Raw genomic sequence first — 243,815 nt, forward strand, 5'->3', positions numbered from 1 at the left:
TCAGTTTACAGACAGGATCAATTTCCTTCTCTCATGAGGCCAGATTGTGTTTTCTTATTATGCTTTTAAGGTCAAGGGAAGAGTAATGATCTTCATATTGTTTTTAGATGCACACTGTACAGTTCAAGCTGTGGAGGGTTTTTTTCACAGAATGAATAGACCTGGTTTTAGATTTTTTTTTTACATTCGAGTCTGATGTTGTTAACCCACTCAAATTATTTTTTCTAACACAAACGGATGTGTAGAAAAGACCTTCCCAAACTTAAGTCTCCCCGTCCACCCAGGTTAATGTGGTGACTCTAAATGCCATGTAATTCACATCATGTTTATAATTCATAAATAATTCCTTTAGCTGGATTTAGACAGACTAGTCAATAACCGTAACCCCTTTGGTTTATTCTGACAAAAGGGAAAGTAAGAGTTGGCATTAATATGATTAATGAGGTCTTATTTTTATGTAAGTGTTCTAGTAAGTTGCCAGTATACACAGTACATAACATGGGATCCAATAATAAAAAATTACAAATTACACTTGTATGCATCTGTTAAGTCAGAAATTTAACACTAGTTTCAAGTAGACAAAAATTATTTCCCCCGGGAATACAAAATATAAACCTTATAATATCATACTGTCCCAATAGAGCAGTTCAATCTCTAAAAGCAGAGTTGGAGGCAAATCCTTCAGCTATCAGGTTAGCTCCCAGTTTGGGTTCAGGAAACAGACACCCTCCCTACTTTTAGATTCGGCTTCAAACTTTCCTTTTTGATAAAGCTTAGCGTTTGGGATGGATCAGATGAGTCTAAAGCGTCTTAGTTATTCTTTTATAGGTTCAGGCTGCTGGGACACTTCACACAATGTAAGTAAAGTAAAGTAAGTAAATTTTTATTTACAATGCATAGACCATTTCTTCTCTAGTCCACTCTTTTCACTCCTGATGCATTTACATGCCACTACTGCATGGCATTAAATTGTGTCTACTCTCTCCCATAGCATGTGTTATGTTTCTGTCTCTGTGCTCTTTTTGAGACAATGGTTGTTTTGAATACAAAAATGCACCGTATGAATAAATCCAAACCGAACTGAATTTGGTGTTAACATATTTCACTGTAACGTTTTTTAAAATAAAAGATAATAAACTACTAGCCAGTCTAAACTATAGTAAGGCTGAGTAAATGAATATATAGTGCAAGTTGTGTTCTTAGTATTTTTGTCATGCTGTAGCACTTTAAGAGACTAGCAGATGTCTCTTAAAGTGCTCTTTGACTATTGCAGTGGGACGCTAGAACATTGTGTGGGTTATTTCTTCTTAATTTTTTTAATGTCTGTATAATTTACATTATTTTGCTTGGTAATAACGCTCATAAAGGTGAGACGAAGAAAATCTTAAAAGTTGAACGAACTGCACCTTTAAGTGTTGCTGCGACAGAGTCAATAAAGCTTATTCAAACAAACACTGTGACGTCAGGACACGCAATGGCTGCTAGTGGCACAGCTGTAACGGTTCTCACTCCCAATGGGAGAAGGCAAACAGTTAAAGTGGCTCCAAACACGCCGTTACTGCAGGTGAACTTTTATAGAGGAGTGTTTCATCTTTACTTAGGTGGACGGCTTATTGAATTCCGCGCTTTGGTTACAGAATCGGACTAAATTCCTTTCCTCCGAGTTAGCTTGCTGGGCTAACAGTTGTTAGCCAGTGACTGATCAGTTTGTGTTTTCGTGCGGATGAAATCAGATTATTTGGAAGATTTTGTGGCATAACTCGTGTTGTAACATTTTCCGCCTTCAGGTGCTGGAGGAAGTCTGCAAGAAGCACGGATTTGACCCAGAAGATCACGGTTTAAAGTGAGCAAATGAACGTAGCTGTAAATCAGTTTTTGTCCCTTGAGATTAAAAGCCTTTCATTACATCCAAATACACTTTAATACACAAACAATCGCACTGCACAGTAGCGGGATAGTAATGTGTGAAATATCCGTATATTTACGTAGTTAAAGAAGTTAAGCTAGTTAAATGTTGTAAGCGATTTTCACACATTACGCAACTCTGTTTTGGTTTCAGATCGTGTTTACTTATATTTAAAAAATCGGTGTCACTGCAGGAAAAAAGAAACAAGACAAATTATGTGTCAAAAAAATTAAATCAAATTAAAATTTGATAACTGCTTGTAATGCATTGATCAAATTTAGTCCTCGGGCTCATACATCATTCTTCACAGCTGTCCAGCTACTCCACATGAAACATTTAATTGCTCGCTTTCTCCTCCACTGTTAACATTTTTGGCAGGTTTCAGAGGACTATTGTTGACCTGACGCGGCCATGGAGGTTTGCAAACCTGCCCAACAACGCCAAACTGGAAATGGTGACGAGTACGAGGAAACAAGTTATAGCTGACAGCCAGGTCAGTTCAAACAAAGTGCAACTTGGGGCTCAACGATTAGTCAGATTTTAATGTCAGTTATGATTTTGCTCTCTAATTGTTGCGAAAACAAAATAATTGTAACTATCTTCTTTGCTCCTGGGGTTTTCTTTTTTGGTTTGTTTGTTTGGTTTCCTTGTTCTAAATCAAGTGCACAGCTTTCATTTAGAGTGGTGTGTTTTTACTCTCCCTAAAAGTTCAGCTTTTAGTTTAACCCCAACCAGGGTGTCTATAGTTCAACTTTTGGCTACAAAGATCTAATCAAGGAAGTAAATCTTTTAAGGTTTCTTATGGTGAACATGTGAAAGAAGAGCACTTAATTGGAGCTCCCCCAAAGAAGAGTTTGTGTCTACTCCTGACCTCAAACTAGGAATCTTTCATAGTTGAAGAAAATGCCCAGAAAAAGACACTTTTTAAACTCCAGTATCTACGCAGTGTCTCTTAATCTAGTGAATAATGTCCATACTTTATAATATTGACCACATTTATCATGATTACGACTTTTCCTATAAGCAAGCAGCCTTGGTGCATCTATGTATATGTGGGTGTTAGAGAGAGTCAGAAAGGAAGGAAACCCTCCAAATCCAGTGTTTGGAGACTTTTTTTTTTTTTCTTTTTCTCAGATTCATGGTGTGCATGAATCAGAAAAAATGTGGAAACAATTCTTTTTTACCTCAAGTCTGATTGCAACACAAAACATGCTCTTAATAAAAAAAAATTATTAAACAAGAGCTCATTTCCAGGATCGGCATAGTCAGAGTCCTTTTTTATAGAAGTACCACAACTCGGTATCCCTTTTTGAAATGCCTCCAGTCATTTATGTGGGGAGTTATTTGAAACACCAGAGTGAAAAAATATCTGCTTAACTTATTTTAAGTGACTTTGTCTCGATGAAAGTTCGCCAGACTTTTTAGCCGTTAGTGGCCAAGGTAAACATGTTCAGAACATACTTCTTTACCAGAGTGTTTCTTGTATATAAAAGTGTTTGTGCCCAGCAAAGAGATTTTAGCCTTCCATTAGAGGAAGCTCACCAGGACTTTTATTTTTTACATGTTTTATGTATGTGGGGTTTAATTAAGTTAAGCTTGAATGGCGCATTTGTTTTTTAAATAACAGGTGAATGCGTAGACTTCTGTTATGAAAGGTCACATAAGCTATTTGCGTGGTGTGCATGTTGTTCAATAAATAAAATTAATTTGAGTCCCCTTAGGGCTATTTGTCCCACTCATGATCATGTTTGAATAGCCTTAAGTAGCCTCATGTGTGGGTCAGTCAGCCCTGTGTGTGGGTTTCTTTATTGTCCGTACCTGGAAATGCCTGAATTCTCTGTCACTGCTCTTCTCTGATTCCTATCCAACAAAACACTTTGTTGTAGCTGAGCTGTAGTTTCCTATGACATCATGGCATCATAATCCATGCCGTAAAAATTCACGGCTGGGTTTGATCTGCTGTTTTTGTTCATTTGATGGATGGTTGACTGTTGATACCTGGCAGATTTTATACAGACGCACACATGCAGGCACCTCTGGGGCAGACTGGTTTGTGGGAGTGTTTCGTGTTTGACCGTTGACAGCCAAAGCCCTCGTTTCATCTCTCCCGGTGTGCTGATATGCAGCGTGCTTTCTGTGCCGAACAACACCGTTGCAGAGTAAACAACTCGCAGAGTGACTCAGAGAAAGAGCAACAGAGACTTGCACTCATGTCTGATGTTACTTATTTTCAGGCTGAGGTAGGCCCACATGTGCAGCTTAATCATCTTTGATTATCAAAGAATTTTCTTCCTGCTAAATGTATCAAGACTGATGAGCCAAGAACTTACAAATGACCACCGCGGGGGATTTTCAAAATCATTTCCTTTTCGGCGTTTGTGAGTCCAACAGCGTGAAGTGCTTGTACTTTAGATTTTATTACTTTTAGCTTCTATCAAAAGAAAAATCTATGTAAATAATTTAAAGAAAATCGTACTGTGATAATTATGTGTTTAAAGGGGCCTCATTGTGCTTATTTCCTCCTCCTTAGTTTTATTCTTGGGCTGTTAGAGTAGCTATGCATGATGGATAGTCCAAAATAATCCTTATTTATCTTAACCTGGGGCTGGATGCAGGCTCTGTTCATCCTCCATCCAAAACGAGCTGTTATAGGTGTTTAAAGCCAACTTTCTTCTGATTGGCTGCTGCCTGGAAACACAAGATCTAAACTGTAGTTAGCTGGGACTGCTGTGCTTGAGGATGTCCACTTTCACCGACATCATGCGGATCCTAATGTAGGAAAAACTTGGTCAAACTGAGCATTTAGAGCAGTTTGAATCTTGTGCTCTGGGCTCACATCCATTACTTATATATATATATATGCTGATCTACTTATTTTAATCTTCGTTCATGTTTAACATATTCATCCTCCACTGTAAGATAATAGAAAATAAGGAAAGGCATAGTGGGCCTACTTTTTGGTTGATGTCTTTCTTTTTTATTTATGGGGCATAAAAGCAGTGTCTTACTCAGATCCAGCTGGTGCCCTTTGTTGGATCTGTCACTATCCAACTTACCGTAATAAATGAAACAAATGCTAACCAGAGCTTTGGACTGTCTCATGTTGATAGTTTAGACCTGCTTTTTATTTCCATTATTGTTTTTATTTGGTTAATGGTTAAAGAGCGCCTTTGGTCTTTATGCTTAATCTGTGTTCCTGTGGTTTCATACGTGTCAGGTGCGGATTGCACTACAGATGGAGGACGGCTCTCGGCTCCAGGGTTCGTTCTCCTGTGGACAGACTCTGTGGGAAGTGCTCACACATTTTCCAGAAATCAGGTGTGTGCATGAACATTTGTACAGGGGCAGAATCTGTGTGTCTTTGTAAAAAAACAACAACCGTTAAAAGGCCTCAAAAGTAAATTAAATTGTGTTGAATGCCGACTAAATAGATTTTTATGTTGTTAGTTACTGTGAGAATTTCTAGCATACAGGGCCTCCCTTTTCACCCCTGTTCACTTCACGTGGTTGTGTGTTTGTTTGTTTTGGAAAGGGCTAAATATTGATCCATACTTTAAGTGTGTATTCTCATGAGTGAAAAATTGCACAAAAAGAAGACTTAGAATAGGAGGAACTGCAAGAATATGGTAAACTTGTTGCAGAACACATATCAGATTTAGAAGGCAAGAAACTACAACAAGAAGAAATAAAAGATCAAGGATGAGAAGAACTAAAAGAATTACTGTAAGAAGAAAAGACTGAAAGGGCTGCGAGAAGAGTTAGGGAAAAAGACAAGAATATGTATCAGAAGAAGTACTAGAACAACAGGAACAACTAGAAGACTTGAAAGAGGAGCAAGTAGTAGAAGAAGAAGCTGGCAGAACTTAAATAGAAGAATTATAAGTACTAGAATTAGAAGACAAAGAACTAGTACAAGAACAAGAAAGAATAGAAGAAATTAGAATACAAAGAAATAAAAGAATTACTGGTAGAGTGAAAAAAAATAAGATATAGAGGAACTACAAGTAGAGCTACATGATGAACTCATAGAAAAAGAATTACTAGATGATGTAAAAATGTACCATATTTTACTGACCACAAGGCACACCGGATTATAAAACACACTGTCGATGAACGAGTCGGTTTTCATACATAAGGTGTCTTCATTTATGTTGGAAGTTATAGCATAGTTGTATGTTTTTAATTTTTTTGGAAATCTCTGTCAGAACATGCTATATCATGTTTACGTGGAAGCTAGCGAGCTAACTTCCTGCTAACTTCTAACTCTGTTAAATTAAAAAAAAAAAAAAACTGTTTTCATGGATGCCTGGATGTTAAACTTAATTGTTTCACCTGGTAAAGCAGCAACACTGATCATTTTATTAAAGATGAACGAATTTAGACAGTTTTAACTCTCAGTGATGCCGCAGTGTTCGTTTGACTTTGGGACCTGAAGCGGACCCAGATTACTCCGCGAGGCTCCTGACTACAGTAATGCTCTGACGTTGCAGCTTCGTAGCTTCCCAAAGTGATACTAAAACATTTTTTGACAGATTTTTGAGCACCGTGTACCACATAAAATTAGTTCGAGGTCAGTAAGCACAACCAGAATTCATACAAAAGTCGCACCAGATTATAAGGCGCCCTGTCGATTTTTGAAAAAAAATGAAATGATTTTAAGTGCACCTTATAGTCTGAAAAATACAGTTCTAAAAAAAATACCAGAGGAATGCGTAAAAAGAGTAATCCTTTGATCGGTATCGCTATTTCGATCGGTACATCGATGTCTTGGAAAGATTTTTACTATATTGGAAAGTCTGGTTTGTAAGTGTAATATTTTTAAAAAAGAATTGAAAAATAAAACTGAAACTGTAGACATGAAAGAAAGTAAACTTTGGTCATGGTGTTACACGAAGAGATTAATGGACTCAACACTGCATTTCATCCATCTTCCATAGCGTGAAGATTGTCACAATGAAAGCACACCAGGATAACATTCCTTCTTCTCACCACTCCTCTACTGAAGTTTAAGCTTCATTCTAACACACACACCCGCACACACATGCAGCTGTTGCTCAGTAGTTCCAGCTGTGCGGTCCCAGGTGCTCACGCATCCGTCCAGCCCTCATCTCCACTCCATTAAATGACATCACTGCATTTGTTGATACTTTTCCAAGCAAGTCATGCTTCCATGAAATGAATGTTAGCTCCGCGGCAACGTAAAAAGCTCAAGGAATGTTATGAAGCACAGAGGAAAGCTTTGATATTCAGAATTGAAGAGAACAATAGTAAAACATTTATGGTTCAATTAGGTACTACACGGGATTGTGCACACATGGTTTACACATGCTGATAGTGTGCCACTGCATTGCATGAGGTTTTATTGTAAAATCACCCAGCTTATTATCCTCAACAAGGAAAACCACTTGTGGGTTTTGTTTAAAGCAAATGAAAATCATTTGGGCAATTTTTAATCTCTGTGTGTGTGTCTCTGTGTGTGCGTGCATGTCATCTCAACGTCACCAGTGTGTTGGAGCTATCCGACTCAGGATCCACTCCTGTGTGTGTTTACATGAGAGATGAGGTATGCAGCGGTCTTTTAACTCTCCCTTTCTCAGGAGATGAAAGTGAATTTTATGATAACACAGCTGCTTGTCCACATGTGCGTGTCTGTGGATGTGCAGGTGAGTGGCGAAGAAGAACTAAAGAAGGCCTCTTTGAAGTCTCTAGGTCTTACCGGAGGAAGTGCCATTGTCAGGTAAGCTGCTAGTTTTCATGCTTCATGCATTTTGTGGGTGTGACTTTATTAATTATGTATTTAAAACATCATATATAGAGAATCTACAACATGACTGCAGCTGTGACAAGCAGAAAAGTGTCCTTCAAGATGGTCTCCTTTTGCAGCAATAAACTGCATCTGCCGATTTAGCACCACCTGCTACATTTGGTCACTCCCTAGAAGTCCCTTCTAAACCACTGGCAGTGCTACATCTCCTTCTCTGTGTTTGAAGAAAAGGAAGATGTCTTAGACAGTCAAATAGGGCTACCTGAATGTCTCGGCCAAAAAACTCAAATGTTTTCAGTGTACTGTGAACAGGTGCAAGATGGTGCGTGCCACAAATCACCCTATTTTCTGTCAGATGCCTCAGTATGTTCCAGTAGATATCTTCACAAATCAGTGGTGCCCAACACAGTATAGCAAAGTCTGTACTTGGTTGGCGATGCTATCAGCCACTAGTTGTTTCCGTTATAACACATTCTATCACAAGTCTCCCTAATGGGCAAATTTGTTGTTGGAACGTTATAGTATAGTTACACCACAGATCCGTCGGTGCAGTCACAAAAAAGGCTTGTGGATGTCCACACTAAGCCAAACATTCATTATCTGATGATGTAATTGATGTCACTTGTACAGACGTGGACTTATTTACGGATGCAAACACTTTAAATGTAAAATTTAAAAAAGATGGCCTGAGAGCACACTGACATCTCGGCATAAGACAACTACACGCCCAGTGCACCTTATGTGGACACTGCAAACTGCTTTTTGTTCTCTGGCTCATAGACAAAGAAATATCAATCAGCAGCGATGAATAGCTAACCCTAACACAAAAGTCGATACTGGTGGGAGTTTTGAGGTCTATGGGGAAATCGAATTACTCCCATTCTCCCATTACAGAATGGGAGTAATTCAAATGTAGTAGGAGCTTTAGGTTTGGTCCATAGTGGAACCAAGGAGATTATGTTGAAGGGGAAAGAACTACGGGCAGCACGGTGGTTAGCACTGTTGCCGCACAGCAAGAAGGTCCTGAGTTCAATTCCAACATCAGGCCGGGGTCTTTCTGTGTGGAGTTTGCATGTTCTCCCCGTGCTTGCGTGGGTTCTCTCCGGGTACTCCGGCTTCCTCCCACCGTCCAAAGACATGCAGCTTGTGGGGATAGGTTAATTGGATAATCCAAATTGTCACTAGGTGTGAATGTGCGAATGAACGTGAGTGCGAATGGTTGTCTGTCCCTGTGTGTTGGCCCTGCGACAGACTGGCGACCTGTCCAGGGTGTACCCCGCCTCTCGCCCTATGACAGCTGGGATAGGCTCCAGCGCCCCCCGCGACCCTGAAAAGGACAAGCGGAAGCGAATGGATGGATGGATGGATGGGAAAGAACTACATTTAACCTTTTTTTTAAAAAATAAAAATAAAAAAATCACCCTGTATTAAAACCCTGTATTTATGATTTATGTTTAAGGTTTTTACTCAAAAAGGAAAAAAACCCAGAAGAAAAAGCTGAAATGGATACACCCGCTATGCCAACTACGCCCATTGCCATGGAAACCACACCCAGTTCATCCCCGCAGCCGGATCCCGCTCCATCGGTTCCAGAAATGTCAGCAACAGATGTGCCAAGCCCAGATAAGCCGGCGGAAACCCCAACTCTGCCATCTTCTGCCACTTCTACAATCACACTACCCATTCAACAAGAAGACGCTCCAAACCTCCAGGATGCCGTTGGACCTAAAGACCCTCCCACAGGAAGTCAAACACCAGAGGACGATGGTGAAAAAGCGGGGCCGTCAGGACTAAACTGCCACCCATCATCTCCTACTTCTTCAGCTCCTTTCATTCCTTTCTCCGGAGGTGGTCAGCGCCTCGGCGGTCCAGCTGGAGGAGTTGCACGTTCCCTCTCTTCATCATCATCCTCATCTCTGTCAGCGCTGACCGCTGCTGTTGAGTCACCCAAAGCCAAGAAAGCCAAATCCAACCACGGTTCAAGCACAAAGGTCAGCCAAACCCTGAGTTTACTCGGCCTGCCAGGTGTATGCACTAGATATTTTTTGTTATTAGCTAGTGTGTCTTCTTGGCCCTTATGCTGCCATTGACCAGTTTTCAACATAAACCACAAGCTCACAAAAATATAAAGACAATGAAAGATAAAAGCTGAGAAATCTGAAGCTCATATTGATGTTTTCTGTTAAAGCCATGTGTTTGCACATTTATGAAAACTTACCACCTCAAATCCGATTACCTATTTTGCTTATTAAGGGCATTTTTTTTGTGGGCTTCAAGAATTGTCCTTTTTAGATTGAATGTTTACAGTCCTGATCTGATCAGTAATTGGTGAAACTGGACCTTTTCTGTTCCTTTCAGTGTAAAACCACTACCAAGGTGCAGCATGATAGTATGGGTGATGCGGAGGAGTTCTTAGAGGTGAGTTTGTTCTGTAACCTCTTTATTTCAGATGACCAATTTCTCTGCTTGTGGATTTCCAACTCCTTCATAAATTAACAGTGTTTTCATATCTGCAGTGTTTAGTCAGTTTAAATTGAACTCTGTTTGGTTTTCCAGCTTTGTGTAGTTCGTTTGTGCAGGATTGAACACAGTAAATCACCCACACCGAGACCCTTTGAGAAACCTACCGTACCAATCTATGCTTGCTACTCTGAAATGCAGCAAGACACTATAGATGTGCCAAGGTTAGCAACTAGCCGTGAAATCAACGTAAATTATTAATCTTCCCCACTGGTCCAGAAGGCAGCACCTTCTTCCTATATTTACTTTTGTTGCTCCCCAAACCCATTTGGCCAATAAATGGGCTAATATCCCCACGTGGTTTGTAGTGATGCATTTTGGTTTGCTTGGAGTTCCCTTGGTTTGAGTTTGAATTTACAATCTTATCAAATGATTCAGACCAGGGTAAACGAACTGTACGTTTAAGTCTAGACACCCAGAAGCTGTTTTATTTTATTTTGAAACTCTTATCTGAATGATTGTGGAGAAAGCCAAGAGTAATTTTAGTGGCCACTAGGACTAAAACCTGCATTTGATTTATAAGAAGCTACAGGCTTTACCTCAAAATAAGGTTTATGTTACACTACAATGCATACATCCAGTTTCACATCATTATACCTCAATGCAGAGTCCTGACAGAGTCGACATCTCAGCCTCATTTAACCAGAACACTGAACAAAATACATGCTGGTAAACTTACATCTTTACCACAGTAGATTGGGATGATGATGATGATGATGATTAAAAGGGGCTCAAACTGTTGTGAAACTCTGTGCAATACAAATAGTTTAGAAGTTTCCTGGTTCAGCTGTGGTCTGGCTCTTTGTGGGGGGGGGGGGGGAGCATCACTGGTGTACAGAAATTGTTTGTAGATGTTTATTGGTCAGTGGTTGTCAGCTTTCATACATACCGTCCAATGCCCACGTGCTCTTCACCATGTGGAGAAGCAGGGGATCGAACCGCTAACCTTCTGATTGGTAGATGACCCTCTCTACCTCCTGAGCCCCAGGCAGCTGTATTCAATTTGTCTAAAGAAACCTTTAAATTCAAGGCACATTAAAATTTATGCAATGTTGTGCAGTAAATTCTGAATACATTTAAGAGAAAACTCAGACGATCACTTAGGAGGAGCAGCATTTGGCGATGGTGGGGAAGAAGAACTTTCTTTTAACAGGAAGAGATGTTCAACAGAACCAGGCTCAGGGAAGGGCAAAATTCTACCGTGGCCGAAAACAAGACTTCTGCTGTGATAGATAAAGCTAAAATTTGGACACTTGAGATCCAAATATTGTTACGGACACTCTTATATCTCCCTCTGTCTGCAGCCAGTGGAGAGGGAGCCTCTCATCTACCACCTGGACTCCACATCCCATCAGTCTGAGGACTACGGGGATCTGCCCGACGAGTTCTTTGAAGTGACCGTGGATGATGTGCGGAAGCGCTTTGCCCAGCTGAAGAGCGAGAGGTGGGGAAGGAGGAAATGGTTGAGTGACTGGGTGCAGTATTTAGCACAAATACCTTGTTGCTGCAGAAACACGTCTGGATCCGATGTGTTTCTGCGCTGTTTGGAACAGATAATTAGTCAGTTCGGCATTCGGTCCTGCGGTGTTTTGTCCATGTATAACCCTTAATTGCAAAAATAGCCTAGCAGTGATGAGAGGCCATAGGCAGGGAGAATGCTGGGCATCACTGTGTGCATTTTTGTATTTTTACTTGTTTATTTTTTAAAATTTATGACCAGTTTGAAGTTTTTAGTTATTTACGAGCGCTTCTTCAAAACAGATGCATTCAAGTTTATTCTGCAATCTCTGGATGTGGCGTCAGCAGACCACAGCTGTTGAGACATCGTGTGTGTTTGCAAACATGTTCTCATTTATAAGACAACACACAAACACTACAAAAGCTTCTAAATATGGCACGCTGGGAGCAATTAGTAGTTCTGTTTTGTGTAGACGTTTATCTTCCAGCCATCGACCAAACACCGTCAGGTTGAGACCTCACCGCTCGCATCCTTTAATCTCTGTCTGCACTGACATGGCTGCCTCATGGCTACTGCCATGTCAATGACTGCAATTACCAAGGGTGGAATTAAGCCGACCAAAGCAATTTGCCTGTAACATGCACGCACACACACGAGTAGGGGTAGGAAAGAAACAGTGATTCTTTGTTTTCTTTGCACATCTTACTCATTGTGGGTTAAACAACCTGCTTTTTATTTCTCAGCTCATTTCATTGTAACTCTGTGTGTGTCTCTCTCTGTCCCTCATTCTTCAGGAAGTTTTTGGAGGAGGCTCCGCTTATGACTAAATCTCTGAGAGAATCACAGATAAAGGAGAAGATGGATAGATATCCCAAAGTAAGCTCGTACACATAATAACATTTTAATATATGTACGTTTAAAACATACAGACTATAAATAGCCCACTCTGCCTCTCCAGGTGGTCCTGAGGGTCCAGTTTCCAGACAGATATGTTCTACAGGGCTTCTTCAGGCCTCTAGAGACAGGTGTGTGTTTGTGTGTGCCTCCATGTGTGTGCGCGCATGCAGTATGGAGAGTGTTCATTTCAGCTGGCTAGCCACAGGTATGGCTGCAATGTGAAAGCTACTTGCGGCTCCCTCACCACATTTACGAATGTAGCCACACCACAGTGACAGACTGAAAGAATGAGACAGGTCTGTAATTCCAGCGATGAGATGCACCTCAGCCCGAAAGCAACACGACAACCAGCAGAACAACAGATTGCAGGGAAATTCCTTCTGACAAATGAATTACAGTCCACACAGAGACCGATGTAGCTGCACATAGCCCAGTTTGTGCTTCAGCTGGTAATCTGTGTCCTTGTTTGTGTCTTGTGTCCAGTTGATGCTCTGAGGCACTTTGTAAGGAGTCACTTGGAGGACCCTCAGCTCAGTTTCTACCTGTGTAAGTATTGTTACATTTCCCCGAATCGTCATCTTCATCCTGTGAAGGTCTGACCATGTTACAGCATCAGTTTCTGCTTCTGGTTTATTCCAAATCAGATAGGATAATAGTTCTGATCATAATTACAAGCACATTGAAATCACCTGAAAAACCTCAAATCTGATGACTGGCTTAATCCAACCTCCTCTAGTGTCAAATAAATGCAAAATTAACACTTAGAATTTTGACCAAAACTGCAAAAAATGCTGATAAACTCAAAATTTCTAGAGATCTACATGCAATGAGGCCAACTTTTCTATGAGCCTGAAAAAGGAGGAATTTTCTACAAACGTTTTGGATCCAAATTATCAGTTTGAATTGTTTTCATTTGAATTGCCTGGATTTGGATTTTCTTCAGTTAGATTTTACTGATAATGTCACTTTTTTTTATTTAAACTATGTGCAGGTACATTTGAGCGAGTTTAAGATGTATGAGGTTACTGAAAGTGAGGTTTGGTGACAGCTATCCAAAGCAAAACCTTTTTTTTTTTTTTTTTTTTTTTTTTTCCCTAATAGAGTAAGCATTTAAGAGACATTTTATTAGGTAGACCTTGTACTGAGTCGAACCCCTTTTGCCTTCAGAGGTGCCTCCGTTCTTCGTGGCACAGATATTCAGAGAGATGCTGGAAACATTTTTGATTTTTGGTCCATATCGACATAACATCACACAGTCGTTGGAGATTTGTTGGCGACACACCCATGGTTTTAATCTCCAGTTTCACCTCATCCCAAAATGATCAACCTTAAAATTATCAGCAATATCACCTGCTTTTATTTTTACCATTGTTTTGTTTTTTTTTAATTTAACTCCACTTGTAAAAATGACAGGAGCAGGAACAACCAGTTTTAGCCTTGATATGTGCTGCCTACACACAAAGCTTTGAAACTGTATCAGTTTTTCTGCCATGTTTCCAGATTACAGATCAAATGTGAATTTGATTTATTTTTTTTTTTAAAGCATCTTTTTTTTTTTTTTTAGTTAAAAGTTGCTCCTGTTGTTTTGTAAAATCTTAAGTCTCTGTGCCGCTTCCATTTGTTTTTCATTCATTTGTCAGCATTAACTTTCCTGTGTTCATGTATATGTTGTATTATAGACTTTTATTCACAGTTGATCATTTTGACCATTTTTCTTATTCCTTTTTCAGTCATTACCCCTCCAAAAACTATTCTGGATGACCCTTCAGCTACACTTTTCCAGGTACGACTCCTCACACTGTCCTTCGATTACCTTGATAGGGCTTCTAAGTAATAATACTCAGTAATAAAACGGCTGAATTAAACCGAACAAACTTCATCACTGTGAAACTGCAGAAAACAACTACAAAACCTTTTTTTTTTTTTTTTTTTCCTTTCCCTCAACATGGACATAAAATATATCAGCTGGTCCTCCTCTGCTCTTCAAAGCCTCGCTACATTCCCGTTCTCCCTTCTTCCCTCACTTCTGCTCGCACTTGTTCCCCCCTCTCCACTGTCCTTGACCCCAGCTGGGCTTGATTTTTCCCAGACTGGCACATGGGGTTAATACAGGCCTTGCTTTGATCTCGACACACACACACACACAAACACACCAGCGCTCACACACATGCAGAGCAACGGGCAGCTTTGATGCTTTGTAGCCTTTGAGTTTATTCAAAATGTGAAGAGATACATATGCTTGATCACCTCGACACTCCCGCGCACTGCTGGTTCTTGTATTTTTAGACACTTTATTTTGGCAAACATTTTTGTCATCGGCGCCTTTTGTTCTTTCACTTGACACTTTGATTCAACCTGAAGCGCACAGAAGAAGTGGAGGAAGAGGCGGATGTTTGAAGTGATTTTTGAAGTGATATCGTGTTGTGATGATGAGCAAGATTCAGCTCCTCTAAGGGACTGCTATAAAAGATAACAATCCTCAAAAGTGCACTTTGAAATATGGCTGCGTTGGTGTGTTCATACCCCTTTGGTGTCACGATCGCTCTGAATCACGTCTAATGTTCTGATGTCATTCTTTGTTTTTCATCTTTCCCTCTCCTGTACCCCAACTCTGGCTTTCTTTTCCTTTTTTTTCTTCTTCTTTTCTTTCCTCCTCCAACTCCAGCACCCACATGGTCCCTCTCTCCGGCCCTCTCCTGTGCCTCACCCCTCCTCTCTCAACCCCATGTCTCTATCCATTAGGGACTTAAAAGCGTTAAAGTGCACAAAAACAAAATCTTTAATCCTCCTTGGTGTCATTTCTCCCATATGCACACTCTGTCTGGCTCCGCTTCCCTGTCTATACATCAATCTTCGACACACACATTTAAAGAATCTTTAATCTTTTTTTGTCATGTCACATAGACGTTGGCACACACACACACACACACACACACACTTTAATCACTTTGTGTCATGTCAGGAAAGGAATGTTTCCCAACCCAGAAGTCCTTTGATACCAGTCATCCCCTCCCTCATCCGTCTCCCCCTCTGTCTTCCATCAGGATCCGTTCTGCCTCTTTTTCCTTTTCTCTCTCCATTCCTCTCTTCTTCTTTTTTTTTTTTTTTTTTTTTTTTTTTTTAAATTTAAACACACTCACCCTCTCCCTCCCACATACACTGGTCTCTTCTCGTTGGCCTCGTCTTTTTCCCGAATGGAAATGTTGCTGCTGCTGCCAGACGGAGCAGGATTGCAGGAATGCCTGTTGTTTCACTGTAACACATTGTTTCCTGCTCACAGGGCTGTAATAATAGCAATTAGGCCAGTGTGTCCCAATTTAGCAACCAGAGAAAGGACAGTGTGTGTGTAAGACGGCCTGTGGTGTTGGGTGAACCCGCCAGACCCCAGCTACAGCCTTTATTTTACGCTGCTGATTATCTAAGAGTCTGGAGGGAAAGTTATATGCAAAATGTTTTATGGCATCATTGCTGCGTCTAATGTATATTTTAACTGCTGATTAGAGTGTCTGAAGAGCCTCATTCCTCTAAAAAAGAAAAAAGATATTTGTCCTCCTAGCAGCTCAGCAGCAATCTTAGTTTGAGCTGTCATCTTCATCAACTGCAATTACGCTGATTATCGTGACATTTAGACTGCATTATAGGGAATCCCCAATCAACAATTTTGACACAAACTTTTTAAAAAAAGCTTTTTTCCCCTTCAACGTTAGTCATTTCTTACTGTTGCAGAATTCTTCTGAAGAGTTTTGGTCCAGATTTTTTTTAAATGTCTGGTTTCTGTCTTATTATGTCTTTGCACATATGCAGTTTATGTGGACAGAGATGACCTCTACCATGAAGTTCTTCAGGCACATGTAGGAAACCGTTACCTGTTGGGAGGAACTGAACAGAGCCCAGTCTCTACATGATTTAAGTCATTTTGGATCCAGGACAAAGTACAGTCCTCACAAGGATAAAAGCAGGTTGTCGAGAGTGACAAGAAGTGCAGTTACTTATATTCACAAGCTGTAGCAAACATATATTCAGCAGACACATCTTAAATACAGCAGTTAACTTTGCTTTTTAACACGAATATCTAATCGATCAATCAAATAGCAGCATCTCAGCACATTCAAGCAGGTAGACGTGGTCAAAACGACGACCCGCTGAAGTTCAGGCCGAGGATCAGAATGAGGAAGAAAGTGTCTTTGAATGTGGTACGGTTGGAAGACAACACCAGGTGTCACTTCTGTCGGCTAAGATCAGGAAACTGATCAGCAAGTCACACATGCTCAACAAAATTGAGCAATAGAAGATATAGAGGATATTTTCTTGCTGCACTTTGGGAGCCTTCACACCAGCTGTTTGGATGGAAAAGTCTGGATGGGTTTATAACGGGGGTAATCAGCATTTCCACCTCCTTTTTTAAATTTTGCTTCTGATCAATATACATTGTTGATGCGAGTTTTGAGATCATTTAAAGGATGATTATTAGAGATTTTAGTAGTATTGGTAAGAACTGTTGAAAGTCGGGATTCAGAAAGTGGATTTTAAAACGCTGCGGTGCTTAGACTGTGTAATTTATGTGAAAAGATGCTCTAAGTGTTGTATTTTAGTGTTCTTGGTTGTCACATATAAATCTAAAAAGATTTTTAGGAATGGTTTTGGTTGCTGATGGTCTCTGTCACCTGCTTATGAGTCAGAAAATGTTTATGAAGTTTCATCTGTGAGACTGAAGGAAGCTATTGAACCTCTCTTTTTCAGGGCATTTGTTTACGTGGTAATAAAGCTCTTTAGGAGGCACATGTCACTTTCTCACAGCTCTGCACGTATGTGTCTGTGATAAACGGATCAGTTCTTTCAGGATTCCTGGAGCGGAGCGTCTGCTGCTCATCAGTGTGTCGTAAGAGGATCTGTTAACTAGATGAAGGAAGAGGGAAAGCAGCAGAAACATCTTTAGGACTTTAGTGTTTTTAATTTTGTTTTAATGTCTTACATACACACTTACCAATAAAAGGCCTTTTGAAGTCGTGAATCGTCTTAAATTCAGCTCGGATGGGTCGTAAACGTTTTAATTAAAAGAATTTCCAGAACCCACCACCACTATTTCTACACACTGAGGTTTCGTAAGAGTAGGTAACATTAGCTAGCTTTAACTCATGCCTAAAAAACAATACAAATACAAAGAGGCACAAATTCTCAAGCCAGGCGTGGGTCAGTTTAGATCGTTTGGCCTCGAGGTTTACGACACACTGATGAAAAACCCTGATGATGATTATATTGAAGAAGGCCTTGTTGGCCAGCCTGCTCGATGGCCTCAGGAAGATGTGAGTGTAACAACGAATGGCTTAATGATAAAGATTAATCTTGGTTTTAAAAGCTGGTGCCTAGAAATCCTCACGACGCAGCAGCACTAGTGTGCTGAGGTCTCTTTTTTTTTTTCACCTCCTACACCTCATCTTTTTAGATTTTTACTTAATACCCTGATTATTGCATTACATTTAGAATTATTTTTGACTGAGCTCTTTAAGTTTTTTCCTGCTTTCAGCTGCTATCCTCATTTTTTTTTTTTAGACTAATCTAGTCTTAAATTCAGCTCAGACTTATTTACACCTGCAGACATTGCGGCGATGATGACCACTCGCTGAAGCTCCTGTGCAGCAGATGTTGTCTTTCCTTTCTCTTAGTCTGACAGACGTGTGCCCTGCCTGCCTGTCTGTCTGCATTTCCACCTCATAATTGTACGGTTGATAATTTCTGGCTGCAACTGGCCCATTATACCCATTAAGACTATCACTGGAGAGGAATGTGGTGCTTCAGGGGTGAAAGTGTTTTCACTAACCATTTGATTGGTGCTCAATTTGTGGTCTGCTTCAAAGAACCAACGGTTGCTGGTTCAGGTCCCCCGAGCGATGAATCATCCCCAAAAATGAACCTGACTTTGACTTGGATGTGGCGGCAGCTCTCGGTTTGCGTGTAGCGGGAGGTGGTTTTGTTTGGATTCTTTCGTGTTTTGCAGAAATTGTAATGTGTGCCAGACATTTTTAGAAGCTTCCGTTCACTCCTGCTCTGCTCCTCTGTGTGTCTGCAGGCCGACCTGTTTCCTGGTGCGCTCGTGTACTTCGGCTCTGATGTCAAGACAGGTTTTTGTCTGATTTCCTTCTTTCATATGCTGACTTGGATTAGATACTGGTGTATTATCGAGGAATGTAATGTAACAAAACAATAGCTTACTGTGTGTGTGTGTGTGTGTGTGTGTGTGTGTGTGTGTGTGTGTGTGCACGTTTCCTCCACAGATTTTTACATGAAGAGAGAACTGCTCGAATCCCCCGTCTCAGCCGTACAAGCAAACGAGTCCATTGCAAGGTATGTGCACGTGTCCGTGTGTGTTTTAAATGTGCAGTTGGTTGTGTGTGTGTGTGTATATATATGCATTTGTATCCCGCAGCAACCAACCTATTTTCCTGTCACAAAGCTGTCATCATTGGAATCCCTTTGAGGTTGTGCCTAAACAGCAGGTGCCCCCATGCGCCCTCATTTCCTACACACGCATACAGATTCTCTCTCGCTCGCTCACACACACAAACACATACACGCACACCATTTTCCAGTCTGTCTAAAGATAGAGCCAACTCCCCAAAAGTCACCCCCACCTGTTGTCCTTCAGCTCCATTAACAAAGCCTCTGTTTCAGATCACTATCTCGTTTAGCTTCAAGCTCAGGGTTAGTCAAACTTAAATTTTTCCAGCATGTGTGATTCCTCATAACTTTAGAAGTAAAACACAGAGCTAGATTTTCATAGGTTTTAAAGATGAAAAGCCACATTTTTGCTTTTCTTGACGAGTATTTTCTTTCTGACCAACCTTGAACTTCACTGTGATGGAATACATCCTAGTTTCAAAAGCAAAACTCCACCTATTTAAGCAGGATGCACTGGGTTTATTGGTGTAGGTGTTATCCAAGGGTCTTGGTATGCATCCTACTCAGACATGGTGGTGTGCAGTCCTCCAGAAAACCAGCAGTGATGGTTTATAGCCCAGTAAAACATATCAGAGTTCATGAGGTAGAGGGAGAAACGCAAACACTGAAGTGTGAGAACGGACCGTGGCTGCAAATCTCACTTCATCTCATTATATGTTGTAACTAATGTCTTCTCCATGGTTGATTGGAGGACCAACAGCAGTACAGGCAACAGACTAGTTGTTCCACATGTTTTGGATGCTGCCCCCTGGTGACAGAAAACACCTACAACTTGTAGGTGATGGTCTATGAAGTTATGCATAGGCCCGACACACAGCTAGGCCAGATTCCAAAGAGATGTAATTATTGGTGATCTGAAAGTTTGATCTGTTTTTTGTGCTTTAGAACAGTTTGGTTTGGGTTTCAGCTTTCAAACATGCATATGATAGAGGTGGTTAGATCATATGAAAGGTATGCTGTCACTTTTTAATTTTGAAAGTGCTTGTTTGAGCATTTTTTTTTTTTTTCAAACTCTACTCTTTAAGAATTAAGTTCTTAAATATCGTCCACTTCAGTAAATGTTATTCTGTTTAAACAGGGTGACATAAACAGTCAGCAAGCCAGATGTAATCCAGTATCGATATTCAGCTGATATATTGGTCTGTTCATACTTTGGTTATACATGATATACTCTCTGATCCAGCTGTGACAGGTTCAGGTGACAGAGGAAATTACAAAATGCATTTTCTGTAGACAGTAACCGGAAAAATCACCATATGGGATAAATGGTTGGTCAAAACAAATCACTGTATCTGTAAGATTCCCCTTTTCCTACATTCACTCTGTTTCAAGTTTTCAAATTTAGTCGTATCTTTACATGATTGTAGTTTTCATCTATGAAATTAAGGGACAACATTGGTGTTCACATGTTCTTTATGATAGTTTAGACTTATTACACTGATCAACCAACTTTGATGTCCTGAAACAGTTTTTTAAAATCAATTTTCATTGATATGAACTCAAGTGCCCGGATCACAGAGGCCCTCAGGATCAGTGGATGATGTCTCCATAGTTTGGCGAACATTCAGTTTGCGACTATTTTCCTTTGGCATAAGATGGCATGTTGCCTTTACTCACTTTACCAAAATTTATGTGGGAGCAACTAATTATGACTCGGACAAATGTGACAACTTTGTTCAGTGCAGCATCCTCTCATACTCGTGTCATTCATTTTGTTCTCTTTTTTCTTTCCCTTCCTACTTCAGCTGCATGCTCCAGTCCTCAACTCCCTCCTCGAGCTCTGGTGGCTTCAGGGAGCCGCTGCCTCCCCCAGAGCCTACAGTGGAAGCCAGCGGATCCACACAAAACGAGGAAGACCCATTGACACAAACCCAGGCCGCCAAACCTGCCAGATCTGACCCGGGCAAGGTGCCTAAATGGCTCAAACTTCCAGGTCAGGACAGAAAATAGAGCACACATACAAAGAGAAAGGATCTGTGTTTAAGTAACACTGTTTTTTTGGGGGGGGTTTTAATAAAGAAAAGACAATTACAGGTTACAAGGTACAATAACTGTTTCACGCATCTTCAACAGCACATGGAATCAACCCTTGATATCATGAGTGAGGTTCAGCCAAAAAGTTATCAGAAGAAGAAAAAAAACATGGTTGATTTATTATTTCATCCCTTTAAGATCCTCTCCTCGTTCATCTATGGCCCGCTGTGCTGGACTGCTGTCATTTCACACGGACTTCAAATACATAAACATTCACATTAAAAACTTATGAGGAAAAGATTGAAAATTGATCTGAAATTAGTGAAAGAAACTCTGACATTCACAATCACGCCTCTCTCAAATCCCAGTAAGCATCAAACAAATACCAGTTTGAGTCCACTGCCTTCTTTTAGTCCTCGCTGTCGGTTTGAATAATTAAACTTCCAGTCCTGCACAAAGAAAACCTGTAGGCACAGCAGAACTGCACCAAACACGTTAGCTGCAAAAGCTCCTCTAACACATTTAACTCAGAAAGAAGCATTGCCCCCCACCACCCCTTTTTTTATTTAATGTTGAGAAAGAACAGAAGGCTTTGAGGCACACGATTCATGTCATGGTAAACACACACACACACACACACACACACACACACACACACACACACACACACCACAAACCACAGCTAATAGGACATGGCTTTTTGAAAGCTGAATTTGTGATGACTCAGAGGATCAGGATGCATGTAAGGATGATCCAATTAGTTCAGGATGGTCACCCCCTCCAGCCCATGAGACCACTACAGACACTCATCGTGCCCAGGGAGAGAGCCTGCTGCCGGGCCACATCACACAGCACGAGCCCCTGTGGTCTGTCCAGTCCCAGCGCCTCTCTGTTGTTCTACTGTGGTTGTCTCTGGTGGTCACCGTATTGATGTTTTTGTTTGGTACATGGCTCTCTTCTTCTCTGTCTTCATCTTGTTTGTGTTTCTGTTCATTTTATTTCTGGCTGATCTCCGTGTGTGTCCTTCCGCATCTCTGAAGAAAGTCGTGGCTGTTTTGTCTTTCATGAGGAAAGTTAAAAGAAAAAGTGGGGAGGCTGAATCAGGAATTATAGATTCCATGTGTGGACCACTACAGAGGACACACACACATAGAGCATATGAGGCTTGTTGGCATGTCTTCGTTAGTGTGTTCAGTAATGGGCAGAGTGTTTTGATGCTTTCCCGAGGATTCGGTATTAGAGCCAGCACACTTGTAGTGTTCAGCCTTCTGGCGTCTTTCTGGCCCTCGATTAAAGCCCGGCATCTTTTAAACTAAACTTCTTCTCCTTCCTGTTTCATGATGATCTGCCTTGTGTCGTGCTGACTGGATTTATTGCAGGTTTCATGCTGTGAAGGGTGTTTTGAAAAACAGCGCTGGGGTGGATGATACCAGGTTTGTTTTTAACTGGTTTTTATTGCATCCAGGCTCGGTTTTTGTGTATTGATCTGGACAACAAAGCGTGTTTAACATATTCAGGATATGTTTTCCTTATCTGCCTTAATTCACTCTGTCATTAATCAGCACTTGAAGGCAGTCATCAACTTTCTGCGTGTGCATTTTAAAGGACAAGTTACAGTTTACTCCTAAATATCTGTCTTATTGATGCTTGTTGGGTAAAGAAAAAGCTTTTGATGGTCTCTGTGTAACTTCAGATTCAAAATGAGACCGTGGTGAGGTATGTTGTAGGAGTGACAGATGAGTTCAAGGTGGGTGTGGGGATCTGTTCAGAGCCCCTTCTGTGTTTGCAGTGATAATGGACAGGCTGAGATCAGGCGGGAGTCTCTGTTGAATATTGTTTTTGCGGATGACGTCTTGATCTGTAGTCAGAGGAAGCAGCAGGTGGAAGAGAGCCTATAAAGGTGGAGGTATGCACTGGAGAAGAGAGGAACAAAAGTTAGTCCAAGCAAGGCAGAACACGTGTGAAAATGAGGAGGAGGCAGGAGTAACAGTGTAGAGGTAGTGAACCTAACGGGTTCAAACACCTGGGTTCAGCCATTCAAAGCAACGGCCAATGTACAAAAGAAGTGAAGGGGAGAGTGCAGGCAGGATGGAGTGAATGGCAACGTTTAAAAATGACAGTGAGAGCAGCAGTGATGTAAGGTTGTGAGACAGTACCACTGATAAAAAGACAGGAGGCAGAGCCGAAAATGCTGAGCTTTGCATTGGGATTGATCAGAAAAGACAGGATTAGAAATGAGTAGACATTTCTCAGCTCAGGGACAGCTCCAACTGAGGGTGAGGACGAAGTCAAGGATGGCCTCCGGCCCTGTGCTGCATTTTTTTTTTTTTTCGCCCCCTCTCGCCCCATTTTCCTGTCTCTCTTTACTATTTCACTATCCTATAAAGGCAAAAATGCCCCCCGAAAAATCCTAAAGATGTAGACACACAGTCTCAAGAAATATATATATTGAGCTGTAAATCAGCTGTTACTGCTGGCTCAAAAGATTTGCATGCATAGAAACACCACTTACTAACAAAAGATAAAATTACATGGTAAAAGAAAGGGACAAGGAGGAGGGGTAGCTAAATGGGAGCTAAGAGAAATACTGTGTATATTTTTTGTTGGCAGTGCGTTTAATTCCTGCTTTCCGTTTCTTCTACAGGTAAGAAGTAAAGCTTCTGCTGTGCTGAGGACCCACCATGACAGACTGATGCAACTTAAATGTTCGCTATGCTTCACTAGAGGCTCAGCTTTGTGACCTGCAGTGGATTTAATCCATCAGAGCTGAAGCCGGGGTTTTAAAATGGTTAAAATAAAGATTGAAATGATTGAATGCGTTAATTGTCAAGAAGATCGGTGTGTTTGATTCCTGCTGAGAGAAAAGTGAAGTGCAAAGTGAATAAAGATTGATGAACAAATGTGTCTGTTGTATTGAATTTGAATTATGCTAGCACTTAATCACATGGTGCCCCATCTAGGTAAGTTTGATCAGGATCTGCAGTTAACATTTTCACCATCACCAGGGTAAAGGCTGAATATAATAATGATATTTCTCTTGTTTATTTATTCGTTGCTGTCTACTATTCATATTTTATTCCAGTAAAGTTGGTGTGGAGCACCCACAATTTTCTTGTACATGTACAGTGACAAGGGTTGTTCTATTCTACAGTTTAGAAATGCCACAAAGTATTGGATTTTGGCATTCAGAGAAGCAGAATAAGGAGACAACATAGGTTTGTGTTGTCAGTGCACCATCTATCAAAGTTGCTACCCCCAAACACAACATGAAAAACAGCTTTGATGATTCTCCATCTGCTTGCATTACACTGCAGCCCTCCTCACAGCAGGCTTAGCAGATAACAGGTGCTGTTTTAAAGGTGAAACGTCCCTGGAGGCTTAAAGACCTTTAGCAGGAAAAGCACAGGTGAGACAAATTTCATTAACGACCGCCCATTTTATGTAAGCGTCCCCAGTGAGCTGCACACTCCACAACCTGGATCACTTTAGTGGTTTAGCAGTCATTCTTAACTGTGTTTCTCCTGCTGAGGTAAACTGTTGAATGTGTCTAGGGAGGGAAAATTTGGGTCAGTTTCTGCAGTCAGAAAATCGATGGACTATTGAAACTTTCTCAGCACATGCCGTCAAGGGAAAGGAAGGACAACTATTTCACCTTGCAGAAGTTTAAACTGGTTTTCAAGTATAATAAATGTTTTCTTCTTTTTGGATGTTTGCAACATTTCTTAAAAGTTTGCAAACTCCTATCCATCCATCTTCTCCCACTTTTTAAGGGGTTAAAGAGGGGCTGGAGCCTGCAGCTCTCATAGGGTAAGAGGCACAGTAGACCCTGGGAAAGGTAAGGAAACTTGCAGTAACCTTCCGTGCTCTGGTTGTAAATCCAGCATGAAGGACAGAGGACAGTGAGGAATGAGACCTCTTGGTCTTCTGCTTTCTGACTGGTTTACCCCCACTGCCATTTCTTCTGCCCCAAGCAACCTATCACCTTTTGCAACGTATTTACCTTCAAAAATATCTTTCTTCAGTCCTCCTTCTCTCTTCCTCCTCGTCGTCTGCACTGCTGCAGGAAGCAGCGTATGACCACCCAACACAAAGCAGCGGCAGTCATCAAAGTGATGAGCAGGACAGCGCCTGTGTCCAAGCTGTGGTACTGGAACCAGTTCAGATTATGTGAAGCCAACCGCAAATGCCTAGCTCCACCATGTCGCATAACAAACTCCAACCAGAAGACGGCTGTATTCAGTGGCGTCACCGGCTGGTCGCGGTGCACCGTCGACAGACGCTGCATGCTGGTCTTGTAGCTGTGCATCATGGGAAACGTACAGGAAGTCACATGGCTGTTTCATTGTTAAACAAAAGTGCACTTTTAATGTGACGGAGCAGGGTCAAACACAGGAAATCAAAATTTAGTAACAGGTCCAAGTGCATGGAGATCGGTCTTTGCACAGAAATGTACATAAAATACCTTTTTCACAGTATAATCACCCTTACCTTGGCTGGTTGACGATGGCATGCAGTGCTTCTGCCAGCTCCTCGGCTGTCACTTTGTTGAAGTCGAGGACGATGGCAGTGCCGAGGTGGCTCATACGGTTAAGATTATAAGACTGATCGCCAAACACCGGCAAGCCGACCAGAGGCACGCCGTGAAACACAGCTTCGTACAGACCGTTAGTGCCGCCATGAGTCACGAATGCTCGTGTCTTCGGGTGACCTGAGGGGGGGAAATAAACAAAACTGTAACTGTGAAAGAACCTAACAAATATTTTTGAAAATGTTGGAAAAAATAGGCCGTGTTAGGCTTTTCTTTTGAAATCACACTGAGCTAAATCAAGGTGAAAAGGTTCGCTTTGACTGAAGAAGTGCTTTGAAACTGAAATTCAAGTTTTGCTATTTAAATTTTTTTTTTTTTTAAAATGTGTTTCAGAAAACAAATGAATTATTTTGTTGTGGGCGTGTATCAAGAGGAAGAGGCGGGGCACAGACTGATGTTTGACAATTTATAAATTAGCAGTTTGGTTGAAGATGGCCACCACTTCCCAGGCTGACAGCAGCCAACAGGTAAACACTATTTCTGATTATTCTATGATGGAATATATTAACAGGTGAATGTTTGTACCATGTTAATATACATATGTTTAAAAATGTATTATGGCGTCTTTAATTTGCAACAAATGTGACACAGGAGCTGTCTATCATTAGTCTACGCCCTGTCCCTCCCCCTGGTTACACGCCCACAACACAAAAGCAAGGTCACAAGTCTGAAACTTAAAAAAATTTGATTAGAATTATTTTAATTCATTTCTCTTTTTAAAAACATTTTTTATTCATTTTAAACACCACAATAAAATCAGTTTCTAATCACCTTTTCAATTTAAAAAACAAAAACCCCCTTCCATACAATCCTATAATAACATAAATGAGTCACACCGAGCAGATCGTTCTGAGGGATCCAATCAGAAATCTTTATGTTTGGCGCAAGTGCAGGTGGAGCTTCACCACGGTGACGCCAAATCACCTGAAAGGAATGATACTCATTGGTTCAAAGAACCAACAAACAGGTAAAGTTCTTGCACTCAAAGCACTTTACTGAGCTTTCCTCATTCATCCATTCGTACTAGCACTTTTTCAATGCTTAAATGCTTTAAATACATTCATTCTGCAATGGATGCAGTGATATGATAACCCATATTCTGTTTGCCTGTGAGTGCCCTGACCTTCTGAGGGATTCGTCCTAAGGCGGTGGCGATGACGTTGGTGCGCTCCATCGTCAGATTGGGTACCATGGAGCCAAAAGAAACAACGACTACACCAGGATCACCTGAACTCTGCACAAAAGCCTCCAGGTCCTGTAAGGTGTGACATCATCATTACATCATCATTTAACTGTGTCATTTCAGAATACAAGTACTGTCAATGATCAGAGCCCACACCTCTGGCAGCTGATTGGCGGGTCTGCAGTTCAGACCACCCACGTGTTTGAAGTTGGGTGGGGTTGGCCGTGGCGTATCGATGTCCCAGAACGTCCTGATGAGCCACACGTCAGCCTTCCCCAGAGTCTCACACACACTGGTGGGAGTTCCTGTTTATACAGCAAATAAGGAGTATGACTTCAAAATAAAAGCTTGGATTAGTTTACTTTTATTCCTTATGCCTCATGAATTCAGACAGACGATGACATCAGTATGATTTCACCTCTGACCTTTAATCTCACTGTAGTATTTATCCATCGTCAGCTTCCAGCCCAGTTCGGTTAGCACTGATGACGCCACATATGTCACCAAGTTGATTAGTCTCTCCGTGAACGTCATGTGGTCGTTGTACAGCACAGGAGCTACCGGGACATAAGACGGCAGAAACACAGCGTGGCCACAGTGACGCTCAAAAACACTGCCTAAGCTCAAGCGTAGCGAGATGACGAGCGGCACGCCGAGCACATCAGCCACCAGGTCGCCACACATTACCAAGGAGTCAAGTAGGACGACGTCGAAAGCGGCATCCCGCAGAGTTGCCATCAACTGATCGTTCTTTAGAATCCCATCACACTGCTGCCTCCCGAAGTCCAAGCTCCGCCCCATGAAGTCGATCAGCTTCATGGCCACTTGCAGCATTGAGGGGTCGTGCATGGAGAAGTGGATGAATTCCTCAATGGGGCTCAAATATTCCTCCTTGCTGTATGGCACCTGCAGGGAAAAAAACAAAACAAAACCCCCTGATCAAGTTATTGATTCTTGTTAAATATCAACACTTCACAGTTCTTTTGATTCCTCATAGGGATCTGATGGAAGACAACACACTGCTCAGCAGTATCAGTTATCGCCTAGTAAGGGTGTGTTGTGAGTTCAAAGACAAGCACAAACAAATAATGAAAACAGAAAAAAATAAATAAGACTGAGGTCCTATATCAGGAGGCTTCCATGGTAGTGAACATTCACTGAAATATTAAATCAATATCAGATTATCAACATTATTTTAATTTATTCAATGCTGAAATCTGACATTTTTCATCACATTTTTACATTTAACATTGAACCAACAAGGAAATCAGGATTAAAACAGGACTTTGCAGGTATTTCAATCAGTATCAAACCACTGCAAATTATTTAAACCTGTGGGAAAAAATATTATGCATCATGTAAAAAAAGGATAAACATTATCTGTAAACCATTCTGTTACAATTTAACAGTTTTTAAATATTTTTAAGCATAAGGGTTTATCTAATATAAAAATGACAATGAAGATCTTTGCATCACTTAAGAAAAAAGTTTATTTTATAAAAACATTATTTTCTTTAAAATATTACTTTAAATTCCCTGTTTTTTGTTTACACCAGGATGGAGGTGGATATCTGGCGTCCTGCACCACCCAACCAATCTGCAATCAGCTCTCTTTAATTCACACCACAGATTTTCAATAATATTCAGATCTGGGGACTGAGAAGGCCATTCCACAACGTTGTACTTGTTCCTCTGCATGAATGCCTTAGTGGATTTTAAGCAGTATTTCGGATCGTTGTCTTGTTGAAAGATCCAGCCCCGGCGCAGCTTCAGCTTTGTCACAGATTCCTGGACTATGGTCTCCAGATTCTGCTGACTGAGTGGAATCCATGTGTCCCTCAACTTTGACAAGATTCCCAGTCCCTGCACTGGCCACACAGCCCCACAGCATGATGGAACCACCACCATATTTTACTGTAGGTAGCAGGTGTTTTTCTTTGAATGCTGTGTTCTTTTTCCTCCATGCATAACGCCCCTTTGTTATGACCAAATAACTCAATTTTAGTTTCATCAGTCCACAGCACCTGATTCCAGAATGAAGCTGGCTTATCCAAATGTGCTTTAGCATACTTCAAGCTGCTCTGTTTGTGCTGTGGGCGGAGAAAAGGCTTCCTCTGCATCACTCTCGCATGCAGCATCTCCTTGTGTAAAGTGCGCCGAATGGTAGAACGATGCACAGTTACTCCATCTGCTGCAAGATGATGTTGTCGGTCTTTGGTGCTGGTCTGTGGGTTGACTCTGACTGTTCTCACCATTCGTTGCTTCTGTCTCTCCGAGATTTTTCTTGGTCTGCCACTTCGAGCCTGAACTTGAACTGAGCCTGTGGTCTTCCATTTTCTCAGTATGTTCCTAACTGTGGAAACAGACGGCTTAAATCTCGGAGCAGCTTTCTGTATCCTTCCCCTAAACCATGATGGTGAACAATCTTTGTCTTCAGGTCATTTGAGAGTTGTTTTGAGACCCCCATGTTGCTACTCTTCAGAGAAAATTAAAAGAGGGAAATTTACAATTGACCCCCTTAAATACTGTTTCTCATTACTGGATTCACCTGTGTATGTAGGTCAGGGGTCACTGAGCTTACCAAGCCAATTTGAGTTCCAATAATTAGTTCTAAAGGTTTTGGAATCAACAAAATGACAATAGTGCCCAAATTTATGCACCTGCCTGATTTTGTTTAAACAATTATTGCACACTTTCTGTAAATCCAATAAACTTCATTTCACTTCTCAGATATCACTGTGTGTGTCTCCTATATGATATATTTAACTGACATTTTTTATTGTAACAACCAATGATTTATACAGGAAAATAATGACTATTAACAAGGTTGCCCAAACTTTTGCATCCCACTGTACCTTTGAAGACCATAAGTCACCCAAAACAGCTGTTATATTAAAATATCATAACACCTATGCTGATAATAATCACCATGGCTTATGAGAATTCAGACTGGTTCATACATTTGCCATGACTCGTTGGGATCATTGTCCTCTTCATTGCAGCGTGGACTTTGGATGTTTCTCGAGGAGGATATGGGGGTCATGAAAGCTCCTCTGTAGTTATCCAGGAGCTAGGAACAATTTCTGTGTCACTAATACTGACCTGCATAATGAACCACTTCATGTTTTTTTGTTTTTTTAAGTTATCCTGTCTATGATAACTAGGGGGAAAAGAATAAATAATGAGTTCATTAACTGGCTTTAGAGCTTGATAAAAAAAAAAAAAGATTAATGTTTGACAAGGATGGCAATCAATGTTGTGCTGTCAGGGCATAAAGGATATTTCCTAGTAAGGTTTTGGAGCTTTGTTACACCAAGCCTGCAGTTCAACCGCCACACTCGGTAGCATCCAATTCTGGGGGTACTGGAAGTAAGACTTGTTATAACAAAACCTTCAGAAAAGTATTAGCATGTTTCAGCAGTGCCATCTACAAATTGTACTCCTTAAGACAGGGTGCACTTTTCAGTTACTACCTTTCTGTATTGTTCTGAATGGCCTATCTGAGCCACAAGTGCATCATAATGCAGGTGCAGTAATCTGTGTCCTTTTTTCAGTTGTGACATCTTTACATGAAGCTTTTCTGAAAACCTTTTCACAGTTTGTTCTAAAAACAAGTGAAGCTTGTGCAAGAAATTTAATTTTCATAAGGAAATCCTGAGAGTTATCTAAAGGCCTAAAGAGTCCACCAGCTGTATCCAAACCAAAATGATGGTATTCCCCACCATCCATGTTTTATCCCTACCATCCATCTTTGGGTAATTCTGGGTGAAACACATGCAAAATGCCCAAGACTGCAGTCAGTGCCACTAAAGAGACTGAAAATGTTGAAGCACAGTATTTTAAACTTGTTATTAGGAACTCAGTAGTTGGAGCTTCAGCACCACCATCAGTATCAGTATGATGTGAATCAACAGCTGATGTACAGCAGTCGTGAGCTCTGTCCAGTGATACAGAAGTCTCACTGACTTCTAAACTCAGCTAATAGTCCCTGCCATTTCTTTTAACTGGTGGCTTGTCTGCAACTGAGTGACAAATGTCTGAAACCCCCGACTCCACGCCAGCATTGACCTAAGGTTGCACCTCGTTGACCAATGTAATTCCAGTATGAGTGCTTTTAAAAACCAGTTAAAAACTTTTCTATTCAAACAAGCCTTTTGTTGATCTACGTATTTTATATTCTTTACATTATTTACATTTAACCTCTTACATTGTGTATAATGTCTATTGATTGTACTGTTTATTTTAATCTTTGTGTACAGTGCTTTGTGACTGCCTGTCTGTGAAAAGCGCTTAATAAATAAACTTTACTTACTTACTTACTAGTAGTGTTGTGCAAGTTCAGACTTTTATAACAAAGGATATTTTAAGGACTTGTTTTAAGGACTTGTTTATCTTACTGTGCTTAACTGGAATCTGAAATAAGACAATGAAAAGATGTTAATAAAAAGAGGGAGAACATAAAATTCAAATACATACTAATTACTTACACATTATCCCCCAGACGTTTCTCGCAAATTCCAATAAAATTTCACCTTCACAATTCCACCCCTATAATACAGTTAAAATACTCTAATTATCTGAGTGTTAGGTTTGTTTTAATGAAAGAGCCCTGAGAATTAATCTAAAGAACTGCTGCTTTATTTCAATCGTTCCACTACTAGTACTTGTGTCTAACAGCTGACCTGTCAGATGTGTAGAAGAACACAAGTTTAAAGTTACCCATTGTCCAAGTATTACTAGCTTTTGCCTCTGAGCAGTGCTGTGTGTAACCTTTTCATTATTAAAGTCAAAGAAAATAATATGATAGACACCTGTGTGCAGCATCAATAAGTTTAAACTGTTTATTTAAAATCCTAAGAAACTAGCAGGGTTGGCTCTACATTTCAAGGCTGTTGATTACAAATATCGATAACACCGTGTAAATTACGGTACAAAGTGCGTAATTGTAAAATAATAAAAACGTAGTTAGAAAATAACATTTTGAAGCAACTTTATAGCCAGCCATTCTTTTTCGCTTATCCTCATCAGGGTCACGGGTGTGAGGCTGGAGCCATAGGGCGAGGGGTGAGGGGTACACCCTAGCTAACAACTTTATAGCATCATTGCTAATATAGCTAGCTAGCTTTATGGAAGGAAAATTCTGAAAATTATGACATGAAAATGTAATATTTTCTCAGATATTGTGTTGTCTAAGAAAAGCATACTTTTCTCCTTCTGTTTAAGCTAACTTGCCCTACTATTTTGTATGGGCTAATTTTAAAAATCAGTGTTATTCTAATGTCATTACTACTACATCGCCAGGTAGCTCTGACGTCACGTAAGAACTACTGCTTGTTATCTGGGTTTCCTCGGAAAATCTGAAACCGAGTAAGATCTGAAGCCCTGGATTGTGTCTTTCAGTTCTGAAGAGTTTATTCTGTTTTTCTGATCAATCTGAGTCTCTTTACTTTTCTTTCTGTTCTCCGTCAGGCTACAAACACGCTGTATAACCGCCAGTGTTACCTTGAAAACCAGGAAGTTGAACTTGGCGGCGTCGCGGCTGTTGTTGTAGTTGACAGTAGGCGATGCATCGGGCACTAGGATGGTGACCGAGTGGTTTTTCTTTACCAGCTCTTCTATGATGGTCCGCATGTTCAACCAATGGCTGAACTCTCCCGGAAAAACCAGAGCATGGCCTCCGTGTACTGGAGCGACAGAATGAAGGAGCAGGAGGGAGAGGGGAAGAAGAAGAAGAAGAGGATACGTGGGAACCTGCATCGTGTGTGAAACACAAAAAGATCCCCAGTGTGTGAGAAAAATCTAATGTCAGATTGCAGCTGCAGGTCCAGAGTGTAGTCTGCCTAGAGGTCAGCTACGAGTTAAGAGCTGCACTCTGACTGGACGACAACAACTGTAACTACAACTGTAACTACAACTGTAAAACAAAAAGAGGGGCATGCCAAGTCGTGTTTACTCTCACATTCCTTAAAGCAACAGTTATCTTAATCGAAGACCTAAAAGCTTCCTCTGAGCCCATGCCACCTGAAAACACAAAACACGTTTATATTCATAGTTCCACTCACATTTTCTCTGATTTCTCTGATGTTTATCAGTCAGTACTCAGTTCGGATAAAAATATTTACAGTAGGTGACTCTAAGCCTCAGAATTGCATTTCATATCTGACAGTCTGTGAAAATATAAATAACACCACTCAGAGTAACAGTGTTTGCTGAAAACCCTCTTCTGTGTGACCAACTGTCAGTAATATTTAGAATAGTGAGCAACACAGCACCCAGGAAAAACTCCAGTACTGAAGATTATTTTGAAAATCCTTTATTTTTACAGGTTTCTTACTGAGAGCTTTATACCTGTGAGAATGTTCTAGTGGAATAAGAGAGCTTTATGAGAGCTTTATGGGCTTTATGCTTTAATGTGAGACTGTTTCTGTATAAAAATCCAATTTTAAATTTAGAGTTTTGATATGTATTCAGCATGAGGTTTATAGCTGAAAGGTTCGGATATAAACAGATGGGTAGAAATCCTAAGGTAACCCCATCAACAACATTACTCAGTTTCATCAGAGTTTAGAACACATTTATGATAGATTACAGATTTATTAAAAGCACATTAGTTTTCCAAATAAGGGGAAGAACCAGTAGTGTAAAAAACACTGTCGCCAGCATAAAAATGTACATTACCTCAGTGTAATACCGATTATGTCAGTAACAAAAGAGATATAAGGATGGAGCCCTGTGGCACATTTTAGTGACTGAAAGAGAGCCAAACATTGGAGACTAAGTCCAACCAAACATGAAACCATTTAATGCAGTGTGTTAATCTGTGTCCAAGCTGCGCCACTGTAACTAGATCAGGTTATATGCAGACGCCGAGCTTCACCATGCTGCATCACATACTCCACCCAGAAAACAGTGGGATTCATTTGCGTCACTGTCTGGTCATGCATCGCTCCTCCCTGAGCCCAGTTCTGTTGGAGGTTTCTTTCTCTTAATAGGGAGCTTTTCTGTCACCAAAGTGCTTGCTCATAGGGGATCATATGATTGTTGGGGTTTTCTCTGTTTCCTTTGTATTATAGGGGGTTTATATTGTAGGGTCTTTACCTTACAATATAAAGTGCCTTGAGGCAACTGTTGTTGTAATTTGGCGGTATATATAAATAACATATATTTGTATCATTATGTACAGCTACTTTAAATACCATATTCATTCAGTCTTTGAATTCAACTCTAATTGACCTTTCCTTCAAGCTATCAAGGTGTCTACTATAGCCCACTTCTTCAAGACTAATGTGATACAAAGTGTGATGTACTGATGTCCCTGAGTTGCAGTGTTGTGGTACAGAGTGAGGGCCCAGAGGTGAACGAACAGTCCTCTTTTACTACCAACAGTGGGACAAACTGAGTGAGAGTACACTGCTGGGATGTGGACTGAGTATCTGTCAAATATCAGTGCTAACGCTAATGTCAGGGCCGCACACTGATCAGTGTATTTATGCTGGATAGCTAGTTACCTAGCACCGTTGCAATTAGCTAAAATGGTCATTCACTCTGGTTTTTGCTGCTGCTCCTCATGAGTGCAAAAGACCAACAGACCATCACGCACCAGCAGGTGGAGACACAGACTTAAGGACTGATCTGTGGCTGCTGCTGTTCATGAGGTGGGCAAATATTAACATTTATGGACTCAGGCTGTTAATTAGAATAAATAGAAAAAACATTGAAGCAACTTCATGATATTGTTTAAGTAAATCTGAATCTCACCTGCACAATAATGTGATGTAGATTTTTAAGCACATTTTTTATGTTTAATATGTTAAATGAGAACAAGTTAGATTTCACTGTAGGATACTTTTACTCCCCAGTGACAACATCGTACATGTCCCCAAGCCTCATTTTTCACCCCTCTGATACAAATATTTGTCTTCAAATGTTTCATAAATTCTTATAGGCCCGTCTCTTTGCTACCACAGTTCTCTTCTATACTGGAAAAGATATTTTACAATAGAATGTATCACTTTCCCACAAAAAACAATGTACTGTATGAACAGCAGTGTGGATTTAGACCCAAAAGAACCACAACACATGCCTTAATGGAATTTAAAGATACAGTAACAACTGCAACTGAAAACAAAGAATATGCTATCTGGAGTTTTTTAGATAAAAAAAAAAAGCATTTGATAAAGTCAGTCACAACATTTTACTTAATAAACTTTGCACATATGGGGTCAGAGGGGTGGCATTATCATGGGTTAACAGTTCCCTTAAAAACCAGAAACTATTTATATAAACAAATAAATGCCATAAAATCAAAATTGAAACCTGTTGTATGTGGGGTTCCCCAAAGATAAGTTCTGTACATTATTGTATATTAATGACATATATGTGCAATTTCAAAGTCTTTGAAAATAATATTATTTGCAGATGATGCAAATTTACTGTACTGTGGAAGTAACTTGGAACAACTTCTGAATGAACTAGAAAACTAATAAATAATATGAAGACTTGGTTTGACTATAATAAATTAACATTGGACATGAGTAAAACAAAATTCATGATATTTGGGAATTGTGCATATTCTACAAATAGTAAAGTGACAATAAATAACTTTGAATGAGACAGAGTATCGGGGGGGGGGGGGGGGGGGGGGGGGGGAATCCGTGGTGTGATAATACATCACAAACTATCCTAGATTCACTTATATTAAAGGCAAAATATCAACGTCTCTTGCAATTCTCTACAAGGTTAAGGATCTCATAAATCAAAAATCATTATATACACATTATATGTATTGTTCTATTATACTCCCGTACATGCTATATTGTGTGTGGAAGTGTAGGGAAACACCTGTAAAACACACACCCATCCAATATACGTTCTGCAAAAAAGAGTGATAAGAACACCTGTACAGATGAAGTTAAGAAAAGTACAAAAATACACACATTTGTTTAGAAGCAATAAATTGCATGAATATAGACTTCATCCTCTCAGTGATTGAGCTGTCTCATTGTTTTCTATTGAAGTCTTCTCCTTATTTTTATAGATTAAGGCAAGAGTAAGTTAAAACATTCATTTAGGTATTTTGCACATAGATATAACTCCATATGAAGCAATGTCAAACATAACTGGTAATTAGTTACATTTACTTCTTCGAAATAAACTATTCTATCTATCTTACAGTGTTTATCATCCATCTGTTTTAGTCTATAACTATAATTTCTTCTACCTAATCCTATACACTGTACATAAGGTGTGCTTGCTGGCAAACAACCTGTCAATCACATCTCGTTTGCCAATGAGTCTAAAGCATCTCTCAGTTTCTCAGCCAGATCCGCTTCTTGTTCATGAAACCAACTCTCTAAATATCAAGATGAATAAGGTGAAAACAATTAGCTGAAATCTCTTAATGAGACTTCAACAACCAGTGGGTGATGTTACAGCATCTCCATCCATCTATACCTCATCCTGGCAATGACTAGTGGTGCCTAAACTCTTCAGTTATTTTTTATAGTCAAGATTTATTTGGTTAAATGCGAACACTGAAAAAACAAAAATGAAAACAGGATTTCATGCAGCTTTAATAATAAGGACAAAAAGTTACTTCTGCCAGTGCAGCACTTGGGTGTTCTTTTCACCATGCATGTCAGAGGAGACCTGAGGGGTACTACAGAGAAAGTTCAGCAAAGCCAGACTTTCTTTGACTCGACAAAACCTAAAAACTCAGCCAGAGACAATAATCGGTATCTCAGTATTGTGTTTTTTTTTTTACTTTCTGTATTAACTTAGGCTTTCTGCTTCATCATCAGCACAGTTGCTGCTGCTGCCCATCTTCTTTCTGCAGTGTAGGACACATGTCAACACTTGGATTTAATAAACCGCTTGCTTCAGCAGAGAATTGTCCCCATAAAACGTACTGTAAATACAAGATTAGGTATTTAAAAAAAATGCTCTTCCACATTATTTTAAATGAAACTGAACATAATAAGCTGCCAACAAGATCATTATGGTAACACAAGTTACAATTTTAGCTCAGCCAGGTAAAAGGAGACCAACCTTCATGACACTGAAAACTCTGACTTTAAGCTCAACATTTAAGCTCAACATAGTTAATTAATGAATTAATCTCCCTCTGAAATGAGCCCAGGTCTGCTGGGTAACTAGATAACATCCGGCTTTTATGTCAGCTGTAATAGCAAGACTGAGAATGTATTACATATTTATTCATATTTATATAGCGATATTTCCAACACCAATATTCAGAATGATTGACTGTCATGTTTTATTCAATCAAGTCCATATAGTAATAAAAAAAGAAGAAATAATGAATTTTTAATATTTTAGGAGATATATATATATATATATATATATATATATATATATATATATATATATATATATATATATATATGTTTTATTTTGTACTATTGCTAAACTTAAAACTGAACCCTTTGTGTTTCAGTCCTTGAGACTCCTGTTTGCATGTGAGTACCAGGTCACTGTGTTTCTTCCAGAGTGGGGATCAGGGATGTGGGGACTGTGTATATCCTCCATGTCATGGTCTTTGGTTTTGAATTTTTATTCCCGAGTTTTATTCTCTGCCTGGGTTTGTTCCAGTTGAGGTCTTAAATTATTCTTAGTTTATTTTGTTCTTTTTTTGAGCTGTAATACTTCTTTGTAAACTTTGAGTTCTGAACCTTTTGTACTGGTTTAGATCATGTATTGTTCTCGTGTTCGTTTTGAATTCTGGGATTTTATTAAGCTCCATTTAATGTTTTAAAGTTGTTGGTCGTGTGTTTAGATCCCTCAGCTTCTTTTGTATCAGGGTTTACAGGTGTCTTTTGGGTTTTTTAAGATTTTTTTTTTTTAATGTGTCATATCAGGGGTGTCGAACTCCAGGCCTTGAGGGCCGGTGTCCTGCAGGTTTTAGATATCACCCTGGGTCAACTCACCAGAATCACATGATTAGTTCATTACCAGACTTCTGGAGAACTTCAAGACATGTTGAGGAGGTAATTTAGCCATTTAAATCAGCTGTGTTGGATCAAGGACACATCTAAAACCTGCAGGACACTGGCCCTCGAGGCCTGGAGTTTGACACCTGTGTGTTATATGTTAGTTCTGCTTCCTGTCTGTGCCTTCCTCGCTTCCCTGATTGTCTTTACTTGCCTTAATTAAGTTCAGCTGTGCTTTGTTGGCCATCTGTCTCCTGCTGTGTAGTCATCTCTTTGTGTGTATGTATTTCCTCCATTGGTGTGTTGCTGTTTCCCTTTTTGATTGTGAATATTTTGCGTCTGTGTTTTTTTTTTTTTTCCCATTTGGACACATTTTAGATATGCCTCCTCCATCCTGTGTTTGGGTCCTCATCCATCCCCCATACTGATTCTGGCACATACGAAATGAAATAACAAAACACTGGGTTAAAAAATGAGGGAAAACAATAGGTGCACAAAAAAGGGAAGGCTTAAGATACAAGCTATGCAAATCAACCATCTAGGGCTGATTATTTGAGCTTAAAGTAACTTTGTATGTTTCTGTTTCTGAGATCCCAAAAGGTACACGTTTAGCACTTAATCCACTGTGACCAGTTTCATTCTATATCTGTCTTTTATATCTGCATAATGATGATGATTATTACAGAAAGTTACTTTTGAGTTCAATTCTCCTCGAGAACATTTGCTCGCTCTTGGTTATTATCAGTTGGTAATAAATGCAGATATTAGAAATATAATGTGCAGTATAGCTAGATTCAAAAAGTCCCATATACCATAAAACTAAAATGTTAAGCACTTTATTGTCTGAGAGTGTGGTCATGCTGCTTCTGCTCACCAAGACATTTAATGGTTCTGTATTAAATTGATTGATTTAACTAGTGAGTCAGATATTTAACCTGTTTTGTTATTCAGTCTCTGGGTTTCAGCTTCACTTGGGTCATTTATTTCACCTCATTCCACAGGGTCTGCAATGTGTCTGCATGCTTCAGCTCCACGCCCAACCACATGTACACAACCCTCCAACACTCATTTGGTGATGGCCCAACCCCAAATAACTTCCATTCTGGTCTGACAGACCAATGGCACCCCGTCCCCGGAGCACATGGGAGGAGAAAGTAAGCGCGAGGGTGCGACAGAGGGAAAGTACGAGGATGAGACCGAACATGCCAGAGTCTGCATAAATGATCCGAGAGTCAAGAGGAGGCTCTGAATCAGCTGAGAGTTTTGCGCGGACCTGGTTCTGATGTGGTCCAGTAGGAAGAGGCTCATCAGGCTCTACAGGAGATTTTCAAACAGTCCTCACGACTTCATTCCTGGTTTTGAGTCTGTATATTTTGGAATAATCAGGATAAACTCTCAGAAGAAAGGTGAGTGTGTGCCTGCCTGCCTGGCTGGCTGCTTGAGCTCTGACAGAAGACCTCAAAAAAGTGTTTCCCCCCCCCCATGTCACTTGGTGACATGCTCTGATTCATCAACACATAAGTACGACTGTCCTCATCAAGTCGACTGAGAGAGAGAGATGAGAGTGAATAATTCAAAATACCTGAGCGTCTGATGCCTTAACACACATTTACCGGATGTTTGAGCTGAAAGCAGAGGCATCCATTCATCATTAGTGGCGTTCTAAGTTTGGAGGCAGTGGTGATTTCCACGCACATGTCAGTGGTTTAATTTTGTCTGAAGGGATGCAAAGCGGAGACTTAAAGTGAATGATGAGAGCACTAATGGAGAGACAAAGGCTGCTTCATGAGACAAGAGAGGTAAACGCAGAATAAGCTTATTTTTAAAGTGAAGCTATACTAGTGTTTCAGATCTGTGAGAGTGACTCTTTCTTGTTTGCTTCTTTTCCCCACAGATGTCATGAAGCGGAGGGATTCAGTCAGATAACCTGAGATCATAAAAGACTCCTCATCATCATAAATTCTGCCAATTCTGAGGCCCTAAAGAAGTTCTGTCTTGAATATTTCACTGTACACTTCCTGGACTGTCATGGATTCCCACAGCGGTCCCTATCTCAACCATAAGGCTCTCTGCTCACCTCTGGGTGCAGCCCGGCTATGTCAGTTAGCTTTGGGCTGTGCTGTGATCGCGATGGTGACCCACACTGCTGGCTACAGTGGCTCACATGGCGTGTTCTGCATGGCGGCATGGTGTTTTTGCTTCGCCATGTCAGTGCTGGTGTTCTTCCTGGATGCAACTCGTCTCTACAGCTACCTGCCCGTATCCTGGGACAACCTCACAGTCACGTGTGCTGCCTTTGCAACGCTCATGTAAGTCACAGAGTCAACCTTTGAACTGGAAGTTACATTTTGACCACCTTTCACTCGTCATACCAGTTTTTTTCACATGCAGCAAATTAATATCCACCCAACAAAAATACCCAAATACATCTAACGGATGAATTATTGCATAAAAAGAAACAAACATTATCTTCTGAGTCCTTTTAAATGAAGAAACAATAAAAATATATGCACACCATGATCTAACGTCTCCCACTGGCAAATTCTCGCAAGAATTAATTAATTAAATCTGCTATTTAATCAACGGTGGAAAAAAAATGACAATTAATAATGTAAAACTGCTGCTCAGTGATGAACAGCAGATGATTATCATTCGACTACAGTTTTCTCCAGCTTTAAGAAATATTTTTGCACTTTCCATTGCACTTTTTTTTACAGTTAGCAACTGTTGCTTATCACCGTCAGTGTTTTCCAGCATCAGGCGGTTAAAAGACGATTTTGATAAATCTTCTATATGCTCTGCACTCACTTTTTGCACAGGCAAGGTTGGCACTGAGCTGCTAAATATTTGTGTACATAGGTGAAAAGATGCCTTTTTTCTAAAAACTACATTACTTAGCAGGCAGATCTGAAATGTGAGTTAAATACTGGACTCAATTCATCAAGTGTCCCTCCAGATAAATGCTTCTGTTGCTATACTGGATGTGCTAAATGAATAAACGCAGCAAATATTCACCACATCAAGTTTATGGAAAATGAACAGGACTTATATACAATGTTTCTACTCAGCTGAGCAGTCAGGGCGACCATGGCTCAGGGGGTTGGGAAGCGTATCTGTAACCGGAAGGTCGCCGGTTCGATCCCGGGGCTCTCTGTCCTGGTCGTTGTGTCCTACTTGCCTACTGGTGTTGGCCAGAGGGGCCGATGGCGCGATATGGCAGCCTCGCTTCTGTCAGTCTGCCCCAGGGCAGCTGTGGCTACAACCGTAGCTTGCCTCCACCAGTGTGTGAATGAATAGTGGCATTGTAAAGCGCTTTGGGTGCCTTGAAAAGCGCTATATAAATCCAATCCATTATTATTTCCTACAAGTGTCATTCACCCACTGACACCCAAACACTCATTTATACCATGTTTTTATCTAACGTCTAATCGCTTTCTAACACACTCACACACACACGCACTGATAAGGAGTCAGGGATCTGACTCTACCACCTATTGTGTATTGTGTTTAAAAAAGCACAAACAAAGAAACCTACATAGTTTTGACTAGATAAAAAATATTGCAGTTTGAGATCTTATAACCTGGTCTTTACTGCTAAACACACTTGGATCAGGTGTTGTTAAATTGTGAGACTTTAGGGATATTTGAACTGTTCTTGATTACAGCCATCTTTAAAGCCAGACTGATTTTAGGACTGACTTCCTGTGTAAACACACCTCTAATCAACTCTTACCTATGTGGCTGAAAGAGTCACAGCTTTAACAGAGGTAGAACATTAACCTTTCATTGCAATACTGGGCACATAATCACACTACTGTCACTGTGTGAGGTTTTTTTACGGGACTTTTGATCCTCTACAGGATCCATACAGGATCAAAATTATACATACAGGCTGAAAAATCTGCATATATCTTTACTAATATTTGGTTAAATGTCCCTTAGCAAGCTGTACCTTGGCCAGACCTTTGCAAAGTGATGATACGAATAAATAACTTGTACATGGGTACAGTTGTTTGAAGTGATGATCTTAGAATCTGCAATTGTTTAGAAATAGCTCCAAGAGACTTTCGAAAACAGCATTTTGCAAATTTGTTGCAGTCAGAAACTTGTTTCCAGTTATACCAAAGCAGTTATAATGGGAAGGTTAAGGGTCAGCCTCACTCATAATTTAATGCCATAACTTAGAAAATAAAACAAAGGTTCCTGTTGACCTATTAAAGACTGCACAGTGTATATTTTATATAGTGTATCTTATGAGACGTTACAGACATAGTTGTAAATGTAACTCTGGTTTTCTCAGATTTAATAAACTCATATAGCTTTTCTTTCCTTCTTCTGCAGGTATGTGACGGCCTCTGTTGTTTACCCTCTGTTCTTTGTGCAATCCGAGTGCCCTTACGCTGGCTGTGATGTCAGAAATTTCCGCATTGCCGTCACCGTCTGCTCCATCCTGGGGACTCTGGCCTACGGGGCGGAAGTGGCCTTGTGCAGAGCAAGACCAGGCCAGATTGTGACGGGTTATATGGCCACAGTGTCCGGCCTTCTCAAAGTTGTTCAGGGCTTTGTAGCCTGCATCATCTTTGGTGCACTGGCCAACCGGAGTCAGTATTCCCAGTATGCAGGCACAATCTACTGTGTTGTTGTCTATGCTTTCTGTTTTGCTCTCACAGCACTGGTGATCATAATGACTGTATGCAAGCGGACCAAGGCTGTGTGCTGCATGCCCTTTGACCGCTTTGTGGTAGTGTGCACCCTCCTCGAAGTACTGCTCTACCTGAGTGCATCAGTGGTGTGGCCAGTGTTCTGCTTTGACACAAAATACGGCTCCCCATGGAGACCGTCGTCCTGTCCACAGGGGAAGTGTCCGTGGGACAGCAAGGTTGTGGTGGCCGTGTTTTCCTTCGTCAACTTTGGACTGTATTTGGCTGACCTGATCTATTCCCAGAGGATAAGATTCGTCTCCTCACATAGGCCCAGTAACTCGCGGGCCTAGCAATCCTTATTTGGCATTGGTTTAAGTTATTTATTTGCCTCAGTTTATGATTTTTAATATTTAAAACTATAGAAAAGGTAAATTTGTAATGCACAAGTTTCCCAACCCAGGTGCTGCACTTACTCTGCTGCTGAGACATCATGAATTTGAACTGAAAGCACTCTTGTGGAATTTCACTGCCACACCCTACCATGGCAAAACTGACCCCTTCTTTCTTAGGAGCCAGCCTTACCCAGACAGTCTGGACCCAGTGTATGTCCTGCCGAATCCTCAAAATACAAGACACTCCCACTATTCTTGACCTGTGACACAACACACACTTCCTTTCTACTTGTATTTTTGGTCAAATAATACATAAAAGTCTTGAATATAAATAGCAAACCTGGTTTTGGCATCCATGGCATCCCTGTCATCTGCGAACCCCACACCAACAATCTACGGACTCAGGCTGCCAAAAATAAACACGAGCCGTCTGCACTCATAGTAAAGCCATGACACAGCATTTATAAGAGGCTGGTGTCTTTAAAGCCTCTCTATGAAATGCTTTCCTCAGTCTATGCAGATGAGGAGAAAATTATCAGCCGCCCTGTAAGATTTAAAGTTTTTGTCAAAATTTTCCCAAGCGCCTTTTTTAACAGACCAGGGGATTTTCCGCATAGCTTTTCTAAACAAACTAGTTTTCTTAAGAAAGCGTAGATTATTTCTGTTTGCACCCAATAACGAAATTATTTCAGAAAATAACAAAGAATTACCAAAATCAATTTACACAGAGTATTAAAGCCTCAGCAGTGTTTGAGCTGTTGCTTGAGAAAGCATCATGCCAAAAGCCAAAAGAAATCAGTTTAGACTTGAGAAAAAGAATCGCCGATGCAAAGCATGGCATGACTATACAAAGTTATTACAGCATTTCAAGAACTGGAGAGAGAGGTATCGTGAAGAAGGTCAAAGAGAGCCACAGAGAACAGAACAAGCAATACTCTGGAAAGAAAATGTGATGTGATGTTTAAAGATCCCAGAAACACTGCCAAGACACTATCGAATGACTTAGCCAATTCTGGATGCTATTGCAGTCACTAGGACTCAGCACCCCTGGACTGTGAGATTGCAGAAGAGCTCCACTTCTGCAAAAGAAACACCTTCAAGCCAGACTGAAGTACGCTAATGACAACCTGGAGAAACACTGGAGGCGCATCCTTTGGTCAGCTGACACAAAACTAGGGCCACAGACAGACACAGCTTATGTTTGGAGAAAGACTTGGAGAAGACCGTCCCCACAGTGAAACATGCTGCTGGGCGTATTATCCTATGTAGCTGCCTCCGTTTATCTTAAACTGGGAATCTCTACGCACCAAGGGACACTATGAGCATGGTCAGGGTGGCCAAGAAGTGTTTATACAGTCTCACTGATTAATCACATGTAACTCAATATGTGTGCTTATTTTGCTTTTTCTTGTGTTCTGTCACATATGTACACATTGTTATGTTACATATATTGTTATGATGGTGGATGCTCATGTTAAACATAGCCAGGATTCAAATAATGAGGTCAAAGTATGTAAAAAGCCAAGTTTCAGACATCTTTTTTCTACTCTTGGGTCTGAATGATGTCATAGAGAGTGTATATGAATATTATGGCCATCTTGGGCACAGAGCTCTGGCTTCAAATGAACTGTTTGTAAGGGGTAGCTAAGCCCCCAGTATATGGTAAGCTGTGAATAATGCAAAGTTACTCTAGTTAATATTATGGAGATGGAAATGAACATAATAGATCCTGTTTAACTGATAGTTAAAAGGGTTGTACTATCCTTATTAAAAATGACCTGTGTGATAATCCTTGTAAACCGTATTGAGACACTATGTGATTTTACATTCAAATAAACTCAGATTTGTTGATTTAAAGTTTCTGTAATAACGTATCTTCCCATGAGTGAACTAATTAGTGAATCTTTGATTGGTGATCTCTGATATTTGTAGAGATCAAAACAATAATGATAACACCGATTATTGTCCTTGCTTTTGTTTTTGTATGGAAACTTGATTTAAAATGAGCTCTAATGTTGCCCTGCACACCATCTTTGATAACATCCCGGTGCTGTGTTTAAGGCTTGTGCTGCCACCAAGTGTCAAAATAAATAATGAATTCAGCGCACTATATTATATAAAATATGTTTACATGTGTTTCACCACACATGTAATAGTCTCTACGTACATTCCATTTCTCTGAACAGAAAAAAATGTCAAACCTTTGAGCTAAACTTCAGTGAGTTTTGTTCAGATTTTACATTCACCTCTGGAGTCTGCAGACATGAAGCCAAATGACCTGCATCATGCTGCCGCTGCCACACGACTGAGGTGGTGAAACACAACCTGTGTAATGATGGGTGGAAGTTTGTCAGTGTGAGGCTTAAATTATCTCCAACACAGGACTGCTTGTCTATGTTCACAATGTGCCATCTCCTGTATGAGCCTCTTTCCTTTTCCTTTCCTTTCTTTAACGTCTTTCTAATGTGCAAATTCAGGATGACATCAGTCATTTTGATCGTATGACCCATCAGATCTCCAGAAACACTCTTCAGGCTTTGGTTGTAGATCATTAAATTGCTAGACGGTCTGATTTTTTACGCCGCCATATCTGTGCACCTTCAGGGGGTAAAAAGGCGCAAAGACGGGTCTTTCTCTGTCTGTGGTGCTAGCATTCACAGGGATAAAACACAAGAAGAGATCTGATCCGCTCAGCCTCTCTTTGTTCTCCTCCATTAAGATTTCTCTCTCCTCCACATTTTCACACTCCCTCCCTGGATTTATTTCTCACACATCATACCAGTTACCTCCTCCTCCTCTTTGCTTTGGTCACCTCAGTGAATCTCATCTCTCTAATCCAGGATCAATGTAGTGCCCTGTCACATCTGTGAGTGCTATGGATGTATTATAATAAGTCCTCGGGAAGCTGCTGTGGCACAGCATACGTCTCGCAAAAACTGTTCTTGCTGCTCAGCAGCAAATCCGCCACCAGTTGGCTGCTCTCATCTCCAAATCTGTCTGTAGCCCTGGCTATATAAGTAGCTCATTATTTCAATTTGTTCATTAATATTGATAGTTAATTGCAAATGTTTAATGTGTTCAAGAATGTATACAAATGCCTGCAAAGTATGTGATGTGTGTCAGTTAAATGCACAACCTTTTTATTTGTATTTTGAGGTTTATGTCATTATTTTTGATATGGTATTGATATGTACTACAGCTCCAGTGAACCCTGAAGTAGTCTCAGGTAGAGGGGTGGGAGTAAGTGGGGAGCCGTGTGCACTCTGCAGGAAGCGAGAGAGACGAGAGCTGAACAGTGTCGAGTGAACGCAGAGTTCATAGAAGGGCGACAGACGCATTTTCGGGTTAACGGATAGTTAACTGGAGTCGAGAACTGTTGTACCCTACTGTGAGGTAAAGGTGGATTTTGTCTGACACTTGTACCCAATGTTATTGTGTAAAACGGATTAGCGCTAACACAGCCGCTAGCACAACTGCTAACATAGCCGCTAGCGTAGCCTAGCATATTCGCTAAGCTCTTGTTCTGCTCTGTTTTTATTTATTAAGCTAATGCTAAGATTGAATGTTATCGCATGTGAACTGGCATTTAGCGGAGTTGTGTGATTCAGTAGGAGGAGACGGACGTCTTGCTGGTGGTCAGAGAGGTCCCTTCTGCTGGTGTGCTGAAGTTATGTGTTCACGTGGGAGCACGTGGAAAGGACGACTGTGAGTGCTGCTGCCGCGGCCTGCTGGTAGCCGTGACCCAGTTTCCCCGCTATCCCCTTGAACTGCCTGGAGGTGTGAGTACTGTTGTTTGCACGTGCTTTTTATTTTTACTGCTTGGCAACAAGTGAAGCGACCATATTGTTTTAGGTCCCAACGCACCCGAGCCACGACTCAGGCCTGCAACGAGGGGTTTGCTAGCAGAAAGACTGTAGCACTTGAGGTGTGTGTGTGTGTTTGGTGAGAGTGCGTGTGGGCCCACAATATTATTTGATTATTTTGTTTCTGTTGAGGTAGATACCTTATCATTGTTTAACAAACTTTATTGATTTTACTTATTTTCTTTGTGTTGTTAATTCAGCATTCACTAAAGTGGAGTTAACTTTATAATTGACCTGCTTGTGTGTGATTTATTTCCATGTAGTGTAGTTTTATTACATATTTAATAGGGGTGCAACGATACACAAAATTCACGGTTCGGTTCGGTTCGATACTTTGGTGTCACGGTTCGATATTTTTTCGATACAAAAAAAATGTTCATGCCTTTTTAATTTGTCATTTATTAAAATTATAAATATATATTTTAACTCAAAAGTACAGTTTTTAAATTTAACCCTAACCCTTGTACGTGTTTTTTATTTTGACAGCGAATGCGCACCTGCGGACCACTTATGTGCAGCCCTGGTTATTTAGCTCGTCATATTGCAGCCACAGAAATTCTTTTGTCCATGAAACCATAAAGCTGCACTTTCTTTTTGCCTTATAGTCTGATTTGTCATAACTTCTCCGTTTTGTGGTAAGCTTTTCTTTGGCTGTCACTTCTTCACCCTGACCTGTCTTATTTGGCTCAGCAGAACTGAAATGCTTTTACACACTCACTCACATAAGCTCAGCGATTCTCTGCGCGATCAACCTCTCACATGTTTAAGCTTGCTGCGGGAGATTTCACTTGTCATGTTTGCATAGTAAGCTAACGATTAATAAGACGATGTCAGAGGAATTGGTGCACAAATTATCATCACTCACAGATCAGTGCTGTCGCTCTCTATACACAGTTCGCGCGATTGCAAAGTGAAAGCAAAAAAACAAGCGCAAATTCAAACGCGATTTCAATATGTCACATATTGACAGTGGCTCACCGATGCCAATGACATAATTACCCAGCTACATTTCCGAAAGAATGCAAAAGCATTGACATATATTTTTCTTCCTACAATAGCCCGACTGGAAAAATCGCTAGCTCCGGGACGTCGGGCTAGCGATATTGCAAGCCCTGTATCTGATTGAGGAATCACTCATCTTTGGAAAAGAGAGTTTATTACAGAGAAATGTCTCTTTCCAAAATAAAAGCTATACTATCCGCTTCTTCTGGGCTATATTCTCAGCAGCATAAGGAGAATCATGTGCTAACAGCTGTCTAAATGACTCGGCTAAAGTTAGTAGCATGCTTGTTGTTTTTGTCTTTGCACTAGGATGATGTCGGCGTAAATGTGCAGTCATATTCGTTGTGTTCCCACTAGTGCTTTCAGGTTAATCTCGTTGAAATGACCTTAACGCCGCAACACGGCAAATCTCCGTTAACGAGCTACCGCCGATCGCCCCGTGCATGGGGCTAGACGGCCAACACGTTAACGAGCTAACTGTGCTAACACACTAGTTCCCACCCATGTAATTGAGCATTGTGTGGCACATCCAACATACTGTTTTACTTTAGTCCATGACTCGCTTACCTTCAGGGTCATACGCCACATGAAAACCAAAATAATTCCAAACACCAGATCTGAATGAGGGTGGGGGAGGTGCCCTGCGCTCTTCCTTCTGACGATGCTGTCTGTGTTGAGCGCTCAGTGGATCTGCGCTCGACAGTGCAGCCTAGGCGGAGTAGTCGAACGCAGATTCACTGAGCGCTCAACACAGACAGCATCGTCAGAAGGAAAGTTGATAAAATAAATTACAAATGTTGTATTGTTCGATACATATGCGTACCGAACCGAAAGCACTGTATCGAACGGTTCAATATCGATACGAATATCGTTGCACCCCTAATATTTAATACCATAAGCATTAAAAAGGGAGTATCAATAGGAAAGTAACAATAGGAACCCAGGGCCCCTCTCAATAGAACGTGGGACGGGTGTTACATGTCTAAGACAGCAGAAAACGTCACTGTGCGACTTGGAGATTTGCTATTTTCAACATTGTGCCAATTTATGGAAATTAGTAAGTAAATACAAGTAAATAAGATATACCAGATTATCTGAAGAGGGTTTATCTAAACTGCTGGGCTTTGTAGCAAAAAATAACTTTGTATTGTTAAAGTAATATTTTTATGTTGTGTCTGTTGCTCTGAAAGCATTTAGATCCTCTTATATATTCTGCTCAATTATTTCTGTTAGCTAGCTCTCTGGAGGTACTGCTTGATCCGTGTGTACTCTTCTCTGGGGTTATATTTCCAGAGTGAGATGTAACATCAGTTGAATATGACAGAGCTCAGAGAAAGCTACGACTGAAAATGATGGACACTGTCACCACAGAGCAATCTGCAGCTCAGTCGAGGCCTGCATTCTGCCCGCTCCTCCGCAGACCTCCATTCAGCAGCTGTTCCATGTTTGGCACTCATTTTTCCCCTCTATCCCAAGGGCCTCTGTCTTAAACATAGCAGTGGATGAAGTCGCCTGACAGAGATGGGATGCGGCAGGTGTCCATCATAACTGTCCCCTCCTCACCTTCCTGCTGGGGGCACATGGAGCGACGGCTGGCTCACTGTTGTCACTAATCTCTGATGGCACATGTTGTTGGTGTCAGATTCCCCCTGCGGATCTCAGCTCTCGTTTTGCCAAATGTTGGGTGGAACAATGCTGAAGTCTTGATTTTTGGTCCCAGTAGATCTCAGTCTGCTACTGCATGCAAAACAGTGTGGGAGCTTAGTATGAAAGCAACGGCATGGTACTTAACAGACACATCCAGCATTATGTAATCAGCTTCAATATTGATTGCATATGTTGCTAGGCTACTGAACTGCATGCCATCACAGTGTGTGGTGTTGAACCTATATTGTGAAAATCCGATGTGTTTACTGAATTGTGTTTTGTTTGCCTGAATGAAATGACAGAATAGAATGTAAATAAAACAGAATGCAATGATTTGCAAATCTCATAGACCCATATTTCATTCACAATAGAACACAGAAATAATATTTCTAATAAAAAAAAAAAAAAACGGAATATTTAATCTGAGAAAATGCACCATTTTAAGAAAAATATCTCATTTTGAATTTGATGGCAGCAACATGTGGATTGGGAAGGACCATTTTTACTACTGTGTAGCATCGATTCTTCTTTAAATAACAGTCTGGAAACTGAGGAGGACAGTCGCTGAATTTTTGGGAGGAGAATGTTGCAACGCTTGCCTCAAGGCGCTTTATATTGTAAGGTAAAGACCCTCACATAATACAGAGAAAACTCCAACAATCAGACAAATCACTATGAGCAAGCACTTGGCAACAGTGGGAAGGCAAAACTCCCTTTTAACCAGAATAAACCTCCAGCAGGCTCAAGGAGGGGCGGCCATCTACTGCAACGGGTTGGGGATGAGGGGAGGGAAACAGGATGATGCTGTGGAGAAGAGCCAGAGAATAATAATAACTAATGATTAAATAGGTTACCGAGTAGCATGTAAGCACATAGTGATCAGGGGGAAAACTCAATGCATCATGGGAAGCCCCCAGCAGCCTAGCCCTATTGCAGTGTAACTAAGTGAGGAATCAGGGTCACCTGATCCAACCCTAACTATATGCTTTAGCAAAGAGTAAAGTTTGAAGCCTGATCTCAAAAGTAGAAAGCATGTCTGTTTTCTGAATCCAAATTGGAAGCTGGTTTCACAGAAGAGGGGCCTGAAAGCTGCATACCATTCTACTTTTAAATACCCTAGGATGGCAGCATATGTTTCTCTAAAACCTTTCAGCTTGCATTGTGCCTTTCCAGATGTACAGACTGACAATACCAAACAAGCACCCCCGCATTTCTACCTCTATAAAATGCAAGTGTGATGTAAACGTTTGAACTGAGCGTTGATGAAAACTGGTGAACAAAAGACAAATATTTTCTGGTGACCTTTAGTTTGCTCTCCTCAGACCTCTCATGGCTTTATCCACACCACACGAGAGCTATAGTCAAGCGGTAATATCATCCTGGTAAGCGAAATACAGGTACCAAGGATAGAGACACAGAAGGAGTATATTATTGAGGCTTCTCTCCCACAGATTCTTCTGGGATTTACAGTCTGATTTGTTCCTGAGATTTTGAGATGTGCTGTGGGAAATCCTTTATTAGTTTTGGGTTTGACATTCAAATGAAAGCTGACATTACACTGGATGCCTTAACTTCCCTGCTGCCATTTCCTTTGTATTCTGTCTTTGCCGCTTATTCTTGTCTCAGACTGCAGGAGGGTGATGTATGGCAACACTTGGGAAAGATTTCTGTCTGTCTGTGATATTAAATATGCACATCTCCCCTCACTCACCAAAGCTACTTTTCTCTCTCTCGTTCTCACATCGTGAAGAACACAAGCACGAATACACACCTCGGGCCCCTAATCACTGCAAGCAACAATTTGTTGTGAACGCTTCACCTAGATCTGCTTTCTGCTGTTGCTGAAAAGAGAGAGAGAGAAAAAAAGATTTGTGCTCTACGGGTATTTTTAATAAATCTCTCGGGGTTTTGTCAAAAAAAAGAAAGACAGAATGAGTGTTGTCACGCCTCAGCACACATACCGAGTCTGAGTGATAGATAGAGCAGAGGCAGGCAGTGGTAAATTGACTTTGTCTGTCTGTCAGACTGAGAGGCAGCGTCGTGGGGATATATCTCTGTAAATTTCAGCTAGTTTCAGATTAGGTTCATGGAACAGATTTGTGGGTAATTAGCTTATTCTGCAACCAACAAGAGGAAGAACACTGACACTTTGTATCATCAGAAGGGAATATTTTTCCCTAATTCCCAACAATTTTCCCTTTTCTTCTGAATATAAATGCATACAAATGCAGAGACAATCTTCTTCTCAATCCTTCTGCAGAAGGAAAAAGTGTCTGTGTTGTTTTAGGGATATTTAACAAGCTTGAGGAAGAATGCACATTTTGCAGTTGCACACAAAAAATTAATTCTTTTCATTCAAATATGCTCAAATTTTATTGTTTAGGTAAGGAGAGTGTTTTATCAGGGGAGACATGGTGGTGGGTTTGAATGTACTGGTCTCCTGAGGGCTTTATGGCGTTCGCATGTTCTGCCTGTGTAGATTGTCTCCAGGTACTTCAGCATCCTCCAACAGGTAGGTGTGGATGTGAAGAGTGTGTGGTTGTCTTACTTACTAAATACAAATACAATGGTAACTAGTTCAGGTTGTATCCCTCCTCTCACCTTGGAACAGCTTGGAAAGGCTTCTGTGACCCTTTGGCAATCGAAAATCTTTCTGACCTAAAGTAACTGATCTAAATCTGAATTTTCATTTTCTGGATGATTGGCCAAATGGTTTCTAGGCCTTTGTGAGTGTGGGTGGATGGATGGATGGATGGACTTTTGAGAGGACTCAAACGTTAATCACCCTTCAAGGCTTTTTGGAGGTAATCCTTGCTGACCTCAACATATGATATACTGATATGTAGAACCATCAGCTGCTCAATCCTGGGTCTATAATACACAATGTCAACCAAATGATGGGCATACTCAAATAATGTTGAGGTGAAAATTAGTATCATGGATCACAGTGATGATGGGTTTCTAAAATGTATTTATTTTTTATCTTGCATATTGTGTTGTAAACAAAATCTGGAAACGTTTTTGAGTTGCTCCTACAGAGATGTTCAAACATAAATACAATAATCTTAGAATTTATTTTGAGTCATCCACAGTGATTTCCTCACTTCTATGAAGGTTGACCAATATTAACACAGAGTGCACAGATTTCGCAGCACTCTGTTCTTCTTCCTCTGCTGACAAGTTTTATACACATGCCGATTTAATTTTCCAGCAGGACTTAACACCTGCTGACAGTGCCACACAGACTGCCAAAGCTACTACAAAATGTTTGCTAACCATGTTATTACTGTGGTTGACCGACCAGCCAAATCATCAGACCTGAACCCCACGAGGAATCTGGGGAATATTGCCAAAAGGAAGACGACAAACACCCGACGCAAAAAGAAAGTGAAGGCTGCTATCAAAGCACCCTGGGGTCTATTAACACCTCACCATGGATTACCTCCATGCCACACTCCACTGATGCAGTGATTCATGTTAAAGGAGCGCAGAGTAAAGAAACTAACATACTTTTCAGGAGTTGGACATTTGTTTTATGATCCTCTGCACAACATTTATTGCCATATCTATAAAAACTTTACACTTTAAGTATGTTTTTAGTATTTATAATCATTAATAATCAGTATTTAGAATTTTACCCCTTTAAATGAGTAATATTTTATTATGTATTTCACTATTTTCTCACCTACACTAGTGCTAAGATTGACCTGATACTGAAAATTTAAAGACACGTCAGGCAGAAATTCTCCACAGTCTCTATTTATCCCACATTTTCAGTCTAAACAGGTAGAGGAACACTGTGTGTTTCATCACTTGCCACACTGGTGGGTTTAGTACTTTTCATAAAAATACACAAAAGTACTGATATTTATAGAGGTTTGTCTTTGTACTTCAGAAGTCATCACCTTATTTTTGTGATTCTGTGCTGCAGACAGCAAATCTTCTACAAGATTGACGTTTTGATCAAATGCACGGAAAGCATGAGTCATCAAAACATTGCGGGTTACCAGAATTGGCTTGAGATATTTTAGGGAGCTGAATATGAATAGACGATTGTTATTCTAACAGGAGACTGCGGACCAGTTCTTTTTTTTCTTTCCCCTTAGAGTTGACAGAATTTGAAATAAAGCAGAAGTGAATAGCACATACGCTAATGAGCTATGGAGTATGAATACAGTTTGGCTGCCTATCCCTTGGTATTTCACCAGCACATATTCTCAGAATTAGCCAAGAACTTGTCCTGTAACTGTCAGTTTAATGTTAAAATCTCCCCTCTCCACATTTTAAAAGGTTCAACCCTCTTCTTGTCTATCATGCCTGTCTGTTCTTTTCATGTTTCCCATTCCATACCAGCCTAAATTTACACACTACGGGAAGAAGTGATAGGTCTTCTTCACGGGACCACATTCCATTTATTTTCTCACAGGAATGCACACTGAGGGATTGCTTATGCTCCTGTCTATATATAAAGCAGAATGCAAGGCTGAGCTCTGAAAGCGCCAGCTGTTCAGATACTCAGAGTCCTCAGTGATATATGCTTGGCTAAAACTGAGATGAGCCCAGATTTAACTAATAATTCAAGTAATATCAGAGTCTTTGTACCAAAATGTATATCCAAAGTATTGGCAAACAGAGCACTAAAACAAAGAAACAAGAAAAATAATCTTTATTTATATTGATAGGTTATAGGTTAGGGTTTCGTAGATCTTAGACATTTTTTTACTCTGTCATCAGGAGTTAAAATGTAATCTGTAATGTATCTATCTATCCTACTAACTTTCTTCATGTCACGGTCCACGTGGCAGACTGTGGGGATGTGGAGGAAAATAGGACCCAAAATGCAGCACTCTTTGATGAAGGCAGTGCGTTTATTTACAGCGATGTAACAATCCAAACAACAATAAATCCCCAGTGCAATCTCGACTCCCGTGCTCTGTCTCCGTTCCTTGTGTACAGTCCGTCAGCTGCTTTCTTGTTTCCAGGGGAAACAAGTATGTTTCTTTGTATGTGTTTCACATACAAATATGTATGTGTTACAAAGGCAGCCGTACCTTTACATAACAGCAGACTGGCACTTACTTTGCACATTTACTGAGAACTGATGGAAAGTCACTCAACGATCCAGCGTCGAGGAGCTCTCAGCTGCACTGCTTTGTAGCTCCCCCGACAATGCTTGATCAGCTGCAGGTGTGTGATCATTTCCTTAGGTGTGGCCAGCCACCTGGCAGGGCACACTCACCAGGCCTGAAGATGCCTGTAAACAGGTGCTCCCAGATACACCTGCATCCACACACACACCCACACATACCTGCCAGTACACAGGCATGAACACAGGAACACCAGCAGTGCAGAAGACACACACATCAAATAATAATAATAATAATAGTCCACACTGCTCACGGACCCCGAGTCCACTTCATCCCTATCATCTTAATGACATCAATAATGACAGTGATTTCAGTCCAAAATTTACCCTTAAGACCTGATATCACTGAATTTCAGTTCAGCTCTTGTGTAATTTGGCATACCTCCACATTTGTCCAGTTTCCCTTCCTTAAGACAGCCACGCTCCCACTGAGACCATTTCTGATGAGGTTCTGGTTGAACAGATGGATCAGCTGAAGGGTCAGATGCATCTCTCAGGTTCTGTGTCAGGTCTTTGCTAGATTTTTTAAGGACATGACTTTCAGATACTGTTCATCTTATGTGAATGTTTTTTAAGCTTGCCACTTCTTTTAACCTTCATTTTTTCCAGTTTCCTGAAACTTGTAAGGACACACTTCAAACCACCATATGCCAAGATTTTGGCTAATAGCTCCTTTTTAACACCTTCTTAGTGCTAAAAACTATTTCATCCCTGCCAATTTGTGTAATCGTTGGCATTTTTTCTAGAATCGACTAAAGAAATACAAACAAATTGTGTTTTTGTGAGAGGATGATAGTAATAAAGTGCCTAAAGGTATAATTTAAAATTGCTTTTTAAATAACTTTTTATTTTTTTAATAATTCATGTGTTTGAGGTATATTTAAAGGTATATTTTTTTCATTTCCAAAAATATTTTAATTTCAATTCAACACTAGTATTAATCCGATATTAATACCAGCATTGGTATTAATACTGTCATGGTCGGCTGTGTGGCAGAGGCAGGCAGGAGTGGTGGACCCAAAATGCAGGATTCTCAGGACACGAGGTTTAAACAGAAAATGCAGCTTGATTGCTGGAGCAGAACATCAAGATAAAATAAAACTCACAAAAGCAAACAAAACTCTAAACAGAGATGCAGGAGGACTGGAAATCCTAAACACGCAGCAAGTGAGGGTGAACAGACATTAACGACGCGACGCTGACACAAAGACACACTTGGGCTTAAATACACTGAGGGAGTCATCAAGGAATTAGAGACAGAAGGGGGACACAGCTGGGAGAAATAAGACCTAACGAGATAGGGGAGAGGTAAAACTGAACTCACTGACATGAGACATGAACTTTCAGAATAAAACAGGAAACTTAACAGACACAGAGAACCAGACAGGACACTGAACTTGACAGGCAGACTCATGAGCAGACACATATATGTATATATATATATATATATATATATATATATATATATATATATATATATATATATATACACACACACATATATACATATATTTATATATATATATACATATATTTATATTAGGGGTGCAACGATACACAAAATTCACGGTTCGGTTCGATACTTTGGTGTCACGGTTCGATATTTTTTGATACAAAAAAAATGTTCATGCCTTTTTAATTTGTCATTTATTAAAATTATAAATATATATTTTAACTCAAAAGTACAGTTTTTAAATTTAACCCTAACCCTTGTGCGTGTTTTTTATTTTGACAGCGAATGCGCACCTGCGGACCACTTATGTGCAGCCCTGGTTATTTAGCTCGTCATATTGCAGCCACAGAAATTCTTTTGTCCATGAAACCATAAAGCTGCACTTTCTTTTTTGCCTTATAGTCTGATTTGTCATAACTTCTCCGTTTTGTGGTAAGCTTTTCTTTGGCTGTCACTTCTTCACCCTGACCTGTCTTATTTGGCTCAGCAGAACTAAAATATATATCTGTCTGTGAAGGTTCTCAGTCATCCAGGTCATCGTAGTCAAATATAAATCCTGCTGCTTTTACACACGCACTCACATAATCTCAGCGATTCTCTGCGCGATCAACCTCTCACATGTTTAAGCTGCGGGAGATTTCACTTGTCATGTTTGCATAGTAAGCTAACGATTAATAAGACGATGTCAGAGGAATTGGTGCACAAATTATCATCACTCACAGATCAGTGCTGTCGCTCTCTATACACAGTTCGCGCGATTGCAAAGTGAAAGCAAAAAAACAAGCGCAAATTCAAACGCGACTTCAATATGTCGCATATTGACAGTGGCTCACCGATGCCAATGACATAATTACCCAGCTACATTTCCGAAAGAATGCAAAAGCATTGACATATATTTTTCCTTCCTACAATAGCCCGACGGGCAGGGCAGAGATAGATTTTGGTACCCCGACTGAAAAAATCGCTAGCACCGGGATGTCGGGCTAGCAATATTGCGAGCCCTGTATCTGATTGAGGAATCACTCATCTTTGGAAAAGAGAGTTTATTACAGAGAAATGTCTCTTTCCAAAATAAAAGCTATACTATCCGCTTCTTCTGGGCTATATTCTCAGCAGCATATTAAACAGCTATCTAAATGACTCGGCTAAAGTTAGTAGCATGCTTGCTTGTTTTTTTTCTGCTTCCACTTGTCTTTGCACTAGGATGATGTCGGCGTAAATGTGCAGTCATATTCGTTGTGTTCCCACTAGTGCTTTCAGGTTAATCTCGTTGAAATGACCTTAACGCCACAACACGGCAAATCTCCGTTAACGAGCTACTGCCGATCGCCCCGTGCATGGGGCTAGACGGCCAACACGTTAACAAGCTAACTGCGCTAACACACTAGTTCCCACCCATGTAATTGAGCATTGCATGGCACATCCAACATACTGTTTTACTTTAGTCCATGACTCGCTTACCTTCAGGGTCATACGTCACATGAAAACCAAAATAATTCCAAACACCAGATCTGAATGAGGGTGGGGAAGGTCCATGTTACAAGGAGAGCTTAACTTCTGTCTCGCTAGCTTGCCCTGCGCTCTTCCTTCTGACGATGCTGTCTGTGTTGAGCGCTCAGTGAATCTGCGTTCGACTACTCCGCCTAGGCTGCACTGTCGACCCTAGGCGGAGTAGTCGAACGCAGATTCACTGAGCGCTTAACACAGACAGCATCGTCAGAAGGAAAGTTGATAAAATAAATTACAAATTTTGTATTGTTCGATACATATGCATACCGAACCGAAAGCACTGTATGAACGGTTCAATATCGATACGAATATCGTTGCACCCCTATATATATATATATATATATATATATATATATATATATATATATATATATATATATATTTAAATATATATATATAAATTTAAACTACATAGTGAAAAAACAGACATTTTCTGTGTTTTAACTGTTATTGTTACTTAATACACTCGACTAAATACTCTATTAGATTAGCACTCGGTTCATGGTCACATATTATTGTCTTAATATGTGCTGGAAGTTCCGGTCTCACTATATGAACATGACCTACTTTGAAACGCACAGGGTGGGTGACCTGTATTTTTCCCGGGATGAAGCTGATGCAACTCCACCACGCCCATATTTCATAATCAAGCATCTCCATTGGTCAGAGACTCCGAGTATGTCTGTCGTGATTGGTCCTCTTTGATGTCTGCTGCTGCTCTGAGCTCACATGTGGGCTGAGAAAAAGGAAGCCACGTTGACACAAAAAAACTGGTGTTTTTTGTGTGTTTTTTTGACACCGGGAAAAGGCGGTCACATCGACACTTTATATCCATCAACGCAGAAACATCAGTTGGAGCGTCTGGATAAGGTATCTTAGCATGTTTAATATGTATCCGCCATGTTTCTCAGTCATTTATGGGTGTAAATCTAGCTAAAAAAAAAAGTTAGCTGGGAAGGGAGCTCAACGGCTAGCTAATGGCTTTATCATTTCAATAAGGATAACGCTTCATAGATTAACGCCCCCTAATAGTTGCTAATTGGTTGTGTAAGTCAGTATTTAACACTGAAAACATGTGAAATCGTGGTTTACGTGGATTTGTACACTGCAGACACAAACTCAGTGCCTTTAGCTCCGTGCACATTCAAATAAAGGCTGAGAGTATTTGTATGATATACGGCATTTAGATAGGTTTTATTTAGATGTAAAGCTCACTGTAAATCAGTAACTGCACTCATATCCTGCTGGAGTCAGCCATGGGTGCTGGAAGAGTGTCAGATGAGTCTTTGGCCATCATTTGTTGTCCGGGCCAGCTCCAGGACGTTTTCTCTCTGCTAGTCAGGCGTAAAATGTGAAAAGTCTGGTGGACTGAGATGACTCTCCCCCCTCCTCCACTGTAGGACAGAAGTGCCACATCATGAGTGTTGGATTCATTGGAGCGGGCCAGCTGGCTCATGCACTGGTGAAGGGCTTCACTGCTGCAGGTGATATGAGTCTTTTAGCTCTTTTTCTCCACTTTGTCCATCTTTCTTGTGACTCTGGGCCTCAGTAAGGACTTATTTTACAGCTGTTATTTATTTCTCTGCTTCCACCTGTCACCAGGTGTGATCGCCACCCACAGGATTACAGCGAGCTCCCCAGACACAGACCTGCCCACGGTATTGGGGCTGAGGGTGAGAAGTTTCCACATAGTTATTGTGATATCCGTCCTTCCCCGCCTCTTCACGTCTTAACATCTGCAGTTTTCATGACAAGTACCCCTGTCTTTTTTGCTCTTTTCCTGTAGAAAATGGGAGTGAACCTGACAACAAGTAACAAAGAGACCGTCAACAAGAGTGATGTGCTCTTTTTGGCTGTAAAGCCCCACATTATCCCCTTCGTTCTGGATGAGATTGGGCCAGACATTGAGGACCGTCATCTCATAGTGTCTTGTGCTGCAGGTGTTACCATAAGCTCCATAGAAAAGGTGAGCATTGGTCTCTTAGTTCAGTTTTTCATTTAAAGGGGCTGTACCAGCACTAATAAATAGATATAAACTAAAATATGAATAATGTTGCATTAAAATCGGTATTTACAGCATGTTCTCTATGTGGATGATTGCATGTTTGTAATTTTCCTGGGAGTAAATTTAATAGAGAGACCATGTTTTGAGTTAGGTTTGATAAAGTAGGTCTTTGTTGTACTTTGAAAGGAGGAAATGTACACACTTAAATGCTCCAAATGTGTTTTACATCTCCTGACTTGTTTCTTGCATATCACTAAGTTAAATTAAGCTGCTCTGGTGTGATTTCAAACACGTCTCATTTACTGACATCGCCTACATTTCCTATTAATTTTACAGAAGCTGCTTCAGTACCGCTCAGCTCCTAAAGTCATGAGGTGTATGACAAACACTCCAGTGGTGGTGAAAGAGGGAGCAACAGTGTATGCCACTGGGACACATGCAGAGGTAAAGAGGGATGAATCGCCTCGTGTTTATTGTCAGAAAAGATAAGATGTATGATCAGGTAGTGGGATTTCAGCTTTATTTTAACCCCATTAACATACATTTTGTCACTGTGGCATTTTTATCAAGGTGGAGGATGGGAAATTACTGGAGCAGCTGATGGCCAGCGTAGGCTTCTGCACGGAAGTGGAGGAGGACCTCATTGATGCTGTCACCGGTCTGAGTGGCAGCGGACCTGCCTACGTAAGTCACTTCGGGGGTGGTTTTGTTTCCCGGAAGGATGACTGTAAAGTCTGATGGATCCAGGTTTTGGCTATTACAGTGAGGCCTGGCACAGATGAAATAATCTGAGTAATCCTTCATCCTAAAATAGACTACATTGGAGCCTGGTGCAGAATTCATTCATTAAAGAGGACCTGTTATACTCATTTTCTATTCTAGCCCATTATGACTCTGCTAGAATAGGTTTTTGTGCGTAAAAATGTTTCTATGCCTCCAAAGAAGTTTTAGTCTTTCCCAAATAGAAAATCAACAGCAATCTGATAAACGTAACCTTTAAAAAAAAAAAAAAAGTTATTCTTGTTTTATTTGCTCAAGGTTAAATACATTATCTCCAGACAGCCAGTAGATTTCAGGTAACAGTGACATCTTGACTATATGTGGACATGTGATGCATATGTCGGGTGTGAGCCCCCCTAAGGACAAGCTTGAGCCAGGTAAAGGGGTTCGGTTAATTATTAATCAGTTATTCCCTTTAAACTGTGCTTTTATCTAAATCCTCAGTTCACCCACTGTCTGAAAGGAGCCGTTTTAGATCCCTCTTAGTTAAACAAAATCTGGTATTCTCATTTCCAGATCTCTATTTCTTTCTTATGGGACTCCAAGTAGTAATAGTTATGCATGATGGAAATACAAAGTTTGTTTATCAGGCCCTCTGTACAGTCTAAAAAAAAAAACCTCTTAGCTTCTGGGCTGAACTTTTGTAATCTGTATATAATCAGTATAAAACCAACCAGACAGCATCGGCCGCTGTGCCAGACTGAAGACACAAGTGTACGATCATGTCAGTTTTTATCGCAATTTCAGTTATTTATCAGTACAGATGCTTAGAGATTTACACATTATACAGAGGGAGATGTTGCAACACTTTGAAAAGATGAGACTTCCTGGAACCAAAAACAACTTTGAAAAGAGAAAAAATGTATTTGGTTCCAGGTCTGACTTCCTCCCCTTTTTTATACCACCAATGATGTCGAGATTTTGTACTATACTACAGCGAGTACTCGCACCCTCAGCACTGGTATTTATGATACAGAGCAACATCACTGTAAACATAACACCTTTTTAAAAAGTGTGTTATTGTTTTATTTGCTCGAGCTCCACTCCAGCTCCTCTGCAACCCTGAACTGGAGAAGGAGAAGAAAATTGATAGATGGGTAATAGATCCCCTTTAAAATTTTGCAGCATCCTTCGTCTTACAGTGTGTCTTACGAGGAATTGATTTATATTTTTATCAAACCACCCTCTCCATTTTGCACTCAGAGCTACTGGGATTTATGTGGATTGATGCAGGAATGATCTGATACGCTGTATTTTTCGAAGACTGGTTGCTATTACTTCTGTTTATCTTCAGCTGTCAGGCTTCACAGCCTGGTCTGAAACTAATCATTAGCCTTTGATAAATTATTTAGTCTATAAGATGTCAAAAATAATGATGTGAAGCGTTCGATTCATGACAGGATGTTGAGAAAAGTAAGCACTTCTTCATAGATGTAAGCAGAAAATGTGTCTTTTTCTGATTAGGTTGATTCAAGAACACATTGTTTTGGCTTCGTACCTGCTAGTCACGACTGCACTGACTGTTTAGAAACCTTTGCGTGTTCACTGTTTTTCAGTGACTGGTAATATTGTGCACATGGTCTCAAGCTTGAGGTCTAGATAAAGGAAAAAACATTGGCAGGTGTGTATGTATATATCCTGTCCATATAAAGGACCTTTCGTGTTTGTGCTGTTGTGGTATTTTTGGGCAGTTTTGTCATATCCTGTCCTTGGTAATTACCTGTAGTGCCACGAGTGTGTTTCCAAATTTCAGTCCTCTTTGCTTTCGAAAATGTCACATCAAATTTCGTGTGTAGCAGGCCGATGTAAGCACTGGTGGAGGAAATCAAGAGTAAATGTGTCTTTGGCTGATGTCTGCATAGAATCTGAGCTTTAGCAGAGATCTTGTAAGAAAGCGGACTTGAAAAATCCTGACTTGATATCTTTTCAGATTTTCTTTTTCTTCTTGAACGATGGTGTTGGTGTTAGAAGTAAAATGTTCATGGGGAAAGAGGTGTTTAAAAACTTTTGTAGATGTTTTGTATTAGATTTGAGTGTTGATTCTTTACAAGCAGTTTAATTCCAGTGATAAACAGAACATAAAAGCTTTAAAGTTACTTCCAAAATGAGTCACTAGGGGCGTTTAAAAAGGCATGCCTTTGGCACGACTTGCTTGTAGTGGGACTCTGGCTTTGGGCAGGTATTTCTAAATACATTTGAAGGGCTCTGAGGACGGTGCAGCACCGTCCAAAGACATACAGGTTGATTGATTAATCCAAATTGCCCATAGGTATGAATGCGGGAGTGAATGTGAGTGCGAATGGTTGTCTGTCTATGTGAGTTAGCCCTGCGACAGACTGGCGACCTGTCCAGGGTGTACCCTGCCTCTCGCCCTGTGACAGCTGGGATAGGCTCCAGCGACCCCCATGACCCTGAAAAGGATAAGCGGAAGCGAATGGATGGACGGGCTCTGAGGATTATTTTCTTTTTTCTGTGCTGGCTGTTCAACAGCATATTGTAAAAACTAGTTCTGGGAGAGCATTTACTTTCCTGCCTCACACTAGACATATTTAGTGGAATGTAAAGAATAAAGGAGAAGCATAAGAAAACTAATCAGTAGCTTAAATTGATCTCTACCCTCACTTGTAGTTTGTTGTCCGTCATTGTTTCCTTCACGATCCAAGAAGTCAAGGCAGATGGTTGTGTCTCCCTGTTATTCATTCTGCTGTTAAAAGGGAGTTCTTCCTCCCTACTGTCGCCAAGTACAACTCACAGTCGATCTTCTTACCTTATATTATAATGCACCTTGAGATCACTGTTATGAACGGATGCTGCAGGAATAAAACTGAATTGAACTGTGAGGAAAAAATAACATTGTGCAGTGCAACTATTGCCTCATGTCTTCTATTGTTGTGGTGCTGCTGGCCAGTTTAGACCTAGTTGGATACATTTCTGCCTCCCAAAAAGATTTTCCCATGGCACTGGATGATTTGCAGATGAAGCTTGCAGACTGTGTCCACCAGGATTTTATTCCGTCCTCAACTTTTTCTGCGTACCGTAATGTAACATTGTATTTCTCAAATCTGTTGAAATGTGGGGTGGCTCTCAAAATAAGCCAAGGGAGGAATGGCTCTGGTCTGAAACGGGCCAGGTGATGTTGAATTTTTGTGATGGGTTTAGATGCTTTAAAGACATGTTGATGACTTTCTTGTTGCTTAAAATAATAGAAAATGTTGTGTTTATACAGGCGTTCACAGCCCTGGATGCTCTCGCAGACGGAGGAGTGAAGATGGGACTGCCGAGGAGGCTCGCTGTCAGACTTGGAGCTCAGGCCCTGTTGGTCAGTAGTGCTAAATCTGTGTGTCACATTCAGGTCTCTTCTGTTGCACTTATTCTAAATATTAAGTTTCCTTGATCTGCTACGCTGCATGTTTGGAGGCAACAAAATTATTAAGCTTGAGTTGCTGTTTTAAGTGCATCCAGCAATTTTGCCGTCTGATAACTGCTGACTTTTGTTCAACGAAAAAATAATGAAACCCAAGAAAAATAAACACCTGCGGGGCACTCGGGCTTGCCAAAAGAGGAGGAAAAGAAGAAGAAAAGGATAAATTTTGATCCTGCAGCTCTTTTTCTGCAGGGTCTGCACAAATTTTAAATTGCTCTTTTTAACATTAAACTTAAATGTAGTTTGATTCTGTTTATACGGCGCTGTTGGGATGTGATTAGGCTTTGGCAGTTTATCAGAGACATTACTGGAAATTACTCATTTCAGTTTTTGTTATCATGGCAGTTGCTTCAGGCTTCGTGTGTGTGTGCGCTTACAAGTTAGATGTTATTATGAATTGTTTTCTACACATTACTTGAATGGGCTGCACAGATACATCTGGGGACTCATTTGGCCTTTTTTTAAAAAAATAAAATAAAATAAAAATGTATCTTTTTTAGCCCTTTAGTTGAACAATAGCATCCACAGTTGATTTACTCGAGGATAACTCCTTAGTCTTTTATTGAATGGGCTAACCCATCCAATCTCATGGTTTTGTTTTGGGGTTTTTTGGTGGGGGGGGATCTTTTCACCGCTGACTCGCTGGCGGGGGGCTATTGTGTCGATATCATGTAGCTGCTTCTTCACCCCATGTTTGGATGGGCTCCATCTCCTTTGTTTTATATTGCAGCTGGCAATGAGCTCATTTGAGCTCCTAACCAGAGCTTGGTTCTTGTGCTGTTACCCTGAGCTTTGTAAGGCTGCACAGCAGAACAAGGACTGCTGTTGACGTATGCAGCACCAAGCCGATTGTATTCCAAGTTATGTATTTTTGGGGGGTGAGTTGTTGTTGTTTTTTTGTTTTTGTTTTTTTTTGTTTGTTTGTTTTTGTAGCCGTTATTGTACAGAAAGTAGGGACAGAGCCGGGAGGAATGACATGCAGGGAAGAATCAAATCCCGAGCCCCTGCAGCATTTCAGCGTACGGTTCGCTCACTCAACCACGAGAGTTAAAACGACACAGAGTTTGTGTTGAGCTGAAGAATTAGAGACAGTTCTTGGATTGATGGGTAATGGATATTGCTCTTTTTTTTTCCTTTTTTCTTTTTTTTTTTTTTTTTTAAGTGGTGTTAATTTGTTTCTTACTCAGTAAATTAAGAGAAATGGTAACCAACCAATCATCCAAGGTGTCATTCAAATATTCGCTGTACACCAGCATGGTGCCGGAAACCTATTTGGCTGGGGCCATCAAATCTGATTCTGCATTGCATACGTGCTCCATTTACAACAGAAGTGACACAGGATAAAACAGATCAGCAGAATTTGCAAACAATAAGTGAGAGAAGACGCTGAGAAGCAGGAGGTTAAAGCTTCACAACCCCTAGTGGCATACAGAGCAACTTTATTATTTGAGCTACGCCTCAGACTTTATTCTCTTGTCCATGCTCTATAGAAATGGATGCCAACACCTGCACTGTTTCTGCAATACCTCCTTTATTTTTACATATTTCTCATGTTCACTTTCAGGGAGCAGCAAAGATGCTGCTTGAGTCGGAGCAACACCCCGGCCAGCTGAAGGACAATGTGTGCTCACCAGGGGGCGCCACCATCCACGCCCTGCACTTTCTGGAGAGCGGTGGCTTCCGTAGCCTCCTTATCAATGCAGTGGAGGCTTCTTGCATCAGGACACGGTGAGAAAATCAGAAAGTCGTTAAAAAAATGTAAAAATTGCAACTGTATATTTCTCAATTGACCCATTTTCCCATTCACTCCACGTTTAGTCCTGACTCAGTTTTGTGACATTTTAAATTGTGTGTCTGTCTTTATCCTTTAGTTATAGTTATCATGGCACACACAGAAAACCTTTCATTTTTAGTGTACTCGTGACATTAGTATTTCTCTTGTCCTCGCAGGGAGCTGCAGTACCTGGCAGACCAGGAGCGCATCTCTCCAGCAGCGATTAAGAAAACCACATTGGACAAAGTGCTGCAGCAGCCTGGAGTCACAGTCGGTGGAGTGGCTAATGGGAACAGCAAATCAGGGCTGAGCTTATTCAATAATCGCGGCTCTGGGCTCAAGAAGAAGAACTGAGTACACAGAGTGGCAGACACACACACACAAAGACACACAAACATGTTACAAGTTTAAGTGTGCCGGCACGTGCACATGTGGACCTTCATGCTGTACATCTATTCAGCCATAGAATTTCAAAGACAGACTCAGGACTGCTCCGAAATCGAATCCAAATGACTTTGCAAAATTATTTATTGATACTTGATTGACGTGCGGACAGCGGACCTCTTGATGACATCGCCACATTACACACAAGCACAGATGTGCTTGTGCACGCTGCTCACAGTTATCGCCTTATGTTGTGATGTGGGATTGCTGTATGCATACACTCACTGAAGAGCGAAAGTGCATTAACAATCTGTCTGTCTGTGCTTTAGCTCTACGGTCTCTGGGGCTGTTAAACGGTAATGACCCAGTGGGCCATCATGAGGTCCTGGTGCACGCCAGGCAGCAGATGGTTGCAACATCAAGCTGTTAATGTACGTCTTAAATGTGTGTCTTTAAAAAAGAAATGAAACCATGTAAATCATCATGTACCAAATAATTATCATTTCTCTTTGTCTGACAGTGTTATGAAGACTGAATGCAGATGGAACAAAAATGTTAACTTTTTTCTTTGTTGTCTGTCACATATAAACACTTAAGGACGTTCAAAGATCATTTCAAACTGTTATACCTCTGACTTCAGCATTGCTGTGCTTTATAAAACCCAAAGGCACTAATTAATGTATTTTTCTTTTTTTTTTATGGAGAACAATGTGATATTCCTATATGGACGGGCAACAAGAAAGCTTAAATCATCTACACAGTGCATCACAGATCATATGGATTATATGACGGTCCTGTTTACTTCTGTATTGCTCTCTGAATTTTTACCCCCATAATGTTACATATAATGTCTATTTTACCTGGTGCATCAGCCACTGAATTGGTATGCAAGTCAAAAAGTTGATATTAAAGAAACAGAATCTGTTTTCTTTGTTCATCCTCTTTTCTTTTCTCTTTTTTTCCCTTCCCTGTTTCCCGAACGCCATTATGCATGTTTCATTTTTATAGTTTACGCTTATGTCCATTAGCTGGTAATTAATGTGCACCCTGGCCTCCAGATGGCGTCCTCTGATCAATGTGACCCATTTAAGCGCGCCTGTAAAGATCAAATTACCGTCTTCACGCTGCTGCCTGTTAATAGAGGCTTAAAAATCAACCTTAATATAGCATCAAATATAACTAAACCACCTCCCTTATTGGAAAAGAGCATTAGCTGTAGTGCTACAATTACATGTTTTATACAATCTCCATTCTAAACTCTCCCCGTGTCGCGTATCATGTCCTCTCGTAGGTCACCGCCTTCTGAATTCTTTCCCAATCAGATCTCTGTGGTAAATTTAGACCTTGTGTGTGCTTTAAATAATGAGAGGTAGACCGGTGTTTCCTTGCTGGCCTCGAGATGCATTGTGATTGGTTGTTTGAAGAGGAAACGCACTCCAATTTTAGACACCTTCTGTTAGCAAGACTTATGACCAAGGGGTGGGGACGTGGTTTTTCTCTCCAGATTCAGTCCTCGTGTGTCCTTAGTCCTCGACGAGATCAGAGACATGAGTGGGGTGGAGCAGGTGATGGTAGGCTACTAAAAGTACCACTTAAATCTACGGAGGACCAAAACTGCCAAAATAGAAAAATAAATTCTCAGTGAGAAATAGTTTAAGGATTAAATGTACCAGATATACACAAAGCTATAAACTTAGACATGAGTTTATTCAAAAATGTTGAATAAATTATTATTTTCGAAATATTTTTTTTAATGAATCTCAACATTCTAAAAGACTATTACTGATTTATGAATGTGTAAATGTTTAGTGTTTATTGATGTGGAGCTTGTTAGATTGATCAGTTCAGTGGTTCCCAGCGAAGCGTCTAACCAGAAAGCGGTTAGCTCTAGGAGGTCATGAGATATTCTGTAACAGTTTATCACCCAAAAATCTGCATCACTTGTCAGATTTCCCTGTATTCAGAGAGTGGCGCAAGCCCTAAACTGAATTCACTTTTCGTGCGCGTTATTAGTGTATTACTCATTTTTTCTGCCTGTGTGTGTATTTTGTGAAGTTCTAATTTACACTGCTGTTAGTAACCGGGTTGGTTATTAGTTAAATGAATTGACCTGTGTTCAGAAATTGGATCACTCTTAGGCTACGTTCACACTGCAGGTCTTAATGCTCAATTCCGATTTTTTGATCAAATCCGATTTTTTTGTCTCCTCGTTCACACTACAAATAAAATGCGACAGCAAACGCGCTCTAGTGTGAACGCTCAAAGCGGCCCGCATGCGCAAAAGAAGATGTCACACACAACGCGCTCTGTTTAGACCAAGAACAAACAGTTTGACTGATGGCCGTTAATATAAAGACTTCGGACTTTACGTTTCCCAATTTTTGCTTTAAGTTATTTTGTTATTTACATAATAATGTAAATAACCTAATAATTATCCTTATTGCTGTTTAAGAGAGGAGCGGTGCTTCAAAGGATAGCTGCAGATTTCTGTCAGAATCTGCAGATTATACAGTACAAATAAAATGTTTACGTTGTCTTCCCAACATTTTCACTGACATCTACACTGGATGGCTAGGAAGCGTTCGCGATGTCTTCTCGGGCGCTGATAATTGGCTTCAGTCTTGTGTCGGTGACGTAAAAGGCGGATTTAATGCGACTTGACCGTTCAAACAGCAGTCGCTTTCTAAAACATCGGATATGTATCGGATTCAGTACCACATACGAAAGTGACCCAGATCGGATTTGAAAATATCGGATTTGCGCCGTTCACACTGTCATAGCATGATCGGATATGGGTCGCATAGGGTCAAAAAAATCGGATTTGATGCGCTTTCGCCTGCAGTGTGAACGTAGCCTTAGACGATCCTCCCAAATAACCTCAAACTCCCATTTGTGCTTTTTCTAGTGATTCCCCCCCCCCCCCCCATACAACCAAAAATGAAGCCCAGTTAATACTCATAGAACTGGAGTTACGTCCAGTGACTATTTTTCAAGCAGAATTTCTTTACAAAATATTTGTTTTTGATGGATGATGCTCCCATACAGACAATTTTAACCAATAAATAAATTCTACACTCATCAGTTATTTTATCAGGTTATTCAGCTGTTCACCTTCTTGTTAACACAAATATCCAATCAGCCAATCACATGGCAGCATCTCAATGTATTTAGTTATGTAGACATGGTCAAGATGAACTGGTGAAATTCACATCGGGGCCATGTGGGTATTAGATGCCTCAGTTTTGTGTTGTGTTTTGTCCTGCAGGAGCTAACTGGAGGGTAAAAAGCCTCATAAGTTCTACACTGGCCCAGTGAGCTCTGTTTTAAAAGATTACTCCTTCCTGCAGACTCTTACCACCGGCTGCTTTTTAGTTTCTTTCTTCTGTTTTTTGCAGACACTGCTACTCATCCATACATTCTTTGCATCACTGTCTTGCTCATAAATGCAAGTTCTTATAAGTCTAATAAGTTTTTAAGTAAATGAATTCCCATGTTTTTAAGTCTCGTCTCCCATTCCTTGTCACAGTCTGTAAGGTCCACTGTGACATGAGTCAAGCATGCATAAATATAACAGTGAGTGACCAAAATAAATTAACTCTTTGGCTTACAGAGATTTTCCACAAAGAAAAAAAAATGAACAGGACATTATTTTCTTTGCCACCCAAATGTAAGTAATGGTTTCAGGCTGGAAACCCCTAGAAAAATGTTCTTGCATGTGCTAATTTGCCCTGCTTAGTAAATCTGGCCCTAAATATCGAGTTTTGAATTAGCTGATAGAAAAGGGCAGAAGTTCAGGTGCATTTGGGGAAATTAAGAGACAGTAGCTACTGCAGACTTCAGGTCTGTAAAGTACTTTTCCGATTTTTGGGCCCATCACTGCGCTCCAGGCTGCTACATTTTGGATTAACAAATGGCACTTTGTGTTGGAATGAGATAGGCCTGTGGGTGTATTCAGCCAATACACAGGTGCATAATGGCGAAGCAAAATGATGGAAGAAGGGTGATGGTTTGTGAAGAGCCATGTCCTCATTATAATTGAACAATTTATAGCTGTTGTAGGATTAGTTTATTTTCCTTAAACTAATACACACACCAGTGTCCCTTGATTAAATTGCGTCCCTCATGCTCTTAGCGGACTCTGGCTGTTTATTTGTGCGTGCAATGGTTTTTCTCTGCCGCTGAAGTGTCTTGGTAATCCCTCTTTTATTCCGTAAGGTTATTCTCCGCTTGCTCCCGCCGCTGTCCGTTAAGATTAGCCATTCCTGAAGAGACTTCCATTTGCTTCTCATTATTAGACTTCTGTTACCTTTCGTTGGTCGGGCGGCTTTCGGCGGCTCTCTTCCACCCAAGGTGAAGAGGATGTGCTCTGTGTCAATCATCTTGACACTGGCTGAGGGTCTAAGATGGCAGTTCAGTAGTAGTTAATCCTGAGTGGAAAGTTTGTGCATAGTGTGTGTGTATGCGTGTGTGCGCTCTCGCTCAGCATGGGATTTCTGTCCACAGGTAGGCCAGATGCTACCTGTCATCCCCATTCAATCAGTGTAATCACTGACCTTTGCAGTAACACGGTTGTTTGCATATTGTGTCAAGGCCAGGAGGAGTGCCAGAAACCAAGAGGAGTGGATAGATGGAACAAACATTCATTTAATCCTCTCCAAAATGATAAACTCACACAGACAAGCGAGTAAATAGGTGTTTGTTTTTCAAGTTCCTCTGTTTTTGCTTTCTGTGCACTCAAGTGTGGTGTCAGCAATCTGTGTGTGCAAGTGTGTGTGTTTGTGTGTGATCTGAGAGCTGATACAGTATCAGCTTTGTGCAGCTGTATGGTGAAACGGCCCCAGAAAGAGGAAACACTGGCGGTTATCACACAGCCAGTGAATCTGCAGTATGGGCTTCCCTCTATTGCCAACTTGCAAAGTACAGAGCGAAAGGATTCCTGGAAACGCTGACCTTTATTTACCTGATACTTATCAAGGAATCAGACAGGTGCACAGGTGTGTACATGATGTACCAAAAGCATTGATCAACCAGCTTTTTAGCACCCTCTCTACGGTTTTAGCAGTATTATATAGAAGTACACTTATTTGTTTTTCATGTGTGTTGTTCTCATTAATAGCTTTCATATAGAACAAGAAGGGTAAAAACAGATAAAAATGAAAATAATCAAAATTACTTCCAATTTTACTCTCACCCTGTGGCTTGCAGGGTTGTTGTTTTTTTCATCTTTCCTCTCTTCAGAAGCTGAAAAAAAGCCCACTCCAATCCATTTTCTTCTGCTTATAAAATTCAGGGTTGTTGGAGGTTCTGGAGCGTACCCCAGTGATCACGGGGCAGGAGGCAGGGTACACCCTGGACAGTTCGTCAGTCTGCTGCAGGGCTGGCACAGAGAGACAGACAACCATGCGCACTCATATTCACACCTACGGTCAATTAACCTAACATGCGTGTTTTTTGAACTGTTGGAGGTTTTTTGTGCTCCCACTGTCAAGACTCTCATTCTCAATAATACATTTCAAAATCACATATTGTGAAAGCATAGGGTTAGCAGTTAGAGGTAGGTTTCTTCTTACAACTACTTATTCATGGTTAAATGCATGAGTTAGTATAATCAGTTACTTTCCACCACTAGCTTTGTGGTTCAGGTGTTCCGTTTTTGTGTGGCTCCAAAACCAGTGGAGGAGCAAGTAGGTAAAGCTTTTAATTAAATTAAAAAATAATGAATTTTCATTATGCAGACTAGCTTATTTCACACAAAATATACATATAATAATGCTGGATTTGGATTAGCATAATTTTAATATTTTTTACTAAGAGTGGGGCTGCTTCGACATATAATGAGCATTAACACTGTGTTTTTCCTTGATATCCTATACAAGGGCTCACATTTTCGTCAGCAGTCTTGGCATGGGTAGCTCTTAAATCAAATTCTACACTGACCTCATGTATACATTAGTCATTTTCATAACAACTCACCCCCCACCCCCCATTATTATGTTCACTTTCAGCAGCCTGGTAAAGATTTACTCCTCAAAGGCCTGTGCACGGCCAAGTGGAAATAATCGGTCAATGAATATGTAATACCAGCTATCCCCTATAAACTGAGTGGCATTATCTGGAAATAGGCTGCTAATATTGGCAGAGTGCTTCCTTGTCTTGCATGTGAAGTCGTTAATTCCTCAGAAATGCTAATGGATATTGATATACTAATGTACATCAGCCCTTAATTTTGTTTGTACTGTAAGCGAGGATTGGTAGCTCATGGCTGTTTTATGTGTTACAAAACAGGGAAGGAAGTGTTGCATGACTCTGACTACTGGCCAGACAGGTGCTCTTCTGCGGAGCAGAAAAGAGACAAAATCTCATGTGAGAGAGGCTAATATTTTAAACAGTGCAATTTATTATGACTTGGTTGATGGAAAAGGTGAGCCAGCGTGTCCAAGATTGCACTAAAGTAAGCATTAATGAAATCTTGAATTGTCAAAAAATAAATCCTCATTGAGTATAAGTTACACTCAATAAGAAATAATGTTTATATTACAAAAGTTTTGTTTTTCCAGTTTCATGGCTTTGCATGTCGTGGCCTTTTAAAGGTGACATGGCAGCAAACCATTAAAAAAAGCAACAAAAAACTGCAAATCACTACAGTTAGAACTGGATATTAAACACATTTTAAAAATACTTTGCTCTTCTAGCCCAATATGTGTAGCACTGCAGTCAGTTTCTCTAGAAATTAACAAGCTAAGTCATTAATAATAATGCTGTGTCACATTGACACATCCTTTTTTTTTTTAAGAAGAAGAAGAAAAAAGAAAGAAGAACAAGTAAATGATTGTGATATGTCCCCATGAGGACTCATCACAACCTGTTTGAACTACTGCCTTAGAGCAAGCATTGCTTGCAAGACCATCAAGTTAGGGACAAAGAGACTCATTAAGAGGCATCATCATCACCATCACCATCATTTTGTCAAATACTATCGTCATGTGCAATATTAATTTGCTAATACAAGGCATAAATTTGAGAATTTTACATTGCGTGGTTCTCTGATACACACTCACTGGTTATTTGGTCAGGTCATTTGGTCATTTAGGCATGCAGTTGTGGTCAAAACAAACTCCTAAAGTTCAAACTAAGCGTCAGAATGGAGCAGATAGGTGGTTTAGAAAGGCAGTGAGTTCACTGTACTCAAATGACCTCTGCGGTCACCAGATCTCAATCCAATAAAGTGCCTCTGGGATGTGGTGGAATGGGAGATTCACATCATGGATGTGAATGCAGCTAACAAATCTGCAGCAGCTGTGTGATGCTACCATGCTATCGTGGACCAAAATCCCAGAGCAATTTTTCCAGCATCTTGCTGAATTTGTGACATGAGGAATTAAGGCGAAGGTATTACAAGCTGGTACAGGGTGTAATTTATTAAATGGCTGGTGAATGTGTAGCTATAAGCATGTTAATTACCCCCTTTCTTCTTTATCTTCTTTAGCACCTTACAGAATAGTGAACTAATTTGAGTGTATTTGGTACATTTTGTTACACATTCGTGCGTTTTCAAACTGGGGGAAAAAATAGAGAACCTCTTCTAAAAAGTGGCTGTATTTTGTAATTTTCTCTTTTGTATTTCTCTCTTGCCCAGGGATGTCAAAACCACATACAACACACTTTGATCTTATGTGGACCGGACCAGTGAAACTCAACCTTTCTCTCAGTATACAGAAATGTAACTACAAATTTAATCAATTAGATATCTCAATATAAGAAAATGAAGCAGAATTTAAATGGTATGTCTGAATTCTTACATGATGAAAAAATGCTGCTGTAGTAAATCTGTGACTCTTTGGGCTTAAATTGTACGAAGTAAATGTGTGAAATACAGAAAACTATAATTTAATTACTTTGGGGTAGTATAAAAGGCCACGAGGAGGTCTTTATCGGTAGGAGCAGTGGGTGAAAACGTGTACATAACTTTTTTCAAAGCCATCCAGTGTACAGAATTGAATTCTTTGCCGACCCACTCTGGCCGTGGGACCTTATGTTTGACAATCCTGCACTAGCTTGTAACATTAAGGTATTTCATAATTTTTTTAAGTGGGTAAATATTTCGCATTGAATTCTTTATTTTAATCTCTTTGTTTACCCGTTTTCATACCCTAGTCCCTATTTCAGCTGCATGTTCAACACAAAGGGGTAAAATTCCTAAAAATACACAACATTATTAAAAATAAATGAGTCATAAATGTGGAGGGCACTGTCTTTCACTTGTCGGGTGATAAATTTCCATTGCCTCTCAGAGCATCGCTGCTTTAGTGTTAGATGGTTGTGTCGCCGCTCTTTGTCCTATTGTTGGATCAGAGGTTCAAATGTTAGCTCTAAGTATAGAGATGTGCACAGCTGTCGTGTCACGCTTTCCACGCTGCCTGTTGTTAAAGCACACAGTAGTAGTGTCTCGTGTCTCTTTAAAAGCGGGTTGCGTAGATCCTTCATGAATGAAGCCACGTGATCCAAACATCATTTGACGTCTGGCGCCTCCGACCATAGACTAAAACAAGCGGGGAAGGAGTGGATATATCTGGAGACCTGCGAGAGAAGGCGTGAGCGGAAAAACATTTCTCCAACTGTCTGTCTTCTCCACACCGGGTCGACGAACCGTCGGCGGACGTCAACCTTTCGAAGCTGCGGGTGGGCGAAAGGCGCCGGTTTGACTTCTGGTGAGTCAGCTTTGTCGAAATCAAAACTGAAATGTCTTCAGAAAGTGCTGAATGTAGAGGTGTTTTGCTGAGTGTGCACGGCCGCCGTCGCTGCCGCTCAGTGCGGGCGCACTGCCGCCTGTCCCGGTGTGCGCTGCCGCCGCCGTCGCCGCCGCTGCTGCTGTTGTTTAAAGGGCATTAGTCTGGCAGTGCTGAATCATCATCATCATCATCATCGAGGTCTTTGGTACATGCGCTACTGAAACGCGGTCGGTCGCTCTAGCTGCCACGCACTACCGACCAACCGGTGATTTCATAATAAGACAGACAAAGGGGGCAGGATGAGTGTGGCTGTCAGGCTGAAAAAGAAGTGTCGGAATTAGATGACCGCGCGGAGACGCGGCGGTGCCCGGGGATTCCCTTGTTTTGTGCCTGTTAAATTTCTAAATGTATAGTGTTTACTTAAAGCACCGAAACCCCCCTCGGTAACGGCACATAACCTCAGCTTTTTCTCTGGCTGTGCCTCGCATTTGGAGCGGCGGCAGCGGCGCTCACACAGACCGGACATATCCAGCTGCTGGTTCAGATGTGATATGACCGTTAGTCAGCTGTTTGTTAGCTATGTTGGGATTTAGGGCTCTCATATATGAGCGTCTCGTTTGCTCTCTGGTTGTTTAGCTGTAGGTTGAAATATAAAAATATGTAAAAAAAAAAATTCTTTCTGTTTTTTTTTTTTTTTTAAACAAGGCAAAACACGGCTGGCTGTCATGCTGGAGCGTCGATAGCTGTCAGACGCCCAGCGGCTAGCTACAGAGAGAGAGAGAGTATTGTGGCCGAACTGCCCGAGTGACTGTTTTGACATTTGCTTTGTGTCAGCCGCTTCACACAGACAGCCGCTCGCTTCGCGTATCACTCAGCAACAGTGAGTATTTTTTGGCGTTTTAAGGACTTGTACTACCGGGTTTACTCTCATAGAGTCTACTCGGTTTTCCGGCCGCGGTGCTGCTGCTGCTGGTTCACCGGCTTGAGCTCGCGGCAGAGATGCTGATTCATCACAACGTTCGTATTTCTCAACGTTTGCGCAAGCAGAGCGGAGGCACGAGGGAGCCATGGCAACATGGCACCGGCGGCAGGCGGGCGGGCGGACAAAGGTCTGGCGTAGAGGGAAGGAAGGAGGTCTGTTCACGGCGGTGAAATTAGACCTGGTCACGGAGTCGGGGTCAAGGATAGGTGTTTTTAAAATGGTCCTAAATGTGTACATTTTTGTAGTATTCAGCAAACACTAGTTAATTTATGTGCACTGGAGCACGATGTTTGTTATCTAGTGGCTTAACCCCATGATGTTTGAATCCCCCAAGCCTTTGTTTAGGGTTTTTTTCTGATTGCCTAGACTTCGGATGTTTTAAAGCCAAAGTAATTTTAATTAAAATCACATTCTGATAAATTAGGCCACGATACTGACGGCCAGAAGCCATGTGAAGTCAGTGACATTCACCGTTTACGAGCGAAGAGGGGCGAAATAACGGTTAGCGACGTGAAATGGGCGGGTCTACCGTCGAACTTTTCTCAACTTCAATGGTATTTAACGAAGAAGCCACCAATGAGAGCGGAACATGCGGCTGATTGACATTAGAGAGTTACCTAGGTAACCGGAGCTTGGGTCCACTGCATACCAGGGTCAGATACAAAACGAGCGAATGGAGGCGGCTTCAGACCTTATAGAGTTAACCCCTCAACCTTTAGTTCACTTTTTAATAAAATAAATAAATACAGTCTGATTTTGCCAGATTAAAAACAAGAACCTCCTGTGTAAATATCATTAAAAATACAGACACAAATGAAGGCTGAGGGGAAGGACTGATTCCCATGGCGGTTAATGAACCCACACTGAGACGTGTGCTAAAAAAGGAAGCTATAATGCTGTGCAACAGAATTTCCTCTGATTGATCTCTTGCGGATGGGCCATTATCTTCTGCCTATGAGCGCTGCAACTCTTAAACACTGAAGAGTAATAGGGAAGCTCTGTGGGCACAAGAAAAACAGAAACTTCACCCCCCTAATGACTCCATATCAGCAGCTTTAGTTGGAGTCAGCACTCTGCAGAGTGTATCAAAAGTATGTAGTAAGCAAGTTGGCAAGTACTGTAATAGAGGGTCATAATGATGAAACAGTTGTATCAGTATTGGAGAGAAGAGCACCACCACCAACCCTCCCTCTTCACTGTCTTTCTTTCTCTCTCACACACACACACACACACACACACACACACACACACACACACACACACACACACACACACACACACACACACACACACACACACAGATTTTTCCCATTTCCTTTTCTCATTGCATGTACGCACGCACACACACAACCTAGGGGCTAAGCTTTTTATACTTGGTATCAGTATTTAATCAGTGCTTGAAGTGCATTTCTCTGTCAAGTACTTTCCCATCCTTCCCTGGTGTTCGCGGTAATTGAACGCTGACCAATGCTTATGTGTGCAACTTTGCTGATGGTGGCAGAGCGGCGAGGCGCGCAGAGCAAAAGGGGGGGATGAAGGAAGAGGGAGGAAGAATGAGAGATGGGATTTGTGGAGAGATTGAGAACAAGGACCTTTTTGTCTTCAAGGCATTCCCCTGAAAATGCTGAGGCGAAGCAAATGCGCTCTCGCTTGACAGATGGCGTTTTCACTTGTTACTTACCACAGCTAGTTTCTTTGCCTTGTCGTGCGTGTGTGTGAGTGTGTGTATATACATGTGAGAGGTTGCAAAGAAAGCAGGAGATATAAAACACCTACAAGAAGCTAAGATCTTCCTGCTGTAGGGCTGTGTGTGTGTCTGTGCGTATGCCAAGCACCAAGGTTAAAAGCTTTGTGTGAGTTCCTGCCTGCACTGTTGAGGCGTAGAAAGGAGATGTAACAAAGGGAAGTGATTTTACTATCAGTTGGCCATTACAACATTTGGTGCATGGTGGTTGATTGCGTTCTATCTCTTCTTGTCTGTCTTGAAGCCTCGATGAGGAAGGAAGTATATGTGTGTTCATATACACTGTTTGATGCCCTACGTGTACGGTGGTCAAGGTGTTGAAGCATCATGCAGAGCAGTGATAGTCATAGTAAACAAAGGGCCTCACATGGAACATCTGAATGAAAATATCACGCACACATATTGCTGATGAATGTTAAAATCCATTAATTTGGGTAGATATAACAGATTGCCTGAATGTTTTAAATAATCCCAAAACAAGCCTGAGACAACTAGTTCACAACCCCCATGCTTTTATTTTGAAAGCCCAGTCACTACTAAGGTCATTCTGCAGTCCAGTTCAGAACAAGATCTAATGCAGCTGGGGACAGTAGCTCTTGTTCTACTCTGGAGATCTGCTGTTAGCTTGAGGGTCACTCATACTGAACCTGCAGCAGGTGGAGAATGGGTGCTGCTGTGCTCTAACTCACAGAGGCTGCAGAGCAGAACGAGGAGCACCAGCAGCAGTTGAAGTCAGGGTTCCCGTGTGCCTCCTTTCACGCAGTGTTTATTGATTTTTGGGTGGTTGTTTAGTTTTCTTTTAAGGTTGTAGGGAATCGAATTGAGGTGGCCGTTAGGCTCTGCTCATGTGTGATGTAGAGCCTCCTTTGGCTGTGTTTATAAGGAAGGATGATTTACTGAGCTACAACAGGAGTTGGGTATATTCAAGATGGTCAGCACAATCTATAGACAGAGGTTAAAGTGGAATTTGGCAGATGAAAAAGACTGCTTGAATTGCCCAGCACTATCAGCAACACATCGTATGTGGATCCAGTGAAAAAAATTCTAGAGAGACTCTGTGTATTTTCATATATATATTTATATATGTCCTTTAAATTTCCTTTCTGAGCATTTCTTAGCTTCGAAAAATAATCCCTCATCTTCACTGCCTGTCCTTTTTTTTTTTTTTTTTTCCATCTGTGAGAGTGATGTTATCAAACTTTTGTGGAACTGATATTTTTTCCTAACTGATCAAATGTTCTGAGGCTGTTGCCAACAGCATGCCTCGGTTTTGTTACTAATGCTTAGAACACATATTTTATTTATTGGCTTAGAACTGTAAATCTAGTTTTTCCCTCTAAAATACATCAGCACCTATTAATTTGGTCTTAAACTGAATGTGGACACATTGATGTCAGTACCAAAAGGTTATTTTAGATCCATACCCAGTAACTGTGAACAAAGTCTGAGGACATGATGTTTAATGATGTTTTTGTTCTAAAGTAAAGAATTTTATCTTAAGGTTTTTTTTCATGATTTTTGTATCCATTCTTGCTCTGAGATTGCATTGAAAAAAGAGACTGCACAAAGGCAGCGTTTATTGCAGGGCTACAGCTCTGGATTGCATTAGATTGCACAGGTGTTTCTGATATTGTGTCCACCTCCTCTGTATGTGTGTGTATGTGTGTCTGCGAGGAAGAACGCGGTGTTTGTGAACATAATTTCTAAGTAGTGTTTGCATGTTTATGGTCTTGTTTACTACTGGGAACCATTTCAGAAGTCTTGTTTTGCTTGCAGATTTCTAAAAGAGTGAGAGGGAAGTAAAATGCGATAAGTAAACACGGGAATAAAAGATTGAATTGCAGTGAGAGAGAGGAAGAGAGAAAAGGAAGCAGTGGGGCAGATCAATAGTTGAGTGTTTTTTCTCCACAGTAATGATGAAATATGGTGTAAGCAGATCTGGTGCATAATCATTGCTGTGCTCCACTGTTTTTTTTTTTTTTCTTCTTCAGTTTTCTTTTTTGCTTCGATGTGAGTGCGCATCTTGTCCTTGTGTTATTCTGTCTCCGAGTCTGTGTGTGTGCGTTTAATGTACCCGCCCTCCACAAGTGCTTCGACTGCTTATTTCATAACCTCCCTGAGAACCAGAAAGTGTATGAAAATGAGACAAATCTCATTTCAGCATGTCAAAGGGATTTTTTTATTTTATTTTTTTTAATGGAAAAAAGTTGAAGTTCAGTTTAAGTTGTTGATCTAGATTTCGGTCCTGAATCGATTGTGTCGTGCATTTCAGTGATCGGTGAAGTGATATTGTAGTCTTTGAGTAAAGTTATCAAGTTTTTCCTTTGTGGGCCTTTGGGCTTATTTTGGAGCTTTTAGAGATGCCGCCAGTTAAAAAAAATAACACTCACACATTCATTCCATACCTCACCAGTGATGCAGCCATGAGATATTGTGATTGGCTTGTAGCGGCGAAGATGCAAGGCCCTGGTAACAGAAGTATCCGCACCAGCGGTTGTCTACCAGTTGCATCATCTCTATGCCAACTTGCCGCATTTTTTAACTGCAGTGTGACGATCCCAGGATTGTGGTATGAATTTCTGAAGCTTTAAAACACACACAAACAGAGTGGATCAATGCCAAGGAGCAAAGAGAGGGAACAGAGATACGTGTGCGTTGAATGTGGCACCGGCTTTGCTATCACCTGTGGCATTAAATTATTTCCAAGCAACAATGGTCCTCCGGTGTCTCGACTGAGTTTTCATTTCCCCTCCTCATATTGAAGGCTGGCTTGCAAAGTAAACATCAGACCTATTCTCAAACAAAACAAGTGCATGTTTTAGATCTAATCACCTTCAGAGTGAGCAAATGTAGCTGATGAGGAATTAGCGTTTAGGGCCTGCTGAAGCTATGGAACCTTTGTTTCATTGTATTTTCTGCATCTTTTTTTCGTCTTATAGTCATGAAAAAAAGAAAAAAAAATATTATATATATATATATATATATATATATATATATATATATATATATATATATATATATATATATATATATATATATATATATATATATATATATATATATATATATATATATATATATATATATATATATATATATATATATATATATATATATATATTGTTATTAATTCCTTCTCAATCTGTTTGACCTTTTTGTAGAAGCAGCTGACTGCACCTAATGATTATTTTCACCACCAAGTAATGTTACTGCAGTAATCTGTAATTTCTTGTCTGAGCTGTGGTAATGATTTTTCCACAGTCCAAGGTGACATCTTCAAATGCTTTGTTTGTTAGACAGTCCATAACAGATATTAAAGTTAGTTCCACTAATTGCCCTTTTGGAAATGGGCTTTTTGTCTGTGACTGTCAGATAAATACAAAATAAAAGAGTAGAAAAATCTACTTAAAACTCACTGTTTAGAGTAATCTGAAGTCTGAGCTTTTGGCTCACAGGCTCAAAGAGGCTGTTACTCAGTGCCTGTACAAATATTTTGTATTTATAATGTCATATATACACAAAGAAAAAGTATAATGGGTCCAGTTTTAGCCTGGGAAAAGCTGGAAGATCAGGCTTTTTAAATCAGGAAGTTGTTTCAGCACTATTCACTTCACAATTCTTGGCATTTAATCGTGTTTCTTTAAAGTAGTAGAATTGTTTATGGTTTTTACAAGTGAAGTTTTGTTAGTCATGTGTTGTTTTAAACTGCTGCGTTTAGCAGGAGGATAAATATCAGATTGAAGGGAAGCAGGCAGCACTGCTTCGGTAAAATGTCCACATACTCTGCCCCTCTGTGCGCATTTAAATATATCGTAATACCCATCATACCATCTTAAAGGAAAACCTTAAAATAGTCACGGAGAATGTCGCAGTGCAAAAGAGACCACTGCCCCCGAGTGCACCTCTGTAAACCACAAACATGTCTCCTCCTCCCTGTGGTAAAGGTTTTCTGATGATACTTTCCCATTAATGTGACTGATAATGATGAATGCCTCCCCACAGAGTCGCGCCGTGCTTACTTTGCTCTTGGACTCGAACTTTCTCTTTGTCTCGAGTTTGTATTGCTGACCTGGGATGCATGGCGTCTGGGTGAAATAAACTTATAGTGTCGTTTAACTTATCCCTGTCTCCCTCGCAGCTCTGTTTGTATGCACGCACACACGCACACGCACACACACACACACACACACACACACACACACACACACACACACACACACACACACACACACACACAGAAATGACTTAACCTGCGCTACATGCTTTCTCTCTTCAAAAAAAAAAAGCACTTATGAAAAAAAGGTGCCAGAGCTCAATTGCCTGACAGTGCAGGTTTTTTTTTGCTTGTGTTGGGAAATTTGTCATCACACTCCGACTTACTACCTGGAATGGGAAAAACGTGTCGACGCCAGGACTTTTTCTCGCCTTTAATAACGCACTTGTCTCACAAACACAGACACACACGCACACGCACGCTGCCCCTTTTTAACTCTCAGTAAACTGTGAAAGTGATTCCATATATGTTTATGAGGGGCTAGAACATCAATGTCAAAGTGATTTTAATTACTAATAATGACTTAATTTGTATAACACTTTTTAATACACACAGTGCTTTAAAAAGAGAAATGCATAAAAAGTGTGCATATGCCAACAAACAGTACATACAAACACACATTCACTGGCAGGGTCCACATCCTCAATTAGATTTGAAAACATGTTTTGTAAGAGAATTGCAGGTTCAATAAGAATAGTTGTTTAGGCTGTGTTTTGAAGAGGACCTCAGTGGAAACTCAAGCTCCCAGGTGAGGCAGATCCACGTGTGCTAAGGAGGGGTATGTGAGATGAGAAAGTGGATGAGGGTGGGGCACGAACTACTCCTGGCATTCAGAAAATGATCTTGAATTCAAGAATGGTTACATACAGGCAATGGTGTGAACCACAGCAGAAAAGTAAGGGCAAAATTTAAACTAACCTATGGAAATTAGTTGTGTTAACAACTCTGCCTCCAGCACCAGCTTAAAAAAACCAGAGAGCTGAAGGAAACGTACATTTTTTTTGAACGCCAGCAGTTGTGACGTTACTTTCGATGTACGGTGTCATACGCTCATGTCACAATGCTTCTTTTTTTTTTTTTTTTTTTCCAAAAGTTGGAGTAACTACAATTTTTTTCTGACTCTGGTGGGCTGAGTTGAACCATTTTGCAGACCGGTTATGGCCCCCAGGCCACATGTTTGACACCCTTGGTCTAGACTCCTCTTCTCCATGACCTTTTCCTGTGTTTTCTCCATCTCCTCATTCTGTCTGTGTTATCATGCTTATTTCACGCTCTGCATAACCTCCAGTTAATAGCTTCCTTTCCTAAAACACACACGCGCACACACACTCTCAAACACACATAGCCCATACTAGTGACTTCTCTCCTTGTCACTCCTCAGCTCCTCAGACCCAAGGTCCTGTATCGCTGCTCCTCCCTTTTCTCTACACACAGGTTGCCATTATCTCTGATCTGATTCCTAATTCTCAATCAGACTCCACACAGAGCTCATCGTTAATTATTTACCGACTCCCTCACCATCTTCGGCCCACATGGGATCAATGAGAGCTACTCGCTCTGTTTTTTAACAAACCCAAGGTGGACTGCTGCCAGGAGCTGAGTTTTGTAGCTGTCTGAGGTTTCAATTCACTCTCCCTACGTTTTGCTTCCTTTATGTCTTTCTGTCATGTCCTCTCTACGACCTACTGTGCGCGTCTACTGCTTCACTCAGCTGCCATCCTTTGTGTTTCCCCCCCGCTATTGCTTAGAGAAATGCCTGAAGGAGAAGACACAGTTAAAGCAGTTGTTATTGTCGGATTATTCAATAAACGCAGCAATGCCACTGCATCACAAATGACTTGTGACTCTTACAATCTATTCTTGATCATTGGCTATATATGCTCACTTGTTTATGTGCACAAACACCCACTTGTCGCAGCCCCCGGGTCATTTTTGGAGCGCCTAATCTGGCCATTTATTTTCCACTGTGTGTGTCTGCAGCAGGCCACCGGCTCTTAAATAGCAAGTCTCTTTCTAAGAAATTCCTCTCTGTGTGGCAGTAGAGGCCGGGGCAAAAGGTTCTCGCAAACAAGATTAATTAGAGCTCTGTCTGAAGCCAGCCGCACAGAGAGAGTTCATCATCCTGTTTGTCTGCAAGAGAAAGCAGTCTATGTCTCATCATGCTGTGTCCTTTGTTCTTTTTAATCTATCTTTATTAGCCCCATGATCACATCCTGCTGCACTATTACCCTGGTTTTCATCCTGGGTGCAAGACAGAATGATAAAAAATAAAAGTCAATGGCAAAACTAAAATTAGGAAGCTTGATTACCAGCAAGTAAGAAGATCTTACGTGTAATGTCATGGCATAAAAGAAAATCATTGCAAATGCATTGAGGTGATTTAAAGGTGACTACTGGGAGGCTGACCTCCTCAGGCAGGTTGTTCCAGTGCAGAGGGGTCCTGATGCCAAAAGCACAGTCACCTTTAAGCAGTGATTATATTCTGCTGCAGCGTGGGCAGCTGGAGACACTACGGTTGACTTGTAACTCATTTCATAGTTCTTTGAAGCCAACTACACATGCATAGTTGGTGCAATGTCAAGTCAAATCTCTGCAGACGAGTCTGCATAGTCATGCAAATCGGACAGACATGTGGAAGTACACTAAAAACCTTATCCTGACAAAATACACATCGCCTGGACCCTAATAGCCTAATGAATGTGAAAATTGTAAAACACCTGTTCATGTGGTTAAGCGACCCTAGCCCCCTTGAAAAGGTAGGCCTGAGACAGCGCATGACTATCTCAATAAAAATCTCTTTAACTTACTAACAAATACTTTGACACTATGAAACTGTTTCCGCAATGAATCCACAAAATGCATAAAATTATTAAAAAATTATGAAGCTCTGCAAGACTGATGTCGGAAATGTGTGTCGAAGGAGAGCAAAAACGTGCCTCTTCCCAGTAGATCATGCAGTCATGAGTAAAGCCAGGAAAGTTGGACCCAGTAATCTAATAGTTCACATCGAATGTGAAGTGAAGTTTTGCCTAGCATCACGGCAGCAACCTGGTTGAGCTTTGGTCATACGCGGATCGTTCTCTAAATGTTATAACTGTGCGCTGTCACCAGGGGGCGCTGTCAAAAACGACCTGCCTGTAAGTTATTCTCGTTCTTTATTGTGATGTTGTTGGTTATTCAGCTTAGCTCCTATTTAACAGAGAGAAGTTAAAAGAAACAAAGAACTTCTCTGTAGTGAAGTGAAACTGAGTGTTAAAAACAACAGTATTTTCTATGCTTCTATCTTTGTTTTGAACTCTGCTGCCACTTCCTTTTCTGTTCAAGTAAACTTTTCAACCAGTCCACAGTCTACCTTTGTATAGCATCATTGCCGTCAGATGTGCTGTTGAATACGTAGGTTGCTTGCATGCTTATAATACTTCACTATGCATAGCCAATGGAAACACAGTGTTATGAATACAGTCAACTGGAAAAATGATAAATATTTGCCTCTAGCAGGCAACCGGATAAGGAGGAATCAAGGCTCATACAGGGATCAACATGTCTCTTATGCAGATTGGGGAACAAAAGAAAAAGGCCTGAATGAAGGAGGATATGTCAGGTTACTTTTCTCCCAATCAAGAATGTTTAATTTCATTTTGCTGTAATCAATAAAAAGGGTAGTATAAAATTATTCTTGAACCCACATCCAGAGGGCGGTTAACTTCTATCATCGCCACTTTTGTTGTGGAAATTTTTTTGTTGAGAAAGACGGTCAGCCGACAGATAGTTGTCGCTGAAATGTTTGCCCGGGGAGTTGCAATATGAGCCTTGGGGAAAATAAATGCTTGAATTTATTTTATTTTTTTTCCCCAAGTCTGAGTGTGGATGTATTGGTTTTATTATTAATAGCTCTTATTTGCAAGACTATCCCCCTGTCCCTTCTGTGGGATTTGATTTGTCAACAGGAAGAGATGTGAAGTCTTTTCTTTATTTTGTGTGTTAAAGAAGGTTGAGGGGAGAGGGAGGTGGTCAGCAGTGGTTTCATTGCATTGGATCAGCTTCAGAACTTTTCTAATTGGAGGTTTTAGTTGTGGTCGTTGCTGAGTTCAGGGTTTTTGGGGGGGCTTTATCCCCCTACTCGTCCTCCTCCTCTCTCTCCCCCACTCTCTGTACTCCACAGCTAAGCTCTTACAAATGTGTTGAGGATGCATTTTCACCGAAATGCTTTCCCACCCCCCCTTCCTCCTCTGTCCTTCTCCTCCTCCTGCTCCTCCCTATTCGCTTGCTTCTCTTTTTCTTCTCTTCTTTCTCCCTTGTCATTTGCACCCCCCCTCGTCTCCTCACACCCTGTCCTCTCTCCATACTCAGCATTTTTCTCGGCTGTGGGTGTGATGTCTCTGTGTAACGCTAATCAGCTCTGGAGACGTCAGCATTCTTTCAGTCCTCCTTCACCACCAGCGCCCCTCTCCTCTTCCTCCTCCTCTTCTTTTCTGTCTTCACCTTGCTATCTTTTTTCTCCCTCCTGACTTTCTCATCTTTTTTTTTTTTTTGCCTTCCAACCATATTCTACTCATCTTCACCACTTCTCAGCTCTTCTGCCATCCCTGTCCTCACATCCCGTCCTCCGTGTTTGTGTGTGTTGTCTCTCTGCTGTAACCGTAAGCAGCTCTGCTCTTGAGTCGTCAGCGTTCTTTCAGTTGCTCCATAAAAATACAGCCTGCCACAGCAAAAAAAAAAAAAAAAAAGCTCTGTTGTAGCAACAGTGGCTGTGGCATTGACCACACCGCAGCGATCACCTAACAAGCATGATGGGAAGGACACCTCTGGCCCTTTGTGTTTGTGTGTCCACCCAAGATGAATGCCGATGCCTTTGCTCAGCAGATGATCCTCAACCTGGGTGACTTACAGATGCCCCAAAAAGACACAGTTTGTTGCAGTTTTATCCTCTGGTCTTAGTCAGTTTTTTGAAATTTGTTGTTGTTGTCTAACCATGATGGATTAGGACATACAGGTTTTTGTTTTGTGTTGCTTCTGTAAAGGTGACACAAGGTAACGCAGACTCTGATTTACCTGTTTGCAGATAAATTATGCTTATGTATGCAGTCACCCTCAAAGAGCCAATTAATTAATGCTGAGCGCTGCACCCAAAATTTTTATCACTGTTTTTTTCTAGTGGTTTTGCAGTTTTACACACTTTTTTTTCCAGGTGTAAACAGAATGTTAAAACAAACAAACAAACAAACAAACAAAAACATTAAAAAAAGTAAAGTGATGAAGTTCTGGGGGTTTATACTGTGTCTTTTGACACTGCTTGTAATTCCTCAGTGTTTGGTTACGGTTTATAAATCTGATTACATTCGGTGGTGTTGTGATAGAGCAGAATGATTCAAGAATAGACCTGGCACCTTTTTGGAAATTAATTGGCATTTATAAAGTGGAAAACTGATTTATAAATGTCTATGAGCCACAAATTTATAGCCAACACAGGATCACCAGTTAACCTAACTGCTTTGAATTGTGGGAGGATGCCAGTACACTCCACACAGAAACACTCCAGCTGCCCTAAAGATTCAAACAAGGAACCTTCTTACTGTGACTTGATGGTGCTAACCACTGCACCACCATGCCAACCTTTTATGTTGCGTATATAAACATCTAAAGTGCCTTTTAAAGTGCTTTTAATTACGACGTTAAATGTGGTATCAAACCTCTGCAGTATGCGAGTACGACATTGTTTAAAACACTTGTGTACTCGCAGTCAACCATTTTGCATGTGTGTTTTATTGTGCCCCGCTGGCATAGCAGCAGGGGTGTGTGTGTGTGTGTGTGTGTGTGTGTGTGTGTGTGTGTGTGTGTGTTTGGCAGCATGCTTTTTGTTTCTATGTAGATGGAGGATGGGGGGGTTTGGGCACAAGGGAAATAAACCAGTGCCTGTCAGGGAAACAGCCCCCTTTATGCCCCCTCTGTTTGCATCAACCCAACCCCCAGCAGCTAACCTCAGTCTTCATGTCTTTGATTCATCTTTTGTGCGAGCGTGCACCTCAGCTGTGGGAGGCTGCATCCTAAAAGAACAGAAGAGTGCAGCGGCACATTCAGCTCTCAAGAAGAAGCTCTTTAATAAAAGATTGTGTTTAACTGACTGATCGTAACTCATTAAGAAGAACCTTAAGTGCTGAAGTCAAATGCTTTAAATGAAGCTGTGCCATTTCTCCATCGGATTAAGCCTCGCATGTTATTGCGCGTTTTTTGTTGTTGTTGTTTTTCACTCTTCACCACTTCCTTGAGTTTTAAACTGTTTTTTTGTTTTTTTTTAACTTGCTGTGCATTTGACATGTTTTTTTTGTGTGTGTGTGCATGCATAATTATTTGTATGTTTTTCTTTGATCTGCAGCTATTTATATCTGTAGGATTTGTGGCAGTGCATGCACAAACACTGAAGCCCCCTCACAAACAGACAGGCAGGCAGTGATGCGTTGTGAGGGAGGCTCACTAACACATTTGGTGTCTTTTGATAGAAAAAATGGAAAGAGTCGTGTTGCCCGGTATCATTTAAATGTCATCACACCTAAGAAAGGTGTGATAACGCCTTCGTAGAAATTAGTCCAGTGAGAAAAGTTTCCACCTGACCCCCTCAGAATAGCTTTATTATAATGAAATGATGCAAACCACCATACTGTGAAACTGTTACGTTTGAGTTACAGGCCCTCAGAGTGCATAGGGGTGGATCTAAAGCTGTTTTGTTTTCCAGCATATTTGAGCCCTCATAACTAAGAGTACATGAAATAACCACATAAGACAGGACTGAAAAACACATTTAAGCGTTGTTGAAAACTGCAACCAAATCCATTTTATAACCACTCCAAATGATTCTAGTCTAAATGAAAACATTTTTTTCTATAACTTTAAGCATCAATAGCAGGGGATATATCATAGACCCTGGATCTTTGATCTGTTTTCTGATAATTCACTGGAGAAAACTTCTTCAAAAAGTACATCTTAGGGTAAACTTTCAACTTATAACACCATATGATGGGATAGGTGGCTGGTCAAAATATGAAAGGTCTCCTTTGTTACAAGGCTAATCTTTTATCTTGGATTCTTTCTGAGTCATCCAGGGTACCAGTTCTTGTTTCTGTTATTCTACGTTGTCTTCTTCTTTCGGCTGCTCTCCTACATCATAGACCTAAAATTCCAACTTCTACAACAACGACTTCTGAGGTAAATGAAAGGCAGCATTCATCTGTGATATATCCCGTGACAATAATGCTCAACGTTAATAAAGAAACCTTTCTGGATTGTGACACTTTGAGGTTTGTTTGATTTTTTTTTTGTGTGTGTGTGTGTGTGTGTGTGTGCGTGTGTGTGTGTGTGTGTGATTTGGGGGCTTTAAAACTGATGTAAATTTTTACATCGTCCATTGCTTTGTAAGGTCCCCTTGTGAGGCTTTAATCTGAGAATTATTGCCATTGCTGTCTCTGTTTTTAAAATGGATATGATGACTTCGGGCTTGATTTGACTCTGAATCTGAGGGATGCTGCATGCTCATTGGCTAATGACTCGTGATTGACAACCATATCTTGTATTGTCCTCCCCTTAAAGGGAAGAAGGGAAGAACAAAAAGTCAAGAGAGGAGAGCAGAAATTTGTGTTGCAGGAGAGAAGGGAGGGAGTGAGATCCGGAATCTGCTGCGTCGTCATGACTGGTCTCATGATGATCGCTCAGCACCAGCTACAATAGCCGCCCTTTATGAACACACACAAACACACAGGTCACCAAACAAAGATTCTCATTGAGAGCTTGCGGAGATGCTCATCATGGAGCCGTGCGCTCTAAGGGCTGATCTCATCCTTTGCGTTTCCACGCTCGGTCTTTGTTGACTTCTGATTCACACATTTGTATCTCCATTCTTTTTTGTCTCGTTTCCACTTTGGTGCAAAGGCATCAATGATTTCATTTTTATCCCCAGTAGGTGTAGGTCTATATCTGTTTTCTGCTCATCTTTGGTACGGAGAATGTGTGTGTGCGTGTGCGTGTGTGTTTGTGTGGACGTTCTAACAGTTGGTTTTCCCCTGGAGTCCTTCCCACAGTTTTTACCACTTCCTCTTCACTCACACTCATTTCATTCCTATTGGCAGAAAGCCAGCCAATAAGAGCGCAACAACACAAAGGTAGTGGGCAATGTCAGTGTAACCACAAGGAAACAGGAAGTCAGGAAAATTCTAAGAAAAGTTTCTGTCACTTTCACTCATACAATCTCACCCCGATACAACAGTGGAACATGCTCCCACAACATAGTAGATATAGATTTACCATGTCTCCACTCCTCTTGGTAGGTATTGGTTTGCAATTTTTTTTTAATTGACTGTTAGAAGAGAGGGTGTCCTTAAACACAGTTTATTTTAATGTTTTTTTTCTGTGATGTTTCTCTGCTTATGTTTTGTGCTCTCCTGCATCTCCACAGGTTCATTCAGAAGAGCAAGGCTCTTGTGGCATGACGACGACTAACAAAGGAAATAAAGCCTTGAAGGTAAGCAGGTGCATGTTTCAATTTTATTTTAGTTATACAGGGTAAGCTGTTGGGTAAGTTAAAAACCCTACAATATTCTAGAGAAATGAAACAATCAGATGGTCCACTAACAGCAGGAACTTTGGGAAGAGAAAACTTTTAACGGGAGACCTCTAGCAGAACCAGGCCCAGAAAGGAGTAGACATCTGCCCTTAAAGGTCGGAGAATGAGCGGAAAGAGAAGAGAAAAAAGAAAAGGACACAGAGCCCATAACAACATACGGGAAAAACACAAAGTAGTAGATTAAAGATAATGATATGCAGCAGTGGCATATAAATGCATGGCAGTGGGAAGAAGTGCTCAGGTCACGGGAAGTCCCCAGCAGCCTGAACCTATGACGGCATAACTAAGGGATGCTGATACACCAGTAAATACTCATTTCATATTTATTCACAATGCCATTTATATTGTAAGAGAAAAACCCCAAGATATTAGAGAGACAATCCCATATGAGGTGGTGATGGCAGAGAGGAAGAACGACTTTTAACAGGAAGTTGACTGTGGCAGAACAAAGCTCAAGGAGGGGCCGTTATCTGCTGAGATTGGGTGAGGGGAAGCAGAGAAAAAAGGAAAGCATCAAAATCAATACCCCTATGCCTAATGGACAATTTTGTCTTCTTATGCTTCTCCTTTAGTGATTACCTACCCCAAACTCAGTACAGTTTGAGGTCAAAGATCAAATGAGAAAAGAAAACTTTCTCAGAGGACCGCAGAATTTAAAAAATGCCCATCTGAAGCCAAAATGATGCTAGAAGGAAGGCACACCTCTGGGCTTTTTGAAATGCCTCTGGGCAGTCATTTTAAAGGATTATGTAAATGAACTTGAATTTAAATAAGCAGATGGGAAGGTGAGGAGGGAAAAGAAGAGACAAAAAGAGAGCGCAGAGATATCACAGACAAGGAGAACAAAACACAAACTACAGAGTAGAGAAGAAAAACATCATTCACATGTTGTAGCGGGATAAACACACGAGGCATGAAAAACATGCTCAATGCTGGGAAGTCCCCCCAGCAGCCTGACTCTCACGGCATAACTAAGGGATGGTTCAGGATCACCTGATCCAGTCCTGGGATCTGGGAGCTGGTTACATGGGAGAGGGACCTCCTATACTACTTCTAAAAACTCTTCTTTGAATTTATCCAAAATAAAATGACTAAAACCATTAAACACAACCTGTGACAAAATAATTAAACATCTAAATGTAATTGAATAAGGAGCTTGAAAAGAAACACACACGTGTGGTATTCATATCTGGTGGGGACATCGAATTGACATAATGCTTTCCCTAGCCTCTCACCCTAACCCTAACCATCAAAAATGAGTCCCTAACCCTTACTAATCCTTACTAGCTCTCACTAAAAAACATTTTGAGTCTCAAAAATGCCTTCAAACTTATGGGGACCAGGATTCTGGTCCCCATAAGGGCTGCTGGTATAGTGAACTTCTCATTTTTGGTCCCCACAAAGATAGGAATACATAGTTTCTCTCACACACACACACACGAAGTTCTCTGCTGCTTGTCCAGGACGTGGTGCAGAGGGTGATCTGGGTCCATTTATGTCTGTTGCCATTCACCACAGTCATCTGCTGACCTTTGCATCAGCTGATGGAGGAATCCAAACTGTGATGATTGAATCAAAGTTTAACCCTGAATTCATGCAGTAATGAAGGGGTTTTTGTTTTTTTGTTTATTAAATCTTTCCAGTGCTACATGTACTCATTTGTGTTTTTGTACTAGAAATATTTTCCCGTTTTAAAGCATGACAAAGTCTACATTTGCAGGCTTGAGGGTTTGGTGGTGGAGGGAATGACTTCGCCTCTTAACTGAGGCCTGAGTCATCATATGTGGTAACCCTAACCCAGTAGTTTGGAGAAAGCAAAACAGTGCATGGTAGGATGATTATTTTCTTTGTTCCCTGATTGTCAACACTTAGGATAACAATTTAATAAAAAACTCCAAGGGCCAGAGTTTGTTGGGGTTAAGCTTGGGTTCTTCAGGATTTAGAAATCGGTAAACCACAAACCACTGTTTGAAATGTGGATGGTTAAATCATGTCACAGATTTAACACGTGAATTATTTTCAATATGTTGTTAACCAAGCCACCTTTAATGGTAATTAAGTTTAGAGAAAGGTCATGGTTTGGCTTAAAGCACAACAGCTGCCACTTCTTCTAAATCTCGGTTTCCTGGGTTGGCAGGGTGACACGTGGCCACTGGAGAGTCTGATACAGGTCTGAATGTTCAGGCCACATAAACATTTCCTGGCAGTAACAGATAATATGAGGTCTTAAAGGTGTCAGGCGGGGCTTTTTACAGTCAACTCATTGCTGCTTTCTCTCTCTCACTTCTCTCTTTTTCCTGTGTCCTGCAGGTGAAGCGTGAGCCGGGCGAGAATGGCACCAGCCTCACAGACGAGGAGCTGGTGACCATGTCGGTGCGGGAGCTGAACCAGCACCTCCGAGGGCTCACCAAAGAAGAGATCCTGCAACTGAAACAGCGGCGGCGCACCCTGAAGAATCGTGGCTACGCCGCCAGCTGCCGGGTGAAGCGTGTCACCCAGAAGGAGGAGTTGGAGAAGCAGAAGGCTCAGCTGCAGCAGGAGGTGGACAAACTGGCCAATGAGAATGCTTCGATGCGCGTTGAGCTGGACGCTCTGAGGTCTAAGTACGAGGCGTTACAGACCTTCGCCAGGACTGTGGCACGAAGCCCCACTGTCGGGGTCGGGGTCAGGGCTGGAGGGGGAGGGGGAGGGGTGGCGTCATCGGTCATCGGTCCGCTCATCCCAGGGAAGGTGGCGACGGCGACGAGCGTGATTACAATAGTGAAGTCAAAAACAGACGCACGGTCTTGAGGGAAGGGAAGGGAGATGAAGGTGCATCAGGATGGAGCTTAGCTGCATCTGAGTCAATCTTCCCCTCTGCCGGACTCCTCCTCCATCTGCACTGACAGACAAACAGCCGGGCGGCCTCGCTTGCATCGTCACGGCACGCTCCTGTCACGTTATCACTTCTGATCAGTGCAGATGAAGGAAAGGATGGAAGCGGAGGAGAACTCTTGTACCAATGCAGGACAAATACACAGGGTTCCTATGGGCACTGAAGACCCGGAAATCCCAAATAATATGAAAACTGTCTTATTCCTGATCAAGAAAATAATCTGACATTTGTAAATACTCAAAATGAGAAAATTCCAACAGTTTTTATTTGGTTTTCGGTGCTCAGTGCTGGTGAATCTCTTTTTAAGTACATAATAACCATGTCACGAATTTGCACACAGATTTGAAGAGGTGCCTGATCGAAATAAAATGTATAAAATTGAAATTTGGTACATCATCAAACAATCCTAAACACACATGAGAATCAGAGCATTTATTCTTGATTAGTTCTATGGAAATCATTGAATTTAATGTGACCTGCTGATTTGAGTGGCTGCAGAGAGGCCCCATCTTGTTCCACCTAGCCAAGAACTTTTTTCAGAAAAGTACTATAGAAGATATATATATTATACAATGGTGGTAACTGTATTTCTACTGTTTTGTACTGTGTTGTCATTCACATGAGGTCCAAGGTGTATTCTCTGTGTGTGAATTGTTATATATCAGGAATTCTGTGAAATTCTGTGGCGCGTGTTCGTTTTGGTATTGCTATATTTGGGTAGCTGTATTTTTACTTTGTTTTTCTTATGGTCTTTTTACTTTCAAGTCACACTCTCGCGTTCTCTTACCTACTCTTTTCTCTGTCCTTCGATTTTTCAACTCCAACTGGCTTCCATTATTACATGCAGTACTTCCTGAATTTTATGAAAGGAGGAGGGGAAAAGGAGGCAATTAATATTTACCAAAACATATTATAGGAAAAGGAGATGACGTTATTTAATTCGCTGACCTTATTTTAGTGTGGGAATTTTCAGGGAAATGGTCATATGAAGATAAAAGCCTCTTTGAGTTTTGCTTCAAAGTTGATTATTCAAGACATTTGGAAGGGCAAGTGCCTTTTCCTCCTAGTGATATGCATAGAGAAGAAGTCAAAAGGATAACTGATGAACAAATAATATGATAACTTGTGGAAGGATGGTGGAGATTCAGTGTAGATGTGTTGCGTATGCTTGTGCTTTATAGCATAAACTGACCAATCAGGAGTCAGCTAGTGACAGCATTGAACTCTTCCCGTACACTGTTATTTAAGCTGTGTAATAGCACGTAAGGACGATGATGATTATTAACAGTTATGTACCTTGGCAAGTCATTTGTTTAAAGTGGACCTATTCTGCTCGTTTGCATCTCTATATTTTTATTCTTGGACTCTAGAGAAGCTTTGCATAAGTCTCAGTGCAAAATGATCCCTATTTATTCAACACTAGTCTTTCATGCAGCCCTTCAGGTCATTTCTGTGTCTGACATGAGCTGCTTTAGCTCTTCACCCTTTTAAGGCAACCTTCTGGTAAGCAGAAGGATTGACAATGAGTTGAGAACATTCAAAACATGGTTTCATAGAGTGGCTTTGCATGATTCAGAGTTGAAATAATGCTTGTTTATCTGATACTGGTCCTTTTATGCAGCCCTTCAGTTCAGTTATAGCTCCATTCCCTTTTCATTTAGGCTGTATTCTGATTGGCTGCTAATCCTAAATAGAAGATCTTTGTCTGTACTCACAGTCCAAACTATGTCCCTGAAATTACCAGGGGAATCTGCTCTCACTGACATCATACTGGGCCAGAAGTAGAAAAACAGTCTAAAGCTGAGCCTTCTCGTCTGTGCGTTTCACTCACAGGTTGTTTTTTTTTCTATTTGTTATTTGTCCATGATAATGTATACATATGTAGAAAGAAAGGAAAAGCACAATAGGTCCTCTTTAAGTGAAAAGAAAAAGGGAGATTAGCAACAAAAAAAAAAAGAGCCTGAATTTTATTCTTGCTTTTTTTTTTTTTTTTTTTTTTTTTGGTCTTGTTTTGGGTTTTTTTTGCATAAAATACATTTGTCTGTTATAAACAAAGTCTGCTGTAGGTTACAACACCTGCAGGAAAACCTTTGCCTCATATCAGAGCAATTTGGGTTGCACTTTTCTTTTCTTGTTTTTACCCGCAAAACTTACAACTGCAAACTGCAACTGTGATTTCTGACAGTGCAGTCAGCGGGCATGGGTGACAAACATTTCTCTGAATTTCACATATTTCACGCGGGCTTTACCATAAAAAGTAGTCTTACGTGGTGTTCTATACTTAAAGAATCTTTGTCTATGTATGGTGGAGTCTGGATTTTTATAAAGACAATTATCTTTGCATCGTTTGTAATGACATGTATAAAAAAACAAAACAAAAAAAAGGTATAACAAAATCTGTTTGATATACAGTATCTCTCTATTTTGCAATTGTACCAAAAGTGGCTTAACTACTGAATAGCTTTGTTTTTTCTCTAGCTACTAGGCACGTGTGTGTAGCCGTGAACTAGTGTGTGGTGTGCTGTGTAGGTATGTGACGAGGTAATATAACGTTCCCTATTTCATGGATATGACTTTGATACGTGTTTGATTTCAGGCTGAAGCGGGTGATGACACAGTGAGTAACTGCACTCTTTCTCAAATCGTAGTCTTTGTCCTCCCCGGCCCTCATCGTTCAGCTCCAGCCCTGCAGACGTGTTAGATCATTTGCTAAACTGCACTTTGGCAGAGTTCACGTTTGTGACGTATTTCTGAGCAGGCCTCCATGTCTTTATTTTTGGTCTGTGCAGCCTGTTGCAGATAAAGTGACCAACGAGATGAGGAAGTTTTATGGTTAACCTCACACACTGCGTTGTGTTGTGTATTCAGGTCATCAGGCAAAGTAGCAAATATGTGAAACTCTGCTGAAGGCCTTTGTGGCTACATCACACCCACTCCTTCAATAACTTATTTTTATAGTGTGTGATTAAAAAAAATGTTGTTTTTGTTTTTTTTGCTTCTGTATTTTACACGGTTATGTGTATTTAACATCGTTCCAGTTGTATTTGTTTTTTGTTTGTTTTTTTTAACTGTTCTTGAAGTGTCAGGGAAGTGAAATAACAATTGTTATATGGTGTTTTATGAAGTGAAAAAAAAACTATTCTGCTATTTAATGGTTTGTCTGTCAAAGAGTGAGGTTTACCTTTGAGTACAATTGCCTCAAATATTTTTTAACCTGATTTTAAAGCTGAAAGAGAAGCAATTTACACAGATGAAAACATACATGCAGCCTTTTACCTGAACCGCTACTTCTCCACTGTGAAGAAAAATGGGTTAGCTTGCCTACTGCTGTGCAGTTACTATGATAAGTAAGGAGTGTCTTCATCTGTACAGAAATAGAAGTCAAACTGGTGAACAGTGAAAAAGGCGCAGGAGGATAAATGGGTTTGTGATTGAAAATATTTTTTCTCCGTAGTCTTTGAACGGATAAACGTTCACACGTTCAGTCAGGCGTGAAACCAGAGAGCTTCAGATGTCAAATGAAAATCACTTATCACACCTAATGGTATTGAGCAACAAGCAAATTTCAGTATCTCATACAGTGTATTAACGTGTTTTCTCCATATTAAAGAAAACGCCCTGTTTTGTACGTCCTGAATGCCGTTATCTGAGTTTTAAAAATGTATTCTGTCCCTCTCCATCAGTCTGCTGCTTCCTGCCTGTCTCACTGATGTTTTTCACTGGCCAGCTGTGCGTGCATGCGTGTGTGTGTTTCTGTCTAGCTATCTTTGTGAGGACCGAAATCTGCATTCTACTATACTTGTGAGAACCAACAGTCACTTGTGAGGACACACACCAAATTTGAAGGCCTTTTTGAGGCTCAAAATGTGGTTTTAGTGTCAGGGTTACAACTAGGTTATGGTTAGGTGTAGAGAAAGTTTGGGGCTGCTGGATCATCCAGACTCTCCTTTAAAGTTCCTGTTAAGCTTTTCTGCTCCTCTTCTCCTTCCTCCGACGGTCATCTTTGGCGTTGTACTGTAGTCGAGCCCTTCTGACTAATTGATCCATGTATTAAGCTATTGTGGAGATATTCAGCTTTTGAGCTAACAGAAAGAGTGGTATCTATTAAAATATCAGCTAAAAACATGATATTAAAATCAAAAAGGTAGACAGGTCCCACTAACCCTTCAACATTATGCACTCCACACTGTATATAAATGCCACTTGTTTTGCACATATTCAACTCTGTATATTTTATATATTTTATTATTATTATTATTATTATTATTATTATTATTATTATTATTATTTTATTTTATTTTTTTACTATTTAATTTGTAAAAATGTGTACACACACACACACACACACACACACACACACACACACACACGTAGGAAAATATTTAGTATACACATCCAGAAATGCATACACTATTATATATTGTACATATATTTATTAGTTTCAGGTTGGCCATTCTTGTATTTTGCTCGTTTGTGTTGTTGTGTTTGCACATCTCTGTTGCTTGTGGGGCTCGCACACAAGAATTTCACTCGCATGTGCTGTGCCAGTGTGCCTGCACATGTGATGTGACAATAAAAAGTGATTTGATTTGATTTGGAGTGGATTTAGCCTCCACAGAACACTGAGTCTTTTAGTTTTTGTGCTTTATTTTGTGCTGTTAAATCAATTGTGAGGTCATTCACTTTTTAGTATTTATCAATATCCACACAATTTTCTGTTAGTTTTATAAGTAACACTTTATTTACACACTCTATAATATACATGCAGTCTCAGTGGAAGGGGAACCTGTCTAAACTATCCGATATCAATATAATATTTTTTTATATAATTATTTTAATATTTTGACTAAAAAATTAATTATAAACCTTATTTCTTACACTAATAGAACCTTGTTGTTTTTTTTTTGTTTGGTTTTTTTGTTTGGTTTTTTTAGGGTTAGGCATTTATTTTTAATGGTTAGGGTAAGGGGCTAAGGAGACCATTATGTCAATGAAGGTCCTCACTAAGATAGCTGAATGGGCTTGTGTGTGTGTTTGTGTGAGACATCATATAAAACAAGAGGAAACTCAACTTGTGTTGAGACTGTAAGTTATGTCAAATTGTACAATTACGTGTGCTGCTTCTCTGTGTTTTTATGCTCCTCTGGTTTCTAAAAAGAAAAACGAAAAAAAGAGAGAAGCATTCTGTGTAAACATTAATGTGTCAACATGTGGCTGCTGTTAAATAGACACATCTAATTATGCAAACTGGCAAAATCCAAACTCCTGCCTCACAGGAGCACTGACGCTATCGTAGTCGTTTGTCAAGTTGTCTGTTTTCCTGACTGTACAGTGTGATGTGACGAGGTTAAAGAGCTAATGTGCGGTGTTTAGCTTCTTCTTCTTCTTCTTCTTCTTTTTTTTAAATATACCTGATAAATTAAAATGTCAGCTTGCCTCTGTTTAAATCTGGCATATGTGGTGTGGCTTACCCACTTTCACTTAGCAGTTAACTGTGAAAACACAAAGTCTTCAAATTTATTTATTTAGGATTTTTTTTTTTTTTTTTTTTTTTACAGGGATGCACCATTTTTATTGGCAGATATTGGCTTCAACTCCCATCAGTTTATTCAGCAAATAAGACGGCATTCAAAAACTGCAGCAACTGATGTTTGTTTGTTGTGCTCCATCAGTTTGGTGTCCATTTCTAGCTCAGAATGGGTCTCTCACATCCAGTCAGGTGCATGTGTCTGGACGACACTTAGAATACAATATTTTGTTTTCTGAAACTAATGATGGCTTCCTTCGCTTAGATTGACACGTCTGTTGACCCTCATATTTAGATTTCAAGAGAACAGCAACCAAATGCAACAAAACCACTTCAGACCTCAATGAGGCTTCATTACGAAAGAACTGGCCTCACCTGGCCATAAAACTGTTCCTCGGTCGATAACAGTATTGGCCTGTTATTTTTGGCCATTTGATAAACAAAAGTATACTGTGTGTTTTAGTAACTCAAACCCCCACTTTAGATGAGTAACGGACTTGTAAGCAGTTTATCTCTTATGTCATATGAAAAAGGTTGAAGTCTTTTACATCTGATATTCAGATATTTGTATTTGTAGAGAATCCACGTCAACATTTGTTTTAAATTTTGTGTTGTTAATAAAAATATAAAGGACAGTAACTACAATGAGAGACAAACAAAAAAGAGAGTGAGAGGACTACAGAGTGTAGTAGCGATGCAGTAATACAGTCACTACAAAAAAAACAAAGCAAGATTTAATTAAATTCCACAAAGAACATCCAACTCCTCTCAGGCTTGTAGAACTGCAGCGACTTGTTCCTTTGATAAGTCCATAAAGTCCTCAAACCGCTTCACCTTACCGCAACAGGTTGTTGTTTCGAGTTTGTTAAAATGATTTCATTTGACTGTGCAATTATTTCAGAAGCAAAATGTGTTTCAGAAACCTAATCTTAACCCTAGCTGAGTCACCAGTGAGGTTAAACATTGTTATCTGCTTAAAATTTCACAATTGGTGCATTCTTGTGTTTTTATTTATTTAATTTTTTTAATCCGTTTCTAACCGAGAATGATGCAGCCGTCATGCAAGGCCTCCTGCTGACCTGTAGAGTTCTTATTTTTGTCTTCCACATTTAAACTTCTTGTGGCATTTCCAGTGAGAAACCATGTGCCACATCTCTAAACAAACAAAAGGTTAAACATTACACAAGTTTAATCCAGACTATCACTCAGCAGACACGGTCAGCTGACACCTCAGACCTCCTGTGATTGTCAAGACATGCTGACCTTATTTTCTGCCACCCCTGCAGGGGTCGAACCCTCGTCATAATGAAGCTTTTCATCACAAACCCTAAAACAACCACTCAGACTACATCTATAAATATTTTACAGAGACAGAAAAGGAGTGGTGGAGATGCGTCTGATAAAGCTCTTAACCATTTACCACTCTACTTATTCTCTCCTGCTTTAGTTAACTCAGCAGCCTACCAAGCCCTTCTTCAAAACCCACACTTCTTCCAGAAGATGCAAATCATTAACTCCTTATCTTGCTGCTTGGCCAATCGGTATGCAGGCATCCAGTGATTTTCCTGTGTAGTGAGTCACGCCACTGGACTCTAAAAGCCCTTTCACCCACCGCTGATCCTGATCGATAGGAGTAAATGAACCAAGGATTCCTTTGATCATTTTGTTTGGTGTTTGCATCAATAGTGATGTTTGTTTTTTGCATCCCAGGTTCATACCCAAACTGCATCAAATGTACAAATAAAAAAAAATCGTACAGAGTTCAGGTATCAGCACATTTAAATTAGTATTTATTTATTTTTTATTGTAGCAGTGTCCCCGTCAAATTTGACTCTTGATGCGAGCATTCAGCCAGGTTCACCATGGGATTTTTTTTTTTTTTTTTTTGTGTGTGTTTCTAAATCTTACACATGGAAACGCAGTATAAATAATGGTCCGTTTAAAGCCTTTGAAAAGTAGTGAGTTTGTGTGAATATGGTGTAACCTAATCAGAAAAGCCCTTGTAATAGGAAATTCTGTGTTTTGTAATATTTCTGTAAGGGATGTAATAAATTATTCGATGGCAGTACTTTCTATGGGAAACTACTTAAAATGTGACAGTCTTTGTTAGTATTTATCTTCCAATTTAAATTATTGTCTTTTTTTTCTCTCTCGCTCCTTTTTTTTTTTTTGGCAATTTGTAGATAGTGACGATGACAAGGTATGGGTAATCACGAAATTAACTGTTTCATCATCGGTCCGATGCATTGTTTAATTTATTGATGTATATAGTGTACGTTTGTTGATAAACAGCTTACTTTATTTTGTATATGACCAATAAACATGTTTTAAGATGGAACTGTCTACGTGTTAGTCATTCATGAATCTTTAGTATTATTAGCATTTTTAAGCAAATATAGTGCATTTATTATATAAAAACAGTGCGTACAATGTCATCAATTATGTTGAATATTGTTGCATTATTCTGTTGCAATAACTGCATTGATTAGTGAAGACAGTTATGTACAGGGTTTAATGAGATCAAGCAAGCTTCCTAGGCAAAGCCTTTTGTAGTACTGAAAAAATACAGTATAATCAATTAAATTAAAGTTTATACAAAAAATAGTCCATATATGGAAATGCATAAATATATAAAAGCATTTATGACATGTGTAACTATTTGCTGTACAGCAAATGAAGCAAAAAAAGGAAGCAAAAAGTTTCATTTTTCACACTGTCTGTCTGTGTAAATGGGTCATGGTCGGGAATGGAATAATGAAGGAACAGCCCACACCTGGTCATGAAACTGCGCAACATTCAACTGTCCCATTACTTTTGAGCCTCTGTAAATGGATCACTGTACAAAAAATGTAAACTTTAGTATCTAAAATAGAGAACCTGTTAACCTTCATACACCCAAGCTGTGTACTTGATTACTTTAAGATTATTTTACACTAGAACCATAACAAATATTTATTCTTTACTTGTTCTTAAACCATTGAGCACCACTGATATACAGGAAAACTATTACACACACAAAATAACACTCAGTTAGTTTAACAGAACACACAGCTTTAATTATAGTCCATCCTTACACACTTGTTAATGCGATACTGCTGCTGCAGGTGTTTTGCTTTCAGTCTGCTGCTCTGCTGCCAGTAAACCAGTACCTGTGTCTGTTTGGTCACATGCTGCTGACACTGCTCCCCCCCCCCAGGTGAACACCTGGATTGATATGGGTGAATTGCGGGGTTGATAACCACCTTCATGTTACAACTTAGCCTTATAGGTGCTGTTGGCTTAAGTAAAGCCAGATAAGGAAAACATAAACTTGCTTTTTGGGACAGGGCCCTGGAAGAACAACAACAAGCAAATTTAGATTTTTAAATTCTTTGGATTCTAATTTTAATCGTAAAAATATTTAACCAGTAAATAAATAAATAAATGCGAGCGTTGTATTCCCTTAATTCTCTTCCGTCTGACACCAAAGTATCTCCATACTTTTCTGCATGTTCTTCTTTGGTCAGTCAGGCCTGTAGGGGGCAGTATCACGTTAGTCTGAGTTCAGTGAAAAGTAATTTCTTCTCATTATTTTTTAAGTATTAAATCCACTTCTTATACTTTGTCCGACGTAACGTTGTAGCGGTTTTCTTCCTTTCCCGTGAAATGCTTTTGTGTGTAAAGGGGGTGTTTGTTGAACCCTGGTGTGAATCCACTCCGGGTTTTCGGCGCTCTGTAACCGTCACTGTCGTTCTTTACCCGGTTGTTGCCCCGGAGGAGAGGCGGTAAAAATGTAAACATTGATTCCCCCCAGTGGACCTGACCAGACTGTCTTTTGTGTTGCTTATAAGAGGACCAACAGTATAGCTGTAGCGTCTACCTTTGCTGAGTTTAACCCAGTGTCTTCTTTTTTTTTTTTAAGTTTATGGGTCTACTTTTAAACGGTAACAAAAAGCAGCCAAAGCTAGCGTTATGTTAGCTAAGCTAGCTAGCAAACTAGCGTTAGCAAACAATAACTTGGTAGTAATTTTTTAGCCGTTAAACTGCCCAAAGTTACTCTCTACTGTGTTCCGATGAAGAGTAATGGAGGAATACGAAGAGTTTGTGCAGCATCTTCTTCCTCAGCTCAGGAGAAGAGAAGAGAAAGAGGAGGAAAACCACAGACCCTCATCTGCATCCTCTGTCATCCGCTTCTATGGACGATCCATCCTCCCTCCTCTGGTGCTGGATAAGTTTACGGCTGTCATCATGGTTGATCATTTTAGCAAAAGGCTGAACTTATTTTTTTTATAGATAGATGCACTCTTAGTTTGAAGGAAAATGACGCATATTAATTCAGTCACTGAGACATGCTGCCTATCTCCCTTTAATGTAAATTATAGGCATCCATTAATAATAATGATAAAACAGAAGCAGACTTGTTTGAAATGAAACAGTATTAATTCCAGATAACTCATGTCTGTTTTGTGATGACACAGCTCTCAGAGAAACAGAGAGAGGAGATGCGTCGACTCAGAGACGAAGCTGCTGCCCACACAGTTCAGTTCAGAGATGATCCCCGGATGGCCTACATCCAGACGATTCTGCACAGCGTTCAGGTAATTTAAGCTTTGTTTTGTTTGTAACCTATGCTGTTGGCTCCTTGTGTGAGAGCAGCTTCAGTTGAGAATGACAGAGTCCGGGCACAAAATACGGAAGGAATATTGTAATCTTTAATTTTCTTTTATAGGGAGAGAGACGTCTAATGTATAATAGTACATCACCATCACAGTTTGCACATATGATTTGTGGACTCAAATGCAACAATACAGTTTAATATGACAGAAGTAAATCTATAGCGCTTTCAGGTGCTGTATGGCCAGCTGTGCCATTTAACGTGAGTAATTACATGAAATAATTAAAAAACAAATTCTGCTTGAATCTGGACTATCCACCTCCCAAGAGGGTGGTCACTTTATATAAATTTGTCCAATACAGATGGACTCAAATATTGCAATTAATCAAGTATTCTTTGGCTGATAGCCTGCGCCGATACAAATAAGGTTATGCATTTACCCAATGGACCATTGATGCAGTAAAACAGTTGCTTCAGCCATCATGAAATGTCACTATACTGGCTCACAGGGTGGGCAATTAATTGGAATTAATGTAAGTTTTGGCTTTGGCTCTTGGCAGTTGTGCAAAAACTATCATTTTTATATTCAAACACAAGACAAATCTCTTATTTGTTTTGTGTTTTAAATCAGTTGCACACCTTTCATTTAAATCTTTTTAAGCCCCTCCTTAAAAACCCAAATCACTCAAAGTTCAGCTTGAGTCAAGAACACAGAAAACATTTGAGAACCTTTTGGTAGCAAGGTCTGTCTGCTGCATTGCCCGTCTGTCACTGAGGGACTCCTACCTGGTTTGCTTTTAGTAGTGCATGACCGAGTTGAATATTAGGCTTTGCCTGTCCATCTCTCTTCCTGTTGATACTTTGCTGGTCTTCCAAGGAAGTCTGCTGCCACCTGGGCCGTTTTTAAGCTTCCATCTGCCAGTATGGACATTTTGCAGTGGAAGCTGTGGTATATATGTACATGGCCCTTGGCAGATGGACTTTATGGTCCAAAACACCCACTACTCTGGGCCTAGCTCTACCAGACAACACACTGTACTCCACGTTGTACACCCCGCTTTTTAATAATTTATTTATTTGTTTGTATGTTGAAATTATTTTTAAAGTTCCAGGGTAATCCCCTGTAAAAAGATGTATTGAAAGTTCATTATATGCATAAGTGTTGAAAATTAAAATTACCAACTAAAATAGCTGTAATTATGTTTTTTGGCATAATCAGCGTTTGGCATTGTTGTATTGAACAGGGAAAAGCACATTTTTTAAAATCTCATTGCATTATTTTTGTTTCTGCTCATGTTTTTCCAGCTGAGGAAGACACCAACACTCGAGGAGTTGCTTCAAGAGTCAGAAATTATCACACAATCTTCATATTTCCGTAAAACCACTGGTGGACTGGTGTGTCCGGATGATTTTTTTGCGGGAAGCAGTGATAATGTTTCGCTCCCAGCTGCAGCGAAAGGAAAAGTTGGTGTTTGTCTTCCTCCACTGACATCGACGACATATAGTGCCTTTTTCGCCTCTAACGTGACACCTCAGGAAAATTACCAGGAAGGATGCCTTACTGACCAAGTTAACAGCCAACAAGGATCACAGCCAAATTTTTTACATAGTGCAAGCTGCCAGTCGCTCTCCTCAGGTTATGTCACCAACGAGAATGTAGAAAACTGTACTGCTATCCCTGAAAGGATTAATGCAGAAAACGAGAGCAATGTCTCCGACTACTCAGAAGGATTTTATAACACAGTGGGCTTTTTTCTTCACAACACCTCAAATACAATCGCCAAGATGCCAGATATTATCAGCCACCCTCCCATAGATGGAGAGGAATTAGAGAGGAGTGGGCGGGAGTCATCTTTTTGTGATAACTTAACAGAGTTGAGAGAAATTTGTTGCACGTCATTTGAGGAGGATTCACTCTTGTGTAATCCTTTACCAACAGAAAAATCTAAAAATGGTCAACTGGACAGTGTGATGCGTGATGATAACGATCCCTTTAGTTCAGTGCATGACCCTGACAAAGATGCACATTTAGACAAAAATGAGGACTCAGTTGCTTTTTTGGAAAAAAGCAGCTTTTCAGATAATCCAACACACACACAAAGCACTCGTCACCGTCTTACAACAGAACTGTGTGTTCAGCGTAGTCCCAGAGAGACTGAACTAGAGGACAACCAGGTAGATGAAGCAGACTCAAAGCTGTCTGAGGAGCCTTATCGTCTGAGCCTCCAGGCCTTGCTGAAGAAATCTCAGGAGTATCGACGGCGCCAGCAGATGCTTAGGAACCAAGCCAAAAACACTAAAATCCAAGAGAGAACCCAAGAACAGCCAAGAGCAAAGGCAGAGGAGCAGAGCAGCTCTGATAAGGAGAATGATGAGATCCCTTACAAGGACACTGTGACTGCAGAGGGGAAGAAGACTAAAGACAAGAGAAGTACTTTTATCTCGTCAGTGGAAACTTCGTTAAAGAAATCCTATGAGAATGAGCGGATGATTGAAAGTGAACTCTCTGGGAAAAATATGACACATTTAACAGGAGATGGAGATAATAAGGAAATGACTAGTGTTGATGAAGAAACAATCATCATAAGTAATAGGCTGAACAGTTCACAGGAGGTCTTAATAAAGCCAAAACAATTCAGTGCCTTCATCCAGCAACAGCCATTAGAAACTTCCCTTGTTAAAGATCCTCCAGCTTTTTTTAAAGGAGCAGGGAAATATCGCACAGTCCCAGCCCCTAGCTTCTGCAGGAGCCCTGTTCACTACAAAAGAAAAAGTGGACAAAAGGTTGATGTGGAGGAGACCTCAAAGGGGAAACTTGAGGTTGGTACTGGTTTGAAAGACCATCACAATTCTGAAGAAGTTAATCCAGGTCATCAAAACAGTCCTATAGTGGGTCCTCCCGGAGTGAATCTCACAGTTGAAGGGGAAGTAACAAGCATTTTAACTGAGAGTTCACAGCACATGGATCAGTTGGAGTCAGACCTGTCCAGTCTTAAGGTTCTGATCACAGATCTTGAGTCAACGGTGAAAGAAAACTTGAAAGAAGACAGTCACAGCCAAGCTGAGAGCAGCCTGCAAAGTGAGTTAAGTTTTAAGGGTATGACAAATGAGCAAATAAAAAGTGATTATTGGGAGGACAAGCAGAGAGCTCATGGTGATAATAGCAGTGATGCAGAGTACAGGAAGTGGTCGAGCAGACAGTTATATAACAATTACAGAAACATGCATGGAGACTTAGTTCCGGAAGCGACTGTCAGTGACACAGATGATGTTCCCCTCACAGTTAAGGAGAACGGGGATGAGCTCTGTGATTTTAGCGAGCGCAAATTGATCAAAACCTTATCTGCAGAGAGAGAAAGTTGGAAAAAAGTGAGCAGAGAAGCACTAACCGGGAGTTCTGCACAGCCTGGAGATTGCGGAAAGCAGCAGCCACCTGGTAAATGCATCCTTTCTGTGGCTCAGCAGATGCGCATTCCCGATGTTTTCCGAAATGTTCCATCTGATCCTCCTTTTCGGAGTTACATCTCAGTGCCTTCAGATAACACTAAACACCTTGTTGAAAGAAGGAAAGAATTGGCCCTAGAAGGTCACAACTCCACCCACTCACCATCTCTAAATCAGTCATATGATGTGGACACACCGTCTGGCCTGTGGTTCACTGAAAGATCAGGGTCACAAGGTCATCCTGAGCAAGAAAAGCATCTGACCCCACAGAGTGGCAGTGACGGTCAGGGAGGGGTGTCCAAGGTCAAACGGAGACTGCTAATGCACACGATGGAGGAGACACTGGAAGGGAGTGCCAATACCAGTGGGGGAGTGGACTCTGTCAGACCCAACTCCAGCACACCCAGAGGTAAGACGAGAAGAGGAAGTGTTGTTTAAATAACCATGTTAGTTATTAGATATTTATTCTCAGTGACATCATACAGAGCCAAGAGTAGAACAAACTGCCTGAAACACAGTGTTTAGAACAGTTTGAGGCCTGACAGTTTATACATGCACCAAAAATAGCCGACGTCTTTGTGTTGTTTTGTCTTGAGTTGGAGACTCTTGATGTTTAATACAGGAGGGGATAGTGCATCACGTGGAAATGATGAGGTGTTGTGTAAAAAAAACTCTTTGATCGAGTGGTGACACCTTTCTTTCCATCGTGCCTCGGGTGCCTCAACACTATAAATGGTTAGGTGTGCTGGTAATGTTACAGCTCACCCAGACACTGACAGACACCTCGCCCATAATGATGTCTTTAGATTTTGGTTTAAGTGTAATATATGACAGAAAATAAAGGTAAAGAAAAAAGATAACAGCTCTTCTTTAATCTTTGTGCCACAAAAAGGGGAAAAGGAGAAAATATTTAGACTCAACCCCAGACTCTACATCATTAGAAAGCTAATTTTTCAAATCTTATAAAGTATAGTAACAGTTGTGCAAATGACCTGTAGGCAAATGTAGTGGGCCAACAGTGAATTTCATATGTGACCACATGTTGTGTTTCCTGTCTGTAGCTGCAGGGCAGTGGTGTGAAGGTCTCGGCAGTCAGAGGGATAAGCGAGAGCAGCTGAAAGAGATACACGCTGCTCAGGTCAGAGCGCTGCAAGAGGAGCACAGGAGACAGCAGGAGGAGCTACTACAGGTGAGACTTATTTTATTATTTATTGTATTGTACTATACATATTACTGCTATTTTGTTATTGGATTCATATATTTCCTTTAGATGATAGATCTGAAACATTTTTTTAAAAGTGTGGAAATAGACATATGTGAAGCAAAGAAAAAGAGTGGCAGAAGGTTTATTTGAGAGTCCAGCTATGTACAAATTACTCTGTATATTTCAGGTATTTTCTTCCCAAACTCGTTTGTTTAATACTTGCTGCACCTCTGATGGTTTGTTGCCAATTTGGATCAAAATCTCCTGACAAAGTTTTAACTAATGGTACAGTGTAAGCACACATAACCCAAAGACTTTAGACTGATGCTCTGTATGATGTCACTAAGAGTGGATATCCCTAATAGGGTAACCTCCTATTCAAACCTTTTGAGAATGAGGGGCAGCCAATCAGAAGAAAGTTGGCTTAAGTCATCTTGGTGGAGAGAGAGGATGCTCTGAGGGGCTACCCCATGGCCCAGTATAAAACAAATAAGGATTATTTTGAATTGTGACTCATACAAAAGTATTTTAGCAGAGTCCAAGAATAAATCTATAGAACTGACAATGAGAATAATCGGGCACTTTAATAACGATGATAATTATTTGCATATGTTTAGTTGGTAATACCAGCTCATCGTTATCGTCTTAGTGAGGAGTGTTTGATGTACAGAAAAAAAATATCAAATTAACCAATAGTGCTAAAAAAGTAATGTTTTTAGATCTCAGGAAGTGCTATGGTTAGAAAAAGTTTAGGGACCACTGCTGCAGCTAATGGATTTAATCAGAACAGCTTTAAAATATCATGCATACAGAGCTGACATCAAACATGTCGCCCAAGGTGTTTGCAGTTAAATAAAAAGAGTGTTTATACTTTATTTATTTTTTTATGGTAATTTCACTCTACATCTCACTGAGATTTATTTATTCACAAAAGATCTCAGAATATTAAGTGCTAGATGATATCGATGATAATTACTTACAGTAAGTCACACAATAACAAACCAAAAATGCTAATAAAAAATAAAGAATGATAACAAAGAATTGAATTAAATGGGAAAAAAATACAGGTGTAGGCTTATTACACCTGTCCTGTTTATTTATTAATTATTATTAATAATTTGTTCAATGTGAGTTGTAAGTTGGATAGCTTGATGTAAAATAGATTGAAATAGATTGAAGACTTGAAATGTTATCCAGAAACTGCTGTATGCGCAGAAATATTGCATTTTATATGCTGAAAAACATTTTTATACTTTTCTTTAGTCTGTTGCTAAAAATATTCACATGCACAAAGAAAGTTGAGAAGAAATACAGCATTTACTCATATCTGAGTGGCATCTATTAATATTTTAGCAGTTCTTTTAGCTTCTTTTTTTTTACACAGAGTATTCAATCATGAGTTTAAATAAATAGGCCACAGATTAGAAAAGGAATTTAGACAGTTTGCTTCTGTTAATAGATTTCTTCAACAATGATAGAGAAGCGGTATAGAGCACTGTCAGGGTCATTCTGTCATTGTTTTATTTGATGCAATCTAAAGCTGTTTGTCAAGTTACATCAAGAAAATGGAAAAAATAATCTGAAATTATATATTCCTGAGACCCCCGAACAAGTGATCATTTATTCTAAGTCTAAATATGGTAAAAACGCAGTCAGTGATATTACCTCCCTCCCATTGGTCTGCTTCTTGCATTAGATTGCATCACGTATTGCTGTACAGATCTAGCACTGCGTAATTCCAGTACAGCAACCATAATTCACTCCGCCAAGGTTTCCGACTTCACCCAAAGTCACCTATGAGAAATAAAAACTGAGCTCCAGTTTTAATCTTTTAAAGACGAGGAAAACAGGCGTTGTGAGTTTCTAGCCAATTTACTGAGCGGTAATACAATACTGACCCTAAATGTTTCTTTGAAACTAGAAGCAGGCATTTGAAAAAGACTTTGGCATTGTTCCACATGTGACCATGTGCACACAAACGCACACACACACACACACACACTGTCACCCTACCTGTTAGAGTGAGCTTTTGGAGACCCAGGTCGTGGGCTGACTACAGACGTTTGCTCATTACAAGAGACCTTCAGACTCTCCCCAGTAAAAAAAAAAAAAAAAGGGTTTCTACCATAAATGTTTCATTACATCCCTAAGAGGCGAGCTGGCACGGTCGCCTCTTTCTCTGTGTGTGTGTGTGTGTGTGTGTGTGTGTGTGTGTGTGTGTGTGTGTGTGTGTGTGTGTGTGTGTGTGTGTGTGTGTGTGTGTGTGTGTGTGTGTGTGTGTGTACATGCAAGACTTCAAGGACGCCTGCTGTTCTCTGGCAACCGGTTCCTGTTTCTTCAGCTTGTGTCTGTGTTTGTTCTTGGCCCGTGTCCTTGCCCTGTTAATCACAGGCTCTGTTTAATTTATGTATCCTTAACAACAATATAATTAACATAAGCTGTTTCATAAAAAGACTTCTTTTTGACTCCCCTCCGTCCTTCCATCATCTGCGCTGTGATGAGAGCGAGCTGTCTGCTGGACTCTCTGGTAGTGGGTGGAGGGGATCGAGGGAATTGACACAGAAAAGGAAAGGATAATTTGTTTAATTCATGAGCGTCTGTGGTTAAGTGCCAGATCGTCCCGCTGAGTGCCACCGCTAATGGTCCCTTTGCCTTCTCCTCCCTCCTTTTTTTTTTTTTTACCTCCTCTCTCCTCTGATCCCACTTTTTGTTTTGTTTTATACCTCCACCAACATTGTTTTTACTCTCTGGCTGTATTAATTTCCTCCATCTCTCTCGTCTCATCATCCTGGTCATCCCTCTGCTCTGCTGCTCATCTCATCCCTCTTACCTCTGTGCCCCATCTCTCCCCCTTCTGTCTCTTCGTCTCTACCCTCAATTAATTTCTTTCTCCTGCCTCATTTGCTGTCCTTTCCAATTCAATATTTTCCAACCTTGCCTGCTCCCAAATGTGCACTCACATACACATGAACTTTTCCTCTTATTCCGTATGTGTCTCTCTGTCTCTCAGGCGCTGGCAGTCCGTTATCGTCTCCTTCAGAGCGTGTCCTTCCCCTGCTCCATGTCAGGCTCATGTCTTGGGGACACGTTGACCTTTTCTACCCTCTCTCAGGTATTACCATAATATTTGTCCACTCATGTGGGTGATGCAGAAAGCTTGCCCTGCTCACCCTTTTATCTGAAGGATTTTTAGTCATCACCAGTTGGCTGACACGCTCATGTAAAACACACTCCACCCCCCACATGTCTTAATCCTCATCAGCATCCCTTTTTATCTGTTATTGTGCTTTTATACGTCTCCCCGCACAGCAGTTCAGCTTCAGTAGAAGTACATTTGTTCAACAAACATGTCTTTTTAATGCAACCGCTCTTGAATCAACAAGTGAGTGATGGCACATCAGCTGCTTATTATTCTGCTTATTATTCTCTATTATAATGATGAGCCACGAGTCCACTTGCATTGATGCACTAAACAGATGCCAACCAAAAGACCTTGAGAAGCTGCGTGGGAAATTAATTGGTTGTCACTGATGGAATTAGCATTCTCCTCTCTCCTCCCCTCTGGTTCTCATTATTCACCCCTCTCTCATCACTCGTTTTCCCTTCTTTCTCCTCTTCCTCAGCCTTCCAGCTCGCAGCACTACCGCCCCCTGCTGGCAGCGGCTGTGAAGGGTTTTCTAACTCGCAGGTTGCTGAGGACGGAGAGAGTGACACAGCTGGTGCGCACCGTCAGGGTGAGTGGAGACAGCAGCGACACGTCTGTTTCTTGCAGCACATGCTCTTATTGTCATTAAATGAGCTCTGCTTGTGTGCAGATGTGTACAGCTGTGCCTAATTTAATTTATTAGGATACCCTTTAGCTACAGCCATGCAGCTGCGATCCTTCCTGGAGTCCTTGACAGTGCAGCATACAGTCTAAAACAGAGACTTCCTCAATCAGGGGTCGCGTTAAACAAATATTTTCCATCACTTATGAGGTTTTTGCGTTCGTTTGTTTTTTAATAGTGACAGATGAATCTGATCATCTGGGCAGGCTAAAACACTGGTAGTGGGTTAAGCATAAGATTAACCAACACACATGAACACAGTGTTGCTGGCAACATCTTGTCTTTTATACCATAACAAAACGCAACCACCAGAAGTCCAGTCACAGCCACTGGATGCCTTTGAAAAGTGTGAATGTTGCAGTGAAGTCTTCAATGTCTTACATTTGTTTGTAAAAACAACCCTCAAATGGACTGAGGGATTATTATACCATCCATGTTTGATATTTGAATAGAAGAAAAAAAAATTGGGGGTATCTTCAGCAGCTGAAGCAACTGTGTTCTTAATTTTGGTGAAATTTAAATTTTTACTAAATAACATGTAAACCAGCAGGTGCTGGCAGCGTTTTTTGTTTTTGTTTTTTGTACTTTAATTTAATCGTAAATCCATGAATATTTTAAATATCTATTTGACAGATTTCACCATTCAGTTTGTCTCTGTGTAAACATAATATTCATGATAAATATAACTAAATAATAGCGCAATCTTTGCTGTGTGTGTGCTTTTGCTCATTTAGGACACACAGCAGTTCCTGCAGGCCCTCCGGCAGCAGAGCACTCAGCTCTGCAACAAACAGGACCTCTTACTGGAGGAGAGAGTCACACTGCAGGTATAAATGTTGTAAACACATCTGTTAACCTCTCTGCTCTCCTGCACACCGTCAACTCAACAATTACTCGCTCCATTAGCAGTTACCACAACAGTTACTGTGACTGCACGCATTCATTGAAGCCATCGTCTGCTCTGTAATTGTTTGCTCCTCCAGCTGCGCGCTGCACTTTATGAGGTCTACGACATATTCTTCAACCTGTCAGCCAGAGAGCGAATGCAGCTGATCAGCTGGGACAGAGAGCTCGCCAAGGAGAGAGAGCTCAGACAACAGGTAACCTTTTCAGGAGATCATAGGCTGTGTTTACACATGTGGTCAGTAGTCAGGTTTTCTTCTGGTTCTCCAGTCAAGTGACTGTAAAGTGACCCTGGAGTATTTTAATGGCAGTCTTAATAAGAAAATTCACATTCTCTAAGTACTGTGGAAAAGTGCTTCAGTGCTTCCTTTATTACCACCTGTATTACTTCCTTTTGCAGAGGCTACACAGAATCTTTTGTAAGAGGAAAAGAGATAATGCACTCCCACAATTCACAGAAACACCAAAGAAACAGTCAGCATGACTGAGAAGTGATGCAGGTCATTTAAATGTTAATGAACAGTATGTTTTCCATTTTGTGGCATAACCTTTATTATGGTTGAACCTCTAAACTAAAAGGTGAACTCTGAATATACTACATTGCAATAGTAAAACTGAATGATATGATGTTGTTACATTGTTTGACAGACTTCGTGTGTGTGTGTGTGTGTGTGTGTGTGTGTGTGTGTGTGTGTGTGTGTGTGTGTGTGTGTGTATTTATATATGTGCACAAAATCATGAATTCATTTTAGTGCAGTCAGAGAAAGCTTTTAACAAAATGAACACTGGATCATCTCTCCAGCAGGAAGAGAAAATATGAGTGGATGGGATGAGCAGCTAATCATATTTCACTTTATGTTCTCTATTCCTTTGACTTAACAAAAGTGTCCTTCATAACAGGTGATTAACCTTATGTTTAACTCCTGACATGCACAGGATATGCATATAGTTAGCTGTAACTTGTTACAATACAATACTACCCATGTTCCGGTGTATCACACCTGAAGACTCATTAATTCATAAGACTGTGTGTTCATGTGACAGCAAGTCAAAAGGTTAAAGTAAGAAAGACTCATACTGTTTTGTTTTTGTTTTTTCCTCACTTTCACTATAAAATTAGGGCTCATGAGGATGTAAGAGTACACCAGCTGGGTCAAAAGACACATCACACAAATGCAGTTGTGGTTAGAAGTTTGTATACACTCACTTGTCGGCATGAATGTCACAGAAATTTTGGTCTTTGTTTATTTTTAACTTCATTTTTCAGGGTGGAGTGGTACATCGTACAGCATATACATCACACATCTTTAATGACTTTTAAAAAGTCCAAAGATTTAATTTATTTTGGGTTTTCTGCAACCCACACAGAGTCAAGTATACATACAAGCTCAAATATATCCATGCACCCCCACTAATAGTTGGTTAAATTTCTTGCAGAAAGTTCGACCTTGGCCAGATCCTTTTTGTAGCCATTAACGAGCTTCTGGCACAGTTCTGGCTGGATATTTGGCCACTCTAGACCCAACTGTATGGAGCCCCAGAGCATGATGATGCCACCACCATGCTTGACAGCTGGGCTAGTGTTCTTACATTTGAAAGTCTCCCCTTTTTTCCTCCAAACATACCTCTTGTCATGTTGGGCACAGGACTGAACCTCTGCCTCATCTAACCAGGAAACTGTTCCCCAGAAGGCAGTCGGCTTGTCCATGTGGTTAGCTGCATATTTCAGTGAAGCTGGAGGTGTCAGTTTTGGGTCAAAGACTTCTTTCTCTGCACCCTTTCAGTCCATTTTGAGTTTCAACTCATTTCACGGTGGATACTGATGCTGATGTTCCAGCAGTTTCCAGTTCATGGCAGTTTTGAGCCTTGGTGGTCCCTGTGTTGTTCCTGAACATCCAAACCAATTTCCTCTCATCTGAGCGTGACAGTTTGGGTCTTCTTTCAGACCCTGGCAAAGTGGTGACTAGGGCAGGGCAATATGGCCAAAAATATTTATCACAATATATATTTGAAAATGTGCGATAACGATATAACTGAGGATATAATTGACACAAGACAAAATACTTTACAACTCCACAACTTTATTAGTGCAAAAAAACCCCATCAATGTATTTTCACTTAAACAAGCAGCTGTTTTTTATGTGCATTAAAGTTATATAAAAATTTAACAGTGCAAATGCAAATTCCTTGCTGACAGTTTAACCAAAAGGCATTTCCAATGGAAATTGGCCAACATATCCTCAGCATAACCATGTATAATATCCACAAAACTTAAAAAGAGGTTATACACACACAATACGGTAATATTATGTTGAAGCACAGTACGTATTACTCCGCGAGGCTCCCGACTACGGTAGCCGTAATGCTCTGACATCAAGCAGTGCGGCTTTGTAGCTTCCGAAAGTCGTACTAAAACATTTTTTGACAAATTTCTGAGCACCGTGTACCACATAAAATCAGTTCGAAGTCAGTAAGCACAACCAGAATTCATACATAAGGCACACAGGATTATAAGGGGCACTGTCAATTTTTCAGAAAATCAAAGGATTGATTTTAAGTGTGCCGTATTTTCCGAAAAACACGGTAATAACGACGGCCCGCTAGCATGCTCTACCAAAAAATGTGCTCTGGTGTGTATCTGACAGAAGAAAGCCAAACCAGTTCCACACCACTGAAGTTGCATTTTTACAAACCAATTCTGGTTCATCCGTTTCATTCAACGATCTGCTTTCGCCCTTCTCATTCTCTGTCGCCGCTATGCTTTTTCCGCCATGTGCGTATGGGGGGGGGGGGCACTGTGCATGCGTATTTTACCCATATTATATCATGATATTTCATTTTCTTATCGTTGCCCAACATTATAACTGTATTACCATGAATGTTATGATATGGCCCAGCCCTAGTGGTGACACATAAAAATAATGTGAACTTTGATACAGTTGTTTGAACTGGTGATGTTGGAATCTCTTTAGAAATGACTCCAAGAGACCTTCCTAACTCTGGTAAATCCACAATTCTCCTTCTTAGATCTTCACTGAGTTCCTTGGACTTTCACATTGTTCTAATTATTGATCAATCCGTTGAGTGCCATCAAACAAGTTCTTCTAATGCTGGCAAAGAGAAACTATCAGCTCTAGTTTGTGATCTGAGTTTCTAGGCTGAGAAGCAGAAATTCTAATATTCCATCAACAGTGTATAAATTTGCTTTTGATACTGGTGGCATACATGCCAACCCTCCCGATTTTTCTGGGAGAATCCCGAATTTCAGTGCCCCTCCCAAAAATCTCCCAGAGCCACCATTCTCCCGATTTTCCACCCGGACAACAAAATTGAAAAACCCCAGATTGGGCCGGTCAATTCCAGTTTCCAACAATGGCTTCTACTACTGCAGCTACTTAGTTTTAATATTACTCTTATTACTCATTCTGGGTCGCAAAATAAACTTTTCGAAAATTTACGCCAGCGTCCGGTTATATTTTAGATAACAAGGAGCAGACAGCAGAGTTTCACTCCACCGAGAGAGCTCGTGACGTAATTCTGAAGGCTAGACTGTCCAATTTCACAGTCGCTCATTTCCGGTCTAGCCGGCTTTCTGTAGTGCGCGAAGGCCGGGTCCTCAGGTGGACGCAGCCTCTGAATTTGGACAGCCCCGCTGTTTCCGGCTGGACAGTATTAACAGTGACATTTAACTTATTTTATCCAATAAATAAACATTGTAAAATTCTAATTTTCTGTATATATATGTATATGTATACCACTCCCCCATCCAACATCCCTTTTGAATGTCTCCCTAATTCTGAGGTCTCAAGGTTGGCAAGTATGACTGGTGGCTGCTGCAGAGACTATGTTCTAAATATTGTGCATTTTTACGTGTGTGTGTGTGTGCGTGCGTGCGTGCGTGCGTGCGCGCTTGTGTGTTTAGGGTTCACAGACTGGCCGCCCCAGAGGAAAGAGCTTTCTGTCAGCTGCAACACAGAAGTCGCTGGAGAGGAAAAGAGGAATGATGTGAGTTTTTCCTGCATCGTTGCTGTTTTTCTGTTTTCTTCACAAACCAAACCCAGTCATTACAAGTAACATAAGAACCACTGGAGTGGCTTTTTATTGCAAGGTAAAAATGCAGCAGTTCCTTTAATTTTGTGATGAATTGAAAATCCTGCACCACAGAAAGAAAAAACTTTCTTCTTCATTTCTTTGTCAGCTCTAAAACTTGTCTTTGTTTCAGGATCCAAAGAAAGGCTGCAGGAAGGCACCGCGGGGTTATGACGAGGACAGCACAAAAGTCTGGATTCTCTGCTGAGCCCCTGCCAGAAACCAAACGAGGACATTTCAGAGCAAATCCTCAGAGGGTCCCCAAGAGCGCTTCCTCCTCTAGACCCCAATGACACCTTCCTAATTGGCCCCAGTGAGAACTCCTAACGAGCCCTCTAGTGATTACATGAATAGAGTATTACTAATCATTTGAGAGTTTCCAAATCCAAAAACCAAATTTGATTCAAATGGATGACTAATGCATATCATTGTATTTCATCTCGGGGGCTTTGAGAACATTTTTGACACCATGGTGTCTACAGAGGAGCGGCTATGTCACGTCTGCTTCCGGCATTTTTTTATTTATTTATTTATTTAATTTTTTTTGCCATCTTCAGATTATTCATGTTGAAGATATTTGTGCGAAAATGTTGAGTTGACAGAAAAAATCGTTTGGCAGCAACTTTAAAGGGTTGTTCACAGCACCTGAAAGATTTATAGACTCGCAGCAGACGTTCTGACAGCTACAGTGAACAGTATTGATCATCTCTCTGTTCCTTTGGGTACTAGAGGAAGACAGCAGTTCATAAATTTGGGGTCAAATATTAGATTTGTGTTGGGAACAAATACTCTTTAGTAGGTTGTGCATTGTAGTCTTCAGATAGGCAATCGCTTTGTTTAAAGGTGACCAATTGTGCTTATTTCCAGCCTAATATTTTTATTCATGAACTCCACTAGAGTGGCTTTGCATGATTCACAGGTAGCAGATATCCTTATTTGTCTTTTGCTGAGGCTTGGTGCAGCTCCTCAGTCCATCCATTGTCTGAAATAAGATACTTTAGCTCCTCTTTTGTTAACTTTGTGACCACTTTGACTGAAATTTCAGGACCACAGATCCTGAAACATATTCTTAAAGTGTGACTGCTGTCACATGCCTTAAAGTTGGCGATCTAATAGATACACAGCAGCTTGTTTCACGTTTGCTGACATTGGCAGCTCTTTTCCTGCATAAGCTTTATAAACATCTATGAAACAGAATAAAATATACTTCAATCTTACTCTCAGATTTGAAACATAGCTTGGAGTTTTGTTCTGCTTATTTCCAGTTCCTTTTTTTGTTGTTTGACTCTACCAGCATGGCTTTGCATGATTAACAGTTAAAGGTTTTCCTTATTATCTGATACTACATCTTGGCGTAGCACCTCGCTCTCGTTCACTAGCTAAAATGAGCTGTTTTAGTCAACTTTCTCCTGATTGGCTGCCCCTCATAAAACAGGTTTCAAGCAGAAAGTGGGTGGGGCTTCTGTGAGAAGACCATATTAGGGATATTACCATTCTTTTAAAGCCAAGCGTAGATAAAACAGTTAGAGCAGTGTGAAGCCTTAACTTTTGTCTGTGCCAAAGTATTTATGACAGAAAACGAGAAAAATTATAATAGATCCACTTGATGATGTTAGGAAGTAAACATGTGGTAGATAAGCTTTTTCAGAGCAGACACTTTGGAAAAGCACCCTTGTATGTGCTGTGTGCTATATGGCTCAGTGTTACATTTAATGGGAAATAAGCATTGCTTGTGTTTTTCCTGCTGCTGTTATAAATCTTTGTCTTTTGTGGAAAAAACAGTATTTCCCCTTTTCCACAAAGACAATGCTGGTGCCCAGTGTAGTGCAGACTAGTCCCAAGTGACAAAAGCTGAGGCCAGCACTACGCTTCAGAGATCCCAGGCACGGTGTTTTAGGCCCTCAGGTCAGTGACCATGAGAAGGACTATCACAACAACCAGCAGGCAGTCGTCAGATTCTCTCTGTCATCATTTTTCTTCCCACAGTATTTCTTAACTTCTCGCAACTCAGCATAATCGCCACTAAAACCAGTTGAGAGGTGGGCCGGTTCTCTGGAAGCTCTCTGTGTGGGTGGAAAAGAGGTGCATTAGGACACCCAGCTGAAACACACCTGTTTGTTCATCCCCTTTGTGATTCGCCACCTCTTGTATTCACACATATTAAACCCTGCTTGTGTGATATGAGTAGTATTTTGTTCGTCTTCATATCAATGGCTGATACTTGAAGTGTTACTCTTCGTGTTGCCTTAAATATTTGTAGCTAAAACCTTTTGCAAATTTTGTATTGTTGTGGATTTTTGATTTGTTTTAAATGTTATTTATTTGTTCGTGTTTGATAATAATAAACTTATTTACACTTTGTTGATGTGAGGTGTGAAATTGAGGGAAAGTACAGACTCCCACCGGCAGGGGGCGGTGTTCCCGGCTCCCGCCCGGTTTCTTTTTTAACTTCCGCTTCCGGTTGTATCTGGTGCTATGAGCTTTGTTTTGAATAAACGTCTTCTCGTCAGCTGATTGAAAACAGGATGGCGGAAGAGCAGGACGCCGGTGTTTCTTCTCGGACTCAAAGGAAAGCTTTGAGTAAGGCTAAAATACTACAGCGGGAGAGCGAGAGGGAGGTCTTCAGACTGGTGAGAGGGGGAAAACATGCACATTTACAGCTAGCAGGCTAGACTAGCTCATGTTTGCTGTGTCCATTGTGAGGCTTACCCGGTCCCTCTGTCCTCCTCCCGCAGGTCGGGCGGGTCCTGAAAAAACCGGAGTCTCAGCGGTCAGAGGAGGAGGCCGCTGCTCTGCTGCTGCACAGAGACACTGTGGAGGAGCTCTGCAAGAGACAAGTCCGCAGAAATGTGCTCAAGAGGAAGCAGGAAGAGGTGAGACTCCGGCCCAGAGAGGCTGGCCTGCTAAGGTTGGTTTGTCAGCTAGTGGGACAACTTCAGAACAGACGTGGAGGCAGCAGGTTTCTGGGTTGATTGTGTGAGGACTCAGAGAGGTTGAATGGTAGTCGCTCTTTGTGCACAAACTGTAGTAAATACAAAAGGACTAAAACCATTCTGGTAAATGCACTGGTACTCATATAGTGCTGTTCTACTCTAAGTGGGCACTAAAAGCTTCATTTGCCCAATCACACACATTAATTTCTTACACCTAAGCACCTTTTTACACTTTTCACACATACACTCACACTCTGATGGATGCAGCAGGCTCAATTCGAGCTTCAGTACCCATGGATAAGTCAAAATGCAGACTGGAGGAGCCAGAGATTGAACCATTGGCCTCCTGAGCTACCACTCGGGTCCTCATGGACTGCTCATGGAGGAGCAGTATGAGGGCTCAACATCTACCCATGTGTGCGTGTGTTAACTCAATAAGAGTTAACACACGCACACATACACCCAGAAGCAGTATCTCTCAAAGAGCCCAGAAAAAATGTTAGCAGCTATTTTTGTTGGTTTGTAATCCTAGACGTAGCCAAAGTATGAACTGAGGAGCTGCACCAAACGTGGTTTAACTCTTTCCCCCCTAAAGACGACATTTGACAAGATCCTCTGTACCCTTAATGACATGTATTGACACCGCAGTACCAATATACTAGAATAGTTTATGAAGGTCAGCTGCATAGGTAGAGTCCACCCTCACCCATTTCTGATGAAAACCCAGTCATTTTGTTCTATAAGCAGGTCTGAAATATGGTAAAAACCACTTCGTTCAGAAAAGAGCTTCAAGGGTTATTCCTAGTAGGCTAAAGCAAGGTAGAAGGTAGAAAACTTCCTCTCTTAGAAGTATTTGTGGTGATTAAAAAAAGTTTCATTAAAGATCATGGTTGGGTGAAAGAGTCCTCCTGCTGTTGTGACGGCGTCTAGCTCTCTCTGCTGTGAGAGGGCAGCGAGGCTTCAGAGTGAAACGTACAGTAGTTTACTGCATGATTTTAAAAAATAAAACTGCTTCTTTTGCTTGGACTTCCTCCCTTCAGTGATCATTTTACATTATTTTGTCATGGTTTAAAAAAATCAGATGCAAACCATCGTCACCGTCACTCCCTGACCCACTCTCCAGGCAAACAGTCTATTTCTGATTATTTTTGAAGCTCTAATGGTCTTCAGTACAGCTCTGATGTCTTTTTCAGGTATTTGATGGTGTTGATGAGCTGAAAAATAAAGTCAGGCAGCTCGCTGTGGCAGTCAAACAAGCCAGTCACCTGGTGGTTTACACCGGAGCCGGTATCAGCACGGTATCTTAAACTCTTCCTCTTCATTTTCGCCTTACTTTTCTTTTTTAAACTTTCACAAAACTGACATCGTCTGTAATTTCAGGCAGCTTCTATCCCTGACTACAGGGGCCCTAACGGGGTATGGACGCAGCTACAGAAGGGTCGGGCCATTAGGTGAGATACAGAGTCTTTACTGTGGTATGAAATATATGTATTACTCTCCCCTAGTGTGTTCTGTTTGATTTATCTCTGCGTTTCTTTACAAACAGCTCGTCAGACCTGAGTAAAGCGGAGCCGACGCTCACGCACATGTGCATTAAGATGCTTCATAAGGAAAAGCTGGTATGTCACACCAAAGTCCAAAAACATATTTGAATTTCCATTTAAATGAGTGATTAGAGATTTGTAACTTCAGTTTCAATGGTTACTGCGACATAAAAACAGCATCTAAAGACTCATCCGTTAAATCCAATAATTAAAAAAAAAAAAAAAAAGCTTCAAGTTAAAAACGTTATTTACTTTTTCCAGTTATTCTGACTTATTCCAGTCATTCCGACAGAAGCTTCAAAATAACTTCCAGGATGTTCCAAAAATGACAACTTATTCTAGAAGGATTTTAATAAGGTTAGCCAAGAAAAACAATAGCTACATTTACCAGAATTTTACTATGATAACAAGCAGATGTGACACACACACCTGAAACATAATTGGCTATTTGTGTTTCCTGGTCTGGCATTGATAAGGACAGGACAGCGTCCATCTTTAGCGTTACAGAATATTACCTCAGTTTACCCAGGTGCTGCGTCTCCTCCTTGTAGCATCTCTGCTCGCATCACATTTAAAGGCAGTGCTTCATGTTCTGTCTTTGTTTGCTCTGTGTAAAGGTTAAGCACGTTGTGTCTCAGAACTGCGATGGACTCCACCTGCGTAGCGGTCTGCCCAGACACGCCCTCTCTGAACTCCATGGAAACATGTTTATTGAGGTAAGAACCACGCATCCTCAGTTCTTAGACTTTGTAGAAAGCCTGGAAAGAATTTGCTGTGATGTTTCTAAAAACAGCATCTAAGCCTAATCCCCTACAGATCCAGACGTGTTTGTTTCGCATCAAAAAATATTTCTCAGGTGCATCACGTCTTAAAAGCGCTGGAGGTTAATCTTGCCTTTCAAGAGCCATCACACACGCTGCTTAAATTGCTGCTCGACTCTCCACATAGGCCCGTTTAATGTCATTTGTGTGCTCCCATCACTGGCTGCCTCGTCATTTAGTGTCTGTGCAGTCCTGACCAAATATTTTTATGCAAATGGCAGGGATTTGCATGAGAATATTACAAGAGCTCAGGCTAAGTGATTAACTGTTAGAGGTGATCCAGACATTAAGTAAATATGTTTTTTAAAAGGATTGCAGACCAATGTGAGAGGGGCCAAAATTGCTGTGAGATGTCATTGTGATGTTATTGAGAAAGATATGACAAACTAATCCCGATCCAGATATCTTTCCTGGATGCAGGGATTTGATTCATTCATGGTGTGGAGGGAATTTTCAGCCTCAGGCAAAGTTATGCAGTCTCTGACTGCTCTTATCCTTTAAAATTTCCAGGCTTGGGATTAGTAAAGGTCTCTGAATTGAGTAATTGAATAAAGAAATTTGAAATGTAGAAGTGAATTGCATCAGCAGTGTAAAGCATGCATGGATGAGTGAACACTAAAAGTTGAAAGAGTAGAAGAAGCCCTAACATTAGATGTGTGTGCAGCAGGATTAAATGTAAAACATGAATTGATAAACATTACAATACATTTCTTACTGGCCTCAAACTCTTTATTCAGAGAGTTTAAACTGCTCTGAAACGCTGGGTTTCCCTTCTGTCGGTAGGTGTGCACGTCCTGCTCCCCGGTCAGGGAGTACGTGCGTTTATTTGATGTGACCGAGCGGACGTCGCTACACCGCCATGGGACGGGACGGAAGTGCAGCCACTGTGGCGCCGAACTGAGAGACACCATAGTGCACTTCGGGGAACGTGGGACCCTCGAGCAGCCTCTCAACTGGAGGGGAGCAACAGAAGCTGCCAAGATGGCGGATGTTATACTCTGTTTAGGCTCCAGTCTGAAGGTAGGATTTATAAAGCTGTCGGAGTCTGTAAATGTAATCTGGGTTAGGTTGCATACACTGTACAGTTTTATACCAGTTAAACAGCATGTGCCCTCAAGAACAGACATCGCGTTTGCGTAAAACTGAGCAGTCCAAACAAGATTTGAGCCCACAGTAAAGTGACGATAAACCCTAAGGCCTGATTTGGACTTCTGCAGGGAATCTTTGAAGAGCCTGCGACGTAACCTACGTATGCTGTGCCAGCCAATAGAAACAAATGAAATGCTGGGTCTATTTTCCCTACTGGGTCTCCACTTTTTGTTGTGGTTAGTTTTTGCTAGACCACATACAAAAACTGTGGTGAGAAAAGAGGGATTGATGGTAGTGAACAGATCACAGTAGTTGCGAGCTGCATTGTTACATTTCTAGAGAGCTGCATCGTCAGGTTACACTGTAGGGTTTCACGGGGGTTTGCGGTAATGGTAAAATGGTTCATATATAGCGCTTTTCTACTCTAGCACAGTACTCAAAGTGCTTTACACAACTTGTCTCATTTAGCCATTCACACCCATTCGCACAAGCACTTTTGTCTAAGCTTTTTCTCTGTAAGTGCTTTCTGTCTAACATTCACACACATTCATACTCTGATGGATGCCTCTTGCCAAACAATACTTGGCATGCAGACTAGAGCAGAGCTGCGGTGTAGATTTCCCCAGTAACTCAGTCATGTGCACCTTTAGTGTCTCCTGGTTATTAATGATCCTGGAGCATTCAAAAGGTCACAGCCTCTGTTATTATTCAGTTAGTAGTTTTTTTAAAATCATATTATGATGCAAAGAAGGGTTCCCACACTCCCACACAACTTAAATCTGGGACTCTCCACCATTTGACCCTAGAACTGAAGAAGCTTCTCGGATTAAAGGTGAAATGTCTTCCAGCAACTTAAAGAAGTCCAGACGCTTTTCTTTCCAAGCTCCTTAGACAAAGGGTTCCCCTTGTCCTGCCAACTCAGTTTTCTTTTATTTCACTTGCAGGGATTTTTTTTTTTTTTTTTTTTTTTACTTTATCCAACAGCTCTCATTAGCAGTTGTATTTCAGGTAAATGCAGAGAAAAAGTATGAAGAACTTATCAGTTACTACTGCGAGTTAATTTATAACTACATTTGAGTTGTAATAATGGCAATATTGACTTCATTTTTAACAACACAGTACTTTAATTGTACTGTTTACATGGACAGCTAACTCCTCCTGGTTCTGGTTTTCATGCAGTAGACCAGTATATAAGTTAAAGTTTACCTTAAACCTTATAATATAGTCTAAATATATGTACAATATAAAAAAAAAACCAAATATTTTTTGATGTATTTCCATTTGTGAAGAGGGAAAAACCCATTTATTCATTTTACTGTGTGTTACGTTCCCCTGAAAGGGGTCTAGGTGATGAGGGGGAAGTAACAAAATGTGTCCGGGTCAGAAAAAGGAGACAGAGGCAAAATGGTTAAATTAAAGAGTTTTTGCAGAGGGACGTAACACTGTGTGAAAGAAGCAGAAATCAAGTAGTAGGACAGTTAAATTCCAGCTATATGGCTTTATTAACTTTTTAAAGGAACCTCTATTTTGACGAGTGGTTTCCCTTTGTACTGCCTCTTGCTCTTTCAGGTGCTGAAGAAATACACTTCTCTGTGGTGCATGAACAGACCAGCAAGCAAAAGGCCCAAACTCTACATTGTCAACCTTCAGGTACATTTAATTTTTTTCAGTATAGGTGAAAAACATGCAGATAAATAGATGAGATGCGGGTAAAGTTCTGAATGCTCAGTGGTTCATTATGCACTGGCGTTTTTGTTTTAGTGGACACCAAAAGATGATCTGGCTGTGCTGAAAATTCACGGCAAGTGTGACGATGTCATGAGACTCCTCATGGAGGAGCTGAACCTTCAGATTCCTGCATATAACAGGTAGGATGATAACGCCCATCAAACACAGATGATGTAAATAATATTGGCTTATTGATATAAAATCTGTCATTCAGATACAGATGGAAAATTACAAAGAAAACAATTTAGCCGAATTGTTCACTGCCCTGAGTTCTCCTCATTGTTTTTTTTATCAGGGCAGACGATCCCATCTTCACTCTGGCTACACCTCTGCAGCTTGAAGAGGTGCAAAGCCACTCTCGTGAGGTCGTAGCGCCTCCCAATGATCAAAATGACTGCTCAGATGACCCCGAGGAGCAGAAACCGACATCTGTGCAGGGCGGCTGGTTCGGACGAGGGTACGGCAAAGGAAGGCAGAAGAAGAAAAAAGTTGCGTGACTGACAGGACATTGTGAACTTTTTGGTCACTGCCAGCAGTTTATCCCATCAAGAGATTCAAGTTTCAGTCCTGTGATGATGGAAAGTTGGACTTGAAGCTTCTGGGGTGTTGTTTTGTAGGATTGTTTCCTTGCCATTAGGAAAATGGCACACTGCACTGAACTGTCGTGTTGTACAGCGTACACTTTAGAGTGATACCTGGGTTCAGAGCAGGGTTTTGTTAAGCAGCTGCAGTTTGTTATGTTTTTGTGTTCATGGCAGCTAAGCCAGCTGGGTTAGACGGAGCCAAATTTTAGCTCAGTGTGGCTAGGATGTTTTTTTCTTTTCTTTTTTTTTTCTTTTACAAAAACTGACAAGAAAGGTCTTAAAACGTGTCAGAAAATGATGTCCTGTAGGGGTTTGGTTTGTTTTTTTTTGTGAATGGATCACTTTTGACACCATTTCAGGTGTTTTAACCAGACTGGTAACGGGTGCTTCTTAGAGCCTGATTGATATCACCAATATCAGTATCTGCATTTCCCACAAACACAGCCAGCTGATCTGAGTAAAGGTGGGGGGTAAACAAGTAATTCATGGCTTACTGGAACAAAACAGAATTATTTTTAAATATTATCCTAGTAAGTCTTCATAAAAAATGACAAATGTTAGAAAAGTCTTTGTTTTATGTGTCTGAAAGGGGAAATAATATCACCAAATATTGGTGTAGCTCATATTCCTGCATCGGTTGGGCTCTACAGTGTCTAATTTACGCTCTGCTGGTGTAGTATGACCATGATGTATTAAAACATGGATATCTGAGGGTAGAGTACTTCATAAATACTGTATCATCAGAAGAACATGAGTGGCAGATAACAACAGCAGCTTAAGCAAAAGTCCATTTTGAATTATGCTTTTCTATCTTTTACACATGTACTGATTATAGTAGAATATATTTTTGTAGTGTTTGTTTTTCATATGTTCAAGACTTCCCTTTTTTAAAAACATGGCATCTTTGTGTTGATGTTTATTTTGAAGGTTTATGTTGGCCGTACTTAATTATTGTGTGCTGCCCTTGACTCTGCTGTAATCCTTCCTCAGGTATGCAGGCTGGTTAGTACAGCCGCTACTGTATTACATTTGTTTACGTTTAAACTTTAGTGTGATATATTTTTTTTTTATTAATAAAAAAAATGATTTTTGTTTACAGCATAGGAAGGTAAGCTGAGTTTTGAGTTAAATTACTGTTTGCTTAAGTGATTGGAAACAGCAGCCAGAGTCATTGTATCTGTTATTTTATCTCAGGAAGAACCTTTAGTGTCAACAGTCTCATCATGTCTGGTATAGTGTTACACATTATTAAAAAAAGTGCAGGCTGTCTTTGATAAGCTAGTGTCGGCATTCCTAAAACTCAAACCAGTGCTAAACCTGAATGTGAAGCCTCGTTGGTTTTTGCTGTATTTCTTTTCTCTCACACGCAAAGATGTATTTGTGAGAAAATAAATCATGATGCAATGAATTTTCTTTCTGCTACCATTTGTTTGATAAAAATAAAGAAACCATATCTGATTTGGTGCTCTAACTTATCCTATTGCCTTTGTAGGTTGTGTATAATTCTATACAAAATAGGAAATGGGTGCAAACAGAAATGAAAATGCTGTATCTAATCCAAAAACAGTTTGTACAACTCTAATGAGCTTGAAAGTCAATATTTAGTAGGATTACTTTTATTCTTCAGCACAGCCTGAACTCTCTAAGCAAATGCTGATGTGAAGTGGTGTATGACTAATATCTTTATCCCAGTAAAATATGTTTCATGGCGATTTTGGGCAAAATTTTTCTTCCCCCAAAATACTGCTTCAATAACATTGAGGTGCAGGAGGCCAATCCATTCATCGCTGTCAAACACACTGTCAGCAAAAGTGCTCCTGGATAGGAAAACTGTATCTCTCTCCTGAGCTCCTCTGAACATACTGCTGATTGGTTAAATAAAAACAATCGTATTTGGACTCATCACTTCATCAGACCTGTTGCCACTGAAAACCAGCTTTTTCTCCATGTTTCACTTCATGTTCATGTTTCATGGCTTCTTAATACAATCCCACTTCCACTGAGACCATTTCCACTGATCAATGGCCATGAGTACCATTCACAGAGAGTTGGGGAATGGCTGCAATTGTAAGATGGCGAAAGATGTACCCTTAGTCCCCCTCCTCGATACAGAGATGGTCTTTCCCTTTTCACGTAAATGGACTCCTTGAGTCTGCCCTCAAACCAGCTTTCCTCCCTGTCCAGGATGTTTACATCCTCATCATTGAAAGTGTCCACTGGCCTGTAGGTGTAAATAGACTGCGTCCTGGCCTGACGAGGTGGCTCTTCTGTGTTGTGCCATCCGCTTCGCCAGAGGTCAGGGCCGTGCAGACAGGTTTAAAGGGGCGGGTGCTCAAAGTTAAAAAGGGGCACATTGAACCAGGCTGAATAACAACAACACACATTCATCAAGAATCTAATATGGGAAGGGCAGGGCTGTGTTGATCTGAGACTGTAGACATTAAAAAGTCCATAGGAGAGATGGTAGCTGATTAAACAAGTGTCATGAGATAATAACAAAATGCAAAGATTGGTGACAGCGCTTGGAACCATAAGGCAACAAAAAACTGTGAGAAATAATTTAGGCTCTGCCTGTGAATCACTCTTTGCTTCTCTTCTTCCTTCCATCCCATCATTTCATATATCACTCTCCACTTGCTATGTGGGAACAAGGCACAACTTGCTATTGCAATAAACTATAATCTAATTATCCACACCTAACAACTCTTCCACTTAATCTATAATAAAATGATGACAGAAAAATGTTATAGCACTGCCTTTAGTAGCCTCACACAGCTCCTGCTGTTTCCTCCTCATGTCCTTACCAGGCATGTCTGGACAATGTTATATCATGAGTAATATTTTTTTTTTTTAAATCCATCTAAATAAAACACACACATGCACGCACACACAGTGACATTTTAGACCTTCTTCAGAATACTGTATATACTATGGGCATCATGGTGCTGATCCAGAATCCTTACATATTTATTACTAGAGCTACAATAATAAAGCAATGAGGAGTGGGAAGTAATAAATATGAAATAATGTATTTATGATGATTCCATTTGTTTCACTATCCACTCTGTGCAGGGGCAAAGCTTATTACATTTTTAAACTGTAGAGATACAATAATTTTACTGCTGTAAAATCCAAATTTTGTCTTATTTAAAATATAAATCTGATATAATCTGCTTCTTAATGTATGTTCTTTAAAATACAGCTTGTGTTTTTAATATATTATAATTATAATAATTATTATGTGGACATGCATATTAGATCGTTTTTTAGTGAAATATAATCCCTCCAGAAAGGCAGGAAAAGCCCGGAAACTTACTTTAAAACTAAATATGTTTCTAAATACTTTAAAACTAAATATGTTCCCTAAAACGGTGACAGAGCTACAGACCCATGACTGCCAGGTAGCCAGCAGCTATGACCAGCACTACTTGTGCAGTTAATAAAAGGACAGGTAATGTTTGTCGCGCTGTTGCACACACGCACGCTCGTTTGTTTCAGTTCGTCAGCTGCCACAAGACAGCTTACCAACGTGTACGTAATAAGCTAATACTCCTGGGTGCTATACACTACAGTGTACGCTGTACACCTACTTACTGGTTTTGTCGCATCAGTCTGTGTCTCTGAGTTAACTTGTGTTTCTCCTACAGCTCCGGACCGCTAAAAATGCGCGTGCTCTTTGTGAGCTCGTTCCCGGCTCGTAACCAGCGCGTTCTGCCGTCAAGGGCGATCATTGGTTAAATGTGATCATGTGACTGATGCAAGCCAGATCCTTTTATTTAGCAAAACTGTGATTAATAGTTAAATATTATTGTTGAGAGGCACAGACAGGACTCCGCACGCACGCACACACACATAAAAAAAATAATAATAATTTTTTTTTTTTTTAAAGTTGCCTCAACAAAAGGGCTCTTTGGGCACCCATCAGGAAAGGGGCGGGTGCTCAAGCCCCTCTAGCCCCCCCCCCTCTGCACGTGCCTGCCAGAGGTTGTTGATCAATGGTCATGAGAATTTGCATAATTATAATGAAGGAACTGACCTCCCAGCCCATTGTTCCTTCAGTGGGCTGGTTTCAGTCATTATGCAAATGTTGTGTTTATAAGGTTGGGGAAACTTGCAGTCAGAAGAAGTCACTTGGATGAGTGACGAAACGTTTCTCCCACTAAAAACGCTACGTCCAGATGAACAGAATCAACTTTTGGAGATTTACTTACCTGGATGATTGAACACGCATCAAGACATTACACTGTAAATCTTAAAGCTATAAAAAGCAGTAACGTACACAGTGAATGTTTACATGTTGATTAAATGTGTATTATCACTTATCTAGCGTGGGCGCCCTTGGCTTCTCACACAGCGGTACTTGTTACTGCCGAGGGCACAAAGTTACGCTGAACATGTGATCTGGCGCAATCTGCACGTCAGCGGTTCGATGTGACGTGGTGCTAGAGGCGTTGCCCGGGGCACCCGGTTCAGTGTAAGTCTGAGTTAGAAAACAGGAGGCGCACAGGAGGATTTCATTTGAAGTGTTCTTTAACGATCCAGATACTCCTAAACTTAGGTCTCCTCTCGTTTTTACTTGTTTGGCGCTGCGCTGTTTCCCCTGAGCCCACAGAGATGATCAGAAACGGTCACCACGCTACTAGCGAGCCTCGTGAAGAAGCCGACTGCACGAAACCGGGATCCTCGGCGTGCAGCCCAGAGAAAAGGAAGCGGGTGGTCCGGTTGTGGTGTGATGGCTGGTGAGTGTGTGTACCCGCTTCCAGTTCTTATTATTAGTGTCGACTTATTAAACTCTTCTCCATAGTTTATTGGTCTGATACGCTATTGTTATGCAATCAACAGCAGGGGAACAGGAGGTTTAGCATGCTATTGCTAACTAGCCGCTTGGCAGTTGGTAACTGAGCACCGGGGCTTATCTGTTACTACGATAACCAGCTTAAATAGCGTATTACGTATAGCCAACGCTACATGATGAAATGCGCAGTGTTTAAACTGCGCTAGAAGTTCAACAGAGGTGAATGCTGTGTTGTCAATAATGTTATTAAGCGTTTATTAAGGACCCCGTGTTTCACTGATAAGCTTGAGTTGTGGGAGCTCCGTTCGGAAAGCTGGGCGTTGTTCCTGAGCGGATCATCACGTTAGACCTCTGAGCCCACCGTTTTTCTTCTCCGGTGATCACACACATGCAGAATAGCTATTAATCATTATGGAGATGTGGACTGTGCTGTAAAATGAAAAGTAGCCTCGATACTTAAAATATCTAACCTTTAAAAAAATAATAATTAGCAATATTGTGTTTAATTTAATGTCGTTTCCGTCCTGTTGCTCTCCTCTGCTCGGGCGGCATTTTTCGGTGTCTGTCTTCCTCATGACACACATTCCTTGGTAAGTTTGGAGCTCGAGCTGCGTTTAAGTTCAGAGAAAAAGTACTTGTTTATATATGGAAGTATAGGTAAAGTTTACAAGAACAACACACGCAGTTTAAACACATACATTTGTTGTACCCCAGTAAAAAAGCCGATTAATGAATAATTAAAAGCACTGAGAGCCTGTACGAAAGTTAAAAATGTTTCGCCCGGCTTGAAACCCGAAAATCTTCTTCCTTGAATGACATCTGTGGTGAACATACTATACTGGTGTTGACTTGTGATAGTTACTAAAAGGTAATGACAGGATATCTTCCAGATGACGACGGTGGTTTTGTTTGATTGTTAATATTTAAACGCAAGCAATTTATGATGATGTTAAACCTGCTTATTTGGCCCACCTGTAGTATATTCACTGCCCACACTTTGGTAATAACTGCACTAGCACTAGTGACTTCTCAGCTTTTGGGATCGATAAAGCATCCATCCCATCTGTCTGTCTATCCTTCCTTCCAATGTCTGGTTTTGGGTCATGGGGGAAGCAGCAGTCTAAGCAGAGATGTTCAGACCTCTCTCTCCCTGTCCACCTCCTCCAGCTCATCTGGGGACAACCCGATGCACTACTGAGTCACCTGAGCGACATAATCTCTCCAGTGTGTCCCGAGACTGAGCTGGAGCTTTCCTTAGGCACGATATGCCCAGAGTACCCTGGATGTGTCTGGAAAGAACCACCTCAAGTCCTTTCACTGTGGATGATAAATACTAATAAATAAGTATATCTTAGCTTTTCTTAAATATGTAATGACTTAATTTACAAAAGTAATTTACAACAAACCTAAACAAACAAAATATTTTAAATGAGTGCAATTATATATAGATCAATAGTATAAAATACAATGATAAAATAAATATCTTAATAAGATAAAAACTCCAGCAAAGCAAAATAAAAACATTAACCTGCATAGAAAGTGTCACATTATTTTTAAAGCGGCTCAGTGTAACAGTGTAAAGTATAGTGACAGAGGAAGCTTGAATTAAAATGTTAAAAGTAGCAAACAGACGATTCTCTGCTCCACAGATGTGTTGCATTGTACAGAGATGCTGCACGAGGCGTGAAAGGTTTCCTGCATCTGTCCTTCTTGCAGCAGATCTGAATCTGTCTTAGAAAAAGTTTCTTCGCTGCCTTTCCAACAGTTTGTCATCACAGCTTCATTTGTGTCCAGTTTTCTGCCAGTCACAGAGTCATAAAGTCCAGGGCTATAAATAAAATAACTGGCTTTACCATTAGAGTAAACAGGTGCCACATTCATGATCGAAACATACTGGTGCACACTTTCCTTACAGAAAATGTATGTAAACCTACGCCCATTTAATAAACTCTGCCTGGACAGAAGTGAAACTGATTATTTAAAGGTCAGAGGAACCTCAGACACAACACCTGTGAGTTGTGTTGCCTGCGCGGATGTTAAAATATCTCTTTTTTTTTTCTTTTTTTTTCACTGCTGTCCCAGTGAGCATTAGTCATCCTTCTTTTACACGTGCACCTTTATCCCATTAGGAATCCCGTCACGAGCACCTGCAGGTCTGACAGAACTGTTTGTTTATTTTCTGATTCGATCAACTGAGTAACGCCGAGTGCTGCTTTGAACGTATATTTACTCAGGGACACGTAGTTCTTTACGCTGCCTGTCTTGCTGACGGCAACAGACGGGACTTACTTCTAAAACAAACAAGCGTATATCTGTCATTGTTGTGATTTTAAACTCTTCTGCCACAAGCGCATGCTGTGGGGAAAATGCCTGGACCCTTGCTGCGGCTGGACAGAGAGCTGAGTCCTCATTTGTGATGTGTAAATTCTCTCCTGGATTCACTCAGGCAGTCAGTCATGTGGTGGTTATAAATATCTAGTGTACACTTTGTTCGCTGTATTGCAGAAGAGGCGTGTTGGAGTGGTGTGCAGGGCCTGTGGATGTCCTGAGACACAGAAATTATGCAATGACAGGTGAAATATGAGCGTATAGGAGCTCGGGATTCAAATGTTGGCCATGTGCGTTGGCCTCGTGACGGACGGGCGGCCCGACCAGGGTTTACCCTGTCCTCTCACCTGATGACAGCTGGGGGGAGGCTCAGATTCAGTTGTCATTAAGTAAAAATGTTAGTTTCAATGGAAGCTGAAGAAGCATGCTGAGTAGCTTTTCCTTACAGTCGGTATTTTCATGTTAAAATGATAAAATGGCAACAGAAGTTCTTCATAAACTGTGTACTTTTAGTACCTTTAGTCTTAGTTTTTAACTTTTAATCTCAGTCTGTACCTTAATGACGAGTTTTGACACCTCAGTATATATCAGTAAAGCTGTGGTTTGGTGATCATTAGAATAGTTTCTCGGGTTTTTCAGATGGTAGCTCCATAGACACCCTCTGATTCCACATTCACAGTCAGTTTGTTCCATAAGCAGGTCAAAAATATGACATACAAAAGAGCTTCAAGGGTTACTCAAAGTATGCTTCTAAGGTGCAAAGAGTTAAAGGTGAAGCAAAGTGCTCTGTTGAAAGCGCTTCCATTCACCCGGAGTTTGTTTGCCACATTTAGGGCAAAACTGAATTAATAAGCAGCTGAAATGAAAGATCTCTGTGTGAAGACACTTTGTTCAGTTTGCCAGAAACTGTCAAATGGATAAATCTGTCAAATTTCTTGTAAACTTCGTAAAAAAGTTGACAGCAACCACCCACCTCTTCTTTTTTTTCCCCCAGCAGTGATACCTGCAGCACGTAGGACTTTATTTTAAAGCTTTAATGGCCCTTTTTTGCCATTTTAGTTTATTAATAAAAGGGGGAGGAAGATCATAGATGGATGTAGTGAAGGAAGACATGCTAGGGTTGATGTGACTGAGGAGGATGCTGGGATAGGGTGAGATGGGGGCAAATGGACCACTTTGGAAAGATGAAATCTTTTTTTTTGTGGGCCAGTTCAAGGTCATAAGTGGCATTTTGGGGAATATTGGAGTTCTAAAAAATTTTCAGCAGAGGATGAAAGAGTGACCTGGTTTGATCTGCAGGGCAGCGGACCCCCAACCTTTTTTGCGCCATGTACCGGTTTATGTCCAACAATATTTTCGCGGACCGGCCTTTAAGGTGTTGCCATGTTTGCTTTACAAACATAGTTATCGACTCTTTGTTTCACAATCAGGTTATGCCTTTCACTATCAGCAGAGACTTTGACTATGGTACAAGAGAGAAAGAGTGCTCACATTTCCTTCCTATTTAAAAGGCAAGTCTACAGAACATTAACTGCACAAGTTGCCAAATAGTAGAAAGCAAATAAACACTGGAATATCGTAGACTTTGTGTCCGTCTAACCTTTCTCCCAGTAACCTTTAGCATTTTTGCTCACCACGACTGTCCGTCAGTTTGTTTTTAGATGGATATAGGCCATGTGATTTAAAGACACTGTCTGGCCCCTGCTGTGCAAGGTCACCAAAATAAAAAAAAGACACGACAAGGTCGTGAAAGGTTGTTTTAAAAGACAGTGATGCTGTGAGCCTGCAGGGCTTCAGACGAAAAGCCTAAAGCTGCAGGGTGCTGGTTACCAAGGCCACACTTGTGTTTTTATTCATTTGTTTGACCCCTTAATGTATCCATTGTTTTCCACTGTGATGACGTGTCGCCTCTTTCCATCTCCACAGTTATGACATGGTGCACTACGGTCACTCAAACCAGCTGCGGCAGGCCAAAGCCATGGGAGATTACCTCATAGTGGGCGTCCACACAGATGGTAAGACCACAAGTACAGACCCTTTCTTAACCCTGATACAGTGATTAAATATTAATTCCTGACTAAACGGTCGGTCATTCAATGGAAAAATTGTCATTCACTCAGCTGTGTCATGGTTTGAATTTCTCAAATCTCATTTGATGTTATTATAATAATTTTTAAAAAAGCAGAAGGAACCATGGCTGTAGGATGAGCCTGGTATCAAAATGTATGTCAAAATTATATTACATGCTATTTATATATGTTATTTTGACCAGCCACCTATCCCACACGGTCATATGACCCTTCAAACGTAAAAGGCACTTAAAAAAAAAAAAAATTGGATCTGGCAGTGAATTACCTGAAAACAGATCAAACATATGCCATGTCTCATGATAGTGATGCTCAAAGTTGATCACAGACATCATTTTTAACAAAAACAAGATTTTAGCTTTAGCTTATGACAGTTCGAGCCGGTGAAAAGGTATTTGAGCTTAAATATGTTTTCCAAGCCCGGAAATCTGATCCGGATAGCTCCGCTGTTTCAGAAGTTATAAGGGATCTAAATGCTGGAAAAATAAGGCAGTTTTAAAGACTGTATAACTCGAATGATATTTGTATTTCAGTGCTTTGCTTAATAGCTGATTCTGAGGGCGTCAGGCGGGGCTGATTTTCTATGGAAAGACTTTAGTCTGTTCAGTCACATCCAGTAACACTTTATCTCTAAATTATAATCAATAAAGTTTTATGGTAGAAGTAAATAAAGATGTTGCTCAATGATTAAACACGGAGCTAACCTTTGTCAGATTTTTCCTGCTTTAGCTGTGAACATCAGAGGCAGACCTTTGATTATAATCAGCTGTTTAATGTGGATGTTTAAGATTTCCTTACTGGAAATGTGTTGGTTGAAATAAAATATAAATGTAACTACATTTATATCTACATTTTTCATTAATAACCATTTCTTTACCTAAAACCCAATTTAAAGCTGAGATCTCCAAGCACAAGGGCCCTCCAGTCTTCACTCAGGAAGAGCGCTACAAGATGGTGCGTGCAATCAAGTGGGTGGATGAGATAGTGGAAGGAGCACCATACGTCACCACCCTGGAGACGTTGGACAAATATAACTGTGACTTCTGCGTTCATGGAGGTGAGTCCGTTTGAATCTCACAGCCTAAAACGTTTGTTGTTACACATTGTCGCTGTGAAAGAATCCTCCCGAGTGACTGGGTTGTGCAGTGCAGGGTTAAGGCACTCGTGAAATCAGAGCTACACCATCTTTTATGTGCCATCTCCACCAGTTTGCTGATGTAGAGGCTGCAGGGTGTCCTTAATGTGCTCCCTGCTTAATCTTTAGGTTGTCTTGCTGGTTTTGTCCATTTTTATCTCAAACAAATATGAGAACTGCTGGACTTTCACACGTCCACATATATCGTTAGCTGATTGCTAATGGACTTACGATGGACAGTTGTAAATTTTAACATTTAGGGGGGTTGGGAAGCGCATCTGTAGCCGGTTCGATCCCCGTACTCTCTGTCCCGGTCGTTGTGTCCTTGGGCAAGACACTTCACCTACCGCCTACTGGTGTTGGCCAGAGGGGCCGATGGCGCGATATGGCAGCCTTGCTTCTGTCAGTCTGCCCCAGGGCAGCTGTGGCTACAACTGTAGCTGCCTCCACCAGTGTGTGAATGCGAGAGTGAATGAATAGTGGCATTGTAAAGCGCTTTGGGTGCCTTGAAAAGCGCTATATAAATCCAATCCATTATATCACTCAACCAGAGTACATGATGTGGGCAGGCTTCAGGATGTGATGTTTATGTTTCCCAGATGACATCACGCTGACGGTAGACGGCAAGGACACATATGAAGAGGTCAAGCGAGCAGGCCGTTACCGGGAATGTAAGCGCACTCAGGGCGTCTCCACCACTGACCTGGTGGGTCGTATGCTTCTCATGACCAAAGCCCACCACAGCAACATAGTGAGTTTACGTGGTTCTCTTTGGCGTGTGGATAGCTGTTGTTTATTTTATTGTCAGCCTAATCTTTTCCTCTCTGCAGGATAACCCAGATTATCAGCAGCATACGGACAACTTTGGAAAGGTAAATGTCATTTACTTTTAGTTTCAAGGGTTTGTGATATTTGCTAGTCTTTGCTCATCATCCCGACGATAGGAATGTGTCAGAGGCGTTCAGTGCTGTTTATATGTCACCTTTAAGGGTCCTAAAGGCCACAGTCCCTGGACAGGAGTTTCTCAGTTCCTGCAGACGTCCCAGAAAATTATCCAGTTTGCCTCAGGAAAGGAGCCTCAGCCCGGAGACACCATCATCTATGTGGCTGGAGCGTTTGACCTCTTCCGTATCCTTATCACATGAAAAAAAAAAAACAGAGCTGAGTTATGAACAAAGAGATTTCTGTGGTGAACATGTTGTTGTAGCTGTTTCCTTGACGACAGCATCTCTGCAGACATCGGCCATGTTGACTTCTTAGAGATGGTATATAAACAGGCGGAGCGGCCGTATGTCATCGTAGGTCTACACTTCGACCAGGTACATCTCAAGATTGAAAAATCTATTCCCCCCTGCTGCGTCAGCAGCTTTCAGGAGAAACATTTGGAACAAGTTAAATTAACAGAAGCTCACAATTAAATAGAAGTAATGGAAACTAAAGTCCTTAATGACTCTAGTCAAACTTTTGGGGAGAATTGAACGTGAAAATGAGCCTTGTAACTGCTGGCTGAGTCAGTTATATTAATAAGGGTTCTTATTTAAGACCAGGATTGACTAAAGTGCATTTTGATCCATCTGCTCATTTTCAGATGGCCACTCTTCCCAACATTTCATCCAATTTTGAAGAAATTGTGCTCCTATAAATAAATTGAATCGTGTTTTGCTGTGTAAATTTCACATCTTATTATCTCTATTAGAACTTTTGACCTCTATTTTTTTTTCTTTTTTTGTTTTGTTTTGTTGATTTTTGTTGATCAAACTCGGGAACAGCAGTCAGCTCTTTTCATTGTCACATTTAGAGGAAGCATAAGAAATAAGAAAGCAGTTTTGCTACTGTCACATCCGTATCTGAGATAAATATTTGAAAAGGAAGAGCATCGAGGTAATCACTGATCTCGTCCTGTTCTTCAGGAAGTGAATCGCTACAAGGGGAAGAACTATCCGATCATGAACATCCACGAGAGGACCCTGAGCGTCCTCGCCTGCCGGGTGAGTTCGCATAAGAGAAATGTTCATAACAGCGAGATGTTTTTTGTGCCCCGCATAATCACACACTGAACTTGGCTAAGCGCCATTCATTCCTCCTGATCAGCTATCAGTCAGGAACAATAAGTCTCTGTGCCCCTTCTGCATCATGTGTTGGTGTTACCTACGAGAGTGTTACACAGTCTATAAAAGCATTAAGTCGCTCCGCTCTGTCATCAGTTTTTACCAGAGGTTGTTCACTGAGCTGTAGAAGCATACTGACCTTTGAGGTCTCCTGTAAAAGGTTTTTCGTTAAACTGTGATGTGTAAGCAGAAATGCACAGATGTGATACTGCCATTATAAGGTTAATCATTTAATAACTTTTCCTCTCACTGGTCTCTGTGTGTCTGCAGTATGTGTCAGAGGTGGTGATTGGTGCTCCCTATGCAGTAGGCAAAGACCTGCTGGATCATTTTAAGGTGAGTTGTAAATGTGTGGCGCCCCCTGGTGGTATGAGATGTGTTAAACATGCTGAAGTGGTTAACCATTATCATTTCAAAAATGTGTATAGAAATCGGTTTGATAGCCTTGTATGTGATCACTGAGTTTCAGATAAATCTGATTTATATAGGAGCTGTTTATATACAAAAAAATAAGGAGATAAAAGGATGTTTCTGTATTTTGTCATGGTTTAATCGAGTGTGTTTGAATGTGCAGGTGGACCTAGTGTGTCATGGGAAGACTGAGGTACTTCCAGACAAGGATGGGGTGGATCCCTACGCTGTGAGTACACTGTTAATAAACACTGTGAAGATATTGTGTCACAGATGCACAAGGATTCACTGACGATCCAGTTAAGTCCTTTTTTAAAGTGGTTTGGCGATAGCAGGCAGGCAGCCTGATGGGAAGTACTTTAGTTAAATCCAGAGTCTCCACAAAGCCTCCATCCCTTACGATTATTCTTTTTTCCTTTCTCACATTTTCTGGACAAGCACTCGTGGCAACGGACAAAAAAACAATAAAACAGAGAAAGAAATAGTTTGAGGTTAGTCAGAGATAATCCTTGACCAATGTGGGCAGTGAGTATATCGCAGAGATGAGCAGCACAAATTCCTCTGAGAGGGCGTCTCAGCTCTCCCTTCGAGACAGGCTGAGGAGCTGAGTCACTCAGGAGGGACTCAGTAGAGCTGCTACCCCTCAACACTAAAAAGAGCTGTCATGGTTCAGACATCTGACCAGTAAGTGCTGGATACCTCTTAGGTGAGACGTTTTGGGAAAGGCCACACCCAGAACATGATGGAGAGATTATGTCTCTCAGCTGAATTGGGAACACCTTTGTTCTCCCTGGAGAGCTGGAGGAAGCAGCCAGGGAGAGGAAGGTCTTAGCATTTCTGCTTAGACTGCTGCTGCCCAAATCCATTTAAGCAGGAGAAAGGGATTTGATCCATCCATTAGGAGTTATGTGCTCAAAGCTAAGATGAGCATAAAAATCACTTTGTCTTGATCTGTTTTCACACGTGTACTACAGCCCTGGACTTTTACAGAGGTCACCAAACAAAAGGTGCATGTGGAAATGCAAATATCAGACGCAGCCAGGTCAGACATTGAATGGACTTTAACCTTTGCAGCTATGAGCAAATACCACAGCAATTTGTGCAGTAGATTCCAGGTTTGTGAGTGTCATGTGCAGTGCACACCCTGCACAGGCAGCTGCCTCATCTAAACCAAACACTTTTCTCATAAATCAATCTAAAGCTGGCTATTTCCTGCTGTGTACTACATGTTAAGGAAGGACAACTTTGGAAAAATATCCTGATCTGATTCACTTCTTCAAAGTTTATCTATTCAAGACTTTTCATGGTCCTGAATCAAATCATGAGTCCGCCACAATCGTTAGATTCGATGAATGATAGGTGCTTCACTTTGGATTTAAACCATTAACCCATCTGGCCTGAAGTGGCAGTATGGAGCAAAATATCTGCTAGTTGCTTTATTCTGATCAGTTATGTTTTTGCCCCCTCAGGAACCAAAGAAGAGGGGGGTATTCAGGGCTATTGATAGTGGGAACAATCTCACTACTGATGACATCGTCCAAAGGATCATTGAAAACAGGTCGGGGACTCGTCGCTTCTCTGGGTCTTCATTTTCTGTATTTATAAATCTGTATCTTCATCCTTTGTTTACTAATCGGTCTTTTCTTGTTAACAGGCTGCAGTTTGAAGCCAGGAACCAGAAGAAAGAGGCCAAGGAGATGGCAGTAATTGAAGCAATGAAGAAAAGAGAGCAGAAGCAGCAGGGCGAAGCTCCAGCTCAGACTGCTCACTAATAAAACGGCAAGCACGGCCCCAGAGTCTGTTTTACTCGTCCACGGACTCTCAGGTTTAAGAGCATGGACCCGGACAGAGTCCATACAGTCCTCAGCTGGGCCTGGCTATTCGGTTTCTCTGCTAGTCCACTGAGTGCAAAATCCTGCTTTGAATATTTTGGTGAATCAGCGTGCTTATCAGTATGGACTGCTCCAGCCTAAAGGGTTTAGGATAGATCCAAAAAGTCCAAAAACCCACTAAGACCTTAATCTGCAGCATCCCTTTACTCTTCCTCCACAGAAAACGTTTATTTTCTGTTGTGCACTGTTTTTGTCCATGAAGTCACACACTACATGTCCCCGTATAGGTGTAGAAATGGTATGTTAATTTTGTAAGTATCCTTAACTTATTGACACAGTGTTGATGTCATTGTCGGTTATGTTTTTAGATTTTTAACCAGCTTAGTTTTAACGATCATTCTTAAAATTATCATCAGCACGGTTGAATGTACTTTGTTTTTAAGTAATTTTCATCCATTTAATTTGTAGATCTCACTTTTTAAAAAAAAATCAGTCCTAAAAATATATCTTTTAAACGATCTGTGAGTGGTCGAATAGTTTTAACTACCTGAATTTGCACCAAGTGTGTGTGTGTGTGTCTGCGCGTGCGTGTGTCTGTGTATGTGTGTGTGTGTGTGTGTGTGTGTGTGTGTGTGTGTGTGTGTGTGAGTGTGCATTGAATGAGGTCACTGAAGGTGTGTTTGGTCTATACTAGAATAGTGCCTCAAAAGCTATAACTAATGTAAGGGCTGTTAATTGTCTCATTGTCTGATTCCACAAACTACAGCATATCTGCAGCTACTCCTGTTTCTGTTTATAAGGAATGTGTTGGAGAAGATGGGATTTTTTTTGTTTCCCTACTTCAGGAGACAATCCAAGAAGTCATGTGAACATAAAGTCCGTTGCTTTTCCTGTCTTTGTATGGGGAGCATTAAAGGTGAATTGTCTCAGTTAAAATATTTGCTTTATTTAATAAATAACAATGTGGCAAAAGCGTGGTTTTTAATTTCATTTTATTAAGTTTTATTAAATAGTGCCTGCTGATTTAAAAAACAAAGAAACACACAAAAAAAAAACCGGTCCTTAACCACTCGTTTCAAGATGCTTTACACAATGCAGATACTGAAAAAGACGTAATTCTATGGAAAAAACAAACAAACAATGCAGTGATTTGCAAATTTCATAAAATCACAATAGAAAACGTTAAATGTTTAAACTGAGAAACACAATTTTAAGAAAAAATATTTTCACACATTTCTTCCCATGATTCTCCAAAATCTTGATTTGGTGAAAGATCTGGACTGTAGGCAGCGACTGGACTCTTCTACTGGGAGGCCTTGCTGTTGTCATGAATGTATTTTAGCGTTGTTGCTGAAATGTGAACGACCTTCCTTAAAAAAGGCGACCGGATGAGGGCATATGTTGCTCTAAAACTTGTGTATCCCTTTCAGCACTGATGTCTTTCCAGAAGTAAAAGCTGCCAATTCTATAGACATTAATGCACTCTGTCAGCTTTGGAACCAAGTGCTGATAACAAGCTGAAGGCAGCATCCATGTTTCTCAAAAGGAATTTCTAGTTTTGATTCGTCGGATCACAGAACAGTTTTTCACTTCACCTCAGCCCATTTTAAATGAGCTTTGACTCAGAGAAGACTGCAGTCTAAGGGATTGGCCACATGGGATGGGTCGAAGTACCCTTGCACTCTGAGAGTGAAGTTGGTAATGCACTATATGGATAAAAGTATTAAGTCACACCTCTTAATCATAGTTTTCTCAGGTTCGGTCTGGGCCTGTTAGATCCAATGAAAGGAAATCTTATTGCATGAGCTTAATTTTTTTGTGATAATTATATGCTTTTAACTTTGTGGGAATACGTTGTGGAAACCCCTTTTTCTGTTGCAGCATGACTATGCCCCACTGCACAAAGCAGGGATCATAAAAGCAGGGCTGAATGAGCTTGGTGGAACTTGATTGGCCTGCATAGAGCCCTGACCTCAGCTCTATCACACACCTCTGGGATGAACTAGAACAGAGATGTCTGATCTTACACATCCTCTTCTGGATGAATATGCAAAGCTTTCCACAGACATAATCTGAAATTATGTGGAAAGCCTTCCCAGAAGAGTGGAAACTGTCACAGCTGTAAACACAGGACTGATTTAGAATGGGATGTTATAAAAGCTCCTGTAGGTGGCCGTCTGTCTTTATCGTTAATCATACTATGAACACATTAAGATATGATGGGGCCTGAACATTCACGCCTTTGTATCTATGATGAAGGATTTTAAATCCAATTCTGGATTTAAAGTTGAGTGAAGAGACATATGAGCTCTGTGGTGTTTTGGATTAACTAAAGGCTTTTCAGGGAGCTTTTGGGACAGTCTAACGATAGTGAATTATGATAGTCCTGCCTCAAAGCAACAAATACATGAACTACTTTTTCAAGTTCACCCTGAAAGAGGATGTTTCTAATTTTAGCCATGTTGCACAGATGAAAGAAAGCAGCCCTACTTGTGCATTTGATGTCTGTATTACCGCTGCCACATAATGTGTGCTGCCTGATGACAGAGCGTGGTCAGCACATAGTCACGGTTCACTGAGGCGGTGAAATGAGGCCACAGCCACTCAGAAACAAATAACTCACATGGTTACCATCCAGCCACCCTCAGATCTGACCAAAGACTGCAAACCTTCACATAAAAAACAGTAAATCTTTAATCAGCAATCCTCAGTGTTCCCGAGGAGTTTGGGCATCACTCTGGACATCACACATAGAAGCTCTGTTTGATCTAACTTTCAGAGCTCTGTACGGATGCTGAAGGTTTGAAAACACATGGACTTTATTCCACATGTTGAGTTATTGAGGCACTCAACCAAGAGGAGATACACTTGGTTTGTGGAAATAATGCCAGTGGCTTTTCATCCAGAAAACATCTCACAAATTAGACATTCTGGAGGAAATTGTTTTTATGCTTTAAGAGTGATACAAATAACATAAAATAATACTTACAATAAAGGAAACACATAAAAGAAATCAGACTAATCAATATTTTAGTGTCTTTCAGTCACTAGGCTCACTTCAGGCTCTGACTTACCTTCATTCGGCTTTTGATACTTTCCAACTAGCACCCTTTAATCACAGACTTGATTTAAATGCAGAAAAGAATTATTGTATAAGTATAATTATGGTTTTCTCCACACTGACCATCCTGCAATTAAAACTTTAAATGGCATCAGCCTTATTCCTGTTGAGTCCAACAAAAACATGGAGCTTTGTATTAGTTCAGTCAGGCCATGAAGTCGGTGCCAGCCCACATCAGTCAGTGGCTCAGCTGACACCTTTCTACACATCTCACTGGCAAATCTGAATTAGGGTGTGCTATTTAGCTTGTTTCTTGAACATGGTTACGGTGTATCTGCGAGCCACTTTGCAACCCACACTTCCATTTCCTCCTTTCATGGCTGTATCTGCCTGAATCAGTGTTCTGCACTGGCTCTCGCTGTGGCTTCCCATGCCAAATATGAATCACTGCAGACACACATAGCAATCTTTTGTCTATAGCGGCCCTGGCTAAAGCAGGAATTTAGCTCAAGAGCTACAACAGCAGACTTTCATTTGAGATTTATATCCAACATCTGGCTGAGAAAGTTAAAAATTAAACTTCTTGGATTGAATAAAAGGATGTCTGTCTTCTCCAACCTTTTAAGGTATTGTTAAGTCAGCCGTCATGTCTCTCCTCAACTATGAAGATATTCTGTATGGTCATGCAGCCTAAACAAGACTCCAGCACCCAACCCCTCCATGCCATAGTCCAATTTATAAAGATCTGCTGTTTATCATGAAAGCTGTCATTTAAGCCTTCCAGTAAACCAGTAAATATACATTTACTGTTGTGAAACAGGACTCCATCATTCCTTTAGAGAGTTTAAAACTATTATGGAATCCTGTGATCTTTGTAATAATGTATTGTTTATACTGTTTTTCTTTTCAGGTATAAGTAGGGTGACTATATCCCAACAAACTAAATGTGGGGCAAGCACTGTGTTTGTGTGAGACAAGATGGGACACGTCGACACTCCTAAGAGATATGAAATAAAAATTCAGAATGTGTGAATTTTATTTCACAGTTATTTCCTCTGCTCTTCTGCCTGGTAGCAGGCTTCTTTTTAGCTTTCAGTTTGGAGGTATCCATAAATTGGCATACCTTTTTTATTTTAACAATATCTGCTCATTTTAGCAGTTTTTTTTTATCCAAATATGACCCATATACCGTGTCACTACACACTGCATTTTCCTCCTATGCAAAATTTAAAAGTGACTCAAGCAAGAAAAGGAGAAAAAAACTCTCAGCATATGTCATTACTTTTTCATTTGTGTGAGCTTTCATTATATTCAGCAATAACAATATGTTTTATTCAGCTCTGCAGAGGTTTTGACTTTTTGGTCCCTTTAACTTTCCCTGATGATGAGTACGCCATTAGACAGGCTGACCTTCTTCTGACTTGAATAAAAAGCCTTTCTTTCATATGCAGTGAGTAAAAGCCAGGCGTGAGGAATGTGCGTGTCCTGCAGAATCAGTCAAAAATGTGCAACATTGACTCAAAATGTGGGACAGATAGAAAAAGACTCAATGTTGCACAGTCTCTCACAAAGAGGGATATTTGATCAGCCTAGGTACAAGTTGTCTCAATGAGATCGTCTGATCAAATGAAATTTGAACTAATATAAAGGCAAAGTATTCAATTAAAATGTCTTCATATTGAACAGCTAAGTTTTTTTTTAATGGAAAATAATAATTTTAAATTCATACAAAGGCTTTTTCATTTAGAAACCACTCGTTATTTCTAAATGCTCCAAACACTGATATGAAATAGTTCGCATTTCACAGTAGAAGTGTTTTTATGGTTACAAACACCCTTTTGTTTTGTTGCACAACCTGTTAAACCACGTATCTGTTTCTCTCTTTTAGGAGGCGAGCTCATAAACTGTAAATCCCAGCATGCCTTTGCACAACCTAACATGATAACTGAATATACCTGAAACGTCCTACCTGTGCGTCATCGCGACGTTACGCAAGTCGATTGTGTTTTTGTAGGCTACAATTAAAGTAAGTGTTAACAGCTGAAAAGTAAAGAGAAATTAGGTCTATAATGTAGTAAGTGGAGTTTTTTAATTACGTCACGCCTATTTTATTTTTCATGAACAGGTGAAATACACAGAGTAACAGCAGCACTTCAGCACGTCGCTTCGCAGGAAGTCCAAAGGATTTCCATCTGGGTTGCGGGCAGCAGGGGGCGGAGGTAGTGTTTTTCTTTTTTTGGATGAGTTGGGGTCTTTGCCAAGGCGGCAGGACAGAGTTTGAACTGCTGCGGCGGAAAGCGGCCGAGCAGATTTGCGGTTTCTCTCTTTTTGTTTTTTAACGCTCAGGACAGGCGCTGAAACCTGACGCTAACTGGGGGGAAAGCGCTTGTGGCTGTGCGTAAAATCAGTTTTGTCTCGAAAGTTTGAAATAACTCTTGGAAGTTTGAAGAAGGTTGTTTTGGCAATGGCCTGGACTTTTTTCTTTGCCGAGGTAACTCCTCTTTTCGCTCTGCCGGTTTAGTTTTGGAGTAGAGGCAGAGCCCGAACTCGGAATATGCAGCTTGTAGAAAGAAAGTCGGACTGATCCCAGGTTGGATTGCCCTGCTTTTGTTTTCTCTCTGGCCGGGCTCGTGGAGGAGATGCGCGCTCAGGATGGGACTGTGCCTCGGTACCGAAGTTACAGAAGAGCAGAAGAAGGCGAGGATACACAGCGCCAAGATAGACAGAGAACTTTACGAATCTGCCAAGCGGGAGATGAACGTGGTTAAAATACTCATTCTTGGTGAGACTGACAGCTTTAAATGAACCCAGCTGTTGATGATTTTAGTTTAAAATAACTCAGATATTCCATGTAAACTTTAATTTTTGAAGCACAAATCCTACTTTGACACCACACTTTGATTTTATAGATAACTTTTACAAATAAAGCCCGATCACAGTTGAACACACAGTAAAACAAGTTTTAAAACACTTTTTTAACCATCTCACGTTCTCCTACAGGTGCAGCAGAGAGCGGCAAAAGCACTTTGGTGAAACAGATGAAAATCATCCACAGTAATGGCTTCACCAAGCAAGAGCTGTGCACCTTCAAGGTGAGAAACACTCTCACGCTCACCCTGCCTGTGTTTTTATCAGTTTATTAGCATATAGTGCTTCCACTAAGCTCTTGTAGAGAATCTAAACAAATGCATGACTTCAAAAGATCAGTATCACGTGTGGGGTTAGAGCACGGGTGTCATCTATAAGGCCCGAGGACCAGAACCTGGAACGGCAAAAACTCAAATCCGGCCCGCTGGACAGTTTTGCAAACATGATAGAGGGCATAAAATGTAAGTTTTACAGCTTTTCCTGCTGATAAAGACCTCTCCAGTGATTCATACCACAGCACAGACGTTAAGTAAAAGAGAAATGATTAAATGGCAGAAAAGTTCCCTTTTTTCACTTTCTACTATAGAAATCTTGGTTAAAAAAATTTCATCAATCATAAAAAACTTTGCTTATACACACAGGCCACTGTGGGCAGTGAGCTACCAAAAACGTTTCTGTAATTTTATGCATTTATCATCTAGAAAAAATGAGATGTACTTTCATATTATTTAATTAATTAATTAAAAAAGCCATTGCTCTTCCTTATTCTATATTAAAATATCTCAGGAATTAAGTATGTAGTTAAACATCTTTGCAATGACAAAAGGGGGAGTTTCATTCGTCCAGCTCACTTAAGATGAAAGTGGTCTGTATGTGGCCCTCAATGTAAAATGAGTTTTTCATCCCTGATTTGGAGTCTAGTTTCCTTTCAGGTAATAACATGACTTCGACAAAGAGCTGAGATTATGCTGCAGACACAGGAATGCATTTCAGTTTTTTTTTTTTTTTAATGATTAGAGAAGAGATAGAGATGAGATGGAAAATGAAAGCAAAGCCTGGTTTTCCTGCAGGGGGGGAGATATCTCATGATACCCAGGATCAGGCACAAGTTGGTATGCAGTGATTTGGCTCACATCTGCTCTTCCTTCTGTTTGTGTGAGAGTGACTGAAAGCCAAATTCCTCTGTTGTACTAGAGGTTGGGATGGGGAGGGGAGAATGGAAACGGTTCAACACACACACACACAGTTTTTTCTCCCATTAGCTTGTTTTTAATGAGGGCTTATCCTCTTTGACCTCTTCTCTTATTGTTTTTCCTGATTTTTACTTTGCTGTACTTTGCCCTTCTCATTCTCTTGCTTCTCCTTGCTGTGTTTAATGATGTGATGACAGGAAGGGTCTTCATCATGCTTCAGTTACCTGTTCTGTCTCCCAGCAATAACAGTCCTGTCAGTGGAAAAGTCTGACAGTCAAACCTCTTTTTAGATTGTGAAACAGACCACGAAGCTGAAAAGAAAGTTAGGAGGCTGGAGTTTTTCTTGAACCAGTGCTGACTATAGTATTCATTTAAAATAAGTTAACCGGATGTCTGGATAGAAGTGTGTGTGTGTGTGTGTGTGTGTGTGTGCACGCATGTGTTGGAGAGGGGAGGGGCGTCCCCTTGATTTGCAATAACTTCGGGAGCAGTTAATTGGCCAGGATCAGCTACTGTCCACTAATGCTTTATGGCCACAGACTGTATATAAAAGATGGACATGGCTAGGGTTTTTGGGGGGGTTTTTTGGGCTCAGAAGTGACCGTGTCTTAGCTATAGAGAAATGTGTCTTCATGCTAGCTTGTAAACTTGCTTTGTAATGCTGTAAAGTTGGGGATTTTTAATGTGGGAGTCTTTGTTTTGGGAATTTACCTCAAGTGGCCACTTGAGGAAATGCAGTTTTTTTGGGTTTTTTAAATTTTACTTTTATCAAAACACAGAAAGGAGAAGAGAGTCAAGAAACTGAGTGTGAGTCTGCAGAGGTACTGTCTGCCTGACAGGGCTTTGTATGTTCACACAGACAGAATACCAACAGTACAGTTGGTTTAATGTAGGTATACATTAATGAGGCTAATCCATATACTATGCTTCATTCAATTTTTTTTATTTTTGGCAGGTACAATCCTCCATACATCATTTTTTGTTTCATAAATACATATTTGATTTCAGCGTTACTTTGCATACATGCTTCAACACATTTTGAGTTCCAGTTGCACCTCTCCTTTGTCATTGCCGGTGTCAGTTGGGTTTGGTTTTGTTCTCAGGTGACGCCCTTATTTTAAAGTGGAAAAATGACACCAACCCACAATCCTGCTCTTCCGCCCCCCTCCCTTCCCCTGTCGTCCCAGCCTCCCACAGCAAACAAAAACACGCCCTCTTCTCTCTCACACACATGCACAAAAATACACAGATGAGCTCATCGCTCTTTCACCTATTGTTTCACATGTGTTTGTGTTTATCTCTGACACATTGCCCTCTATTTGGAATAAGAGTCCGTGCTTCCATCAGTACAGTAGTAAACACCTCAACCCTGCCTTGACCTGAACAGATTATCCCTGCTCCACTTTGTTTTTTCTCTGATGAAATATCATCTGAAGCAAAAGCCAGAAAGGCATTAAGAAAACATTCCTACATTTCTCTGCGTGGCTCTTAGGTTTGGGTTGTGTTAGGACCATGACAGGACAGCCTGTTTAGAAGTAATAAGTGGAGGAAAGGTAGGACGTGGGCTCCTCTTTGTTTCATCCCTCTTTTATTTGCAGCCCAAGGCCGTGGTGTGGTTTTTACTTTGGACATGCCGACGGGCAGACATTTTTTCCTTTTGTTCCCTTCCAGTGCACACAGCTCTGTTTTTCTGTGTGTGTGTGTGTGTGTGTGTGTGTGTGTGTGTGTGTGTGTGTGTGTGTGGGTGCACTGTTGATGTAGTAGTTTTTATCAACTGAATTCGTATTTTTGAGCCTGTAATCTCGTCTGTTGACTCAGGTGTTTCACTAAGAACCTTTGTCAAGGACAAGTTGCTGGAGAAATGCAATAAATCTTTGAGCTTTTTCCTCAAATGTGACTACAAAGCCTGCAAGCAGACTCATGCTACACTCTTATACTTAGTTACTCATTGTTAAAAGAAAAGTTGGTAGTTAATGATTAAATATCAGGCCGCTGCCAGTTAAGTCACATTCTTTGTCGTGGTTTGCTCTGACACGAGACATGTGCTAATGGCTGTTAATTTTCTGTGCTCAGTGAGCTGATCCAAACGCCGAGCTGGACCAGGACAATAGTTCAGTGTAACTGGACGGATTTAGCGATTATGTTGTTGTAATGGGACTCATAATGTCTTTGCTGACGCACAGTGCAACACAAAGTTTCCGTAATACTTTGAACTGCTGAATCTAGCTGGAAACAGAGGTTCAAAAGGTGTAACAGGCTCTGTGGATTTCTATCTGGTGGACTTCCTTTCAAAAGGACACACAGACACACACACTGGTAAAAACAAGGTGTCACTTTACTCCTTGAGAGGTGAGGTAAAACTGATAATGAGTTCAGATTACCATACAGTGACTCCTGTAGGCTGCAGGGTATGTGCTCTGTACTGATTGGTCAAATGCTCTGAAATGGTTAACAGTTATCACTTGAAAAGACAATGAGATATAGTGATATCTGCACACAAAGCACAGATGTCTCCAAAGGTGTTCATCACCATTGCTGGTGAAGCATCTCTGTATATTGGCATGATCAAAGAGAGATGCAGATAATGCATGAAAACAAGTTACCAGAGGCAAATCTGCAGATGCCTGCAAAATGGTGAAATTTGCTTTTAGGAGGAAGCCACCGCCTGGATTTAACCAAGCAAATGGGGATGAGCCTTGAACTGTATAAAAACTTTAGTCACTGGTATGTTTAAGTTGGTGACAGGTTATTTAACCCAAACTGGTGCAGTGAGTGGCTTCTCATTTCCTAAACTAAAGACAATATGTAGGAAGATGAAAAAAGAGCTTCTCTCTTTCAGAAGGGTTAAATAATTGGCATCAAGCAAAGAACTGTGGAAGTGACTCAGAATTCTTTATTGGGTTAACATCTGTCCCTCCATCCATCCATCCATCCATGTATGTCATGGGGCAGCAGTCTGAGCAGAGAACACTCAACATTTGTGAAAAGCTACTTTTACCCTTTTGAAAAATGTCATTTATGGTCTGTTTGGCCTGTGAACATTGATGGGTTTTCACCTACAAAATCCCTCCTTAGCTTTTCTTCCAAAATCCCAACTGCATGTTATTAGTCTTGGATAATCTATGTGCTCATCGAATGCTGATTGGTTGACGAGTGGAGCAAGATATGGAACTAAATGGGAGAAGTGTGAAAAAAGAATCATCAAAGATAAACAACACAGCATGAAAAGCAGAAGCGGCGAATACTTTTGTTTTTTAAACACCTGGTTTCACTTCAGCTTGCTGATGGACCAACAGCAGCACAGGCACGAGTAGCCCACATAATACAGTATCACATAATTTCTACACTGCCTCTGTCAACAACAAATACTCTCCGCAGATAGACGGGCGGTCCGTGGGTGCCTTAGCGCTAACTGTGCTCAAGCATAAAGCAACCAAAATAGTGACTTCATGGAGCACGAGAGGTTGTTTTCACACATGGATTGGTCACCACAGAGCCCAGACCCCACTGAGAATCTTTGGGTTGGAAAAGACTTTACACAGTGGACTGACTCCCATCATCAATACAAGAGTCTCGGTGAAAAAATTGTGCAACTTTGGGTGGAACTAAATGCTGTCACATTGCACAAGTTCACTTAAAGGATGCCACAGTGAGCATCCTGCTACTCTTCTTCTCCTCTGTAAGTGCTAAACTAGAATAAGCTGAGTCAGGGAGGACGAACTGGGAAACAATTGATAAAGACAACAAAGGTGGAGAGGGGGAAGTGAGGAAGCACAACTGAATCACTACCCTGAGACGAGCTGTAAAGATAGAAGCATGAACTGTGACGCCTCTATAGTAAATGCTTCCATTGTCTTTATGAAGCTTTGATCACTTTAATTCAACTTGAAATATGAGAGTTCACCTTCCTCACTAAGCTGCATGTGTGTGTACTCCTGAACTTCTAAAAATATATCGATTGTGTTGCATTTTCTTGCTTTTCAAACTAAGAGCACTGATTTTTGGAGTCCTGCATTATTTGCATTCATGTTTACTTGCTAGCGGCTCTTTTTCTCTGCATCTGCTTATTTCAGTTCATTCATTTAGCTCCAGCTTCTTCAAAGTGAGTGTCAGTCGGTGCAGATCAGTCACAGGTGTTTGATTTGGTTTGTTAGGCTGGTGCAGAGAGAGAGTGTGTAGGTGCTGCTGACTGAATCGAGAAGTATTTCAAACTCAGATCTGAATAAACATTTTTCAAATTTTTTTTGTGAAAGTCCACAAAACATAAAAGCATAATTCGCACAAACATAACTGTATTTCTTGTATCTTTATGACCACATGTGTTGTGCAACTGTTTTTATTCTGAAAGCGTCTACACACCCACACACATGCTTTCACTTACGCTACCTGGTTAAACCCAATCCTTGCTGGAGTCACTTGTGAGGTCAGATGCGAGAGTAAAGGCATGTTATCGATGAACAGATTCAATCTGTTTTTGCTGTTTTTAAATCTAAACAATTTAAATAATTTAAAACAAAATGAAACTTTGTCTGTCTTTTAACCAGTGACCCTGGTAAAAAATCTGGTGAAAATCATCAAATACAAGTATAAGCAATATGTCTGAGAGCTTTTTAAAGCCAATTATCTGCCAGACTTGTGACTTCCATTTGTTTTTGTGGCCTTGATCCGTTACTTTGATGAAGCCCACAATGCTGAAACAATAACCTGTTTGTTCTCATGGGAAAGTAAACTAGTGTAACTGAGATTTGTGAACTATTTCCCTGAAGTTTCATATTAGTGCTACATTTTACCTTTGAGCTACTCCATCTCCGAGAACCTGAGAACTCTGCTTCAGCTCAGTTTCAGCCCGGAGCAAACACAAAGTCCTCATTGCTACTTTGTGTATGTTGCTAAATGCTGAAAGTGGTAAACATTGAAGATGATCTCCAGCTTCGTGACAATAAATATACCTGTGAAAAATTTGAAAATGCCAATAAAGACATCTATTGTCTAAAGGAAGACACGCAGTGCTGTGAAAATTATTTGCCCCGTCCTGATTTCTTGTTTTCTCGCATACTTGTTACATATTTAAACATTTCTCCTATTCTGACGCTGCCTACCTTTCCTAATAGCTTACAGCTTTATACCCCTCGTCACACATTGACTTCTACTGCCGATCAGTCCTCTGAATCTCCCTTCCCCTCAGCTTTTCTTTTAGCCTCTTCATGTTAGCTTCAATCATTAACATCGTCCTTTTATCAACAGTTCTGGTTGTTATCTTTAATCATTTATATTTATGTTTTAATTTAAATTTTTTTTTTTTTTTTTAAACTATGTCCTTTGTTGTGTTTTAATTATCCCAGTTATTTTACTGATTGTCATGCAACACTTTGCTCAATGTTTGTTGTGCTTAAATCTACCTACACTGCTGTGAAAAATTATTGGCGTCTTTGCTGATTTCTTATGTTTTGCTAATTTGTCGTACATATAGATACTAGCGTAAATGGGCTATAAGTGGGCCCCGGACCATCACACTACTGCCACCATATTTGGCTGTTGGTGTGATTTTCTTTTTATGAAATGCTGTTAGTTTTATGTCAGATACAATAGGATCCAAATTTTCCAAAAATTTCAGCTTTTTGGGGAAATATTCATTAGTCCACAGAATATGTCCACAAAAGGTTTTGTGAACCATCAGGATGTTTTCTGTGAGATGAGACTTTGTCCTTTTTCGAGCTCTCCCATTGATGCCATTTTTGCCCTGTCACTTTCTTATTGTCGAAACATTTATCCTGACTTTAACTGAGGAAAGTCAAGCCTGCAGTTCTTTAGATCCCAGACTGACTTCTTGAGTTTCTTTAGATACATGATGTTTTTCTTTTTAAGATATTTTAGCCTACTTCACTTTATCAGACAGGTTATATTTAAGTGATTTCTTGATCCACATGTCTGGTGACAAACATTACTTTTATTTATTATTAAAAAAAAATTTTAATGGGCACTTTTGGCTGCTCCCTTGTCACAAGTGGTTGCCACAACTGGTACCGACTGGGTTAGGAATGCTATTTGGTGTGTCTCTAGTTGGAATTGAACCGGTGACCTTTCACTTGGCAAGTGAATGCAAAGTGTGAAACCTCGATATTTACCCGCACGTCCAGTTTTCAGTCTAAACTAAAGATAATCCGGCTCCTTTGTCATCTTTCCAATAGGGACACAAGGATGTTGTACCAATGGGACAACCAGTTCTTTTTCTTCCTTTTACAGATTTAACAAAGAAGCTTGGTGAGTTTTTAAGATTTCTTGTGTAACCATGCCGTATTACACGTCACTGTAACTGCCTGGTCAAAACAACCCCTCGACTCCGGTTATGGAATATCGCAGATGAAGGCTGGTTGTCTTCTTGTTGTTTGCTTGTGTGCAGCTGTTATCTGTATCTGGATAGAAACAGAAGATGTGCTGTTGTTGTCATTTGAAGATTTTATCGCTTGAAGCTTTGCAAGCGCCCTTGTACCATACGGGCCATAGAAAAAGGTCATGGTTTGGCTTAAAATACAACAGCTGCCACTTCTTTTAAAGTTCAGTTTTCTTGGTTGCCAGGGTTACACATCTCCACTGAAGGGTCTGAATAACATACGTCCTGCAGTTTAATGTCCGTAAACGTAAACAAATGGATTTCTTTTTTTTGTGAATATTTCAGATTTTGCTCTGACACAGGGTTGAATACACAGGCCACAGAAAAGTTGTTTGGCAATAACGGATAACTGAGGTTTCTCGTGTGACATCATGTGGAGTTGCTCAAGAGTTGTCTATCATATTGGAAGTGATGCAAGCGCTCGTTGCTACAGAAAAACATGTATTTCCTGACTGGTTGGCAGTGGTTTCTGGAGGCTGCTGGCTCCTGCTGGGTGAAATGGTTGCATCAAAGGTGATTGCTTTGGTTACTAGCAGATTGCCACAGCTGCCTGTAGTTTTTTATGTGCAAATACTTTGTAACTACTAGCCAAGCTTGGAAATGGAGAAGAGTTGTGCTCTTTGGAATATTTGAAATATTTTGGCTGCAGGGCAGAGGCACAACTTTCACTTTGAAGTCGAACTGTCTCCATTTCTCGTTTGCGTTCACGCTTTTCACAGTTTCACTAGAGCTCGGAAAGAAGCTGGACAGTGTTTGCAGACGAGTCTTTCACTTCCACTACAGCAATATGCCAGCGACCAAAGCAATCCCATAGTGGTTTTTACCAGATGGCAGGGGGAATAGTGGTTGCTGTGACTGACCGGTCTCTAGGCTTGTGTGACTTGAGCCTACATTGTTATCACAGTTGTCACACCTCCAAAATAGGTAACCACTTAATATCACATAGTTAGTGGTCTCGTGTCTGTAAAACCTCAGTCTCTTAAAGTGCACATGTATCCATATAGAGGGCACATATAGACACTATTTGTACACTACTCTGCCCAGTGCAGGCGTGAATTTCCACTTCGAATGACCCCCATGAGCCAATGAATCTCGAAAGACTCATAAATATTAAAATTATAGTAATTATTGGAAATATAATCAAGTTTATATAAACTCTGTTAAACCTTTTGAGCTTTGGACAAACAACAGCATGCTGTCTATTGTGCCATACAGGTTTGAAATCAGAAGTGACTGCAGATGAAGTATATATTAACATATAAACATGTGATGTTGTTTTAATTGAAATTTCTTCTTCATAAACATTTCTTTTCTGAATAATATAAGCTGTGTATAATTCAAATCAGCTGCCACTCTCGGTCTTCTCCGACATCTCTGACATGCTGACATATCTGCAGCCAACAGCTGTTGATCAGCAGGGCGTTGGGAAACTGTTTCCTATATTACGTTTGTGCACAGCATGCACGCAAAGGTCTGTGTATTAAAACACTGCTTCACAGCACTGCTGCTGGTCGAAAAATACAACAGAAAGAAAAATGTAAATATGTGAAGTCGTTCATCTGTCTGAAACAAGTTTCCTTCTGATTGGCTTCCTCATAAAAAACAAGTTTTAACACAAGTGGATTGGGCTGTTGTGCTTAAAGCCAGAGTGTTGTCCCTGAGATGACCATACATAATAAGCACTCTCAGTGATATCATGCAGACTGAAGACTAGAAAAAAAAGATGTGAAACTTGAGTGTGTAGTGCAGTCTCACAGAGATTGTTTGCATACATGCTGATGTCATTATGTGGAGGTTTGAGCATCAACCGTTAGAACAGTTTCTGTAAAAGAAATAAATAAGGACTAGCATGTTTTCTTCCATTTTCACTAAGTGACCTAACAAATCTGAGCAGCTCCAGGCGGATATCTTTTTTTTTTTTCCTATATTATTTGTTGCACATCTCAAATCTCGTCCCTTTACCGGAAGCATTCTGATTTTTAGTGAAGTTCACGGTCATAAAGCAGGAAAAACTGAACACATTATTTGGTTTTTAAGACTCAAAGTGACAAAGTTATTGTGATATTAAGTTGTATATCTCTGAGTGACTTTTATTGTGAGTCAGAGGGAGACGAAACACAAAGCAACTTATTTGTGATGCAAGTCAATGCAGGGCTGTTTGCTCAGCTCTTCTGGTTAGGTGAAGCCTTGTCACCTCTCTCTCACACACACACACACACACACACACACACACACACACACACACACACACACACACACACACACACACACACACACACACACACAGAGGAGAGCAACCAGACTGTGGTAGAATTGTGATGGAATGTGAAGCTTATCTTTAGTTGGTAGCAGATAGACAGAGACAAAAACTCATACACACACACACACACACACACACACACACACACACACACACACAACCTGAGTTAGTTCAAATCTCCAGGTGTGTAAGCATGAATACAGATTTTTGAAATTAGTTTAATTTATGTTGTTCAGGTGTATTTAGGATCTTATGCATCACATTCTTTCTATGTTAGAGGACTGGACATGCTTTGGTGGGCTAGTAGTAGTAGATTTATTTATATAGCAGACAGCACAATCACTTAATCAAGAGGATACAACCAAAACAAGTTTATAACATTCAGTAGAATCAGAGGAGAATCATCTAAATGTCCAACAGATGGGGATCCCAGCCACACTCAGATACACTGACTGGACTCAACTAAGTTCCAAGTACCAAGTCAGGAAGGACATGAGTCAGGTCTCAGAGGTCCACAAACCTGAACTGGCAAAGTATACTATCAGGGGTTAACCACTCAGGGGCAGTGTTTGCCAGGGTTGTAACATGAGGAAAACTGGGTGGTTTTCCCTGGTGGGTAGCAGCTGCTTTTTGCAAATGAAGATGTGATCAGGAGCTCTGATTGGTGAAAGTCAGTTACAATACAAGATCAGAGAAGAAGCTTCAAACAGCTCGATAGTGCCTTTTATCCTGTGGTTGAACTTGACCTCTGCTCTGTGCTCTTTGGCAGCCGGCAGTGCTCGATAACCTCCTGACCTCCATGAAATTTGTCCTCCATGGCATGGGCACCCTCCGCATCAACCTGGCTAACAACAGAAACAAGGTACTCATGTTCGACTTCTCTCACCTTCAATTTTGGTCTTTTTATTTTCTGTCGTTGTCATCCTGCTCCTGCCCTCTTAGAGTTTTGTGCTTCTTGTGTCTCTGCACGTCACCTGGATCACCATTAGAGGGCAGCATCTTAGCACTATAACTACACAGCTTTCATTGAAGGAGAGCATAAAGTTAGGCCACTGGTGGGTGGTTTGCTTGTGAGGTTTAATTTAATTTGAACTTTACTGTCAAAGTTATCAGAGTGCATGTGTTTTCCACCTACACAGCACATCCTGCTGGGCAATGATGACCAAAGTATTTCCTCTATTAGATGTCATCAGAATGTGTGTGTGAGCATCTCTTTGTGTATGTGTTTGTGTGATTAACAAGTCTGGATGTGGAGACAGACTCATAAACTCTTCTATCATTTAGGCTTCCTTCTATCTTTTTTTTTTTCCATCTGACCAATCGCTCCTCCCTGATCATTAATCTGAATTTCTGTCTCCCTGTTGTCTTCTGGCAGGTTCACGCCCATTCCGTGCTGTCGTGTGGGCGTTGTTTTGACGAAGACCAGGTGCTCTTTCCTTTCCTGAGCCATGCTCTGTCCTGCCTGTGGGCCGACCAGGGAGTGAGGGCCGCGGCCGCCCGGGGATACGAGTACGAGCTCAATGACTCGGCGCTGTAGTGAGTACTCCTCGAGAACAGACTCACGCTGTGCTGAAGAGATGCAGGGGACTAATTAGCTGGACTTAGCAGCTGATGCTGAGCCATCTGCTTACTGTCACTGGGAGTTAATGTCTGGAGAAAGGAAGAAAGTAAACAGTGCAGGAAGATAGACCACAGTTTGGAATCACATATACTTCCACAACTGTTGTATATCTTAAAATAAAAGCCATTAAATACATACATAAACCAGATATTATTTTAGTTTTGGATGCGTGTATGAAGGAGGAAAGGCATTTTTAAAATTATCAGTATAGGGAAAAAATTGTGATTAGACACAAAAGTGATGACACCATAGTGAAAGCAAAGAATTGAGGCTGAAGCCTGAAACTAAGAAAGTAGAGTGTGTGAAACAGAAATAAGACAGAGCGCTGACCCACCAGGAGGCCGTCCGGTCTCATCCTCCGCCCCTGTGAGAGGCCTCGCTTTGGGGTTATCTACACTGACAGGACTCTTGGTTCCTACTGAGAACCACCATGCATCACCTTCTTGCAAACACACATGCACACACACACTGTGCTTCTATAGTACTTATGAGGACTCTTATTGACACAATGCATATATTACTCTTTGATCTTAATTTGTGTTTTCTTAAACACAAATTAAGATGTTTGTTGTCTGCTGTCATTTGTTGTGATTGGATTCACCAAGTTTGCTGTTGAAAACTGGATATGCAGAAACTTGAAAATGAGGACAAACTAAAGACGAACACAAAGAGTGTGCACTGACAATAAACATGATATTTAAAAATGAAAACACAGGTTGCTACAGTGGGCAGCTCGGCACCAGGTGTCCTTCCTGACGCAACCACAAATGGATTCAATTGCAATAATACCACACACAACACATCTTATAATTGAATTTGACTGATGCCATTACTGTTGTTATGATTACTATTGTTAAGTCAAACCATGTAAAAATACTGCTGGTCTGTCGATTCAATCAAAGCCCTTTCACTGATTTCCAATAAAAAGGCTTGTTAGACGTTTCAGGTGTTTCCAACTGTTAACTGTGATAAACTGGCAACAGTTGCAAATCTCTTGCCATCTGTTAACTGCTTGTACGGAGAGTCCAGCCAGAATGTCAGAAATTTAAAACAGAAATCCCTCCACAAATGGTGACGAAATTTCTGCAGGATGGCGAATTAACCGGAAAATAATATAGTTTCTCAGCAACTTCGCTTTTGCATTTGAATAAAACCAGAACGCAAACAGCTGGCGAGCAGCTGAGTCGAGTCATCGTCTGCAAAAAGATGCTTTGCAGATCACTTGCAGTGCAAAAATCTGCATTATATACAGTATTTTGAGGAATTGCAAACAGATTTTTATTTTTTTTTTTTAATTGCTGGCTTTGTAAAATAACGACTAAAGCTCAAAGTGGTCCTCACAACAACAGAAGTACCAAACAGGCTCTTGCATGTTGTTTGCCCTGTGTAACTTTTTTTTTTTTTTTTTTTTTTTTTTTTTTTTAGCAGCAGGATGTGTGTCGCTGTCCAAGAAACGAATTCAGGATGACGGGTAGAGAATGTCACAGTCAGTTCACATAGGTGGAGATGCCATCGTGTGAATGTGTGTGTAAAAAGATCACATTTTACTGAAGGCGCACACACACACACACACACACACACACACACACACACACACACACACACACGATACAGTTGATTACACTAGCTGTGTAAATAGCTAATCTGTGTTTAGAAGCTGTGCCTCAGTGTGTTATTATGGTAAACCACAGTGTGAATATTCATCGTGATCAACCGCTGCGGCCCCTGGGGCTTCAGCCTTATCGCTGCACACCCAACACACGCACTCAGCCACACCAAACACACAATGTGTTAGCCTCCACTCCCGTAAGTGATACCTGATTTTTCTTTTGATCTCAAGTTTGTTTTCAAGTTATTAATTTCCCTGCCGCTCTCTTTCTTCTTCCCCTTGTTTCTCCTGGCTCTTTAACCTTTTTGCACCCTTCCCTCTGTCTTCTTCTCCTTCCTCCTCCTTTCCCAGTTTCTTTGAGAACATGAGCCGCATCATGTCTCCTGAGTACGTGCCCACAGAGACAGACGTCCTTCGAGTACGACTGAGGACGACAGGCGTGATAGAGACCCAGTTCAAAGTCAACCACCTTATTTTCAGGTAGTCACTTTTCTTTTTTATTAAGGTGAAGGATGATTCTGCATACAAGAACCGAGTCACTCAGAGCTGCTGTTGTCAGGTCTGCTCTTGACTTCTGCAGGGAGCGCCTGTCGTACCGACTTACTTCACTTCTTTAGCTGCGACTGTCTTATCTCAGTCTACAGCCATATGATAGTCCTGAGATATAAGATGGAGATGGGCGGCTTCATTCAATACGTCAATACGACACCTATCAGTTGGCTTTATGCTCATCTACAAACACACACACACATACGCAGAAGCATCAGTGGCTCGGTCTTATCAGTGGAGCAGCAGAGGGCAGGTATCTGAGCTCAGGAGACTGCTGTCAGATGACCATATTCATCTCTGATCAATGGGCCGTTGTCACATAATACCACCTTCTTTATCATCTTCCTATGGCTGAACTCATTTCCTGAAGCCACTGACGGTCACGACAGGGCAATAGGTACTAATGAACTTGATTTTCTCTGCAGTGTGACTAATGCAGAATAAATGTCACTAAAGGAAAAAATAGTCATTTTTATTTCATATCGATGCAGTTTTATTAAATATTCAACGCCTTACTTAAACGGTGCTTCATTTGATTAGTGACACATTTTTTTTTAAATATTTATTATCAGATTTTTTGATAAATACTCTTTTACATTTGTCGTATGACTGTTACACGCTCTGCAGCCCCAACTGTCCTTCCAGTTGAAGTCCAAGAACCTTTGGTGTGTAAATAAATTGGGTAGCACCAGTTTTTGGTTGCACTCATCATGCTGTCATGGCTGTTTTTGTTTCTTAGATTATAAGTAGTGCTGTCCCCGTTAATCTCGTAAAAATGACGTTAACGCCATAACCGCATTAACGCAGCAAATCTCTATAAGCGACTTAATGCGGGTGTGGCTGGACGGCGCTAACGTGTTAACGAGCTAGCCGTGCTAACACGTTAGCACTGTGCAGCCCCATGAACACATTAACTCACTAACAGAGATTTGAGGCATTAATGCGGTTATGGTGTTAACGTCATTTTAACGAGATTAACGCTGACAGCACTACTTATAAGAAATTTAAAGTAAAACCAATATTTCCAAAAATTCTTGTGTCCGTCTGTGCTACATAAATGGGGGTTTGTCCGGGATCCTTTGGGCTAGATGGCTGTGCTGTCCTTATATTGAAGCATATCTTTTTTAGTATTTTTTTCTTTGCTGATTTAGGTCATCGTGCTTGTTGGTTATTCTGGGTGGGAATCTGCCACATTCCTGGAACAGTACTGCAGATGGGCGTGGTTGGTTATGCTATTTTGAAAAGTGTTTGGTTATAGCCTTGTGTGAACATGGCTGTGTTCATCTACATTACTGTTTATTGGTGACTTTTGAATAATGATGCAGTTCTTTTGTAGTGTGACTTTTAGAGTTGCGGCCCACTTTTGTTGAATAACTTGTAAATGTGGTTAACTGAAAAAAAGTAACTTTGTGTTCCTTTGCCACACTGTGGGTGTGACTCTTTATTTGCAGATGGACACTTGCATTTATCTTGCTGAATTTTATGGCTGTGGAAACTTGTAGTCATATCAGACCACTTGTTTTGTGGGGACAAGTGATCACTTCTTGTTGGGATTATTTGTTACTGTTTTTGGTTGATGTTTTGTTGTAACTTAAATAAGACTTGTAGTCTGTAGCTGTTCTCCTGGTGAAACCTTTATGAGCAGAGGTGTTACATCAGGCTATAACCCAGACTGTCCTTATACAGGTAGCACAAGAGACTTTGGGTGTTGACTGGGTTTAATTGCTAATTATTTAAAGATGATGAGGTGTGGATAAAGGAATTCCCGAGGTTGGCTTGGAAGTGACGCCATTTTTTTGCTAATCCTTACTTCCCTAGCTGTTGTTTTCAGCTTAGATTTTTTTTTAAGTAATTTAAAGAAAAAACAGAGCAAAACTTTCTTGAGCAAATGCACCTGTGTTTGGGTATTTTAAGTTAAGCAGTAAAATGCTGAAAGTCTCGTACAGGTGGCAGACAAAACACAAATACTTTTGGAGGAAGTTTAGGTTTCAGTTCAAGTGAAAGCATCAAAGTACTTTATAATTCATCTGAAGTGCTGCCAGGAGTTTAAAGTTGAGTAAAAATGTGAGCTGAACTGTATGTGATTGATATGAACCGTCACTCTTAAGTGCTTTTACTGGCAAAACAAGTTGAATTGTTGGCTGAAATCTAAACACCTGAATCAGTAAACGTACAGCAGTACGTTTGGGAGTGAGAAGAGTTAGGGCCGATGGAATGAAATGCAGCATAGAATTAGAAAATTATATGTCAATTAAATCTGCCAGAGCATTCGCTGCGAGTTGTATTGATCGTCTTTGACAGTTTTCATTTCCTGCTGTTAAAATGAAATGTTCAGCTTTTTATGTTTTATTTTTGAGAAGAGATAAAAATATAAAATGTTTATATGTTTATATTTATAGGGCAGGGATAGCTCAGTAGGTAAAGTGGTCGCCCCATGATCGGAAGGTCGGCGGTTCGAATCCACTTAACGGCTACCCTGAGGTACCCCTGAGCAAGGTACCGTCCCTACACACTGCTCCCCGGGCGCCTGCTTAGTGGGCTGCCCACTGCTTCACTGAGTGAATGGGTCAAATGCAGAGAAAAACAAGTAATTTCCCCATGGGGATCAATAAAGTATCCATTATTATTATTATTATTATTATTATTATTATTATTATTATTATTATGTAAAACACACACACACATGCACATACAGTCTCTTACTCTGTCTGTGTTTGGGTGCGTTAATCTGGGACAGATCAGATGTTATTCAGTGATGGATGATAATGTATGACATTTGAAGGATTTTCAGGTTGTAGTTAAAGTACAGTCTAAAGTTACAGGTACATAAGAAACTGACTGACCTGCCTATAAGGTGTAATTATATTCACTGCAAATAAAAGATGGATGTAGTCACCTAGAATGTCATTCATTGGGTTGCAGACAGTGTTTTTTGAAGTGATTTCAGCCTTTTAGCCATCAAGATTTAGTGTTTTTGTTTTTGTTTTTTTTAACCTCCTAAGACCCGCACTCTTCCACAGTATGCATTTTTAATTTCTCTTTGATATTTGGGCATATTGGGGCATATTGGGGCCCAATGAACAACAAATAATTACCAGATTTTTTTTTTTTAACCTTATTTTTGTTTTTAAGAAAAATAAGAGCCACATATGATGATATTCGTTTAAAAGTTTGATAGAACAGTAGCAGTATAATGTCCTCGTAAAGCAAAATTGAGTATTCTGGTCTAAATAACCCAAAATGTGATGTCCACATATGTGGACGCCAGGTCCTAGGAGGTTAAATAACATTTTTAATCAGAGAGGTGGAATGCAGGCCTGAAGAAAGCTCACCAGGTGGTCGGTCCCATGTCATGTTAATTTTGTCATCAGTCTAACATTTGTCCCTAAAGTGGCCCCGCCCTTAACCCTTGCATACCTTAAAATCTTAATATTACTGAAAGCCAGTCTGTTAAATAAGAATGCGTCCCCTGCATAAATGTGATTGAAAGAGAAAATTATTTGCAAAGACCAAAAAAGATATTTTTATGTCAGGCCGTAAACAAGTTTACTTCTGTGTTTTACTTCTGAATTAAACAGCCTCTAGTGGTTGCTCCAGGAACTGCAGTTTTTATACCTATGTAGTGACTTTATTTTTCACTCTACTGGAGATTTCAAGTTGGGTGACATAGGTCAGCAGTCTGCAGCCCCCAGGCCATGTAAGTCTTTTGGTAACAGGCCACGAGAGTTGAGGCTTGGGGCGTGAAATTAATGGTTTTCAGGGTTTTTTATCGTTAACTCGGTTGACTCTGGGTCTTTTCCTGTGTTGTAGTTGTGTCTTATTTTGAAAGAAATATTTACCTGTTACCATAGTGACCAGAGAGCATTAAGGGGCAGAGAGGAGGATGTTACTCTCAATGTTGTTGGCGCATTTCAGGAGGACGCTATTAATAAAGTTACACAGTTAATTCACATTTCTTATTATATTTACAAAATACCACAGGTTTTGTCGTATCATTTTATTTTGTTGTATTTATCCGCGACACCTTAAAGGCCAGTCCTTGAAAAAATTGACGGACATAAACCGGTCCGTGATGCAAAAAAGGTTGGTGACTGCTGTAGGTGTTTTTCCTGAAAATTAATCTGTCTTTAAATAATATCCCCAATAGCCGCTAATTTTACTTTACTTTTAGAGGTAATATCTAGTATGATTCTGGTCTGTATATTAAATCCTGCTGTTTGTGTAGCTAAAAATCATGTAAATCTCAAATCAGGCAATGAATGTTAAATTGATGTTGTGTCTGTTGTCATGTCCAGGCCGTTATGGAGATAGCAAAGCTAACACAGTTGTTTCTTATGTAAAATTTGCCATCAAAGTCATTTTCTTGTAGAAATGAATGAAACATAATCCTGACTTGGTGGGAAAAAAAATGTCAGAGTTGGGATGAAATGATTTACTCCAGAGCAGTAAGTTCTTATTGAACTTTAGCAACTGACCTCTACAGACCATAAAATTTAATAGTTGGTTTTGCGGTTCCATTTACCGGTGTGACTTTTATGGTACGGGCAACACAGTTCGCATTCTTTCTGTGTGTGTGGGTTTGTGTCTGTCATCATATTCCAGAAAATCAGATTATTTTCCACCTCTTTGTCAGTAATATCCACCAAAGGAGCGCTCCCTCCCCCTTTTTCCCACCACAATATCAACCTGTCCTTCATCTCAGTTCGACGTTACATCTCATATGGAATTATAATAATAAAACACATTACCCTCAGCGCTTCATACGATCTCTGTTTAGCATATAAACATTGTAGAGAAAGTCAGTTTGTCAGCACACGGCTGCCATCTGGGATATTGGCGTGACATTTAAATGCTTCTACTATGTCTCTGGATGCTGCAGACGTGACATGTTTGACTTGATTTGACAAAAGTAAGTTGTGTTTTTTGGGGTTTTTTTTGTTTTTTTTTTTTTAACTCAGGAAACATTTCACTGCATTGAGATCCTTTGATCGTGCCCGAATCTTTTGTTCTGTGGTGATAAATGCTACCTTTCCCTCACAGTCTTATTAATTGCGTCATTTAGTTGCTCAGTTTCTGCTTTTTTAAAAAAAAAAAAATCTGTCTGGGCCTTTTTTTTTTTTTTTTTTTTTTTTTTTTTTTGTGAAACACTAAGAAGCTGACGTCACCACCAAGTGACGGTGTCAGATCAGAGCTGGGGGAGCGGAGTCCCAGGTGGTGCTGCAGGAAGGAGCCCAGCATCTCACGCAGCCTCTTTCTAATCTGAATTCTGGAGAAGATAAATAATTGGCTTTAGTTAATTGACACTCTGCACCATTAGTGTGTGTGGATTTCCTTCTGTGACTTGAAAAGATTAAACCCAGAGGGTTGATGAAGAGCTTAGCATAAGTTAATGTAATTATTTCATACTTGGCCATAAAATGGGTATTACAGGGATTTGGAGAAGTAGATGGTAGGGGAGAAAGGGTGAGTTTTTGCTTTCAGACATAGGAAGTGTGCAGTTTTTTTTTTTTTTGTTTGTTTTTTGGTTTTTTTTGGGTTTTTTTTTAACCTACTGTTAAACAAAGACTTTTGATTTCACATTTAAAATATTACTTCCCAGCATTTGTGTTAGTAACCTGCTGATATTTCAGAAAGTGTGGTGTTATTACAGAGGCGAGTTTTTGGTGTCGTTTTGTCGCCATTCGGGCCGCACTCAGAGCTAACACAATGCGAAACCGTCTCCCTCTCTTCAATGATTGTCTCGCTTGTTCGTTCATAAGGTTTCTCATCAGTGGCCACATCTGCGCCCTGTACTCCTTCCCTCTATTATTTAAGAATCACTTTAGGTCTCACTGTAAGTGCTATTAGGCCCGTGTCTGTTTTCATTCTGACTCATTTAGTGCATTTTATAAGGTACTAAATCATCAGATTTTAAGTCACAAATTAAAGTTTAAAAATGAAGCTTCTATGAGTTTACAAAAACAGTTTAAAGTATATGAGTAATATGAGGTAAAGCACAGACTTTTAGGTTTATTTGAGTGCTATTTCGATCCAGATTGGAGGAAAGATTTAGGAATTACAGGGTTTTTAGGCTATTACTTTATTATTTATTCATCTGTTGTGTAGAAAAAAAGATTCCTAGTATAAACATTTTCTGTGTGAACACAACATATAGTTGAATGACCTCTCACAGCAAGTGAAAGAGAACAACATGCATTGGCCTTAAAAAATAGAAAGATTAGATCAGACCAGGGACCTCTGTCTTCAGAGCCACATGTGCTTCTTTGTTCATCTTTACTGGCTATAAAAGTCCTGTTACTTTTGCAGAACCTCACATGGATGTACAAATGGCTCATCTTTATAGTTCACATAGATTGGAACAAGAATTTAAGTGTTCAAGAATTTAATGTGATTTCATTACCAACACTACTGGCTTGCAGGTATACTTGATCCACTGGTGGATTTTGTTTTCTTTAACAGGATGATTTATATATGGAATAGGTTGTATCAGGATGAGACATTTATTATCCTAAAGTTTAGACATTGTTTTATAGCAGCAGATATTAAAAAAATTAAGTTGCACACCACAAACATGTAATAAATACCATTTTTTTAAAAAGCCCACTTTAGACTCATATGCTTTGGAGCTCCAGGTAGTATTTTCTTTCAAGAATTACATAAAAATAGCTTTCGGTTGCTTTGGTTTTTTTGACCCCTGGAATAGCAGACGAGAAGGGATGGATGGATAGAGAGATGGACCTCTGAACTACAACAATAACAGCTTTCCCTAAACTGACTTCTTTGGACAGGAATCTAAGACCGGATATACCAGCATGACTGCTCACGATCCGAAGCACCTGTAAGACATTTTCGATGCTCTCATTGGGACTGGGTTACTGGTTTATTGATTATGTGACAGAAGCAGCTGGATAAATCCTGGAGTTTATAAAGCACGAAGGTGAAAATGTGGATTTGGGGTTATTGTACTTAAATAAAACTAAATGGAAAACTAAAAATAGACATGAAAAAGCAAAACTAACGAACTGACCTTTGTGAAAAGGAGCTACAGTACAATAAAAAAATATTGAGGAAATATCTTTAGTTTTAGTATCTGTTTGGTTTGATGAGGCATTAATGGGACTCTGGATGTCTACAAGAGTGAGTGCTCCGTTTTTATTGTAATACCTATCATGCCTCTGATATACCTCCCAAACAAAGACTGACACTAATTAAGACTAAACTAAAACAATTTCAAACAATAAGAAGTAAAGTGAAATAAGAAAACTCACTCTGGAAACTAAACTGAACTAAAAGGAAAAAGTCAGAATGAAAGAAAATTAAAATTAATTGTAAAATACAACAGTATAATAACATTTGCTTGGAATGGTGTGCAATGAGGCACTTTACTTATTTGGGAAAAGTAATCTTTTAACGGCATTTAGATTAACATTTGCATCTATGGTGGTGGCATACAAATCCAACATTTTTAAAAACTGTAGAAAGTATATTCAACCCATTTAAAAGTGAAAAATCGAATCAACCATAAAGTATTGTCAAATAAAAATACCATAATTTCTTACAGGTTTAACAAAAAGCTTCAGTTTTTGGGACATACCAAAGAATTTAGTATTTTAAATGAATCAGCAGGCCAGCTGAACATGGGGAAATCTGAAATCAATCTACAGGTAGATCTCCAATCCAACGTGCATAGAGTATAAACTTTTCAAAAGAAAAAAAATTAAATATATTGATGTTTCCAAATTTGCTTTCCAAACAAAATCACTTTTTCTGAGAAACTTAAATGCATTTTATGAGAATTTTGTGAAACCACTGATAGCAGTGTTCTACAAATTAATAGACCAATAAGAGCTTATTTCTGGTTTAGTACATATTCTGTGTGTCTGCTGGTAAATAAAAAAAAAAAAAAGTGTCTTTTAATCTAGTTTTATAATCGAGGACGAACCCTTTCAGGAGTTTTATTCTCGTCTTATGTTCTCGTTCAAAATTAAATTCTTCAGGCACTAAATCAGAAGTATAAAATCCTCCAAATCTGTCATTAGATCTTTTTGTACAGCTGTGTTTAATTTCTGCTTCACATTATCTTTGTTACAGGAGATTTACTGAAAACCAAAAACATTGTGGGGAATCGTCCATGTAGAAGTAAACGTGTAGTAAAATATTAATACATTAACCAGTGTGTAACATCAAACTTTGTTTTCTATATTATAGAGGCTCTGAATAATGAACATGACCAAATGTTCATTTTTTTAAATAATTCAATATCTTTTACTGATCTCACACTACAGTGGTGTGCCGGAAGTCTGTACGAAAATAAGTCTGCCTGCCTTCCTCCACCCACACTTCCCACAGCTGTAGTTGACCTTATTGACCCACTTTTGTTTAGTTATTTCAAATCACATTTGACGGTCTTGATTTCTGAAAAAGCTGCAGAGCGCTAGATGAGTTTCTTTAATTAGTTGAAATATGTAACAGGAGACACCTGAGGCACACAGGATTACACTTTATTAAGTTGAAAATGTTCCAAGTGTGAGCTTTTGGTGTTCTTGGATTCAAAACAAATAATTCAAAAGAACAGTTTACCGTTTTATGAAATTTGCACGCTAACATTGCTAAGACTTTAATGAGAAGATTGAGACCGTGTGTGTGCGTGTGGGGCCAAACAGCAACTAGCTTATGTTAGTATAAAGACAGAATAGTTAATCTACTATGTAGAACAACTTTTAAAACTATATATTGTTTTAGAATTTTTATTAGTGTACAGATTTGATGAATAACAGTCAACCCCCTTTTATTACACCTGCTTTAATTTCCATTAATACAAATATCTGCTCGGCTCATTTAAGCATGTAGATGCAGCCAAAGTTCAAACTGAGCATCAGAATCTGGAAGAAAGGTGATTTAAGTGACTTTAAATGTGGCATGGTGGTTGGTGCCACACAGACTGGTGGGGTATTTCAGAAACTGCTGATCTGCTGGGATTTTCCCAAACAATCATCTCTATGGTTTACAGAGACAGTGGGGAAAAAATATCCAGTGATTTTCTCTTGGAGAAAAATCACATGTCAAAGTTTACCCATGTCCAAGGTGAGTGGGTAAACTGCCACAACCTGAAAGGAGAGTAACAGTAGCCACTTGTTAAAACCAAGCAATGCAGAAAAGCCAAAGTTCAAACAGTATGTCACCCTTTGAAGCAGGTGGGCTACAGCAGTAGCAGACCACACCTAACATGATAACACTTGTGAACAGCCCAGGAAAGAGGTGATGGTCTAACGGTGTCTTGTACATTTTCTTGGCGCATTTTGGGTCCTTTAGTACCAACTGAGCATCATTTTAACACTACAGCCCACCTGAATATTTTTTCTTACGTTTATAACCACAGTGCAACCGGATGCCAGTCTAATAGAGCATGTTTGGGGTAGAAGAAGAGATTCAGATCATGGATATGAAACAAATGCCATGAAGCACTGAGGCAGTTCAGAAGGAGAAGCCATCTTTTACATGTAAAACATGCAACTTGTATTACATACCTCAAAAACATATAATAAACTAACAGCACTGCACTTCTGTTGAATCCTTATTCAGACACTTTTGATGAAGTGTGTGTGTGTGTGTGTGTGTGTGTGTGTGTGTGTGTGTGTGTGTACAGTCTCGCAATTTTACGCCCAGACACAGCCTAGTTAGCATACAGAGGTCCTGTTTGAACTTTGACCTCTCTGTGTAATAAGGTTCTGAGTCTTTTCCTGGATCATTAACATCAACTGCTCTGGTAATTACAACACTGCAGATGAGGGTGAACATCAAGGGGCAGGGGAGGGGTGAGAGGAGGGAAGGATGACATAAACAGAGATGTCTTATAGAAAGAAATGTTTCTTTATGCAGGCGAGGTCGGCGTTTGGATGCTGGGAGTTTCATCACTTTTCATTTTGAGAATATTACAAACGCAGTAGAGCCACGCAAGGAGCTTTCCATCAAACTAAATGCTACAGCATACACCGATGAGCCACGGCATTAAAAAATAATGGCAGCTGTCCTGATATTCACGTGGATGTACCACACACCTAAACACTGTTGCTGCCACTGCAACAGCCAAACAATGTACCTCATGGTACCCAAAGGTTTCGCTGCCAGTGTACTGGTTTTTATCAGCACAGGTGTCTGTGTCCTGATGGGTCAGAGCTGTTTTTACTGGCGCAAGGAGGACACACACAGTGTTAAGCAGATGGGTTTTAATGCTGTGGCTGACAGATGAATATTTCCCTGGTCCATTTAACTCAAATTGCACCCTCCAGCTTTTTATTGAGCACTGGTGCTGAAGGTGGTATGTCACGTAAAATTGATAAAACTTACTGAGAACCACTGATCTACTGAGAGGCTCTAATAGGCACATTTCAATGTGCAAACTTTTAGAGACCACCTGCCATAAAAAAACAAGAAAACAAACATGCAGAAATAGAAATGCATCAAAAACACATTTTATTTAGTATTTAGTTAGCAAGTAAATAACTGTAAGTTACATTCTTAATATAAGATGGATTATGGGCTTTATTTTATCATTTTTTTTATAAACAGTAAGTTCATGGATGACAACTATAATTGTATTTTAGCACTGTAAATATCATTTTAAGTAAAGCGCTTACAGATCTCGGTGGAGTAACTGTTACAGCAACATAATAAATGATAGAGGCTCTCAGTGACATCATCCAGAGCCCTGACTAGAGGAAAAAAATAATTTTGAGCAGTTTGAAGCCTGAGCGTTTTACTCAGAATATGTCAGTGATGTTGTTTTGGTTAAGCTGGGCTTTTGTGTATCTTGACAGATTTATTAGCTTATGGAAATGTCATTTAATTTTCCAGACAGATGAAGGGATTTTTCACCGCCTTTCCAAATATCTGAGTTTTATTTTGGATGCTTGCATTATTTTAGATTTTTCCAAAGTTATTAGCCCTGCTGAGGCTATAGTGTATTCTTTTTCCTGGATAACAGCCGACAGTCATTTGTTGTAGGTCTAACACACATCTCCTGAATAATCCCAGCACATTCTTCTTTGTCAGATCCCTCAAGCTCCTCTACATTTTATGGTCTTCTGGCATGGATCTTGGTCCTCAGTTCAGCCAACAGATTTTAAATGAGATTTCATTGCACAGTCCATTCCTGTGCAGGGTTCCAGTGATTGTCTTCTTTGAGACTACAATTCCTGTCTTGGTTAAATTATTCACTAGTATCTCTGCAGTTGTTCTGCGGTCTAGGCACACGTCTCACTCATTTCTTAATCTTTTGCTTCCTACCTCTGCCAGGCTTGTTCTATACTGTGTGGCTCTCTTGAAGTACTTGATGATACCTCTTGGTCTGGTTATTGACCCTTGGAAACGCTGTGATAACTCTGCTTTGTGAGCATCAACAATGTTTTTTCTCAAACTTTGGAAAAAAGTGAAAGTTCAAACCCTTGCTGAGGTTTTTGCGCTGTGTGTAAATTGGAAGATTACGCTCAGTTTTAACTTGATTTCACAAGCTTTAAGCACTAAAAGTGAAACGCATCATCACGCAGCAGTGGTTTGTGCTAGGGCTAATTAAAAATGTCAGGTTTTTTTTAGGGGGTTAAAAATCTGTTAAGTGCAAATAGAATATATTTTTGTTTCCTGAAGAAAACTAGCATGTTTAGAAATGCTATGCTGAAAATCCTTTGCTCTCTTTTTAGGGGCGCTAGCAATTTTGTCCTCATCCGTAATTTGGTTTATACTTCTGTTCAAGAACAAGTACCTGCCAAATCATGACTACCATAAACCTCTGCTGTGTTTTAATTTTAGCGCTAATGAGCAAATATTACATTTAACTGGCAAACCATCAACATGCTAGTAGTAGTAATTAGCTAAAAACGTCACTCTGCTGGAACGCAATCCACTGGATGCTAACTACATTCAATATAATTCGGAAACTAACAGTTAAACTCAGTATGTGTGCACATCAGAAATCCTACGTTATTACATTTATTTGTAATACAGGTGTCATTATGCACGTGGCTTATTAGTAGGTTTGTATAATGAACTTTAGCTTCAATGACAGCTCCTGTGTCTGGAAACAATTCCACTGAAAATTTCCAGCATAAATCTCATCTTTATGTTGCAGTCTTTCCTGTTTGTTTCCCCTGTGTGTCTGTGTCTCCACATGTTCATTTCCCCTCTTAATAAAGAGCTGCACTAACTCAACAGATGCTCAAAGGAAGGTGGCACATCTGGCTTTGAAAAATGGGTGAAGTGGCAGAAACTGATCTGTGGTGCTCTCTGTGTTCCTCGGCTCTTATTCCTGTTGTGTTTTTCTTTCTATCATCTTTCTGGAGAACATTGACCTTTACGCGTTTTGTGTGCCACGGTGTGATTGTCTCTGGAAAAACTGAAAAAGTAAGGGGGGGTCTGCAGAGACGTGCGGCACGAGGCTCCTTGTTTGTGTGTGTGTAAGTGTAAATAGCATTTTTCAAAAATATGACCTTATCCAAAACCAATACAATCTGTCATTGATGAGAGGCATCCTGAGGCACTTCAGCAGGCTTCATCATCCATATGGGAGGTCATGAACACGCTGACGGCACAATCTCAGATCATACACTTAATCGCAAACACAGACATGTGGTCTATAAATACTTGAATGAAAATGAGCAGGATTTCTATCGTTTTGGTAAAATGACAGACAAGAGATCTGGATTATAAATTTATGCTAACTATAATAATAATATGTTGCTTACAGTAAAGGTAATACAATGTTTGGGTGAATAATCACTGTTTGTAATGTGTGTTTAGCCCCTTGAGCACTCCTGATTAAGTGTGTTGATCTGCCGAATCAGAAGCACACACCTATAGTTTGTCATTATCTTCTATGTCATGATAGATTTTGTGAAAAATGTGTTCTACTGAAACAAAGACTTTTCAATGCAGATATTATGGCATGTTGTGAGACATCACAGGGTTAAGGTATGAATATTCTAAATTCCTTTTATTTTTCTCAAAAACAGTGAGGTGAAGGTGGTTCCTCATTACTGATAGTGACTTTCTGGGATCTCACAGAATGACGTGTGTTTATTATATTCATCAGCAAGTAACTACCAACCCAGTAGCGCTCCGGACTGCTGTGCATCTCTCTTTAGATGTTTAAACTGTCTCGTTCCCTCCTTTCGTCTGTGTGTAGGATGTACGATGTTGGAGGTCAAAGAACAGAGCGGAGGAAGTGGATTGGCTGTTTCGAGGACGTCAGGGCGGTGCTATTCGTGGTATCGCTCAGCGGATACGACATGACCCTGGTGGAAGAGCCTTCTGTGGTACAGCATGCACAGAATCACTCATTCACAAATGTTTGTTTTGTTAAGTGACCGAACGTAGAAGTCTTTTTTTAATTTATTCATTTATTGATTTATTTTTTAGGTCAGACTACTATTAAAGACAGAGTTTAAAGTGAAAGTGTGTCTGCTGTTCTCTCTGCAGCTGTTTGATGGTTGTAATATCTTCTCTCTGCAGAATCGTCTTCAAGAGAGCATGAAGCTCTTCTCCTCCATCTGCAATAATATCTTCTTCCGCAGCACATCCATGGTGAGAAACTCATCTTTGACCTCAGGAGGGTAGATGTGAGTCCACAGAGCGTCATCATAGGAAGGAGACGTGTTTTATTCATAGACTGGCTTTATAATTGTTCACTTTTTTAAATCAGAAATATGTTGTGAAACTGCATAAGTGATGATTCTGTGCTTAAGTGGGCTAGTTTTATTCATTATCATCTTATCAGACTGGTAATTTGTACAAAACAAATTCAGTTCTCTCAACGAGGACTGACAGTAGCTCCCAACAGTTTTTGGCTTAAGGGGAAAAGTTGAAGGGATCACAAAAAATGATCGGATCCATCAGGAAAACGTAATGGCAATATCTGCTGAGATATTTCAGTCTGACCGCTATTGGTGTTACATTTCAGTCTCATTTTATCAGGCAGCTGTGGCTCAGGTGCTAGAGAGCGTAAGCTACTATCCACATAAAGTAAGATGAAATACTTTATTTAGCCTAGAAGCTGGAAAATTACATGAAAAACAACTTTCCTCAATGAAACTGATATATTAACACAAGATAAAATGGATCAAAGAGGGAAAGAAATACACAAAAGAAGGGGCTCAGATGATTTTTTTTCTTTTTAAAGTGAAGTGCTCAATAGATCAAAATTTAATTGTAATACAATAAAGAGTTTAATAAGTAAAATCTGATGAATGAATGCAGATGTGATACTGTGATTCCCGTGGGAGTGGAAGCAGTGCTGAGCAAGTGGCTAGGAAGCTGTCTCATGTTACAGAAAAGGTTTCAACTAAGTCAAATCTTCAGCTGAATATTGATGAAGTTGATAACAACACACTTTGTAACAAAATACCAGCAGAGACCATTTCCAAACTTTTTTTTTTTTTTTTTCATCATCATAAAATAGAAAACGTTGAAGTCAAATATTTATTATTTTATCTCCTTCACTTGGCTTTTCAAAACACAAAAGAAGACGTGCAAGTTATGAAAATATAACAAAGCTACTTTTCTGCAAGTTTGAAAGGAATTTGAAGGAAACTGCTGCTCGTGTTGCAACATTATAACCAATCCTTTAAAAATCAAGTCCTACATAGCAAACTGTTGCAGTTTCGTCTTTATAACACTCGTAGTCAATATAACATTTCAAGTTCTGGGAATTTACCTCTATATTCAGGTATGCATCTCATTTTAAAGACTGTTTTTTGTCCTAAAACATTTAAGGACAGAGCTCAGAGCAGCTCGAGGGGAGTCTAAAGCTCCTTCGAGAAGTTGTGCTTTCTCTCAATGCGCCACAAAAGAAAGTAGTAAACGTCCTGTGAACATGAATCTCTTAATAGTTGTTTAATGTTTAAGTTCCTTTTAAAGATTAATGCTATATAAGTTTGATGGTTCTTGATGGTTGTTATTTTTATCAGACTTGGGTTTGTTTTGTGATTCTATATCAGCTGCCGTGTTTCAGTTTGTTAGGCCGAGAATCTCAGTTACATTTTTATAGGTCTTGTTTGTTTTTTGTGCATTTTATTCCTGTTTGACTTGCTCGGGGACTGCAGATGGAAATTAGCTAGTGGCTAAATCTGATAAAATGCATCTCTTCTCTTGGGAGAGTGATGTTCTTGTACAAAGTCCCTGACAAATAAATACAAACAGAAAAAGATGTCCTTGAGTGTCTAATGTAATATACTCCTTCCTATCTTGTTAACCCTCCTGTAACACCATGTTGCTCCAAGACTTATGTTGGAAACCACTTTATTATATTTTTACAAGGTTACAGCGTAAAGCGATGGAAAGGAAAATGTTAAACATGTCTTTCTGTGAGACGGGAGAGAGACTTTGCCTTTGTTTTAAAGTCAAAAAACAAAAAGGACCCGTCCAGAAAAGGTGGGAACCTCGGTTCAGTTTGACAGCTCGGCTCAGGCGGGCAGAGCTCGCCGATGAATCGAGGAGAAATTAGTTAAATCTTTGTCGCTCTCCAATTGTTCCCTATGACACCACGAGACGAGCATAAAGCTAATGTGTCTGGTAAATGTTGTTTCCACACACGGATCGCTGTCTCTGCCTTTTGTCTCTCAGCGCGCTGTCACTTGCAATTAAACGGCGAGTTGTAATTAGGATGATCTTTGGCTCTCTGTTTTTCCATTCCCATTTCTGGTTGACGATCACAGTAAAACAACCGTGTAATGAACTTGTTTAGTTTATTCCACCTAACTTGAGTTTGCGGTCCACTTAGAATACAGTGATGCAAAGGCTGCGACCTCTTTTTAACACTTTTGATTAACCTTTGGAAAAAGGAAACTCCAATCTCTGAGAAAACAAAGGCCTTTTTTTGCTTTATTTAACTTAAAGTTTTAAGTTGTGTGTGTATTATAGAAAATCTCTTCATGTGATTGTTTCTGTATTGCACCAAATCCTCTCCTAGTAGGTTATTCATTTTTACGCTATAAAAAAAACGTATTTAAGGCTTCATTAGAGCCAAATAGGCAATTAAGTATCTTTGTGTGACGTGTTTATGTGCAGGGTTGTGTGTGTGTGGACCTGCATGTTAACATGGCCAACAGGCTCATTAAACAAAAGTGTTTAATGATACCCTTTTTTTTTATATGTGGGAGGGAAATTTGTAACCTCCACCTCAATTAACTTTTCACTTTGGCTGGTCAGTGATAATTGCACACCTAGGTGTCGCTCAATTTCTTGTTCATTGAAAATGTGCACAACCTTTCCCCTCTGTTGTTATTATTGGAAAAAACTAGTCCTTGTTTTTTTTTTTTTTTTTGTGATCAGACAGGCCAGAAAGGGAAAACCTGGTCTGAGTTTTAATTGGTACACTACAAAGCCAAAAGTAGCGGTGTAGTTTAGTTGTAGTCAGGTTGAGGAAGTAAACAAAGAGACAGATTTACGAAAGGAGTCGCTGAGGTTGTGGAACTCGACTGCAGGAAAGTGCGCGACAGATTACTGAACATTGATGTGAGCGAAGCCATTGATCCACCATCAACACGCGATGTTTGTGTCAACACAGCTATTGATTTTTGCATTTAATGTGAATATTTGTGATTTATTCGAGTGGATTTCATGTTTTTTCCACAGTTACTGCAGAGTTTTAGTTGCAAACGTGATCTTTCACAGTTGTTCTTTCACACTGATTTTCCTCTTGTTATGAACTCCTTCTCTCAGCTCATTGTTTTTCTCTCTTTGCAGATTTTATTCATGAACAAGAGAGACCTTTTTCAAGACAAGATCTTGCACTCTGGGCGACATCTGCGGTTGTATTTACCGCAATTTAAAGGTAGGATTGATATTCATTAGGAATGTTATTACCACGGTCAGCATAATAGCATGCAAAAGTCCATGGCTGTGTCCAGAATCACTCAGTAGACAGTAAGTTCACCATCTTGCAGTGCTGTCTGAAAGCACAGTGCATTTAGAGCTGCATAGAAAGTACTGCACAATTTATGGTAACTACCCAAACATTGAATACCATCATGAAAAACAGCAGATGCATCACAGCCTGAATTTGTCTTTAGATGCTCGCTATCATATGTGTTTATAATAAAAAATTAATGTTGGTATTTATCTGTTTGGCCAACACTGAGCTGCCAGGTTTTAGTGTTTAAAAATCATCAATACTATGTCAAAACTTTTTAAATTATCAAGAGTTAAATGAAGCTTACACGTTTTACAAATATAGATATTTGCTGTCATAAAAGCATAAATTTAGTCCAGCGTCACCTAGGGGATTTAAACGCGTACAATGAATGATGAGCTCTTAGCCTGCTGCAAACTGTGATATTTTGGGGGGATTTCTGCATCTGCTCAACATTTCACTTCTCGTGTCTCAGTGGGCTCAACAGGGGCCGTGTCCCCTCTGCTCGCATGCAAATGTCAATAAAAATGCTAAAACACTTGGGATTGGGGTCAGCCTGCAGAGCAAGAGTCTATTTCACACTGACCTCAGATGTGATGATGAGTAATACAGCAGCTCCCGGCATTTTTATGTGTGTAGGCTGTGTTTTTGTTTGCTTGGAGCTGACAGAAGTTGGATGGCTGGACTGTTGATTCATTATTTTCTAGTTTAGCTTCTCTGCTTGGTTAGTATCAGTCGTGGAAATGGACTAAGTGCATTTATTCAAGTGCTGTTATTAAGTCCAATTTTGAAGCAAGCTGCAGTGCACAGACACACAAATCTGCTAATTAGTGCTTAGTAACAGACTAATGAAACACTAGAATTTCACTTATTAAAACTGAAGCACAAACTTCAAGCTGTTATTTGTCAGATAATGCCATTTATTGCTTGAAAAAGTACCAACAGCACAAACACAGATGAGAGGTCCAGTTAGGTTAGTCAGATATGGTTGGGAGGAGGCTTGGTGGACAGCTGTCTGCTCCAGCTGCCCTGTGTGGGTACACCTGTCAATCAATGTGGCCACAACTTTAATTTAAAGCCTGTGACCACGTAGTTTTCTCTTGAATTAAGAAAATATCCAAACGGTACAGTTATTAAAAAAGATCTTTCTACTTCATCCCAGTATTTATTCTTATCTAGTATAAAATGTTACTACAACTTGCTTTTTATTCCTTTCCTCTCTCATAAATCATCTCACGACTTCTTTTATTTTTAGACCCTACTACAGAAGATTCACAGTTCAAAATAATCATTATTTATCATAAACGGCACCTTGGTTTGACCTCTGAATTCGTCCTCTGGCTGAAATAAACTCCTCTGTTTAACTCCTCTCCCTTTAAACCGCTTTTCCTCAGAAGTGCTGCGCCTCGCAAACAAAAGGTTTGAACATCAAGCAGGTGGAGCTGCTCGGATATCCGCTCTGTCACATCACAGAGAACAAAAAAACTGAAAAGCAAACCGTTTAAAACCGAGTGTTCAAAGCAGTCTGAACATTCTGCCTCACAGGGATTACTCATGTATGCCTAAATTTAATGATTTAAAAATGCTGGTCGTGATTAAAATGAGATTAAAATAAACATTCACCATTTCAAATCATGACCACTGGCATTACAGTGGAACAGTAATGACAGAAAATAAGGAAAAGTATAATATAACATCTTGTGCAAATTTATAATTTGGCTAAAAAATGGAGATAAACCTAAAAAAAACTTTGGGATTCACCAAATCTACAACCTGATCATTTTTAATATGAATGAAAGCACTGGGCAGCTCAGCAACACCAAAAACATTTGAATGATAGTAAAGTGCACGATGACAGGATTATTTCCATGGTTAAGAAAATTAACTTTCACACATCTTACCAAGTCATTTACTAATCAGGTTGGTGGTTCGATCCAGTTAACCTTCAGTCACTCACTGCTCCAACCTGGATGCCAAAATATGTTCACTGGAATGTGAAGGTGAAACCATGCCAGCAAAATGCCGCCCACAGCATAACAGAATTACTGAATAACCTCACTTGAGGGGTAAAGGGTTCCAATTTTTCCTTCAATAAATCACCCAGTAATAGCTTATGAGACCGTGTGTGCGTGTCCTAACTGCACGTATTTATTAAATCTCAATGTAAAATAATCAGACTGACCAATTTTCAGAATTTCTTGGTTGAGTTTTCACATCAGTGAAAAGTTACGATTCATTACTTCATTCACAGAAATCAGCTCGATCAAGCAAAATCAGAGCAAAGGGCTTCAAAATCTTGAATTGAAGTAAAGGCAGATGGATCAGGAATGACAAGATGAGCCGATCGATGTAGGAAGCTGTTAAAACTCGTTCACCCAAGGATTTAACGAACCAGTCTGACTTCAAAGTGGAGATCAGAGGAAAAACGGTCCTATTTCAACAGAACCCATTTCGAGATTGATCCGCTGACATCACCAGTCATGCGTCATGAACTCCACCACGTCTTCAGTTACCAGATCAATCTATCAACAATAACAAAAACAGTTAAATGGTGTCTAAATATGTTGCCTTTCTATAACTCAGGGTTATCGTGAGAGTCTGGATGAAAATGGTGAAAATGAACCTTAAATGTACAGAGACGGAGAAAAACGATGAGCGATTAAATTATGCAGTAAAATAAAGCGGACGGTACAAATTAAAGCAACTAAAATTGTTTATTTTAAGCATTAAAAGCATCACTCACATACAAAATTAGAAATTAAAATAAACATATTGTATTTTACAAAGTAAATGTCCTCATCCATAGAGCTTTATCAGTCAAGATGACTGAAGGTACCATTAGGGTCCCTCATAGTCCATTGTAAAGTGGTCTGCAGTGCGGCTCCAGTTTGTCCTCCAGGACATAGTCTGGTCCACAGACCCAGGGGTCGCCAGTCTTCCACTGCCACTTCTGCAGATCCTGCTTCAGGCTCTCCAGCACGCCGCTGTAGGACGGGTCTAACACCAGGTTCTTCGTTTCCAGTGGGTCTGTCCTGCGTTAGCGATGCAATTATTAATATTTAAACATTTTAGAAAGACTGAGCTCATAAGCCACAATTACTCACTGCAAATCCCTCCATCTAATGCAAAAATAATGAGTTATATTTACTAAAATGACTATAGACTATAGCAACTATAGCTTCTGTTAGTTTTATTAAAATTATTAATTTTTCAGGGAAATATGTTGGCGTTAAACTGTTGAACCGTTCAGGGTTTAACATGAATCTCACCCCATGACACATGTGATAGGCTACAGCTTCTCCACAACTGGAATGTAAATGCTAGATAGAAAACACTTAGAAAAAAGTACTGATATGAACGGGTGAATAACACGTTTTATAAAACTCAAGTAGAGTAAAAAAAGTGCTATATAAGAACCTGTCCATCTATTTAAGAAAGCCTCACAAAAGAAACTGAAGGTGGCTGCATCAAAGGTCTAACAGAGCATCTCAAGGTAGGAAATGCAGCATCTGGTGATGTCCATGGGTCGTGACCTCGTTCAGACATTTATTTTTTTTGTCTTAAAATGGAAAAACTAGTCCTTATATTTCAAATCGTGTTAGTTTGTCCAATTAATTATGAACCTCTGACTGTGAGGGACTGAGTATAAACATGGTTGTAACAAAACTAAAGCTGAAAGTTTGCACTTTATTATTTGATTTAAAATTCACTGTGGAGGTGGAGGTGCAAAACTACAAATACGATGTCTTTGTCCAACAAATTTATGGACCAAACTGTAAATAACCCACAAGCAGCTAAGGCAGTAAAATGATGCTTACACACCGCATCAGTTTTAATTCAAATCAAGTGGCAGAAAATGTGCTTAAATATCTGCACCTCAAACTTTTTTGCCTTTTTATTACATAATTTGCAATTGTTTTGTCTTATGTCCACTTTCTTGTCAGTGAAAACTTGAATAGTAAAGCTGTTTTTGTAATAGAAAAGTAGAAACTTCCACTGCCTCAGTGGGCCGGTTGCCACTGGTGTCACATCTCCTCCTAAATGCAAATACAGAATTCAGAATTTCATTCTTTTCAACATTAACTAACCAACTCTGGGAGTTTTTGCAAACACATCTGATCTCTCCCCCTTCATCTTCGTCAGGTGCAGACTGTGACGTGGATTCGGCCGCCCGCTTCATCGCCGTCACCTTCATCTCACTAAACAAAACGCCCAGCAAACTCATCTACCACCACTTCACTACGGCCACCGACACCTCCAACATCCAGATTGTCTTCCAGGTGGTTATGGAGACAATAATCAAAGAGAACCTGGAGGCCGTGTCGCTCCTGTGACTGCGTGAGGACTTTGTCACATTTTAAATACTGAAATATGGAGATCATGTCACGCAAACATGATTCCTGATCTCCCTAATGTGAGGAGAACCCCAGGAGCTCTGCTGCTCCTCTTCGATTTCATGATCTCACATGTGGCTTCTAAAAACTGTTTCAAAGCAGATTGAAGTGGAGGACAACTCGGTTCATGCTTTGCTCGTGTTGGTCCCCGAAATGTTGACTTTTGAAACCTTTAATTGAAAGTAAAAGGCATTAATGTTTTATACTGTAGATTTATATGAAGTCAAACTATGAAAAGTGACGCTGATTTTTATGTTTGAAGACTGGATATAGATACATGTGGCATTTATTTGTGTCCTCCTCTGTGAACGTGGGGCCAGCATGGAGCGTGGGTGAGGGTTTGTTCAGTAACTTTGGTGGCGCAGTATTCCATCATGTGTTTCCTGCTCATCCATCACTTTGTCTCTGCTGTGCGTCATGCCTGTTTTTTGTTTTGTTTTGTTTTGTTTTTTTAATGAGGTCTTAATCACTTTAAAAACACACCAGAGTGTGTTGACTTGACATCCTGAGCTAAAAACACCCACATCCGTGCACAGCCCCTCTGTCTTCTGATTCCTACCAGTCACACTGATATGGGGAAACTTATTAGAATTTAAAAAGTGAAACGTCTGACTTGTTAATTTCCTTCCCATCACCAATGACAATTATTGTTCCAGTATTACACACAAACCCCGTTTTTGTGTTTTTCAGCCAGGATGAAACCACCTATATGTGATTTGTTTGCAATTAGCTGAGCTGGAGTTTGTTTCCAGGGCTCCCCTGTGCTACTGACTCCAGTAATAAACAAGATATGGTAATGACTGATGCAGTGTGATTATGGATACTAAAAAAGGAAAAACAGTGAGAAAAACACCCCCAAGTGCCTGATGAAGTTGTTTTACTGTGCTGTAATATAAATGGTTCATACGCATGTATGAAATGTGTTTTTCATTCTTTGTTTCTTCTTTCTGAATTATTTTTTATGTTTACAGTTCATTAAGTGTTACGTCCTGAGACTTACTTTATGGGTTGTACTGAATCTGGAGTAGAGAATAAATGTTATGCTGCAAACTCAACGGAACTCATGCAAATGGATAAGATTCAAATAATCCCGTGCTGGACCACTTATGTGTCCCCTGTGCAGTTGAAGATTTAAAGACACAGTTAGACCACACAGCAGGTTACCAGTGTTTGTTCATTTTAATAGATAAAATAAATAAAAGTACTTTACAGTAAATCTGCTCTGCAGTCGACTTCTCGTATATTTAATACAGTTTGGCAACACAGGTAAATGTCAGGGTTCAAACACTAAAGATGAGAAATAATTTGGGAAGAAAACGGCTTGAGCGAACATCTCTCACACCGATGTTTTTCTTGTTTTTTCTTTTACACTCATGTCTACGCAACAAAAGCAAAACTGAACAATGTTGAGGGGTTTAAATAAGAGAACATTCAGAGTCTGCAGCGGTCCGTCTTTGACAATTTGTGGGTCTTTCCCGGGAGTCGCCACCTAACCCTCACACTCATGCATCCTCGTTACTTTTCTTTTTTCCGGTTTCCACAGCAGTGCTCCCGGGATTCTGCGGAGGACGAGTCCAGTCGGGACTCACGCGGACAGGCAGTCCAGGGAGTCCAGAGTGAGGAAGACGTCCGCCTTGCACTGGAAGGTGCCCGTCCCGTCCCGCATCAGCTCGCAGCTCTTCAGGTTTGGGGAGATGTCCTTCACGCAGATGGCCTGAATGAGGCGAAAATGACAGATGAGAGAATTTAAAGGCAAAAGAGAGTCCTGTTTAACCAGCCTGAAAACCTACATTTCACTGATTTACACCGATTACATAAAATCATGCAGACTAAAATAATTAATCCTGGAGTTAGGGATGTAATCAGTTTAGATTTAGTTAAATATGCGATAGCAGTTTTATTAAAGCTGACCTTCAGCGCCCAATCATTTGATTTTTTTTCTGTTTTCTTTGTTTGTTTGTTTTTGTCTTTATGATATTAAAAAAAAAAAACAAATAAATCAGGAGTATTAATTCAATCTCATCCTGATTTTTTTTTTTAAATTTATTTTATTTTTAAGATGTCAAACTTTCAGCACTAATTAATCGCCAGTGTGCGAGCTGAATGGAAAGCAAACTTTACGCGCATACCTTCTTCGTTTTACTCTGAATGGTCATGTTTTAAAGCGCTTCCTAACAAGAATAGCGTTTGTAGTATGTTCTTTTTTGGCACTCACCATGCTTTTGAGGATGGAGATCTGCCTGGAACTCTCCGGGATTACGTTGTTACCGACTGTCTCTCCGCTCTCCATCAGCGTCTCCTCGGATTCGGATCTCCGGACGTACGGTGACCTCCTGATACCGGACAGCAAACCTGAGGCGCGACCAACCGAGTAGTAACTGGGACCGGTGGTCTGCTTGTACCAGGCTTCAACTGAATAGCAGGAGATGAGCAGAGACACTCCAACGCACACCACAGAAAACCTGGCTGATTTCTCCATGTCTGGAACCGTCTTGGCACGTTTTACGCAGGACTTTTCTCGTCAGCGGTGCGTTTGTTTTGCTTGGTGTTCAGGAAACTTTCTGCTGCTTATATAGGCTGACTGGGCGACGTTATCGTGACCCAGGTCGTTCGTCAAATCAGAGCCATGAGGTGGGCGGATGATGATCCATCTTCAAAAGGAGAAAAAAACATCCGAATTGATCTGCTCTTGATGGCTTATTGGCGCCACTGGAATGTGTTTGTGTATGTGGTAAGTGATAGAGGGTCATAGGACGTCAGCAAATCTCTGACCCTTGAAGAGGTCAGAGCGAAATTGATTAACATCAGTCGACCATGACAGACACTGAAGTCAAAACACAATAGACACCGGATACCGACAAATTAAAGGAAGACACCTTGTATTTCACTGATTCATTCCTAAAAGAACTCTACTTGAGCGACAGGTGGTTTTCTTTTTTCCCCTTTCCAAAAGATATTTCCGGATTTGTCGTTTTGTTGATGGTTGTTGAGATGCTGATTAAGAAGTTGGTTGAAAATCCCTCAAATGTTCAGTTAGAATCAAAATTGGCAGGCGATACGGTCTCTCAATCACACCACCACACAGTACTGACCCACACATATGGTTCTTACACACACACTGGACTTTCTGGACATTGTTTTTGCACACATTGTTTTTTTGCACAACACTGGTCACTATATTCTTCATTTCCGGTTAATACTTGTACAGCTGCTGTTATTGTGTATATATTTATTTATATTTCTTCATACATTCTTATATAGTTCTATATTGTGTATTTTGTTGTACAGTTATTTTATTTTCAACTTTAATTTATATATTTTATCTTATTCTCCCAGTTAAATTTACCCTTCATTCTAATTTGTGTTGTACAGTTATTTCATTTTTAACCTTAATTTATATTTTATTCCTTCCTAGTTAAATTTACCCTTTTTAATTTTTCATATTTATTTCCTATCTTATTCATAGCCTTTTCCTTTTTTGTTCTCTTTAGGTCACGAGCAGTTGTCCAAGCATTTCACTACATATCGTACTGTGTATGACTGTGTACGTGACAAATAAAATTTGAATTTGAATTTGAAAATTGGTAAGTGTGAAGGTCTCAGCATATGATTCACATCATTCTCATTCTCGTGAAACTACTAAGTGAGTCAGTGCCCCCTTTGGATGAGGAGCTTTGTCATCTTGGAAGAAGCAGTCATCTAAGGGAATAAGTGGAGTGAAACCATGCCAGCAAAATGCCGCCCACAGCATAACAGAATTACTGAATAACCTCACTTGAGGGGTAAAGGGTTCCAATTTTTCCTTCAATAAATCACCCAGTAATAGCTTATGAGACCGTGTGTGTGTGTCCTAACTGCACGTATTTATTAAATCTCAATGTAAAATAATCAGACTGACCAATTTTCAGAATTTCTTGGTTGAGTTTTCACATCAGTGAAAAGTTACGATTCATTACTTCATTCACAGAAATCAGCTCGATCAAGCAAAATCAGAGCAAAGGGCTTCAAAATCTTGAATTGAAGTAAAGGCAGATGGATCAGGAATGACAAGATGAGCCGATCGATGTAGGAAGCTGTTAAAACTCGTTCACCCAAGGATTTAACGAACCAGTCTGACTTCAAAGTGGAGCTCAGAGGAAAAACGGTCCTATTTCAACAGAACCCATTTCGAGATTGATCCGCTGACATCACCAGTCATGCGTCATGAACTCCACCACGTCTTCAGTTACCAGATCAATCTATCAACAATAACAAAAACAGTTAAATGGTGTCTAAATATGTTGCCTTTCTATAACTCAGGGTTATCGTGAGAGTCTGGATGAAAATGGTGAAAATGAACCTTAAATGTACAGAGACGGCGAAAAACGATGAGCGATTAAATTATGCAGTAAAATAAAGCGGACGGTACAAATTAAAGCAACTAAAATTGTTTATTTTAAGCATTAAAAGCATCACTCACATACAAAATTAGAAATTAAAATAAACATATTGTATTTTACAAAGTAAATGTCCTCATCCATAGAGCTTTATCAGTCAAGATGACTGAAGGTACCATTAGGGTCCCTCATAGTCCATTGTAAAGTGGTCTGCAGTGCGGCTCCAGTTTGTCCTCCAGGACATAGTCTGGTCCACAGACCCAGGGGTCGCCAGTCTTCCACTGCCACTTCTGCAGATCCTGCTTCAGGCTCTCCAGCACGCCGCTGTAGGACGGGTCTAACACCAGGTTCTTTGTTTCCAGTGGGTCTGTCCTGCGTTAGCGATGCAATTATTAATATTTAAACATTTTAGAAAGACTGAGCTCATAAGCCACAATTACTCACTGCAAATCCCTCCATCTAATGCAAAAATAATGAGTTATATTTACTAAAATGACTATAGACTATAGCAACTATAGCTTCTGTTAGTTTTATTAAAATTATTAATTTTTCAGGGAAATATGTTGGCGTTAAACTGTTGAACCGTTCAGGGTTTAACATGAATCTCACCCCATGACACATGTGATAGGCTACAGCTTCTCCACAACCCTAAACCCAGTAAGAGAATGGTTGCTTTGCCTCCATTTCTAGTGAAAATAATAAGCATTTTATTGGCTAACATAATATCTGACCAGTGTTTTTTCCCCACACATTACATTTAAAAGTACTAAACATAGCCTATGAATGAAACCAACTTTTACCTCTTAAAAGCTTAATATTACCATCAAATACTTTTTTAAAGTGCACTACATACCTATGTTTAAATAAGGCGTTTGTTGGTATATTATTAATTAATTAAAACCTTCAGGTCAACAGTCATTAGCACAGCAGGAAAGAGGAGTAAGAAATGAATGGTGAAATAAATTATGACAAGTAATAATCCGTTAAAATGTTCTTATACAAGTGTATGCCTTCATTATAGTGTGTTATAAGTCATTCATTAAATGTTTTTATACTGTGCATTCAATCAGGTTGTTGAAAATCAGTTTTAAATTAAGCTAAACATGGTTTTCAACGCCAATCTGTGGTGTAGTTTTAGTTTTAGACTATCAATAGTGTTCATTATTGGAGAAAAAAGAAACTTGATTACGTTTGTGCTCGTTCACTCTTCAGCTAACAGTCACCTTCATCCGTTGTTATGAATGTCATCTTTAAAAAAGCTTTACACTCTAAGAAACTGAGGGAACAGTCTGTTAACGGTCTGATATAAGATGTGAACGATGTGTCTGCAGATGTGGTGGACTCAACTAATGAACCATCTACGTTTTTTACTCACAACTGATTAACCTCAGTGTAAAAGTCACAGCAAAGACAGTGCTGCTGATTTTTAGTGTGAAAGACGGCACAGCTCGTTATCAACATCCTCCTCAGTTTTTCACTTGTTACTGCTGCAGTGAAAAATGACGGACACACAAACCGTGAAATAAAAAGCTTTAAATGGAAACAGCCTGCTATTTATGTGTCGCATTTTTTTTAGTGACCGATCAAAGTGCTTCGAAAGACGAGTTGCATTTGACCAGTACATGTTTCTTCTGTACTCTAAGCACTTTATCCTTCTCACATCCACAGCAGATTGAGAATCACCAATTAACCTAACATGCATGTTTCTTTCTGTGTTGTTGAATATGTGGGTGGGGGGCAGGAGATTCATGCCAGGAATCTTTACCATCAAATGCAACAGTGTTTGAAGAAAAAAAAAAAAAAAGAAAAAAGTTTTAAATACTGATAGATCACCAAAAAAAAATCTGAACAATCATGGCAAATAAAATTTGCTCAACACGTGATTCTTGTTCTGTTTTTGACCTCTGCTCTTTGTTTTCTGAGACAGAGTTGTTATCGCTAAATCAGCTGTTTTAGGTTTATCTCACTGGAATCGGTGGATGCCCCTGTCATCCACTGATCAAGGTCAAGTATTGTGATCCACTTTTCCATGAGGACCTTTTAACTCCCGTCCTTTGCAGGGACTGATACTTATCAGGAATAAGGTTGTGTTTGCTTCTCTGGATCAGCTCTAACAAAGCGAGCGACAGCAGCTGTTACAGACCTGGTGTCGTACAGCTCCCAGCGAGCTCTGTAGTAGTACTGCTCCAGGCTTTTAAACCAGTGTGTCGGCTGACTCAGCGTGGTGCGGTTCAGCAGGTCCTGAAAGGTGGGCGACACGTACAGATCTTGATCGATAGGGAAGGGCATACGGTAGTGCAGGTTGTGCAGAAGGTGGTATGGCCCCTGGTGAATAGAGCGAATCGGGTAGTACATGGTGACCTGAAATCACAGCAAAAGTTTTAGTTAAAGACATTTTATTCTCTCATTAAAGTGTTGCTGTCATGTTTTTCTTGATTTTCTGTCTTATTAATACTTTTGCAACAGCGAATTTAAAATAAAGATGTCAGTGTACGTGCAATTAATCCTTCTGAGCCAAAAGCTGCACACTGCTCTAAGCACTTGGTTTTAGACTTTTGTTCCCTACTCTTGGCTCAGTGTGAGTCCAGTCAAAGCAGATATTCTTATATGGTTGTGTCAGGCTTACAACTCTAGCTGTAACCACAGCAGCCCACTGCTGTTCAAACTTTTAGCTTGTAAGGGGCAGCCAATCAGAAAAAGGTTGGCTTCAAGTAAGAGGAGCGAAAATAGCTCATCATTAGTTTAGATAAGGGAATATTTTAAACTGAGACTCAAGCAAGGCTACCACAGTAGAGTCCAAAATAAAAATTTAGAGTTAGAAATAAAAATGATTCATCAAGCTAAAGTGGTGGTGATGTCCTGACCTCATGCAGGGACTGGCTGGAGTAGACAGTGTGCCAGCTGGTGGGCTCAGTTACCAAAGCAGGGAGTAACGAGCGGCCAGTGAGGTGGACCTGGGAGGCAGGGGTGCCAGGTAGGCTGTAGGATGGGTAAGGAACAGAGAACCAGTCGAGGATGGTGGGAGTGATGTCTGTAAAAATAAAAAGGAAAAGAAAAGATAGTAAAAACAAACAAAAAACTGACAAATGTTCAACTTAAGTTACTAATAATTAAAGGAATTCTTAAAAAGGCACACAGACCAAAATATAAGACCCCTTAGCTTTAAATAGTACATTTTAAACTAAGGGATACCCTCATATTTATACAACACTGTCAAAAGAAAGAAAAAGAAAGCCACATATCTCTGTATTTTTGTTAGTATTTGTTGATAGGTTGAGAAAATACTTCTACCCCTACTTGTACAGTCTATTACTCTATTATTTTTCCTTCTATCAATATTTCATGCTCTGTTGTTAAGTCTCCATCTAGTGTCTGCTTCAGATCAACACACCGACTCTTCTGCTCTGTCACTCTTTACTGGATCGTAATTATTAGAACTTTTTTATTGTTTGTTATTCACAATCCAGAAAGGTTTAGGAATGAGTGGCATCAGTATTTAACTTTAACCTGCAGCTCACTCTGTGCTCATAATGGATAGCTGCTTAATTTTAAGGCCTAAAATACTGAGAAAAGGTCCATTTGCATCGTTCCTTGTATCTTCAATTTTCTTACCCAGCAGGCTGACGTAGGCCTCGCTGGTGTCTCCCCATCGCTCCCTGTGCTCCGGAGAGGACACCAGCATTGGCTCTGCCGTTCCAGAGTGATACAGGTTGGTTCTGCCATTCGGGAAGGGGATCCCGTTGTCTGAGCTGTAGATTATCAGAGTGTCGTTCTCATAACCAGCTTCTCTGAGCTCCTGAAGAACTAAACCGATACCTGCAGGGGATATGCACAGCATCGTAGTTTAGTGTTTTACAACCTTCTTTTTCTATGTTATAAAACCGTTACGCACCCTGATCCAGCCGGCTCACTGTGGTGTACAGTGCAGCCAAGTCAGCTCGTGATGCAGGTGTATCCGGCACAAAAGGAGGAACCTGAAGTGCAGAAGATGAGGAAATTCTGCATTATCATGTGTTAAAGTTCTGTAGCTTTAATTCAACCATAATGTAATGTGAAAAGTTAAAAAAAAAAAAAAAAAAAAAAAAAGAGTAAAGACTAAGACAAACTGGGAAATAAGAAAAAGCTGTGGAAAATTTGGGCATTTGAAAATTTCTGTTAATTTCAACTGCAGGCTGTAATGCAAAGCAGCAATGAGCTCAAGACCAAATCTTAAATGCTTTATCTGGTGTTTGGTCAAATATGAAGTCCGTGATAAAACCATCATTGATGAGTACTCCATTTAGAATTTATTGTTAGGCGAGTACGTCATGAATGAACCCACATTTATTAACATTAATGCACTCCCAAAGCACGTAACTGTAACTACAGCTAATTCTGACATTTAAACAGACTTTTGACTTGGTGTGAAAAATATGACATCTGGCCAAAACAGTCCTAACTTTTATACAACTTAATCAGTCAGATGGTTTAAACCAGCGGTCTCCAACCTTTTTTGCGCCACGGACCGGTTTATGCCCGACAATATTTTCACGGAACGGCCTTTAAGGTGTCATGGATAAATACAACAAAATAAAACTAGTACCGGTACCGAAAAAAAGAAATTTTATTCATAACACACGTGAAAAGACCCAGGAAAACAGAGTAAACGATAAAAACGATAACAAAATAATGCTGAAGACCGATAAAAACCCTGAAAACTATACATTTCACACCTGAGCCTCAACTCTCGCGGCCTCAACTCTGGGGACCGCTGGTTTAAACCGTTCTCAGAAAAACCTGAGTATATGTTTTGTTTAATTTCATTTATTTATTGTCTTTAGTTTCCTGTAACAAATGATTTGACTCACTCATTTCGTTTGAATGAGCAGTTTTGCAGAAATCTGCACAGCCACATTTTAGGCACAATCCCAGAAACAAAAACACACTACTACAGTAAATAGTTTTGTAATAATTAAAGAAACACTTTAACCAGAGTATAGCATCAAGCCAACCTCTGGGATATTGATCTGGAGCCCTACAGCAGGCCACTGGTGTGAATGTCTCAAACTTCATGACGGTGCACTGAGGGCTTAGTGTACTCTAGTTGGTCCTGTGCTCACTGTCCGGCACCATAGAGCCTGACTGTCATTTACTATAAAATGCCAAAATTTGTAAGTCCACCACTGTCACCCTGTACTTTTCATTAATGAGAGCAGGCTCATCCTGAGCACATGTGACAGACAAGAATGGGTTTGGACAAGTTGGAGAATAATGCTGCCTGTAATGTTGTTCAGCATGACCAGTTTGGTGATGGTTCTGTGATGGTCTGGGGAAGCATATCCATGCAGGCTAGGCAACGGCACACACAGTACAATGGCACAGTGGTTCCTGGGTTCCTCCAGTTGCACGACAAAGCCTGGCTTCATGTGGCGAGAGTATGCATGCACTTCCTGGAGGATGAAGTAACTGATACCACCGACTGGGCCCCTAAATCCAATAGAACAACTCTGGTATGTTATGTTTCAGGCTATCTGATGCTGCCAGGTTGAACCTCAGACTATCTAGGAGCTCAGTGATGTCCGGGTCCAGATCTGGAGATCAGGAAATTCCTAATGATACCATCTACCATCTCAGTAGGAGCATGCATACAACAATGTCAGCTGCTGCAATGAAATTTCAGCAAAATGGACTAGCCTGCTTTCATTTTTATAGCCTTTTTCTTTTTAAAACAGTTAAATAATGACATAAAACAGGTATTAAAGCAGAAACTGGGATTTCTCTGACCTTTACTTGGTCTGGCGTGTAATACTGTGGTGTCCAGTCACCGATTCTACCCATCCCCTTTTCACCATTCCCAAACTTCTCACAGAAGGCTCCGTATTGGGGCTGCGAGTGTCCACATCGATGAGTATCATGGAAGGCAACATAAAGGAAAAATGGCCTGTCTTCATTCTTTATATTCTCCCGGTTACTTTTTTCTGCTTTTTTCCCGTTCTTTTGTTGAAAGGCTTCCTCTTTGTGAGTCTGGAAAAACTTGCGGACCAGGAGTTTAATGCGAGTGATGTTCCTCCCCACCTGGAGGACAGAGCTGTTTTCCTCTGTGTAGGCAAAGTCAAAGGGGTAAACAGATCCAGGGCCAACGTGCTTCTTTCCAATTATACCTGTGAAGAAACAATCAGTGAGTTCAAAAAGTAAAAAATAAGAACGATTTTTTTATAGACATTTTGTTATCTACCTGTGTGTACGTTGGTTTGTTTGAGAAGCAGCGGCAGACTTTGTACTTCATCAAAAGAATTAAAGTGATGAACTCCTTGATGAAGTCCATAAATGCCATTCTGATGCTGGAAACCACAAGAGAAACACACCTCAATAATTCACCTCGCTTTAATGAGTGGCATTTACAGGTGTGTGTGTCTCACCTGTGGCAGGCCGGTGAGGATGGCGGAGCGGCTGGGTGAGCAGCTGCTGACAGATGTGAAGGCGTTCTTGAACACCACGCTGTGCTGAGCCAGAGAGCGCAGGTGAGGCGTGTGGACCACAGAGTTGTTATAAACCTCTGTCTCGAAACCTGCATCATCAGCTGTGAGGAGAAAAAGACAGAAACTGATGCGGGGGCTCAAACAAAATGCCCATAACTCACTTTTAATAATCTCTAAAATCTTTGTCATCTACATACTGCTTTGCAAAGTCAGTAGAGTAATGAAACCTGGCTTTGAGTCACAATTCCAGTTCTTCTCAGAAGTACAGGATGGGTTTAAGGTTGGGGTTCAGTGCAGAGGATTTAAGTAGGAAAAGTGTTTCTTGGTGGATCAGGCTTCATGTAAAGAGACACTGACATTTTTCTTTTTCCCCGAGTATAGTTTTCATTTTTTTTCCAATTGTTTGGCATTTTCTGACAGATCATTTTAGATTAGTTTTACTTTAAACATATTTCTTTATAGAATATTTGTACGATAATAAAATCTACTTGCATGAAGGTTAAAACGGCTCAAGACTGTAACATACAAACCGACTTCTGCCTCATATTTAGTTTGTATTTAGTCAACTTAATTATTTTATGTTATGGAGAGAGGTTCTACTAATAAACAAAATAAAAGCAACTGCCTAAAACAGTTATAACCTCCATCATGCACTTTCAGTACTGTGCAAATCTCATGCCTCTACTTATTTGTATATACAGAGTTTATACAATCCAAAAAGTCAGCAATATGTCTGTGAAGGTTCTCAGTCATCCAGGTCATTGTAGTCAAAGGAGCTTGCAAAGAAAAGTGTCTGGACTTCTTTCAGTTACTTGAAGACGTTTCACCTCTCATCCGAGAAGCTTCTTCAGTTCTAAGGTCAAATGTCTGGGACTATTATCTGGGACTCTCCACCATTTGACCTTAGAACTGAAGAAGCTTCTCGGATGAGAGGTGAAACGTCTTCAAGTAACTGAAAGAAGTCCAGACACTTTTCTTTGCAAGCTCCTTTGAATCCAAAACGTCAGTATTTGGTATGACTATCTTATTTCTTCAACACAGCCTGAACTGTCTTGGGCAAGCTTTCTTGTAATTTTTTTTGAGCAGTCTTCAGGAATCATTCTCCAGGCTTGAAGGACATTCAAAGCTGTTCTTTTGCACTGTTCCCTTTCACTATAATGATAAAGTCTCTGGGGAGGCCGATCCATGACTGATGGTACTCCAGTATGTGTTTTTCTATCCAGGCATGCTTTCACTGCATTGTCGGTGCATTTGAGATCATTTGATCATCCTGAAAAATTAAAGCTGTTTTTAGTAAGACGCTTTCTGCATCCATCTCAGTGTCCATCAGTTTTTATGATCCCCAACTGCAGCTCCAAACCATGACAGAGCCTGCACTGTTACAGATAGCTGTAGACACTCGCTGTTGTACCTCTCTCCTGATCTTCTCTGTAAATACTAACAATGATTTGAACCAACAATCTCAAATTTGGATTTGAGACTGTTACTGCTGATTTTCAGTTCAATTCTTGTGTAATTTGGTGTACTTAAGCCTTTTCCCCATGTAGCTTTCATTAATCATTAATGCTGTAGATATTTTTTTTAAGCCTGGCACTTTTAAGTGGATTGAAAATGAGTGAACAAGCAGTCAATGTCCAATGAAAAACTTCGGGAACTATTGAATCTCTGTTATATAACGAATTAAAGGGTGGCTCGAGATTTTTGCAGATAATTGTAATGGCAACAGGAGGGTGTATTTCAGCATTTTAAATTTCCAGCCAGATAACAGAAATGATTTATAGTTTCTCCAGGAGCACAAAAACGTGAACTCACCAATTATTAGAAGCACATTTCTTGTTTTGGACTCTCCGATGCAACATGATGCTAAAAAAATAATAAAAACAACCCGAGGGAGCATGCTGGCCTCTTCCTCTATTTCTCCACAGAAAAATAAACTTTAAATATGAAAACAAAACTCGCTAAAGTTAGCACTTAAAAGCATTGTTGGAACGACGTGAAATATGCTTCCTCAAACAACTCAAACCCCGCCCACTGGGAGTCACATGACACAAGTCACGTGAGGAGAAAAAAAACAGGAAACGACTTATCTCGCGCCTAGTCAGCGAAATGTTTTTGGAGAAGTGGGTTTAGCAAAAGGAACAGTAGAGAAGGACGTGAAAAATCACAGCCCAGCCAAGAGAAAGCATCACGCTGTGTAAGAATTTATGTTTTATTCAACTCTATTCTATTTTATTTACTCTTTTCTACTTTATTTTGGTCTGTTCTTGTCTATTTTAGTCTATTTTGGTTCAGTTCGGTTAAACACTGCGGAGTTATTTTATATTATATTGTCAAATTTCTATTTTATTCTGTTTTGTTTCATTTCTGTAGTATACGAATTCAGTCTCTTCTGTGCATTCTTCTCTCTTGCACTCAAACACATCACTGTTTTTAGTGTATTATCATTCTTTTTTGATAATTACAAGGTTGTTATAGTCTGGGTAACATAGACTCATAATCAGACACAGTGGGAGATAAAGTATCAGTCTGAGGTCAAGTTCACGTAAGACTGTGGACCTATCTGTTGGACTTTTCTGATGAGGGAGTTTATAGTTTGAAGGTAAAGGTGACTTCGTGAAAAAAAAAAGTCCTGACTGTTCAGATACCGGTATGCAAAGCACCCAGCTGTCATATGATCGCCATATAATTGTAAATGACACACAGTGAGCTTGTGAATGGTTCTTTTTTTGTGTGGCACGCAGATCACAGCATGCACCTGAAGATAAGTCCTCGGCTTGAAGAAATGCAAACAAACAGGTTGACAGCTGCTTGCATGAGCAGCATCTTTGTGGCGTTTTCCTGAATGCTGCATATCTCAGCAGGAGGTAGGAAATAAAAGGAAAAAACAGAAACTTGGGCAGCACCCAGCAAAGCTGATGATATTTAAAGCTGAGGGGAGAACTCATGCTTTGTGTGTGGCTGTTGTTTTGTTCATTTTACTTTTTTCTGCTACAGATGTCTCTTTGCTGAATTCCTCTCCCGCCGGTCTTTACCTCTAAGTGTGATGCAGCGGCGTCTGATGAGAAGACAGTCAGCCCGGTGCTGCTGTTCCTACAGCACCCTGAAGGCCTGGTTGCCCATCCTCTCATGGCTGCCAAAGTACAACCTGAAATGGCTAAAGATGGACGTCCTTGCTGGTCTCACTGTTGGATTGACGACTGTACCACAAGCGCTGGCTTATGCTGAAGTGGCCGGCCTTCCTGTGCAGGCGAGTCTTAGGCTTTCCATTAGGGTTCACCTCCCTCTGGATAACTAATTTGGCTTTCCTCTTTTCCTGAGACATGAGCTTTAAGATGAAAAAATAATTAGCTGCATAATTAGTTCAGACTTTATTTTATTTTCTGTCCACAGTTCGGACTCTACTCGGCCTTCATGGGGGGGTTCATTTACACCTTTCTGGGAACCTCCAAGGATGTGACCCTGGGCCCCACGGCCATCATGTCCCTCTTGTGCTCCTCTGTGGTGGGAGGGCAGCCTCACCGAGCCGTGCTGCTCAGCCTCCTCTGTGGACTCATCCAAGCTGTGATGGCGTTACTGAGATTAGGTGAAATGAGTGCTCCCGAGGTCATGTGGAAAGCTTGTGATTTCAGTTTTGGGCTTTTCCTGAAAAACTTGTGAACCACTGACAGCAAAACAAAATATTTTTTCACAGTAACACACATTGTTGTGTGAGTCTGAGAGCACTGGTAGTTTATCACATCCTCCAGTATGTAAAATTTAAGGTGAAGTCCAAAAGTAAAAACAACATCACAAAAATCAAGTAACTATCATGTAGGAACTTAAATTTTAGAGGTAGACAGTCTACTATAAAATCTGTGGCTCTTAAATAGTCATGTGGTCATCCATTTTATTAGCCACATATCTAGTTCAGGGTCGTAGGGAGCTGGAGCCCCCTCACTGCTTTCATATGGTGTGACGCAGGATACACCCTGGACAGGGATGGCACACAGAGATAGCCATTCATGCTCACATTAACATCTAGGTTAGAATTGCCATCACCCGACCAAGCATGTCTTTGGACTGTGGGAGGAAGCTAGAGTACCTGGAACAAACTCCACAGGCACAAGGAGAACATGAAACCTTGTCTCATGTTCTCCTTGGACAGGACCCAATCCAAACTTAATTGTGCTGCGGGTTATTTTTAAATGACTTACTAGTCTTGTGTCATTTTACGGTAAAATGTCAATGAATGGGCAGCCTACGAACATAAGCTCCTTATCAAATGAGAATTTATATTTTTTCCTTAAAGAGTTACTGTAATATTTGAAATCTGGAAGGTTTAATAATGTCTTGGTTCTGTAAATCATCCACTGCTTTGCTTCTCTTCTGCAGGTTTCCTTCTGGACTTCATCTCTTTTCCTGTAATAAAAGGCTTCACATGTGCTGCTGCAGTAACCATTGGATTTGGCCAAGTCAAAGTAAGAGTGAAAACATGCACACACAGCAAAAACTAACACACATACATAGAGTTATCTCAGCATATACAACACATCGAACTGTATGCCTCAGTAGGAAAAAAGTCTTTAAAAGAATGAAAAGATAAAAAGTGAGTCTTTATTAAAACAAAGCAGAAAGGAAAATATTATATAAATAAACACGCCAGGATGGAAATGAGACCGGAGAAAACAGGAAGGCATAACAGATGACACAACAAAGAGCAAGGGCCAAACTGGGGGTATAACTGCACCAAGGCAGATTAGGGGAACGTGGAACAGCTGGGGCAAATAAACACAGGTGTAAATAATCGACACAATGAGGCAGGGGGAGAAAGTAAGACTAAACACAATGTAAAGGAGACAAAATGGTAGCAAAATAAAACGGGAAGAGAGGCACAATAACTAAACTGCAGACAGAACTAGCCTAAACGTAGGGGAACTGGCATAGAAGGAAAAGGTAGGAAACAGTAATTTGAACTAAATGCTCAAGACTGAAATGCTAAGGGAGTACACAAAGGTGAAAGTCTAAACCAAAACCAGCAAACTAAAGATAATGAAAAATAAACAGAACTTGAAAAGACCAAAAAACACAAAACGCTGGGTAAAAGACCCAGAATCATGACAGAAGAAGTGCTGAAAAATACACTGAGAAGCACACAGAATTAAAAAATAATCTCTAGAATGATCAAAACTAGCTTATTGGCATCTAAGAAAATAGAAAAGTCACCAGAAAGCACCACAATAATGATTTGAGCATTGGGTCGACCAGTGGTTAGTACTGTTGCCTTTAAGCTAAAAGGTTGTGTGTTTGAATCCACCTGCTGGGTCCTTTCTGTGTGGAGTTTGCATGTTCTCCTTCTGCCTACAAAACTCCTTATTGCTTTTTTTTTTTTTTTTTTTTTTACCAGCACAGGCTCTGATGTACATTCCCGCTCTGCTTCAGTCAGGTTCTTGTACTTCTCTGCGGTTTAGTCTCTTAATAAAACACTTAAACACAGCAGTCTGCTCTCTACAAACTAAGCACATGGCTTTACCTCTGACTTTAGTAAATAAATATTTGAAAAGTCTGTCTTAAAACTCTATATTCTGCATCAGTGTTTCTTTATTAATTAATGCAAGTTGAAATCTCTTTGCTTGCACACGCATACATAATATACAATAAAATTAATAGTTGCCTTCAAAAAAAAAAAAAGGAAAAAAGTTGTGGTGTGGTTTCCCACAAAAATCACACCTATCAATTTCCCATTGACCTCATGCAGACAGGTCAAAGATGTGACCGGTGAGCACTATAATCTGTGTTGAGCTTTTACTGGTGGATTTGCATCATTGTTGATGAACTGATTAACAATAAATGGTAAATGGCCTGTATTTGTATAGCGCTTTATTAGTCCCTAAGGACCCCAAAGCGCTTTACACATCCAGTCATCCACCCATTCACACACTGGTGATGGCAAGTTACATTGTAGCCACAGCCACCCTGGGGCGCACTGACAGAGGCAAGGCTGCCAGACACTGGCGCCACCAGTAGGCAACAGGTGAAGTGTCTTGCCCAAAGACACAACGACCAAGACTGTCCGAGCCAGGGCTCGAACTGGCAACCTTCCGATTACAAGGCGACCTCCCAACTCTTGAGCCACAATCGCACACGCGAATGTTTAGGTTATACTCAAAAATGCATTTTGATTGCTCTGAGTGCTTAAACTCCAAAGAGAGAACTGCTCTTGCCCTCTCATTTTTTCCGTTCATAATGTCAGTGGTTTTACCCGCTCTTCCTTTTTTTCTAGAATATTCTGGGAATCCAGGGTGTCCCTCAGCAGTTTTTCCTGGAGGTTTACTACACCTTCCACAAGATTCCCGAGGCCAGGATCGGTGATGTGGTTCTTGGTCTGATTTGTCTCGCTCTGCTGGTCACGTTGATGTTCATGAAGTCGAGTCTAACCTCTGACAGTGACTCCACCTGCTCCATGTATGCCAGGAAAGTAGTGTGGGCTGTAGCTACCAGTGAGTACCTTTGTGTTTGAGTACACGTGTCTCTCTTTTACAAAAAAAAAATTCTGTTCATTACATTTTTATTGTATTTCTTTATATCATCAGTGCGTAACGCTGCAGTGGTCATCGCTGCATCCCTCATAGCATTTTCCTGGGAGGTGTATGGTAATCATGTCTTCACGATCACTGGAAAAACTACCCGCGGACTGCCACCATTCAGGCCTCCACCCACCTCTGACACTACAGCTAACGGCACCGTCGTTTCCTTTGGAGAGATTGTGAAAGTAAGGAGAAAACCGCCAGTAACCCGATGAAGACACTGGATCTTTTTGATAAATGATTGAGCTGAAAGTTTCACTTCCAGAATCCCTCTCAGAAAGAGCTGCTGACTGTCTCGTTTTCCTCTCTGTGTGTTTTAAAGGACTTTGGAGGAGGGCTAGCGGTGATCCCCTTCATGGGCCTGTTGGAGAGCATTGCTATTGCGAAAGCATTTGGTAAGTAATGTTAGTCACTGGTTTCAGAGGATAATCATAATGATGCTGGTAATTCCTTGACGTTTCCACTTTTTCAATGAGATGTCTTCAGACAGAATTAAACGATAGACATAAAATATGGTACAGATATTCACATTTCTTACCAGAATAATAATAAAAATAAGTATCTCCAAAACTAATAGCTGACAGTCCCATAATTTAACATGTTAAACTAACACTGTAAACATATAAAACTCCAATAGCAATCTTAATATTTATCATGTATTTAGCTTGTAAGTGCAACCTGGCTGTCAATTTAAGGCTTCATCATGAAGATGAAATTAATAAAGATCAATACTTTATACATTTTTAAAAACAAAACATGTTTCAAAAGCATTTTTCTACTCATTAAATAGTTATTAGAGAGACTTAGACTTAGAGCTTTTTATTGTCATTGTGCGGTTTCTTGCACAGCGAAATTGGGTAGCTGAACCACAAAGGTGCTAAAGAAAGAAGATTAGATATTAGATAATAAAGGCAGCTAAAGAATGTTTTTCCTCATCACACTGGTGGCTGATTTTAACTTAATGTTTCTCCTCAGCCAGTCAGAACGACTACAGGATCGATGCCAACCAGGAGCTGCTGGCAATCGGAGTGACCAACATCATGGGCTCCTTTGTGTCAGCCTACCCTGTCACAGGCAGCTTTGGGAGGTTTGTGTGTCTGTGTGTGTTATTTTCATAGTTATAATAACAGTTATGTTTATACTGACATGTTTTCTTTCACATCCAGGACAGCTGTGAACTCCCAGACTGGAGTTTGCACTCCAGCTGGAGGGGTTGTCACCAGTAAGTTGTGACACTTTCAGCTTTTACGTTTTCCTCTTCTGCCCCCTTGTGGCCATTTATGTTGTCATACAGCAAATTATCCTCACTTCACATTTCTTTAGTTTCTTTTTTCGTTATTGGTGAAATTAAAAGGCTTATCGTGCAGGTTGGAGACACTGCAAGAACAATGTTTGTACAAGAATTCAAAAGTTTATCTTTCAGTCTGTCATAGCATCCTTTTTATTTAAAAAATTTGCACCTTGAAGTCAAAACCAAAATAACAATCACATATTTTTTTGCTATTTTGGTGCAAATAAATATCATATTTTATGTTGTTTATACTGTTTTTAAATGTTTCATGATTTTCTTTCTCTTTATTGTTGCAGGTGTAATAGTGTTGCTCTCCTTGGCCTTCCTCATGCCGGCCTTTTATTACATCCCCAAAGCTTCTCTAGCTGCTGTCATCATCTGTGCAGTGGCTCCCATGGTGGATTACCGTGTGGTGGCTAAGATGTGGAGGATACGAAGTGAGTTTCATCTTGCTATTGTAATTAGTCAAGTCACTTTTATTTATGTAAGATATTTAAATTTAAAACAGAGTTTACCCAAAGTTCTTTGTATTCGACTATACAGAGTAGCCAAAATATATAAAAAGGATGTGGGAAAAAATGATTGAACTGAATTCAATTTGTCAACTGTTGTAAACTTTATATGGGAGGGAGAATTCTGGAGTCTGGAGCCAGACTCAGTCACCGTCTCAGTACCCCATTTTTAGGCAAGAACATAATATGTAACATGTGTAACGTCTAGTATCGATGGCACTTAAACGTTAATGATGATGATTTATCCCCCATAGAGCTGGACCTTCTCCCCTTTTTTGTGACGTTCCTGATGAGTTTCTGGGCGGTGCAGTACGGCATCGTAGGAGGTATAGCTGTGTCTGGAGCCCTGCTGCTCTACAGTATGGCCAGACCCCAGATAGAGGTGCGTTATCTTTTTATGTCTGTGTGCAAGCAGTGTATGAAACTAGTCATGTGAAGTGAGTTTGTTTGGCTCAATATCACGGGTAAAGGGTTAAAGTGGTTCACAAGCATAAAACAGGAGAAAAAAACAATTAAGGTCACAAATATTAAGTCATGAAATGGTCTTAAAAGTCATAAAATACTAATCCGTAAAGTACTAAAAATGTAAAAAAATACATGAAAAGAGAAAGAGGGGAGGGAGAGATGAAGGACGCAAAAGAGGATAATGATTAAGGATGATTTGACCGTGAAAATGTCTTAAAAGCTTAAAAGCTAAGATTTTTTTTTTGTTAGTATTTGCCTGGGTTAAACATTTGCTTTTTGTAGGTATGTGAATCAAAGCTGGAGCCATCCTTATCCACCCAGAGAAAAGTCATCATAGAGTTAAATTGTGATGTTTTGCTGCTTCTTCCTGTCACACCAGTGTGTGATGACTGGCCCAGCTTCCAGCAGCTAAACTCTCTCAGACTGCATCTTATATCAGGACCAAACTAGAACCCAGATGCAGGAGACACTGTGTTGTTTCGTAGTGGGGTATTCACCATTTCAGTTTATTTTAGAGCCAGTTACAGTGGTGGGAAAAAGTGTAAATACAAAATGCAGAATGTCCGACCGTCTGTTCATGACCTCTGCTGAAGCGCACTTGGGTTCTGCAGCAGGACAAAAGACACCAGCGAGTCCACCTCTGAGAGGCTTAAGAAAAACAAAATGAGGAACTGGAACTGGAATGTCAACAGAACTTTGAGACTTTGTATGAACTTCTTAAATCTTGCCCTGCCAATACTTAATAATGAATAAGCAAAAAATAAAAGTAGTAAAAACTAAAACTAAACATTTTTCATAACTTTGATGAGGACACATTTGAAATATGTGGTATCAAACAAGACTAATGCTGTAATATTGCATATCTGCATTGCAGGTGACTGATCACGGCGTGTTGGTGATGGAGTTGAGCAGTGGCCTCAGTTTTCCTGCTACCGAGTATCTCAGCCACATCATACACACTCGGGCTCTGCAGGGTAATGAAATGCTTGATAGTCTGCGTGGGCACATTTCAGTGTTTCCTGCTGTTTACTTGCTCGTCTTTCCCCAGTGTCTCCACCACGGTCTGTGGTGCTGGACTGCTCTCACGTCAGCGTCATCGATTACACAGTGATCAGTGAGCTCAGGGACCTGCTGAGGCAGTTCAAACTCCGAGAAGTGCATCTGATTTTTGCCGGATTGCAGGTACACCCTTCAGTCCTTAAAAACCTTTAATCCTTACTGAATGAGTTCATACTCATCATCTTTTGCTTTCCCCTGCCTGTGTCTTCCTCCCTCCTTCAGCCCTCTATTCTGAAGGTTCTCCTGGCAGCTGATCTGGAGGGCTTCAGGCACAATCACAGCGTAGACGAGGCACTGCAGATGGAGTCAAGGAACCTTCTTGATGACTAACACAAAAACTATCCAGTTACAGCCTGGAGAGGAGAGATGCCCCTAATCTGGAATTATAAGGCTCTTAAGACCTCAAAAAAATCTATAAACTACCTCCAGCGAGTAATTTCTCTGCAGTTTGCAGCGACTGCCACTGACCAAGTGAAGAAATAAGGAAATCTGTTAAGTTTACAAACACTGTCCACTGCACAACAACTTTGGAGCACAAGTTTAATATAATGTCTGTAAATGTAAATAATATAATCTATTAATATCTGGACTGTGTAAGTAATAGTGGATATATGTGGTATAATTTTGCTAATAGATGTCTGTGTGGTGTTTTAAGGTTGAAAGTCCAGAGTGGGACCAAATATGTTCTTAAAAATAAGAAGTTACTGATTAATGAACTGAGCAAAGTCAGGCTAACACAAGTGCCATCTATCGTTTTATTTATTCATATGTGTAAAATGTACTGTAAGGCAGTAGTCTCTTATTTTATGTTGACAAAGAAATGCTTCTAGGTGGGAAAAAGACAAAACTTTTCTCTTTATAAATAAATTATTCCAGTGTTGCGAGAGACCTGGTGCACACAGCCTCCCAGCCAATGACAGCTGGGACAGGATCTCTAGTTCAGTCGTTAAAAAAATGTTGAAGATGAGTGAATTATATTTTTAACCCAAATCATCACATTTATACAAAGATTTTTCCTGAATAAATCATTACAAGTTATTTGTGTTTCTATGTACATGAAGAATTTTCTTTTCATTTATCATTTATTCTTCTATTTAATGATCATTAGTTATCATCACTTGTCATGGGCATGATCCTTGGGATCACCATGCAACCGTGCTGCAACTGAAAAGCTGGTTCAGGGTTCTTTTCCATTTCTATTAGTTTTATTTTTGCTAGTTTTCCTTCCAGTTTGCTGCCACATCTTTTCATAGTCTGTTCATAACTCTCCCCAGAATGCAGTCGTTTAAAAAAAAAAGTACGCCATCTTTCTGTTCTAGTTTTACACATCAGGACACAAGTTAAAAAGTCATCTAGTCTTCACCAGATTTTGAAATAATTTAAATAAAACCTCAGATGAAAAAGCAACACATGACATGTTACACTGTGTTATTATCCCTGGAATCAGTAGCCCACTTTTCGTCAGGGTGCCCTGGTTCCTCAACACCTGACGCGGACCTTGTTGATCCGGGCGACGTCCGAGCCGGCATGCCTTCATATTTATCTGTCTCGCTCATGTCTGCGGTAGGCTTGCTTAGCATAGGGGGTCTAGCCTTAGGACCCTTACTGGATACAGACGCCCCAGGCAGGAATCGAACTTGCGATCCTCTGTTCCAAAGGCGTGTAGTCTAACCACTACGCTATCCAGCTGTAACGGTGGTCCCCGTGGTAATCGGAGCACTAGGTGCGGTGACTCCCAAGCTAGGCGAGTGGCTCCAGCAGATCCCAGGAACAACATCGGAGATCTCTGTCCAGAAGAGCGCAGTCCTGGGAACAGCTAAGATACTGCGCAGGACCCTCAAGCTCCCAGGCCTCTGGTAGAGGACCCGAGCTTGAAGGATAAACCGCCCGCAGGGGCGTGCTGGGTGTTTTTTTTTTTTTTTTTTTTTTTTTATATATATATATATAGCACTGAGGTGATCCCTGTTGTAAATAAATAATCTCCTTTTGTTCTCAAAGAAAGAACTGTCTGCGCGTGAGTCCGTCCAGTAGCCATGACACAGAGTCAGCTTGTAGTCAGTAACTGGTCGCTCTTAATCTATTTATTTTGTTAATTTTATTCATTGTATATTTTATTGTTTATTTTACTCATGTCTTAATATTTAAGATATACTGATTTTTTTTCTTTTCTTTTATTTATATATATTTCTTTGTCTGTTTAATGTATTTTTTTAACTGTTATCTCTGGTTTTTTATTATTAGAAAGCACTTTGGTCAACTATGTTATTTTAAAGTGCTGTATGTGCTGTGTGAGGATTCTGGGGAGGAATCACCACTGGGACCACAGTGCCTGGGAATGTACATAGTAGTTGTTTCACTGTTAATAAAACTCACTGTTCATCTGCATCAGTCCTGCATTTGGGTCCTACTTTCCCGCAACACCACGGTCTGCCACCGCTGTCTGTGATACCACAACTGAGAATCCACTGCCTTCTGGTCGGTGCCTCAGGTCAGTCACACCTCCAGAGTCACAAACAGCTTCTATCAGAGATATTGACATAACAGTGACAACTTGAGTTGGCGGAATTATTTGGGCAGGTGTGGTGATTATTGATAGGAAAGAAGTGAGGTAATTACTATCAGAGAAATGGAACACCAGCCACACCCCTGGAAAAACACACACGCAAAGATAAGTTGTGAAATTCAGAATGTTAACCTACATTCGGAAGGTTAACACTCCAACAACACAAATGATAATCTTATCTTATGAACCTTTCTGGAAAAAGCTGAGTCATACATGCCAAAATTCAGAATTCTGGGCTGTCTTAATAGTTCATGGACCCTATTCTCAATTCGTACCAGGGTAGCCGGCCTCTAGCAGGCTCGACTGCTCCTTACCTCTGGTCCTCTGGGACTCTCATCCTTTGGTCTCCCTGGTCTTGCTGCAGCTTCCCACCTTCATTCTCAAGTACATTGGTGACAAAGACACATTCTCTCACTCTATAAAAGAATTGTTAATTTATGCATCTGTGTATTTTCTAATTATTGTGTTTGTTTGTATGTTTTTTTTAACTATACCACATATAATGTAATAACTGAAATAATACAAATAGAAATGAATAAATAAACAGATAAAAGATTCACATGACCAAGAGGAGCCTATAGATATAGCTGTTCTTGCAAAAGTCAAATGTGTTTTAAAACCACAATGCTGAAACACTGGAAAAAAATATTTTTATTATGACACCTATTTTGCTTCAGTGACCAGAGCAGTCAACAAAAATCATGTAAAGATAGATCTATTAATGATGAAGATCAAAAGCAGCTCACTTTTTCTGTGGCCCCACAACAAGGATGACAGTTGTGATTCGTACCAGCCTGTCAGATCACAGAGAACCAACTGGCCGGATGTTGCCCACACTTTAGGCTACAAAGGTCAACTCTGCACTAAAATTTGAATTCTGGCAAAACAAATTTTCTGTTGTTGGACAACAAAGACAAAGAATCTTGAAACTTGATGTGGGTGTGAATCAAAAGTTTCAAAAGAGTATACGGACAACCTATTTCAAATTAGCACATTTTTAGAATATTTTCATCTTTTTTTTATGCAAAAGTTTAAACATAAACAATGAGAGCTGTGAAATTTTAGCTTCATGTATCAAATACTTCTCAACCCAGTTTTTGTGTTTACGATTTTCTTAGTCTGCCAGTGTTTGTACTTCCTGTTTTACTTTGATAGTCTTCTGTTTAATGTGCATTATGTTCAGTTTTGCTTCCCCTGTCTTGTCAGTCAGATTAGTGTCAGCTGTGTTTCCACCTGTGGACGTTGTGCTTTTTGCACATTTTTCATCTGCTTTTAATTGTATTCAGCCCCATATTTTAGCAAGACATCTCACCAGTACACTTAATCTTAATTCTGGCTTGATTTCTTGGCTTACTGACTTTTAAACTGATAGACCTCAGAAAGTGAGAGTCAACAATATCTTATCAGATGTGCTTTTATCTTCCATCAGATCCTCTCAAAGTTGTGTCCTTTTACCACTTTTATTTGTTATTATACAAATAAATGTCAGAGCCTCTACCAGGGCAGAAATATAATCAAGTTTGCAGATGTGATTGTCTCTCTCAGGACGTTATCTAACTAATGAGACAGGGAAACAAAACAGAACATGCTGCACACAACCAGTGTTGGTCAAGTAACTAGTTACTAATGACTGATTACTTCTCCAAAAAAGTAATCCAGTTACTTTACTGATTGCTTATTTTCAAAAGTAATTCAAAAACATGATAAACCCGAGTACTTAATAATGCAATAGACCTTTCAGCCCAATTCTACATTTGTCAGTGGGGATACGGGGGTTTCTCTGTGAACTTCACATTCCCATGGTGGCTTGCTAGGTTCTTGCTCAGATTTGAAGTTTAATTTTTCACTGTAGAAAGACGTTTTCTTCCCAAGCAGAGTACAGCAGACTCTAATGTTTTTGTCACTTTTTACAGAATTAAACTTAAAGTAATGTAAGTATTTCCACGGTTTAAACGCTGCATGGTCGTACTCTCTGCTGCAATCCATATTATCCATTGTTGATCTACACACATCTGTTGCTGCCATGGACGACGCACACGCTTACGTCATTGTCATGAGACACTCTCACAAACAAAATCACGACGGTTTAGTAACGAGGTAACGCAGCATACTTACAGGAAAGTAACAGCAGTCTAATTACTTTTTTGCAATAATAATCCCTTACATTATTCATTACTTGAAAAAAGTAATTAGATTACAGTAAAGCTACCGCATTACTGCCCATCTCTGCACACAACACAAGTGACTATCAAAGTAAAACATGAAGCGAAACAAACACTGAGACACAGACTGACTAAACACAGGGAACAGAGGGAGTGAGGGAAACACGACCCGACTGCAGAACAGGTGAATAAACAAGACAGAGACAAAATTAGAATTACACAGAACAAGGTGGGAGTGCGAGGGACAGAACTTCCCAGGCATGATAGGCTACACAGAGACATGACTAGGGAACAGACAAATTAACACGGAGACAAGACTGACTTCAAAGAGAGATACTAACACAGGAAACCAGACACAAGAGAACGCAGAATGAGAACAGAACCGATCCCAGTTGCCTTAGTGTAAGAGGCTCATTCTATGAATTTTAAAGAAATTTCGTATGGCAACACTGATATTGCTTGATATTGCCAGCCAACTGCTACTCTATCTAATGATATCGGAGGTGATACAAGCATGTAGAGTCCACATTAGGTGATTTTTTTATATGTATATTTCAGCAGCATGGAAAACCAACTTCATGCATCAGAGGTAAAAACATTTCTGCAAAGGAGGCATATGTATTTTAGAATTTAAGACATCCTCTAACGTGACTTAATGAGACTGATCTGCAGGATGAGAAGAGGCACTAAACAGAGAAACGAGAAAGTCCCATGTCTCCAAGACATTAAGTTTCTGTGCTCTTAAAGACCTCTTATGTCAAACCTGTCAAGACCTGCATAAAAATTAAGAATAGCTGATTATCTGTGTTTTAGTAACTCTGAAAGACTGGCTGGACTGGCATTAAAAACAGATTGTCACTGAATATATTACTGAAATAATCAGTGTCAACATTTGTGCCAGTTTTGCAGTTTTAAAAAGAAAGACTGGAGTGGTGTGTTACAGGCACATGGTGTGAAAGAGAAAATTAAAGAAGAAAATGTATATGGCCTGACCTTTTAGCTTAAACAGGTTCAGTTATTAAATAAAATGTTACAGTAAAACAAGTCATGTAAAAGGAATCTATTAATGATAAAGCTCAAGATGATTATTGCAGTGTTACTCTCACATCTATGCTTTGTGATGTATAGTGCTTTATGTTTTGCTTTGGTCTCCACAGTCAATGTTAAATACATCCTGAGAGGAACACAAATATGTGCTTTCTTAATAACGTTCCTTCCTGAAGGGCTGAAAGTTTAGTTTCTATTTGGAACATCGTTGGTGCTCTTTGGTACTTACAGTCACAAAGTGCTGTAAAAATATTACTATCAAACTTTTCTTGTAATCGAACAAAGAAGAAGTCAATCATTAATCAAAAAGGGGAACAAGGAATTCTCTGAATAAATATTGTGTAATGGTGTTTATTCCACTAAGTAATGATAAGAAGTGACATGCCAGCATAATAAAAGTAAAATAAATTGAACTAGAAAATGAGAACGATCAGTCAAATAGAGGTTAAAGTGAGCCACTCCTGTTTTCAAAGAAGACAATTTGATTTATTGAAACCAATTTTTTAAAGCCAGTCGGATAAATATAGAGAACAACACACAAAAGAACAAACGTGATATACAGTGTGGTCTATCTGCTTTTTGAAAATGGCACCTTTTTTTTGTGGTATTTTCGCATCTGTAGAGATGATTTTAATGATAAACACAAAGATGTGATTGAAGCGCAGACTTTTAGCTTTAATTCAAGGAGTTCATCATATATCTACATATATGTGTGTGTATATATATATATATATATATATATATATATATACACACACACACAAGGCTAGACCCCTTTTGCTAAGCAAGCCTACCGTAGACATGAGCGAGACAGATAAATATGAAGGCATGCCAGCTCGGACATCGCCCGGATCAACAAGGTCCGCATCAGGTGTTGAGGAACAGGGCACCCTGACGAGAAGTGGGCTACTGGAACAAGAAGGCATCGGTGGGCAAGAGACGAAAACAGGGCGTTGTTGGAATGCTACTACGCAAGTAACCCTGGCGGAAGGGGCTACATGAATAGGATGAGGGACCTATGGATTCTTCGATACCCAACATCCACAATGACGGCGAAACAACTAGTAGCTCAGTGTTCCAACATTTGGAAGAAGGGACTGCTCTCACAGCTAGAGATTGACGAGGTACAACATAAATGCTACGGCAAGGAGGAGTCAGGACGCCAGGTCAGGGGGGAGATATCATCACCCCCACCCGAGATTGGGTACCAAGCCCCAAGTGCGATAGGAGAACGATCCTCAGAAGGTCTGCTAGATGATGTTAATGCAGCACTACGGATGATACCTACAGCCACGATTACCGACACTAACAAGCTGATCTACAATACGGCAGCAGTGATCAGTGAGATGCTTGGCTACAAGTTGAACAGCCACAAGGGGCAGTACCCTCCATGGAGAAGGAGGCTAGAGGCTAAGACCAAGGTAGCACGGAGGGAGGTTAGCCAACTATCGGAGTTGCAGAAAGGCGCGATGAGGAAGGTGCCTAAGAAGTACAGGAAGCTGTCCATACCTGAGGCCTTGGAAACTGCCAAGCAACGACTCACAGCCTTGGCCAGCCGTTCTCCACGGAACCAGCCAAGGTGTACTCTCACTGGCAGGGGAACAATATGAGAACAGCACCACCAAGGCTGGAGACGGAACAATACTGGAAGAGCATATGGGAGAAGGACGCAACCCATAACGGCAATGCTCAGTGGCTAGTGGATCTGAGGGCAGACCATAGCAACCTCCCTGAACAGGGTCCAGTAACCATCACAGTGGCAGATATCCAAGAAAGGGTCTCCAATATGAAGAGTTGGACAGCACCAGGCCCTGACATGTTTCACGCCTACTGGCTGAAGAAGCTGACTGCACTCCACGAGCGCCTGGCAGCACAAATGAACCAGCTGCTAGTTGACGAGAGACACCCGGAATGGCTAACCGAAGTCAGTCCTGATCCTCAAGGACCCCCAGAAGGGACCGGTCCCCTCCAACTACCGACCAATAACCTGCCTCAGCACCACGTGGAAGCTCCTGTCAGGCATCATAGCGGCTAAGATGAACAGGCACATGGGTCAATACATGAGCGGGGCATAGAAAGGATACCAGAGGCACAAAACACCAGCTACTGGCAGACCAAGCAGTCAGCCGAGACTGCAGGACCAGACTGACCAACCTGTGCACTGCCTGGATTGATTACAAGAAGGCCTATGACTCAATGCCCCACACCTGGATCCTGGAATGCCTAGAACTATATAAGATCAACAGGACCCTGAGAGCCTTCATCAGGAACTCAATGGGGATGTGGCAGACAACACTGGAGGCCAACCTCAAGCCCATAGCACAAGTCACCATCAAGTGCAGGATCTACCAAGGAGATGCTCTGTCCCCACTGCTGTTCTGCATAGTGAGATAATTGACAAGATTGGCTACGGATACCGACTACGGAATGGAGCAGTTGTCAGCCACCTCCTGTACATGGATGACATCAAGCTGTATGCCAAGAGTGAACGAGACATCAATTCACTGATCCACACCACCAGGATATACAAAAATGACATCGGAATGTCGTTCGGGCTGGAGAAGTGTAGTCGGATGATAACAAAGAGAGGAAAGGTAGTCAGAACAGAGGGGATCAAACTACCAGAAGGCAACATTGCAGACCTAGAGGACAGTTACAAGTACCTGGGGATCCCGCAGGCAAATGGGAACCATGAAGAGGCCGCTAGGAAAGCTGCAACCACCAAGTACCTGCAGAGGGTCAGGCGAGTCCTGAGGAGTCAGCTGAACGGTAAGAACAAGATCCGGGCTATCAACACCTACGCCCTGCCCGTGATCAGGTACCCTGCTGGGTAATAGGCTGGCCAAAGGAGGAGATAGAAGCCACTGACATCAAGACAAGAAAGCTCCTTACCATGCATGGAGGGTTTCACCCCAAGTCCAGCACCCTGAGGCTGTACGCTAAGCGGAAGGAAGGAGGCCGGAGACTGGTGAGTGTTAGCACCACAGTCCAGGATGAGACAAGGAACATCCACGAATACATCACAAAGATGGCCCCAACTGACAGCGTGCTCAGTGAATACCTCAGGCAGCAGAAACCCAAGAAAGTGGAGGAAGGCGAGGAACCATCATGGAAGGACAGGCCCCTGCACGGTATGTACCACCGACAGATAGAGGGGGTGGCTGATATCCAGAAATCCTACCAGTGGCTGGACAAAGCTGGACTGAAAGACAGCACGGAAGCACTAATCATGGCAGCACAGGAACAAGCACTAAGCACAAGATCCATTGAGGCTGGGGTCTATCACACCAGGCAAGACCCCAGGTGCAGGCTGTGTAAAGATGCCCCAGAGACAATCCAGCACATGACAGTAGGGTGCAAGATGCTAGCAGGTAAGGCATACATGGAACGCCATAACCAAGTGGCCGGCATAGTATCTGTGCCGAGTATAACCTGGAAGTCCCAAGGTCAAAATGGTAGATGCCCCCAAGGGTGATGGAGAATGACCGAGCTAAGATCCTGTGGGACTTCCAGATACAGACGGACAAAATGGTGGCGGCTAACCAACCGGACACAGTGGTGGTAGACAACCAGAAGAAGACGGCCGTAGTGATCGATGTAGCGGTTCCGAATGACAGCAACATCAGGAAGAAGGAACACGAGAAGCTGGAGAAATACCAAGGGCTCAGAGAAGAGCTCGAGAGGATGTGGAGGGTGAAGGTAACGGTGGTCCCCGTGGTAATCGGAGCACTAGGTGCGGTGACTCCCAAACTAGGCGAGTGGCTCCAGCAGATCCCGGGAACAACATCGGAGATCTCTGTCCAGAAGAGCGCAGTCCTAGGAACAGCAAAGATACTGCGCAGGACCCTCAAGCTCCCAGGCCTCTGGTAGAGGACCCGAGCTTGAAGGATTGACCGCCCGCAGGGGCGAGTGGGGAATTTTTTGGCTCAGGGGGTTGGGAAGCGTATCTGTAACTGGAAGGTCGCCGGTTCAATCCCCGGGCTCTCTGTCCTGGTTGTTGCGTCCTTGGGCAAGACATTTCACCTACTGCCTACTGGTGTTGGCCAGAGGGGCCGATGGTGCGATATGGCAGCCTCGCTTCTGTCAGTCTGCCCCAGGGTAGCTGTGGCTGCAACCCATTACTATTATTCATTTTATATATATATATATATATCAACAATCTGGTACATTCTGGTCAGCTTAGCAACATTAAAACGCCTGAAGGAGCTCAGAAGATGAAAAAGGATGATCACAGAATTCTTTCCTTGGTTAAGAAAAATAACTTCATAACATCTAACCATGTCAAGAACACGTTTGAGGAGGTAGGTGTGTGACTGTCAGTTTACAGTGAAGAGATGTCTTTAAGAATAATAGATGGATTATATGCATGGCTCTGTTCAGATAATGATAAGAAACTGCAAAAGCAACCCCCAAATTTCTCAGAACAAAGGAAAGGAATAATCAATGGCCACGTCAGTCAGACTGTTGAGCTGCTGATTTCAATCCAACAGAGCAACTTTTCAATACAAACCTGAAGGCAAAGAAACACATGCACAAGCAGCTGTAAGTTCTAAACCAATAAAGCAAAATGTTGTAAAGCCCCTCATATTAAAGATGAAAGCCTTTCACAACATCAATGTTTGGTCAAACTTACAACAACAGCAAGTCTTTATCCAAAACCTTTTGGGTCTAACTGTAAAAGTACTTACATGTGCTGGGGCATTTTGATTCATGCATGATTATTAGCAGGGTTCACCTGATGTCACTGGAAATATTGAATAGTTGAAAGTCTAGATGCCAACAGGATCTTGAGATAAGAATATTGGATCAAACAACATTTCTGAATGTCGGGCAGATAGCTTCATTGCACAAAACTTAGTGTACTCTTTATCTTCTGAGATGGTTATAAATGAGCAAAGTGTGAGAAAATACTGGATTGTGCAAACATCAATTTGTTGTACCATAAAAATGACTGACTTGGGCTTTGTGGATGTGCCCTTTCATTGTGGACGTGATTCTTTTTCGTTCTTTAGATTAATGAGTAACTCCTTTGATGCCATATGAATAAGTTCTTTGTCTTACCTACTTATATATTTCCCCATCAATCACTTCTATTTGTCCTTTGCACACAGAAACAGGCCAATAAATTCTCATCCTCAGACTCTCTGTGAGCTTAAGCGCTGGATTCTCAGAGTCTCTCCAGGGTAAGTACAGACACATCAGAAGTTATAGATTTAATACAGAATAAGATGGCATAATGTAAAAATGCAGTTTTAAAACATCTCCTTTGTCTTTTTCACGCAGTTTGAGTCGTGGATGTGATCAATAATGGGAACGCCTTCTGGACTGTTCTTACTCATACTTGTGCATATTTTCACAGGAACTTCTTCAGGTAAATCATCTCTAGTTAGACATAAATTCATTTTCTAAATGGACTGATGTAATTATTATAATGGTACTTTTTCCTTTGTCAATTATTGTGCCTCTAATTAAGACACTAATTAAATAATTGCTCCAGACAAACTATAATGAATTTGCTAATTTTACATTTTCACATTTCTCCTTTAGAAATTTTTTAGGTAAGGTATGTTATTTAAATATCAGTTTGAAAGTAGACAAATATTTACCTCATATTCAGTAAGAGTATTCAACAGTGACGTGAAATGCCTCCAAAGAGTTATTTTGATGAATTATCTAAATTACAACAAATTACTCAAATCTTTCTTCTTTTTAAATTCAGCTATTTTACACTGTGGTGAGATTTCAAAAGATGTTTCAAAATGATTATGAATCAAAAAGTCTTACTTGTATTTAAGTGCTGTGACAGATGAAATGCTGTGACTATTTTGTCTGCAGGGACTCCTGTGACCAGCTGTGATTCATGTCATGGCAAAGCCACCTGCTTGGAGTCACAGGAAAGAGGTGACACCTTCACCGGCCACGCCCTCTCATGTATCTGTAAAGATGGCTTTGTAGGTGATGGCCTCACCTGCTATGACCCAAAACTCTGCAGTGACTCTTCTTGCTGTGACCGAGGTTACCACTGGTCCTCAGAGAAGGGCTGTGTGGACACTGATGAGTGTTCCCTCCCAAACTCACCATGCACACCACCTCAGATTTGCCACAACACGCCAGGCTCATACGAATGTCCGGAGCCTTCCTCCAAGAACAGAGCAGCTGCCTCTTCCCAATCTGTCCGGTTCTACTGTGGGAACACAGTTTGTCCTTCAGGCACGGACTGCATCAATTCCCAATGTGTGGACCCTTGTCAGAACTATGCAACATTGAATGATGACTGGCGTTCAACAAATAACACAAATACTGAGGTCCTACACTGTGATCAATATATAAACTGGCAAGGCTGGTATCGCCTGTTTTTGAATCAAACCAGTGCTCGTATTCCAGAGAGGTGTGTCGAATCAAACAGGTGTGGAACTCATGCGCCTTTGTGGATAACACAACCTCATCCCACATGGTCAGGTGAAATTGTGAATCGCACTGTGTGCAATGATTGGAGTGGCAGCTGCTGCCATTTTCAGTCACACACCATCCATGTTAAACTTTGCCATGCAAACTACTATGTCTACAAACTTGTGAAGCCATATACATGCAACCTTGCATACTGTGCAGGTAAACCTATGCTTTAAATATGATTAACCTGTTGATGATTCAGTTGGTTCAATGGTTTCTGAGTGCATGATTATTATTATTATTTTAAACAGAAGTGAACACAATTACACCTGTTTTACCTACCACAACACCAAGGCCACAGAACTTCACCACCACACATGTGACTGCTAACATCTCTACCACAACACCAGTGGGCAACAGCACAACAGTCGAGGGGGAGGTCCGCCTGGTTAATGGAAACAGCTCCTGCTCTGGCAGGGTGGAGATCTTCCACAGTGGACAGTGGGGGACGGTGTGTGACGATAACTGGGGCCTGGTGAATGCTCATGTGGTGTGTAGACAGCTGGGCTGTGGCAGGGTCATCTCAGCACCAACAAATGCACAATTTGGACAGGGCAACGGACCCATCTGGTTGGATGATGTCACATGCTCAGGCATGGAATCAACGCTCTCCGAGTGTCACCACAACGGGTTTGGATCTCATAACTGTGGTCACTATGAGGATGCCGGTGTCATCTGTGCAGGTAAATATGAACATGTGCAGTGAAGTTCGGCTTTGTACCGACTGCATTTGGGGCCAGATTGATCTAAGATGGCTTAAAGTTATATACTACTACAGGTTTTTACCTATAAGGCTTTTCATGGTAAGTATTTTTTCTTTCAGGCGAATTATGAGTAACCTTTTTTATAAAGATGAACATAACATGACAATTTTTCGATAACTCTACACAAAATCACTCCAAGAACCCAATTCAGTAAAAACTAAATAGAATTAAATTCAAAATAAAATGTTGTCACCTGTCAGTCAATGCAAGAAAGAGTAGAAAGATTATTGTGTTGTTTTTTATATTGCTCTAATAGATCCACCTTTCATTAAAATTTACAGTGTTCCTTCTTTTGGTTTTCTATTAGCTCCTTCGTCAGTGAGGCTGGTCAATGGTCAGAACCGCTGCTCTGGCAGAGTGGAGGTCTTCAATGATGGACAGTGGGGCACAGTGTGTGATGATTTGTGGGACCTGAATGATGCTAATGTGGTGTGCAGACAGCTGGGCTGTGGAAGCGCTCGTTCAGCACTACAAAGTGCAGCTTTTGGACAGGGCAGCGGACCCATCTGGTTGGACGATGTATACTGTTTTGGAAATGAATCATCAATAACTGACTGCAGACACAACGGGCTTGGAGTCCACGACTGTCGTCATAATGAAGATGCCAGCATCATCTGTGAAGGTAAATTTTATGCATTTTTCAGGTACCCTCCATTTCTTACTGCTGACATCAAACTGATGAGAAAACTATTCTCATTTGTTGCTTTAATTTACCATTTTTTAACTAAAGATACACTTACTATGGCAATATTTCCATGGATCCACAGATAATGCCACTAAAAACTATGTAATTAGCAACAAATTATAAATAAATTCAAAACAAATGTTGTCATCTTCACCATCCTCCACTTCCTACTGCTGACATCTAACTGATGTGAAAACTATTCTCATTTGTTGTTTCTAAATCACCATTTAAATATAAAGTTGTTGTGCAGCACATGGAGTCAAATGCAAAGTAAACAAGGAGTTTGTGAGAAAACAATAATTTTGAGATGTACTAATGAGAGCTTATCCTCATTAATTTAGATGGAAGTGCAAACTGAGTTTGTCCTTTTAGTTCAAAGACACTTTTCTTTCAGTCCAACCAGGAATCAACAGCACTGTTTTTCCAACAACACCAAGGCCACAGAACTTCACCACCACACATGTGACCGCTAACATCTCTACCACAACACCAGTGGGCAACAGCACAGCAGTCGAGGGGGAGGTCCGCCTGGTTAATGGAAACAGCTCCTGCTCTGGGAGGGTGGAGATCTTTCACAGTGGACAGTGGGGGACGGTGTGTGACGACGCCTGGGGCCTGGTGGATGCTCAGGTGGTGTGTAGACAGCTGGGCTGTGGTACGGTCCTATCAGCACCAACAAATGCACAATTTGGACAGGGCAACGGACCCATCTGGTTGGATGAAGTCACATGCACGGGCAATGAATCAAAGCTCTCTGAGTGTCAACACAGAGGGTTTGGATCTCATAACTGTGCCCACTCTGAGGATGCTGGTGTCGTCTGTGAAGGTAAATATGAACATGTGGAGCTATGAAGAGTGGAATCAAACTTTGTAACTGTCTGGCTTTGAGACAGAGCAGAAGCCCATGCCAAGAAGCTCCTGTTGCGCAGTTTTTGAACAGCTGTTAATGCCAGAGGAGGTATGGAGCACTGCAGTTATTGAGTCAGCTGAGTGTTGGACATTTTAACATACTATGTGCCTCAGCACACAGAGACACTGCTCAGTAACTTTACATAGGATGATTCTTTGTGACTGAGGTGCTGTGGTTCCTAAGAGTTTCCACTTTGCAATAATATCACTTATAGGTGATCCTGGAATATCTAAGAAGCAAGAGGTTTCATGTACTGACATGTTGTAGTGGTGTCATCTTTTACAGCACCACCAGAGGTAGCAAAAGTACAGAAATTCTGTACTTAAGTAGAAGTACAGATACTACTATTGAAAAATATTCCAGTAAAATTTGACAGTGTTCCTTCTTTTGGTTTTCTATTAGCTGCTTCGTCAGTGAGGCTGGTCAACGGTCAGAACCGCTGCTCTGGCAGAGTGGAGGTCTTCAATGATGGACAGTGGGGCACAGTGTGTGATGATTCTTGGGACCTGAATGATGCTAAAGTGGTGTGCAGACAGCTGGGCTGTGGAAGCGCTCGTTCAGCGCTACAAAGTGCAGCTTTTGGACAGGGCAGCGGACCCATCTGGTTGGACGATGTATACTGTTTTGGAAATGAATCATCAATAACTGACTGCAGACACAACGGGCTTGGAGTCCACAACTGTGGTCACCATGAAGATGCCAGCGTCGTATGTGAATGTAAGTTAAAGTTCTCACATACTGAAAAATTGAAATAATGAAATCTTTTATCTTATCTTATATTATGACATTGAAGTACTCATGCTGGCCTCATTTGGTATTTCCTATTTCATCTGCTTTCATTTTTTATTAGTGACCTCATGTCTTTTTCTTTAGTCCAGCAGCCTCCACTCCAGACTTCACAGTTAATTTGTGGCCGTGATAAAATCCAAGTTGGTCTGCATATGGGCAGCATGTCATCCTCCGGTTTGAACCCCTTCTCGGGCAACCTGGCTTCCAGCAACTGTTCCTGGGTCAGAGTCCGTGATGATTATGTTTGGTATGAAATGGAGGCTCGGGCAGGTGCCTGTGGAAATGTGCTGAGGGTAAAGACTTATTTCTTTTTCCTATTGTTTAACTGTCCCATTAAAAAACACTACTGCGCAATTAATTTGTGATAAGATGGCTGTAGACTGTGTTTTGGCATAAAATGGCCTTTTTGTTATTCAAGGAGAAAAAAGTGAGCAACAGCAGTCAGAGACTTCAGAAGGATTCACTGTATTAACCCCTGTGGACATGTCTCTGGTGATTAGACTTTCTCTAGGTGACATGATTTCTTAACTGACTGAAAATGTCATCATCTGTCTTTCAGACCAACAGCACACATGTCATCTACTTCAACAGTTTATTCATCTACCCTCTGACTAATTTGTCCTTCGCTCTTCCTGTGGGTCTTCCCTTCTCCTGTGCTTATCCCCTGGACACAGACGCCAGCCTGAATGTAGCTATCAGGCCAGACCTGTAAGTTCATTGAATTTAACTGCAGCATCACTTAGTATATGTAGCTCTAAAATTCAGGGCTCTCATGTGTGTAATAGTATAGTTATTACCCCACTCTTTTCAATTATTCTGTTACCAAACTGCAATAATTAAGATGAATCTTGTTTACTGTGTGTGTTTCTTTTAACCATTTATGAGAGAGTAAGCATGCATTACTGTGAGCTGTTTGTAATTTAACATGACCACTGAAAGTCATTTTCAGATCCTTCATGCATAAACTTAAGTGCTTTTAGCTGTGAGGCTACTTTCCAAACAGCGTTACAGTTTGTTTAGAAAGCTCCACATTAAGTTGTTTACTCAATCCAGTTAACAGTTTGCTGCCTAGTTGTAGTTTAAAGATATGTTTTGTAATTATTCAATGCAGAATTTAACAAACATTTACCACCAGGAGGCAGCGTTTTACCAGTGCAGATGTCTTTTTAGTCGCACAATTCCCTCAAGAGACTTTGCCTTTTGCTCAAAATAAATATATATCTTGGACTTTATAAAATAAAGTTTATAAAATAAAATAAACAAAGTCTTCTTTCCAGTCAGAAAGGGAGATTTGTCAATTAACATAACAAAACATGTTTACTGGATTAAAACTCTAGTGTAAAATTTAAATCAGCTATATAATCTGTTATTTAGGCAGTGCTATTTCACTTGTTCAACTACTTGATTATATGCACTTGAAGCACTTTTTATCTGCACATGCTCACATACCAATGGATGCATGTTTAGCACCATCTCCAAAGACATTTCCAGCATATGGTCTGGAAGAGCTGGGGCTCGAACCATCAGACTTTTGAAGAAAACAAATCCAAAGCTGTCTTCTTACACAAACCAGGAAAAAGACAGAATAGCAGCAAGTAGTGTCTGAGAGATCATTGCATTATATAATTTTCTTTCCCTTTGTCAGGTTCACTGGAGGAATTTCAGGTTCGGGTCCAAAAGCTCGAGCCTCCATGTCTCTGTTCCGCAACTCCAACTACACTGAGTCTTATCCACCAGGCCAAGTCTTCCTCCCAGTGGGTTCACCTCTGTACGTGGGCGTCTCTGTGGAGGACACAGACCCAGTTTTGGCAGCTGTTCTGGAGGACTGCTACGCCACTCACTCACCAAACCCTGATGATCCCACACAATATCCTCTCATCCAGAACAAGTATGTGCATCTCTCCAACCTCACCAATGCTTTGTGAGATACAGTGAAGTGTGTGGACCCTGCTGATCTCCTCCCTCCTGTCTCACAGGTGTCCCACTGACCGCCTAAAGGTGTCAATAGTTGAGAGCGGCTCGTCCCTCCGAGCTCGTTTCTCTGCTCTGCTCTTCCTGCTCCAGGGTGAATACAGAGACATATATCTTCACTGCAGCCTCAGCCTGTGTAACCAGAGGAAGTACAACTGTGTACCAGTGAGTTCCACATTTCACTTTAGCAGTACTCCATAATCCAAAATGGTTTCTCTGGTTTAAATCCTATATCTCTTTTCTCATTCTTTTGCCCTTTGCAGTCGTGCACAAGTAGGGCACATCGCTCTGTTTCCAACTCAGCTTTTATGAATCCCGTCACCATTGGACCGATCACTTGTGAGTATGAATTAAAACCTGGATTCAGAGCTCATGTCTTGACATAGTGATTTATATTAAACTAATAACTGCCATATCAACTTTTTCTTCTTCTTCTTTTTTTTTAGTGGACAAGCCAGCTGAGTGATCTGGAACATCCAATAACATTCTGTAGTGTGAAATTAACTGCCAGAACTCTGTTTTCAGAAGAGAGATGATTTAAATATAATATTCACAAATATTTTACACATATTTTTTGATATTATGTTCCATTTGGGCTTTTTTTCATTGTATAACTGCAAACTGTCCAAATAAGGTATGCATCCTATTTGTAAAAACTATACCTTGATGCTAGAATGTGAAACCAACTGGGTGATAGACTGCAAAGCCACCAAGTATCACAGTTCACACACTCTAATCATACCCTTTACATTTCATTGCACCGTATGAAAATTGCAGAGAAGGTATTAATTCAATTCAATGCAATTTTATTTATAAAGTGCCGAATCAGAACAACTGTTTCCTCAAGGTGCTTTATGTTGTAAGGTATAGACCCTACAATAATACAAAGAAAACAGAGAAAACACCAACAAACATATGACCTCTATGGCCAAGTGCTTTGGTGACAGTGGGAAGGAAAAACACACTTTTAACAGGAAGAAACCTCCACCAGTTTCTTTCTCTCGAGTCCGAACTGGAAGTTTGTTCCACAGAAGAAGGGCATGAAAGCTGAAGGCTCTGCCTGCCATTCTACTTTTAAATACTCTAGGAACCACAATAAAGCCTGTAGTCTGAGAGTGAAGTGCTTTAATGGGGTGATTCAGTACTATAAAATCATTATGATAAGATGGGGCCCGATTATTCTAGACCTTGTGTGTAAGGAAGAGGATTTTAAATCTGATTCTGGATTTAACAGGAAGCCAGTGAAGAGAAACAAATATCGGAGAAATCTGCTCGCTTTCTAGTCTGTGTCAGTACTCTTGCTGCAGTATTTTTGATCAGCTGAAGGGTTTTCAGGGAATTTTTAGGAAATCCTGATAATGAATTACAGTAGTCCAGCCTAGAAGTAATAAATGCCACCATTTCTTCTTTTTGTTTTGCGGGATAAATCAGCTCGGTGAGCTTGTAACATCCTGTAATATCAGAAAGACTTTCTATGATGTAATTAAATCCTTTTTTCAAATTCATTCTATATAATTTAATCAAACTGATGTTACATTGTAGAATTTAATATGTTATTTCATATGTTATATGCTAAGTACATTATATCCAACCTTATTATTATATTCACAAAACATTTTCTTTATTACTGGAACTAATATAATCTTTCTCAAAAAAACACTGGATTCCTCTCTGGGTTGGTTTACTGACTTTCCATATTTTGATAAACTGCCATTAAATTTGGGATGGGTATCAACAGTCAAAGAAGGAGGATTTGAATGACTTTGGTTAACAGATGACTTTTCCTCTGGCGTCACCATGAGGTTGTCATTTGTATTACATGATGAAAATCAGGTCTGTAAGCTTTTGGACAATGACTGTTTCTGTGATCTTTCCTCTGTACACTGCAACACTGAATTTTCTAGATATGAGCGAAGTGCAGATTCCAGCTTGAATTCAAGAGGTTTTTACAAAAGTACAGCATTAACAGCTTAGTCAGGCCATCATTTGACTTAAAGACATATATACCTATGAGCAAGATAATGAAGAGTTCACGAGTGGTCAAATAAAGAAGGAGTATGATCCAGAGTATACCACATCACCAGGTAATGTCATGGCCTTGGCATGTATGGTTAAGAATAGAAACAAGTTAACTTTGTGTTTACTGATGATGTGACTCCTGGTGATGAGTACACGACTGTACTTTCTGCTCAGATTAAACAAAATCCTGCAAGAATTTCTCAAGGCAACGAAATGGGATATTCTTCAATAGACACATCAGTCACTGATCTGAACCCTAGTAGACCATAGTTTACAGTTACTGAAGGCAGAAAGACCCACAAACAAGTAACAACTGAACATGGGCTCAATAAAAGCCTGTTAAAGCATCTCAGAGGAGGAACCACAGCATTTGGTGATGTTCACACGTCCCAGTTGCTGTCTTGGTAGCCGGGGATCGGTCTGCCAGGGCCTCCGCTCCTGGCTGCTGCCCGACACACGATGCACCCGACCCCTGTGATACCTCCTGCGGGTGGTGGGCCTGCAGGACGATGGGCCTATGTCCTTTTTTTGGGCTGTGCCCGGCTGGGCTCAATGGACTAAGGCCTGGCCACCATACGCTCGCCCTCGGGCACCCTCCCTGAGCCTGGCTCCAGGGAAGGGCCCTGGTAACCCTATCCCAGGCAGGGTGAACTGTTCTCTTCTCATAATGGTCTTCTGAACCGCTCTTTGTCTGGTCCCTCACCCAGGACCAATTTGCCATGGGAGACCCTACCAGGGGGCAGAAGCCCTCAGACAACACAGCCCCTGGGATCCCTGGAACACACAAAACCCTCCACCACGATAAGGTAGCGAATCGCAGAGGGGGATTGGTGATGTTCATGGATTCTAAACTTCAGGCAGTTATTGAGAGCAAAGAATCCTCATCCAAGTATTCAAATGTAAAATTATGTTATTTTATCTAGTTAATTTTGAACCTCTGAAATACAGAACTATGTATAAAATGGCTTCCTAAGCAGTTAATAGTTTTGTTAAACCCTTTGAATTAAAGCTGAAGGTCAGCCCTTCAATAACATCTCGACTTTATTATTTAACCTCCTAAGACCTGAACTCTTTCACGGCATGCATTTTTAATTTTTCTTTGCCATTTGGGCTGATTGGGACCTAATGAATATAAAAACAAAGAATTACCTGATTTTTTTTTTTATAACCTAATTTTTGTTTCTGAGAAAAATGAGATCAACATATGAGGACATTCATTTTAAATTTTGATAGAACAGTGGCAGTATAATGTCCTCGTAAGTGGATATCAGTCCCTTGTAGAGCAAAATTAGGTATTTTGGTCTAGACATCCCAAAATGTGATGTCCACATATGTGGACGCCAGGTCCTAGGAGGTTAAAAACAAAATTACAAGAATTGTACAGTTTTCCAAAAGGTTACCGACCAAACTGCACCACCTAATTAGTGCTAAATAATGGTAAATAATGCTGTTTAGACCAGGATGATATATCTGTCTTTCATGCTACTCTGTAGGCACCAAAGTAAAAATTACGCTCTCCTGTTATTACATTTGATGCCTCCAACAAAACACTGGATTTGTGTTTAGTAAGCTATTTACCCTCACATTTCATTTATTTTATTGTAAATAAAGCTATCACACTGGTGGACGTTAAGTGATGTGATGAATGCTGTGGCTGAAGGTCATGTAATGGCTAATGTTTTCAGGGGCGTGTCTCTGAGTTTACTTTTTGATTGACTGGTCTAGAGTCCAATCCAGTGCTTTTTTTTTTACTCAAATTATAATTTATATATATATAAATAAATATTATATATAATGTATATATGTATGTAACAGGTTACTGAGCTGTGCTGAGCCTCAACTCGAGATTTCAGTGTGACAAAGGTGGCCTTCCTTTGTACCTGGTAAGATCGCCATAGTAACTTAACACTGAGCACCTTTTATGTGACCTGAGTTATAATTTAAAATTGTCAAGCAGTGCATAGATTCTCCGCTGAAGGAATGCTTTTTGTGCATGTCACCGTGACATCAGCACAAACTGCATGCATTGCATTGCTGCCAGAATTTGCATGTATTCAGTTGGTGACTCCAAAAATGCATAAATGCGTTTTTATGTGTCGCCTTCCTGTAAAGTCTGTTTTACACTGCTTGACCTGAAGCTCACAGGCTAGAGCACCTTTTCAGTCAGTGAACTCAATTTAGCTTACAGAAGACTATAAAAGTAACTGAGGAAAATTTAAAATCAAATCTACATTTAGCAGTCAGTTAGTTTGGCGGCACACAGACGGGAGTAGTTGAAAAAATTCTTCAGTTATGCTAGTTGATCAGATGGTTTTATAAAGGCTGTGAAGGTTTTCATTGTATTTATAGTAACAAGCTGATTGCCGTGTGTGTCCGAGAGGAGAGGCTACTGCTGCATAAGACAGCATTGTCATCACTAGTGTTTTTTGTTTACAGGCTTTTAGTTGAGAAAAAGAGGATACTTGGGCTGGTTGTATTATAATTTTTATACATGTGTTTGACAGTCTAAATGCTTTTATTGTTAGCAAAAGTGAAATGAATTGATCGTGCTGTTGAGCCTCTTGTTTTTTCTTTCACTAACTTCAAACACTAGGCTTTTGTTCTTTTAATCTTAAAACAGACTATAGGCAGAAAAAATGTTAGTTTTTCTTTACAGATGAATTCATGCCTTTGAGGCAAATATTATAGAATATGACCAGATCAAATAACATCACTATTTCCCATTGGGTCTTATCATGTGCACTTTAGTTTAGGATAATATGATGTCTTGTCTATGTAATATTTTGATCTAAGAATCAGAATCAGAATACTTTATTAATCCCGAAGGAAATTAGGGTTACAGCAGGCAGCACGCTAATGGCGCATGCACACTTACAAAGGAACCTTCTGACCAAACTTACACAAACATCACATTGGGAAGACATGTCAGAGAGGTAGGCTGATAGGAAAAAAACAACGAAAATATATAACATGAGGTGAGAGGAGGAGAAAAAAAAACTCCACTCAGACTGAGCTCCTAATGGGAGAACAGTTTGATAACAGAAAAAAACACCTCAGCACAAAAAGCACATGACTATCAGTACACCATAGAAACACAAGACAAGCAACAGGGTGGGTAAAGGGTAAGAGAGAGCCGGTGTAGACAGCGCATCCGGTCCTGCAGCATGTCTGCGCTGGTCCAATCGACTGCCATCTTCCCCAGGAGGGGACAAGCATCGAAGGCGTTTGGAAAGGGAGGGGGGATGAGTGTGTATCAGTGTGTGTGTGTGTGTCCAGAGTTCAGCTGAGACAGTGTCCTCCGCCCTGCTAGGCTAAGTAAACAGTCTTCCAGCCAACCCATGGTGGCCTTGCGTAGGATAGGAAGAACAGTCTAAGCACAGTCTGTTATCAGGGTGTTTTTGTTCAGCTCCTGCCTTGAGATCACAGCTGGCGCCGAAGTGGTAGCCGCATGAAGTGATGGTGGTTTTTACTTTAGTGCGAACAACTCATGTGAATTTCAAAGCTGTTCTAACAGTCCGACACTGGTCTCTCAATCTCCCGTTGGAGAGCCGTGAGCTTCTCCATGATCTTATCAAACCTACGCTCCGTGATGTTGTCCTTCTTGTGCTCAAAGAGCAGATTCTGAGAACTCACGACCGCAGTGAGCTTCTCCAAGATGTAATCAATTTTCGCTCAGAGGTCTTATTCTGAGTGCGATGTAAGATGTAATCCATCTTAGATATGACAAGTTTGTATGTTTTTTCTTCAAATTCAAAAGATTTTTTTTTACATTTTTATTTGTTAAAAAAACGGGGGCCTAACGACATCTTCTGTAATGACTCTAATTGTAAGACTTGAATGTTGTATGACACTACCTGCATAAAACAGAAAGGAGGTCAGATTATATCAAAGCCTATTCCTCATATCTTACAGTAAAAATCACGTGAGAGCAAATCTAAAACAAACATATCTTGATAAGATACCAAGATTTTATCCTATCAAGATACAATACCAAGATATGGTATCTTATCAGTGCAATAGTTTAACATGAATTGGTTAGATAGGTTATCTGTTTTCATTCTTCCTCTTCTGGCTGCTCCCTAGCATGCTCTCCACAGTGGATCACCTCCATCTCACCCTATCCCTCCTCTGTCACACCAACCCTCTGCATCTCCTCTTTCACCACATCCATGGATCATCTATGTTGTCCAGCACCTGGAAGCTCCATAATCAACATCTTTGGTCAAATACATCAACTCTATATCTTCTCTGCAGATATCTAAACTATCTCTTTTTTTTTTTTTTTTTTTTTTTTTTTTATTAATATTTTTGGATGGACAGAAACATTAATAAATAAATATACAACTGCAATAATCATACTGTCAGTTCTCTGTCCATTTCTAAACAAACAAACAAACTAAGACAAGCAAACAAACAACACACTAACAAACAAAAAAAAAAAAAAAAAAAAAAAAAAAAAAAAATTACATAAATAAATAAATAAATAAAATAAATAAAACCCAGGAGAAACAAAATAATACACCGCCTCCTGGAAAACATCAGCAAAAACAAAAACAAATAAGGGTAAAACCCCCTAGTGCAAAAAAAAAAAAAAAAAAAAAAAAAAAAAAATTACATAAATAAATAAATAAATAAAATAAATAAAACCCAGGAGAAACAAAATAATACACCGCCTCCTGGAAAACATCAGCAAAAACAAAAACGAATAAGGGTAAAACCCCCTGGTGCAAAAAAAAAAAAAAAAAAAAAAAAAAAAAAAAAAGGCAACAACCAAAATACCAATGACACATGAAATATCCCTCTAAGAGACCATTTATCATAATGTCTAAGAGACATTGTCAATGTACCGCAAAAAGGGACCCCAGACCTGCTCAAAAATATCTTCTCTTCCCTTCATTCTATACATAACCCGTTCATATGATGCCATCCTAGACATTTGTTCGGTCCATTCCTTGAAAGAACAGGGGCTGGATGACTTCCAATGCCTAAGAATTACCCTGCAACCAGTTATAAAAGCCAGACGCATCCACAATCTCTGTTTTTTTGAGAGAATGTTATCGTCAGGTAGTAGGCCCAGGACGCATATAGCTGGAGATTTAGAAAGATTAAGTTTAAAAATATCATTGACCAAGTTGATGATCCCATCCCACAAATAATCATTTTTCCGACATGTATACAACATATGAACTAGAGTCCCGACTTCCTGCTGACATTTCCAACAAATGTCCTTATCTACGAGCTTCAACCTGACTAATTTACTGGGTGTCCAATAGTTTCTGTGAAGCAACTTGTACTGGATAAGTTGAGACTGTGTTTCAGGTGAGCAAACATACCATGATGAGATCAGCATCTTCCAACTGTCCTCTGAGATCTGGATACCCAGATCTTTCTCCCAACACCGCCTCAGTCCCCCCAAACTGGGAGCATGTGCCTCTCTGAAGCTCCCATAAAATTTAGATGCCCTGATTCTGTTATTGTCAGGGGTTGCAAACATCTTCTGAACACTAGATGGAGGGTCTAGATTATTTTTCAAAATGGCTTTAATACAATGTCTTATTTGAAAAAACCTCCAAATTTCCCTTGGATCCAAATTGAATTCTCGTCTGATTTCTGCAAACGATTTCATGCCAGTCTGCCCAAATAGGTCCCCCATCTGATTAATACCTGTCCTAGCCCAGGCCTCCCACCAGACCGGTTTCTTCCCTATTAATACTTTCTTATTATACCAAATAGAGGCTCTAGCGGTGAGATAAGGGCTGCTGTTGGTATATTGGTGAGCTCTAAGCCAGGTCTCTTGCATGAAAGACAGTACTGGATCTTTAAACGGTACTGGCCTACCCTTCTGAGTAAGGAAGGCCTCTAAAGACGAAGGGGCCACAAGACTTTCCTCAATCCCAACCCATGATGGCTTATCAGTAGAGGAATTATGTATCTTAACTAACTGAGAGAGGGAGAAAGCGTAATGATACCAGACCATCTTAGACAATGCCAACCCACCACTCTCTTTAGCAGCATATAATTTAGACCGATTGAACAATGGCTTTTTACCTGCCCACACAAAACCCTCTACACATGTATTATAAAGCTTTAGCAAATTATGTGGGACTGCTATCGGTAACATGTGAAGAAAGTACTGAAGTTTAGGGGCAATAATCATCTTCACCAAATTAATTCTGCCCAAAAGGGACAGATTTATTTTAACCCAATTCTGCAACAGCGAACGGATGTTTTGAATCACTGGGGAAATATTTACTTTCATTATGTTGTCTAAACCAGGGGTCAATTTAATCCCCAAATAAGTCAGACCCTCGGGCTTCCACTTGAAATGCCATGAACTCCTCATAACGGGCGGACACAATTTAGAAATAGGCATAGCTTCAGACTTAGACCAATTTATAGTGTATCCAGAGATTACAGAGAAAGAATCAATAATTGAGGAAATTGCAGGAACGGCCTGTTCTGGGTTAGTTGAAATCAGTAAAATATCATCTGCATACAAAAAAGTTTTATGTTCTTCTTGACCCAAATCCACCCCTCTAATTTTCTTACATTCACGTAAAGCTATGGCTAAAGGCTCCAAAAACAGAGCAAAAATGAGAGGTGATAAGGGTGAACCTTGTCTAGTACCCCGACTTAACGAAAATGAGGGTGACATTATCCCATTGGTAATAACTGTAGCCATTGGATCTGTGTATACCACCTGAATCCACTGCCTAAAAAAGGGACCGAAACCAAATCTCTTCAAGGTATGAAACAGAAAAGGATACTCAACTTTATCAAAAGCTTTCTCTGCATCCAAAGAGAAGGCAACGACAGGGTCTAGCTTAGTCCTGCTCTTCCAGAGTATATGCAATAACCTACGTAGATTATCCGCAGAGCTTCTATTTTTCACAAAACCGACCTGATCCCTATGCACCAAATACGGAAGAACTTTTTCAAGCCTAAAAGCTAATATCTTAGAAATAATTTTTTCATCCACATTAATTAATGAAATTGGGCGATAATTCCCACAATGCTGTGGGTCTTTCCCTTTTTTATGTAATAACGTGATCACTGCCGATCGCATACTAAACGGTAGTCTCCCTCTTTGAAACGCATCTTGATATACCGACAGTAGTCTTGGAGCTAGTTCGTCCACAAACACCTTATAAAAATCTGATGGAAATCCATCATTACCTGGAGATTTACCCACTCTAAGGCTGCCGATTGCCTGCTTAACTTCAATTAATGTAATCTTACCTTCTAATATACTTCTTTGATCTTCCGACAGGCTGGGAATTTTAATAGAAGAGAAGAAATCTGACAGCCTCTGTTCCTCCACCAGTCCATTAGAAGTGTACAGCTCCTGATAATATTTAGTAAAAATATCATTTATTTCTTTTTTACTAGTAGTCAACTTATTATTATTACTAGGATCAAAAATAGATGGTATAAGGTTACTAGATTTTATCTGCTTAACCCTGTGTGCCAACATTTTACCTGTTCTCTCCCCTTGTTCAAAGTACTTCTGATTTAGACAAAACATTGCATATTCCACTTTTTTCTCCAATATGCTATTCATCTCAAATTTAAATTTAATTAATTTGTTCCATAAGTCCCTCTCTGGGAGCAACATATGTTGTTTTTCAAGCTCCTTGATATCCTGTTCCAACTTCATCAGCTTATCCCTCTCAGCTTTTTTAATCAAGGAGCAATATTGAATAAGGCGCCCCCTTAAATAGGCCTTAAAAGCATCCCAGGTCATTCCAACGTCGTCAATAGAGCCCTCATTGTACAACCAAAACTCCTTTATCATTTCCCTTATACATTCGCAATGACCCTTATTCTTCAATATTGAGTTATTCAAGCGCCACCTAGGTGACGGTTTAATATTATCAGTGTCAGTAAGAACAAGGTCAATGGGAGCATGATCCGATATAGCAATGTTACCAATAGAGGACCCAATAGTTTGACTTGCCAAAGAACGGGACACCAAAAAGTAATCTATCCTGGAGTAGGTTGAGTGAGGATGCGAAAAAAAGGTATAGTCTCTTTCTTGAGGATGAAGAAGTCTCCATATATCTACTAGACTCAGTTCCTCTGACATCACGTCCACCGCAGCATTTGTTGGGTCCTTGCTTAGTCCAGTACAAGAAGATTTATCCAATAAGACATCCCTGACCCGGTTAAAATCTCCCCCAATTACAATGTGTGTGTTACCTATAGTCCGCACCATGTTACAGACTTCATGAAAAAATTGTGGCTGAGGAGAATTAGGAGCATATATATTGACCAATGTCATTTTCCGCCCCTGTAAACATGCATCCAAAACCACCCATCTACCCTCCTGATCTGTATAATGCTTAAAGACCTGAAAATCCAAGTTTCTTCTAATCAATATGACCACCCCTCTTTTTCTAGCCGAAAATGCACTAAAATAAACTTGCGCCACCCAGTCTCTTTTAAGCTTTAATGATTCGGCCTCATCAAGATGGGTCTCCTGAATCAGGGCTATATCAGTCTTTTTCTGTTTCAGATATGTGAGGATTTTCTTCCTTTTAATAACATTATGACAACCCGCTATATTCCACGACACAATTTTACATAACTCCATCACACCATGTGAGCCGAATTATTATACAAATTTATCCAGAGGAATATCCCATTTACCCATATAACAACTCTTAGAGCCAGTAACATGAGACAACTCAATGATCCAAAAATTAGGTCTATACGGGACAGTTGGTACCATACCATCAAAACCAACAACAAAACCAAACACGAGAAAAGAAGAAAAAAAAAAAAAAAAAAAAAAAAAAAAAAAAAAAAAACACAAACAAAAAAACAGAAGAACATGAAAACAAAAAAAAAAATCGCAGGTCCGTGGCACTCAAAAAAAATTCCCAGATGGTGTCCCTCCTTACGTCTCCCCCCCCCCCTCAGAAGTAAACCAACCCATAGCTTATCAAATCCTCTTAATCTACATCACCCGGAATGTTAACCAAATCCAGACCGCTTAGAAATTGCTTAGCCTCAGCTGGGTTGGAAAACTGATGATACTGGTTATCCACTGAAAAAGTCATAACAGCCGGAAAACGAAGAGAATAGCCAATCTTGTACTGTTGCAACAAGCGGCGCACCTCATCAAACTTCCTGCGTTTTTCTTGTACCTCCTGAGCGTAATCCTGGAAAAAAAGAACTCTCATGCCTTTCCAAACGATCTGCCCCTTTTTTCTGGCAGCCGCCAGCACGGACATCTTGGCTTTATCCCGTAGGAAGCGAACAATAATGTGTCTCGGTCTGGAGTCCGCCGTGGGCTTCGGAAAAGCTGGCCCCACTCGATGGATTCTATCTATTTCGTAGTAATCTCCCATCTCAATGTCCAGAGCCTCAGACAGCAAATTCTTCACGTAATCCTCAATATTACTGCCTTCGGATCCTTCTCTAATACCCGATATTCTAATATTCTGGCGCCGTGAGGAACCCTCAAGCGCCGTTACTTTTTCCTGCAGCCGCTGGTTCTGTATCTTCAAGATCTTACATATTGAGCTGGCTTTAGCCTCTTCGTCCTCCAATCGAGAAATTCTTGTCTCTGTTTCATCCACTCTCACACCCAAACTGTTCACAGCTTCCTTAAGAGACTCGATACCACCTTTCACCGCCGTCATGTCTTGTGCTACCTGCTCAAGCAGAGATCTTATAGAAGTCAGCTCGGCCGCCACACCATCTTGGGAAGGACACCTGGCATCGACTCCATCAGGTGTCTCCGCCATAGTAGTTAGTGAAGTAGCCTGAGTGTTGTGTGTTTTTCCTCGCGGCATAATCGAATCGTTGCGTAAAACGTAATGATTCTTCTGACTCCTTCCACTGAATTTACCAGGGCAGATCCCAAATAAGACAAATAACCGGCTCTGACCTATTTTTAACGAGGTTTCGGGGGAAGAGGAGTGCGCGTCTCCAACTTAAGCTGCCATCTTGGGCGGGCGTACCACGTGACTCCCCGATATCTAAACTATCTCAGCAACTACCCTCTCTCTCAGACAAGTCGATAAAAGTCTTTTCTCTTTGCTGTCTCTTTGCTACCTCTCTCTTTTCTGTACGCCAAGCCGCCCAGTGCTCTAGTCCAGCGGTCCCCAACCCCCGGGCCTTGGACCGGTACCGGTCCGTGAGTCGTTTGGTACCGGGCCGCGAGAGTTGAGGCTCAGGTGTGAAATGTATAGTTTTCAGGGTTTTTATCGGTTTTCAGCGTTATTTTGTTATCGTTTTTATCGTTTACTCGGTTTTCCTTGGTCTTTTCACGTGTGTTATGAATAAATTTTCTTTTTTTCGGTACCGGTACTAGTTTTATTTTGTTGTATTTATCCGCGACACCTTAAAGGCCGGTCCATGAAAATATTGTCGGGCATAAACCGGTCCGTGGCGCAAAAAAGGTTGGGGACCGCTGCTCTAGTCTACTTTCTTCATGTCCTTCACTACCCCTCTTTTTCTTCACTGATCTCTTTGTTTTGTTTTGAACACTTTCCTTTACTTCCTCATTCCACCACCAATTCCACAGTCCAGAGGACACAACACCTTCTTGGGAATTTCCCTCATCACTTAAGCTGTACTTTCCAAATCATCTGGCAACTAATTCCCTACTACCCAGAGGCCATGTCCACATAATACGTTTTCATTTGAGAACGCATCTTTTTCTCTCCGTTTTGGCCTTCCGTCCACACTGAGACGGCATTTTTGGTCAAGGAAAACTGAGCTCTTTGAAAATGCTCTCCAAAGCGGATACATTTGAAAACATCGTTTTCGAATCGCAGTGTGGACTGCGAATCCGGAGCATTTAGAAAATTCTTTAATTCTCACTCACTTTTGCTACTTTGTACTTTTGTGTTACTTGCAGCAAGAACTCCACCTCATTGTCAGTCCATTTAAAAAACTTGGTGCTTTTCCTCAACATTTTACAGCAACGTTTCAAAGAGCCGGTAAGTAAATAAACAGCAGGCAGAAATTAGCAGGTCGAATCGTTTTCGTTTCACGCATGCGCAATACAGGAACAAGCGCTTTGAGTCGTTTCAGTGTAGATGAACAACTGTTAGGAAATGACTGAAAACGACAGTGTGGACGCGGAGCGTTTTTAGACGAGAATGTCGTTTTCAAATTTATCATTTGAAATTAGTGTAGACGTAGCCAGAGTCTGTATCAGCTTCTCTGTCTCTTATCTCTTATAGATTGCACAGGAGACAACAGAGGGCGAAAATAAAACAGGAAGTAACAAACACGGAGAGAGACAAAGTGTTAACAAGATACAAAAGGACACTGGAGATGTTATGCTGAGATATAAACCAATGCTCAAAATGCAAACAGAGCCAGAGTACAAAAGTAACAAGAACTACAGACTGAAATATCCAAAAGAATAAACTAAGAATAGAAACACGAAACTCTTGCCCAAAGACCCAAAGCAACAACACCTTCCCCCATTCTTCCACATCATCCTATATGTTAGCAGTCATCATAGCAAGCCTTGTCTACCAATAACATTATTCTTATTTTACTTACCCCAATTAATATTTTGTTTTTCTGTTGGTGATGATTCCTGAGATCTTAATGATGCCAATGTGGTGTGCAGACAGTTGGGCTGTGGCAGCGCTAATAGCACTACCAAATGCAAACATACTTGGTTTGGGGTCCACAATTGTGTTAACTGTAAAGATGCCAGAGTCATCTGTGGAGGTAAATATTATAACAAAGCAGGCTTATGTCTCCTTTTATGAATTTGCCACCGGGCCAAATCCAGTGACGTGTTTACTGGCTTCAGTGAGGTGGAGACGGTGCCTGCGCAAAGTGTCTGTGTACCCCTTTCTGTCTCTCTCTCTCTCTCTCTCTCTCTCTCTCTCTCTCTCTCTCTCTCTCTCTTCTTGATAGTGTTGCGTCCGTCGGCCCCAGAAGGTTAATAACACTCACCTTCATTCCATTTCCAGAGTGTAACAATCAACCACTTGTGGCACATGCCACCCCAGTAGATCCGCCCCTGATAATCAGGAGGGCTGGAAACTGGTCACAGCTGGGATAAACCTAAGTATTAGGACAGAGGAAATAGAATGACTACAAGTAAATCACCAAAGTTTGATTCTGCTCATCTGGACGTGAAGTTTTCAGTGGGAGAAACGTTTCGTCACTAATCCAAGTGACTTCTTCGGTCTCAGCTGAGTGCAGGTTTCCCCAATCTTATAAACAGTACGCTGCATAACGGCTGAAGGAACAATGGTCTGGGAGGTCAGTTCCTTAATCATTAATATGCAAATTCTTATTTTTCCCTCGTTTCTTCCACTAAAAACGTAAATATGGATAACAAAAAGTGTAGATGAATCTGAGATGGTTTAACAAAAAATAGTCTAAACAATTTGATGAGTCAACATGGAATAGAATTTTTTCATTTTTGTGACTGGGAATTTCACATTGGATTTTTGGATTTATGTGTGTTCAAATATGGGACTTTGCAATCTTTGGACAACCAAGCCCTGCTGGTCAAGCAGAGGACTTGGTTGATTTGAAATACAATTACCCAGCAATGTTAATGACCTTATAGAAATTAACCAAATTAGTTGCAAAATGTTACTTGAGATTTTTCTCTTTAGCTCCACTTCATGACATTTCATGAAGTGTCAAACATTCAAGAATAATGTTTGTGCAAATAAAACTGCCAAAATTAATGAATTCTTTTGGTACTCTGGTGCAAATAAATATAAAACATAAAAAAATATGATTCTTCAAGATTTTGTGACTAAAACACCACAAATGTCCTTTATTTAAAATCATCTTCAGCCCATCTGTTATATGTTGTTTTTAAACATTTTTCATCTTTTCTCTGTGTTTTTGTACAATAGTGTTGTTTTGCTTGGCGTTCCTATGGTGGATTACCACGTGGTTTCTAAGATGTAAAGAATACGTAGGAAGCGTCTTCTTATTTAGTCAAATCACATTTATATAAAACATTTAAATCTAAAAACTGTTTACTTAAAGTTTTAAAAACAAATTTGAGACAAATATACTTAATAATAAAACCTAAAAACAAACTCTAATTCCAGTAGAAAGAAGAGGATTCAGGGGGCAAAAGAACCCACCTGAGTCTTTAGTGAGAGGCTGAAACAGAGTTTTCCCACAAAGGCTTTGAGGAAGAGAGGAGAGATAGCAGTGAGATAACAGTGATCACTTGACTCAGCAGAATGATTGGTGGGGTGAAGTGATTATACACACACAATCATACACACACGCACAGGCACAAAGATAAGTTGTGAAATCCAGGTCAATAATCTCAAAGTGGTGCTGCTCTCAGGCACATTTTTGGTCATTATATGGTCCCTGATTATGCTGTATAATTTTTTTTTTTTTATTTTTTTTTTACCTTTCTCCAGCTGAGGACAGTGTTTTCCATAAGGGTGCGTCTACTTGGCTTCCCATGATGAAAGGGAAAGTAGATTACATGGTCACTGATAGGCATAGGGCCAAGACAAATGTGGTAATTATATTCATTTCCTAAATGATTATTTATGACTCTTTCTGAATCAAATGATCACACACACGTCAAGGTTCAAAATTCAAGGTTGTCTTAACTGTTCATCTACAGGAAATTTGTTTGGTAGCAAGCGTTCACATATTTGAGTGAGCAGCCGTGGGATGTGAAGAGTACATTTTTTAAAGAGAGCACTTCCTGTTCTCAAAAGTCTTTTCTTTGCTTCATTCCATAATGTATCCTGTCCATTTTAAGAACAACAGGATAAACATGAGAAAACAGGACAAAAAGATTCTGCAATTAGATTTTTATCACTAAAACAAGTTTCTGATTTTTTACAGCCTTATTTATTATTTAACCTGTCCTTGTTGACTTGTTGAGCCTCCTGTCATCTGAGGACCTGATTATTCATTAACAAATAAAGATCAGTACAGTGAGAGGAAAAAACTCAAGGAGATTTCACATGAGAGATTTCTATATTTGTATTTGTCCTTCTTTTTGCTATTTCTATGTATCCACCAATTCAGAAATGTTGTAACAAAATTATATGACAGCCACATTGCTTTAGTGAACAGAGCCGTCAGTCAATAAAAATCATGTAAAGACGAATCTATTAATGATGAGGATCTAAATACCCACATTCAAGTACTGACAGGGACTTTAAACACTTGCCTCGAGGCAACAATTTGGATTTACAAATTAACATAACCCCACAAACTGTATGTAGGCTGAAACAGAGTTTTCCCACAAAGGCTTTGAGGAAGAGAGGAGAGATAGCAGTGATCACTTGACTCAGCAGAATGATTGGTGGGGTGAAGTGATTATACACACACAATCATACACACACGCACAGGCACAAAGATAAGTTGTGAAATCCAGGTCAATAATCTCAAAGTGGTGCTGCTCTCAGGCACATTTTTGGTCATTATATGGTCCCTGATTATGCTACTTGAGTCTATGCACTTGAAGCAGTTTTTATCGGCACATGCTCACATACACACATCTCCAACATATGGTCTGGAAGAGCTGGGGATTGAACCATCAGACTTCTGATTTAGAGATGTCCACTCCGGAGCACAGTGGGCATAAAGACATAAAGTGAAAACAAAGCAAACAAACTGAAGGCCTCCACTTACACAAACCAGGAAAAAGACAGAATAGCAGCAAGTAGTGTCTGAGAGATCATTGCATTATATAATTTTCTTTCCTTTTTTTCAGGTTGTCTGGAGGCATTTCAGGTTCGGGTCCAAAAGCTCGAGCCTCCATGTCTCTGTTCCGCAACTCCAACTACACTGAGTCTTATCCACCAGGCCAAGTCTTCCTCCCAGTGGGTTCACCTCTGTACGTGGGCGTCTCTGTGGAGGACACAGACCCAGTTTTGGCAGCTGTTCTGGAGGACTGCTATGCCACTCACTCACCAAACCCTGATGATCCCACACAATATCCTCTCATCCAGAACAAGTATGTGCATCTCTCCAACCTCACCAATGCTTTGTGAGATACAGTGAAGTGTGTGGACCCTGCTGATCTCCTCCCTCCTGTCTCACAGGTGTCCCACTAACCGCCTAAAGGTGTCAATAGTTGAAAGCGGCTCGTCCCTCCGAGCTCGTTTCTCTGCTCTGCTCTTCCTGCTCCAGGGTCAATACAGAGACATATATCTTCACTGCAGCCTCAGCCTGTGCAAAAAGGGGACCTCCAGCTGTGTAGCAGTGAGTTCCACATTTCACTTTAGCAGTACTCCATAATCCAAAATGGTTTCTCTGGTTTTAATCCTATATCTTTATTCTCATCGCCTCTCTCCTTGTAGTCATGCACAAGTAGGACACGCCGCTCTGTTTCCAACTCAGCTTCTATGAATCCCATCACCATTGGACCGATCACTTGTGAGTATGAATACAAATTTAGATTCAATACTAATGTTTAATGATCGGTCTCAAATCAATAACCACCATTTCTTCTTTTTCTATTAGGGAATAAGTCACCTGCATGAACTCATAATATCCAAGTATATCGCAAGGACATTCTATGAGGGCATATTCATTTTTTTAAATCCTTTTTTCAAATTCATTAAATATTCATATTTAAATAATAAATATTAATGCTGTGATATTGTACAATTTAATCAATAATAAAAATCAAGATGCATGTACTTTCTTTTGTATTTGTTTTTGTTTTCTTATTTGTATAAAAAATTGTTTGAATTATTGAACTATTATTATTACTATGTTCACAACTATTTTTCTTTATTACTGGGACTAAGACCATCTGTTTCAAAAAACACTGGGCTCCTCTCTGGGTCTAATAACCAAACCAGTTATAAAGTTTCACAGCATAAAAGGTGAAAAATATGATGAAAAACAACTGCTTGATAATCTGTCATTAAATGTAGTATGTGTCTCAATGGAGGATTTGAATGACTTTGGTTAACTGATAACTTTTCCTCTGGCGTCACCATGAGGCTGTCATTTGTACTACATGATGAAATTCAGGTCCGTAAGGTTTTGGTCAATGACTGTTTCAGTGATCCTCTGTACACTACAACAGTGAATTTTCTAGATGTGAGTGAAGTGCAGATTCCAGCTTGAATTCAAGAGGTTTTTACAAAAGTACCTCATTAACATCTTGACTTAAAAACATATATACCTATGAGCAAGATAACAAAGAGTTCACGAGTAGTCAAATAAAGAAGGAGTATGATCCAGAGTATACCACATCACCAGGTAATGTCATGGCCTTAGCATGTATGGTTAAGAATAGAAACAAGTTACTAGTGTTTAGTGATGATGTGACTCCTGGTGACATGTACACCACTGTACTTTCTGCTCAGATTAAGCAAAATCCTGCAAGAATTTCTCAAGGCAACGAAATAGGATATTCTTCAATAGACACGTCAGTCACCTGATCTGAAACCTAGTAGACCATAGTTTACAGTTACGGAAGAAAGCCTGAAGCATTTGGTGATGTCAATGGGTTCTAAACTACAGGCAGTGATTGACAGCCTGTAGGCAAGGATCCTCTTGCATAATTAAAGTTATGTTGGTTTTTCCGGTTAATTTTGAAGTCAAAGCAAATCTTAGCAAAATCCAGACAGATAAGTTATAAAAGACTCACCCACTACACCCAAAATAAAGCCCAACACCATTTTTACACAGGGCTCTAAACATACTTTTTGTTTGGCCATTTTTACCGTGGAAGTCTGTGGGGACTGATTTGTTTTTCAAGCCATCCTGAAGTTACTCCAGGAACTACAATTTTTGGTATTTCCGTGTTGGCTCAATTTTTAGCCCTCGATTACAATGCAAAACAGTTATCAGATAATAGCTAGACCAAGTTTTCATGCAGTGACAATGTTCATGAGATATCACCTTCATACCGATACAGTACTAACACTAGAACTGTGCTTACTGTTTTAACAGTGCTGAACTAGTCTTACTAGCCAGTTTGATGTCACCCAGTTGTTAGTATGATCCTATTCTATCCTATCCTACACAACAGGACCATCCTATAGTATGGTCCTATTGCAAACACTCGAGGTGAGCATTTTTGCCACTTCCAACTTAGTGATTTGAAAGTGGATATGATGAGTGATGTGTGGGTGAGTACTGTGAAAATACACACCCAGGGAGCAGATCTTGTATAATCCTGTCAGACTTTTTGAGTGACCATCATTTGCAATTCAAACAGACTTAATTTTAAGTTCAGTATGACTGGAAAGTATCAATTAAGCTCATAAACTCATTGGGAAAGTGTTTACTGAGGTCACAGATTAAGTGAGCCCTGGACCATTTTCCCATGTTTTCTATACAAGTCTTTCTGAAACCACATGAGTCGCCCCCTGGTGGTATTAAAAAGAAGGCAAAGGTTAGCACACTTTCACCTTGGCTTGGCTTTTCAGATCTGGAAGTTATGTCCGTCTTTCATGCTATTGTGTAGGCACCAAAGTAAAAATCTCTGAATTACGCCCTGCTGTTGCTACACTGGATGTCTCCAACAAAACACTAGATTTGTGTTCAGTGAGTCATTTACCCTCACTTATTTTATTTTCACGTATTTTATTGTAGATATGGCTATCACAGTGGTGGACGTTAAGTGATGTGATAAATGTTGTGGCTGAAGGTCACAGGATACCCTCGAGATCTGCTCTCTAGGAAACTAATAATAATGGTTAATGTTTTCAGGGGCGTGTCTCCGAGTTTACTTTTTGATTGACGGGTCTAGAGTCCAATCCAGTACCTCATTGGCGCAGCGGGGGCGGGGCACTGACCAGTGGACGATGTTTCCCCTCTCGGGTTTAGTTTGGAGCCGTTAGGGATAAATTGCCTCTCGCTCGGTGGTGGCAGTTTATAAGAAACAGCCTTCAACGTGTCTTTACCGACAGCCGTCGCCATGTCTAACAACAATGCCAACAACAACTTAGTTATCGCCCAGAGAGCCGTGAAGCAGCTCCGGTTCGAGGCCAGTATCCGGAGGATCAAGGTACGAACGAACCCCTGCTACACTCACACACAAACACGGAAGATTGAGCTGTTCTTGCTGCTGAATGGCGGAGACCGACCGTAGAAGTGACGCTGTGTCCGTAGATTCAACAAAGTTGTCCACACTAAGTTACACTTAAGACTCACAGATTGCTTTCTGGTAGTTTAAATCGCAGCTACAAGCGAACAAGTTTCTTCTGCTTATTAGTTTGTTTTAGAAAGTCGCTCTAAAGTGTCAGGAGAAGTGACCCGTTTATGGAATTTCTGAAAGTTAAACCTCCCTGGGTTGATTATTTTAAGGAGACTGTGAGCATAATCTGTCAGAGATACACAGCAGACACACCCGTTCGTGTATGGAACTGTTCCTTGCAAATGTTATGCAAAAAAAATGAGCCAGTTAGTCATGTAAATGAGAGAGTGGGAGGTACAAAGGGTTGTAGCAGGAATCACAAATACTCTGTTTTTGTTTTCATGATCCCCCACCCAACACACACACACACACACACACACACACACTCACTCGTGTGTCTGGCTCTGCAGGTGTCCCAGGCTGCCGCAGATCTGAAAAACTTCTGTATGCAAAACGCCTCCAAGGATCCTCTCCTGATGGGCGTCCCCTCCAGTGATAATCCCTTCAGACCCCCCAAGTCCTGCTCCCTGTTCTGAGGTAGGCTTGCTTGCTCCTTCATGGAGGTTTCATTTGGTGGGGGTATAAAACTGTATATTTAATTAAACTAGGGCGGGAAAAAAATGCAGGGTTTTAACTGGGTCATAATGGACATTTTTCAGAATCAGAATTTGATTCTGATTCTGAAAAATATCCATTATGACCCAGTTAAAACCCTGCATTTTGGGGGGCATTTATAATGGACATTTTTAGGGGGTTAATGCATATATGGGTCACACACAGTTGAAGTAGATGGTATCAAATAATGTAGTGTTACCTTAAAGTACATTCCTGATATTTGATTAAAAAAAAAAAAAAAGTAAATAAAATTAGTTGTAGTTTAAAATTGTCAAGCGGTGCATCGCTCCTCTGCTCAAGGAATGCATTTTATACATGTCGAGCTATCTTGCTAACACATCTGTTTTGGAGGAAGGTTCAGAGCCTTTACAACAACATCACAAGGAAGCTGTGTGGTAAAGTCACAGCAGCGCAAATTGCATGCATTACATTGCCACCGGAATTTGCATGGATTCAGTTGGTGACTCCAAAAATGCATAAATGTGTTTCTATGTGTCGCCTTCATGCAAAGTTTGTTTTACGCTGCTTGACCTGAAGCTCACAGGCTAGAGCACCTTTCCGGTCAGTGAACTTAATTTAGCCCACAGACACTATAAAGGTAACTGGGGAAAATATAAAATCAAATCTACAATTACAGACAGTGAGTTTGGTGTCACGTGGATGGGAGCGATGTGACTCTGTCTCTTTGAATTTGGAGATTTTTGGCTGAGACTCACACAGAGTGACTTACAAGCCCAAATGTGATGAGTTGAAAGTATGGATGACTTTCAGGGTCTGCTTGGGATTAAAACAGTTTTAACTTTGGTAATATCTCTTAGTTGGAGAAGGCATGACTGTCTAAACAAAGCTCTGAGTCAAACATCACATCCAGATTGGTAGCAGAGTCCTCAATGTAGGAGAACCGGTTTCCATGATTGTTTTCCAAGCTACAGGTCAGGTTTGTGGAAATGAACAAAAGGACCTCAGATTTGGAATCACTGAACCAAAGTTTTGTGACATCAAATATCTAACGTCATAGAGACCAGTCTTAGCGGCATCCAATGTCGCAACTTTGGGCACGTGATTGAAAACCTTTTTTTTTTTTTTTTTTTTTTTCTCCCACAGCCCTGTTTGTTCTTTTCCATGTTATCAAAAACAGCTTTAATTTTACAGTTTTAGTTTACATACACACACAAAAATATTAACTAAAGCTTAAACTAACTTAATTAAAGCTTTAATTACAAACATGAAGGACTCTAGCTTTTCATGCTAGGAGTTACTGAGGTTAGCTGCCTTCAGCCTGCAGCAAAGTTTACAAGAAATCTGATGAATTTAAAGATGCCACAGTAAACAGTGGCATCTCACTGTTTATCCTGTGCCTGTATGGGATTTCTGCAAGTAGTCAGTCATCCTGATGGTGTGCATGTATTTGGACTAGTTTTAATTTATTCTAAATAAAAGAAAGGCTGGAGATCAGGCGGGTTGATTAAGGCTGTGAGGGTTTTCATTGTAATTATGATTGTAATTACAATTGTAATTGTTTTCAGGCTTTTAGTCGAGATAAAAGAGGCTAGTTGGGCTGGTCGTATTATACGCACGTGCCCCTAAATATGCTTCACAGTCCAAATTTTTCTATTGTTGGTAAAAGTGAATTGATCATGCTGTTGACTGTGAAGGTTCTCAGTCATCCAGGTCATCGTAGTCAAAGGAGCTTGCAAAGAAAAGCGTCTGGACTTCTTTAAGTTGCTTGAAGACGTTTCACCTCTCATCCGAGAAGCTTCTTCAGTTCTAAGGTCAAATGGTGGAGAGTCCCAGATATAAACCTAGTGGGAGTATCCCCCACAGAGAGGGACAAAAGGACCCCCTGATGATCCTCTAATCGCCTGAGCCAAGGTGTGAAACTGGGTGTGGGTCCCAATCAGCCAGAGTTTCGGGTGAGTTCATTGTGAAACCTGGCCCCACCTTATCATGCGAATTCCTGAGATCAGATGGCCCAGGATGTGAGTGGGCGTTAAGGCGTCTGGGAAGGGATCTCAAATCATGCTGTTGAGCACTACTACAAACACTAGGGTTGCTCCACCCAGCCTTTGGGGCAAATAGGCTAGAATATAAACAGACTATAAACAGGCCGGGGCGGCTTTTTTTTACTCGTCCTCGCCCTTCAAAAGATTTTTGTATTTGCATATAGTTGTGTGTCATCAGCATAACAGTGGAAATTAACAGTATATTTACACATTATCTGACCCTACAGAAGCAAATGGAAAGAGAATAAAAATGGGACAAAAAAACACATTAAGTTCAGTTTTATTTCTTTATCGACACGTGAGTACATCCATTTAAGTGTATACTATCCATCAGTCTTCTTAACAAATTTATTCTGTTTAGGGTCATGAGTGGGGCCTATTGTAGCTGTGGACAGGTCACCAGTTTATCACAGCACTAATGCAAAGATGTTCATGCCTGGAGCCAGCCAATGCAGGCACAGAGAGAACATGTAGACTCTATACAGGAGAGCCCCAGCAGGTCAACGGATTAAAACCCCAAATATTTTCGCTGTGAATTGATGGCGCCAGCTGCTGCACCATTGTGCTGACCCATTTATTTTTATTACAAACATCCAAAAAACATCCATAGAACCATTGTTTTACTGAAATGTTATCATTTGCCACCATATTTTCTCAAACTTATTAATGTTTTACACAAATGACAATGTCGGCATTGCTTTTCCCACAGTTTCTCCAGCACTAAGAATATAAACCCAGTACAGCTATACTGGAGTTTTCACTTGTCTGTTAAGGTTGGGTGGAGTTTTCCAGGAAATTACATCAGATTGCCAAGCTGCATGTGCTACTAAGAGCACATGAAATACTTTTACTTTTCACCACAGGAAAAGGCCAAGTGTTGATAATACTTGTAATGATGCCCCTATTTTATTTACCTGTTCCAGTAAGGCTACAGTACAAACCACCCAGAACATTACTCCCACACTCAATGCTGTTACACTGTCATTATTTTTAATTATTTTTGGTATCTACACAAAGCATGATTAAGCATTCAGTAATATTATTGCACTTCCAAGCTTCTTAAACCTAAACCTAATTCTAACTTTAAACCTAAAAACTTTAAAACATAGGTGGAGTAGTTCCCTGTTAAATATGTGAATTAATTAAGTCACTAATTTTAATATGAAATTTAAAACCAAAGTTAAGTGCTTTTCAATGGAGGCAAATGGACTATGTAGTCTTCAAAAATGTGCAGAACCAGCAGTGACAAAACTGAAAACACAAAATACAAAAAAAACAAACCCATAATCAGTGTTGGGAAGGTTACTTTTAAAATGTATTCCATTACAGAATACATGCCCCAAAATGTATTCTGTAACGTATTCCGTTACGTTACTCAATGACAGTAACGTATTCTGAATACTTTGGATTACTTAATATATTATCATGCTTTTTACAACAACGTGAATGTACTATTGCTGTGTGATTTATTACTATTACTGAAGGTCCGCGACTCCGAACTGTAGTAAAGGGACCTCAGACTAATACGGCGGGGTCCGTGTCAGCTCGTAGCCGAAAAATAGCTTTACTTTGTTGTGTGGGTCAACTTTTCTTGCGAGACACAGAGAGAGGTGTCGAAAGGCTGCTCCAACGGAACTTATTGTTTTCGGAGGAAAACATGAACACGGTGTACAGTCGAGTCTTAATAGCTTACTTACAACTGGGCTCGTCAGGCACTCTTCTTGGCTGAAGTGGTTATTATTATATTTACATGCTTCCAGCTCCCGTTTTTCCTCGATGACAACTTGTACCTTTCCACTCCCCTTTTTCTCCCTCCTCGCGCTCACAGACACTGCCCATGATGCTACATTCTTTAGAGCTATGCTTGTAGCATTCTGCCTATTAGCTTAGCACAACAACAACAACAACAACAACGAAAAGGTGCTCTCTCACCCAGGAAACACACAGTCGCAGAGAGAGAGAGAGCGTCGCCCTGTAACCATGGCAACCGTAACGCTGCTGCCTGGAACAACAGCACGTAGCTGTCAAACAAAACCCAAACAGTCCTGACCCGCGACAAAATGAAACAGGAAAGTACCGCAGTGTAATCCATTTATTTCAACAAAGTAACTGTATTCTGAATACCACCTTTTTAAATGGTAACTGTAACGGAATACAGTTACTCATATTTTGTATTTTAAATACGTAACGGCGGTACATGTATTCCGTTACTCCCCAACACTGCCCATAATTACAAAATAAGAGAATCACGTAGACATAATAAAACTAATAAAAGACAAATAAAATCTGCTTTTAAAAATGTCGAAAAAAGAGAAAATAAAAGTAAAAGGTACAATAGTCAAATAATATTTTAAGTAAGAATAAGTAAATAATATTTGAATATTTTATTAAAAATAGTTAAAATTAAAAAGTAGAAAAAACAGGTAAGAGATAAACATAGCATGCAGTACTTGAAGTGTTGCTTCATTTGTTTCTTAAAGCTTGCTTTA

At 40.4% G+C, this 243,815-nt stretch overlaps 14 protein-coding genes and 1 long non-coding RNA gene across 19 annotated transcripts; 12 read left to right on the plus strand and 3 right to left on the minus strand.

The window, feature by feature from the left end:
- Nucleotides 1–1,443: 1,443 nt before the first annotated feature.
- aspscr1 (ASPSCR1 tether for SLC2A4, UBX domain containing) lies at nucleotides 1,444–23,885 on the plus strand. Its single transcript, XM_080881220.1, has 17 exons — nucleotides 1,444–1,564; nucleotides 1,788–1,843; nucleotides 2,285–2,399; nucleotides 5,124–5,224; nucleotides 7,412–7,469; nucleotides 7,570–7,643; nucleotides 9,130–9,661; nucleotides 10,029–10,088; nucleotides 11,495–11,634; nucleotides 12,444–12,525; nucleotides 12,608–12,674; nucleotides 13,030–13,092; nucleotides 14,277–14,329; nucleotides 18,614–18,665; nucleotides 18,819–18,888; nucleotides 20,748–20,935; nucleotides 23,621–23,885. The coding sequence occupies exons 1-17, from the start codon at nucleotides 1,475–1,477 to the stop codon at nucleotides 23,629–23,631; spliced, it is 1,812 nt and encodes a 603-aa protein (XP_080737346.1). The 5' UTR covers nucleotides 1,444–1,474; the 3' UTR covers nucleotides 23,632–23,885.
- LOC308396122 (UDP-glucuronosyltransferase 2A1-like) lies at nucleotides 22,122–32,638 on the minus strand. The gene is made up of 8 exons (XM_080881221.1): nucleotides 32,250–32,638; nucleotides 27,173–27,653; nucleotides 26,904–27,052; nucleotides 26,688–26,819; nucleotides 26,401–26,488; nucleotides 25,465–25,684; nucleotides 24,977–25,274; nucleotides 22,122–22,889 (listed from the first exon to the last, which is right to left on the minus strand). The coding sequence occupies exons 1-7, from the start codon at nucleotides 32,502–32,504 to the stop codon at nucleotides 24,995–24,997; spliced, it is 1,605 nt and encodes a 534-aa protein (XP_080737347.1). The 5' UTR covers nucleotides 32,505–32,638; the 3' UTR covers nucleotides 22,122–22,889; nucleotides 24,977–24,994.
- A 6,239-nt stretch (nucleotides 32,639–38,877) lies between these two features.
- On the plus strand, nucleotides 38,878–44,814 carry LOC308395173 (myeloid-associated differentiation marker-like protein 2). Its single transcript, XM_080879884.1, has 3 exons — nucleotides 38,878–39,492; nucleotides 39,588–40,002; nucleotides 42,035–44,814. Exons 2-3 carry the CDS (start codon nucleotides 39,722–39,724, stop codon nucleotides 42,684–42,686), a joined length of 933 nt encoding a protein of 310 aa, XP_080736010.1. The 5' UTR covers nucleotides 38,878–39,492; nucleotides 39,588–39,721; the 3' UTR covers nucleotides 42,687–44,814.
- A 1,013-nt stretch (nucleotides 44,815–45,827) lies between these two features.
- Nucleotides 45,828–55,799, plus strand: LOC308396311. Its single transcript, XR_013971545.1, has 3 exons — nucleotides 45,828–46,121; nucleotides 46,337–46,507; nucleotides 48,887–55,799. It is a non-coding gene; the product is annotated as an uncharacterized lncRNA (long non-coding RNA).
- A 2,261-nt stretch (nucleotides 55,800–58,060) lies between these two features.
- pycr1b (pyrroline-5-carboxylate reductase 1b) lies at nucleotides 58,061–66,641 on the plus strand. The gene is made up of 9 exons (XM_080880003.1): nucleotides 58,061–58,218; nucleotides 58,749–58,832; nucleotides 58,951–59,021; nucleotides 59,135–59,314; nucleotides 59,690–59,797; nucleotides 59,924–60,037; nucleotides 63,360–63,452; nucleotides 65,122–65,285; nucleotides 65,508–66,641. The coding sequence occupies exons 2-9, from the start codon at nucleotides 58,766–58,768 to the stop codon at nucleotides 65,683–65,685; spliced, it is 975 nt and encodes a 324-aa protein (XP_080736129.1). The 5' UTR covers nucleotides 58,061–58,218; nucleotides 58,749–58,765; the 3' UTR covers nucleotides 65,686–66,641.
- A 7,466-nt stretch (nucleotides 66,642–74,107) lies between these two features.
- On the plus strand, nucleotides 74,108–97,921 carry mafgb (v-maf avian musculoaponeurotic fibrosarcoma oncogene homolog Gb). Of its 3 annotated transcripts, XM_080880006.1 has the most exons (4): nucleotides 74,108–74,423; nucleotides 75,150–75,324; nucleotides 89,668–89,733; nucleotides 92,146–97,921. In XM_080880006.1, exons 3-4 carry the CDS (start codon nucleotides 89,698–89,700, stop codon nucleotides 92,623–92,625), a joined length of 516 nt encoding a protein of 171 aa, XP_080736132.1. In that variant the 5' UTR covers nucleotides 74,108–74,423; nucleotides 75,150–75,324; nucleotides 89,668–89,697; the 3' UTR covers nucleotides 92,626–97,921. The 3 variants fall into 3 exon arrangements, with proteins under 3 accessions (XP_080736132.1, XP_080736131.1, XP_080736130.1); XM_080880005.1 differs by lacking the exon at nucleotides 75,150–75,324 and having other exon boundaries at nucleotides 74,116–74,423; XM_080880004.1 differs by lacking the exons at nucleotides 74,108–74,423; nucleotides 75,150–75,324 and adding an exon at nucleotides 89,239–89,535.
- Nucleotides 97,922–101,735: 3,814 nt separating this feature from the next.
- Nucleotides 101,736–117,611, plus strand: cp110 (centriolar coiled-coil protein 110). Its single transcript, XM_080881578.1, has 10 exons — nucleotides 101,736–102,437; nucleotides 102,695–102,814; nucleotides 104,137–106,684; nucleotides 107,337–107,464; nucleotides 110,490–110,591; nucleotides 111,103–111,213; nucleotides 112,041–112,133; nucleotides 112,290–112,406; nucleotides 116,132–116,214; nucleotides 116,432–117,611. The coding sequence occupies exons 1-10, from the start codon at nucleotides 102,300–102,302 to the stop codon at nucleotides 116,589–116,591; spliced, it is 3,600 nt and encodes a 1,199-aa protein (XP_080737704.1). The 5' UTR covers nucleotides 101,736–102,299; the 3' UTR covers nucleotides 116,592–117,611.
- A 1,066-nt stretch (nucleotides 117,612–118,677) lies between these two features.
- Nucleotides 118,678–126,455, plus strand: sirt7 (sirtuin 7). The gene is made up of 10 exons (XM_080881579.1): nucleotides 118,678–118,928; nucleotides 119,034–119,171; nucleotides 120,425–120,529; nucleotides 120,612–120,682; nucleotides 120,778–120,850; nucleotides 121,393–121,491; nucleotides 122,380–122,616; nucleotides 124,255–124,335; nucleotides 124,447–124,553; nucleotides 124,709–126,455. The coding sequence occupies exons 1-10, from the start codon at nucleotides 118,824–118,826 to the stop codon at nucleotides 124,908–124,910; spliced, it is 1,218 nt and encodes a 405-aa protein (XP_080737705.1). The 5' UTR covers nucleotides 118,678–118,823; the 3' UTR covers nucleotides 124,911–126,455.
- A 2,979-nt stretch (nucleotides 126,456–129,434) lies between these two features.
- pcyt2 (phosphate cytidylyltransferase 2, ethanolamine) lies at nucleotides 129,435–140,665 on the plus strand. Its single transcript, XM_080879773.1, has 12 exons — nucleotides 129,435–129,736; nucleotides 134,047–134,135; nucleotides 135,103–135,264; nucleotides 135,942–136,093; nucleotides 136,173–136,214; nucleotides 136,332–136,470; nucleotides 136,579–136,661; nucleotides 137,253–137,330; nucleotides 137,721–137,786; nucleotides 138,025–138,090; nucleotides 139,331–139,419; nucleotides 139,516–140,665. The coding sequence occupies exons 1-12, from the start codon at nucleotides 129,612–129,614 to the stop codon at nucleotides 139,631–139,633; spliced, it is 1,209 nt and encodes a 402-aa protein (XP_080735899.1). The 5' UTR covers nucleotides 129,435–129,611; the 3' UTR covers nucleotides 139,634–140,665.
- Nucleotides 140,666–144,897: 4,232 nt separating this feature from the next.
- gnav1 (guanine nucleotide binding protein (G protein) alpha v1) lies at nucleotides 144,898–181,017 on the plus strand. The gene is made up of 9 exons (XM_080879208.1): nucleotides 144,898–145,536; nucleotides 145,755–145,846; nucleotides 156,236–156,328; nucleotides 156,842–157,002; nucleotides 159,048–159,176; nucleotides 172,423–172,552; nucleotides 172,749–172,820; nucleotides 175,980–176,067; nucleotides 180,289–181,017. Exons 1-9 carry the CDS (start codon nucleotides 145,407–145,409, stop codon nucleotides 180,477–180,479), a joined length of 1,086 nt encoding a protein of 361 aa, XP_080735334.1. The 5' UTR covers nucleotides 144,898–145,406; the 3' UTR covers nucleotides 180,480–181,017.
- On the minus strand, nucleotides 178,830–193,396 carry sgsh (N-sulfoglucosamine sulfohydrolase (sulfamidase)). 2 transcript variants are annotated; one of them, XM_080879207.1, is made up of 9 exons: nucleotides 193,186–193,396; nucleotides 191,314–191,474; nucleotides 191,130–191,235; nucleotides 190,679–191,055; nucleotides 188,808–188,889; nucleotides 188,528–188,731; nucleotides 187,780–187,946; nucleotides 187,059–187,276; nucleotides 178,830–179,177 (listed from the first exon to the last, which is right to left on the minus strand). In XM_080879207.1, exons 1-9 carry the CDS (start codon nucleotides 193,268–193,270, stop codon nucleotides 178,994–178,996), a joined length of 1,584 nt encoding a protein of 527 aa, XP_080735333.1. In that variant the 5' UTR covers nucleotides 193,271–193,396; the 3' UTR covers nucleotides 178,830–178,993. The 2 variants fall into 2 exon arrangements, with proteins under 2 accessions (XP_080735333.1, XP_080735332.1); XM_080879206.1 differs by lacking the exon at nucleotides 178,830–179,177 and adding an exon at nucleotides 184,952–185,287.
- On the minus strand, nucleotides 180,964–183,231 carry npb (neuropeptide B). The gene is made up of 2 exons (XM_080879209.1): nucleotides 182,755–183,231; nucleotides 180,964–182,253 (listed from the first exon to the last, which is right to left on the minus strand). The coding sequence occupies exons 1-2, from the start codon at nucleotides 183,016–183,018 to the stop codon at nucleotides 182,125–182,127; spliced, it is 393 nt and encodes a 130-aa protein (XP_080735335.1). The 5' UTR covers nucleotides 183,019–183,231; the 3' UTR covers nucleotides 180,964–182,124.
- A 30-nt stretch (nucleotides 193,397–193,426) lies between the features above and the next one.
- On the plus strand, nucleotides 193,427–202,641 carry slc26a11 (solute carrier family 26 member 11). Its single transcript, XM_080879205.1, has 15 exons — nucleotides 193,427–193,567; nucleotides 194,115–194,237; nucleotides 194,368–194,620; nucleotides 194,764–194,956; nucleotides 195,745–195,830; nucleotides 197,633–197,849; nucleotides 197,943–198,121; nucleotides 198,259–198,331; nucleotides 198,912–199,023; nucleotides 199,103–199,158; nucleotides 199,524–199,664; nucleotides 199,994–200,121; nucleotides 201,079–201,178; nucleotides 201,253–201,386; nucleotides 201,486–202,641. Exons 3-15 carry the CDS (start codon nucleotides 194,417–194,419, stop codon nucleotides 201,591–201,593), a joined length of 1,731 nt encoding a protein of 576 aa, XP_080735331.1. The 5' UTR covers nucleotides 193,427–193,567; nucleotides 194,115–194,237; nucleotides 194,368–194,416; the 3' UTR covers nucleotides 201,594–202,641.
- Nucleotides 202,642–212,311: 9,670 nt separating this feature from the next.
- On the plus strand, nucleotides 212,312–220,144 carry LOC308395502 (uncharacterized protein). The gene is made up of 12 exons (XM_080880386.1): nucleotides 212,312–212,406; nucleotides 212,871–213,644; nucleotides 213,737–214,168; nucleotides 214,557–214,871; nucleotides 215,329–215,760; nucleotides 216,247–216,561; nucleotides 216,718–216,926; nucleotides 217,193–217,341; nucleotides 218,279–218,521; nucleotides 218,610–218,769; nucleotides 218,868–218,943; nucleotides 219,051–220,144. The coding sequence occupies exons 1-12, from the start codon at nucleotides 212,343–212,345 to the stop codon at nucleotides 219,068–219,070; spliced, it is 3,189 nt and encodes a 1,062-aa protein (XP_080736512.1). The 5' UTR covers nucleotides 212,312–212,342; the 3' UTR covers nucleotides 219,071–220,144.
- A 9,432-nt stretch (nucleotides 220,145–229,576) lies between these two features.
- Nucleotides 229,577–236,209, plus strand: LOC308395781 (pancreatic secretory granule membrane major glycoprotein GP2-like). 2 transcript variants are annotated; one of them, XM_080880768.1, is made up of 5 exons: nucleotides 229,577–230,362; nucleotides 235,322–235,564; nucleotides 235,653–235,812; nucleotides 235,911–235,986; nucleotides 236,074–236,209. In XM_080880768.1, exons 2-5 carry the CDS (start codon nucleotides 235,368–235,370, stop codon nucleotides 236,091–236,093), a joined length of 453 nt encoding a protein of 150 aa, XP_080736894.1. In that variant the 5' UTR covers nucleotides 229,577–230,362; nucleotides 235,322–235,367; the 3' UTR covers nucleotides 236,094–236,209. The 2 variants fall into 2 exon arrangements, with proteins under 2 accessions (XP_080736894.1, XP_080736893.1); XM_080880767.1 differs by lacking the exon at nucleotides 229,577–230,362 and adding an exon at nucleotides 232,217–232,866.
- The last annotated feature ends 7,606 nt before the right edge of the window (nucleotides 236,210–243,815 follow it).

Source organism: Rhamphochromis sp. 'chilingali' (assembly GCF_963969265.1).
Source record: "Rhamphochromis sp. 'chilingali' genome assembly, chromosome: 4".
In the NCBI taxonomy this organism is placed as follows: Eukaryota; Metazoa; Chordata; class Actinopteri; order Cichliformes; family Cichlidae; genus Rhamphochromis; species Rhamphochromis sp. 'chilingali'.

What these genes read in the sequence shown, in the direction of transcription:
- cp110 (XM_080881578.1), top strand. Translation starts at nt 102,300, where the DNA reads ATGGAGGAATACGAAGAGTTTGTGCAGCATCTTCTTCCTCAGCTCAGG. An exon ending in AGCAGGAGGAGCTACTACAG is followed by an intron (nt 107,465 to 110,489) that starts GTGAGACTTATT and finishes TCTGTCTCTCAG; the next exon opens with GCGCTGGCAGTCCGTTATCG. An exon ending in AGCTGGTGCGCACCGTCAGG is followed by an intron (nt 111,214 to 112,040) that starts GTGAGTGGAGAC and finishes TTGCTCATTTAG; the next exon opens with GACACACAGCAGTTCCTGCA.
- gnav1 (XM_080879208.1), top strand. Translation starts at nt 145,407, where the DNA reads ATGGGACTGTGCCTCGGTACCGAAGTTACAGAAGAGCAGAAGAAGGCG. An exon ending in GGTTAAAATACTCATTCTTG is followed by an intron (nt 145,537 to 145,754) that starts GTGAGACTGACA and finishes GTTCTCCTACAG; the next exon opens with GTGCAGCAGAGAGCGGCAAA. An exon ending in AAGAGCTGTGCACCTTCAAG is followed by an intron (nt 145,847 to 156,235) that starts GTGAGAAACACT and finishes GCTCTTTGGCAG; the next exon opens with CCGGCAGTGCTCGATAACCT.
- slc26a11 (XM_080879205.1), top strand. Translation starts at nt 194,417, where the DNA reads ATGCAGCGGCGTCTGATGAGAAGACAGTCAGCCCGGTGCTGCTGTTCC. An exon ending in GATGGCGTTACTGAGATTAG is followed by an intron (nt 194,957 to 195,744) that starts GTGAAATGAGTG and finishes TCTCTTCTGCAG; the next exon opens with GTTTCCTTCTGGACTTCATC. An exon ending in TGGCCAGACCCCAGATAGAG is followed by an intron (nt 200,122 to 201,078) that starts GTGCGTTATCTT and finishes TCTGCATTGCAG; the next exon opens with GTGACTGATCACGGCGTGTT.
- LOC308395502 (XM_080880386.1), top strand. Translation starts at nt 212,343, where the DNA reads ATGGGAACGCCTTCTGGACTGTTCTTACTCATACTTGTGCATATTTTC. An exon ending in TATCCTCTCATCCAGAACAA is followed by an intron (nt 218,522 to 218,609) that starts GTATGTGCATCT and finishes CCTGTCTCACAG; the next exon opens with GTGTCCCACTGACCGCCTAA. An exon ending in CACCATTGGACCGATCACTT is followed by an intron (nt 218,944 to 219,050) that starts GTGAGTATGAAT and finishes CTTTTTTTTTAG; the next exon opens with TGGACAAGCCAGCTGAGTGA.
- sirt7 (XM_080881579.1), top strand. Translation starts at nt 118,824, where the DNA reads ATGGCGGAAGAGCAGGACGCCGGTGTTTCTTCTCGGACTCAAAGGAAA. An exon ending in CAGAAGGGTCGGGCCATTAG is followed by an intron (nt 120,683 to 120,777) that starts GTGAGATACAGA and finishes CTTTACAAACAG; the next exon opens with CTCGTCAGACCTGAGTAAAG. An exon ending in TCTACATTGTCAACCTTCAG is followed by an intron (nt 124,336 to 124,446) that starts GTACATTTAATT and finishes TTTTTGTTTTAG; the next exon opens with TGGACACCAAAAGATGATCT.
- mafgb (XM_080880004.1), top strand. Translation starts at nt 89,485, where the DNA reads ATGCTCCCACAACATAGTAGATATAGATTTACCATGTCTCCACTCCTC. An exon ending in CCATGTCTCCACTCCTCTTG is followed by an intron (nt 89,536 to 89,667) that starts GTAGGTATTGGT and finishes GCATCTCCACAG; the next exon opens with GTTCATTCAGAAGAGCAAGG. An exon ending in AAGGAAATAAAGCCTTGAAG is followed by an intron (nt 89,734 to 92,145) that starts GTAAGCAGGTGC and finishes TGTGTCCTGCAG; the next exon opens with GTGAAGCGTGAGCCGGGCGA.
- LOC308396122 (XM_080881221.1), bottom strand. Translation starts at nt 32,504, where the DNA reads ATGCAGGTTCCCACGTATCCTCTTCTTCTTCTTCTTCCCCTCTCCCTC. An exon ending in CCGCCAATCAGCTGCCAGAG is followed by an intron (nt 26,820 to 26,903) that starts GTGTGGGCTCTG and finishes CACACCTTACAG; the next exon opens with GACCTGGAGGCTTTTGTGCA. An exon ending in CCCTCAGAACGATCTGCTCG is followed by an intron (nt 25,685 to 26,400) that starts GTGTGACTCATT and finishes TCCCCCCCTCAG; the next exon opens with GTCACCCGAAGACACGAGCA.
- pycr1b (XM_080880003.1), top strand. Translation starts at nt 58,766, where the DNA reads ATGAGTGTTGGATTCATTGGAGCGGGCCAGCTGGCTCATGCACTGGTG. An exon ending in GAAGGGCTTCACTGCTGCAG is followed by an intron (nt 58,833 to 58,950) that starts GTGATATGAGTC and finishes ACCTGTCACCAG; the next exon opens with GTGTGATCGCCACCCACAGG. An exon ending in CCATAAGCTCCATAGAAAAG is followed by an intron (nt 59,315 to 59,689) that starts GTGAGCATTGGT and finishes TTAATTTTACAG; the next exon opens with AAGCTGCTTCAGTACCGCTC.
- pcyt2 (XM_080879773.1), top strand. Translation starts at nt 129,612, where the DNA reads ATGATCAGAAACGGTCACCACGCTACTAGCGAGCCTCGTGAAGAAGCC. An exon ending in TGACTTCTGCGTTCATGGAG is followed by an intron (nt 135,265 to 135,941) that starts GTGAGTCCGTTT and finishes TATGTTTCCCAG; the next exon opens with ATGACATCACGCTGACGGTA. An exon ending in CAAAGGATCATTGAAAACAG is followed by an intron (nt 139,420 to 139,515) that starts GTCGGGGACTCG and finishes TCTTGTTAACAG; the next exon opens with GCTGCAGTTTGAAGCCAGGA.
- LOC308395173 (XM_080879884.1), top strand. Translation starts at nt 39,722, where the DNA reads ATGGATTCCCACAGCGGTCCCTATCTCAACCATAAGGCTCTCTGCTCA. An exon ending in GCTGCCTTTGCAACGCTCAT is followed by an intron (nt 40,003 to 42,034) that starts GTAAGTCACAGA and finishes CTTCTTCTGCAG; the next exon opens with GTATGTGACGGCCTCTGTTG.
- aspscr1 (XM_080881220.1), top strand. Translation starts at nt 1,475, where the DNA reads ATGGCTGCTAGTGGCACAGCTGTAACGGTTCTCACTCCCAATGGGAGA. An exon ending in AGATGGATAGATATCCCAAA is followed by an intron (nt 12,526 to 12,607) that starts GTAAGCTCGTAC and finishes CTGCCTCTCCAG; the next exon opens with GTGGTCCTGAGGGTCCAGTT. An exon ending in GCAAACGAGTCCATTGCAAG is followed by an intron (nt 18,889 to 20,747) that starts GTATGTGCACGT and finishes TTCCTACTTCAG; the next exon opens with CTGCATGCTCCAGTCCTCAA.
- LOC308395781 (XM_080880768.1), top strand. Translation starts at nt 235,368, where the DNA reads ATGTCTCTGTTCCGCAACTCCAACTACACTGAGTCTTATCCACCAGGC. An exon ending in TATCCTCTCATCCAGAACAA is followed by an intron (nt 235,565 to 235,652) that starts GTATGTGCATCT and finishes CCTGTCTCACAG; the next exon opens with GTGTCCCACTAACCGCCTAA. An exon ending in GGACCTCCAGCTGTGTAGCA is followed by an intron (nt 235,813 to 235,910) that starts GTGAGTTCCACA and finishes CTCTCCTTGTAG; the next exon opens with TCATGCACAAGTAGGACACG.
- sgsh (XM_080879207.1), bottom strand. Translation starts at nt 193,270, where the DNA reads ATGCTCCCTCGGGTTGTTTTTATTATTTTTTTAGCATCATGTTGCATC. An exon ending in AGTGAGCCGGCTGGATCAGG is followed by an intron (nt 188,732 to 188,807) that starts GTGCGTAACGGT and finishes TATCCCCTGCAG; the next exon opens with GTATCGGTTTAGTTCTTCAG. An exon ending in TGGGAGCTGTACGACACCAG is followed by an intron (nt 179,178 to 187,058) that starts GTCTGTAACAGC and finishes TCGCTAACGCAG; the next exon opens with GACAGACCCACTGGAAACGA.
- npb (XM_080879209.1), bottom strand. Translation starts at nt 183,018, where the DNA reads ATGGAGAAATCAGCCAGGTTTTCTGTGGTGTGCGTTGGAGTGTCTCTG. An exon ending in TCTCCATCCTCAAAAGCATG is followed by an intron (nt 182,254 to 182,754) that starts GTGAGTGCCAAA and finishes CGCCTCATTCAG; the next exon opens with GCCATCTGCGTGAAGGACAT.